General features: G+C 37.4%; 3 protein-coding genes and 1 pseudogene across 4 annotated transcripts; 2 read left to right on the top strand and 2 right to left on the bottom strand.

Annotated features, from left to right (window-relative positions):
- Positions 1-80991: 80991 nt before the first annotated feature.
- Itga4 (integrin subunit alpha 4) lies at positions 80992-153579 on the top strand. The gene is given in 29 exon segments (XM_090342526.1): positions 80992-81037; positions 81040-81208; positions 81533-81654; positions 96251-96357; positions 96458-96587; positions 101341-101408; positions 102810-102939; positions 103864-103949; positions 104831-104893; positions 104984-105121; positions 108350-108461; positions 109733-109827; positions 111492-111582; positions 112181-112226; positions 112626-112780; positions 116060-116214; positions 125324-125473; positions 126931-127007; positions 136321-136471; positions 137620-137715; positions 138371-138450; positions 138868-138954; positions 141267-141357; positions 144781-144888; positions 146096-146221; positions 146874-146993; positions 149845-149943; positions 150301-150420; positions 151129-153579. Coding segments are annotated over 29 exon segments (3117 nt in total). The 3' UTR covers positions 151228-153579.
- A 24-nt stretch (positions 153580-153603) lies between these two features.
- Cerkl (CERK like autophagy regulator) lies at positions 153604-234029 on the bottom strand. Of its 2 annotated transcripts, XM_090342524.1 has the most exons (13): positions 233784-234029; positions 201751-201993; positions 182717-182848; positions 174540-174603; positions 170395-170537; positions 163546-163620; positions 162270-162447; positions 162134-162193; positions 161613-161638; positions 161409-161517; positions 157833-157929; positions 155114-155292; positions 153604-154262 (listed from the first exon to the last, which is right to left on the bottom strand). In XM_090342524.1, exons 1-13 carry the CDS (start codon positions 233995-233997, stop codon positions 154181-154183), a joined length of 1602 nt encoding a protein of 533 aa, XP_090198650.1. In that variant the 5' UTR covers positions 233998-234029; the 3' UTR covers positions 153604-154180. The 2 variants fall into 2 exon arrangements, with proteins under 2 accessions (XP_090198650.1, XP_090198651.1); XM_090342525.1 differs by lacking the exon at positions 162134-162193.
- On the top strand, positions 229178-229676 carry LOC150056112 (ubiquitin-ribosomal protein eS31 fusion protein pseudogene; annotated as a pseudogene).
- Positions 234030-250163: 16134 nt separating the features above from the next.
- On the bottom strand, positions 250164-251463 carry Neurod1 (neuronal differentiation 1). Its single transcript, XM_090342522.1, has one exon. The coding sequence runs from the start codon at positions 251364-251366 to the stop codon at positions 250179-250181; it is 1188 nt and encodes a 395-aa protein (XP_090198648.1). The 5' UTR covers positions 251367-251463; the 3' UTR covers positions 250164-250178.
- Between the last annotated feature and the right edge of the window lie 36895 nt (positions 251464-288358).

The raw sequence follows: 288358 nt of genomic DNA, 5'->3' as shown, positions 1-288358 counted from the left end.
GGAGATAAGTCATGGTCTTTGTTGAATTCTGGCATTGATAATATACACTCCTTCCTTCCTTCCTTCCCTCCTTCCTTCCTTCCTTCCTTCCTTCCTTCCTTCCTTCCCTCCCTCCCTCCCTCCCTCCCTCCCTCCCTCCCTCCCTCCTTCCTTCCTTCCTTCCTTCCTTCCTTCCTTCCTTCCTTCCTGTCTTCCCTCCTTCCTGTCTTCCTCCCTTTCTTCTTCACCTCCCTCTCTTCCTTTTCTTCACTTCACTCTTTCCTTCTTTGGCTCCTCTTTTCTTTCCCTTCTTTCCTTCCTTTACCTTCCTTCCAGATTTGAAGCAAGCAAGTTCCCTTTCAAGCTGCCACAAAAGAAAACAAAGCCTCCTAATTGCTTCTGTCTTTGCAGCACTCTGTCCAGTACTGGAAGTCAGGGGAGACAAGGTTTATTTGCCTAAGTTTGGAACAGGACCTGATGGAATCTAGTGAAAAGAATAAAGAAGGGAAAGCACCACATTTTATTAGGATTGCCTCCAACAGAACAGGCCACAATTAGGAAGTGAATGTTTGCCCAAGAAGAACAGAGGTGGTAAGAAGGAAAATAGAGACATTAAATAAATTAGATGCTTTAGAAAGTTGTTATCTTTATACAATAATAAATAAAACAAAATCCCAAGCAAGAGCTGACCTTGGGTTACTGAAAAGCTGTTGAATCTTAGCATCATGAACATTTTCTTGTATTACTTTCTACCATTCATAATTGTGATTCTGGGAGGGGGGTATTTTGCAAAGTTCTACTGGTATGCTGGGCTATTGTGCTTTATGGCACTATTCATGATTAATATTTATCATCATTTCCAAGTCATGAGGTACAGTTTGGAAGGCTTTAGTGCCAAGTGGCCAAGACTGTATGTGGAAGAACTTTCCAGTAGCAGATCCTGTAAATCATGGTGTATTTTCAAAGAGATCTTTATTTTCAGATGAATATAAGACCAGAGAGGCTAATAGCACAATATGAAGTACAAAGGGATGATGTAATTGAGTCATATGTTATCATAATCATCAGATTCACACAGATTTAGATGGCAAAATCGACGTAACTCACCTAATCTCATCCTACACACAAGAAATATATCACCATTCATCAGGACTCTGCACAATGGATGAACCATATGGAAACTTGCTGTTATTTGATCCTGTCCTAACCATGTATTATACTATAGTGGTCATTTATTTTCTAAAACATCATACTAGTTTTGTAACGTTCCTGGCAGCCTTGTTCCCAAAGCATTGATTCTCCCACCCATATCCCCTGGTTTGTCTCACTATGACTTCTTATCAGCTTATCAGTGATATAAATTTTCATCTTTCACTATTTCATGGCTTTGTAAGTGTGATTTCCTAGTTCCCTACACTCTTTGTCTTCCTGCCTACTGATAAACTTCCATCCTTCAAGGATTCTCATCAAATTTAATTTTAATATAGGATGGTGTACAGAGAGGTTACCGTTACATACATAAGATATTGAGTAGTGAGTCCATTTCCCCCTCTCTTATACTCCAGTTATTCTATACATTTCTGATTGTCTTACAACATTCATTGAATTCTATTCTTTATATGTCTGTGTTACTCATTATATATTATGGTGTAGAAATACTCTTTGTATTACCTTATCTTTCTTTGTATTACCCTAACTTGATCTAATGTCAATGTTTAAGAAATTGAATAAATGAATATTTTGCACTCATCCTCTCATAACCTTGAGAAAGAATGCTTTGAATAAATATATTTTCCTTTATAATAAAGTATTATATTTTAAGACTCACATGCAGTGTGTATGACCTACATTCATTTGAAATATTAAGTGCAAGTTTATAATTATGCTCATTTCATCTCGTTTTAGACTAATTTGTATACTGGTGTTTATAAATGTAAATTAAAGTCTTGTGCTATTTAGGGAAGCTGAGATTAATCCAACCCCTTGTGATCTAAAAAAGAATATCCATATTTATTATTTAAATTACATATATAATTCTGTTTATTTTAACATTTTTTCTGTGCACAGTTTTGAATCTCATTGAGTGCATGTTCATTTTCAACCTCAACTCATCTTGTAGTATTCACAGGAGTGTTTTGTTTAAAAATGCACAAAGGTATCTTATTAAATAATGTCACAAACATGAAGTTCATTATTATGCAAATACCACCCTCAGAACAGATTTGTTAATTGCAATGCATTTGCATAATTAATGAACTCCCAAATGAATTATGCCTTTGCAGATTTGGGCGCATTGTTTTAAAATAAATTATAAAATACATGTCAAAGAAGAGTGCTTTCTGGGTTCCCATAGCATTGTTTGAAAATTAATTACCAAATGCTTGTCAAATTAAAATGAGTTTGTAGTTTTTACAACGTTATTTTAAAATTAATCACAAAATAAAATGTCACTGCATTAAAGTAAACAACTTGTTATTTTCTCTAAAAAGAAACACAGAAACTAGCATTTTAACTTCAATTATGTTGTTTGGTATAGTCATTCTAGTGTTTTATTCATCTCATTTCAACTCTGCAACATAACAAAGTTGATAGTTGTTAGCATGTTAATGTTTTTGGTAAATTGAGTTCTAATTTAATTTTATTGAAGAGCTTATTTTATACTGTTGATGATTAATGCATTGACTATGAACCCAGTATGGGTTTGTTCATGATTTACTGCAGTTTCTTAAAAAAAAAGTCAATAAATTAACTGTTGTATAAATAGTATTTTTAAGGTTAATTTGATCAGAGCTTTGACTGCTGAGAGATAAAATCACTAAAAGCATACAGCTTGGATCTTTCCTGTGTTCTGAAACTTTACCTTAGTAAAATTTCTTTCAGTAGTACGAAAAAGGACTGGGTTTGTCACACACTTGCCTTCATTCTTTGGGAATTGGTTTGCATAGCCGTCCAGTGCCTCCCCAGCTCTGGAGTCTTCATCCATCTGAAATCAACAAGGAAACACCATTATCCCTAATGACATTGTCCCAAATGATTTTGAGAACAAGGGACTTGATAAAGAAAAAAGTTTCAGTAATTAGGGTTTCTCAATGAATACCTTTATAAATCATTAAATAATAAATCTATTTCATAGTACGAGAATACTGAATAACAAATACTCATTCCTTTAGGAAAAATTTTCTGTTGTGGTGGTATTTTTATTTTTGTTGTTGTTGTTGTTTAACAACCATACACACTCTTAATTCATTTTCCCTCATTAGCCTTCAAACCAACCCAACTGTCTGTGTCTGATATTCCATTTAGTCAATCCTTGACCATTGAATGGAAACCTGTGTGAAAAGGCCTTTGTTTATAAGACTAAAACTTTGCAAATTGATACCAACCTAACAATAATTCGTAAGTAAAATGATAGTTCCTTTTCCTTCTTATCCTTCATGTAATTGCCTTTCTCAACCCCCATGAGCCAGCTATTCTGTTGCTCTTTCTCTAACTGTTAAGCATAGCTATTCTTTTTGAAGTGGCAATATTTTTTTCCACTGCCTACCTGGTGTGTGTATCAGAGCCCAAGGGTGTCAGGCAGATGAATGGGTTTGACCCTTGGCCACTTCCTATTTCCATCTGACATAGAAAGGACTCAGATTTAGAAAATATTTTCCATTTAAAATCAAATAAATAGTAGCTAGTATAATTGAAGCTTTCATGCTGCATTGACACATTCTTTTGTTTAAATGTCTTCAAATACCCTGTTATAGCATTCTTTTCTCTTAACTCTACCTCATGAGCTCTCACAAATGTGAAACAATATATAAAATTCTACATGGTCAAACTATCTCACAAGTAAAATGTTTAATGGTATAATGACCACAGACTGAAAGCCTAAGTGAATTTATACAGATATAGAATCTATTATAACTATTAACTACTTCAAGAAGATGCTACTGAAATGAAAGTTCTAAGTCTAAGATTTTAATCTACACTTTATATTCTCATAGGAACTATGTTGTGTAAAAGCTTTTCCTGACTTGATTTGATTACAACGGCACATGAATAAGAATAAGAATGAGTGAAGCCACAAGTGTGTGTGTGTGTGTGTGTGTGTGTGTGTGTGTGTGTGTGTGTGTGTGTGTGTGTGTGTTGTGAGTCATGCAGCTTGAACTCTGGGCAGGCGCACTGTCCTTGAGTTCTTTGACTCAAGGTTACCTCCCTACATCCTATCCCTTCAGCCCGGGCCACTTCCCATTTTTTAGTGGTTAATTGGAGATAAGACTCTCATGTTCTTTAGTGCCCGGGCTGGCTTTGAACCTCGATCCTCAGATCTCAGCCACCTGAATAGCTAGGATTATAGGCATGAGCCACTGCACTCAGCTCAAAGCCATAATTTTTGTTGATTCAATGTAAAGCATTTATGGAACTCTGAAAGAATTCTAATGTTCTCCTGATTCAATTTCAATGATTCCTTTCAATTTAAATGTATTCATTTCTGTATTTTACTAAACAAATTCCAGAAATATAGATAGTGAAGCTATTTCATGCAGTAAATGCAAATTTAAACTTTCTTTATAATGGTTTCTGTTTCCCTCTCTATTTATTTTAAAATGTCAAATAAAAACTCTATATATTCAAGATAGTTTGGCACATATCAATACACATACAGATTGTATGACAACTAACATCAAATTAAAACATCAATCACCACTCACAGTTACAATTTGTGTATGTTTGTGTGTGTGTGTGTGCATGTGTTTGTAGATTTTGGAATACTTAAATATATTTCTTATCAAATTTTGAATAAACAACATAGTATTAATCACCTAGAGACACTACTGGCAAAGAAAATGTATATATGTACATACATATAATGTATATATACATATATATTTATATATAAAAATATTATTTAACAATAAAAGAAATACTGCCATTGGTAACAGAATGATTAAACCCAGATGACATTCTGGTAAGTGAAAAAGTAATAAATACCATATGGTCTCGTTTACAAGTAAAATGTATGAAAGTCAAACTCAGGATAGTAGAGTGCAAGCAAGGCTTCCAAGGGATCATCAATAGAAGGTATGGCACAGGCTAGTCAATGGATATAAACTTCCAGTTATAAAATGGACCTAATCTTCACATGCCTTTTTAATAAGTTCCAATGTCACTTTATACAGATTGTGTTATGTACTAGACTTAGGAAAGTGAGCTTTCCTTAGAGACCCTCTTAGGATCTATAAAATGGATTTTATTGTTTTCTCTAGAGCCTTGTAAGTACCAATTTGCTGTACAGCTAAAGAGTAGAATGGATACAATATAAAACAACCTGTTCTCTTTTTTTATTGTATTCTATTGCAAGGGTGATATATAAGAGCCACAGTTACATCCATCAGGTAGTGTATACATTACTTCTTGAATACTGATATCCCTTCCCAGGTTTTTCTCCCACTTTCTCTCACTACCTGTTTTTATTCAAAGAATTTACCCAAGAGAACTGCTCTTAATGGTATTTTGCAAAACCAAGTTATCCTCGAGTCCAAAATATCTAAAAATCATTCTCCAAATATTATTGTTCTATGTATTTGAAATCTAAACCTTCACTGCCCTTTATCTGACAATATTTGTATTATTGAGTCATGCTACTTCAAAACTGAAAGTTAAATATATGTTTTAGTCTTCATCATAAGAAGGTTTCTGTTTCTTCTAAAACAATACTTAAAATATAATTTCAAAAATACTCTTAGAAACAGTCTATGAACTAACCAATTAAAATTGTATGTTTTCCCCAAGTGAATGTTTCAGTTATATAGATATCTAGAAAGAATACTAGCCATTCAATATCTTTGACAAAAATTTGTTTTACTTATTATTTTTGATTTGTGTGAATATTTCCCCTACTTTCTGAATATTCTTTTGTGACTAAAAGATTCACAGAACTACTGAATATTTTAATTTGAAATGTGTCTTTTCTTGAGTCCAAGTTGGAATATATTGTTAACGTAAGTCCATTATAACATGCTATATCACATTTTCCAAGTTTTTTTTTTTTAAATTTGAAGTAGACATTAATCCATGTAGGCCTCTTTATAGAATATATCTGAAGGAGAAGGGCACTCAAAGAGATATAACACATCAGGATTTCCAGTAATTTATTTTAAAGAGATTGCTCTTTAATTTGAAGGGCAGGAAGATCCGTCATTCACATATGAGCAAGAAGATGAGAATCGCAATTATGACAATATACTAAGAAACTAAAGTCTCTTTCCAGTGTGGCTCTTCACTGAATCATAAATGAATAAAGGTCGTCTTTTCTCCAAGGCCACAAAAAAGGGAGAAACTGAACTTGTGGTATTTCTTTGGGTCCACATTCTGCATTGAATTTCAGTGGTATACATCTGAAGCTCTGGGGTTACTGCCATGTCAGGCAATCTCAGGAATTTTTCTGAAGATAGATCTAATTCTTGGAATTCATAGAGCTTGTCGGGCCTCTTGCTAGGACTGCTATATGACAAGAGAAGTCACTCACTTTTACTTCAAAGGCATTTTAGATATGTGACTAGTCTCATTTTTGAATATTGTTACTATCCTAAACACTGTCAGAATATATGTTCATTGTAATTAATAGAAGGGTTCCATTGTATTCACCAGATAGAAGGTGCATTACTTCACAAACATTGATACCCTTTTTTATGTCTTGGTCCTCGTTTCGCTCCCCCCACCCCACCCTACATCTTGTTTTCCCCCCAATTCAATTTAAATAACCAAATACACATATATACAATATATCAGATGACAAGGTAAAATACTGTAACAATATGAGATAACCAAGAGACAGCAAAAGAGACGAGAGATAACATAGTACATTAAGGACAACAATCACTTGTTATATAGCTTTTGTTTCTATATCCTAGAGGTCCTTTCATTTAGTGTCATACTATATGGCCTTATGTATCTAGGTTTTGCTCTATTGTAAATCTCTGCTAGGAGAGCCCAAGGTTTCTAGTGATCATGACAAATGAGGGAAACCATTGAGCCTGTGTTCCTTGAGTCTGGCTTATCACTTAATAAGATTTTTTCCTTATAAATGGAGTGATGCCATTCTTTCTGACAGCAGCATAGAATTCCATTGTGTATAAATACCGTACCTTGTTCATCCAGTAATCAACTGAAGGGTACCTGGGTTGGTTCCATATTTTTGCTAGGTAAATAGTGCTGCAATGAACATTATTGTGCTAGTGGATTTAGTATGTCCTTGTTTCTGGACGATTGGGTAAATGCCAAGTAGTGGAATTGCTGGGTCATAGGGGAGCTCTATGTTTAGTCTTTTGAGGAACTGCCATACTGCTTTCCATAGTGGTTGAATGAGTTTGTGCTCCCACCAACAGTTAGTAGTGATCCCTCCTGGCCACATCCCCACCAGCATCTGTTGTTATTAGATTTCTTGATCCTGGCCATTCTAACTGGAGTGAGGTGGAATCTTAGAGTTGTTTTGATTTGCATTTCTTTTATGACCAGAGATGTGGAGCATTTCTTCATGTGTCTATAGGCCATTTTTGTTTCTTCTTCAGAGAAGACTCTCTTTAAGTCTTTGGCCCATCTTTTAATGGGATGGTTGTTTCAAACTTTAAAACCCTGGAAAGGGAATTAAAGCAGAACTGAGGAAATGGAAAACCTCCCATGCTCCTGGATTGGAAGAATTAACATCGTGAAAATGGCAATTGAGCCAAGGGCTAAGTACAAATTCAATGCAATACTCATCAATATCCTAATGTCAGTCTTTAAAGAAATAGAAGAGGCAATTCAAAATTTCATATGGAATAATAAAAGACCCTGTATAGCAAAAACAATTCTTAGCAGAAAGAACAGCACAGGAGGAATTTCAATACCAAACTTTAGACTCTATTACAGAGATAAAGTGATCAAAACAGCTTGGTACTGGCACAAGAACAGGCTTGAAGACCAGTGGAATAGAACTGAGGATGCAGATATTAACCCACAGACCTATGGCCACCTAATCTTTGATAAGGGAGCCAAAAAAATAGAATGGAAGAAAGACAGCCTCTTCAACAAGTGGTGCTGGCAGGACTGGTTAAGCACCTGCAGAAAACTAAAGTTGGATCCTTCTTTGTCACCCTGCACTAATATTAACTCCAAAAGGATCAAAGACCTCGAGGTAAAAGTAGACACACTGAAAACTTTACAAGAAGGAATAGGAGATACACTAGGCCTCCTTGGCACAGGTTGAAACTTTCTTACTGAGGAACAAGAAACACAAAAATTCAGAGAAAGTCTGGATAAGTGGGACTGCATTAAACTGCAGAGCTTCTGTAAGGCAAAGGACATAGCTAGCAAATTAACTAGAAAGCCTACAGAATGGGAGAAGATCTTCACTAACCATGCAACGAACAAAGGCCTTATATCTAAACTATATCAACAGCTCCAAAAATTGAATCACTCCAAAACTAATCTCCAAAGAGCATGTATTCTTTTACATATATACACTATCTACTATATGCATACTGTGAGAACCTTGTATCCATGTATTAGGCAGTGATTGTTCATTCATATTTGGTGATTCTTTAAAGTGGTTTGGCTTTAACTTGGTTCCATCAACTAAAACATCAAGAGATTAGAGAAGGTACCAAATCATTTCTGTTTTAAAATCAGTCTATGAACCTCAGGCTTGTAATCATGGTCCTTTAATCACTGTGCTCTGTTGGCTTTATAAAAGGGCCATATTAAGCAGATGAAAACACGACTATGTTGGTATATTGCCAGAAATTCAAAATACTAGAGTGGCATACCTACATATATAAGATACTGGGATCCTTACAACATGACATAAACTATGCCCGTAATATTTGGAACTTCATAAAAAGTGATAAATACTAATTGTCACTCAGTTCTGTTCTCAGTGTGAAACAAAAAACAATGCAAAACAAGATTTGAAGTTCCATATGTGCTCATTTTTTCAGTGAAGGGATATGATCTCTCCAATTGCTTTCTCTGGGAATCCATAACAGCAAATGATCAACTGCTTTCAGATTGCAACCCATCTCTCAGAACTTTGTAAGAACTCTCCTGGTTATTCTATAGGCCATTGGTCTCAACATAGTTTTCTGCTGCAGACCTAGTTAAATTAAAAAATGAGACAGTACTTAGTAATCATGATTTCAAGAACTCTCCAGGCACTTTTGATGATCAATAAAGCTGATGTAGGCAATGAGAAATCCTGACTTGTTTTTCATCAGAAAAATGATATATTTGTGTGCTATTTCCTAAAATTTGACCATTTTTATTTATATACCCAAACCAGGAACCTTGGGCATGGCTAAGTATGATAGTTCATGGTTTAGAACAAATACTCTAGTTTTCTCATTTCTTTTTGGATCCTACCAAGGCCCATAATTGCTCTGCTTTATCTTAAAGAATGAAGTTTAAAGTAAAATGTATAGAAAGCAAGAATAAATTAGTAATGCAACCTTTTGTTAGAGAGTATTATTCTAAATGCAGAGCTGAAAGAGGTAACAGTACTCTGCAATATTAGCATAAGAAAAAAAATACCAATCATCAGAGCTGAGTGGACCAAGATAGGGCAATATACTGGTCACTGCAACTTTTCTTCCCTATTGGATGATATTTTTTCACTAGCATTAGCTACAATATCTGGCATGAATGCATATATGTATGTCTGTTTATGTATTGAGAATATTTATGTATCAGATTAAATTTAAATGTGTTCACTCTTCTAGAAAAGGATGAAATAATAATAGGGAAGGTATCATTCTTTATGAATTCAATATCAACTACAGAAATATTACAATAAATAATAATCTTTTCTTGCAATCATTTTATTCTTTTCAACTAAAATGACATCAGTTTCATTAACTGTAGCTCTGGCTCCTTCCCCTCTGACTTTCTGCATTTTAATATCCTTCAATCTGACTCTCAAAGATTATATTTAGATTACAATAATTTATATAATGACAGTTTTCTAAAATATATGTTTGAAAGTTGATTAAAAATCACCGATATTAAAATGATTGAAAATACATGTTTTGAAAACAGAAGACAATAAATGTGTCACTAACTAACCAGTCAAATGACTAGTTTTCTATTTAGCTTGCCCTTAAAATGGTCATAAAGTATAAGGTATTTTTATATTCTTTATTTATTATTTGACAATGCTAAAAACAAAGGGGCAAGAGTTACACCAGTTACATAAGACATTCTTTTAAATAGAATTTCATCTGAGCCCGTAGTTTGGCCTAGTGGTAGAGTGCTTGCCTAGACCTGGGTTCTATTAATTGGTACTACATACATAGAAAAAGCTGTAAGTAGTGTCTTGGCTCAAGTCGTGGAGTGCTAGCCTCGAGGAAACCAAAGGACAGTGCTCGGGCCTGAGTTCAAGCTTCGGGACTAGAAAAAAAAAAAAAGAACTTCATGTGATATGTACCTTCCTCCTCATCCAAGTGAGAAAAAGAGTTTTTTGATTACCTCCTATGACTAGGATTTAACATGCTGTATTTTTTTTGCCAGTCCTGGGCTTGAGCTCAGGGCCTGAGCACTGTCCTTGGACTTTCTCAAGGCTAGAGCTCTACCACTTGAGCCTCAGCACCACTTCTGGCTTTTTTCTATGTATGTGGGGTACCGAGGAATTGAACCCGGGTCTTCGTGCATGCTAGGCAAGCACTTTAACCACTAGGCCAAACTCCCAGCCCTGCATTTTTATTTGAATTTAATGAAGAACATCCATGTTTTAATAGACAATTTTAATGTTCAGTATACTGGATGGTACTTATTTAATGAGTCAATTATCCATGTAAAACAGCCTACTAATTTGATAGAAATGAGTTACATTCTCCCTAATTGATGTGCATACTAGGAAAAGCTGAAGAGAAATGGCCACTAAGGCCACTTACCACCTTCAACAGAGTCATTTCCCAGTCACTCCATTGAAAGCTGAAGATTCATCACAGTTCATCCCATGTAGAACCACACTTCAGAGGACTGCTTTCTCCTTGGGACTGTGATAATGCCGTTCTCTGGGAGCTTCGGCCCACTGCTCTGTCCATTATCAGGAGAGAGCTCATACGACCTACTGTAACCTATTTCCTCATCACGGTACAGCAAAATAAAATCTCAAAACTGAGACATCATATGTTAAGGATCACCTGTATTTATCACGATTCGTGCTCTTCTGCCTGAAATCTTCCCTTCCCCTTATTTTCTTCCTCTTTCCTTCCTTATTCCTATTACTTCTTCACAACTTAGAATTTTTTTTTGAGACAACAAACCCCCTTTTCCACAAACCAGGATGTATTCTTTTAAGCACCTATCACTCTATCCTTCTTTGTTATACTTCTGGCAATCAGAATTTAACAGTGGAACTCAGAAGTTTTATGTCTAAAACTCACGTAAGGGAGCAATTTTCATTAAAATAGCAGTCCTTCTAACTTCTGCCTCACTATATCTTCAGCAAGTAGTAGTGGGCTTTGAATAGAAGAACTGATAGCAGAAACCAAGCAAGTAGAGGAGACAAGAGGCAGGATCTTGCAAGTGAAACTTCAGTAGCAAAACGAGAAACACAGATCAGTGTGCTATTAACTTTTATGTGACCCAGTCCCAGTGCTCTTGGCTACATGAGCACAAAGCATTCTTGCTTAACCAGTACCTCCATGAGTAAGTCAATTATCATATTTTTATTAATGATAATGAATAGGTTCATAATTATGAGCCTTAATTCAAGGTGACCAAAATATGTTTTAGAAGTTATTACATAAAATTTCTAAAGGAAGGAGAAAATTGTGCAAACTTAATCAAAGCAACCAGAGATAAACAAGTGGCTGTGGGGGAAATGGGCACATCTAGTTTTCATAATTAATGACTGAACATTTCCAATTTGAGGTCATTCTGGTGTTTGTATGAGTAATAGAGAAATTATTCTTCAGATAGAGTGTATTGAGTATGGTAGAGAGTGTGTCTATCAGTTTGCCAGTTCAGCCAATTTGCCAGTTGCTGTGTCAGGAGTACCCTTGTTTTCTACTTTTTTATAGTCAAGAAATTCGTGTGTATAAAGTTTCTGTCAAACGAGTCACTTTTATGGGGAATTATTAGATCATTTGTTCAACTATATTCAACACATATATATATATATTATTAGCTATGTGCCAGAGGATTATGATAACTCAGTAGCAAAATCAATGTGATAAAATGAAAGTTTTCCAGATCTGACAATCATTTTTAAATATTCAATGTCTATCAGCACTGAAATACAGAAAATACAATCTCTGCTTTCAAAGAGATTACAGCCTTTGATAGAGAAGGTTTGGTAGAATGACAACCTACCTTAAAAGATAATATAGGATGTCTGACATAGTGGCTCAATCTTTCCAGATGCTAAATTGAATAGTATATGTCAGAGAAGAGACAACTTTGAACTTGATGGGAAGATTTATGAAACAGTCAAGTCTGGAAGGGTCCTCAGTGTCAAATTTAGAAAAAATAAATAAAGCAAGGAAATTGTGGAGGATTAAGATGAGACTCTGGATAGAAATCTGCTCTTGAAGTTATACACTTTCTACATGTCATTTGCTGGGTACAATAATAATCTCTGAAAAGTTCAAGAAAAATGACACTTTGGTTGATGTAGTAGCAAGAAAGTGAAAAAAATACAATAGTCCTTAAAATACAATATGTAAAGCTAACAGAATACTGATAGCCCTTTATGACCGTGTAGCAGAGGGTGATAATACTGAGCTGTTTATCAGAGAAAGCTGCCTAGAAGAGCTGTCCTTCTACTAGCCTTAAAAGATAAGAATCTGAGCAAAGGAGAAGTTGATCTGAGGGCAGTCAATGAAGAGACTGAGAAACTGGAAAATCTTCTATAGATTGCTGTAGGATGGGAACCTATCTAATGATTGATTGATTGACTTAAAAAAATTACAACTAGCCACCATTTATATTTTTATTATTCTACTATCTCCGATAAGTTATATTTTATAATGTTTGAATCACGAAATCCTAGTACAGTCACAGAATTTTATTATTTCACATTTTACTTGCACCCTAGCAGGGATTTTCTTGCTCTAAGTTTGAATATTTAGATACATTTGGAGCTGCATTCCATCACTGGATTGGATCACTGTCACCTCTAGTGCTGCTGTTGATGATGATGATGAGGAGGAGGAGGAGGAAGAGGAGGAGGAGGAGGAGGAAGAGGAGGATAAGAATTTAATGTGCATCTCCTTAAACAGTTGTTAATGTTCATGTGTCTTAACTTTCATCTGCTGCGTCAAAAGCCATACATTTTGCTGCTTCGCGCCTACCTCAGGATCTCTTAATGTAATCTGTGTTCCCAATGGCTTGTTTTGGTTTTTATTTTGATAGATATAGTATGTGTGGAAAGTGGTCTGCAAGAATAAAATCAGAGTAAAACAACCACAAAGTATAAAAGTCATGTGGAATTGCATTTTCTTTCGTCTCTTGTCTGCTTTGACAGTGGCATTAAAGAGAATTGTGTGAAGTCTCACCTCTCCTGTGGAAGGTCAACTTCAAAAGATAAAGTATGATCTCAAAATAGGATAGTTGTTCAAAAACCTTTTTCTTCAAATGAGTGAGTACATGATATATGAACAATGGTGTGAGGGTAACTTGGCCATGTGTGAAAGCATTGACTATTTTATTTGGCAGTCTCTGAGCAATTCTGTTCCTATCTGCATAACCCCACAGAGGAAGTACATCTGTCACTCAGAGACAAAGGGGATAAGTTTGATTAGAAGCTGAGGGTAAAGGAAAAGAGCCTGCTACTTGCTCCTGTCTGCTATTTCTTTGGGACTCCCTTATCCCCAGTAACCTTGGGAAAGCAAAGGAATGAGAAATGAAGGAATATAGGAAAACCCTAATTACCTTTGTCCATCTATCCATTAATTCATAAACTGCTTGTTGGGACATAATTTGACTTGAGGTTTGTCATGAGCGTTGACCATGTATAGTTTTTACATTACAGGGGGTGGTAAACATGAAATTAAGCACTATTTACCTATTTCTTTTTTATTGTATTTTATTGTCCAGATACTGTATGGAGCGGTTACAGTTACATTTGTCAGGTTGTGGGTACATTATTTTTTGAACCTTGATACCCCTTCTTATGTTTTCATTCCCTTTCCTTACGTCCCTCCACCCTACCCTTTTTCCCCCTATCCTTCCCTTCCCTATTTCAAATAAAACAATTAGTGTGTATATAGTATACCAGTATACAAATTCAGATACAGTAACCTCATGAGATTAACCGTAAGTGGGGAAAAAGAGAGAAAGATATAACTTTACATAGTACATTAAGAACAGCAAACACAAAGATAAACCTCTTGTGTCATTAACCTAGAGTTCATTTTGTTTAGTCTCATCCTGTATTACCTTATATATACAGCTTTTGAGCTATTGTGATCCTTGTTAGGAGAATCCAGAATGAGTACTAATTATTACAAATGAGGGAAACCATTGTGCCTGTGTTATTTTGAGATTGATTTAATTCACTTCATATGATTTTTTCCAAGTCTTTCCATTTCCTTACAAATGGGGCAATGTCATTCTTTCTGATGGCAGCATAGAATTCCATTGTGTATAAGTACCACATCTTCTTGATCCATTCATCTACTGAGGGGCATCTTGGTTGATTCCATATCTTGGCTATGGTAAATATTGTTGCAATGAATATTGTTGTGCTAGTAGCTTTACTATGGCCTTGCTTCTGGGCATTTGGGTGAATGCCAAGGAGTGGGATTGCTGGGTCATAGGGGAGCTCTATTAGTCTTCTGAGGAATCATCATACTGCTTTCCAGTGTGGTTGAATGCATTTACTCTCCCACTATAACAGTATAGTAGCAATCCTTCCTGGCCACATCCCTGCCTGCATCTGTTGTTAATGAATTTCTTGAGTGGAGTTTGTTAAAAAAATTTCTAGGGTGCGGTGGAATCTGAGTTGTTTTGATTTGCATTTCTTGTATGGCCAGAGATGTCCAGTATTTCTTCATGTGTCTGTAAGGCCATTTTTGTTTCTTCCAGAGCAGTCTCTCTAAGTCTTTAGCTCACCTTTTAATGGGATGGTTGTCTCTTTGAGGATATGTTTTTGAAAGATTCAGTTGTTTTAGCTGTTGGAATATTTTAGATATGAGGCCCTTGTCTGTTGTATGGCTTCTCTTATTCTTTGAGTTTTCTATTTAACTTGATAGCAATATGTCCTTTGCCATACAGAAGCTCTGCAGTTTAATGCAGTCCCATTTGTCCAAATGTTCTTTAATTTGTTGTGTTTCTGGACATTTATTAAGGAAGTTACAAAATCCACAAGTAGAAGTGCAGAATGCTTTAATGGAGAATGACTGTGGTACCATATTGTTACAGCATCCTGCTCCCCCCCAAAAAATAATAAAGCCAATGTTGCCTATAGCATAAAAATGACTATCAGAGTCCGGGAGCATGGTCTAGCATGCACCAAGTCCTGGGTTCGATTCCTCGGTACCGCATACATAGAGAAAGCTGTAAATGCTTCTGTGGCTCAAGTGAGAAAGTCCAAGGACAATGCCCAGGCCCTGAATGTAAGCTCCAGGACTGGTTAAAAAAAAATCCCAAAAAGGACTGTCAGAATAACTGGCAACTTTCTGTACTTTGTGATGATCCCAAAAGCTCTGCTCACACATTTCGGGAAAGACTCCAAAGGTTACTAAGCTTTCAAAAGTTTATCCTCAAGCTCAGCTTCCTATGCACACAGAGAGTGAGGGCTGAACTAGGGCTCTGCTTCCTGACTTAGCCATGGAGCTGTTCCCCAGCATGCACATAATGTACTTGGCATAGATTAGGAGACTTACAGATTCAAGTTCTTGAAAGAAATCTCTGTCCTATCATCAACTCAGCAGGATCCTAACTGAGCAGGTATGTTAGTGACCACACATTGAAAAGAATGCAGATTTACAGAACTATAAGAAATGACAATGGAACATAGAAAGGGCAAAGACTTCAAAATTCTCACATTATATGTGTGAAATTTTAATTTTTAATAAAATTATGAGACATTTAAAGAAATGAGAAATTTAATTTATACACATAAAAATATGGATAATGCTCCTTGGAAAGACTTTAAAACAACTATTTTAAATGTTTTCATAAAGATCTAAAATGTTTAACTTGGTTTAAACATTGAGTATTGTAAATATATTACAAAATGTCATATAATATCTGACAAATATGTATGATACTTATGATCAATTAAATTATATTATGGCCAATTACAGTATAGTCAAATTATATTATGGTCAATTAAACTAAATTTTATGTCAATTAAAATAAATTTCAATTCACAAAAATATCTCCAAAGAACAAAAGGAAATCATGTTGAAAGAACTAAAATGCAACATGTGAATGCTGTTTTATCTAGCAGAGTATAGAATTCTTAATTGAATATACATTTCTGTCTATATACTGCTGATTTTTACAGTTTCTGATGAGAATTGGTACCTGGGATGCCTCTACCCTCAGCTTCGGCTATTCATCTTGCAGACATTTCCTTGAATCTCACCTCACTTTTCTTACAAAAAGAACTCCTTTTTGTCTTCAACCTTTAGACGTTAGATTATGATGTGTTGAGATATAGACCTTTTTTAGTTTATCATACCTGGTGTTTCTTGAACTCATTGGTTGGGTACTGCTTTTCATTAGATTTAAGTGAATTTAAACTATATTTTCTTTATATTATTTTCTGTACCTTTCTTTCTTATGGCTAGAATCTCATTAGTATGAGATTCAGTATGTTTGATATTTTTGAAAAGGTCCCTAAGCTAATGTCAAAATGTGTTCATTGTTTTTTTATGTTTTGTCTTTCATGCAGGCTGGATATTCAACTGACCATCCAGTTTCATTGATTCTCTCTTCTGACTATTCAAATCTACTATTCAGTTCTTCTGATGAATTTTTCATCTCAGTTTTACACTTTCAGATCATTACTTGGTTCTTTAAAAGAATAGCTTTCATTTTAGTGTTTTTGTGTGGTTGGATAACAATAGTAGGAGATGTGAATAGACTTATAATAAGCAAGGATATTAAATAATTTTTAAAACCCTCAAAGAAAAACCCAGTACTGGATATCTTTACTGATGAAATGTGCCAAATCATTAAAAAATTAACACCAATCTTTACAAACTCTTCCAAATAATAGGAAAGAAATACAACCCTACACCCCAAAAGACTGTCAAGGCCAGTTTTTACCTGATTTTTAGGCCATACACAGACAACATGAAGAAAACAACTACAAACTAATATTTCTTTTGAATATTAAAATTCCAAAAATACTTTCAAACCACATCCAGAAATGTGGAATATCTATTATAAATCATGATCAAATAGGATTTATTATAGACTATAATCTCTTTAATATCTGAACCTCAACTAGTATATTACATCATATTTATAGACACAGAGAAAACATTAGTCAAAACTCCAACATCCCTCTTGACAAAAACACTTAACATATCATGAAAAGTGAATCTTCATAAGTCACAAAAGCCTATTTATTTTATGAAATCAAATTTATAGTTAGTGGTGAAAAGCTGAAAATCTTTTTATCCTAAAATCAGAACTAAGGTAAGGATATTGATTCTTCCTTCTTCTATTCAACATTTTACTAGAGGTTCATAAACAGAGCAGTCAGGTAAAAATATGAAATAAATGTCATTTAGGTTGGGAAAAGGGACAAAACATCTTTCTTTGATGTTGACATTGTCTTGTACATGTATAAAACCCAAAACACTCCAGTAAAAAAATAAACAACATTCAGGGTAATGAATAATTTCAGAGGCAAGTTTTAATACTATAAGACCAATATTTGATAATCAATTATCACTCTCTACACTAGTAGCAACAATGTTAAAATTCCAATGCTTCGTGATAAATTTAAACATAACAAGCACAAATCATATGCACAAGGAACTGCTTGAACATCATTAAATGAAATTAAAGAAGGCTCTTAAAGAAGATTCCTACATCCATGGATTGAAAACTTACATTGTTAAAATGCTAATACTCCACAAATTGATGTACAGATTTACTCCAAGCCCTGTGTAAGTCCTCTCTGCTTTTTAAATTTTTTTTCAAGAACTTGACAAGCTGATGCTAAGACTTAGATAAAAGTCCAAAGCAACAAGAATAGGCAAAACACTCTTTAAATAGGTTTTACGTGGGGCCGGGAGTTTGGCCTAATGGTAGAGTGCTTGCCTAACATGCATGAAGACTCAGGTTTGATTCCTTGATACCACATACATAGGAAAAAACTAGAAGTGGTGCTGTGGCTCAAGTAGTAGCGCTCTAGCCTTGAGAAAAACCCAAGGACAGTGCTCAGGCCCTGAACTCAAGCCCAGGACTGGTAACATAATAAATAAATAAAAAGATCATACATATCCCAATTTCAAAAATTTATTATATAACAACATTGTTATTACATGGGACTGTTGTATGGTATATAACCATACACATTTCAATAAAATGAAATAGACAATCTAGGAATAAAGTATGCATTGGAGTTCAAAGAAGTGTTCAATAACTTAATTCAAAAGAAAACTTTCACTCTTCTGCGACAGCTGGATAGTTGAATTGAAAGATAAGATGTTGGAATTTTTCCTCATATCCTTAAAAAGCAAACTTAAATCATATACACAAATATAAAATGCTAAATTTGTAAGACTTAGATTCAACGTGTGTACTTTCGTAATCACAGAGTAGCCAAAAATTCCTATATATGACAAGAAACAATAAACAAATTGACACTGGACTATTGTGCTACAAAGGAAATGCTCAGGAAAAAACAAATTTCTTTACAGGAACTTAACTGATAGCTCCCAAAGGCTGGGAGGGTTAAGAAAAAATCTCTAATAAGCATAGACTAATGAAAATATTCTAGATGTATGGATGACATAGTCACAGTCTTTTACACATATGGATAATTAAATGGGATCCTTTAAACTGATGAATTTTAGCACACATGAATTGTATCTTAAATAAGGATTTATGTCTCCAACTCAATTTCTACTCTTATGGTCATAATCAGTTATTAGTAAGGAAAGGTTGGTTACATTTTCAGAGAATGCATGTTTTCATTTCTTGTTCACCCAGATCAAGCTCTTCAGTACTCCATTTACAGGAAGAAAATCCCACCACACCTAGTCACAACCTCATCATCAGCATCAAATGTGGTGCATGCAATAAAACTGAAAATCTTCTAAGTGGTTACTGATGACATTTTTGTTTGTAACCCTCCGTGGACTTCCCCTAACCTCCTGGGAAGAGGCCACATTCTCCAATGAACCATGAGACCTCTGCAATTCCAGGCCAAAGGCTTAAAATCTACACACACTCCATTAGAATAGGATTCCAGTATTGAATATTGCATTTTATTTCTTTATGAGTAGACCAAGATTTTTTTCACAATTCTGAAACTGTACATTTACTTTTACTTCTAACTAGAACAGTATGTCTTCACAAAATTTGCATAAGGGCAGTTTTGTAGGCTTTTATAATACACAAAATCACACACACACATGAATTAATAGTTCATGGATTTCCCTACTTAATAAATGAATTGCCTATTTCCTTTGACAAACATGATCATTATAGGCTCTGCCAGATATACCTCATCTTTCTACACGGTAATTTGGATTAAGAAAAACATTTAGATCTAAAGCAAAAAAGGAATTCATCTCAAGATATTCTAGTTCAGCTTATGGTGTTTGGTAGAATACAGAATTATTCTTAAGCTTATATTTAAGTTTAAATTCTCTGTCATTTATTATCTCGATTTTCAAATTTACATGTTATATCATATTTCTCTAAAACATAATATCCTACCTTAAGTATTTAGATATAAAAGTTTGCTAATTAAAATTTCTTTAAGCATAAAATCTGAATTAAATGAATTGCATTTAAAATGGAAACTTGAAATTCTTTGTGCAGATGCTCCTTTTATAAAAATAAAAATGAGTCAATGAATATTTCAAAGTTATTTTGTCTTACCTTTGATAGCATATTGAGAAACTGATCTTTGCTTTCTTCTTTAATTCACATAAGAAGCAAAGGATTATATCTATGTATATAACATTTTTCAATATGGTTAATTACTGCAGTTGAAGCTTCTTGTGTTCCCCTAATGAATTTTTAGTCTATTGTGGAGAAATGACTCTCTCAAAGGACGACCATTTATTACACCTGAGCCTTCCGGGTCTCAACTGTACCGCATGCTGCTTAATCATTTGCAATGATTTAGGAATGTTGCCACAACCACTCAATTACTTAAAGAAGGGCTCTGGATGTAATCTATATAGCAGAAAGCACATTTTTTTTGCTCACATTTTGAACTATTTTGTTAAGTAAATGAAGTCTAGAAACAACTGTGTTCTGAGCAACTTGTACACAGAAGACTATACAGGAAAACAGAAGAGGTCACCATTTTCCCTTATCCATCAAGCAGTTGTGTCATTTCCCTACATTGGAATGCAGCAATGGAGAGGACACATAACTTAGGAAATCTGATTTTCTTGCGTTTTGGTTTTGTGATCTTTGTATATTACCTGAGTCTTATGTTCTTTCTCCTAATCAAAATTATTGCTGATCATTTTTTATTATTATATTTTATTGTCAGGATAATGTATAGATGGTTGGAATTACCTTCATCAGTTAATGGGTACATTACTTCTTGAACCTTGATACCCCTTTTCATGTTTTTGCCCCCCTTGCTTCCTCCTCCCCCCTCCCAATCATCTTGTTTTCCCTCTTCCTTTCCCTATTTCAAATAAATAAACATACATACAATATACCAGGTAATGAACTACTGCTAATTTCTTAGGCATGCTCCAGTCAGTGACAGATATTTATGCAACCTACAGTAAAGGTAGAAAAAATATTTTGAGAAATGTTGCCAGTGACTTAATTCCATGCAGCTTTCTGAAGCAACCTAATGAAAAATCATCAAATAACCTAAGAGGAAAACTCATTTAAAATTATAATTGGGGCCGGGAGTTTGGCCTAGTGGTAGAGTGCTTGCCTAGCATGCATGAAGACCCGGGTTTGATTCCTCAGTACCACATACATAGAAAAAAAAGCCAGAAGTGGTGCTGAGGCTCAAGTGGTAGAGCTCTAGCCTTGAGAAAGTCCAAGGACAGTGCTCAGGCCCTGAGCTCAAACCCAGGACTGGCAAAAAAAAATTATACTTGTTAAAAACATTTAATTACTTCTGTGCTAGTGATACAGAAGAGGGAGGCATTGTACTTTAACAACACTTATAGCCAAAATCAACCTATCTTCAGAGAAAAGAGCCACGTGGCCCTATTTCTAGGCAATAACATTTGAAGGACACAGGTAATGTGAGCTCTAAAGACAGATTTTACTAAATTTATAATTATAGCTTGGACCAGTCCTATATCACTAAGAAATAGAAAATACTCTTTATGAATAACATTTTAGACTATTGAAAGTAAATAGACTATGTAGAAAAATATAAAATACTTTATATGTATACAAATATATAGCTGACAAATGTGAATAATTAAAACATATAGATTTAAATAAATACAAACTTTTAGATTTTTGCTGCATCTCTTCAGTAATAATCCACCTGTGGAATTGAATGTGTTAAATATTTACCTTCTATTTAATTAGGCAAACACTTATTTACAGAGATTATGAGATCTAGAATGATGTGACTCTATGATCTTTTATTTTTAGTAACTAGTTCAGTACAACAGAAAGCTTCCATGCTCTTTCCCATGTCCAGTGTGAAGTTCACCGATTTTAAAGTTGTCAAGTCTAAATTTGTTCTTGAATTATTTCTGATATGGGAGAAATGCTTCTGAGTTTCTGAGATGACTTCCCCGGTGTGTGAAAGCATGTATAGCAATGTGACCCAGGACCTTTCCAATGTGTCACAAAATCAATCACTCATTTCATTACGGTATCTGTGATAATCCATTCGAATGAATTAGTATTCAATAACATTAGTATTAGTCACTATGCATTTCTCACCAATTGGGAAGTCATTTGTCATTTGACCAGTAATGAGAAAAGGGTATAAAAATACCCCTTAAATAAGACAATGTCATTTAGGGCTATTTCTTCATAACTAGGAAACTAGAAGTCATGGTGCTGGGATCTTTGCACCAGGTCAGAGTTGATTCAGCCCAGGCATCAGAGGCTCCCACCCATAATTCTACTACTTAAGAGGCTGAAAATGGAAGGATTGCAGCGGGAGGCCAAGTCTTGTGCCTGGATGCAGTTGTATGCACCTATCATTCTACATCACTACTATCGGAGGCTGGGATTGAGAAGATGGATCACAGTGCCAGACCAGCCTAGTAAGAAAGCTTCTAGAAACTGCATATCAAAGGACAGGAAAATGGAAGTGTGCACCTCTGATTCTAGGAATGAGAAAGAGGCAGAAGTAAGGCAGATCATGATTGAACCATTCAGTCAGGTAAGAACCAAGACTTTATCCTAAAAATAATAGGTTGTGGACATGGTCTTAGAGATATAAACATAAGTACATAGACATAAAATATATGATGGGATATATGCTCTATAGACATAATATTACATTATATAAATTAATATATGCCTATGACATACACACCCTCAGCTTGATTTTAATTATGTTCCAAAATCTATGTGCCAGTGATTGTATATAGAGAATCCTTTCATGAATATTTGTTTGTTAAACATGACATTTGAAATATGATATAAAAATCAATGTTAATAAAATCTTTAAAAACTAATCAGTGATATATTGTATATATGTTTGATTATTTGAAATAGGATAGAGAAGGGGGGAAACAAGATGAGAGGTGGTGGGGGGGGTAGGGAAATGGGGACCAAGAAATGAGAAAGGGTATCAGTGTTTGTGAAGCAATGCACATATATTTTTCTGGCTTATCCAAATTTTTTTTATTAAATGGTCTTACTTTTAACCTGATTACATTTCAGATTATATCAACTATTAATTCCAATATGTATTTTACTTAATTAGAATTATCTTGAATGACATTAAAGAGATTCCGAGTAATTTTTAGCTTTGTTCCCTCCCTCCCTCCCTCTCTCCTTCCATTCTTTCTCTCCCCCCCCTCTTTCTTTCTTTTCTTTTCTCTTCCATTCCTTGTTCCCTTCTTTTTTACTGTGCTGGTCCTAGGGTTAAACACAGGGCCTGAGAACTCTTCCTGAACTCCAGACAAATGCTCATAGCTTCACTTTTTGGTAGCAAATTGGAGATGAGAGGCTCAGTCTTACCTGGCTTCAATCTGCTATCCTCAGATTTCAGACTCCTGAGTAGATAGAGTAGTTAGGAGCCCCCAGAGCCCAGATCTTCATTAATGTTTGAAATTTATTGCCACAAATATGACTTTTATAATTAGAAATTTTAAATATTTTTCAAATCATACACACACATATATATTTAGAGAGAAGTGAATCATAATGTTTTCAAAAGTACAGCAGTAAGTTCAGTGCTAGTGGTTTATGATTAAAATTAAAAGCCAGCTGGTTAAAAGTATAGAACAAGCATAAATACTATATTCTGAAACTTTAGCATTAGTTTTCTCCACATACTGTCACTTGGGGTTTCATTTTATTGTGTTGCATGTATAATTTTATATGATAAGTGGTGATGTGATTCTTTAGAGTTAAAAATTAAGTATTTATTTGTGGCAAATAAACTATGTACTGAATCACAGAGATTTGTAGTTGTCTTCTGTATTCTAAGTATCCTACCTCTGTCTGCTAGTGACTTTCATTTACACTGATTACATGAACCTTTAAAAATTATTCAATGTTGGACAAGAAACTGACTCATTACCTTACATATATGACTGTAACCCCTCTAGATATCATCCTGACAAGAAAATAAAATTTAATAAAAAAGCGCTCCCCCAAAACTTCTGCTTGCAATGCTTTCCAAGCTAAAAGTTAGTAAAAATAAAATAAAATTAACTTAATATTATACTTGCACTGATACCAGTGCCATAATTAATGACTTGCAACCTCAGTTCACCACACAGCAATAGTTAAAAAATTCATATTGACACATTTCATAAATTTAGTATTTTGAACAATTCTTTAAATACAGAATAACAAAGCATTAACATAATTTTTCAATGAGTCACATGCCAAAATTGTCTTGCTTTCTTAAAAAAGTAAAAATAATTGAGCCTTTATCATTACACTTCTTGGTTTTAAAGCAAATGGAGTATGTTTATTTGAAAGTAAAAAAGAAAGCTTCAAAGGAAAGTAGGAAGACTTTATCTAGAGAGAGGCCCCAAAGAGGAGCCCAATGGAGTCTTTCTGAAAGGCTTCCCAAATATCTCCTTCTTTGGGCTTCGCATTGATTAGCTGATGGTCTGCGCATGCACTACTCACTTTTTTCCTTGGCTGAGTGAACACCAGAGAATTTTGGTAAGAAGCGTATGAGCAGTATTCTGAGTCACTCCGGGAACAAAAACGCCATGAAGGGCACCTCTATGAGTATGTCCACACTTTCTATCCCTACACAACACAGCTCCTTTTCCTTTCCCTCATAGCCCTTTCCCAGATGGAAAGCCTATCTGTCATTAGGTAACGGAGGCAGTGATTGCTCTGGGCTAGTTTCTGCTGAGATTAAGCAGATTCATGATGACAAATCAGGATCCCCCAGGAAAGGGCCTTTTAGGTGAATAGGACATGGTCCATGCACTGTGTCAGTAGAACACAGCACCTCCATGATTTCTATGAATCTCTTTCCTGATGGCCTTCTATAACATGATGGACTCCAATGTAGAAGAAACAAGCAACAAACAAGTTGATAATGCAGGGACCAAATATTAGCAGAATTATTATAGCAGATAGGGATCCCATGATCAATTATTTTAATTTTATAAATTTGTATTCCTTTGCATTAAGGTCTAGAGAGATTTTTCAATTAATATTAATCAACATAGTTTCAAAGTACTACTTGAACACAGAGACCTGTGTTAATGATTAAAACTGAAAAGATTTCAATCTTTTCTTTAAACTAAATTCCAAAGTACAATTACACTTTTATGTATAAATACTTAAATTTTATTTTCATTTGTATTTTATTTGTATTCTGTCTTTCATTTGCTATTTCTTCTGAGAAATAGTCCCTCCTTAAGGAACAAAAATCAAGTGACGCTTGATTTTTGGGTAAAGCGCTAGACTTGAGCAAAAGGAGCTCAGGGACAGCACCTAGGCCCAGAGTTTGAGCCCCAGGATTGATAAAAAAGGAACAAAAATCAGCTTTATATATATAAACCCTGTATTTATGGATAATTAATAACAAGCTCCCACAACCTCGGATGGCAAGGTCATTAAAATAGATTCTCTTTTTTGTTTTACTTGATGTCTGACCATAGAAAGAGATATAAAATTCAATAATAGCCAGAATTCTTCATTACCAATTTACTGGCTAAGTGTGATTTTCCAGCCATACCACGTGCCACACAGCTGTGAACCACTTAGAGGTTTACTAGACACTCTTGGATAGTAAGGTTCTCTTGCTTTCTTTTTGATTTTCTGCCTCATATCACATTAGGAATAATTTAATGTGACTGCATTAGGAATTTTCTGAGACATTGCAATTTCTAAGTAGTTCAGATGTCTTTGAGGCATGCTTCCTTCAAAGTTGTTTTATAGTATAATAGACATTTAAGTAAATGCAAATGATCTGAATTATTATTTTGTCCAACAAAAGCCTAGCTAAAGAAGCCAGTCAGAAGAAATTTAGAGTGAAAAGTGTGGGTAAGAACTGCGTTCACCCAGCGGATGTTCTAAGCTGCCAACACTAGTGGGAAAGGCTTTGGGCACTGAGAATGGGAGGTGACGGGGTCCATTCACTGCAAGCATGTCCTCATAGATAGAGTGACCGGCACTGAGGAGTCAGGAGACGCACCCAAATCATGTGGAGAGTTTTAAGCTGGAACTAAAGGCTTGCTTTCAGCTGGGTTACTTGTAATATAGGCATATCCACGATTCCTGAGCAATTATCAAGTTATTAGCTGATTAGCATTCACTGAATTTACAAGGTTGCAAATTCAATTCCCCAACTCAAATTAGCCGAACCAGTTTCATTTTGTAAAGGACTCCATTCTGTTTGACAGGAAAGGTGTTTAACGTCGTTTTGCATAAACTGTTTCTTCCAAACTCAATCAGAACCTAACCTGTGTTCCTGTATGGACAACATATTGTAGAAAGAGCTATACAAGCTGACAATCAACCTAGCAAAAACACCTGGACCTAACAGCAAGTTATAGGCAAGGTTTTGGAGCAAGACGGAAATTTCTAGAAAGACTGTTCACGGAGCCTCATTTAATGAGGTCGTGGAGAAACACTCACTCGGTTCTTATTTCCCAGGAACTGAAGCAGCCTGAACATTTAAAAAGTAATGAAGTTTCTGCCCAAACTTGAGACAAAGAAAACTTAGAGCTCTGATGATTAGCTCCTTACTTATTTGGAGGCTATTCTAGAGAAGATTAAAAGCTACTGTAGTGTGGTCTGTAGTTAAGTCCTAGGGTATATAATTTCAGAATTCATCTGGGAACAACTAGGGAAGGAATAATTATGGGAATACTGACAGAGCATAGGGCAAATTCTCAAAGTACCTGTGTAAAATCTAATGAGAAACTTCCATTGAAGAAGAAAAGAGCTTGGAAATGAAAATAAAAAGGAGGGTGAGAGCATATAAGTAAATATAGAAAATGAACTGAATCTCTTCTCACCCTTTCATCTTGCTCTCCCCACTAGATCCTTCCTTCCTAACCAAAGTCTGGCAGCAATGAAACCTTCCCAATACAGTCTCTGAGTGAAGTCAAGAAATCATGCCCAAACTTTTGTTGTTGTTGGTGGTGGTGGGGCTTGAATTTAGGGCCTGATTGAAAGTAGAAATAACATGCAATTGTGTAAATCTTCTCCTGGGTCTATACTAAAATAAAGCATCAAGTAGTTATCTGCACTGCACACAGTGACTGACTATTGTACCTCACTCACATGTTAATAATAAAAATGGTGATCTTTTCTAAGTACAGAACCAAACAATGGCTTCCAGAGGCTGAAAAAGATGGAAAAAGAATGATTAATTAAAGAATGTGAAGTTACAGGTATAGAAAAAGGAAAAGTTGTGATGTTATACTAAACAGAAGAATGCTTAAAGATAATTCTAGGGTTTGTACATTTTAGAATAGAAGGAAAAGTTTCAAATATTCTCATCACAGAGACGTGGACACACGAAGTAATGGAGAAACTAACTTGCCTGATTTATTAGCATATATACATATATATGCATATATTAGCATATATGTATATATACACATGGGTTAAAACATCACATTACATCCCATATGTCCAGTTAATAAGTGTCCAAAAAGCTAATAAGATATTTAAGAAGACAAATGTTTACATTGTACTGAGGATGCTAAGAGATGGTAAGCCAGGTGCAGATGGGTCATGCCTGTAATCCTGAATACTAAGGAGGCTGAAATCTGAGGGTACAAGTTCAAAGCCAGCCTATGCAGGATAGTCCATGACACCCTAGCCTCAATTAACCACAAAATATCCAGAAGGCAAGCTTGGGTTCAAGTGGTAGAGCACTAACCTGGGGGAAAATATTAGGGGACAAGACCTAAGCTCTGAGTGCAATCCCTAACACTGTCACAAAGAGAAAGTAAAGAGGTCAGGGAGAGAGAGACAGTAAGAGATAACAGCAGTAATCATCCTAATTATAGACCCCAAAGCAGCTATCAGCTCTCAAACACACCTTTACAATAAACTGTACATAAATGCGCAACTGAGAGATGGTAGCTGCCTTGAGATCCTCGTACAAATTAGAATGAGAGAAATGAAAAATAATTTAACACTTGGAGCTCAAAACTTCACATCACATGTAAGGAGCAACCTTTCCTGAAGTGTAGTAGGTTCCGGTTTCTCTGGGCATCCCTCCCTTCCTTACATGTTGATAGTTTTTTCATGGTCAGAAGGTCTAAGGGATCACAATCACTGCCTGACGGGAGGTTCTGGCTACAGCCTCAGCAAAAAGCATAAGCTAGATTTCCCTTCAGCCCTCTGAGAGGGAAGTTTCAGAAAAAGAGAAGAAAAATGAAAACACATTCTGGGCAAGGGTAAGTAGGACTGTCTATTACTGCTTTTCATTTGTGCTTATGATAATTACTTATAAGGTATTTGTTATTTAAACAAAATTCTTCCAGCAACATTAAGTATCGATAAGCACTTCTGTGGTCAGCCATCTGGGAATGTTTGGCTGAGTGGTCCTGGCTCAGGCTTCCTTATATGGATGAAGTCATCACATCAGCATGTTGATGTGTCTATAGACAGGACAACTCCATTACTTGCTGTCTGTTAATAAGGGGCTCAGCTCCTTGCGTGTAGGCCTTCATAGAAGACCTGCAGAGGGCCCCTAGTGGGTTATGTGATTGAGAACACAACCTCTTCCAGAATCAGGAATTAGTTAGCCCTCCCTCGGAGTGCACCCTTGGTTGTACTATATCATAAGGTTTAGGGTTACATGTCAGCACAAAAGGGACTACATAGAAGCCGGAACAACAGGCTTACTGCATTTCATAATATACACTTAAAAATTCTTTTTTCGTATATTTTATTGTAATTAATAGAAGGATTACATTACCAATTAGAAAGTGCACTGCTTCACAAACATTGATACCCTTTCTCATGTCTTTGTCCCCATTTCCCTCCCCCCACCATGTGCCTCATCTTGTTTTCCCCCCTTCCCCATCCAATTTCAAATAACCAAATAAGCATATATATAATATATCAGATAACAAGGTAAAACACCGTAACAATATGAGATAACCAAGGGGCAGCAAAAGAGATGAGAGATAACATAGTACAGTAAGGAAAACAATCACTCATTGTATGACTTTTGTTTCTATATCCTAGAGGTCCTTTCATTTAGCATCATACTATATGGCCTTATGTATCTAGGTTTTGCTCTATTGTAAATCTCTGCTAGGAGAACCCAAGGTTTCTACTGATTATGACAAATGAGGGAAACCATTGAGCCTGTGTTCCTTGAGTCTGGCTTACTTCACTTAATAGGATCTTTTCTAAGTCTTTCCATTTCCTTACAAATGGGGCAATGTCATTCTTTCTGACAGCAGCATAGAATTCCATTGTGTATAAATACCACATCTTGTTGATCCACTCATCAACTGAGGGGCATCTGCGATGGTTCCATATTTTTGCTATGGTAAATAATGCTGCAATGAATATCGTTATGCTAGTGGATTTAGTATGTCCTTGTTTCTGGACCAATGGGTACATGCCAAGTAGTAGAATTGCTGGTTTATAGGGGAGCTCTATGTTTAGTCTTTTGAGGAACTGCCATACTGCTTTCCATAGTGGTTGAAGGAGTTTGCACTCCCACCAACAGTGTAGTAGTGATCCTTCCAGGCCACATCCCCTCCAGCATCTGTTGTTATTAGATTTCTTGATCATGGCTATTCTAACTGGAGTGAGGTGGAATCTTAGAGTTGTTTTGATTTGCATTTCTTTTATGACCAGAGATGTCGAGCATTTCTTCATGTGTCTATAGGCCATTTTTGTTTCTTCTTCAGAGAAGACTCTAAGTCTTTGGCCCATCTTTTAATGGGATGGTTGTTTCTTTGGAGATTAGTTTTGGATACACTTAAAAATTCTTAAGCAATGCTATCCATGAAATTATATATTTCATGTGATCTTTACATCTCTTACTATATTAATCTCCAAGGAGAAACAGAGCTGCTACTGCAAAACACATGTTAGGTCTACATCACAGCCTAGAGCATCAGCAGTGGTTGGTATGCTGTCCCCAGTAAGGCACCCCTCCTTACAAGCCTGGCTGGTCATGCTTGAAGGAGATCTTTAGCCCAATTTAAGTCAGGAAGCATTTGTTTTATGTGACACTTACAGTCAATTCCCTGGAAGTTGAACGTAATAGTCTAGGGTCAGGGGGGAAACAAAGCCTACAATAAAGCCCATTTGCTGTGGTGGTTGTGTCATTTGCCAGCCTTTTTGGATAATTGCTTCAAACTGAAACAGTTTAAAAAATTGAACCATAAGGGGAACAGCAAATTGTTCTCAGGATATAACACTAAACTCACGTGATTATGTATTGCTACACCGCTGTCCACTTTCATTACCTAAGGCCATAAAGCAACTTTAACCATTTCCTGAAATGTCCCCAGCAAGGATAGCTTTTGCTTTGCCATCCTGGTGAACTGGATGCAATAATTCTGCATTAGAACTTTTGCAACCCGGCCACTCAGGGATGGGTTCTGGTGCCTGAATTCATGCAAACGTTCCACTGGGTAACCCTAGTATTAAGTATGGTTGGGGAATTCATGTTATAATCATTGCATTTTATTAGCAACCAGCCCTTTTCTCTCATAAAGTTCAATGTTCTGTATCCTATTGCCTGTTCTGTCCCATGTAGTGGCTTTATCTCTTCATTGGATGGTATATATATAAGCCCTCATTTTGTGTTCCTGAGGTTGCTGTGTTTACTGCTGTCCTTCATAGCCAAAGGTGACAACAGTGGCTGAGGAGGAGAGTGGCTGGAGAGTAAGAATCTGTCAATCACAGTCTTACCAATTCTCCAGCCTGCAGCAGTTTGCTGGATCAGAAGCTGTGATTTTTACCATAAACCTGTCAAAAACACTATGTCAACTCATTGGAGAAGAGAACTATGTCATTTAATTCTTATTCTAAATTCATATCTGAATTAAATTAGTGTTTCTATCACATAGTTAAATTGATTTGCCTCACTATTATGTATTCAGGATGGTGCATAGAGGAGCCACAGTGCATGCAAAGCACAGGCTGACCACAGTGTTGCCAAAACTTTCCCAGAGCATTTCTGGGTTTCCTTTATTAGGAACTTTAACTCCCAAGGGATAAAACTATAGTTTAACTCTACATATCCAGCTTCTGACACTATCATTGTAATTATGTTGGATTATAACTTAATAATCGTGGATTATTCTGGAGACAAATAACATCTGATTTACTATACTACTGGTAGGTTAGACATATCTGAAGGTTTTTATTCAGATATGGTATTTCTCTACTTTTACAACAAATGTATAAATGTGGAACACTTTCACAAATTAAAAACTCATTAAAGCTAGGTACAGTGGTACACACCAAATTAAAAACTCATTAAAGCTAGGTACAGTGGTACACACCCGTAATACAAACACTTCAGAGGTGGAAACAGGAGGATTTTGAGTTCAAAGCCCATTCTGGGCTCCATAGTGAGAACTTGTCTAAAAACAAATAAACCAGTAACAATATCATCTCATTGAAGATAACTACAATAAAAAGTCACATATTGTGAAAGTCTGTAAAGAACCGCTATACAAGGCTGCATAAAAATTATTAGTTCATGAGGAACTGGAGCTCAATGGTAGTCTAGAAGTCAAGATTACAAGTTCTTTCCATTCCCAACACCATGTGTTTTGTTTTGTTTTTTGTCATCTTTGTTTCTAGCTTTGCCTCTTCAAACAGGACAACTGAGCTGTCATCTCACCAATGTCTCTGTGTTTCCATTCAAATTAAGAAGAAAGATTTAAATGTTATTCAACCTTTGCAATACACGTTCTGAGGAAGAAGATACTAATGATAATTCTTTTAGGTATATAGAAATAGAATGTTTTTAAAAAGAGATTTAAAAATATTCTGGAAAAGAGATGGAAAAATTAGGAGCTGGATCATCTTGATAGCCAGATACTTGATGAGTCACTGGCAAGGACAGGAATGTTTAATGAAGACTTTAGCTTTTACTTTTTCTATTTTTAAAAGTTGTCTTTAAGAGTTTGAAGAAAAGAATAGAAAATAAAAGAGGGGGCATTGTGAGAAAAACTGTCTTTTCTATCAAAGTATGTTGCTTAAAAGTTCTTGCTTTGGTGAGAACTTTTGGGTTGGTTCTTGTTAAGGAAAACAGGAACTTTAGGTTAAGAAAGGATTTTTGAAAATTAAAGTTTTGTCTTAAACTGCTTTCTTCTCAAGGTGGAATTAGAACATTCCCCATGTGGGTATATGTTGAATTCTCTTCTGTATTGCTGATATTACTTCAAAATCACTTTATGTACATATTTTATCACCCCATCCCCTGAACAAGTTAGCCAATCATGAGCAGATTGTGAACTAGAGATCAACCAATCTGAACAGAGGGGAAGGCCCTGCTGCCTTAAGGATAAGTATTAGAGCAGACTGCTTGCTGTGTGTGCTTGCTTGGCAGGCTTTTGGCTGATGGCATTCCATTCGGCACAGAAGTAAATTTCGTCTTGCTGGGGAAAATATTTTTCAGTAGTTGTACAAAAAAGTTTTAATTAAACATCTCAATTTATGAGTACACTGCATCCTGAATAATGTTATCTCTCCCCTCATCCTCCTCACCTCACCTCTCTCAATTCTCAAGTTCCATTCTTACATGTGTCATACATTGAGTATTAGACTGTATTAGGTCATCCTTCCTCTCACCATTTGTTTGCACCCTTCCTCTTGCATCCCGCTTCCCTTTTTTATCCTTTCTTCTATTTCTGCTTGCTGGTACTGATCTTGTTAAACTGTTCAGTTCATGTCCCAAAGGAGTTACATCATTGGAATCCACCCTCTACATATGCCATAATTTAGTCAGCTTGCTCAGTGTACATACTCATATGGCACTGTATGCTTTCATTTATATCTATGTTTTAGATCTAATTTCCACAGAGATTTCATTTAACTTTTGCTTTGCATATAATTCTCTGTCTCCTCATCTAATCCCCTGTAATGTGTCTTTTGGGTAACTTTTGTGAGGTCAAGACTGCCTTCTGGGCTGAGAATGTGACTTAGTGGTAGAGTGTTTGTCTAGTATGCATGAAGCCCTGGGTCTGATTCCTCAGTACCACATAAATAGAAAAGGACAGAAGTGGTGCTGTGGCTCATAGAGTGCTAGCTAGATGAGAACAGGCTGAGAAACCAAGGGGGCTGCCGGAATCACACATTCAGCGGCCCCACCTTTGCTTCCCAGTTGAGTTCTTTCATAATAGAGAACATATCTAATTTTCTACTTTTATTTTCAGTAAGTCCCTTACCAAGTGTCTAGGCAGCATAATCTGTTTTCTCTGTTCCCCTTGCTTTACCATACTTCTGCATCTTCACTTATGTCATTCTGCCTCTTAATCAAAGCTCTTCCCAAACATTCTGAAAGCTACTATAAATAAAGAGCCAACCCAAACACTGCCAAAATTAATCTCCCCTCAACTCCGCATGTGCTTGGTTTGGTATTCAAATAGCTCTCTTACATTGTGCTTTGAACTGAATTTAGAAATGGTATGCCAGTATCACCTACCTGTTAAATGTGATTGGTATGGTATTCCTCTCTCAAGTCTGCAGAGGCTAAACTATGGAAAACACAGCTCATAGATGTTTGTTAAGTTAAGACATTATCAACTCAGTTTTCTACAGAGGTGTGTTCTGTCCAGATATTTCTAGGGAAGTACTATACAATAATGTTCAAATAGATGCATTTAAATAAATGTGGTTTCATGTTTAAAAAATATTTGTGTCTTCTGCAAAACAATGACACAAAGTCTATTCTAAAGAGAAATAGGAGCATGAACATGTGCTGCTTTAGGAACTTGGCTACGTAAGTCAAATTACATGTTTATTGCTATAGCTTCTGTGCAGAATCAATCCCGAGAATGCAGTGTCATTCTGTACTCTGGGGAAATCACGACAGCTTAGATTAATCTGCACCTGCCAAGTCAATGCAACTCAAATTAGGAAGTGTGGGCATTCCAGTCGAGGCTAATCCTAGTCTACAGTGAACTACACAGAAACTCTGGAGACAGGCACTAAGGACTCACATTGTAATTGGCCAGAGTAAGGGAAATGGGGACCAAGACATGAGAAAAGGTATCAATGTATGTGAAGTAATGCACCTTCTACCTGGTGAATACAATGTAACCCTTCTATTAATTACAATAAAAAGTATATGAAAAAATGTACATGTTAAATCTATATCTCTATTCCTTTGACTAATTAATTTCATTTTGCCAATACCACAGGCAAGGTTCTCCTCTCTGTGGCCCCTTACGTAGCTGGAATCACAGACTTGCTTCATCAACACTCAGTTGGTTGACTTCCAGGTTTGTTTTTTTTTCAAAGGAGGACTAGAAAGTTTTTCAAGGCCGGCTGGTGAAGCGCTAATAAAGAAAATCCATTTCCTGCTAATACAATTCCTCCTTGTATTGCATTAATATTCAAATATTTTCAATAATGGATACTTAAAATTATTTTGTGTAAGTGCCTCTGGGAGTAAAAAAAAAGCTTTAATTACACACTCTCTCTCTCTCTCTCTCTCTCTCTCTCTCTCTCTCACACACACACACACACACACACACACACACACACACACATTCCTTTCTTTCAATAAGCGCAGATTTAAATTAAAAATGCACATTCTTTGGGGAGGATGAGATGACTTCTTTACTCTTGCCCCGCCCTTACCTCGCTGTCTTGGTGTGGAGAGGACTGGCTCCTCAAGTTACCTCGCTGTCTTGGTGTGGAGAGGACTGGCTCCTCAAGTAGGACAGCTACCCAGGGTACTGACCTAAGCCTCTTGCAGTAGGCTCACCAGGTTTACTTCACTACAGGTTTTCCTGAAGCTGCTCCAGGTTCTCTTCCCTCAGGCTGCTCCTGAGGACATAGCTTGCCTCCTCCGTCCACTGCCTCATAATTACCCTTTCGTTTTCCTGCCTTCTCCTCAGTGCTAGATCCCTCACTTGTGATCCTGGGATTTTCCTTCCACCTGCTGCTTTAAATGGGATGTTTGGAGGGTCTTGTCTTCCTCCCTGTACTTGTGACTTGATCTCCTGGAACCTACAGTAGTAAGTGCCTTTCACCGTCATTCTTTCCCCCTTCTTTATCGTTGTCCACTCATAAACTCAGTTATGGACCCAAATGCCTAGAGGAAAATCTATAAAGATAGAATCTGATTTCTAGACTATGACGGAGAGCAAGAATTAGATGATTTCAATGGTGGTCAAGCCTTCTCTGACTTCATTCTACAATTCTATCCTTTGTTAAATTGTGATTCCTCCTGTATAGAGGGAAACTGAAAAGAAAATGAATATCTCATAGAAGTAGACAGTAGAACAGTGCTTAGAAAGGCGTGAGAAGAGGAGACAGAAGGGAACAAAGAAAAGATAGCTAATGGGTACAGGAGTACAACTGGATGCAAGAAACAATCTCTTGTGTTTGGTTGTCTAGTATGATAAGTATGGTTAATAATGGTTGATTATATATGTCAGAAAGCGAATGGAGAGGAATTTTAATGTTCTCAGTACAAAGAAAAGGTAAATGTTGGAGAAGATGAGTTATGGAAATCCTGATTGTGACACATTATATATTGAATGTCACTCTGCATCTCATCAATGTGTATATAAATGTATGCATGTTCATATACATTGTTTAAAGTGTTCATGAAATATGTTCACATATAATGTTCAATTTGTCTTAATGCATTTGACGGGTATGGCCTTATCTAGATTATTATAAACTTAATTTCTTAGAACTTAAATTCTCAGTGCTCACCCTCCATGGGAGCGGGAAGACAAAGTAAACGGCGTAAACCATATTGCTTGTGAGGAAGTTCTTCCAAGCAGTCACTGATCACCTATGTTTAGCTACTCCTGTTGCTTTGAAAAGCTTCCATCTCACACACTGAGCCACTGTTTTCCATGGGGCTCCCTGTTGCCTCCCTTCTGGCCCACTGTCTGTGCCCTGCTCTGTGTAAATGCCTCTCGGCTCCTTGGCACTGGGTGTATTTCACGTGGCACTGGCAGCAGATGCTTTCTAAGGAAAAACAGCTGTGAAAGCTGATCAGCCAGGAATTTTTACTTGAATCTATTTAAACCTGAGTGAACAAAGATGTGGCAGACATAACTAGATGTGTTTTCTGGCCGTTTATTTCTCATTTGCTTTCTTCGCCTTCTGCATGGGACAGCATGTCTGGTCTATGGCTTGGGTATTAGGAAGTAACCAGAAACCTCCTGTCTTGACTTAACCCTTCACAATCCAATATAAAATTTTAACAATGTAGTAAATGAGCCTTTGCATTATCTATCTTGGCGGTGGATACCATGACAATATCATCTTTCTGAAGTGGGCAGTCTCTCAGTTTCAACACGTCATTTCTCTTTTCCTCTTATATTTACGCTTGCTACCTACTTACCAGCAATTCTTAAAAGCATGAGAACGTTTCTCCTGTGGTGTTCTCTTTGCTTGTTTATAGCTTTCTACTCTAGTCCTTGCACATCAATCTATTTCTTTGATATAATCACTGCCTTAGTTTCTGGTCCTTCATACTATGAAGGATCTTATGCTCGTTCTCTTCTACTTAACTCACCAATTTCCATTTCTTTCTTACAGTTGCATCTTCCTGGTCTTCTGACTTTCACCAGGCTACCCAAGACTGTCTTACTTTGCTATTCTCTTCGATTTCTGTCCCTTCTAATCTTCTAGGGGAACACAATGCTATTTATTCTTCAGTTTATTGTCACGCTATTACACCTTATTTCTTATTGAGGCCCATATTTGAGAGGCTGCATAGGCCAGATCTTTCCAAATAAAAGGGGGGAACCAGGATTCTCATTCCAGCAGGTGGATTTGGGGAAGCCACTTGAACTACAGGATGGTTCCAGTGGCCTATCATACGTACACATTTAATTCTCAATAAAGGCAAGGAAATTTGGGGGTAATAGTAGCTTCAGACACGGGTAAGAAACGGAAGCAAAGAGGACTGGGGTTATAAAAGGAGCCCGATTATCACGGCAAATCATCAGTGACAAAGCTGGGTTTGGCCTACGACGTTTGGCTTCAGAGCTCATCTTATATGGATCACCATGGTTGTTAATATTGTCTATGTTTACCGCTTTTACTTTCTCTGTTTTTGCCCCGTCTCACAAATTTCTACTATCTTGCTCTTTGTTTGGCCATACTTACAATAAAACAAAGAAGTACATTCTCTCCAGAAATTATGAAATCTTGTAATTTCCTCTTTAGTTACCGTATTTTTCTTCTTTGGGCGTATTGAATTTGATTCCTTTATCTTGATGACTTGCCTCCAGAGCCTTGCCTATCCTATGACTCATTTTGCTAAATATAGACAGGCATTTGTAATTCTCTTACTGGCATTTCCTGTGTCAAGAGGAACCGATTTAGAGAGAATGTGCCCCCCCCTCACTCTCTCTCTGGCTCTCTCTGTGTTTGTATGTGTCTGTGCCATCTTCATGTGAGCCCATGATGCGTAAGATTTTATAAGAAAAGGCTATATTTCTCTATATCACTTGATGACCATGATACACTTTAAGTCATTTTTTTTAGTCTTAGAGAACTAGTTGTAATGCCTTGCATTCCTTTCCAAGGCTATAAACCAAGCATAAAACAAAACTAGTGAACATTTGTATATGGCGGTGACTGAAGGAATACAGAAAATAGCATGACCTTAAGCATCTTGAACAACTGAATATCATGCTCAGTAAAAAGATGACATTTGAATTTGATAATTCAGTACTCAAATTATGTGAAAAATTCAATAAGATGAGTTTGAAAGTATCTTCTTACTCTAGTATAAAGCTTCATGACACCTCCCATTTCTCCTCCTCTCCTAAACACTCTCACACACAAACTAGCATACTTTCTATGTTGATACCTTTCCCAATTTACTTTTCTCTTAGAACCTCTACACTGGTTTGCCTCTTTTCTATTTTTGTTCTTATGATTTGGTGTACATTTGTAACGTAAGAAGAAGAGATCACTAGGACATTTATTTATATGCACAAGTACACTTTGCACCTATTTACTACTTCCAACATATTTTCATTCCTCATTCCCTTCCTCCTCTTGCAAGCATTTGGTGAGTTTTTCCACTTTGTACTGGTGTGCGCGCTCGTGTGTGTGTGTGTGTGTGTGTACGTGTGTGTGGGTGTGTACGTGTGTGTGTGTATGTGTGTGTACGTGTGTGTGTGTACGTGTGTGTGTGTATGTGTGTGTACGTGTGTGTGTGTGTGTGTGTGTGTGTGTGTGTAACAGCCTTGTATCTTCTTTACCCTTCAACTTCCTGTCTTTTTTCTACGCCTGCTGGCCCTTCCCTAGAAGTAGTCTTCTTACATCAGTATTTTAGGCCTGTATTCTTCACATGAGGAAGAACATGCATATTTGGCTTATTGAGCTTTGCTTAGCATGTTTAGCTTTATGATAGCATTTTAGCCACTTTCCTTTTAAAATTTTTTATGGTCAGAGTAATGTATAGAGGGGTTATAGCTACATTTGCCAGGTATTAGGTGCATTACTTCTCACACATTGATACTCCTTCTCATGTTTTTGTCCCCATTTCCCTCCCCCAATCATCATTTCCCCCCAAATCATCTTGTTTCCCCCATTCCCTGTCCTACCCAAATAAACAAATAAATGGATCTACAATATATAAGGTAACAAAGTCAGACACAGTAACAATACGAGATTAACCAAAGGGCAACAGAAGAGAAGAGAAACAACATAGTACATTAAGAAACAATCACACAAGATAAAGCTCTTGTTTCCATATCCTAAGAGATCTTTTCATTTAGTCCCATCCTATATGACCTTAATTTCTTCATTCTTTAAAAGTATCTCATGGTAAATATGAACTGTACTTTCTTTAGTCACCAGTTGTTAGGCAGTACATCTGATTCCATTTCTCTATTATGAACATGGCTGAAATAAGCAATTATTTTCTTGTATATTGGTTTCCTCATCAGATAAATGTCCCATTAATGCTATAATGGAATCAAAGGGAAAATGATTTGGGGGGTTTTGAGGAACTGCCATATTGATTTGTGCAGAGGTTTTACTACTTTACATTCCTGTCTGCAATGTATAAGGGATCTTTCTGCTGTTTCCTTACTAGAACTTGTTTGTTTTTCTTAATGAATGCCATTCTGGCTGGGGAGAGATGGAATCATAGTAGCGTTTCCATTTGCATTTCCTATATGGTTAAAGATGATGAACATGTTCTTATAAATATTAGCCATTTTTCTAAAACCTTCTAATCAACTTATTTATCCACTTATTAATATATAATTTGCTCTTTTGCTATTTAATGTTTTGAATTCATTTCATATTTTAGACAATAATCATTTATCCACTTTATAGCTGTAAAAACTTTCTTCCATTCTGTGGTTTTTTGATAGGCAGAAATTTTTTCATATATTTTTATTATAATTAATAGAAGGGTTACATGATATTTGCCAGATAGAAGGTGCATTAATTCACATACATTGATACCTTTCACATGGCTTGGTCCCCATTTCACCCCCCACTCCTCATCTTGTTTTCCCCCCTTCCCTATCCAATTTCAAATAACCAAATACAAATATATCGATATATCAGGTAACAAAGTGAGATACTGTAACAATATGAGAGATATGCAGAAATTTTTGAATTTGATCAAAAGCCATTCGGCAATTCTTGATCTTATTTTCTAAATAATTGAAATTCTGTCCATACCTTATTACCAATAGGCATAGTTTTCCCTAAGTTTTCATATAGAATTTCCCTGTTTCAGGTTTTACATTAAGATCTTCCATATATTTAGAGTTAATTTTTATGCAAGATAAGAGGAGTTAGAAATCAGGGCTTAGTTTCCATTTTCTACACATAGATGACTAGCTTTCCCAGCATCAGGGTTTAAACACGCTTCTTTTTCTTCATTATATGCCTTTGTCTACTTTGCCAAAGATCAGATGGCTATAGCTGTGCACTGATTTTTAGGCTTTCTATTAGGTTTCATTTGTCTCCATATTTTGTTATTGTTGTCATCATTGTTGTTTTCACTGTTAGCACCATGCTATTTTTTTTTTTTTGCCAGTCCTGGGCTTGAGCTCAGGGCCTGAGCACTGTCCATTGACCTTTTCAAGGCTAGAGCTCTTCCACTTGAGCCTCAGCACTTCTTCTGGCTTTTTTCTATGTACATGGTTCTGAGGAATTGAAGCCAGGTCTCCATGCATACTACACAAGCACACTACCACTAGGCCAAACTCCTGGCCCACCATGCTTTTTTTTTTTTTTAAACTATGGCTGTGTAGCATAATTTGAAGTCCATTGTTGTGTTATTTACAAATGCTGCTCATTTGGAACAAGATTGTTTTGCTTTGGGGGATTTTTATGTTTCCATATAAACATTAGGGTTGATTTTTTTTTGAAAGAATTACACTGGATTTCTGATGGGAATTGTATTGGATCTGTAGTTTGCTTTGGACAATGTCACTTTCAATATATTAATTCTGCCAATCCAGAAACATGAAAGACCATTCTATCCTCTGGTAATTTCTCTTACTTATTTTTTCAAGTCTTTGTAGTTCTCAAGTTTTTCACTTCGTAGGTTAAGTTTAGACCTAGGCGTTTCTCTTTTGAGACTATGGTAAATTAATTTGTTTTCCTCATTTGCTTCCAAGCCTGTTAATTATTGGTATAAATAAAAGTTTACTGGCTGTTACACATTCATTTTACATTCTCCTATGTTGCCAGAAATGTTTATCAGATTTATAGTGGAATTTTTAGAGTACATTAAGTGTAGAATCATGTAACCTGTAAAAGTGATACCATTATTTCTTCTCTTCCTTGGATTAGACCCCTTTTGTTTCTTTCTTCTCCCTTTTTGCTCTGGCTAATGATACCCATATTATTCTGAACAGGGATAGAGAGGGTATGCCCTTACCTTTGTATTATTTGGAGAAAATTACTTGTTGTCATCATTTAGTATGATATTGGTTATAAATATGTCATATATAAGCTTAATCCGTTGAAGTATGTTGCTTTTATTTAGAGTTTTAAAAAGAGATTTTATTATAAATGATGCTGATTTTTCCAGAGTTTTTCTATATCAGTTGAGAGGGTTGCATGAGTTTTTGAACATTCTGTTTATGCTTAATTTAATGTTTAAATTATTATTTAGCTTTATTGTTTGACACCTGTCAAGCCAGTTGTGCATTCCTGCAATGAAACTAACTTGGTCATGATATATAATACTTCCAATGTGTTATTAAATTTTGTTTTCAAATATTTTCTTTTATTTTTGTGCTTATGTTCATTCAAGATATTGGTCCCATTCACTTTTGTTAGTTGTGTTCTTATGTGGCTTAGCAATGAGTCATAAAGCTAGTCTCATAGAATTAATTCAGAGGCATTCTTTCTCCTATTTCATACAAAAGTCTGGTAAGTACTTATGTTTACTTGAGTTAGAACTTAGCAGTGAATCCATCATGCTCTGAGCTTGCCTTTGTTCTGAGACCAATATTTCATCAATACCCTCACTTGTTACAAATCCGTTCAAGTGATTTGCATCTTATGGATTTATTCTTGGTAGATTAAATGAATGTAGAAATATATTTATTATTTCCAGAATAAGGGTATTCAGTGGGTAACACTGCCAATAGTGGGGAGTTCATGCAAAGTCAACCCTCCAATGATCTAGCACTGGATGTAGGGCTTTTAATCATCCAACTTACAAGTATTTGTATACACATGCTAGACTGGCCTTTGTAACAGCACTTAGGACTGAAACCAGTTTGCCCCATTGGCCAGATTTTCATGCACTGCATCATTTCCTGTCAGTACAGTACTTCAGTTGATCTAATGAAATGCATCTCTCTGGTAAGTATTATTTGGTTTGTTTTGATTATTGTGCAGTTTTTAAACCTTAAGTTGGAAATCATTGCCTAAGTTTAAGTTCACACAAGAAGGGAAAATTAATTCTTAAAAAAAAGTGCTGATATGAAAAGAGGTTTATCTTTGTGATTGTTGTTCTTCATGTACTCTGTGAAGTTATTTCTTTTCTTCTCTCTTTTATTTCTCCTTATAGCTTATCTCATGTTGTTACTGGATCTTATTTTGGTATATTGTATAGACGTTTATTTATTTATTTGAAATAGGGAAGGGAAGGGGAAAAGCAAGATGAGTAGGAGGAGGGGAGGGGAGGAAAGTTGGGTGAAAGAAGGATTATCAATATTCAAGAAGCATTGTATACACTACCTGATGAATGTAATTTTAACCCCCTATATATCATCCCAACAGTAAAATACAATAATAATAACTTATGCACACACACACACACACACACACACACACACACACCAGTGCTGCCTCGGCACCAGTAGCTCATGCCTGTAATCCTAGCTACTCAGGAGGCTAAGATGTGATGATCATGGCTCAAAGGAGCCGAGGCACCTGTTGGGGACCGATTGTGGGGTCACTGACCGACTGTGGGGTCACTGACCGTGACTGTGGGGTCACTGACCGACTGTGGGGTCAGTGACCGTGACTGTGGGGTCAATGACAGACTGTGGGGGTCACTGACCGACTGTGGGGTCAGTGACTGTGACTGTGGGGTCAGTGACCATGACTGTGGGGTCAGTGACCTTGGACCCGCACAATTGAGTACACAAGGAAGTAAGCTCTTATCATGATTTTGGGCTGTGTCAATAGCTTCTCATTTACCCTGTTTGGGACTTGATAGCTTCTCATTTAACCTATTTGAGACTTGATACTGTTTGTACGAATGTAGCCCCTGGCAGTTCCCTAGTTTAAAGAAGTGTATTTAAGATCAGAACTTGAAATAAACTGGGCTACAGTCTTAGGCTACAGTCTTAGGCTACAGTCTTAGGCTACAGTCTTAGGCTGTAGTCTTGAGCTCACAGCCTTCTTGGGCTCCTGATTTGGGCTGTAGCCTTCCCGAACCCCATCTGTTTGTCTCTCTTCTATTTTTTCCTAGTCCCTGCCCCCTATTTCAGGAATCCCAATTTTCTGCCGGCTGGCTCCAGCAGGCACCAAAGTCCATAAGACTTATCTCCAATTACCTACCAAGAAACTGGAAGTGGTGCTGTGTCTCAAGTGCTGGAACACTAGCCTTGAGCTGAATTGCTCAGGGACAACCTCCAAGCCCAGAGTTCAAGCCTCATGACCAAAAAAAAAAAAAAAAGTCCAATGCTAGACTTTTAAAAACAATAGACAATTTGGTGCTCCAATTCTTAGTTAACCAGGCGAGGGATTGGAGATTAGAAAATATTTTTCCAGAAGAAACTTCTGGTTTGTGGTTAGCCCCTTCCTCCAGATACACGCACTGGAGAGGAAAAGACATGTGGGGACTGCATCATGATGTTTTCTGACCGCTAGAGCGACTTAAGTCAGACTCTGTGATCTTCACCTAGGTTTTTGAAATTATGGGACACAGACTGCTACCTAAAAATGAATTAAGAAAGGCAGAGCGCTCTGACAAAGGATCAAAAAAAAAATAAGCTGAGTTGAGAATGATTTATACTCTCAAAAATTATTAGAAGAAACCATAGATGACTGTTGCTGGCATCCTTTTATATGTTTTCAACAAGAGCCTTTGGGGGAAGAGATGATCTTAAGGGGAGTTGAGCTTATAGATTCCCAGCAGCTAAAGAAGAAATGGATGTGGTCATCACTCACATCATGAACTCAGGAACAGAATTCATGCTTTTATTTACTGTAGTAGTTACACCCCTGGTTTTAGTTTTTCCTAACTTTATTTCTTTACTTTTATATTAGTATCTTCTATGATTAGAAAATAAGCTTTGATGATATTAAGATTATTCCTGTCTTTTCATGATTGCTTAGATTGGTATTCAGCATATGATTTGTATATTTTAATGAATAATACACATTGATTAGACTGAAATATATGGTGATCCAGAAATTATAAACTTCTTTTCCTTTCCCTAGTTACATGAAACCTATATCCAATACTATGAAAGTGTCCACCTCTCTGACAAAGTCATTAAAGAGTGGAAGGCAGCCAGGCACCAGTGGCTCATGCCTACAATATTAGCTATTCAAACATTGAGATCTGAGAATCACGGTTCAAAACCAGCCTGATCAGGAGAGTCCATGAGAGTCTTATCTCCAATTAACCACCAGAAAACTGGAAGTGGCTCTGTGGTTCAAGGAGCTAGAATGCTAGCCTTGAGCACCAAAGCCCAGGCCCTGTGTTCAAGCTCTATGGCCACCAACAATACTCAAAGAAACAGGCAATATGGTTTTCTCTCATTTGCAATAGCTATAATGTATCTAGGATATTCTTAGGAGAGTATCACAATGGCTCAATAGCTATGTGCATATGACTAAATCAGATGATGCTTATCAAGATGAACTCCAAGAAATGGAAACAAATGAGTTTTCTTAATGTACTATTTGCAGTTATTCCCTTTCTCTTTCTTTGCTTTATTTTCTGATGTCACTATGCTTTTATTTGTGTGTTCTTTGTCTTATATATAATGTTTTGGAAGGGAAGGAGACTCACTAATTCAAAATGATCCTTAGTAGACACCATGTTGAAAATTAACTTGTGTGGAGAGCTGTCTGGAGGGGAAAAAGTGGGAGATAATGAGGGAGGGGATGGTATTATTCAAGAAGAAATATATTCATTACCTGACTTATATAACCTTATATAACTATGATCCCTTTGTATATCTTTTTTTTTTGCCTGTGCTGGGGTTTGAACTCAGAGCCTGGACATGATCCCTGGGCTTCTTTTCTCAAGGCTAGAATTGTACCACAGCATCACATCCTGCTTTTTCTTTTCGTGTGGTACTGAGGAATTGAACACAGAGCTTCCTGCATGCTAGGCAAGCACACTCTACCAATAAGCCACATTCACAGCCTTGTACATCACCTTTACAAAAATCCACTTAGTTTATAGTTTAACAAGTTAACCACTTCTCTACTTTCTCCTGAATTAATTTTAGGACCTTCTCATGGGAGATAATATTCTAAGTCTTGGGATATTCTACTTACCTGTGTGGTGTTGCTACCTGGTGCTGTCCCTGGGCTCTTTTTCTGCTCTAGGCTAACACCCTACCACATAAATCCTATCTCTACTTTGGACATTTTGGTGGTTAGATGGAGACAAGTGTAACAAGGACTTTCTTTACTGGTTTCAAATCTCAGTCCTCAGATCTCAGCCTCTTGAGTAGCTAGGGTTACAAGCACGAGCCTGAGATTCAAGGGATGTTAGTTCAAGGTCAACCAAGACCAAATTCTTGAGATCCATCTCTGCAGTAACCAAGAAAAAGCAAGTATGGTGATTTAGCTCAAGTGGTAGAGTATCAGCTGAGCAAGTAAGCCAAAAAAGTACAAGTTCTTATGTTCAGATCCCAGTACTGTCAAAAATTCCTATTGAAAATATAAACAAATAAATATAAGTAAATAATTTGAATAGACACTTTTTTCTTTTTTTCTTTTTGCCAGTCCTGGGGACCAAACTCAGGACATGAGCACTGTCCTTGGGCTATCCTCAAGGCTTGTGTTTTACCACTTGAGCCACAGCACCACTTCTGGATTTTCTATATATATGGTACCGAGGAATCAAACCTGAGTTTTCATGTTTGCTAGGCAAGGACTCTATCACCAGGCCAAATTCCCAGCTCCTAAGCATTTATTTCAAAGATGACATGCAAGTAAGCACAGGTAAGTGAAAAGATATTCAACATCAATTAATCATCAAAGAAATACAAATGAAAACTAAAATGAGATACCAATGTATGTTTGTTGTGAATTCTCCAATTACAAAAGGTAAATATTGTTAAGGATGTTAAGAAACTATCTTGGTGTATATTCTTAGAAAGTATGTAAAGTGATACAATCACTACAGAAAATACTAGGGAGGTTTCTCAAATTGTAAAGTAGTAGTATAAGACACAGCAACCGATATTTGAACCCGTGTTCCAGATAACTTTACACATAGTAATTAAGATATGAAAATAACATAGATATTTAATATTAAGAGATGAAAATTTAAGAAATATATTTTATATAATGTTATAACATCATACATAATGTACAATCCTACATTATATAGATGACATAATATCATATATACTATATATAATGTTTATGTATTATTTACTACATTTTACTACACTATAAGAGTATTAGAATATTATAACATTACATTAATTACTATATTGCATATCAATGGGCCACTATAGCATATTTATTGCTATTATATATGAATAAATTATGTGTTTTACTACTAGAAAATATGTGAATGGAATCTTATATTTATTACTGTTATTAGTGAGAAAGAGTATGGATTTTTTTTTCTTTTTTTCTATAAATTTTTATTGTAATTAATAGAAGGGTTACATGATATTTGCCAGATAGATGGTGCATAAATTCCCACACATTGATACCCTTTCACATGTCTTGGTCCCCATTTCCCTCCCACCCACCCCCACCCCTCATCTTGTTTTCCCCCGTTCCCTATCCAATTTCAAATAACCAAATACAAATATATACAGATATATAAGGTAACAAAATGAGATACTGTAACAATATGAGATAACTAAGGGACATCAAAAGAGCTGAGAGAGAACATAGTACCTTAACAACAGCAATCATTCATTATATGGCTTATGTTTCTATATCCTAGAGATCCTTTCATTTAGTGTCATACTATATGGTCTTTTGTATCAAGGTTTTGTTCTATTGCAGATCTCTGCTAGGAGAGCCCAAGGTTTCTACTGATTATGACGAATGAGGGAAACCATTGAGCCTAAGTTCCTTTGAGTCTGGCTTACTTCACTTAATAGGATTTTTTCTAAGTCTTTCCATTTCCTTACAAATGGGGCAATATCATTCTTTCTGACAGCAGCATAGAATTCCATTGTGTACAAATACCACATCTTGTTGATCCACTCTTCAACTGAGGGACATCTAGGTTGGTTCCATATCTTTGCTATGGTAAATAGTGCTGCAATGAACATTGTTGTGCTGGTGGATTTAGTATGGTTTTGTTTCTGGATGATTGGGTAAATGCCAAGTAGTGGAATTGCTGTGTCATAGGGGAGCTCTATGTTTAGTCTTTTGAGGAACTGCCATACTGTTTTCCATAGTGGTTGAACGAGTTTACACTTCCACCAACAGTGTAGTAGTGATCCCTCCTGGCCACATCCCCTCCAGCATCTGTTGTTATTAGTTTTCTTGATCCTGGCCATTCTAACTGGAATGAGGTGGAATCTTAGAGTTGTTTTGATTTACATTTCTTCAATGACCAGAGATGTTGAGCAGTTCTTCATGTGTCTATAGGCCATTTTTGTTTCTTCTTCAGAGAAGACTCTCTTTAAGTCTTTGGCCCATCTTTTAATGGGATGGTTGTTACTTTGGAGATTAGTTTTGGAGTGATTCAATTTTTTTTTGTTATTGAATGCAACTTTAATTTATGCGTTTTTTATTTCAGTTTCATTTTACATGTACTTTTTAAATCTTATCTTTAATTGACACAGTGGCATATTTTGCAAGTTTAAAAGTGATGGCTTGTTTCATGTATATATCAAGTTATAATCAAAGCAGAGTAACTGGAGTATGTGTCACTTCAAACATTTATCAGTTATTTAAATGAGAACACTTAAACTCTGCTCCTCTACGCTCTTTTGAAATACACAGTGAATTAATATCAATGCTGGTCTCCCTACTATGCACTAGAACACTTTAAACCGGTGTTGTTTATACAATGTCAAACTTTTCCCCACCTCCTCCCACTACCTTAACCCTACTCCCTAGTAACCTCTAACCTACTCTCTACTTTCATAAAGTTCAACTTAAAAATAAATAAATGATATTTATTTCCTTGAATATTTTGTCCTCCAGGCTCAATTATATTGACTTCACTCACAGGATTCCATTCCTTCGAATGACTTCATTGTATTCCAGCATGTATATGAACCTCGTTATCTTCATCGATTTGTTCTCTGACGAAATCATTATTTTGAAGAGACATTCCCATTTCCAACTTCTGGCACCATAGCAATGAATGCGGACAGCCAAGATATTATGTAATTCTATATAATTCCTAATATAGGATAGAAAAATAAAAATACAAATACAAAGCCACAATCTGCAAATGATCACATGGAAGAAACAAGAAACAACCATATATTTTTTACTATTGTTCTAGTCTGTGATTGAAAATGAATCATGGCAGAATAAACATTTAATAAATACAATGTATTCTTTTCAGAAAATGTTATTTATTTTTATGGAGTGATTCAATTTTTTGAGCTGTTGATATATTTTAGATATGAGGCCTTTGTTTGTTGTTTGGTTGGTGAAGATCTTCTCCCACTTTGTAGGCTTCCTACTTAGTTTACTAGCTATGTCCTTTGCCATACAAAAGCTCTGCAGTTTAATGCAGTCCCACTTATCCAGCCTTTCTCTAATTTGTTGTGTTTCTTGGTCCTTATTAAGAAAGTTTCGACCTGTGCCAAGGAGACCTAGTGTATCTCCTATTCCTTCTTGTAAAGTTTTCAGAGTGTCGGCTTTTACCTCCAGGTCTTTGATCCATTTGGAGTTAATTTTAGTACAGGGTGACAAAGAAGGATCCAACGTTAGTTTTCTGCAGGTGCTTAACCAGGTGCTTAACCAGTTCTGCCAGCACCACTTGTTTTGTTTTGTTGTCATTCGTGGGGCTTGAACTCTGTACCTTGGTGCTGTCCCTGAGCTCCTCAGCTCAAGGCTACCGCCCTACCCCTGGAACTACAGTGGTACTTCCAGTTTTTTAGTGGTTAATTGGAGATAAAAGTCTCACGGGGACTTTAGTGCCTGGACTGGCTTTGAACCACGATCCTTAGATCTCAGCCTCCTACATAGCTAGGATTACAGGCATGAGCCACCAGGTCCGGAAAGTATTAGTTTTAGAAGAAATCAGAAAAATCTTAGCCAGGTGCCTGTTATCCTAGCTACTCAGGAGGTTGAGATCTGAGGGTCTGTTTCAAAACCATCAGGGGAAGAACAGTCCACACAAGACTCTTAGCTCCAGTCAATTACTCAATACAGCCAGAAGTGGAGCTGTAGCTCATATGGTAGAGTGCTAACCTTGAACAAAAAGTGGCTCAAAGACAGTGTCCTTCAGTTTAAGCTACTAGTCTCAGGATGGGCTAAAAAATAAAATCTGTTATGTATAACAACATGGTTGAACGTCAAAATCATTAGACATTATGCCACATAGAAATAGACATGGAAAGAAAAATGGTGTTAGGTGTCTAAAATAGCAAAACTTACAGAAGCAGAGAACAGAATGTTGCTTTCCTAGTAGTGGGAGAACAAGACAAAAGAGGGAGTAGTTTAGTAAACACAGTTTCAATTTTGTAACATGACTAAGTTCTCACAATCAGCTTAACAATACAGTATTTACAGTATTGTGTAGTTAAAATTCTTTTAAAGAAGATTTTATGTGCTCACATTACACACACACACACACACACACACACACACACGCACACTACAAATGCCTGGGGTTTTCTAGAGCTGCTAATTGACAACATTTAGGACAATACTAGAACTCCATATGTTTTGAGCACTCTTTGGGGTTGTCTTTTTAGTGGGCAATTTAGGGAAGCAATTGAAAGAGAACAATGCCATAGACGTGGTCTGGAAAAACATCCTGAGCAGCTGTTGTATGAATTATAGCATGGATGAGTAGAACAGGGGACTGAGGATGCCATGAAGGGGCAACAATATCAGTAAAGATCTTGAGTCCAACATGGAGTAAACAGATATCCAGAGCCAGGAGCAAGCCAGGATGACCTTAGTTTAGATTTAGGCAGAAGTTCAGGAAGCTGGATCCTTGCTAAGGACTTTTAACTCTGCAGACAGCTAGAGTTTTAAGGAAAATAATGATGCTCTGAAAATCGTATAAATAGATTGTGAAATATCACAATGAAATTTGAGATTGTGCTTCATAATTGTCTTGGCAGATTTACTTAACATGAATTTTCTTAGTCTACCTTCCAGATCTTTGGATCTAAGCCTGGAAACCAACACTTCTAGAAAATAATCCAGTGATTCCTTCTAGCTGTGAACTCTCAAATATACAGCCTTGGATTTAAATTTCTGTGAGGACTGGTTCCACTATTTTTAATCACTAAATATACCTTATGACTAGACTTAAAATAGTATAAGATGAAAAATTTAAATCAATAGTATTTAAAATCACTGTGGTTATTTTTATAGCCCAGCAAACATTTTATTTTGTATTTGCATTTGCATAAGAAATAAGATTATTGAAGCTTGATCCAACTTTAAATAGTTCATTTTCCTTAAATAAATGGAATTTTAAGTCATAGCTATACTTTATTTTATTACTATACGTCAAGTATACTCTGGCTCTTCTAATTTTACCTACATATAGTCATTATAGAAAATCTATCATTACAGATTATTGATGAGCATATCATTGTGAATGACTGTAAGAGAAAGAAAATCATCATGTTTATACAGTTTTATTTACTTAAAACCAGATCACTCAATGGCTTCGGTGATCTTTGATACCTGAAGAGAGAAGTATGAATGAAGACAAAAATTCCATATTTGGAATCTCAGCATTTTCTTCCAATTCTCCTCATATTTAGCTAAAGGGCAGAAACATGTAAAGTTTTACACTTATACTGTAATATGGATTAGTGATCATAAATATTCATTTTTGGTTACAATCAAAAGAAACATAATGAAATGAAATGACAATCTGTAAAATGTTAAAAATATACAAATAATCACATGAATATTGAAATATTCTCTGGCTCACAAAAAATCAACAAATAAAAAAGCATTTTTCATGAATCAGAATAATAGATACTCATCTGTATAAACTGTAACTATACATTTTAAAACTTGTAACTTCCTGAAAATAGCATAGATGGATCGATAAAAATATATCCAGCATAGATATTCATCATCTCAGATTAGTTAGAAGCCCAATCCATGCCAGCCAAAATCCAAATCTTATACATTTTATCTTCAGTGATTGACTCATAGTGAACTATTGTTTTCCTTTAAAAAAAAAGTTACCACAGACTAACTGTATGAAATGAGGTTTTGTATTGTGACATTTCCATATAAGCGTATAATATACTTTGATTATATTCACCCTGTCTATTGCTCTTTCTTATTCCCCCATCAATCATTTAAATCCCAAGTTTCATTATATGATTTTTGTGTGTATGTGCTGGTAGTGGGGTTTGAACTCAACACCTGGTATTTGAACTCTGTCTGTTAATGTTTTTGCACAAGGCTGGTACTCTACCATTTAAGCCACAGCTCCATTTCTAGCTTTGAGTAGTTAACGAAGTATAAGGCTCCTAGAATGCCTGGGTTAGCTTTGAACTTACAGGCATGAGCCACAAGCACCAAACCATTATAGACTTTCAATAAATGTATCAAGAAATAACTAAATGGTTGGATCTGATGTACCACACCCATAATTTCAGCTACTCAGGAAAATCCTGAGTTGGAAGGCAGCCTAGGGAAAGTTAGCAGAAGCTTCTATCAAAAATCAAATAAACTGAATGTTTGTTCTGGTTGATTTTTACCATGAAGTAAATGAGATCGGGTATCTCTTCATTCATTTGAATGTATTTGTTACCTTGTTATCAAAGTGCACTGCATCTTTATTTCTCCCTAAAACCTCACTCTCTATTCTGCTATTTCCACCACCCAAGTAACTCACTGCCCACTGTAGAAAAGAAAATTACTTATATTAATATGAACTACCACAATTTTCAATAAATCCTGGGAATGCTACATTCATATACTTTGCATGCATATTAATATCAAGTGTCTGTAAAATTTAATGGTGCAAACAAATATTATTATATGTATAGTGAATTGTTATGTTTGTCACAAGAGAGTTAGAACTTAATGTCCTAGGCCTGGTAGACATTATTGGATTTTGAGTATGTGTTTCAAAGAGATCCTGCTAAGGAGCTAAATATATGTAAGGCCAATAAAAAATAAAGGTTCTTTAAAATTTAGGTCGAAGCTCTTTACACAATCACATATATTCTACTTCCTGTCAAAGCTTATGTGCTTCCAAGGGAATACAGTAATTTGTGCATTTTCTATTTTTCAAGGTATTTTTTATTTTTAGGCCATTCGCATTGTTCTAGTTAAATATTATGAGTGAATGTCAATTTCTAAAGGAGCCATGCAGAGATGGTAGGTGCAATTGTGTTGTAGTCAAAATAAACTCACGGTTAAAGCAAATATTTAACAACTGTCAAATACTCAATTGCACACAGCAAAAACTAATCCTGCAGAACTGGGTAAGTTGAAATTTCAATCCAAACCTCCCTTCTGTGCTTTATAATTAGAAAACCAAATGAGGGACATTTCTGGGCAAGTTGTCTAGTTTAAGAAATCCACCTGTTTTCTATTTTTTGAAAATATATTTCCCCCAGTTCACATGTACAAATGAATAGTTTAGATGTCTTAAGATACTAAGATTGAACTGTAATTAACTGATGAAGGTACTTCTACAATATTCATTCATATTGTACATGAAAATAGCACAATGAAACCAACCAGAACTGTTAAAAAAGAAAAAGTGAAAGGGAATGTGATTAAGAATAAATAATGTAAAAAATGAAAAAGAAATAATGCAGGAGAGATAAATTTGATCAAAAGTATACTGTATGTATATGTAAAGAGCACAATAAAGCTTCTTTGTACAATTAATCTAATAAAACTCTGAAAAGGAATCATCTCACATTTAATTATAACTTCATATTTTCAATATGTCACAATTTGCTAAGCAATAAAGTTATGAGGCATTTATTAAAAGAAATATTTTGAGTAAAGCAATGATCTCAGGGTGTATAGAAGAATCCCCTGGAGAGTGGAAAGCATCTCTGTGGTCTCCCATCAAGCCTTTGGTCTGACCATCCGTTATGTTTTCTTCCTTCAGTCAGCCTTCTCTGTGGCTACATCTTTGGCCTTGCAAATATTCAGCTTTAAGCTGAAATAGCTCTAGCATTCAACTTTCCATCCCACTACATTAGCCTCACCACATCTGTCTTGAGCCTTTTAGGGACATTTACTTAGTTGGGTTTCATCTATCACTGCCTTCTTTTGATGCACACTGCTTGGCACTCTGCCAGACATTTCATGCAAATTTGCAGATTATTGATCACATAAATCCATGGTTTTAAGTTCAACTAGTCTCAGAGTTTTAGAAATCCTGAGGAGTCCCCTACCTAAATTTTTAAAAGCTTTTCTTTCCTTATTAAAACATTAACCCCATCACTGATTCTCACTTTCTTCAGGGGGAGGAATCTCCTCCTCTCTCATCCAGATTGCATTCTGTATTTCTATGAGTAGGGAGCAGGGGCCCTTTGTCTAAGACTAGTTTGTCTCTTTGAGATTTTTTTCTCTTCTTTAAGGACAAAGCAACAATTGCTAGCCTCCTTTAGGACTGTATCCTCTGTTCCTTTCTCTCAACTATTATTGAACAAATAATATAACCATCTAGATTTTTCCAGTAAAAAGGAAATGTACATAAAACATCTGTGGATATTTACTTGTTGATGTTATCCCTCTGCTGTGTACTATAGATAGTCTACTAAAAATTGGTCTACTCACAATTTCCTTGTGCTTTCCAATTTATCAGTGGATATAGCCATCATCAGATTTGTACTATTTGGGGAGCATCTAGATAAAGCTTATATGGTTGCTGGCTCTTTTCTCTCGGTTTTCTGCCATGAGGTGATGAATCTCTTAAGTACCTTGATGTTCTGCTCAAGTACATGGAAGGAAGCCACCTGAGACTGGACCTCTGAAACTGTCAGGCAAAATAAATTTCTCCTCCTTTAAAATATACTAACAAATAAATAAGCAAAAAGAGCAGGATCTAGATACGAAAGACATAGTAAAAAGAGAAGTAAACAAAAGGACTATGATTTTGATCCTCAGTGACTAAAGAAAACAGTCACTTCTCAGAACAAGGAAGTTAGAAAGAGGAATTTATTTGTGAAAGAAATTATAAGTAAAATGAAAGACTACAAAGTAGAAATTTCCCATAAGTGAAATGTTTCCATTAGTTTTCAAGGGAAAAATAACTTTTTATGGCTCTTCAGTCTCCAAACCTATTCTAGTATCAAAAGAATTACCTCCAATATCTGAGCTGTTTTTGTCAGCTGCTGCCTAAGTTCTGATTCCTAGGGGGAATAAAACCTATGGTTAATAATTGGGAGAAGGTAGGAAAAGTATGAACTATTTTATGTGTGTACATTTATCCCCAGTCTGATGAAACCTTTATGCCAACAAGTTTGAGAATCTAGAAGAAATGGATGAATTTCTAGCCAATGTTAACATACCCACACTGAACCAAGAAGACCTAATCCAACTAAACAGGCCTATTTCAAGCTCTGAAATAGAAATGGCAATAAGAGACCTTCCACCTAAGAAAAGCCCAGGGCCAGATGGATTCACAGCTGAATTCTATAAGGTCTTCAAAGCAGAGCTCACACCAATACTCCTCAAGCTCTTCAATGAAATTAAAATGAAGGCAAAGCTGGTTCAACATACGCAAATCAATTAATATAATTCAACACATCAACAGGAGCAAGGACAAAAATCACATGATTGTCTCAATAGATGTAGAAAAGGCATTTGACAAGATCCAACACCCCTTTATGTTAAAAGCTCTGGAGAAACGAGGAATTCATGGAACATTCCTCAATATAATAAAGGCTGTGTATGACAAACCCACAGCTAGTATTATACTTAATGGCAAAAAGCTAAAGCCATTCCCTCTAAAATCAGGAATGAGACAAGGATGCCCACTCTCTCCACTCCTCTTTAACAAAGTATTAGAATTCCTAGCCAAAGCAGTAAGGCAAGAAGCAAGCATAAAGGGGATCCAAGTAGGGAAAGAGGAAGTAAAACTATCCCTCTTTGCAGATGACATGATTCTGTATTTAAAGAATCCTACAGACTCTACTCCCAAGCTCCTTGAGCTGATTCAAAACTTTGGAAGGGTAGCAGGGTATAAAATCAACCCTCAAAAATCAACTGCCTTCCTTTATGCCAACAGTGAGAGGAAGGAGGCAACAATCAGGAAAGCAACTCCTTTTGCAATAGCCTCAAAGAAAATAAAGCACCTAGGAATTATCTTTAAGAATGTTAACTTTTATGGTCTCTTTACAGCTATTCACAGGCTTTGTTTTTAATTGTATTTACTGCCTCTATGTAGGTATACAAAGAGATTTACCACTCAACGAATCAGCTTACGATGCCGTGCATCTTGATTCATGTCACTCCGTTCATCGTTTCCCCATTCCTCACAATGCAATCCCTTCCCTCCATTTTCAGGGTTTCCTGTGGTCTGATGGCATTCTCTCCACCATTTCCACTTGTCCATTTGTCTACTTCTCTTCCCTTCATTCCTCTTGCCTAGGATTTAGGTGACTCATTTTTCTTAGGAATTACACCATTCAACTTCCTCCCTGCAAATATCACATTTTAGTCACTATATTTGTGTACATGTGCATACAGCCCTGTATTTTTTTACTTATATATCTACAAATGAGATCTAACTTTCACATATGAGAAAAATCATGCATCCTTTGCCTTTGTGGGCCAGAATTATTTCCATTAACATCATTGTTTTCCAGGTCCAATTATTTCTTGAATAGCATTCCTTCTAAGACATTTCCTTACATCAAAGGACATAATTAACAAGCTAAAAAGACAGCCTACAGAATAGGAGATGATTTTTGCTGGCTATACATCAGACTGAGGCCTACATCAGAATATACAACAGATGTTGGTGCAGATGTGAGGAAAAGGAACTCTAGTGCATTGTTGATGGGAATGTCAATTTGTTCGAGTATTCTTGAAAACTAAAAATTAAACATACAACTACTACTCTCTGATCCATCAAATGCCATTCTTGGTATTTGAAGGGACTGTCTCTCTTGTGGGTACATTTTCAAGTTCTTCCAACATTCTTCAACACTAGATAGGTCTCCTGGTACTTGTAAACTTTTCCCTCTGGGGACCTGTCATTTGTCTTTCAGCCCCACCATATTGAGCAATTATCTCCAGACATTCTGCCTCCTTAATCCTCCACCAATCTTCTTCAGTAGCACTAAAGATCTTTTTCAGCAACACTCAGAAACACCCTACCAGCTCTCATGTGTCATCCCCAGTCCTCTTCAAGCCATGCAGTTACTTGTAAGAGAATCACTTTTCTCAGATTCATTTCACTTACATATAGCATGAGACTCTCAGGCTTGACCACGCCTCCCATGTTCCAAGATCAGGTGGTACATAGGAAACTCAGGATGCAGCCCCTTCAAACCGATTTGAAGTAATAACAATCCACATTTCAATCCTCTTCTCATCGTAATCACCATCTAATGACTTGTTCCTTCTAGAGAATGTTCCTACAAATGCTTTTTCCTCTCTTGAATTTCTTTATAAGACAAATCCATGCATCTAACAGCAGCAAAAGCCTGTATTTGCATCATTCCAGCTGAAGTTTAGCACCCCATTTTGCAGGAAAGGGGTCCTAGTTACCTGTAGCTTGGGCTCAGCTTCAAGCCAAAGAGCCTTATTAAACAACTTGTCACCACAACATGGAGATTAAAATTAATATTATGTTGGTGGGCTTTCAAACTCATTCAACCACAATGAAAAGCAGTATGGCAGTTCCTCAAGAGACTAAACATAGAGCTCCCCTATGACCCAGCAATTCCACTACTTGGCATTTACCCAACCATCCAGAAACAAAAACATGCTAAATCCACTAGCACAACAATGTTCATTGCAGCACTATTTACCATAGCAAAGATATGGAACCAACCTAGATGTCCCTCAGTTGATGAGTGGATCAACAAGTTGTGGTATTTGTACACAATGGAATTCTATGCTGCTGTCAGAAAGAATGACATCGCCCCATTTGTTAGGAAATGGAAAGACTTAGAAAAGATCATATTAAGTGAAGTAAGCCAGACTCAAAGGAACTTAGGCTCAATGGTTTCCCTCATTTGTCATAATCAGTAGAAACCCTGGGTTCTCCTAGCAGAGATTTACAATAGAGCAAAACCTAGATACATAAGGCCATATAGTATGACACTAAATGAAAGGACCTCTAGGATATAGAAACAAAAGCCATATAATGAGTGATTGTTTTCCTTACTGTACTATGTTATCGCTCATCTCTTTTGCTCTCCCTTAGTTATCTCATATTGTTATAGTATCTTACTTTGTTATCTGATATATTGGATATATTTGTATTTGGTTATTTGAAATTGGATAGGGAAGTGGGGTAAACAAGATGAGGTGTGGAGGTGGGGGGGAAGGGAAATGGGGACCAAGACATGTGAAAGGGTATCAATATATGTGAAATAATGCACCTTCTATCTGGCGAATATAATGTAACCTTTCTATTAATTACAATAAAATATATAAAAAAATTTTAAAAAATAATATTATGTTGTTAGACAAATTGGAATCAGTAATAGCTATAGACAATTAGGGAAGGAAATTGACCAGTGAGATGATAGATAAAAGCAACGGTAAGTGTGTGTGCTCCTCTAAGCAGATCTGTAATTCTTGTTTCCATAGAGACTGTACTTTCAAATCTGTATTGAACTTCAAGGGGGATGGAAACTGCACTCCTATGAAATATTACTGCAGAGCGATGTAGTTGCGTTTCTGGATATTTGTATATATGTTTTCATTTAACAAGCTGAAGAACAAATAAAAATGCTTATTCACACTAAAATAAATATTAAAAGTTCCATCAATTATGCAGATATTGTAAAAACAAAGATTTCACTTTCACTCCTGGTTCCTTTTTTGTGGGTGGGAATGTTTCTTTATACACAAGACAGCCATAATCTAAGAGACTCGAGTTCTTAGAACCCCATTCTTCCTAAACTCAAAACTTCAGAGGAACTCCTTACTCTTTGGGAGGTTTTTGGATTATATAGCAGAGGCACATGCAGAAAACGAATGGTTCCTGAAGGTCTCCTTCGAGGGGCTTGAACTGTGTTTCTCTACACTTGTTGTTGGTGTGCTGTCCCTTATTTTCTAGCCATTTGAGCTTATTTCAAATGAAGGTCTTTTCAGATGTACTCGAGGTAAAACAAGGCCGTGGACATAAAACAGAGATGCCATGTGATGACCAAGGTGAAAGCTGTGAAGGGCACAGCTGCAAGACAAGAAACACCAAATAAGGACAGCTGCTACCAGAAGCAGGGAATACACACAGTCGAATTTTATCCAGAGACAAAAGAGTAGGCTGGTCCTGCTGACACCGTGTGCACAGATTTCTAGCCTCGACTGTGAAGAATACATTTCAGTTGTCTTATGACATCCTATTTGGAGTATTTTGTTAAGGTAGCCTAAGAAGCTTGTACATACAGAAAAAAAATCAGCAACAACTACAGAAACCAGTATGATTAGAAGACTATGTCTGTCTTGTGTACAAAGAATCATTCCCACTCACAAAAAAGGAACCAGGAATGAAAGTGAAATCTTTTTGTTTTTACAATATCTGCATATTTGATGAACATATTTAATATTTATTTTAGTGTGACGGTTTCTTGGACTGGTGATCTTTTCTGGAAGGGTGGCATTTCCAGTTTTGGTGCTGATATGTAGACTAGCAGTTGTCTCAGTTCAAGAATTAAACTGGTGCTTTCAACTTGAGTATCAATCCAAATAAGACTCTGAATTGCTCTTCAGTGGCCATACAAAGACACAACACAACTTCTCCGATTAAAGAGTTGCTCAAAATATTCCTTGCTTACAATATGTTCCTTTGGTATAGGAAAACTTGCTCATCTTGATCAAATCCTGAATCAACCTGAAAATAAGCCAGTGAACTAATTCAGCTTTGAAACTCACTGGACACTGTGTTAGGACTGAGCTACAACATGGAAAAGGAGGCCAGGGGGAAAAATAACTGGGAGAGAATTAGGGAGAGGATGACACTGTCAAAAAGAAGTATACTCAGTATCTGACATGTAACTGCAACCCTTCTGTACATCACTTTACAATAAATTTTTTAAATTTAAAATTGAAGTAAACTGTAACTATTTCAATGCTTTGAAACTAAACTCTGTGCAACCACATTTTACCAGAAAAGTTTGGCAACTCAGCAATTACCATGATATCTGAATATTATACTAACTACAAGAATCCCCAAATTAAATAACACTTTCATATATCAATATTTCCAATCATATCTTCACATTAGATTTTAAATGGGAATTATTTATTTCTGAGTTAATTCACAAATTCAGATGCCAGGACTCTACAGAATAATAGCACTGTTCTTTATTATTATTATTATTATTATTATTATTATTATTATCTATAAGTAGCTATACAAAGGAGTTGCTGTTCAACAAAATCGTTTATAAATAAATATACCAAAGTTTGAGCCCTTTCAACATTCTCACATCCCTCCTCTACTCAGTCCTTCCTTCACTTTTGTTAACTTTGTAGGATATATGTTGGATTCCCAAATACCCCTCTTCTCTTCTTCATGCCTCTGATATTACAATGATGCCACATAAGTGTCTCTTATTGTGTACACTTAAAATGAGTGGCTTTGTGGCATACACACTGTAATTCAATGTAATTACTTAAGAAAAAAAACTCTACTCCCCTTAGAGGAAGATCGTAGAAATGATTGGAGATTTAGCAAATGGTCATTGGTGAGGCTGCCTATGTCACTCTGGCAATGACAGTCCAAGTAAAGAATGCTGTGGTGTATTGCAATTTTATCTTGCCAAAGATGACTGAAGATAAACCAGGATCCTATGGATGAGAGAAATTCCAGAGATAATAAGCCTCCAGGGGATAGAGAAGTTATTTTCCTTCTATCTATCTTGAGCTGGAGATTAATCACCTGAAGACCTATAAAGACATTATCTATACCAGAATTTGTACAGGGGAAGCATCTCTAGGAAGATTGTCTAGTGAGTATCACTGTTGTATTTGATCATCCTTGTTCCACCTTTTTTTGTGCTTTCCCTTACCCTCCCAAATATGAAGAAACTAATAATGATAATAAAATAGAAAGTAATTAGAATATATTTTCTGTCCGTGGTGCAGAAAGTAGCAGTGTGTTTAGCATTTCAAAGCGTACCTTGCCTCAAGATTCACCAATTTTGGGAGTGTGTTGAGTGTCATTAAGCTTCATAGAACTCAAATTTCCTCATTTGTAAAATTGGAGCTAATAATGTGAATAATGCGTTCAGACTACCTTACAAAATTGTGATCAATCTTACATGAGATGGGGTGTGCAAATGTAAAACATTGGAAAAAGAATTGTTTTAAGAGCTAATATCACAATGATATTACTCTGCAGGGTTTAAATCATTTCTGATTTTTAGTAAGGAATATACTGTCCTGAGACACTTTAGAGAGTCAGTACCAGTCTCCTGTGACTGTTCGAGATTAATTCTGCTTCCTCCACCTCTCCTCCCACAGTGTAGGCTGTCTGAGAAGGGAGTATGATTAGACCTTGAAATTAATGATATAACGTTTATGTATTTGAAAGACTTGAATCTGCTTTGACTCTCATCAGTTGGTTTATTTCAAGAGCAGTCTGCTCAGGAATGGTACTATACTCAAAGGAAGAGGGAAAGGAAGGAGAACATGGGAATATTAGCTCTTGAGGAATTTAAAGTTAACTCATACAGTCAGGATAGAGAAGCACTGAGTTTTTTCCTTGTGAAGTTAGGCTCTATTAATAAACTAAAAAGAGGTTACAAAGGTCTTCCCCCAAACAGCAATGCTACTCTCCATGAGAAAGTCAGTGAATTTCTTTTTACAAGTTTCAGGAAATGTTGGTGTATTGGCCAATCTTCACCTTCAAAACACATTCTAAATGCAACCACAGTCTACTGTCTTGTCAAGAGGTGGCTTCAACAGGATGTCTCATCTAGATCCTTGCCCAGGGGCTTCTGATTAAACACTGAAACATTTAAAAACATTAAAAAGCAGCAAACAGAGGGATGAAGGACAAGGCTGAAAGCGGTGACATTGATGAAGATACATTGTATTCATAAACTGCTTTGTTGGGTGGCAATCTTTTGTACAACTACTTAAAAATAATAAAAAGATAGATTAAAAAAAGAACCAGCAGTTGATTGGAAAGTCACAAGAAAGGAAATCAGGGGTTTTGTTCATGGGAGGTAGTAGAGAACTACCAGCTGCAGTTACAGACTTTCCCAGGAACAGAATAACTGCTTTCTCACTGGTCCTTGGTTTAGAAGTGATGTTACCGCTTCTCCACCTCTTTTGGTCTTCTCCTAACTCAGAGCTTTAAATTTCTATTCACCCATTTGCCCTTCTGCGTGTGCCACCCTTTGCCTGACAATGCCTTTACGGATACACTTGGGCCAGTCCTTTGCCTAGAAAATTATGTATCAATTGTGTATCAGATTTTTTTTGATTCCTGATCAGAATATTGTAGACAATATTTTCAAGAAGGAAAATAGGCTTTGTGTCTATTTAGGAGAATTACAAAATTATTTTGCATACCTAAGCTTATTGCTCTTGAATATACCACTGTTTCCATCTTTTAAATGACAAGAAAGAATGAATCCAAAAATAGCATTTCAAATTCAAAGGTAACCTGAAGGAATTGTTTTTCTGATTATTATTTATTTATTTTAGAAAGGGGAAAAAGCCTCAATTTTGAGGTCCCCTCTATACACTAACATATCTTAAAGATCTATCTTGTTTGGGGGCCAATGTACTGAAACTTCTTGCAGCCTTGTAAAGAAAGTTCAGAGCAAGTGCTAAAAGCCACCTGCGATCCAAATTTATTAGGAAAAAAACCTCTAAAACAAGTTTCCAAGAAACCAAGAAGTTGTTGTCTAGAGACTCTACGTTATTAAAAGTGATATGAGGTTACCATTTCACAAGGAAACTGTACTGGCTGGGCAGGCTTTGTGTAACAATTACAGGGTTTGCACAGTTCTCAGCATTTGAAAACATCCTTTTGTGGCACTAAGCCAGACCATCACTCACTTAACAAGCTGCTTTCCTCTCTCCCTCCCTTCACTCTCCACAGGGTAACATGAAAAGTTAAACTACATCCTAGGCCCAATTTGAATAATCACAATACATTTTATATTAGAGAAGCCTGAAATATATACTGTAGTTTTTTTTTCCCCTTTCTATTCTTTGGATATTTTCAATTAGCTTCTCTGCCCATCAATACACAGTATCTAGTATGGTAGCACAAGCAGACATCTAGTGAAGGTATAGTGCATATTTGAAGTCCATAAATTATTTAAACATTATTTTCCAATGATATTACACAGGGAGTAGGTAGTTTCATAAAGCCTTCAAGTCAATAATAACCTCTCAATTCAAGTACTAAGAGCAGTATCTTAGAATACATAAAATTTAAATTTTAAGATCTGAGTTTTGAGATTGTTTTTCCCCTTCTTTTTTAAAGTTGGTACCTTTGAGTACATTCATGTGTCTACACATTGTTTTGAAAGGATTGTTTTCTGAAAATAAGAATATTTTAGAGTTGAAAAGTCAAAGCAATTTTCACAATAGAAATTTTCATCTGCTGCATATTCAAGCAAGTCTCTGTTCACATTCTTGCTACATTGTGGAATTGACAATAATGCAAGATTTTAGTTCAACAACTGAATATAATCATTCACAAGATAAACTATTGTGCCAGAATTTCTCACTAACGCCATCAGTCACAGTGCCTCTGTCCCTTGATTTATGTTTCTTCATGTGTTGGTGAATGTTTTATGCGACTTTATGTGAATCACAATTCAATAAGTGCATCTAGCTACAAATAATTTCATCTGAAATATAAACAATGCTATCAATGTTTTTCTAAAATCTGAATGTAGGATGCAAATTGCTCCATATGTTTGAGTTCTACCAAATAAAATCTCCTTTTCTCATTAAGAATCAAAAATTAGATCCTAACCTCATCTCTATTACCATTATATTTATACATATATGTATGTATAAAATCTATAGCAGAATATGCAAACATATTTGAGCATAAAGCTGAACAAGTCATTGTATTATAGGAAAAAATTCTCCTCTGAAACCATTAAATTTATGTTTTCCTGATAAAGATGTGTAGAGTACTCTGAGAAATAATACCATGGGTTGTCTGAGATTAAGAAAACAAAATTAGAGAGCAGTGATGTTCATAGCCCTGACTCTGAATTTTTTTAAAAAATATGTAGTGTATTACTTCATATCGGCCCAACCTTTTATAGATTAGGGTACAGGACTTGGTGATATGAAGAAGTAGGCAGATTAAATGATTTATTTTTTCAAAAAAGACATGGTTAAAGCATATTTCCAAACTCTAAACAGAAAGATATTTAACATATAACCAAGTACTTATTCTCTTTCTCTCTCATATTCACACACATTTCTATGGAACTGCCACCAAAATTTTATAAAACAATTAATGGAATGATCACAAAAGCACTAGTATACTATTCTAGTTAATCTTTGCTTCATAGGTTCCTCACAGCCCTCTTAATTCCTTTCATAATCAAGTGAAGAGCGGCTTCCGTGATATAAAATCTCTTTAAGTTATGTTATAAAAATGTGGAAAGAGTACATGTCATTTCCTGATTTGGAGATGGAGAAGGCAGAGAGAACATGAGGCTTTTTTGAACAGTCACATCTATAATATCTCACACTTCTATTCTCTCACCTAGACTGACGAAGCTGGAAAACCAAAGGCAGTACTGCCAAAGTTTGAGCTTTTCATTCAAAGAAACCTCTGAAATCTATGCAAGTTACACTGTCAACTTAATTAAACTCACCAACAAAATTAGGCAGTATTTTATATTTAGTTCTTTGTGGCTGTTTAGAAACATACATTAAACCTGCAGAATAACCTCATGCTTTTGGTAACCTAGAGTAATAATGCGAATGAGATTATTTGAAGAAGCCAACCTACCTCTTGATTCCCTTTCTATCTTGAAAAGAGAGGCTGAGCCCTGCTCTAGCTTGAAACTCTAAAAGGAGAAGGCTTATCTCCTTTCCATATGTAAGAAAACACTCAATGTGTAAGATACATTGGAAAGACTTAGAAAAAATCATATTAAGCGAAGTAAGCCAGACTCAAAGAAACATAGGCTCAATGGTTTCCCTCATTTGTCATGATCAGTAGAAACCTTGGGCTCTCCTAGCAGAGATCTGCAATAGAGCAAAACCTTGATACATAAGGCCATACAGTATGACGCTAAATGAAAGGACCTCTAGGATATAAAAGCAAAAGCCATATAATGAGTGATTTTTTTTTTTGCTCAGGGCCTGAGCACTGTCCTTGGACTTTCTCAAGGCTAGAGCTCTACCACTTGAGCCTCAGCACCACTTCTGGCTTTTTTGTATGTATGTGGTACCAAGGGATCGAACCTGGGTCTTCGTGCATGCTAGGCAAGCACTTTAACCACTAGGCCAAACTCCCAGCCCATAATGAGTGATTTTTGTCCTTAATGTACTATGTTATCTCTCATCTCTTTTGCTGTCCCTTGGTTATCTCATATTGTTAGAGTATTTCACCTTGTTATCTGATATATTGGATATATTCATATTTGGTTATTTGAAATTGGATAGGGAGGGGGGAAAACAAGATGAGGGGTGGGGGTGGGGGGAAGGGAAATGGGGACCAAGATATGAGAAAGGGTATCAATGTATGTGAAATAGTGCATCTTCTATCTGGTGAATATAATGCAACCCTTCTATTAATTACACTAAAAATTATATTAAAAAAGATACATTGGGAAGACATTGGCATGATTTATGGCCTTCTGCTGGAAGTTATGTCAATAATATAATGCCTTCTTTTAGATTAAGTCACAATTGATCTAGGAAATAAAGACCGTTAAGAGAAAGAATGATCTGTAAGCACTGAAAAAAAAATACATAGCTACTTAGAGCCTTTTTTTCATAATTTTTTATTGTAATTAATAGAAGGGTTACATTATATTCATCACATAGAAGGTGCATTGCTTCACAAACATTGATACCCTTTCTCATGTCTTGTCATTTCCCTACCTCTACCCCCACCCCTCATCTTCTTTTCCGCCCTTCCCTATCCTATTTCAGATAACCAATCATGCATATATACAATATATCAGATAAGGTGAAATACTGTAACAATATAAGATAACCAAGGGACAGAAAAAGAGATGAAAGATAACATAGTACATTAAGGAAAACAATCACTCATTATATGGCTTTTTTTTTTCTATATCAGGAGGTCCTTTTATTTAGCGTCATACTATATGGCCTTATGTATCTAGGTTTTATTGTATTGTAAATCTCTGCTAGGAGAGACCAAGGTTTTTACTGATTATGACAAATGAGGGAAACCATTGAGTCTATGGTCCTTTGAGTCTGGCTTACTTCACTTAATATGATTTTTTTCTAAGTCTTTCCATTTCCTTACAAATGGGGTGATGTCATTCTTTCTGACAACAGCATAGAATTCCATTGTGTATAAATACCACATCTTTTTGATCCACTCATCAACTGAGGGGCATCTGGGTTGGTTCCACATCTTTACTATGGCAAATAGTGCTGCAATGAACATCGTTGTGCTAGTGGATTTAGTATGTCCTTGTTTATGAATGATTGGGTAAATGTCAAGTAATGGAATTGCTGGGTTATAGGGGAGCTCTATGTTTAGTCTTTTGACCTGTGCCAAGGAGACCTAGTGTATCTCCTCCTGTTCCTTCTTGTAAAGTTTTCAGTGTATCTGCTTTTACCTCGAGGTCTTTCATCCATTTGGAGTTAATCCTCGTGCAGGTGACAAAGAAGGATCCAACTTTAGTTTTCTGCAGGTTCTTAACCAGTTCTGCCAGCACCACTTGTTGAAGAGGCTGTCTTTCTTCCAGTCTATTTTTTTTGCTGCCATCTTCCAACAATCTCCGCTACTTAGAGACTTTTGAAGGATCCAGGTAGCTAGACATTAAACTAACAAAACTCAAGACTTCAGTGAAGAAAAGATTCCCATCTAGAGCTTACACACTCTGGTAGCTTCCAGAGGAGTCTGGTCAATAAGAAGAGAGAAATACCATGGAAAGGAATTTGAATGCCAAAGATGGCTTTACTCTGGTATTAGTACAAAAGACTGAAATGTGATAATACTCTCACCATGAGCTTTAATCATAAAATGATTTAAAAAGAACTATGTTTTCCTCATACATTAATCCTGAACAAAGCAGGTGGACTGCCATGCTGCATGGAGTTATTCAGAGATCCAGATTCTTTCTGTCTTCTTTTCCATTATCAACTAGCATGTTGATATTATCTGCATAGGGAATTATTTGAAAACATTGCCTTTAAGTTGAATCCACTAAAGCATACATGCTCAATGTCTTAAGTCCTAGGACACCAAGCGATATACATGACTTCTGGTCACAATCAGAGAAAGATCTAGAAACAAGAGAAGATAAGAATCTAGAAGAGAAATTTTTATTACAAAGTAAAAGTGAACTCATGGAAGAGGTTCAGGCATTTCCATAGAAAGTTCAACTCCAGAATTTGGGGAAACATTTTTCCTGGGAAAGCTTAAAGGTGGGGAGAATTATTTATGTGTTAAGGTGAGGGAAAGGCTGAGAATTCCCAGAGAAGGCCACTTCTCTTTTCTGTCCTTGTATGATGTTTTACAATTAAGTCCTGGCATCAGATACATAATATGAACAGCCAATTCTATATAACTAATGATATGGATAATCCTTTATAATAATGCAAAGGACGGTTAGTGGTTATATTTGTCAGTTGTTGGTACCAGGTCTCAGTCAATGTTCAAGCAGATATATGACATCCTGCCTATATTGAAGCTCTGCTATATTGTGGATCTTTACCTCTGTAGCTTCCTCTTTCCCTGTTCCATGAAGCCTGCTTCAAAAGGAATAGATTTTATGAATCAAATACTCATCTTCAAAACCATGGTATGTCCGTGATGTGTCACAGCAGGCTGCAAACATCTAAAGGCTAAAATGATAATGACTTCAATAATGAAGTAAGGTTCATTGACATGGAAAAAAAATCTACTAAGGTTGATGTTTGCTGTTAAAATTTGAAGCTTCAAAATTCTTATCCATTACCCAAAATTAGAATATTTTCACAAATCTATTGTGAAGAGAACTATAAATCACTGTCTGGATTGTTAATTAAATTTATGTTAATTTATTGTTAATTAAAGTTATGAACTTTAGTTCTATGGAAGAATCTATCCTGTTCCTCCTCTTTCACTTTCTCCAAAGGAAAAGAAAGATACCCTAAAGAGTAAAAGTTGTCTCCACAAACAGTTCAGTTCTTAGCATTTAAAACACATTTAATTGAATTTAAACATCTCAAATGACATTAAACATTTCATTTCACCAAGACAATATGCAGAGACAAGACTTCTAACAGCCATTCATTGATTCTGATAGTAAAAGAGCATGCCATGAAATTTTATCTAATCATAAGAGTAGGTTGATATGGCTTATAACTAAATGTCAAAAATAGAGTGTTTAATTACATAGTCTAATTGTCATTTCTTATTAACAGCAAGGTACTGGAAGAGAAGAATGAGTTATATTTATACTCCCTGTTCAGTTTTGGAGGGAGAGTAGTGGGTCCCTGGTATTTCTAACAAAAAGCTTTATACTGTACATTAATGATTATGTAGTGAAACTCAACCAATATTATTATCTTAAAACTGTTCAGAGTTGAGCTGGATGAGGTGGCTCATGCCTGTAATCCTAGCTACTCAGGAGATTGAGATCTGAAGATCTCAGTTCAAAGCCAGTCTGGGCAATACAAAGCCGAGAGACTCTTATCTCCAATTAATCACTAAAAATGAGAAGTGGGGATGTGGCTCAAGGGTAGCCTTGAGCTGAAGAGCTCAGGGACAGCACTCAGGCCAGAGTTCAAGCCCTATGACCCCCTCCCCCCAAAAAACTGTTCAGAGTTGCATCTGTAACATCACTGGGAAAATGTAAAATCTCAGGTCCTCATCTTAGATTTACAAAATCAAAATTTAATAAGATATCCAAATAATGACTGCACAGTTCAAATTTGAGAGGCACTTCCATAGCATATATTCTCTAAGTATTTTGTTGTTATTAAGAATTGTTCAGGCAATACTTGAAGGAAATCATCGCAATGTCTTCAGTGCATACTTACTTAGAATTTATTATCTATAACTAAGTGAAAACAACTGTTTAGAGTTTAATACAATGGACATATTTTGCATAGATCATACATACAAATGTTGAATAAGCAATTTGTTTCACAATTTATCTATCTTGTCTCACTTTAAAAGGACACAAGTTTGCATACAATGAGTGGCATCTGTGCATTTCCATCATTGTTACTCCTAACTGATAACAAAGCTGACTGGGTTCTAAATTCACCAACAACCAAAAAGGACAAACAGCAAGTGACCATTGAGTCTCAAAAACTTGATCCTCACATTATTAGAATTATTTGTCCTTCTGAAATCCTTCCAAACTCAATTCAGAACGAAGATTTCTAAAATACCTAAGTACAAGTAACCTGCTCTATTTGCAGTTTATTGTATACATTTTTGCCTTTGTTTTTGGTTTTTTTGTCAAGCATGGTCAAAAATCAGTCAATCAGAAGAAATTTCAAAGGCAATTTTACACATTCATTGTACAGCTTAGTTGAAAGAGAGAAACTCTTGGTCACTTCTAGGTTATTAGCAATTTTGTATAAATCACGGTGATCTGTTGACTATTTTCCTACCCTTAATTTTGCAGGAAAAAAAAATATGATTCCCTAAAAGCAAACAGTGCCCAGAAAATAGAATAAAAGCAAATGTTCTTAATTTAATTGCTAATGCAAAACCTTTAGATATGTTGAAAGACAGCAGAAGTTGGGCGATACGTTGTGGAAAATGAGTCCTGCATTCACAGTACAGTTCTGAAATCTATTCACTTAGAACATTCTCAATTTCTCTTCAGTGGTCTTCTTATGGAAACCATTAACCCACAGTTACCAAGGGTCTACTTAGACCTCATAAATATCATTAGATTACCTGAGCAGTTTGAGCTCAATTAAAATTCTAAGATCATCTGACTGACCTTTCCAATCCTCTTGTCTAAAATGTAAAAATCTCATTCCATGCTGATTATTTAGTGTAGAACCACCACATCCTTGGCTGTCCTCATCTTTTCCTGTGAAACCTAAGATCTAGATTAATATCTAATCCTTCCCTGACTTACAGACCATGCTACTTTCTCATCCTTTCCCATATTCCTTATAGTTATGCTCTCCACTTAGTTCATGGATGATCCATATGTTAAGATTCATATGTTTACTATCTCTAAAGAATCAGCTGCCCCCAAATTCAAAAAATGTAAAGCAGCAGAAACATGGCACAATCACAGTCAATTACCACATAAGGGTGAGGAGAGAAGAAGGAAGAACTGTAGGATTGAAGCTAGCAGAAGGAAGATTTCAAACTTAAGCTTGACATCTGGTAGTAATAAGAGAGGAGATACATGTGATACAAGCTGAACTTTTCTGCTAGCATAAGGAAGTTAAGTAGGGAAATGAGGTAACTAGCTATGTAGAAAAACCAGCCTTTAAGGGGAGGACAGTTCCCTTCCCAGGGTTCCTTTATTCCATATATTTTATTATAATTAATAGAAGGGTTACATTATATTCACCAGATAGAAGGTGCATTACTTCACAAACATTGATACCCTTTCTCATGTCTTGGTCACCATTTCCCCCCTTCCCTATCCTATTTCAAATAACTAAATAAGCATATATACAATATATCAGATAACAAGGTAAAATACTATAACAATATGAGATAACCAAGGGACAGCAAAGAGATGAGAGACAACATAGTACATTAAGGCCAACAATCACTCATTATATGGCTTTTGTTTCTATAACCTGGAGGTCCTTTCATTCAGTGTCATTCTTTATGGCCTTATGTATCAGGTCTTGGTTCTGATATTAAACATGTGATGACTTTATAGGATTCTCACTCAGTCCTCCCTTCTATAGTAAGCAGACAGGGTCAACCTTCTTGGTCCACTTAAAATCTTCAAATCTGGCCCCTGCAAGATCCTATCACAAAATGTCCATTGTGTTGTGTCTTGCCATCCTACTTCACAAGTAGCCCACTTTCTTCACACTATTCAACTTTTGGTTTCCTGAGACTGTTTCCCTGGTACGTTTCCCCCTGGAGATTCTTTCTCTCTAGCTGATCAGAAACTTTAGTGTACTTCAACATACTTTGCAAAGATTTCATCTATTTTCTTTCCATACTCCATCATCCATGTCTGTTAATGATGTTCCAAAAAAATAATATCTTTACCACAGGTGACTCTCCTGAGTTCATTTGCATGTTCTCGGCAAGTTTACCCTCAACACGAAGAACTCTATTCTAATTACCTTCTCCTTGACATCTTTTCCTCTATATTTTAGCATGATGAATGACATTATCCAATCATATAAGATCTTTGAATCCTGGGCTCAACTAATCCCAGTCTTCACCGCTTAGTTCAAAATTTTACCCATTTAATACTCTTTTAACTTACATACGTGGCATCATCTTTCTACTTTATAGTATATAAGTCATTAAACTAGACTATCTGCTTCTCATTTTCATCCCTCTAGTCTACCCATGTAAACTATTCTACTATGTAATGTCAATAAAAATCCATTCATCTTAAAATAGCACACATTCTTTTTATGATCTAAATTCTGCAGCTACTCACATGTCCATTCTGATCTATGTTACATGCATAGCTCCTTAAAAGTATCATGTGATTACATTTTTTTCCTTAGGGCTCTTCAATATTTACCTGGTAAACATCTATTCATACTGAAAGATTCAATTTTAGTTTCTCCCCTGTGTCAAGCGAAGCATTCCCTGGCTCTTATACTTGGTCACTCCACTCTTCGTTCCTTTGTCCCATTTTTTATTTTTTTTTATTTCAATGTATGGAGGGGTTACAGTTATATTCACCAGATAGAAGTTGCATTACTTCTCACACACTGATATCCCTTCTTAGTTTTTGTCCCCATTTCCCTCCCCCCACCCCTCCCCTCATTCCTCCCCTATTTCAAATAAACAAGTAAACATCTATATAATGTACCAGGTAACAAATTGGGATACTGTAACAATATGAGATTAACCAAAGGGCTACACAAGAGAAGAGAGAAAAATGTAATACATAAAGAGTAACAGTCACTCATAATTAAGCTCTTTTTTCCATGTCCTTGGAAGTCCATTAATTTGGCCTCATCCTATAAGGCCTTAAATATAGCATTCATTTGTCTCAATAGCATGTTTATATTCCATATTTTTCTTGAGTATGGGACCCTGTTGGATCCTATTGGGTGGGTTGCACCAAAGATATGACTGGGACAAGGCAAGTACCACTAAGTATTTACTGAAAAAGAATGCTCATATAGTTATGGAATAAATTCAAAAATAAAACGTATCTGCAGTTTACTTGTCAGTGCCCCAAAGCTAAAGGGCAAAGCCAGTCTAGAGAGTTTTCTATATTAGACAGGAAAGTACCCACAGTCAGAGTAAAAGGATAACCTCAGAGTCATTCTTGTTGTAACAGGGAAGCTGAAAGGAGTAAATCAGAGTCCTGAGGATACAATCACTGTCAAGTGGTCTGAGAGGTTAAAAAAAAAAAAAACCAACCAACCAAAAAAAAAAAAAACCAAAGGGTGATTTTATCATTAAAAAATATGTTACAAATACAAAAACAAAACATAAAAGAACAAGGCTTATCTTCTAACAAATGTTTCAGTCTTCAATTTAATTCCCATACAGGAGACTTTTTGATGTTGTTTACAAATCTGACTATCATCTCACTTCAAAAAATATCCTCAGTCTGTATGTGCCTCCTGTCTCTTAACTGAGCTCTTTCTTGCAAAACATAAGGAACTCCTCTCCTTTGGAGTCAAATCCCAATTGGAATTTCTGTCTGTGAAAGATTAAACAATGAGGTTATGAAATCTGGGAGGATTTTTGGTTTTTTTGTTCTTGTTGTTTTATGCTTACAGATAATTCTCTTGGATTAAAAATGGTCTGATGTGATTGCTGCTAGGATTCAGAAAGACAGTTTGTTACTAAGACGGACGGCAGAAGTTTGTGTGCGGCTGTCCGTGTTCAGCGTTGTGGTTTACTTTAGAAGAACAGGATTCAAACTCACAAAAATGCCCATTGCCAATAGCCACCATCAACCCCAGCAGGGATCATGAAGCAAGGATTCATTTCAATCAAACCACTAAAATTTCATTTGATTAAATAGAAGTTCTTTTCAATGGAGTCATGAAAGCAATTTTTATTCATTCCCTGAGCTATTATTAGTTGGAAATCAAATTAACTTTCACAAAGATTTATGGATGTTTCAATCACAAGCAGATGAAAATCATGTAGTAATATTTTTCCATTTGAATAAAAAGCAAAACTTGTAGAAATAATCATTAGAAAATAGAGCTGACATTAAGATTTAGATTTTCCTCACCCAGACCTTGCTTTGTTTACTCTAAGGGGGGTGGCTTTGTGATGAACCATGGCTGATGGCCCTAAATAAACAAACAAACAGACAAATGAAAAACAAAATTAAAAAATTAGTTGATTTTGGTGGCTCATGCTTGTAATCCCAGTTACTGAGGAGGAAGAAATCGGAAGGATTCCAGTTCAAGGCCAGCTTGGGAAAACAATTTATGAACACGCCCCCCCCCCCGCTTGTCTGAGCATTTTTGTGACCTTATTTGAAGAATAACTAAAACAAAAAATAATACAGATATGATTCAAGTAGTAGAGTACCTGCCTACAAGCACAAAGACCTTAGTTGAAACCAAAGTAATACATTAAGTTAAATTAATAAAATTGTTTGATGTTACTGAAACCTTAAAATATACTCCTTATAGTATTAGCTTAGTGACATTCCATTATTTTTAATATAACTTCTCCATAACTATGGCAACAAATTTAGAAAGTATAATTGCATCTTAACTATGAGTAACCTGAAAATCCTTCTAAAGGAAGTGTTGAAATAGATGTATTTTTGTATTTATACCTACATATCAGAAGGTCACATGGCACAGGAGTTATTTATAATAAAAAAATCTGTCATTATTAAAGCTAGAGTAGCTTGGATCTAGAAGGCTATTCTAATTTCATTCCTCAGCTCATTTTCCAATATGCTGCTTTTACTCAGCAAAAAATGATAAGGAAAGCAATTGGCTTCTGAAACTGTCCATGGGAGGAAATGGTGAGGTTTAAATTTCTAAGGCTACTTTGGGTTATAAGAAAAACAAAGAGAAATTCGTCAATATGAAATCAAGAGAGCTGGAAACTAAACCAAATTGATTTTTGTCCTTTCTTTTTTCTTTCTTTCTTTCTTTCTTTCTTTCTTTCTTTCTTTCTTTCTTTCTTTCTTTCTTTTTTTCCTTCTTTCTTTCCTTCTTTCCTTCCTTCCTTTCTTTCTTTTTCTTTCTTTCTCTTTCTTCCTTCCTTTCTTTCTTCCTTCCTTCCTTTCTTTCTTTCTTCCTTCCTTTTTTTCTTTCTTTTTTTCTTTCTTTCCTTCTTTCTTTCCTTCCTTCCTTTCTTTCTTTTTCTTTCTTTCTCTTTCTTTCTTTCCTTCTTTCTTTCTTTCTTTCTTTCTTTCTTTCTTTCTGTCTTTTCTCTCTCTTTCTTCTTTTCTTCCTTTCTTCCTTTCTTTCTTCTTTTCTTTCATTGTCAAGTGTTGTACCTGTTGAGCCACATCACCACTTTTGGCTCTTTTTTTATTTTTATTTTTTGAGTTGTTTATTGGCTCTTTTTTTTTTGAGTTGTTTATTTGGTATTAGAATCTCACAGACTTTTCTGCCAGGGCTGGCTTCAAACTACAAGCCTCAGATCTCAGCTTCCTGACTAGCTAGAATTGCAGGCACAAGCCAAGAGTCCCCAGCTATTCTGTCAATATTAAAGGCAAGACTTCTTGGAAATTTCTATACTTTAAGATGCCAAATTGAGTAAAGGAAAACCACAAATAGTTTTGTTTACAGTAACTATCTACAAATATTCAAGCCTAACTTTTGGTCAATTGCCTCCCACATTTCTAGCATTTTATCTTTCTTTGTTATTTCCCCCAGTCTTGCTTTTGGTTAAGTAGACTGATCTTGATTAATTTAAACTTGAAGATAGTAGTGGAATTTTCTTGTTTTGACCTCATTTCTAAAAAAACCTGAAGCCTGGCATTCTTGATGTTGTTTGAGTCTCTAGATGGGTTGTTCTATTACTGTTGTGAGACACTGAGAGGATGAGGAGTACAGCCACTGGTGTTACCAACTCCATTGTGGAAGGTAAAGAAATATATAATCCTGTTTAACTCAGTATATTATTCTAAGTTTCAGTGAAGTCATTGTATATAAATCTGGATTTTGAATTTATATACACTAGAAATAAGGCTTGATAAATCTGCATTACCTGCTATGTAACCAGTATGAATTCTGAGAGACAAACTATGGACTGTGACTGTCTTGATAGGGTTTTCCTTTGTTGCCAGAATGACAGCTGTAAGCTACTGTGCCTATCCACTGTACTTCCTCCACAGTTTGGGATGCCTTCATACCACTACACCCAGTCATTGGTCAAGTGGAATCTCACAAACATTTATGCCAGAGATAGCTTAGTATTCTGAATCCCTGATCATCATCTCCCAAGTATCATGGCATCCAGTCTTGGGCCATTGAGTCCAGCTCTGTGCAGTCTTGGCCAGCAGAGTGTATAGATGCCTCTTGAATCACAATGATTCTTTTTTAAATACTTTCCTTTTTATATGTGTGGAGCTTGGTGAAATGTTTTCTTTCAGTTCTACTGATTCATGCAATGGAAATTTAATTTTTGTCATTTACAAAAGGGCCACATAGCCACTAGGCAACACTCCCAGCCCTATAATCTTACCTTTCTATTCTGAATTTTAAACTTTTGGAGCCTCTAGTGGGGCTTGAACTTGGAGCCTCGCACTCTTCCTTATCTTTTTTCCACTCAAGATTGCTGCTCTGACACATAAGCTACCCCACCACCTCAGACATTTTGCTGGCTGATTGGAGATTAATATCTCTTCAATTTGTCTGCCCAAACTGGCTGTGAACAGGGATAACCATATCTCAGCCTCCTGAATAGCTGGGATTACAAGTGTGAGCCAACAATACCTGGTTTTTACCTTTGTAAGTAGTGGTATCCACTGAGTCATATGATTTTTACTTCTGTTCATCTGCTTCTTTGTGGTTTCTTGATTCCTAATACAGGCTCTGAAAGAACAAGATTCTCCTGCTACCTATGTGAATTGAAAATGGTAATTTTGAAAATGGATATTATTTTATTGACACTCTAGTTAAATCCCTTAATTTCAGGAATAAGGAAGGTATAAAAATATAAGTTCAGTTTCATTATAAGGAACTTCAGGTTTTCCAAATTCCTGCTTAATCTCTAAACTGGTTATAAGCAGGCCTCGATACTTTTATGTAGGCAGTGGTAAAATCAATGTTTACTAACAATCTATAAGGTCCATTTTAATTACTACTATTATTATTATTTAGATTTAGAATAGCTAACCTTCTGTTCAGTGTTAAAAGAGATATAAAATTTATTGTTCCCACATGTATCTATAATTCTAACAAGTCTCTTTTGGGTATACTTTTAAATTTAGCCTAGTTTTTTCCAGCTTCTATAAACAGAGGAAATTTACTTTCCAAGGTCAATATATGCAAACTATATAACTGCCATAAACAAACACTGATTTTCAGTATACACCAAAAATAGAATACCCAAGATATTTGTTGCTTTTCTACTGCTGACATGAAACTAAACTGATATTATTTTTGTCTTTGTAAAGACAAAGATATAAAAATATAGTTTACTAATCCAAATCCACAAAATACTTCTGCCTCATCCTACATAGCTCAAAGAAATGTGATGGGTTAAATTTCTTTTCTTGTTTCCCAATACTGTCCTGACAAAATAGCATGCTCTCCTTCCACTATTTACATTTGTCTGATTTGCTGATGGTATTTTGGTCTTATCTCTATTTTATCGGGTCTGCAAAGAAAAATATCTATGTTTCTTCAGACTCTTCTGGAGAAAGATAGGCCAACCTGAATTAAAAAAGGAAGAGAGAAAGGACGAACGAACGAATGAACAAAAGAAAGAAAGAAAGGAGAAAGAAAAAGAGAAAAAGAAGGAAAGATTGATTTAGAATTAAACCATATTTATTTCTTGAAAATACCACTATTATATTTTATGATATATTTACAACATACATTCTTAAAAGCTAGTCATTATTTTCTGGTGTCAAAACAAAATGATTGGGAGGGGTGGGAGAAAAACATGAGACGGGGTATCAATGTTCAAAAAGTAATATACCCACTACCTGACAAATGTAACTGTAACCCCTCTATACATCACTCTGACAATAAAATACAATAAAAATTCTTTAGATAGAATGCCAGCTATTCAAGATAAGAAAATACCTTCAATTCTTTTTTTCAAAATTCCTGAGATATATGTAATTATGGTAGTATATTATTTTATCCTCAATAAATCAGCTCCAAATTTTTTGCATCATACCCTTTTGCAGAGTTCCTAGGAACTACATTGATGGGGTCATGTGTACAGGAGGCTTGAGGTAAGACACTGCTACATTGTATGTTTACAAGGATTCTGACCTCTGAAAAGGTCAGACTGATGCTCTAAACTGTGTCCTCTGACTTGGAGAACAGTTGTTGAATCATTCCAAAGTACAAATCCAATCTTCTAGGTCAGATCACTTACAGTGATAAAATGTTGTTACATAATAGCTATGAGCTCCCAGACAAGCCTGGCTTTAAACAGGTCCTTTATACATTGTAACAAGATCAGCAATTGTTTCTGTCATTGAGCTGAAACATGAAGTAGAGATTGGTTTAAGAAGTTATAATTATAATGTATCACTAGTTTTAGGATTTATTTTGAAATGCCAGTAAAAAGTGAAATTTATGGAAATTACTTTTACCACAGAAGAAAACATGCAGAACTAGGCAAAAAAAGCTTCCCATCTGTTGAATTTCTCTTATTTACTATGTTACAGGCATTTGACACTTCTTCTTAAGATAGAAGTCATTTCTTGATCTGTTAATTACCAAACTAAAAGGAACTTTAAGAGAAGCAAAGAGAAAGGCATTATGGTTAGGATGCACAAAGAGTCACTTTGACTGCATTCATGGAGGCATTAAGCCCCAGGCAAGAAACCTAGAGTTGTTTGGGGGAAGAGGCCATTAGGAATCTGAGGAGGGAAACAATAGATGCATAGTAGTGCTGTAGGAAAAATCATCCACTACATATATCAATGCTTAAAAGGGATAGAATTAAAGAAGAGGAAAGATTTACTATTCCTTACTTCGGTATCTTCTTGGAATTCACATGTAAAGAAGAGAAGGATCCCAACTCTATTTACCAGCTAATGCATATCATTTCTCAATAACAGATAACAGGTGTTCAATAAATGTATTACATAAATTAACGAGTGAATACAGGCACTAGGACTGCCAGGATTAAGAAGCTGGAGCCCCTTTTCCTAGAGAACTGTAGTGTTGTGTGTTGGATCTTCTGTTGTCTTAGTTTGAATCTCAAGAACTCATCTTGACACAAGGTTTTGGATTCAGGCAGTCCATGGTGAGAGGAATGCATTTGAAGATTGGATAAGAGAAGGGCAGAAAAAGATTGTAGAGTACTTGCCTAGCATGCATGAAGACCTGGATTTGATTTCTTGGTACTACATACATAGAAAAAAGCTAGAAGTGGTGCTAAGGCTCATATGGTAGAGCTCTAGCCTTGAGAAAGCCCAAGGATAGTGCTCAGGCCCTGAGCTTAAGCCCCGGACTGGAAAAAAAATGAACATTTTTTAAAAGTGCATGTATATATGCATAAATATATGGTTTCTGTAAGGAATAGCTAGGATTCCTAGAAAAACAATATTTTTAAATATTATTTTTGAATCAAATGGTATGTCTCTCATTCTAGAGTACCTGTTACCAACCTGGGGGAGGAGGGCTGAGTTTGTGCCTCAGAACTGCCGAAAATGATTAAAAAATAAATTGAATGGGCAGAAAATCCTCTGTAGGAAGGGATCTTTAAACTGAATTGGAAGAAGGGAAAATAGAATCATGTGTAAAATCTGAGGTTATGTGTCCAGGCAGAGTACAAAATTGGGCAAAGATCATGAGTCTGAGGAAGTTAAAGGGGCAGATATGGCAAAGCAGGAAGACCTAAAATGAAATGCTAGTGGTAAAATCTGAAAATGGTGAGGTCAGTTTGTACTTTGTGTTGTAAGAGCAAAAGGCTGCAATTCCACTACTTGGCATTTACCCAATCGTCCAGAAACAAGGACTTACTAAATCCACTAGCACAACGATATTCATTGCAGCAGTATTTACCATAGCAAAGATATGGAACCAACCCAGATGTCCCTCAGTTGATGAATGGATCAACAAGATGTGGTATTTGTCCACAATGGAATTCTATGCTGCTGTCAGAAAGAATGACATCACCCCATTTGTTAGGAAATGGAAAGACTTAGAAAAAAATCCTAGTAAGTGAAGTAAGCCAGACTCATGGGAACATAGGCTCAATGGTTTCCCTCATTTGTCTTAATCAGTAGAAACCTTGAGCTCTTCTAGCAGGGCTTTACAATAGAACAAAACCTAGATACATAAGGACATATAGAATGACACTAAATGAAAGGACCTCCAGGATATAGAAACAAAAGCCATATAATGAGTGGTGGTTGTCCTTAACATACTATGTTATCTCTCATCTCTTTTGCTGTCCCTTGGTTATCTCATATTGTTACAGTATTTCACCTGGTTATCTGATATATTGAATATATGTGTATTTGGTTATTTGAAATCGGATTGGGAAGGGAGGAAAACAAGATGGGGGGAGGGGAATGAGGACCAAGACATGAGAAAGGGTATCAATGTTTGTGAAGTAATGCACCTTCTATCTGGTGAATGTAATGTAACCCTTCTATTAATCACAATAAAAATATATGAAAAAAAGAAGTAGGGGCTCACTGGCTTTGCCCGTGTGTCAAAAGACTGGGATGACTTTGATATTCCACAAATTCCAAGAATTACTGCAGAGCAACAACAATGTGACCTAAATGGTCACAAATTTGGTCCAATTCTTCCCCTCTTCTCTATCCCTCCCTTCTACCCTCTTTCCCCTGTCTCTCCCCTGCCTTAAATCTATGTTTCCTCTCCCTATTCAGTTTGAACCATCTGTCTCTCTGTCTTCTTATTACACAAGAAACCTCCAAAAGGAAAGTTTCGGTCTTGTTTTCAGATCCTGATCAAGGCAGACTCTTCTTATCAACAGCGGGGTGGAGTTTCAAGTCCCTAAGCTGTCTAGGAGGCTCAAGTTGGGGACGCACTGCCCTCTTCAGCCCATGCCACACCCACCTGCGGTCTCTCTCAGCTCCTTCACCTGGCCCACCCTCATTCCTCCTCTCATGTCGCCGAGCCTGCTCATGACACCATGTACTGTAATGTCATTCTTAAGTGTCCCGAGGGCGCCTGAACTTCATCTACTAGTAAGTTTGTTTAGGTACCATTTGGCTGACTTTTTTTTTCCTGAAGGTTACACCATCCTATCCCATTTAGGTGGTAGGTACCCTGAGGGGCCTGGCAGTGCCTGTCTGGGGAAATGTGCTGAGTGAGATAGCAAGAGCTTTAATTGTGCCTCTTCCATTTTCATTCACAGATGTGCTATTTCAGGTTGGATTTCCTCACCCAGCCACGCCCTGGGATGAAGTCTTTTCTTTTCTTTTCTTTTTTTAAATCATTTCTTTTTTCTTTTTCATTTTTTTTTAAAAACTGGTAACCAAAATTAACAGGGGGAATCTTCCTTCTCTTCCAAATAGCATAAGAACCATGCGGGGCGGCTTCTGGTTGCTCCTAGAAGAGACCCGCTGGACATCTGGGGAGCATGAGGCTGAAACTCACCAGGCAGTTCAAGTGTGCTGCCTTTGTGGGCCTGCTGCCCGTTTTCAGAAGCCCATTGTGCTGTGTGGCAGGTGGGCGTGGGCCCTGGCGATCACGCCTTTGAGTGGAAGTGGGATCCACGTTCCCAAACACGGTAGAGCAACCTTTGGAGTGAGGAAAAGCCACAGGCACCCTTCCCTTGGCTGGGGTCTGCAGTGGGTTCTCCATTGTCTCTTAGCCCCAGGCAGCTGCTTCGCCTGTCCCCGCAGACTGAAGAGGAAGCGTTGAGAGGAAGGAAGTGGCATGAAGGGGTGCAGGCTGTGAGTTTGAGGAGAATAAACACAACGTCTCTGTCACTCAAAATGTTCCCCGTGGGCCAAACTTTCAGAGAGTTCTTTATTATGTTGCGATCATGCTTCGCCCAACCGTAAGCTTTCTCCAGCGATTCCTTACAAAAATCCCCATATACCACTTAACCAGCCAAAGGAGATGCGACAGTGGCGGCTGCGGTCCTCTTCCAGATGTTTAGGGCTGGCCTTCGGGCCACCGACGCTGGAGGCAGCGGCCAGGGCAGACCCCAATGTCGAGCCACGCGTCTGAGCCCCCGTCCACAGTAAACGGGGGAGAAGTCCCGGAGTCACTCCAGATCCCTCCTCTCTAAGCCCCGGGGACCCCCCCCCATCTCCCGCCCTGAGGACTGGCAGACTTGGCCGCCGGGAGTGTCCCACCGAGCCGAGGTCCCCCAGCGCCCCCTGCAGCTGCGCGCTGGGGGAGACGCAGTCAGACCCCGAGCCTCCGCACCACGCCCAGGACCCCACCCAGCTGCGCCCGGGGACCACGGGAGCACCCCCTCCCAGGCCGCAGAAACAGGACGTGGATCCGGAGGGAGTGCGTGCACCCCCTCCCCGCCCCGCCGCCCTCGCTCACCCGCCTGGGTGGACCCGCTTCCCCTCCCCGCCCCCAGCCCTTCCCCCTCCTCTGGTCCCCGCGCCGGACACGCTGAGCTCCAGTTCTTAGAGGCGCGCTTCGCCTTGGCCACACGTCGCACCCCGCGCGTCTCCGGGGACCATGACCGTTTGGTGTTGAATGCTCCCCGCCGAGAGCGCATGGCTACGGAAGCGAGCCGCGGACCCCGCCCGCGAGGGGCCGCCGTCCGGGAAGCGGTGATGCTGTTGCTATGTCTGGGGGTCCCAACGGGGCACCCCTACAACGTGGACACCGAGAGCGCGCTGCGGTTCCAGGGGCCCGCGGACACGCTGTTCGGCTACTCCGTGCTGCTGCACAGCCACGGGGCCAACAGATGGTGAGTGGGGGCTCGCCGCCTGTCGGAGGGCGTAAGAAAGGCGTCTCGGGGTTCCCTTCCCCCCGCAAACCTTCCTCCCCCTGAGGAGGCCGGAGGGGCGCGCGCTGCCGCCGGCTCCCCAGCCATCGCCCCGGAATTAACTTCCCCAGGGTGTCAGCCTGTGGGGTGGATCCTGACGGCGGGGCCTGGCCGCCCGGCGCCCCGGGGCTGGGCGCGTGTGGAGGGAAGCCGGCCCCGCCGCGCGGGCCGCACTCCCCGGGGACCCTCGGTGCCGCCGGCCGGCGCGGCTGGCTTCCGAGCTCACGTGCACGTTTCCCGCTGTAGGCTGGTGGTGGGGGCGCCCACTGCCAACTGGCTGTCCAACGCCTCAGTGGTCAAACCCGGGGCCATCTACAGATGCCGGGTCGGAGCCAATCCAGGCCGGACCTGCGAACAGCTCCAGCTGGGTGAGTTGGGGTTGAATTCCGCTCCCCCTCCCCTCCCGGTGTCCCCAGTGCAATCCGTCCATCAAATCCTGGGAAAAGCTGGGACATTTATGTGTTCTGTCTGTATTATTCCCCCCCCCCCCATTTAAATCGCATGGTTTTCCATTCTAACTCCACACACATCTTCCCTTCTGGATACAACAGTGTCCCCCTCCCCCGCCCCCCTTCAATAACTTCTCTCCCTTTGGCTTGTAACGATAATTGCTTTACTCTAGAAAACGCCATTGGGGAAAGTTTCTTTGGAAACCTTCCCTCCACCCCTCTCCCTTCCTCCATATGTAAAGTACAACTTAAAGTTTCCTAAGAGCATCTTAAAATTTTTGGTTTTCCTTATATGTAAGTAGTTGTACAAAAGAGTTGCCACTTAACAAAGCCGTTCATGAGTACAATTTATCTTTAGCAATGTCCAAGTTTCTGAACGTCTGAAAGACAGGAATTTTCTTTTCCATATTGCTCTATCAATTTTATTGAACAGCAGCTTAAGGAGAAGCTCATGGCACTAACTGTGTTTTATAAACTGTGTTTATTTATTTATTGCTTCTCTCTGTGTGTCTCCATCTCTGTCTGTCTGTCTGTCTGTCTGTCTGTCGTCTGTCTGTCTCCCTTCCTCCCTCCATGCCTTCCTCCCTCCCTCCCTCTTTCCCTTTTCTTTCCCTCGTGCTGTTTCTTTCTTTTCTTCTGAAAATGATATGGGCTTTATGTAGACTGTAAAGAGCAAGGAGAAAAATTGGCATCTCAATGGTTAATGTAGTTCACATGAGACTTTAAACATAGTTGTTCATTTTTCTTTTCCAGAAAGAAATTCCATGTTAAAAGTATCTGTCTTTCTACAGTCATTTCTTAATATTTTTTTCTTAGACTTGGGACAAACTGAAAAAATGTGCACTACTGGGGGAAGGGAGATGCTTCATATTTCAAAGAGAAAAGCAAACTTGCTTCACACAGACACATGTTGGGAGAAAAGGGAACTAATATGAACTGAGTCTTGTCTTGTTCCAAATACTCTTAAGGCACTATTGAATATATTGTCTGTTTCCCTTCAAAACAAACCTAGGTTATAGTGCTTTTCTTTCTATTTTGCATCTGAGAATTCTGACAGAAAAAATAGCCAGTACTTTTACTAACTTTGTTAATAGCAGGTGGGAACTCCAAGCCAAAGTTGGATCTACTTGAATATAAAGTGAAGCCCTTTTCATGCACTCATGCTCACTGCAGATAGAATTAAACTTGTGTCCAGTGTGTTGTGTTTCCAGCTAATCTATCCCTTGTGGATGGTGAGTAGAACATCAAAGCTGGGGTACTTCTATTTATTTTTACTATAAATGTACTTTGGAAGAACAACTACTTCAATTTGAAACTAGCTTCTTTGACTACCTTTTTGTTTTATGGTCATCTGTTTTTTCTTAAACTATGAAGCTCAAATAGGCATGGACAGAATAGAACTTTCACTTCTGACTGTGGAGGTACCAGGAAAGTCCACGGGTTTTTATCAAGTAGAAAAGGACCAGCATCTAATTAGGAATCTTTCATCAAGAAGACAGATGAGGAATGTATGAAGCATTTATACATTTGGGATAGTTTTCCAAAGCATGATGCTATTTCATGAGACAGTTGTGGGATAGAGCATTCAAGAGTGAAGCAGACAATTTTTTTTTATCTTCCTGAGAATCTAGATTCAGTCTAAGGAGGGAACAAACTATTTTCCATTGTCCTGGACACTTTCTGATCCATGACTTTGTAACTACTAGTATTTAGAACCTACTTCCTGTCTATAAAGCACTGAATCTATTTCTGGATGTCTGTGTTTAACTTGAAAGATCATGTAGTAATATTATTTAAAATAATATTGGCTGGCTTTTGAAGGAAAACTTAAATTCACTGGGCATGTAAAATGTAAGAGTTGACTACAGAGGTAACCTCATAGAAATGTGAACATTGTCGATGTGTCAAACACTAAACAAAAGAAAGATTATTGAATCATGAGTAAAAATGAAGAGAAAGTTTGATTGTCACCAAACTGGTTGATGAATAAATAATTGGTTTTTTCTACTTTATAAAATGTGGTTTTTAAAACAGTTATTTAATAGATGAAAGGCAAAAACAAATTCATAAATCCTGGTCAGATGAATATGCCATTAACAGCTGTGCTTACAAGTTAAAAAGGAATTGACTAAAGTTATTTCCCATGAAATGGTGTCATTTCTGTAAGTAAGATACTCTCTGTCATTTAGTAAAGGTGTAAAGTCTATTAACACCTTGTTCATTTTCTATGTAGTCAAAATGTCCATATGACACAACTCTTGTTCTCTGTATAATGTTAGCTCCATGGCTGACATGCAAGTAGACACATTTTCTCAAAAGAGGAGGTTATCAACTCACAGAGCCTATTCTATCTCTGGATAAAGTCACACACCATGTTACATTTACTGTAGCCATAAGCAGACTTAATAATCAAGTGTTCACTCATCTACAGTGCTCAGTGGGAGAGATGTTGATAGTTCCCCCTTGACAATGTGAATGAACTGGGGTGGTTTTCTTCCTGTGTGTTCAGTCTTCTATTTTGCTGCTGCCCCAGGAGTGTCAACAGCACCCAGGCCTTGAGTTCAAGCCCAAGACTGGCACACATACACAAAAATAATCACTAAGTACATGCTAACATTGAGCACTTGAAATGGTCTCAGTGTATGGTACTAAAGGGTATATATTAGATTTCATAGACTTCATAGACCGGAAATTAAGTTTCATGACATGATTTACATGTTGAAATAAATGAACATTGATTGCACAATAAATATTTGGGATTTATTAGGTTGAGTGAGAACATTTATTAAATTTATTTCACTTGGTTTAATTTTACCTTTTAAGGTGACTACTGCACAATTAAAATATCATTAGGCCAGCTATGTAGATTTCCATTGTATATATATATATATATCACAATTTGTATCCATTCATCTGCAGTAGGGCAGCTGGGTTGTTTCCATCGTTTGGCTATTGTGAATAGTGCAGAGATGAAGATGGCTGAGCAGGTGTCCTTATCATATCCTGGGTTCTGATGCTCAGGGTAGATGTCCAGGATCGTAAAACCTATGTGCCTGTCATTGTATATAGAGATTTCCTTCTTGAATACTTTTTTGTTAAACATGACATTTGAAATATGTTGTAAAAATCAATGTTTATAAAACCTTTATAAAATGTCATAGGTCATGGATTTAAATGCATTGTATACATATATAGATATGATACATTGAGTCCCTTTGACAGCTATTTGAAGATAATAGCAGAAAAGAGGAACAAAGGTTTCTGACCTTTCAAAAAAGATTTTAAAAAGTCACTGGCATATAAGCTTGTACTATTCTATCACCCACCAACACTTAATAGTAAAATAGGTAAAATACCTCTGTTTTTCTTACAGGAAAGACCAATGGCCTATCACAAGTGAGATTTCATTATGCTCTGAATTTGGCATTTCAGGCTTCCTGTTCTATATTCCATACCCTGTTTAGAACAGTTAATACACATTGCATAACTAAGCCAAAGATTAGTTAACCCTTTCTTCTGACTGGTTATTAGGAATTATTTGCAGGAGTAAAAGGCAGACATCTCACCCTTGATACATCTCATGTGTTCCTCTTAATGACTTGTTTATATTTGCAGTGTGCTTTAAAATCTTAGCTTACTATGGTCACTCTGTTTGAAAACTCACTCCTGAATGCAGATTATTATGGTAAATAGAAAATTCTGACAGAGCTTCATAAATACAGTTTCAGATTAATTTACAGACTTCCAATTTTCCAAACTTCATTTCCCAAAGGGTGAGATTTCTTTTTAACATGAGACACAAAACTTTCTAAATGAATTTTTGCCATAAGTTTACTGGTTACTAACTCATACTGTAATAAGCAAGTGACTTTCCCATTCTCAACTGTTCTGGGCCCAGTTATTGTAATTCATTGTACATATGGGTTACTTATTCAGTCAGTCATTTACTGAGGGCTTACCCAAGGACCAAAACCTAGACACACAGAAGATAAATAAATTTTGTCCTAAGTGGTTTACAATCTATGTTTGGTGTTTATATTAAAGTGTGGTAAGGAAATCTAGCCAGAAGAATAAAGTACTGCCACTTTGAGCATTTGGAGTCGATTGGTAGAAAGAGTAATGTTCAGGAGTTAGAAAGAGGAAGAGGCTAGAGAAAATTTTATTGGTTAGAGAGAACTCTGTGTGTGTGTGTGTGTGTGTGTGTGTGTATGTGTGTGTGTGTGTGTGTGTGTTGTGTGTGTGTGTGTGTGATCCACAAGATCTTTTAGAGTATGAGACCTTTAACAAATGGAAAGAAAAATATTCAGTTGAATTACAGAATATGAATTGAACAGGAATTTGTAAAAGTAAGCAATAATTCTTTCTGGCACAAGTTTAAGAGTAAAAATTTATTCTTTGAGGTTAAGTTAGACAGTGGTGTAATCAGATTGTGTGGTTGACTGATTCTTCTACTTGTAGTTTACTGGCAGATGCTTTGGAATAAAGGCATCAATACCAAAGGTAGTGAGAGAATTATAGAAAGATTTTATTGCAATTTAGGCTACAGATGGAAGGTACAGAGGCAGTAGGGATGAAGGAAAACAAAGCTTCTGTAGATAGATAAGTCCAAAATTGCTTTATAATTATCGAATGAAAATGATGAAGAGAAGATAGCTTCAAAGTTGTTCTGACTTCGGTTTTAGGTTGGATAATGGTTTGTGAAAAACTGAAGTGTTTCTTTGGCTTGAGGTTCCTATGAAACAGGGAAGTACAGGTGATGAGTTGGGTGTATGGATCTGGGAGCAGTATGGACTGACAACCCAGAAAATGACTGATGAAATCATGATCACAGCCACAATGGTGAACTGGCAAAAGATTCACAATGGTAAATCTTTTCACTTAGGGGAGTAAAGAGATTTGAGGACCAAGGTAGACCTGAGTATTGTTGCAATTTGAAAAGTAGCTGGAATAATTCTGCTTCATTATACCTGCAACTCTTCTGCCAAGCTTTAAAGACTATCATTTCTGGTATTTCTATCTCTTAGCATAGACATAGGGAGCATTTCAGTGGTTTTCAGAGGTCCCTGGATAATTGCAGTATCCATCCAAAGTTGAGAACAACTGGAGAAGAAATGAGGAACCAGAAGAATAATACTGGGGGGTAGCCAAAGAAGCAGTACGAAATCAGATCCCTGTGGTATTATGGAAGTCAGAGGATAATATCTGGGGAAAGAGATGAGCAACGGGAAGCAGTTGCAAGGCTTCCAACTGGATAGGAAGTTGGTTTCATTGTGTTCAAAGAGAAGCAGCTTCTATGTAGCCTTGGTAAGATCAGACTTAAATATTGACACCAGACTACAGAGTTGAGAAGAAACAAGGATAACTGTCTTTATGCTAACTCACTTCTTTAAATAATTCAATATATCTTTTTGGTGGTACTGATGTTATAACTCAGAGTTTGCATTCCCTAAGTTCTACCATCTGAGCCGTCCATGAGTCCTTGAGACATCAGTTTTTGCCTGGGTCTTTTGAGTCTGTGAACTTCTTATTTGTGTTTTGTTTTGTTGCTTAGATGACAGGCATGTAACACAGTACCCAGCGATTGTACTTCTTCCAGAGCTAGTATGATGGTACATGTTACTATATCTAGTTATTGTTTGAAATGGACGTTTGTGAACTTGTATATGAGAACTGGATTAGAAACTCCAGTTCCTATGTCTCTGTCTCCCAAAGAGATAGGGTTGCAGCTTAGAGCAAATACTACCAATTTAATAGATTTTATCTACTACTTACATTATGTACTGGAAACATAAACTTGCACAAGATGTGGCCGAAGGTCTTAAGTCTTTCCCAGTCTAGATGTCAGGAGAGACAAGAAAACAGGTGATAAATGATGAGATAGCACTCTTGTGATGCGCTAGGTAATAAAACAGGAAGAAGAAACTGTTCCAATGATGACACGTGGCTTCCTGAAGGGATGAAACCAGTTCTGATCAGTTTTGATGAGCATGTAGTCAAAAATGCAATAGGTGATATGTATAGATATCTTTTTCCAAGTTGGAAACCTAAAATTTGGTCTCTTTCAGAAGCATTCCAAGAGAAATAGATTAGCCTCAGGTTCCAAGGACTTTCCCAGATGCTGCTAGGAAATCCAAATGCTAGTTCCCACTACTGAGAGATTAGAAATTTAAAATAGCCGTATTTAGAATTAGAAATCTTTTCTTTCTTAATTTAATTTTTATTGTATATTGTTATTTTAGGTAGTTGTACAGAGGAGTTGTCATTTAACAAAGAATTTATGAATGCGATTTAGCCTTATCAATGTCAGCCTTCATAACATTCTCACCTACCCTTTCTTACCCATTCCACCATTCACTATTGATTTTGAAGGATGAATATTGATACTTAATTGCATTTTTTCTCTTCATTTGTCTCCCCCAACCCATCTCTTTCATGTACACACTTCTGGTGTTTTATTTTACTAAAATTTGATGTTACCTTTTTAAGGAATGTGTGTATTTGAGATCTCCCTTGAATATATTTCAGTTAATACTTTCATGCAAACTTGCATACCATCCAACATATTTACTTCTGAGTTTAGAAGCTAATGCTAGCTTCCACCTATGAGGGAAAACATGCAACATTTGTCTCTCTGGGTCTAACTTATTTCACTGACCATAATTTTTTCCGTCTTTTTATTTCTTTACAAATGGTATAATATCATTCTTTCCAATGGATGAGTAAAATTCCATTGTGTATATACCACATTTAATTGTTCTATTTGTTCTGTAAGGGGCATCTGGGTTGATTCCCTGCCTTGGCTAACCTTTAAGAATAGCTATAAAGGTTAAATTAGAACACACAGTAAGCATATTAGTGACAGGCTTGGACTCAGCAATACTCAGTCCTGAGTTTGTTATGGTGTCATCCACAATTCTTTTTTAACCTCCACAAAATTTTTGTTATGAGAAATACTTTTTCAGATAAATTATATGAAATGTAATTCACAATTAATGCATTTAGAAACAGTAAGATTGTGGACTTATTTTAAAATATTTCTGGAGACTCCTATGTGAAGCAAATTTGGTATGTTTTAAAAATTATGCCCTCTGTAGATCTATCTACCTGTCTGTTTATCTGTCTGTCTGTCTGTCTGTCTATCTATTTATCTATCTATCCATCTATCTGCATATCTGCCTTCTTACTTACCTACCTAGTCTATTTGTGAAAGCATTTTAGGTCTGCCTTGTCCCATTGGTAACCTTTGTTTTCTTATAAAAGTTTTCAAGTGGTCCATAAAGAGAGTGGCATTGAAGAGTGAAGGTGGCTCATGTCTATAATCTAAGCTACACAGGAAGCTGAGATAAGAAGATCAAGGTTTGAAGCCACATAGGTCAGGAAAGACTCTTAGCTCAAATTAATCATCAAAAAATCTGGAATGGAGATTTGTTTGAATTGGTGAAGTACCAGGGCTGGGCAAAAATTCTGAGCCATAGCTTCAAGCCCTAAGTTCAAAGCCCAGTACAGGCACACTCACACAAAAAAGAAAACTGTGTCTTCCAAACACTGCCTCTACAATGTCTTAGTCAATGCTTTGAACTTTCTTTAGGCCACTCTATACAAGTAACTTCTCATCTCAGTCTGACTTTTCATTGGTCAGAATAACATAATGGATCATCCTCTGTGTTTTAGTCCTTTCACATTTTTTTCTTTTCTTTTTTTGTGGTAGAGGGGTTTGAACTCAAAGACTCACACTTACTAGACTGGTGCTCTGCCACTTGAGCACTTAACCATACTAAATGTAGAGTTAATAGTAAGCTCATACTGAATTTAGAGCAAAACCTTGATACAAAAGGCCATATAGTGTGACGCTAAATGAAAGGACCTCTAGGATATAGAAACATAAGCCATATAATGAATGATTGTTGTCCTTAATGTACTATGTTATCTCTCATCTCTTTTGCTGTCCCTTGGTTATCTCATATTGTTACAGTATCTCACTTTGTTACCTGATATATCAGATATATTTGTATTTGGTTATTTGAAATTGGATAGGGAAGGGGGGAAAACAAGATGAGGAGTGGGGTGGGGGGGAGGGAAATGGGGACCAAGACATGTGAAAGGGTATCAATGTATGTGAATTAATGCACCTTCTATGTGGCAAATATCATGTAACCCTTCTATTAATTACAATAAAAATATATGAAAAAAATTAAAGTAAATGCCCCTTCAGATTAAATTGCTGGAAGTTGCTATTGAAATTAAACAACACCATAAGCACCCTTTGGTGCTTGAGTCCAAATAAACATTATGTAAGTACCATAGGCAGCAGAAACAATGAATTTATCAAGGACCTAGTAGTCTCTAGGAAATGTGGGCATTGGCTTCTGCAATCTTTGTAAATATGAAGTAGTAATAATTGTCACATATTTGCATTAATGTTTTTACTTAATTTCATATATTTTACTAATATTCAGAATGTGTATAGTTATAGGAATTGCAAAACTGTTTTCAGTCAGTCATTACTTCTTTTAAAAAGCTATCTTAAAGTAGTAACAATCAAGCATAGAATCTAACTACTCGCTCATTTTTCAGGAATACTTTAATGAAATAAATACTTGATTTTTTTCTGAAATGAATAAATGTCTTAGAAGTCATAAGGCCACATGGAGTGTGATCTCAGTTGAGCCTCAGATGGGGAAGTCACAATGACGCAGGCAGAGAAACCAGACATAACAGCATCAAAAAGTCCCAGGCTACCTGACTCACAAAGTACTTTTTACTGCAGCTATCAGCAAGTTATAGAAAGAAGAACCTTGACACTGACATTTCCCTTTTTGTTGTTATTTCTTCTGTGGAAACACCAAAATACCAAAAGGAGGAATGGGCTGGGTTGTGATAGAGACCAGACTTCGTCTCAACTAATAGAAGTTGACCTACAGTCAGTGGACAGATTATTATAGTTCATGTGCTTTCAAAGGACAAAAACGAACAGGAAATGAGAATGAGTTCAGTTAATTCATGCATCTGAAATTTTTGTAGAGCTGTAGTTAATATGTTTTAGAATAGCAAGAAGTAACTTAAAACCAAAGAATTTTTTTATTCCAGTCTTTTGTACCTACCACCTTTATAAATTTGGGCATACTATTTGACTTAAGACTTATTTTTTCCCAGGGTATAAAAAAATTACTAATGTAATCCTCCAGTCCTACTGTAAGAATAAAAATGAGTTAGTGTTTATGATAGAGATTCTAATGGGAATATTCTGTATATATTTTATAGATGAGGATTATGCTGGGACTTATGTGTAGATTAATCATGTGTAGTTTTATTTTCAATTAATAGTGACAGGATATCAACATGAACTAACATTTACATTTTTTTTCTGCCCAATTCTCATCCAAGCCCTCAAAGATAGTTGGTTCTCATGGACCCCCGATGATTCTCAGTCTGAAACCCTCTTTCTTGCAAGTCACATTTCAAACAAAACTTAAGAAAAATACCTTAGAAGTAGGGAAGAATAGACCAAGGTGGAAAAATTCTTCCCTCACTAAATCCATTGAGTTGCTGACTGTCATATGTAAGTCATAATTCTCTGCTGTGGGAATGTGACTTTCAAAAGCTCATTCCCTCTTCATGGAGGTGAGTAACCTACATGATTTATCTGGATTATCTTCCATAGTCCAGAGCATACATTTTAGTAATTGTAGCCATGAAAATAGAAGTAGTGACATAAATAAAAACAAAAAGTTGGAAAGGAATGAAAACTGCATGAGGCTGTCTTCGTACTAGATTTTTAGTTCATTTATCAAAATTGCTATTTCCAATACATACATAGTAATATATACTGGATTTAAATCAGTAGTTTGGAAAAAAATCTGAAGTAATTAGGCATACTTCACTTTTTAAAATGTTATTTCCCAAACATAAAAAGAAGGATGAGCTTAATTTTTGGTAGCGAGATAATTTTAGTGTAACTTTGCTTTCTTAGTGTGTGTATACAAGAACGCATACAACTGCACCAAGAATTAGCCATTCTAGTTGCATGAAAGTGTGAGAAATATCACAGGTTAATTTCTGCTGGCCTCTTTTATGTTAAACCATGTAAGGTATTTTTTCTCAATTATGAGGTTGATTTGATTTATTGAGACTATAGATAAGTAACATATGAGCTGAATTGAAAACCAGATTATAAATCATTGCAGCATGGCATTTGGGTAAATCACAATGATAAACTGAATTTATTTATGGATTTCTGTCAGGGAAATTCACAAGAATTAGCTTTTTCCTGACAGATTTAATTTTCATCATCTCTAACCAAATTAGAAATACTGCCTGAAAATTTGCCTGACATTTGCTATTCCACTTCAATATCAGCTGAAATCTAGGGGAAATAAAAAGATATTGGTATTATCTGCAAAACACTGTAGTAGTTTTCCCACAATACATGGAAAGCATAAGCACCTCTATTGTCGGGCAGTCTCTTCTCAGTCCAACTGGGAGCCACTACAACCACATGGAAGCTTATAAGTGTTTTGTTCTATAGGGGTCTATCAGAGCATTTCACAACCAAGCATACAGAAATGGGACCAAGTGATGGCTTTTGCATGACTCTTCCCTAGGTGATGCTAAGCCAGTCAAGGAAGAATGAATTCGGGAGCATGAAAGATCAAAAAATTCCCAGAGAAAAGACAGAAATGTGGCCCCCACATTAGGACCTAGCATAGCTGTAAGGATTTACAAGTTCTTCTTGGATATGCTAGTCTTGTAACCAGAGTGGAGAATCCCATAGCATTAGAGTTGCTATGAAGGAAAACATAATTGATAAAATCAGAGTTAAGTGAACAGGAGAAGGATATCTAAACTTGAGTTCATAGTTTTAGACCATATATTAAAAACAGATGTTCATGTCTTCTGAAAAATAATTATTTCAGAAAATAATTTTCATTAATTTTGATTGTACTATTCTATCACTTCTTATACTTGCTGTTGTTGTTTTGGTGCTGTTGGATTCGAGCCCTTTATAATAGTAGCCTCCAGTTCTTTGTTTTCCACTCATGGGGCTTGAACTCAGGGCCTGGGCACTATCCTTCAGCTTTCTCAAGGTTAGCACTCTACCTCCCTCCCTCATCCCCCCCCCTCCTTTCTGCAAAGCTCCTTGTTCTTTAAGTGAGGGACTGAACAGGGATGACATGATGATGTCACCTTAAAGAGCTAAAATGACTAAAGAGGCTACTGAGATTAAACACAAAATGGGTTAATTATATTAGGGTACCTCTACCATTAATTTAAGATGAACTATTCAGCTATTGTCATGGATTTGTGGTTCCAAGCCACTGTCTATTTTAACCATCCATGTGACTCTTTCTAGAAGAGTAAATCTGTTTCTAAATGCTAGATATTATCTTAGTGACAGGGCCCATTAAACTACATTTTAACGATGGTCAAATATTATTTGTGACCTCTATCCTATCCTGGCCTTACCTAAGATGGTGAGTTAAAGGAAAATGAACCAAGTGTTGACTCTAATGTTAGAAAGAGTTTAGTTTCTTTCACTGAAGGTATTTCATTGATGGATTTATTGTAATAAGTAAGTATTTCAACCTCAGGTAGTCTGAATCTACTCTTGATTATCTGGCTTTTTTTGTGTATGTCTTACTGATGAATTGAACCCAGGCCTTCATGCATACCAGATAGGCACTCTATCACTAGGCAACACTCCTAGCCTTGAAATACTTTTATTTATTTATTTATTTATTTATTTATTTTTACTCCTAGGCTTTAATTCTGAACTTTGGCACTGTCCCTGAGCTCTTGAGCTCAAGGCTACTGCCTTACCCCTGGCTTGGGTGTTGTGCCTGAGTTCTTCAGTTCAAGACTATCACCCTACCCTTGAGCCACAATGCCACTTGCAGATTTCTAGTGGTAAAGTGGAGATAAGAGTCTCAAGGTCTTTAGTGCCCAGGCTGGCTTTGAGCTGTGATCTTCAGATCTCAGCCTCCTGAGGAGTAGGATTACAGGCATGAGTCACAGTGCCTGGTGAAATTTTTTTTTTGCCAGTCCTGGGCTTGAGCTCAGGGCCTGAGCACTGTCCTTGGACTTTCTCAAGGCTAGAGCTCTACCACTTGAGCCTCAGCACCACTTCCAGCTTTTTTGTATGTATGTGGTACCAAGGAATCGAACCCGGGTCTTCGCGCATGCTAGGCAAGCACTTTAACCACTAGGCCAAACTCCTGGCCCCATGGTGAAAATTTTTTTAAGGAAGAAAATTTGGTAATTTTGGTGAAAGGCAAATTGAACACTGTCACTATGAAATTGGAAATGGAGAGAGTGCTCCGGTAGCCATGGTAATTCTTTATGTTTGCTCTTATCCACTCTGCACATTTGTAACTTTACATCTGCTTCCCTGTCTTGCTATCTCCTTTTTCTCTTACTTTCCTATCTTCATTTTCTCACTGAATTCTTCTGTGTCCCCTGGACCATCACTTGTCAAGGCTTTGGGTACAGTGAGAATCTCAGAGCTGACATTGAAATTGTATGAAAACTTGATAATTGGCGACCTGCATTCCAAGTGGAAGAAATCCAAGTTTATGTCTTTATCTGATCAAATTGATGCTAAAATATTTTCCTGCCCTTAGAATTGAGCACAAATAGAACTGCCAAACTTCAGCGGAAGGTAAAGAAAATGATGCCAGAACAAAGTATCTTTTGATTCTGCTTCTTATTTTATTCTTTTTCTTTTTAAATTTTATTTTATTGTTGGAGTGCTATACAGAGGGGTTAGTTACATTCATCAGGTAGTGGATACATTACTTCTTGAAAATTGTTACCCCTTCCATGTTTTTTTTCCCAGTTTCTCTCCACCTACACCCTCCCACTTTATGTTGCTTTTCTCTTACCTGCCCATTTTCAAATACACAAATAAATATAATATACCAAGTACCAAAGTCAGATACAGTAACAACATGAGATAAATCTTAAGGGGAAAAGAAGAAAAAAGAACTAGCTTCACATAGTACATTAAGAATAACAATCACAAAGATAAACCTCTTGTTTCCACATCCTGGAGTTCATTTCACTTAGCCTCATCACATATGACCATATATACATAGCTTATGAGTTATTATGATCCTCTATTAGGAGAATCCTAAATGTATACTAATTGTTATAAATGAGCAAAAACATGTATCTTATTTTATTGTAAGTTATTGATCTGGAATCACTTAAAAAGGATTCTAGCTATAAAGAATGCATAGTAACAAAGGCAAACAATGAAGATCACTCTTTAACTGTTCAGTTTAGAAGTTCAGGCTATTTATAAGTATTTCATTTCTGTTTGACTCTTTGGCTACTCACTCATTTGCCAAAACATCAGTTGAATTTTTTTTACTACTAAAAAATCTAGTCGTCTGTCTTTATAACAAAAATCACATTCCACTAAATCTAAAATATAAGGTCCTTTGTTTTCAATGATGGCATTATTAGTGTGCTAATTATATGTTCTATTTTCTGCATGTTCAGTTGTTACTTTCCTATAAACTGTATTTTAATTGCTGAGAACATGCAAGAAATGCTTTAAAAAGTCTTCTGGTGATGACACGGCTAGATAAATGATTAAAACAAAAGTGCAAAATCTTTTCCAAGCAAGAGACTGCAGATATATTTGGATAACCAATTTTAATGAGCCTTCCTTCCTTCCTTCCTTCCTTCCTTCCTTCCTTCCTTCCTTCCTTCCTTCCTTCTCTTCTTCCCTCATTCCCTCCTGTCTCCGTCCCTTTCTCTCTTCCTCCCTCTCTTCTTTTCTGAGCCAGTAGAGTCTTAAACTCAAAGCACTCCCACTTGGCTTCCTTGCTCAAAGCTGGTGCTCTTCCACTTGATCCACAGTTTCACTTCTGATTTTTGATAGTTAATTGAAGATAAGAGTACCACAAACTTTCCTGCCTGGATTTGTTTTGGGAAAAAAATCATTAGTCTCAGCTTCATGACTAACTGGGCTCCCAGATATGATCTACTAATGCCAGTTCTGAGACTTTCCTTTCTTATTCATATTGATTAGTTCATTGTAATATTGAGGCTACCGTGTCATGTTCTTTTCATCAACTAGAGGTCATTTCAATGAGATTAATCACCTTATATGAGAGAGAACAATTATAATTGTTCCTCACACAGGGAATATGTTTTCCCCAGTCCTGGACTTGAGCTCAGTGCCTGAGCACTGTCCTTGGACCTTCTCAAGGCTAGAGCTCTACCATTTCAGCCTCAGCACCACTTCCGGCTTTTTTCTATGTATGTCGTGCCAAGGAATTGAACCCGGGTCTTCATGCATGCTTGGCAAGCACTCTACCACCAGGCTAAACTCCTGGCCCCCACAGAGAATATTTCTGTTTATCCCAGATATACAGTGGAGCTAAGTTCATAAAAAGTGGCTGAAGAAAAAATACAATGGGAATAAGAGCCCAGACTTATGTTTTCTACTTTGGTAAAGCAACATTGGCTGGAGGAAAACTAATGATAAATATATTTTCAAATGTTATAGGTAGCCCTCATGGAGAACCTTGTGGAAGAACTTGTTTGGAAGAGAGAGATAATCAATGGTTGGGTGTCACCCTATCTAGACAGCCAGGAGTAAATGGATCAGTTGTGGTAAGAATCAAAACGGATCTATTGATCAATTTTGCAATAAGATATCCTTTGGAGGCAACTCCTCCATCATTTGCTTGTTTTCTTGTGTTACTTTATTCAGACTTGTGGGCATAGATGGAAAAATATATTTTACATAAGGAATGAAAACAAACTGCCCAGTGGTGTTTGCTATGGAATGCCTTCTGACCTGAGAACAGAATTGAGTACAAGAATGACTCCATGTTACCAAGGTGAGCCATGACTTTGATGTTAATGAGACCAAGTGAGTGCCTTTGCATTTTCTTTGCTAACTTTCAGTTTGGAATATTTAGAGAGGAAGAAGGAAACCCTTGAAGTCACTATTTGTTTAACTACTCTAATTGGTCCTTCCCTTTCCTTTATCTAATTGTGAATAACATCAGATTTCATACATGTCCTTTGTGCTTTTGTGTTTTTTTGTTTTTTAATATATTTTTTATTGTAATTAATAAAAGGGTTACATGATATTTGCCAGATAGACGGTGCATTAATTCACATACATTGATACCCTTTCACATGTCTTGGTACCCATTACCCTCCCCCCACCCACCACCCACTCCCCGTATTGGTTTTCCCCCCTTCCCTATCAAGTTTCAGATAACCAAATACAAATAAATTCGTACTATGTTATCCCTCATCTCCTTTGCTGTCCCTTGGGTATCTCATATTGTTACAGTATCTCACTTTGTTATCTGATATATTGAATTTATTTGTATTTGGTTACCTTTGTGCTTTTGAAATTGAAACTGCATTTCCATTTGGACACTATAAAAACTGGTTGGTAATTATTCACTTTTATATTAAATTTATTTTCAATTGAATATGAGAATAGTGTCTAGCCAATGTAAGAAAATTAAAATCTCAAAATTACATTAAAATGTTTGGTTAGGGAAAAAAAAAGACAGGGACTGGGAGTTTGGCCTAGTGGTGGTGTGCTTGCACAAAGCCCTGGGTTCCATTCCTCCGTACCACATAAACAGAAAAAGCCAGAAGTGGTGCTATGGCTCAAGTGATAGAGTACTAGCCTTAAGAAAGCTGAAGGACTGTGCCCAGGCCCAGAGCTCAAGCCCCAGGATTGGCAAAATCAATCAATCAATCAATAAATAAAAATAATAAAAAAAGGTTTCTTCATTTCTTTACCTCTGGCTTTCAGAAGCAAAAAAGATTTCCAAGTAAATATGCAAATAAGTCTTTCTTAGTCATTGTTTTTTTAAAAAAAACATAATTTGCATCTGTTTTTTGGAAAAGAAAGAAATCAGTGCCTTAAGACTAGAAGTCTTGTCTTTGGAATAGTGTGTGTGATACATATACCACATACAATTCATACTACATACAGTGGAAATGAACAGTCACAAGTGAATGTCAGTAGGACATTTACAGTCAAATCTGTAATAAAACCAAAACAATGAACACGTACCTTCTGAAGGCTAAAACATCTATGAACTCCAGATTTGTATTTTTTTAAGACAAAGGTGAACAAGAAACCCCTATCATCCAAGGAAAATCTTGATTATTTGTTAAATTTTCTGTCAAGTACTTGAGGTTAATTATTAACTATGATAATATTGAGATCTTTCTTCTCTAAAATCTGAGTCCATAAAAGCTTATATCAGAAGCTTTCCTTTTTTATCTATAGAAAGAAGACAATATATAAATATTATATTTTCAATTGCAATAAAACTCAGTCTGCTTCATTATCTTATTTTTTCCTAACAGAGTTTTGGCTTGTATTTTTTAAAATGTGTTCACTGTAGGGTCTCAATTTTTTAGCATTTTTTTATTAAAGAATTTATTAATGTTGATTTTTACATCATATTTTAAATGACAAGTTTAACAAACCAGTGTTCAAGGAGGGAATCTCTATTTACAATCACTGGGACTTAGTATTTAGAACTTAATCAAAATTAAGCTAAGGATTTGTATGTCATAGAAACATATTAATTTAAGAAATAAAACATTATGTCCATAGAGTCGTAGGTTTTTATGTCTATATAGTTAATGTTTATATTTCCATTACCATGTCCATAGCTTTGGGTATGCAGTTATTGCGTCCTCGCTCTTGTATTCTTTGGATTTAATAGGTATCCACCAATGGTGTAATTTTATTCTTTTTTAATAACTATGCCAAAAGGAAGAAGTAATCCAGAATGTGATCCAGATCACATTCATAGAGCTTTGTTTATGTCTGTCCTTCAGAAGTAGCAAAACTGTATCCCCTAGGAAGCTCTGAAATAAGCCTGAAATACAGCAGGAAGTCTTTGTAATAAGAGACCCTTCCTTTCCGCGTGGATTTTGACTATTTTCAGCTGGGAAAAAATCTAGGAAAGGATAATCTTTCATAAACTATGCTCCAAAAGTCGTCTATTCATCTGCCAAATAATGAAATAGGGTTCCTGTCTCAAACCATACACAAAGACCAACTCAAAGTGGAATAAAGAATTAAATATATGTTCTGGAGCTATAAAACTCCTCATGTAAAGCATAGGTGGGACCTTGGAGCTCCTGGTATGTAGACACCTACAACAGATATAACTAAACCAAAATAAAGGAGTGGAACCACATCATATTGTAAAGCTTCTGCCCAGCAAAAGAAAAAAAATTCAAGAATGAAGTAGAAAAAATATGTACAGACCATGTGCTCAAAAGAGAATACCAACTTGAGAGCAAAAGGGAAAAAATGAGTAAAAATAGATAAGACAAACCTTGAATAGCTTTCTTTCCAAAGTGACTAGTAAGAATATGAAAGTGTGTTCAATATCACTAATTCTCCGGGAATGAAAATCATTCCACAGTAATAGTCTTTCACATCTTTTAGAATGGCTGTTCATCAGGAAGACCAGAGATAACATGCACAGTGAAGAAATAGAATTTTTGTATACTGTAAATTCAGTCATTACAGAAGACTGTATGAGATCCTCAAAATATTATAATTAGACTATTTGACCTGTTATTCCTCTGTCTTCTGGTGTATACCCAGAAGGGATAAAATGAGTACCACATAAAGATATCTATTCTCCTGTTATGATTGTAACAATATCCACTGTGGTCAAAATGGAGAAGCTACCTAAGTGTCCATCAACAAATGAATCAAGAGGAATCATCAGTCACCTACATACATACGTACATACATACGTACGTACATACATACATACATACATACATACATACATACATACATATACACATGTATATATACAGATAATGAAATATCATTCAATATTTTGAAAGGCAAAACCTGTAATACATGCTATAGATGTCCTGAAAATGATTGTGATAAATGAAATAATCCGTGAATAGAAAGATAAATGACACATCTGGCCACTAATATGAAGCACTAGAAACAAAATAGTTGTCACAGCGGAGAAGTGAGGTCAGAGAGTAGACAATTAAAGCTATGTAGTGGGAATCAGTCTAGAGAAACAATCACAGCACAAGGACTCTCTTTAATATTATTGTGTGTGGTGGAAATTTGACAACTGAGTGAAATTCCATTGTTTGGAACATACAAGAAAAGCCACTATGAGAAGAGTAATGTGTAGAGGTGAGCAGTAATCCCTTAACCATGAGAATGTACTTTAGAATGTCATTCTGCACACTTTAATTATATATAATAAAACAGGATATGAAACTAAAGCCACATACTCTTTTTTACAGACATCAGTAGTTTATTGTTTAGTCCAAACACATTCAAAATGGAAACTCAAAAGAATACTTTCCACCTGAAACAAACTAATTCTACTAGCATATAATGCTTAACACACTATAGCAATAAAGATGATAGTCCATTGTCTTCTATACCTACTAAAGCCAAGATGGTAAAGCCAATTTGGTTGCAATAGTGTTGTAAGGATAGAATATTACCATCAAAACTTAAATAAAATCAGAAATTAACAGTAAATGTTGAATGAATATTTTACTGTTTCATTAAAAAGGGGACAAAATAAAAGTCCACAGTATTGCAGGTGAACAATCACCATGTAAACTTCTCCATACAATATTTTAAATGTTTCATTTGAGGTATTTTAAGACTGAAGCTGAATGGCTCTTTGCTCTAGTTTTTTTTATTACACTTAACATTTGTTATTTCTTTTGGTGCCAAAACAGATTTCATGGGTTACAGGGCAATATCCTGGATTGAAAATGTGTATGAATGTACGTGTGTATGTCCACCAATCCCCCCACATAAATACACACGTGGAGAATACACACACACACACACACACACACACACACACACACACACACACATATATATATATATATAGAGAGAGAGAGAGAGAATCATATTCTGTATCTGTCTGAGATATATTTTTCAGTGTATGCTGCCTACTGTTCCTCAGAAAACAAACTAGTATCTTGAGATAAGATTGTTAAAGATTAAAAAGGAAGGGTTGGGAGTTTGGCCTAGTGGTAGAATGCTTGCCTAGTATGCATGAAGACCCGGGTTCAATTCCTTGGTACCACATACATAGAAAAAAGCCAGAAATGGTGCTGAAGCTCAAGTGGTAGAGCTCTAGCCTTGAGAAAAATCCAAGGACAGTGCTCAGGCCCTGAGCTTAAGCCCAGGACTGGCAAAAAAAAAAAAAAAGATTGAAAAGGAAGAGCTAACTGATCTTAACATTATTATCAATTACTACTGTTTTCAAATGACATGATACAAAATGCAGACTTTTAAGACATACTCTGAAGTATTGCCAAGAAAATGAAGTTATGTCTTTGAATATTTTTTACTCTAAATATTTTTGATGTTTTTATTTTAAAATAGAATCCTGTTTACTGATGAGATTAAGGCAGGGGAATCATGAATTTGAGGACAGTTTGGGATATGTATGTATGTATATATGTATGTACATATGTATCTATAGCTTGGGATTAATACATACATATACATATGTATGCATATACATTCATAAATGTGTATAGAATCCTGATTTGTTTATCTTAACATTGTACATTTCATTTTAGATTATGTAAGAAAATTTGGAGAACACTTTGCATCATGTCAAGCTGGAATATCTAGTTTTTACACAGAGGTAATAATAGTTCAATGTTGAGCATTATTAATGTGTTTATATAGAGAGCTTTAATTCTCCTGAAAGTTTAGAGGCTTTCAAGTAAAAAATCGTATGCTGCCTTGATAATGTCTCTTAACTTTGTATTACAACTGGATTTTGCTACTCAGTATTCCACATATATACATTTGAGGAAATTAATATTGAAATGACCAATACTACCCAAACCAGTGAAAATCTATACTTTCATTAAGATAGTACTTTCACTGAGAATTTAATGGAAGCTTGAAAGAACTTCACTGAGTTATTTTTAATAATCAATTATTGAAAATACTTGCCAAGTAGAATATTTTTTCTGTGTCTCACTTGGGGAGAAAAGTGTCTATGAGTCCACACTCTCTCTGTTATCTGATATATTGTATATATACTTGTTTGGTTATTTGAAAGAGGATAAAGAAGGGGGGGAAACAAGATGGGGGTGGGGGCTGGGGGAGGGAAATGGGGACCAAGACATGAGAAAGAGTATCAATGTTTGTGAAGTAATGCACCTTCTCTCTGGTGAATATAATGTAACCCTTCTATTACTTACAACAAAAAATTTATTGAAAAAATAAATTATGATCATTGGGAGATTTAAGAATTCAATAATATCCTGCTAAATCTGATGTAGTTCTAAACTTTCTTTTATTCTGGTACTCTATGCACTTAAGGAATTCATTTTTTTACTTAATGGAGTATCAAACTTGGGGTGTATCAAACTTGGGGTTAATAATTTATGTAAATATTAATCATTATTTTTAAAGGAGAATCACTGAGGTAATATAAAAACCTGTCAAAATATACTTGTTTGCTGAAACTTTTAATGCTAGCCAGGGCCCTCTTCATTCCAAACTTCCATCTGTTTCCTTCTTCACAATTCCTATTTATGATAAATTATGCCTCAAATATTAGTGGACATTTTTTACAGCCTAAGCTCACACTGTTTTCTAAGCTCACTGAAACTAGTCAGTGGTTTTTGCAAATTGAAATAAATTAAGTCTACTTTTACTCACCGGTAACACATGATTATCTTTATAATGAGTGCTAATAAATTACTCACATATGATTTTCTTTAGCAGAACCCACATTGCCTTTCTCCCAAAAGCTTACTCAAGTGTTTAATTATTCTGTCCTTGGTTTAAAAGCCTACTGATAAATGTGAGAGTTTCAGAATTTCTTGTCTGAGCTGCTCATTTTAGATATCATCCCTTAGCCAGCTTCTCTGGTTTTATTTATATATTTTAAAAATTAATAACATGCATATATTTTAAAAATTCACTGTGAAATTGTGTTTGCTTCACTATTACGTGGGTCTATAAAGAGAGACTGTGAGTGATGAACTTTAACTTTGAAGTAATACTCTATTGTTTTTTTCTCCTCCAGGATTTAATTGTGATGGGAGCTCCAGGATCATCCTACTGGACTGGCTCTCTTTTTGTCTACAATATAACTACAAATAAATTCAAGGCTTTCTTAGACAGACAGAATCAAGTAAAATTTGGAAGTTATTTAGGTACTGTAAAAAGTGATCAAATTATCTGTGCCTTACAGCTACTGAGCAGTTTTATACTTTTAACAGTATTATTTTTTTCTTTTTTTCATATATTTTTATTGTAATTAATAGAAGGGTTACATGATATTTGCCACATCGAAGGTGCATTAGTTCATACGCATTGATACCCTTTCACATGTCTTGGTCCCCATTTCCTCCCCCCACCCCCACCCCTCATCTTGTTTTCCCCCATTCCCTATCCAATTTCAAATAACCAAATACAAATATATCCGATATATCAGATAACAAAGTGAGATACTATAACAATATGAGATAACCAAGGGACAGCAAAAGAGATGAGAGATAACACAGTACATTAAGGACAACAATCACTCATTATATGGCTTTTGTTTCTATATCCTAGAGGTCCTTTGATTTAGCATCATACTGTATGGCCTTATGTATCAAGGTTTTGCTCTATTGCAGATCTCTGCTAGGAGAGTCAAAGGTTTCTACTGATTATGACAAATGAGGGAAACCAGTGAAGAAATGCTCCACAGTATTATTTTAAAGAGTCAATGGACAGTAGTAACTAAGTGGTTTAGGAGCCAGTGCTTTAATAGAGAAATTGGTGGAAATCAGGGAGTCTTTATTGAATGCTTAAAACATTTTATATACTATCAGTTCAGATGTCATTTTAAGAGTTGTTTTCTCCTTCTACACAGTGACTAAGAATTTAAAGATGACATTTCCAAATTCTAGGGACAAACCACATGTGTATCAAAATTGATTAAAGTGTAATAAATGACAATTTTCAGTGCCCCTGTGCTTAGTGACTAGCATGGGGCTCTTGACACCAGTCTCACTTGATTTTCTGAGGAGTGACTGCATACATTGTGCCCATGGTATGCTCTAGTTCTTATTCTTTTCTCCTTTTTCTTGAAGGGTATTCAGTCGGAGCCGGTCATTTCCGGAGTCAGAAGTCTACTGAAGTAGTTGGAGGAGCTCCTCAACATGAACAGATTGGCAAAGTAAGAATTACCTTTACATCTTCAATTTTTACCTCAAAAATTCATACTAATTGCATGAGAGAGTAATAGGAACTGGACATACTCTAAGGAAAGAACTATTAGAAATGATGAGCTGAGTATCACAGTAAGTGAATCTGTGAAAGATCCGTTGGTTTTAGAAGAAATTTAGCAGAAAAGCTTTAGGGATAGTTCCTCAATGAAGCTTCACTGTCCTATAACTATACATTGTTTCTAAATTAAAATTGTATAACAATTTCCAGGGAACACGTTTACTTCTTGACATTTAGTAACAGAAAATCAAGGTAGCTATATGTTTTATGGTAAGTCTAGCAACCAGAAAGTTATTTCTGGTTCTGTGTTTGCAGTAATGTTCTATGAAAATTGTTCACCCAGTTTTTCTGAACCTAACTTTTGAAAAAGCAGGCAAAGGCTACTTTCTATGCTTTCTATATGAGATCAATGGGCCAATTCCTGAATGAGCATTTTATAAGCCAGGTATATTAACTTGAAAGTTAATCTCTAAATCACTTTGTTCAAGTATTTTTACATTTAAGTGTTTCTGTATTTAATATTCTGCTCAATATTTGGTTGAGCAGTTGCATAATATTTGTATTTGGTTATTTGAAATTGAATAGGGAAGAGGGGAAAACAAGATGAGGGGTGGGTGTGGGGGGGAGGGAAATGGGGACCAAGACATAAGAAAGGGTATCAATGTATGTGAATTAATGCACCTTCTATCTGGTGAATATAATGTAACACTTCTATTAATTGCAATAAAAATATATGAAAAATGGACATTTTGATCAATTAGGGTAAGTTGTTATTTTAAAGGGAAAATTGTAGGTGAATGTTAGTTAATTCTTCTGATTCTGTAATTGCAGGCATATATATTCAGCATTGAAGCAAAGGAGCTAAATATCTTATATGAAATGAAAGGTAAAAAGGTAATATGTCTCCACCTTTGAGTAGCTGAGAGTATTTGTGAGTAGCTCCATTTTGTTCTCAATGGCTGGATGTGGTTTGCTTTGGGACAGCTTGGTTCATACTTTGGAGCATCTGTCTGTGCTGTGGACCTCAATGCAGATGGCTTTTCTGACCTCCTCGTGGGAGCACCCATGCAGAGCACGATCCGGGAGGAAGGAAGAGTGTTTGTATACATCAACACTGGCATGGTAAGTCTGATTGCCCATGAACTGGAAGCCATTTGTGAATTCCGATTGAAATTCAAACTGTTGTAGATCCAGAGTTTGAGGCTATAGGGTCTCATGCTTGTTTTATGGATGTTATATTGATGCTCTAGAAATGAAATGGAACATAGTGATAAATGGGCAACTATTTAATTTGGATCTTCCAGAAATAGGAGACAAAGTGTGGCATTTGTCTATTCACTGCTTGTATGTGTTTACTACAGTCCTTCAAGATTCTTTTCACTTTTATCTGATACAAAATGAATTTGAAAGGATACTCCAAAGGGTAGATCTTCAAGTATTTCTACAAGTGAGGATGCTTGTATAATTGAATAAATTACAAAATATTACTGGAAATGGAAGAAAATGTCCATTTCTTGATTAGAAAACAACTACAAATAGGATGCTTTGATAAAATACAATTCATGTTGATGTTATTCTTGGTAACCACTATGAAATAGACATAGTTTAACTATATATACTGTAGGTTAGATGTTGAACAATGGTTTCAGCTTTGAATAATGAGTGATATTTTTAGTAGAATTCGATGCCTTGATGATTCCATTTCAAGAGTTCTATTGGTCTTATCTCACAAGCCTTGCTTCTCGACATTAAATCAAAACACAGTTGATAGGGCCCTCGTGGGATCATCTTGACTGTTTGGTTTCAAAACAAAGAGTGTGCTCATGAGAAAACAGCAGCGTGCATTCAGGATTAAATGAAGTTCAAGAAGATACTCGTAACTTCTTTAGTCAGAGTTTTCAGATCACATTCCTATTATAGTCATCAGACTAAACTGCCTAATTTAAAAGAGAAAAAAAACACTAGTCTTGCAAAACTGGTTAAGTTTCAAAGTCCTGAATTTTGAGAGGGCAAATTATTTGTGCATTGAGGTTTCCATTAACATAAACTTAATAACAAAAGCATGTTGCCTGTTCAATGATCATCGATAATGGTAAATCCCACTTACTTTCTCCCGTAGCATTTCATAGCTCTCTATTTATTAATTGTTTTCAGATACTTACCACAGACGCTGCAAATGTGTCTACTTTTTCTCTTTAGAATTACTTTTTAGAACAGTTTAAACAGCAGCATGTAAATCATAAAGTATACACACTGACACTTTAAACTTCAGGATAGAAAATAAAGGTGCCAGTCCTTGATCAAAGAGCAAAGCCCCATTCATTGAGCTACACTCTTCCCTCTCGTCTCACACTTGCCCAGAGCCCTTTTGTGGGGTTAATTTAGTAATTAACTTTAGCTTTTAAGCCCTTCGGTATAGATTGCTCTTTTTCTTCTTCCCATCTAACATTGTACTCCATTTGATCCATCCATCACTTTAACCTGAAATGGCACTAACCACTAAGTGGCACAACATTTACTTACCTGGTTTGCAGCTGTCTGTTCTACTGTACTGCAGATGCTACATGCAGAGGAATTACCTGTCTTGTTTACTGTTGTTTCCTTGGGACTTGCAACAGGTGCTTCAAAATGACTTTTGCTTGAACTTGAGAAATAATGATACTTGAATTACTGGATTTCACCTAAATCGACTAAAATAGCTCTCAGCTTCCTATCAAAATGCCCTGCTCTCAGAGACTGCAGAATACCCAAGGATGAGTGATCACTTTTTTCTGAAACACTTTCCTAGAAAGGCTTTGTTATAAGTCAAATACCATCTGATGACACTCTTTTCTAGAAAGGCATTGTTATAAATCAAACATCTTCTGACTTCTCTGGAGTCCCTTCCCTCTTTCCCTTTAAACATTTGTTCAGACACCGAACTGTTTTAGTACTCTAACTTGCTGAATTCATCACCAGCTACTAGGGGGCAATGATTATATATATATATATATATATATATATATATATATGATCATACATATAATTGAGTCTTCTATCTTAGTTTATTTAGATAAAAAATGTTGACATTTAGTGACTATTTCAGGGGAAAAAAAGGCTAACAAAGGAACTGAGAGTAATCTTATCCCTGAACCCAAGATCTAAGGCGTGTAGTGTGATGTAATGCTTGAGCATTGCTAGAATGGGAATTTCCCAGTTAGAAAATCAAAGCCGAGGAACACTTCACAAGGAGAATGGCACATGTGTACTTAAGGCTGTTGAATGGATTTGATTTGTTTGAGAAGAAAGACTTCCAACTGGCACACTTTTTCTCACCAGGGACTGACCCAAACAGTTTGTAAAGAGGTCCGCCTGCTGTTATTATAACAGCTCCTTAGTGCAGCAGCATCTTAATAACTCATCTTCCAACTTCTGAGATATCAGTTCCATTGTTGCTAAGATAATTTCAGTCATGTCACTCTTCAACCCTTTGACGCCGTATCTACCTGAAGTGCTGGGCTGTGAGACTGCAATGTGACTTTGTTGTCTTGTTTATTACTTGGGCCGTTCTTTCTAGCTAGTTTTCTTCCTCCCTCCCTCCCTCCCTCCCTCCCTCCCTCCCTCCCTCCCTCCCTCTCTCTCTCTCTCTCTCTCTCTCTCTCTCTCTCTCTCTCTCTCTCTCTCTCTCTCTCTCCTTCCCTCCCTCCTACCTCCCCCCCGTGTGTGTGTGTGTGTGTGTGTGTGTGTGTGTGTGTGTGATTAATCGAAGATACGAGTCTCAAGAACTTCCCTACCTGCTTTGACTTTGAACTAGCATCTACAAATATCAGCCTCCTATGTAGCTAGGATTATAGGCATAGCCATTGATGCCTGGCTCCAAATTTCTTAATAGCTTTCTTTCCTGGCCTCGGTTAGATTTTCCCCTGACTGTTTATTATTTCTGCAAAGCAGTTTGTACTTCATAGCCATTTTCATCCTTGAGCTAAATCTTCATCAGTACTGGATTTCTGGAGGCAAAGACATGTGTTTTCTATCCACATGGATCCTTTCACCTGCCCACTCTAAAGAGTGAGAGCTCAATAAGTATTTGTTAAATTGAATTATCAAAATGATTTACTTGACTTTCAAAACTATAGGGATCATGAGTTTGACAGTTTCATTTGCCCTCTGAGCTCTAATTATACTATTATATGAGTTGACATATTCAATAAGTATTTATTGAAGTGAACTGAAATATGTGTACTAAAGCTTAGCCTGTAGTTTGTCCAACTTGTTTGATGCATTAGAAAAATCCATATCCAATTATAGCAGTAAATCATGTGTGAAGTTGTCGAGTTTTATCATGACACCTTTCTCTTCCTTCCTATCCAGGGAGCAGTAATGAAAGAAATGGACATAGTACTCATCGGAAGTGACAGATATGCTGCAAGATTTGGAGAATCTATAGTTAATCTTGGAGACATTGACAATGATGGCTTTGCAGGTAATTAAGAGTATCCAATTTGTGAATTCACTGTTATACTGGTTCACAAAACAATTTGCAGGAAATGAACTCTACAAGTTCACACTGAAGGAGGGTGGGAGGAGGGAGAGGAAAAGTGGGAGAAAACATGGGAAGGGGTTACAATGATCAAGAAGCAATGTATCTACTACCTGACTAATGTAACTATAACGCCTCTATACATCACTGATATTAAAAAATAAACATTTAAAACCCAAATCTCGCTTAAAGAAAGAGTAATCAATTTGATTTCTACTTTTAAAATTAGTGATGAAAGAGCAAAACAATCAAACATTTTGTGTTGCTTGACTCTCTGTTGAAAATGGAACCAGAATTATTGTGCTATCTAGATTTTTTCTTTTTAGTGTTGTATCTAACCTCTCAACTATTACTAATCTTCACTATTGTTAATAATGGGTGATATTCAAAATGCTTTCTTTTATTGATTCTAAGACACTATGGATTATAAGATGCTTTTTTTTACTCTAGATGTCCTGAAATTATGTTGCCTGTTGAACTGTAACACTCACAAATTTTTAGAAGGATCCTAGTTTCAGAAATGTGCCAGGGAAATGAAATCTTACCTTGACTCCAGTGGACAAGAGTGTGTCTCAGTGCATAAGGCTCTGAGCAACCCTCCCTGGAGCCTGGCTGCAGAGCTGGACCAGCTCTGGAAGGACTCTGTTAGAGGCTCCCTGTACACCTGAGCCCTTGGGAGAATTTGAGGATTCCAGGGAAGAGGAAGCAGTAGTGAGGATCAAATGGAGCCTTGGGGACAATGGCTATTTACCAACTGATTCTGATTCTTATGTCTACGATATTCATAGATTAGAACAATCTATGTGCCAGGAACTGTTCTAATAACTACTCTGTTTAGAAATGGCTATTACCATAATCTCACTCTGTGAATGAGGAAACCAAACAAGAGCTCACATCACCCCAACAATAAAAGAAAAGAAAAGAAAAAGAAAAAACAGCAGTAACAAAAATATGAAAAGAAATGGGTGCACTGTTGCATAGCTGCGATTGCTCTCAGCACCTGACTGGGGAGCCCATTGCCTCCACCTTACAACAGCATTCTGCTTTCTACTGTACACAATCCTGGGCATGAAGATGATATCATTCATTATCTGTCATTTGTCACTGTAAGAGAGATTCCTTAGTGTGTCTTAGGGATTAGGAGTCATAACAGTTTTCAACTTCATTCTTTGTCGAGAATGTTGTCCTTTGCCATTATTTCAATATTCCAATAGATGTTGCCATTGGAGCGCCACAAGAAGAAGACTTGCGAGGTGCAATTTACATTTACAATGGCCGAGAAGATGGGATCTCCTCCACCTTCTCACAGGTAACATTTTATTCTTGGTTCGAGAAGAAGATTTAGTGGTGGAAGTATCCATATCTCCACTAGTTTTGTAGAATTAGTTTTCTTCTTTGTTGTTTCAGATTGTTAACATTTTCAGTATTTTCATACAATGGTAGTCTTATTTTAAAGCACAGTAAATTCTTAAATTATTATTTCATAAATACAAGGTATAGTTAGTTCATTTTCATTTTAGCTTGTTTCTCACCTATTAGAATTTTCTCTGATTTTCATCACATCTATATTCTTGAGGTAATAGCTGTATGGCTCAAAGTATGCTCATTTGGATTTGATTAACTGGCTCACATTGTAAATAAAGCAATATTTTATAAAAATCACACAGTGAGATCAACCATGTATACTATATCATGTTGATCAATGTAGGGGCAGTAAGAAGATTTTAATAGACATTCATGATCAAACTCATTTTTCTGTCTTGAAAACTCAGGACACATCCATGCACAGAAAACAAATCTACATTCTCATGCAGGAAAGAGAACCAATAATGTTTTTATTGAAACATTAGTCAGTACCATTATTTTTGACTATTTTTATTTTCTTTAAGTAGTTACACAAAAGAGTAGCCATTCAACCGATCACTTTATGAATATAATGCCACTTGATCAATGTCACACATTTTAACATTCTCACTCACCCCTTCTACCCTACCTTTTCCCTCACTTTTCTTAATTTTTGGGTTATATATTGATTTTGCCATTTTACAAAGCAGTTTATGTGTGCAATCCATCTTAATCTGTGTCATACCCCCTTTGATCAACCCCTTCTCTTATTTTTGTCAATTCTTTGGTATATACAATGTATTCTTGCCTGCCTTCCAACCCCTTCTCTCAATCATTCTTCTACCTCTTTTCTCTTATTCCCCTCTTGCAAGTAACTGTGTCCTGGGACACGTCTTTGTAAAGAATTATGCTTTTTATGTTCTCCAGAGAGTCTGTTATATTCCAATACAGTTATTTTAGATAAAGCAAAAATGCTGCCAAGAAGTTCTCTGCATTTAATATGAAAGTTATGTACTTAGTAAATGATACTAATTTTCTTTCTATGGGCAACAGCCTGATATTTATGTCAGTATTTGACTGTGAAATTAGATTTATGGAATAGAGGATGGATGGTAAGTTGAGTTTTCCTTGTAAATACTGGTATTAATCTAAACACAGGGGCTTTCATCATAAGTAGGCCCCACTACGTGATTACATGCATCCTGTTTTCCAAATAACTTCTTTATTATTTATGTTGTTCAAGGAAGTAAACACAGAGCCTGTAAAGTGACTTGAGGAGGAAAACTAAGAACTGCTTTTTAGTGGAGAAATTTATATTCTACACAATTTTATCTTAGTTCACAATAAAAATTTTAGTCAGAAAATAGATGCCTATTTCAAACTGAAAAATTTAGTGTCTCTTAGAAATGTCTTATAAACTGCTCCATTATATATGGCAACTCCTTTCTACAATTACTTAAAGATAATTTTTTAAAAAAATTGTTAAGGAAAAGAATTGTCTGACAACAACAAATTCATTTTTTTAGTTAATGTTCTATGGCAGAGAGGGAACACTCACTATTTAATAAAAGCATTGGTTTTCCATTCAGTATCTAAAAACTGCTTCCAACTCCATTGTCCTATTTTTAGAGAATTGAAGGACGTCAAATAAGTGAATCACTAAGGATGTTTGGACAGTCTATATCAGGGCAAATTGATGCTGATAATAATGGATACATAGGTGAGTATAGAATTTTCTATATCTTATAAATTGGAGTAAACCCTGTAGTTTATGGTGCTTTGTTGTGGACACACACACAAACACACACCTTGAATTTAATATTCCCCACCTGTATTTTTAAAGCTTTCTTCCAAGAAGAACTAGATGTAGCCAAACAATTCCTCAGTTTTTTAAATTGTTAGTTACTTAATGATCTATTTCTTTTTCATAAAAAAAGCTTAAAACATCCATGAAAATCAAACATACGATGAAGCAAAGAAAGAAAGAACTTTTTTTTAAAGTTAAAAGAAACTTTGTGGGTGAATGTTTAGATCCTAATAATTGAATTTTATTTTGGTATACATTTCATATCATAGGCTTCTATCACAAAATCTGTTTAAGTTTGATTATAAAGAGATGCATGTTATCGTCATTACATAGATTCAGTCCAATGTGAGATGAATCTTAAGATGCTATTCTGTCTTTTCTACTGAATTTTCTCTAAGTAGAATGTTGGTGTAGACAAAAGGTTATGTGCAGTTAAGTATTTATGGTTGAGAAGTAAATCTCTCTGACTAATGCTGATCATTAATCTGGGTGGTTGTTTTTTATCTTCCAGATGTAGCAGTTGGTGCTTTTCGCTCTGACACGGCTGTTTTGCTAAGGTAAGGTAGATACATTTCACTGCTTAATGATAATAGGACTTAATTGGAAATGATGACAGGCAACTTCTAAAAGCCATACTAGCTTGATGTAGTAGCCTCATAGTAGCCTGACGACATACCTTTCAATGTCCTTCACTGCAATGATTGAACTTAAGGATAATTTCCCCACCTGGCATAATATAAAAACCAACAACTCAGCAGATAAAGCAAATTCTGTAAATGTTTAAATGAAAATTTCTTTTGATCTGTGCCCAGAAATGTAATCAGTGTGTGTGCCCATAAATATTATGAAGGCAGAATAATGGAACTTGTTAGTCAGTGGAAACTGACAAAATAAGGATGATTATCAGAGGAAATATCATTCTGCATTTAATGTTGCAAATTTGTTTTCTTTCTCAGGACAAGACCTGTGGTGATTGTTGAAGCATCTTTAAGCCACCCAGAGTCAGTGAACAGAACAACCTTTGAATGTATTGAAAATGGTCTGCCTGCTGTATGCATGGACTTAACACTCTGTTTCTCCTATAAAGGCAAAGAAGTCCCAGGTTATATAGGTAAGTGTGTCTGACAGAACCACTGCCAGGGCCTGATTTGAGAATGCTGTTCCCGTTTTAATATTGCCGGCATTGTTTGGGGTCTCTTTCTCTTTTCCAATGGAGGTATTCTTAGAACAGAATAGAGTAGCCATTGAATTTCATTTGCCTTATCTCTTGTTGGATTCTTGAGTTGTTCTAATCTAGGAATGGAAACCCGCAGTAATTTAGAGGTTGTGTCAGGAAGTAAGGTAAGAGTATCATTCACTGGATCCTCTGTGGCGAACCAACTGAGCTTCATCTGTGAAATCACTTTAGTCTAAAAGGGTTGTCACTGCGCTTTATCTACCTTGTTGAGTCCTTTATTTTTAAATTTAGTTAACTGTGCAAGAAGTAAAACTTCATGTAGTCATTGTGCTGTTTAACTGAGCCACATTCCCCAGTCCTATTGAGTTTTATAAAACCTAGAGCTGTGTTAAAGGTAGGAAACTTGAAGACAGAAAGTCCCTGTGTTGTTATTATGTCCTATTTCAGTAATTGAAGAAGATAACCCAGAGTCTAGATTTTGTTTCTAATTTACATATATATATATATATACATTGTGTGTGTGTGTGTGTGTGTGTATAATTATATGCTGTCACTAAGAGCACCCGAGCTAGCTTCCTGCCCATTTTTCTAACATGGGCAACTCTTAATTGCCTCTAGGGAGAGAATTGCACAACACTGTGCAATCCCTTCCCATATAGTTTATCGCTATTTTACTAACAAATTAATGCTTCTGGTTGTATTGGATTTAAAGTAGTATTGAAATAGCTACTACTAAAATTGTCCCATAGTAAGAAAAAAGCATGCTTGGGCTCATCAATTGCTTATGAATAATTCCCCAAAGCCCTATGATTGGGCTGGGAGGTTGGCCTACTGGTAGATTGCTTGCCCAGCATGCAGGAAGTCTTGGGTTTGATTCCTTGGTACCACATACATAGAAAAAGCTGCAAGTGATGCTATGGCTCTAGTGATAGAGCACTTGCCTTGAGAAAATAAAAGGTCAGGGACAGTTCCCAAGCCTGGAGCTCAAGCCCTAGGACTGAAAAAAAAAAAACCCAAAACCATGATTCTCTCTCAAGACCTGTGTTGATTGTGCTCCAGACTGCTGTCATCATGCTGTACACCATGGAATCGATGTTGCCATTTCAATTTGCTTGTAATGAGATAGACAGACTGATCTGATCTTGTTGTGTCTGCTATATGAGTCTCACTTTTAGTAGTGCTCTGGAAAAGTCCTGACAGAGAGATTTTGTAACAAAGGGTAGACAATGCCTTCATTTATTTATTGAGTAGAGAACCAGCATTTTGGGAACATGATCCCAGAATGAATTACACATTAGCATAGACAAGATGATGATTATCTTTCCCTCATGTAAAACTAGACCTTCTTGTACTGTCAAATAGTATTCTAGATTTTTAAAATATGATTGGGAACAAACACATAAAATTCATGAATAATCACATTGCTATTATAGAAACATGATTTAAAATTTATGTAAAGTGATTCCTTGGTAAAACAATTCACACAGTAAGTATATCTCATGTAAGAATGTTTTGCCTCTTGCTGGGATTGGTTTTTCTTCATCCTCTTTCCATTTACTGGACTAAACTCAGGGTGATGAATTTGGAGATAGCTGTTTCAACTGCAAATTTTCTTGCCCTCATATTGGAATCTGGTTATTATAATTTTTAAGTCAATTGACTTGGACTTTTTTATATTCTAAATAAAAAGATAGCTGCAAGATTTGTTTGAAATAGGTGAGAGTAATATAGGTTTCATGCTTACATGTCCTTGGAAAAAGTAGATAAAATATTTCCAGACATATCAGTTGCATCTAAAATATGAATGAGCATTCCAGGAATGATTCAGGTGCTTTAAAATATCACTTATGAATTAATTGCTCCTATGTAATGAATGGCAACTTGGCAGACTATCAGACTGAGTTTCCTCTTCAAAGAATCTATTAAGATTCAGGAAATGGGTTCTTATTTTCTTGGTAATATCTGACTTGTTTATTATTTTATTTTTGTATAGGAATATCTTATTTACCAGATGAATATATAATATGAATGATTTGAAATAAATTCTATCAGACCACTAGACTGAAAAAAGAGTGTATGTGTTTGTCCAGAACAAATACATGAGGTTCAAACTACAAGCTAATAGAAACATAAAGGACAAATAATCAAGGAATAGGATTGGAAGACAGTTATGAATAAACTGTTTCTAATAGGGTTTGACTGATAAGCCATGTGTATATATTATAAATGAAAAATTGGTCAAAGGAAGAGAGCAAATCCCTCAAATCAGAAACACACAGAAACTAATGAACTTAAATATATGCAAAATTAGCCATGTAATTTACACAAGATTAGTCCAGTTGACTTAGCACAGAGCTCTGTGCATGCTTACTTAGTTAGATGTTAGGTGAACAGAAAGGACTTCTGATACTGTGGCTTAGAAGCTTCTGGGAGGAGGGTCATGGAGCTTGAACTCTGGGCCTGGGCAGTATCTCTGAGCTCTTCAGCTCAAGGTTACTGCCCTACACATTGAGTCACAGCCCCAATTCCCATTTTTCTAGTAATTAATTGGAGAATTACAGTCTCACATTCTTTAGTTCCTGGGGCTGAACCACGGGTTTGAACCACGATCCTCAGCTCTCAGCCTCCTGAGTAGCTAGGAATTTTTATATTAAGCAAATAACTAAAGGTATTGATAATAATGGAGACTTCACTAGAGGTATTGATAATAGGGGAAACTTAGAGGTATGCATAGGCATCTGTTAAGTTTTGTTTAAGCAGTACTTGGTTGAACTCAGAGCATCAAGCTCTCCAGCCAGACCCTCTAACACTTCACTCACACCTCCACTAGTCTTTCTCAATGGATATATTGGAGGCAAAGTTTTACTTTATGCTCAGGCCAGTCTAGGCTATGAATTTACTGCTTCTGCTTTCCCATCTCTCTGAGAATGGCAGATGTGTGACATAACACACAGCCATTAATTGAGATTTTCTTCCGTACTGTTTTGCCTGTGCTCCTTCAAATCTCAGTTCTCCTGTTTTTATCTCCTAGTTTAATCTCTTAATTTTGAAAAATGTTATTCTGGTTCTTCTTTCATATTTAAGATTAGTTTTTAAGCTATCTAATGTAAAGAACTTAAGGTATATTCAGCATACTCTAGAACTATCCCCAAAAATAATAAATACAAGGGGATAATTATTTGTATTAACTGCAGATCTCGCCATTCTTTGCAGTTTTGTTCTACAACATGAGTTTGGATGTGAACAGAAAGGCAGAATCACCATCAAGGTTTTACTTCTCTACCAACGGCACATCCGATGTGATGAGTGGGACCATTCAAGTATCCAGCAGAAGAGCTACCTGTAGGACACATAAGGCCTTTATGCGGGTAATGTAAACCATCTTTTATACCTGGTATTGTTAACACTTCCTAATCTATAACCTGTTACTCCAGCCAGTCTTAGATAGTCCCAAGTTGGATGATTCACAGGCTGATTTCTGAAGTATACCTGCTTCACTTTTACCACATTTTGAAATTTGCCTTTCTCCTTCCTGTGACTGCTATTTTTCTGGCCCTGTGTATCCACTTGCTAGGAAATGTGCATACTGACTACTGTTGCAGAGATTCAAACCTATTCCATGGCTAGATATTATTTTTTAGTGGGAGATGGCAGTGATTTGTGGGAAGGCGGGAAGTTGATTTGTTTTTCATGGGACTCCAGTGAAGCAAGCTCCAGTATGGCTGCATTTGGATTCTGTCTCTGTCTCTGTGCCAGCATCATCAAGTGTGTCAGTGGGAACTTGCACAGTTGTGACATGGGTGGGGATCATCTGTGGGCCAGGATGACAGTGCTCAGGATGCTTTGGGGCATGTACTGCCAAAGAACAGCCAATTTCATGTGTCTTTTTATTAAAACGCCCAGTCCCAAAATGATCATCATACTCCCCACATTGGTCAACTGTTAGCATATGAAGCAGTGCCAAGCCTTTTTGATGAGGGGACAGATTCTCATCAGAGACTCTATTGTCAGAAGAAAAAGCCAAACTATTCTCAGGATCCCTTTCTGGAATCCCAAATAACAGTCTCAGCTTAGAACTTGATTTTCCCTTAATAACTTATTCCAAGCAAATTCAAAAAAAATCACCAAAACTCCAATATACTGTGTAATACTAAGACCAGCCATTTCTATGCTATTTCCTCATTTCCCCTAATAGTTTTTTTTATTGTTTTACCAGAATACAGCTATTGGAGGGTTCACAGCCAAAATCATTGCTGTTCTGGTTCACTGCCAATATTGATGGCCTGGTAGGGCTGCTAGAGGTTCTTTATTTTTCATCCTTCTTTAGTGTGGATTTCCTCATACAAAGTCAGTTTTAGGGATAACTTACTTAGACTGTTAAAGGCTGACTTTGGATAATTACAAAAAGCACATTGTGTTGAAATTATAAGAATGGCAGCAAATTGAGATGGTTATGTTTGTGTTTTGGGGGCATTGTTCCTGTGGGGAAAAATTATATAAATTATAAGCCTTCTTCAAAATAAGCTCATGGTAGAAATTAGAATGTAGTAAAGGTTTCTATGTTTCTATAAACATATACCTGTAGTGTTGCCATGGTTCTGAAAGCAGTGCAATACAACATTGGTTTTGAGCCATATTGTGAATGTTTATCTGTAGTCCAAAGTGTTAAATGGGGAGTTCAAAAAAGAGGATCATTTCCTTGAATGTCTTCCTTTCCAGTTGGAAGTTATTTTGAGAGTATCTTCCTTTCTATTTGGAAGTTACTTTGCTTTTGAGCTACCATTTACACTCACATATAGGAAGGTGACAGCCCTGTGTGAAAAGCAGCTGCCTAGTTCTGGGTTTGGTCCAGAAGCTCTTCCCTGAATAAAGTCATGACTTGCATTCCCACTTTCACCCAAGGCATTAAGAAACATTAACCCTGATAATATCTACATGTGAAAGCACAGAAGGCAACTCACATTCTTCTACCTTTCTAACAATAGCCAAAAGGAAACTAGAAAGTGTCCATGTTGCCTTGATGGATTGTGTCTGTCAAAAAACATTTCCAGTGTCAGAGGTGTCAATATACATGTGCATTGTATTTCAATATTCTTTACAATGAAATGTCACACTTGTCATTCATATATTTAGTCCTATAATCCCCAACTGTTAGAATACTCCCTAGCTGCTGGTTGGGCCCACTTTACTTGTACAATTGTCCCTGTTGGCCCTGCCAAATAAGTTCAACTTATATCTTTACTCAATTCTCTAGCTATTTAATGAGTAACTACATTGTGTTCGATACTGGTCCAGCAATCTCATTCCTGAGTATTTACCCAAATGATCACAAACAAGGCCATAGCTACCAGAACAGCTATGTTTATTGAAGCATTATTTACCATAGCTAAGATATGCAACCAGCCCAGATGCCATTCAGTAGATGAATGAATCAAGAAAATGTGTTATGTATACACAAAAGAGTTCTATGCTGCCACCAGCAAGAATGACATTGCCTCATTCATAAGGAAATGTATAGACTTGGAAAAAATATTAAGTGAAGTAAGCCAGACCCAGAGAAACATAGCTGTATGGTTTCATTTGTAACAGTTAACATATGTCTAGGATAGTCCTAACAGAGGATCATATTAGCTCAGTAGCTATGTGCATATAACCATATAAAATGATGTCAGTCGAAATGAACTCCAAGGTATGGAAAGAAGATGGTTGTTTTTAATGTACTGTTTAAAGTTCTTTCTTAAGTTTTTTTTTTAACGCCCCCCTTTGGGTTAACCCCTGTAGTTACTGCTTTTTATTCTGGTAACCGGCGTCTTATATACTCATTTATCTGAGTTGGGGAAGGAAAGGGGAATAACAAAATGGTAAAACGAAGGACAAAGGGTGAATCAATGCCACAGCAACAGCGCTGCTCACAAGATGCTAGGCTGGAAATGAACTTTACAACTTGGGAGAAGGGGAATGGAGGGGGAGAGAAAGTGGAAGGAAAGCAGTACCAATGCTGGACCAGAAATATACTCATTACTTTATGTATATAACTAGAATCCTTCTGCACATCACCTTTACAACAAAGGTAAACTAAATTAAAAAATAATAGCAGGGCATAGGCCACATGTAAGAAGGTAAGGCTCAAAGACAAATATCACATCCCTTGTTGTGTGGAATTTAGTTATTATTTGGGAATAAAGAAGAGACCATTAGACAGAGAGGGTGATAGGGGTAGACGTTATTCAAATACATCATATACAAATATTAAAATGTCGTAATGAAGCCCACTGAAGCATTGGATCAATCTAAAGTTAAGAAAGATGTGGATTGGGAAGTGTGGGTGAGAATGTTGAAAGAGATGACATTGATCAAGATGTAATATACTCATAAACTTCTTTGGTGAAAGGCAACTAATTTGTACAACTACTAAAAGATAATAACAGTTTTTAAGGGAAAACTATGGCATACAAAAAGCTTTAAAATATAAAGAAAACACAGTTCTTTCAGATTTCATTCTAAAACCTGAACTATTGCCAGATTCTTCTCTCTTCATTGTATTTTCTAGTTTGGTGTTAGAACTTCTTGGAAAACAGGTTACATTTTTAACAATCTGGTAAGCATTGACATCGTTAGCATTAGAAATTCTACATGTTACTCTTCTGAGAGAATTTAGAGCCACGTGTATTATCTGAAGTTTTCTTAGCATACATGTCATAATTAAAAGAATGCCATATAGAATTATTTTGATAAGAGGGGTCAATTATTTTCCCCCATAAGAAGTAAAGAAAAAAATGTTTTGGCTTTATAAATTTTTTCTCCATTTTATTTCAGTTGATTATAATTACATAAAGCTTCACTTTTTCTCATAAGAATCAGGAAATTTTTGTGTTCTACTAAAGTAGAAACTAGAACTTAAATGCACAACTTTATTAAAGAACAAGAGATTTTAATTTTTGATTTACTGAAATATACAAGTATTTGCACTCATTTTAGATATTAGAATAGCTACGATATATTTCCCTTACTATTAGCTAGATGATATTTATTGGTTGATCTTGATAAAAACCCATATATTGAAAATTCACTGATATTTGAAGAGAAGTATGTTTTACTGAGGTAATAAATGTAGTAATAAAATGTGTCTAATTTTCATTAAAGCTAGAAATACTTGGCATAATTGCTGGCCCTGTGACAACTTTTCCCACAAATATACTGAAACATAGTAAGTTCACTGATGTCAGTATGTTATATTACAATCAATTAACCTCCTTTCCTAGGCAGACACAGAATTATTCTTTTCATTTTTGGTTGGACCACTTTCCATTACAGCAACTAAATACCTGAGAACAATTAAAGTAAAGGAAGAAAAATGTGTTTTGACTCATGTTTTCAAGGGCTTCAGTCCACAGCCAGCTAGCTCCGTTGTTTCTGGGCTAGTGGTGAGGCATAAGGCTTCTCACCTTGTGGAGCTAAGCAGCTGCACAAGTGAGAGGAAAGGACAAGAAAGAAGCCCTCAAAGATCCATTCCCCTGACTGAAATCCCATTTCCTTAATTTCTGTCACCTCCCAAGAGTCCAGCAGATTGAGAAGAGTTCAAGATGCATCACTTTCTAAATGTCAGTACCACTGAACCTTCATTGGAAACCAAGCCATCAGCACACGAAGCTTTAAGGACAGCACAGAGCTAAACCATGACATGGATTGCTTAGCTATCTGAATATTTGGTTTCTGAAACACAGAAAACAAATTATTCTTCTGCGTAATTCGTGTGTGTGTGTGTGTGTTTGTGTGTGTGTGCATGCGTGTGTGTGTGTCACTTTGGTACCATTTAGTCATATCTCCAGCCCTTTTCACACTGTTCAATTTTTAGCAGAATCTCACTTCTCACTTCCTGCCCAGGTACATGCCTGGAGTTCAGTCCGCCTATTTTAGGTTCTCCATCTCTAGGATGGCACATTTATACCACTGTGACTAGCTACCAGTTAAGAAGGGTCTAGTGAACTTTCTGGAAACTTGGGTTGGCCTCAAACTATGATCACCTTGTCCTAGCCAAGATTATAGATGGGAGCCACCAGCATAAAATTATTATTAATGTATTAAATAACTTATAAAACCTATCTTTCCATAATTATTTCAATGAAATGAATATTCATTAGTAAATATTTTATGTGTATTACTTTTGTCCCATTTGGTTATATCATTAACCAACATATGCATATATTGTAGTAACATATCATTTGATTCAAAGCAATTATTTTTTTAACTGTAGAATATTATAAACTGATCTGGGGCTGGAAATTTGGCCTAGTGGTAAGTGTGCTTTGCCTAGCATGCATGAAGATTCGGGTTTGATTCCTGGGTACCATATACATAGAAAAAACCTGAAATGGTGCTGTGGCTCAAGTGGTAGAACTCTAGCCTTGAGAAAAGCCCAAAAGACAGTGCTCAGGCCATGAGATTAAGCCCCAGATCTGTCAAAAAAAATGAACACATTTCTTCTGAAAAATCTAAGTGTGATCAAACTCCTTAACTGTACTAATATTTTATATAGAAGTGGATTATCACAACATATATTAATTCTTTTTTAGATTGTAAGGTTTTGAAAGTAGGATATTATCATTCATGTATTTGTAGTATTATATTTTATTATGCCTAGAACAATTAATTACAGAAGTGTCAGGGGAGGTGAGGTTAAGAGAAGGGGATAGATATAAGAAGACAGGAGGGTGGGAGAATTCATTCCCAATATTCAGTGTTTGAGTGTGTGTGTGGGGGGGAGTGTGAAAATGGAAATAGGGTTGGGTCTGGGAGAAATCTAAAAAGATAATGAAAGGGGGTGACACTGATAAAGATGCATTGTACTTATAAACTGATATATTGAATTGAAACCCCTTTTTTACAACTACTTAAATATAATTTAAAAATACAGAAAGAACACCTTATAAACAGATTCATGAATGCTGTATTTTCAGTACTTTTAAGGAATTCTGTGTGAGGAAATTAGGGTGGATTCTATTAGGAGGGGCATTTTTCTTAGGAAGGATGTCCGTTTACAGGAAGTTGTAGACTCAAATGTTTGATAATTCTCTCCCAGTTGTATGACACTTACTAGATAAATAGGCTATAGTTTTACATGATTGTCCTGGTTCAGTTCCTGCCTATGACTTGGTCTTACCATCAGAATCAGGAAGGTATCTCAAAGCACACACATTATAGGTCTTCCTCAAAACTATTCTCTACTAATTGCCCAGCTATTTAAATAGGGTATGAATTAGATGGCTGTCCTCTTGGTTTATTTGTGTGAGCAATGATTATTGATGATAGGCTGTAATAAGAGTGGTAACTTCCCATTTTGTACCCCGAGACTCTTCACTGTAAACCCCTGATAAATATTTTAAGCTTGACATAATTTTTAATTTGGTAGTATATTCTCTTCCCAATACATTTCAAATATATGTATACAATAGGACAGTAGAAGGCTCAAAATACAGATTTCCATGAAATTCAGGCAAGAAGCAGAATTGGTGTAATTTTAGGCATGTGCTAATTTGCATGCTTGTAGGTGCTTTGCTTTATGTGATTATACATAAACTTAGGGCATGGTACTATTATTTTTAATATAATAGCACATGCTTATCCAAGTGAAAATTTTAAAGCAAATTATTACCTACCCTCTCAAATACTTAATTTGTCACTTTAAGATGTTTTTTGTGTTACAGCATTTGTCTTTAGGTGGAGTTGTTAAAGTTAAGTAAGTGTGAATGTCTGTCAAATACAGTTCTTGCAAGAGTGCACTTTCATTTTATATATTGAGAAAAGAGCATAATTAATAGCTAATTAGGATAATGAAAGTAATATACACCAGATGTAGAGAAGACCTTGTGGAAATTTAGTATGAATTAAATAACATGTGAGTTGGTCAAAGCAAGCTTGTAGAGAAGAATTAAAACAGTGGACATGTGGAAGTACAATCAATGGCTGTCTAGCTCCTGCACCTAGGGAATAATTTAATCAAGTTTGCTATTGTAATGCTCAAGGCTTCAAGCTGTTTCATTTTCACAAGTCAATAGCTTGGGATTTGGCCCTGATTTGTGGCATTCCTATATAATCAAGATTAGATACCAAGAAGTTTACTTATCAACTTATTTAATAAAAGTATCTCTATGTAGAAGGGAAAAGTAATCAGATCTACTGACTCTTTGAACTCACTCTCCAATCAGCCAGATACTGTTTCATTAATAGGTCCCTAATATTTGTTACATCACTCTCTTTCTATTTAATGCTTACAAATTGACAGTAGTCCAATTTTTTATTTCTTCTGAATTTCTCCCTGCATTTATTTTAAGAAATGTATTTATTGTAATCCTTGTTTTCTTCTATACCTATATTTGAGGCATTATATGTAGCCATTATAATAGCCAATAGTTCACATAATTTCTGTCACTTTACCATCCCAACAATGTATCATCATCATCATCATCATAACAAATTATCTCATATGCTGTGCTGCTATTTTCACACAAGGGAACCAAGTTGTAGGTAGGTTACATTAATTGTCTAGGTTACTAATAGGTGATGGTGGACTCCACCAGCACTCCACTTCTACAACACTTGCTCTGACCCCTGGATACTATCACAACGAAGATGTTGTCAGTGAGAAGAAAACATTTTATCCCTTTTTTCTAATTATATAAGGATATCAAATTAAGTACAGCATTCCAATTCTGAAATAACAATCATTAAATAGAACAATGGCAAATTGCCTTATTTCTTAGAATGTCTGCCTATCACAATCACTGGTTTCTTATGAGGAAATCAAGCTATAACACTGGAGTATGGCTTAAGGTACTATGTCTAGCCTAGCATGATTCAATACACTTGAATCTCTTTACTTGTCAAGAAGTTTGTTGAATGTATTCTTTAAGGTAAGAATCTGTAGATTTGAATGGATGAATGAAAAGTAAAGCCAAATTGGACTTTAAGATTAAATTGTTAGTATAAAGATGGTCCTCTCAAGTCCTGAGAGGACCTTCAAGTTTTGTTACACTTAGGATATTTATTCTACAGATTTGTCATGGGACTGTCATATCATATAACATGTCAATTGAACTTTATTACAAATTCTCATGAATTAATTTGTGAGTTACATCTTATAAGCTATGCTCTTGATAAGGAGAGGGTCTCTTTTGTTCAATGCACTTTGGAAATCATATTTCTGTCCAGAAAGAGCTTGGACAAGTGTTTTTGTAAGAAAGATTATATTTTATGTAATTTGCATATAATTGTTTTAGGTGTCAGACACTTTTACTATCTGATGAAGTGCTTTACTTAATTGACTCTTAAATGTTTTCAAGTTATTTCCTGGTTGAATATTTCTGTTTTTGCACACACATATTAAAAATGTCATTTTAGTATTAATTTGGTATATTTTCTTTTAATGGAAATACTAATAGATATTTAATGAAAAGATAGTACAGTCATTTTAAGATTATGACAAACATCTCCTATAAAGACAAAAACTGCCTTTAGAAATAAAGAGTAAACTGTATTAATTGACGAGTTGTAATGAAATTAAGAGTGTGTCTTTAGGGTAGAGGATAATAATTTCTTTAATCTTTTTATTCAAACATGTTTGTTCACCACACATCAATATGAATAGGATTGAGGAATACAAATTACTAATAGATTAAATTTGAAAGTTACATACAGACTAGATTTCAAATAGATTATAGTTCCTGTATATCTGTTAAATATATCTAAGAAAATTTTTGAAGTGTTATAGCACAATAAACGTAAAAACTTCTAATGATAAAAAAATTTAATAAAAACTAAGATATAAACTTTAAAGATATGAAGTGAATAACTTTCCTTTGTACGAGTCATAATTGGTTGCAAAATACAATGGGAAAAGGAACCTAAAAAGAATGTTTTGTGATAGAGATATAGCATCAAATCAGTCCAAATTGAATCTTAAGATAACTGAGAAATATAAGAAAGCGTACTTGATTACGTCGAGTGTAACACCACTTATGTGCCTATTCACTACAGCATAATATAAAATGGGATATAATGTTGAGTAGAATCACTCAAATGATTGACAGCATTTATAAATAAACATTTGGACATTTTTTATAATACCGAGTGACAAAAATGCATTAAGATAGTATGAAAGGGAATGTGTCCAAATGTGATTTTTGAATCTATTATTGAATTGTTTTATTTTATTTGTTGAGTCTAGCATATGAATTATAAAAGCTTCCATCATGCAGTTTTATGAAGCACTATGTGTATGCATACATAGCTGTCCAAATACACTTTTACAAATTAAGATTTGCTTTGATTCTGATTGAAATTGGCCTTATGGAAGATAGAAGTTATATGCATCTATCTATCTATCTATCTATCTATCTATCTATCTATCTATCTATCTATCTATCTATCTTTTTGTGATTATTTTGTGTTATTAAGCCCAATGGCTTTTAATTTCCTTAGAAAGATGTGCGGGACATTCTCACTCCAATTCAGATAGAAGCGGGTTACCATCTTGGGCATCATGTAATTACCAAACGGAATGCAGAGGAATTCCCTCCACTTCAGCCAATTCTACAGCAAAAGAAAGAAAAGGACATAATTAAGAAAACGGTAGGCTCGCTTTTCTCTGTTCAAACATCATGTGATAGGCTAAAGAGTTTTTTTAAAAACGTCCTATAATTCTAAACAAATGAAAAGAAATATGTGGATTCTTCCTAACAATTTTATGGATTTTTAAAAATAATAATAGACCTATGTATATTTTATTTCCATGTTTATTTTTTTCTGTTTCCTGTAGGATATTTTCTCAATCTGCATTGAACTACAACAGTTATTCTTCATTTTATATATATATTAATTTTACATCATTTTCATCTTGCTAGTGAAGAAAAATGCATTGCTAGAGAGAAAACACAATGGAAGGACACTGAACCATGAGTTATTAATTCCATGCCATCATGTGATTCCGTTTACCTTCATCTTTCTCACTTTTGTCCCACTTTCTCTTCAACCTCTCTGTCCTTCTTATGGATCCTTTTTATCTCACTCCAAAATTCCTGCTCATGTTTCTTAATTTATAAACACAAATAATCACATTGAAAAAGAATTTCCTCTCCTCTCCTTCTCTCCCTCTCTCTGTTCCTCTCTCCTCCCTGCTCTCTCCTCTCTCTCCTTCTCCTTCCCCCTCTTCCCCTCTCTCCCCTCTTTCTCTGTCCCCCATACCTCTTTTCCTATCTTCCTCTTTCCCAGATCTGGGACTTGAACTCAGGGCCTAGGCTCTGTTACTGTGCACCTTTTGCTCAAGATTAGCACACTACCATTTGAGTCACAGTCCCACATCTAGCTTTTTCACTGGTCAATTGGCAATAAGTGTCTCAAGGACTTTCTGACTCTAGCTGGTTTCAAACCACAATCCTCAAATCTCAACCTCCTGAGTGCTAGGATTCTAGGCATGAGCCCCTATTGTCTGAATTTCCCTTTCAAAAGTTTCATTACACACTTTTTTAGCCACTTCTCAGGAGCAATTGCACTTAAAACAGAACCTGCATCATAATTAATTGAGCTATGTTCTAAAGTTTATCCTAAAAGGTTTCATGTTCACGAACAATTCATTAGAATTGTTGATTGTCATGTGTTAGAAGTATCTACTACCCATATCATAAAGTTGTCATTAACAAGATATGTTTGGGCATGGTCAGAAGCACACATTTAAACCCTTAGGAAACGAACAAATCATAGTACCACAAAAAGGAAAGAAAGTTTTTGACAGCTAATATTCTCCAAATGAATCTAAAGTACTTCTAACTTTCATCTCATTTTATTTCTTAAGTTGGGCTTTAAAAGTAACTTAGTAGAAGGACCTGGGTTTCTAATTTTTTTTTAATTTCAGCTTTTCAACTATGTTATTTGACTCTTCTAAGTCTCTGAAGTCAGAGAGCAATAATCTGTTATCGATTTGATATATTAATTTCATTTTCCTTCTGTGTCACAGTTTATTTTCTGAAAAAAAAATGTGATATAGCTGTTCAATGTACTAAAATATAAATATTATCCTGTTTTATTTTCAGATCAACTTTGCAAGATTTTGTGCCCATGAAAACTGTTCAGCTGATTTACAGGTGTCTGCAAAGATTGGATTTATGAAGTAAGTGTAATCAAGTGTATTTCCTCAAAATGGCATCATGGGCGCATGTATGTGGTTACTAAGGAAAGATCTGCTAACTCCCTGGGAGTTACCATCATTTAAACGACTGTAGGACAATGCTCTGCTGGGAGAAACTAAATGATCTATATGTCAGTCATGATCCTTGAAGGCTGGTGATTTTCAAAGAAGGAGAACGTGTGAGCACTGATATTTTATGAAGCATGCTTTAACTTAGAAGATATTTCAGGATTTAATTGTGCCTTGGGATATCATTATCATAGTAACAGTTATATTTTAACATTTGGAAGTAGCTAGTAATAGAGCTTGAGTAGCAAATAAGTTTTTGCTACACAATGGCTAGCTTTTTTTATCATTGTAAAAGACATACCATAAAAAGCAATATATAAAACAATGCATAATGACAAATTAGAAAATGAAGAAACTAATTTACTCCTATAATGCATATAAAGGGAAAAGCACAAAGAAAAGTGCTTAGAATATCATCTAACACAGTAAAAGCTAGATAAATATTTGGTGGCTAGTATTATTTTATGATAGAAGATAATTTTAATTTTGTAGTATGTCTAACTCCTCTATGTTCAAATTATTTTATTCATCAGATAACCAGAGAGAAACCATGTTCTACAAGTCAAGGGTCCCTTGTACTAGGAATATGGGAGACGAGAACATGAATGAGAAGTGTTCAGATAGAAAAATGGCAAGACATTTTTAGAATAGATTATTTAAAAAGCCAGTTAAAGGGCTGGGAGTTTGGTCTAATGGTAGAGTGGTTGTCTAGCATGCATGAAGACCTGGTTTGATTCCTTGGTAACACACACACACACACACACACACACACACACACACACACACACACACACAAGCTCAAAGTGGTGAAGTGGTACTGCGGCTTAAGTGATAGAACTCTACCCTTGAGAAAAGCTCAAGGACAGCACTCAGGCCCTAAGTTCAAGCCCCATGACTGGCCAAAAAAAAAAAAAAGCCCGTTTAGGGGGCAGGTAGGTAGTGTGGCCTAGTGGTAGAGTGCTTGCCTAGCATGCACAAACCCCTGGGTTCAATTTCTTGGTACCACATACACAGAAAATGCTAAAAGTAGTGCTATGGCTCAAGTGTGGAGTGCTAGCCTTGAGAAATCTCAGGGACAGTGGCCAGGCCCTATGCTCAAGGCCCAGGACCTTGAAAAAACAAAACAAAACAACAACAAAAAGCCATTCAATTTTGTATGTGTAAGTAACTCTCCATTTCACCATCCATATCAAAGTCATACTTGGAATTTCATCTACACATTAATGACTTGTGAAATTGCCTAAAGAGTGGAAATGTGAATTTTACAGAGGAAAGATCTACAGACCAAATCTTGGAGACTGAGGGGGAGCAAATTTATTTGAAGAGTTTAGAAAGAGAAGAAATTCTTGTAGAGGACAGAAAGAGGAGTTACAAAAAACTACCGAATTCCTGATAAAATAGCCCAGTGGAGAATAGAACGAGGTGGAGTTAAAGAGAATTCAGATGGCAAAATGAAGAACAAAGAGTTGTTGAAGTTGATCCCTAAACTGTGGAACAAAAAAGACTGTACAGGGAAATTTTAAGATAAAATTCCCAGTGCACCAGAAATCAGTGTCAATGTTGATGGTCAAGGAAAGAAGATAATGCTGAGAACAAGTAGAATTTTATGTACTTATAAAATGTTAATTTATTCACAGAGAGACATAGTGTGAGGGATAAAGCGGGAGGTGTATAAGTTAGAGAGATCAAGTTTCAACTAAAACTCCACAGGGCACTTTTAAGTCTGTGCTTGAACTTTCTTCGGGAACACTGGACATTTCTGTACTTTCCCTTCTGAACCTCTTGTCCTTCAATATCTGTAATGATAGTCTATGGTCTGCCTCCCTCTGTTCTACACTATCCTTCTTGACTCTTTGAAGGGTCTTTCACATCTCTACATCGTCTCACTCATGTCTTTCCCTCATTACCAATTTTCTCTGGATTAGCTTGCCTACAAATGTGACCTCATGTAATCTTCCAGCACTGTTAATGCCGGTTAGACATGTCCTGTTGGGTACCACATAATCCTGGGCTGATATCACCATTAGTTAGATACCAAGCCAGAAACTTAGGGATCAATCTTTTTTTTCTCTGTTTTATTTATTGTTGGAATCTAATTGGAGAATCCATTTTATAATCTTCTATTATGTAGCCATTAGTAATTTTTTTAAATGTGGTACTGTCTCTAGCTTCTTACTCCTACATTTCTTATGCTTTGTTGTAAATACAGGTTGGGTTGAAATCTTAGTCACATATTTGATTTTAAGTCTTTGGTTTTTTAAACGATTTCATTTTTATTAGTTATTGTTTATCACTTGTGAAGTCTAATTTACAAATTAAACTCCATAGGTATGTATGAGAAAAACATCACTTATGTAGGGCAGCTCAGACACCCACTGAAATATATACTCTGAGGGACATCAGGGAAAATAGTGCACATTATGGTTGGGACACATATTATCATAAAGGTTTGGGTTTAGCCAAAACCAAAATTAACACTTTCCGAGTACCATCCATCCTTTGTGTGTGGTTTAAGCCCTGGCATTGCTGCCAGCATAACTGAGTGGGTAGTCAGTCCTAGAAAATTAGAAGTAGCACTTGCACCAATCCTGTGTCTGGGGATTTTTTGCATCATTCGGGAAGGTAACAAACTGTTTCTCTTAGGTAAATAATAACTTGTTTTAGGAACCTTCAAATGAGAACTCTTCTAATTAAGTTTTCAGACCCACAGTGAAAGCTTTTGACAGACTGCCTTGCATTCTGACAAATTATCCTCTGTCACAGAAGTATGTCTCTTCCATGTGGGCATTCTGTCTCCCTTCTCAGTAACAGGAGACAATCTGACCCTTTATGGTGCCCACAGTATCCCAGCTATTACTTCACTGCCACTCAGGATATTTATGAGCCCTGGGTGTATGAATCTGTTGTAGGCAAAGATATTTGTCTCTCTGCCTCCTACAAGAGAAACACTGAACAGTGTTCAGATTGACTGTCTAATCCTGCCATGACGTCGAGGCTTCTCCTGCATGTCAATGCTCAGACAATGAAACACATTCATGGATTTCCACTTCTCAGTATATATGGGGAAATATGTCTTTATGAAAATGGCAAATAAAATGACTGGTCTCAGTCATCATACAGGCAACTTAAAAGCAAATCTTCCATTTTTGACATCAATATCATTTTCCTTTTGTTCCTCTCTCTTACTTCTAGGATAAGGGGTGCCTGATTTTCCAGAATGACTGCTTTCCCAAAGTTAAGAGATGCTTTAAACTGTACCTATAGTATTTGACTAATAGTGACTTGTATGACAAAGTAACTGATTTTGATAACAAGCTATCTAGAGACAAAATGGTAGTTGCGAGTTGGTGAGAAGACACCAAAGAGTGAATAGTGATCCTTGTCTTCCCTCTAGTTCTTTTAACATTTTCCTTATGATTACAAAGTGGCTACAGCCAATAGTGAAAAAATACAAAGCTAATGTTTTACTTTGTCTCACAGTCCACTAGCTGCAGGCCATGCCTTGTGAAATGAATACATCCCAAAACTTGGCACAGTGGAGGACACTATCAGTTTATATAATATTTTTGTTCTAGCATCTAACTTACAAACTATAACTCTGAAGCCCCAATTCCTCTTATGAGGCGATTTATTTCACCGAGACTTATGTAACATGTCTTGCAAAATAAACTCTTGTTCACTCAGGAAAGCGTAGAGCCTCATGCAGTAGTACATCCATTTTCAATTTTATCCTTTATTTTATTCATTAAATGATGACTGCATGTAGTCACAAGGCCTTCCTTACTGTGGATCCAAGGCTCCTCTGTAAATTTCAAATCTACATTATGCATGTTTTAATGAAGAATGAGTGACAGATCCCAGGGAAAGCTCTGCTTCACTTTGTCACATGTCCAGATGTGCACCTGGTCCTTTGCTGTATGTCACATCGAACACTGGTGCATCTTTCAGATGCATCTGTGAATGAATCAAGATCCAGTAAAATGTATGTTTCAGATCATGGAATTGAAGCAATAGCAGTGGAGCAAAAGAACTTTAAAAATGGAAGACAAACCAGGAGTCTTGTTCTCTCTAATTTGCTGCTGTCTTGGAACCTGGCTGTTTCTGCAGTGCTTCCTCCTTCTGTTGCTTGACTAAGTGCCAGCTTCTCTCCCAAAGGTGTTCAGTGACTAATGCTTTGGTTACCAGCCAGAATATTTCATACACGTCTACTTCTAGGCAGCTTTTCTACAAGTCTTAATTAAACTTTAATGTCAGGCTGACGCTTATAGTGGGGGCCTCGTTAAGTGTCTTTCATTGTAAAGTGATTACAGTGTGGTTAGGGGTGTGTGAGGGTCAGCTATGGTTTTCACTTCCTTTAACATGGTCACCAAGCAGACATCTCGTGACCTAACCCACTACTATACCACAGCAGACACACACACACACACACACACACACACACACACACACACACACACTCTAATTCCTACACTTAAAGTAACAGCCAGCATTTAAGAATGATTGCTTTGTTAGTTATTACGTGTCATTCCAGCACTGTACAACTTTCCATTTCAGACCCAAGAATCAGAAGCTAGAGATGATATACATAGAACTGTTCCTTATTTCTTTCTCTTTTGCATCTGGAGTGCTTTAGGGGTGTTAAAAAAAAGACTGGAGGAAACCATGTACCAATGGTACCTGTAAAACTAGCTATTCAGGATGCTGAGAACTGAAGATTCCCAGCTTAGGATAGGCCCTGAGACTCTTATTGGCACTTAATTATACAACCCTCCCCCAAAAGCCAGAAGTAGAGCTATGATTCAAGTTGTAGAGCACCAGCCGTGAACAGAAATATCAAGGGGATAGCACTCAGGCCTCGAGTTCAAACCCCAGAATTCACACACACACACACACACCCCAACTAGAGGAAGCCACATGTGGTGACTGTCACTGTAATCCCAGTTATTCAGAAAGTGAAGACTGCAGGGTCGTAGTTTAAGGTCAGATTTGGAACAAAGTGAGATTCTATCTTAACCAACAATACCAGGAGGGTGTGTATGTTGGTATTCCAAGATTCATGGCAGGCAGGAGTTGGTATGAGAATGATCCAGTCTGGCTGGCCCTAGTAAAAAAATATGTAAGAGGCTGCTTAAAGAATAATTAAAACAAAGAGGGGCCAAGAAGATGGCTCAACGGGTAGTGCACCTGCCTATCAAGTATGAGCGCCTAAATTCAAACCTAGTCTTACCAACAACAGTGGAGTGGTAGAACACTTTCTACAATGCTGTGTGACTTCTGAGGAAAATGTTGCTAGCCACTCACATGTAAAGAATTGAGGCTTCTGTTATTCTCAGAAGAAAAAAGAAAGGAACTTAGAATGGTACTGCTCCTGAGGCAGAAGGATCATGAATTTGAGGAAAGCCTTTACCACTAACACATGTGATGGCTGTAGACATGACCTTGATCTTAGGTAAACATGGAAGTTTTGTACCATCACAGGAGAGATAATTATGGGTGTCAAATCATAATTCTGTAGAATTTATGTTGATAATTCCATAAGCTTTTAAGTCAATAACTTCTTCAATAATTTACTGGCTTTTGATATGTCTTGATGATAATCCAGCTTTTTTAATGTTTTAATCAAACACATAGCTATATACACATGTGAGCATGTATGTACTTATGCATACACATATTTTGCACATATGTGGTTAGGCTCTGAGAAAACCATAATAATGTCAATCTGATATCTTTCCTCCAGTTAAACTTCATTTGATATTATGAAAATACTGCATTAGAGAGGCACTAGTGTTGTACCAGTGTTGGGAGAGAGAGGGGTGAGGGAGAGAACACTGGCTTATTGTGGTGGGGAAGAAAGCAGTGCATGGTGCAGGTGGTTAGCAATGAGTACAGGCTGGAAGTACTTTTTTAAGTGTTACTGGCACTGAAGCAAAATGTTCAAGAGCATGCACAAATAAGTCAGGTGCATGAAGAAGAGAAGGTGTTAAAGGTAGAGGGAAAACATAACCTGTTTGTAGGTAAATATGGCTAAAACAAAGCCAGTATAGTAGAGAATGAAGCAAGGAAGGGCTAGCCCTTGAAGGCCTCAGGTAGGTTATTAAAAAGAAAGGACTTTTATCCACAAGGCCCTGGGAGATCAGGCTCAATGTGTGATTTTGGTCTGTTTTGTCGAAGATGAGCCTTTAGAAGTGTGATGATTAGGTTGGAGGAGATAACATATATTTAAAGCAAACAAAGTAAGGGTGTAGTACAGGTTAACTCAGGCTCTGTCAGGAAATTTTCAGACTTAAAAAATGACAAAAAGGATTTCTTTGGTGTAGTTAAGCCAGATAGTCAGAAGAAGAGAAACAAAACAATATGACTTTATAATTCCCAGGCAAAAGTGACTTCCTTTCGCTGGTCTCCCAGAGCTCTTTGTGCATAACTCCTTCTGCGTATCTACAATGTTTGTTTATATTTATATATAATTCTGTCCTTGACCTTCGCTATCAGCAGGAGAAATGCATCTTAGGTATGTTGATGTGAGGGAGTGCATAGCGTCTGTTTTATTGTACAGAAAATTTCAATTACAGTCATTCATTCCCACTTCAAGTAGTGCTTCAAAGCACGTCTTCTGAAACATGTTCTTAAACCATCCATAGATACCTTTGTCTTTGGTCAATTCCAAAGAAATTATTACATGCCTCTTCTGTGTTTAGCTTGGTATTTCATGGGTAGTTCATTGACACCCTTATCTCCTAGACAAATGTGGTTCAATTTAAACAAAGAAACCTTCAGAATGCTGCATGAATTGTTTACCTGTTTTACTGTTAATAACTTTCTTCTTTAAAAATGTTTAACTTATGATCAGAGTGATGTGTAGAAGGGTTACAGTTACATTCATAAGGTAATGAGCACATTCTTTCTTAAACATTGTCACCACTTCCCCTACTTTTCTCCCATTTTCCCTCCTCCCACTCTCTCCCAAGTTGTAGATTTCATTTCTGATATATTGTCTTGTGAATATCGTGGTTACCCTGGTTCATCCTTTGTCCCTGGTCTCATCATCTTGTTTTCCCCTCCTTTCTTTCCCTAATTCAAATAAATAAATGTATACACAATACACCAGGTACCAAAGTCAGATACAGCAACAACAAAGGATAAACCATAAGAAAAGAGAAAAGGAAAGAAAGAGAGAGAGAGAGAGAGAGAGAGAGAGAGAGAGAGAGAGAGAGAGACAGACAGACAGACAGACAGACAGACAGACAGACAGACAGAGACAGAGAGACAGAGGGGGGGGAAATTTTGAGGAGTAAAGAAATAGCTTCGCATAGTACATTAAAACTAACAACCATAAGGATAAATCTCGTGCTTCCTTTTGCTGGAGTTCATTTCACTTGGCCTCTTCCTATATGGCTATACTTTCTTCACGTTACTGCTTACATCCCTTTGGAGTTTGACCTACTCTTACTCATTTTTAAATTAATACATAATAACACCTTACTATGGTTGGAGAACATTTATAAAATCACAGAATTCTATAATTTAACATTTTCCTTAGCACTGAGCTATTCCACTCCTCAGGGTGAAAAGTAATTAAGAAAAGTGAAATTGTTTTGAGGCTTTAAAACAGGGTAGCTGTGGCCTTTGAGCAAGTTCCTTCAACCTTAATGCTCCTCACATTTAAAACAGGGAGGATTCCAGTGAATTTATAATGTTGGTCAAGCGTGAATCTTACCATCTATCTATCTATCTATCTATCTATCTATCTATCTATCTATCTATCTATCTATCTATCTATGAATGATAAAGCTTAGCAATGCTGGCATCCCCCACCCCGAACTGGTCGTAGTTCCAGGATGTAAACTCATAGCTCTGGATTTGGAGCAATCCTTTCTTTGTAGTTCCTCAGTGGAATGCAATTTTGTTTTTATAATTTGGCCCAATTTTGGTAGAGGTGGCAACCTACCTTGTTTCAGAAATTAATTCTAGTCTTATAGATTCTTATGCCTCTTACTAGCTGGTAATAGTATGCCCTATCTTATCCATATTTTCTTCCTATGAAGCAAAACATTTCCTGTTTTCTCATCCACTTTTCTCCAAGTTTCCCACTTTTTAATCATTTGGGTGGGCAGCCCAGTAGTTCAGAGCCTATCTAAAAACTTTGAAGAAAAGGAGAAATTTCTTTGTCTCTACAAAACATTACAGAATAATGACAAGGTTAACATTACAGACTTAAGAGACTGGAATTCCTTAGAAAGGTTAACTCATGCGTGAACAAAATAAACACTAGGAAACTGGTACTTGAAATGGGGTGGAGTTTCATGGGGAGAGGACTAAAGAATAAACAGGGAAAGGGGAAGGAGAATTCAGTCTTAAAATCCAGTACATGACTACAAATTAAAAAGAAAAAAATATTGAGGGAAGGGATGAGGGTGGAAAAGATGGAGGAAAATAATAAAAGGGGGTGATATTGACCAAGATATATTCTTAAACTGCACTGTTGAATGGCCATTCCATTGTAGGCCTACTTGAAGATAATTTTTAACTACTCTTAAGCAGAAAAGTAGTAAAATAGAAAGACTGCTTTATTCAAAATATTTTTTATAATTTTTATTGTGATTAATAGAAGGGATACATTATATTCACCAAATAGAAGGTGTAAAACTTCACAAACATTGATACCCTTTCTCTTGACATGGTCCCCATTCCCCTCCTACCCTCCTCCCACTTATCTTGATTTCCCCCTACCCTATCCAATTTCAAATAACCAATTAAGCACATATAAAATATATCAGATAACAAGGTGAAAAATCGTAACAATATGAGATAACCAAGGGATGGCAAAAGACCCATCTCAAAATATTTTTTAAAACTTTCTTTAGCAATACCTGACTGAATTTATCTGAAATATTGAACTTTTTTTAAAAGAATTTGTTAACGTTGATTTTTACATCATATTTTAAATGACAAGTTTAACATACAAGTGTTCAAGGAGGGAATCTCTATTTACAATCACTGGGACTTAGTATTTAGAACTTAATCACAATTAGGCTAAGCGTTTGTATGTCATAGAAACATATTAATTTATGAAATAAAACATTATGTGAATTTAAACCTATTTCCATGGTGTCATCCCCATGGGTGGTGTTTGTTTAAATGTCTTATGATCGGTATAAATACTATATATGTGGACATGGAATTGTATTTTCTAAATGCAAACTAAATAATATCACTTCATTTCTAGGCCCTATGAAAATAAGACCTACCTTGCTCTCGGAAGCATGAAGACACTGATGCTGAATGTGTCTCTGTTTAACGGCGGAGATGATGCCTATGAGACGAAGCTTCATGTCAACTTACCTGCAGGCCTTTACTTCATTAAGATTTTAGACCTGGTAGGTACTGTATACAATAATATCACGAGCTTCTTAGATTTGTTTACTTTTTAAAAGAACGGTAAATAGGTTAATCCACTTGCCCTAATCCTATGCTGTTTGAGTGTTTACGCAGTCTGGAGTTTAAGTACATATTTAGACTTGTCCTATGGGCCTCCACTTAGTTGGACACATGTATACATGCCCCTGCTCTGTAAAGTGAGTCACTTAGGATACAAGTACAAGGGTATTAATCAGCTTTCTGCTTCTGGGAGCCAGAAGGAGAGGACTGCGTGGGAGCCATCACTTCCTCCCATGCTTGTCTTTGACAGCCATTCTTGGCAGGAGTCCTTACACTGAATGCTATTATCCTCTACTGAAAGCATCTGGAGTCACTGCTCTTCGTTTTCAGCTCTGCTTCTCAGTCTTCTTGCCCTAAAGGTCAGCACACCAGAACTAGCCATGTCCATTACTGCCGAAGTCCTACTCTCAAGTGGTGTTAGTCAAGCTTTGCTTTGTCGTGGGCATTTAAATCCATAAATGAGATATTAGTAAGTTTGAGTTTCAATGCGGAAAGCTTCCATTCATTGCTCCTTTGAGATGTCTCCATCCCTTAGCCATTTACCCACCCTGGATACAGAGGTTACCTTTTTACACCAAGGGCATTTGAGAAAGGCTTTTGACCTCTTACAAATACTTATTAACCGTTTAGCGGAACCATTGGGAGTCTGTTTCCAAAGAATGAGGAGAAACTCCAAGTGGTCAGCCAAAATATATTTAAAGTACACCTATTGTAAATTCATTTGTTTTTATTAAATTCCTTGTGATGACACACTTTCACATATTGGACAGAAAAATAAAATATGGTTCTAACATTCCTTATATCCTAATTTTTCAAGGAATTATCTCTTAGCTTAAGTAAAAAATACACAATGGGAGAGAAAACTATAAGGGATTGTCATGAAGGATTTGCATGAATGTTAGTATATACACGTGCACATATATTTAAATTCTTTTGTATTTCTATAGTCATATTCCTAGACTAACTAGATTGTGGTTTCCTAGGAAAGTAAATGCTTGTAGAATGACTTTCTTTTTAAGAACCCTACACATATGTTACCATTTTTTTCTCTTTCTACTCAAACCAGTTGTCTTATGTTCCCTTGTAGGAAGAAAAACAAATAAACTGTGAAGTAACAGACAACTCTGGAACAGTAAAACTTGACTGTAGCGTTGGCTATATATATATAGATCATCTCTCAAGAGTAAGTATTTAGCATTTAAGATTTTCATAAATGCTAACTTTTCATTCATGGTATCCATTACCTTTATATTGAAAAAAGATGTGCACTTAGGATGTGTAGCTAAATGATACAATGAAAGCAAACCCAACTCACCCTGAAATCTTTGAGCTTTGTGTTTATATTCTTGGCATTGCTCACTGCCTTCAGGGGAAGGGGGTTGTGTTTCTGTTGAGACGGGCAAGTGAATGTGTCAATCAGAATTCTGCTTGTCTGCTCAGCCTTCCTCAACACTCCCCCCACCCCACCCCAGGTGGCCCTGTCTGCCAACCATGTTACCTCTGCTATACAAAAAGGTGTTTTTGGCAAGAGTCCTTAGTCAAGTTGTTAAAGCATCTCTAATTCTGTCCTTCTGGACCTGCCTGTCTTCACATTTCAGAGAAAGCTCTGTCTCTGAATGCTACTTGTGGAAATGCCTGCATGTTAAAGTTGCCACAAACCGCAAAGCTTCCCTATGTCTGACTAACAAGAAAGAAGTAGCTTACACAATGATGATATCCTCAGCTCCATGTTCCATAGTGGGGAGGATGGGGGAACCATAGAGGAAATTAAATACCAGATTACAAAAAAATACATTTTAGATTGTTATTAACATGAATCTTTTGTTTGTGTTCTACAGATGGATATTAGCTTTCTCCTGGATGTAAGCTCCCTCCACATAGCAAAAGACGACCTCAACATCACAGTGCATGCTTCCTGGTACCATTCATTGTGAAATAAAATATAAGGATAATAATATTATTAATAACAGCAATAATGCATTGAAGAAGCACATCTCCGTATTTGGGGAGATTTGAGGGGAGTGGGGGCCATGAAGCTGTGTTTCATTGCTTTTCTATAGAAAAAATGCTTCTTTTATATAATCATTAAAAAGAAACATTAGGCACACATAAAAAACATAAATAATGAGAGTAAATCTCTACCGGCCCTATTCTTTCGAAACTTCTGACAACCACATTTGTCTTTATCACTGCCTTGTAAAGCATTAATCAAACTTCTGTTAGATATACATAGTAGTATCTAGTTCTCTCTAAAGATGGGGTTTTATTGTGAATATGTGTGTGTGTGTATGTGCTCAGAGTATTTCAACAGTCTCTTTTCTATCTGATTCTGTAGTGATAATGAAGAATTGGATGACTTAAAGGATAATTCAATGACTTTAGCAATACCTTTAAAATATGAAGTTATGCTAACTGTTCATGGGTAAGTAGAGGCAAGAGATTCTATAAAGTTTAGAGTTGGTTGCGTTGCTTCTTATATTAATGTAAGATGCATGCTAGTATTTTTTGCCTGTCCTGGGGCTTCAATTCAGGGCGTGGGCACTATCCTTAAACTTTCTCAAGTCTAGCACTCTACCACTTGACCCACAGCACCATTTGCAGCCTTTTCTGTGTATGTGGTACCGAGGAATCAAACCTAGGGCTGGTTGCCTGTTAGGCAAGCACTCTACCACTACGCCATTCTCCTAGCCCCCTAAAATTTAATTTTAACGCCTCCTAGCCATTTCCTCATTGTGTAGTTCCTGGCTTAGCTACCCATTTGGGGTTTTTATTCATGTAGGTCCTGGACCTTGAACTCAAGGCATAAGTGCTGTCCCAAAGCTTTTTTGCTCAAAAATAGCACTCTCCTACTTGAGCCACAGCTCCATTTCTGACCTTTTGTTTTGTTTTGTTTTGGGTAGCTTACTGGAGAGAAGAGTCTCACAGACTTTCTTGTCTGCTCTGGCTTTTTATTTGTGCTTCTTAGATCTCAGTCTCCTAAATTGCTAGGGTTAGAGCTGTGGGCCACCAGTACCTAGCTAGCTGCTCATTATTTTAGTCTACTCTGTAATCATTACTGATACTACATCAGATCCAGGCTCAGCTATTGAGATTTCATACTGAAAGAGCTCCAATAAATAAATTCCTAGAAGGACACAGCCTTCCAGTTGTGCACTGGCAATCCAGAGACACTAGAGTTTCACAACATGAAATCTACATAATTATACCAAGTGATCCAAGCAATAGTAAAGTTCAAAGAAGTATAACACCTGCCAGATTCCCACTCTTCACAACAGTAGGTAGCTATATAAAAAATGGGTTTAGGTATGAACTCAATACAAGTGTCCATATCTGCTCTTGCAACTCTTGAGCCTGTCAAATTCCTCAAGATTTTAGTAGTTATATATGGGAAAGCTGAATGCAGAAAGAATGAAAGGGGATTAAGAAAATCCCCAGTATTCGGGCTATTATGTTTCGAATATATTTTCTCTTTTCCGCCTGATTTTTCTATGATGAGTATCCATTTTTAAATTATCACATCTCGTTATTTGGAGCACAAAATGTATATAACCATATATATAACCATATTTATGTAATATATATATATAATTCCATTCCTATTTATTATGGGTGACTAATTTGTTATTACCTAACATTAGCTATTATAAAATTAACATTACCTAATATAAAACTGCATTCTTCAATTCAATATTCATTGCTGACCACCTATCTGGTCTAAAGTTAAAAAGAATTACAATCTTATTTTCTTTTTTCCCATCATGGGGCTTGAACTCAGGGCTTGGACACAGATTTTTCACTCAAGGCTAGCACTCTACCACTTGAGCCACATCACCGCTTTAAGTTTTCTGGTGGCTAGTTGGGGATCAGTGTCTCAGAGCCTTTCCTGCTCAACTGGCTTTGAACCCAACCCTGAGATCTCAGCCTCCTGAGTAACAAGGATTACAGACATAAGCCACCAGCACCCAGCTATTTTTTTAAAATTATTATACCCATTGGTGCTTGACTTGTTTCTCAGACCTTGGGTCCTTATAAACAGCAAGAACTGAGAATAAAAATAACTCACAAACAGGTTAGTTTGAACTGTAATGTCCTTAGGGGACACCTAACAAGTTTTTCCACAGTTTCCAACTTTAGGTGAGTCAGTTGAGGGCTTAAAGAGAAAGAAATATCAGAGAAGAATGAACTGGCAGATCAAGGAAAGGTTTCAATAAAAGAAGAAAGTATAGGTAAGAAGGGACATTATCACTGAGTGTGGTGGCTCACATTTGTAATCCTAGCTTCTCAGGAGGCTGAGATCTGAGGATCAAGGTTCAAAGCCACCCTGGGGACAAAAGGACCTGAGACTCTTATCTCCAATTAACCTCCAGAAAACAGGAAGTGGGCCTGTGACTCAAGGGTAGGGCATTAGCTATAAAAAAAATGATATAACTGTCTAAAAAGATAGTCAAGATCAGGTGCCTATGGCTTATGCCTGCAAATCCTAGCTATTCAGAAGGCTGGAATATGTAGATCTTAGTTCAAAGCCAGCTGGGGCAGGAAAGTTCATGAGACTGATTTCTAATAAACCACAAAAAGAAAAGAAAAAAAAAAAACTATGGGTCAAGTGGTAGAGCACTTGACTTGAGCACAAAAGCTCAAGGACAGCATCCAAGTCCAGAACTTAAGCTCAAACAAGCAAACAAACAGAAAGGAAAAAAAGAGGAAAACCTAATTAATTGATTTTGTTCCTGTCAGCTTTGTGAATCCAACTTCCTTTGTGTTCGGATCACATGAAGACAATGAGCCAGGAACATGTATGGAAGAGAAAATGAATTTCACTTTCCATGTAAGAAAAGCTGTTTATTTTAATATATATAATAACTGGCAAGTTTATTCTAATGCATTGCTACCATCCCTGCCATATAACTTGGACTCCACAGACCATGATTTATTGTCAGCCGTGATTTATTAGGGGCTGCTGTACTGGGGATCAGGCTAATTCTTCCCCACTTCTTGTTGCTTCTCTTGCTCCTGGTCTACAGAGCAGAGGTAGTATCAGGAACTGGCAGAATTATGGCATGAGCTAAATCTGCAAGTAGGCTAAGGGAAGACTTGACGGAAATCTGAGAAAGTTCTAGTTGGTTCCAGCTCTCTAGTAACCCAAACATTACATGGTAAAGGAAGATTAAACGTTCCTTTTCTCCATTTAGGGTTGACTTATCCAGCCTTTCCAGCTATAGGTGTCTGACTTATGATAACTTTGTTAATCATTGAATCATTTTTTTCATTTATTTTTATTGTAATTAATAAAAGTGTTACATTATATTCGCCAGATAGAAGGTGCACTAATTCACATACATTGATACCCTTTCTCATGTCTTGGTCCCCATTTCCCTCCCCCCAACCCCAGCCCTCATCTTGTTTCCCCCCTTCCCTATCCAATTTCAAATAATCAAATATGCATATATGCAATATATCAGATAACAAAGTGAAATACTGTAACAATATGAGATAACCAAGGGACAGCAAAAGACATGAGAGATAACATAGTACATTAAGGACAAAAATCACTCTTTACATGGCTTTTGTTTCTATATCCTAGAGATCCTTTCATTTAGCGTCATTCTGTATGGCCTTTTGTATCTAGGTTTTGCTCTATTGTAAATCTCTGCTAGGAGAGCCCAAGGTTTCTACTGATTATGACAAATGAGGGAAACCATTGAGCCTATGTTCCTTTGAGTCTGACTTACTTCACTTAATATGATTTTTCTAAGTCTTTCCATTTCCTAACAAATGGGGCGATGTCATTCTTTCTGACAGCAGCATAGAATTCCATTGTGTACAAATACCACAACTTGTTGATCTACTCATCAACTGAGGGACATCTGGGTTGATCCCATATCTTTGCTATGGTAAATAGTGCTGCAATGAACATCATTGTGCTGGTGGTTTAGTATGTCCTTGTTTCTGGACGATTGGGTAAATGCCAAGTAGTGGAATTGTTGGGTCATAGGGGAGCTCTATGTTTAGTCTTTTGAGGCACTGCCATACTGCTTTCCATAGTGGTTGAATGAGTTTGCACTCCCACCAACAGTGTAGTGATTCCTCCTGGCTACATCCCCTCCAGCATCTGTTGTCATTCGTTTTCCTGATCTTGGCCATTCTAGCTGGAGTGAGGTGGAATCTTAGAGTTGTTTTGATTTGCATTTCTTTTATGACCAGAGATGTTGAGCATTTCTTCATGTGTCTATAGGCCATTTTTGTTTCTTCTTCAGAGAAGACTCTCTTTAATTCTTTGGCCCATTTTTTAATGGGATGGTTGTTACTTTGGAGATTAGTTTTGGAGTGATTCAATTTTTTGAGCTGTTGATATATTTTAGATATGAGGCCTTTGTCCTTTGTGTGGTTAGTGATGATCTTCTCCCATTCTCTAGGCTTCCTAATTAATTTACTATTTCCTTTGTCATACAGAAGCTCTGCAGTTTAATGCAGTCCCACTTCTCCAGCCTTTCTCTGATTTGTTGTGTTTCTTGGTCCTTGCTGAGAAAGTTTCAATCTGTGCCATTGAATCATGTTTTTAAAAGTAAAGAACACTATAATGACCTAGGAGTATTAATATACTGAGAAAAGTTTCTTTTAGAAAATTTAGCTAGTAAGGTTAAAATTCTGGTTGTCTTTCAGATGTAAAGAAATAATGTCCATAAAATATTTTTTTAAATCAAAAGCATTGCATGTTCTTAGCGTTGTTTAATGGGCTAGATAGACAGATATGATGTTTTGCAAAACAATGATATTCAATGGTAAATCAGAATCATTATGGTACCTATTGAAAGTTTAAATGCTTGATTCTGTCCTAGATCTGAGAAAAAAATATAATCTTTAAGTCATATTGATTTCATATCCATTAGAGTTTTTGCTAGACTAGTAAGTATGGAATGTTGATAAAATGTAGTTTTCCAATTTGGAAACCCTAAAAGAACTTCTTAGAGAACAGTGGATGTTTTGCTTTAATTAACTAAAATGAAAACCAAGCTGTGGAGATTTAAGAGGCCTATTCATTACTTTATAATTAATAGTCAAGTACGTTCTAATTAATATAAAATGGGGTACTGGAGAAGCTTGCAGTTGCTCTTCTATTTCATAAATATCCTTGGAAGTCTAGAGGTTACTCGGTGGTTGGGGCTGAAGTGTAATCCTAATTTAGATTGCATATTTACTGGTCTCAGGAAGACCCACACATAGAGCTCTGATGGATCCTCTCCTTCCCACTGCTGACATTTCATTACGTAACTGTGCATTACTTCTGCAGCCTACCTGTTACCTCCCATCTAGGGGCACTCTTGCTTTTTTACCTTTGTCATACTCATTTAGGTTTTGTGACAAATATTTTCTCCTAATTCTGCATTAGCTTTATAGCTACAAAACAGCCAATGTTCAGAGGTAATGTTTGTCCTGATTTCTCCTTTTAGAGATCTGTAACTTCACAAACTTATAAACAATAATGAAATAGACTCTTTGGAAATTTTGCAAAATATTATTAAGAACCTGTCACTTTTGCTTGAAGATCCAGTAATATACTCTGTTCCCTTTTCTGAATGCATAAGCCTTGTAATTCAATTGAATTAAATAACAATTCTTCTCTTCCTGCCATTAGTATCCTCTTCATGCAGAGTGATTTTGTGAAAATACCATAGGGCTTAGATGTGGAACACTAAGAATACAGAGGTTGTCGTTCTCAACTTTATCATGTGAATAATATGGACACTTGTTGGTATTTGCTTTATTTGGAAAATGTTGACTGACTTCGTTGGATAGATATGGGAACAAGTGGTTGGGTTGTAAAATGTGCAATATGGGATGTGAGTATATGTTCATGATTTCTCTCTTAAACCTATTTTTACAATAATTCATTGCACACTTTAAATTTGTTATCATTATGAAAGTGATGTAAAAAGGTGTTATAACTATCTAAGTCAGGTAAAGACTACATTTCATTTTGGACAATGTCACCTCTTCCTTCACTCTCTGCCAGTTTTTCTCTCTCACCCCCAATCATACGTTGTACAGTTCTTTTTCACTGCAGATTTTTTAATTGGAAAAATTGAGAAAGGCTAAGGAGAATTACTCTCTTCCTTTGAACTATAGATTCCAATAGCAAATCTCCACCACCATAACTTTTGAATCGTCACTTCAAAGTTTATGAATTTCAATGCTTACATTTGTGAAAAAATAGAATTTTAAATTGTTTTCCTTTTTCTTTTTTTATTAGGTTATGAACACTGGTATTAGCATGGTGCCAAATGTTAGTGTAGAAATAATGATACCAAATGCTTTTGTCCCTCAGACTGATAAGCTGTTCAACATTCTAGATGTGCAGGTAAAATTATGCTCCTTCTAGCTGATTTTCCAATCTTTTATTCCAGGTACTATTGATAGCTAACAGATTTTGCTTACTTGTTTCAGTCACACTCAAAGCTATGGATTTGTTGAGTACACTTTTTTTATTGTAGGGGTAATGTATAGAGGGGTTACAGTTACATTTGTCAGGTAGTGGGTATATTACTTCTTGAACATTGATACCCCTTCTCATGTTTTTGTCCCATTTTGTACATTATTTTAGTCTGTATAATAATGATAAAAATTTTTCATCTGACTTACACAATAATAAAACATCATTACTCATCTTTATTTAGCCATTATTTTAGAATCCATCCTCTTTATGATGTTATTTTGTATCAGAGGACAGATATTCTTTGTGTCATTACTTTAGGATGCATCTTCTTTCCATTATAGTGGAAGTATTTCAGTTGGTAGAATATTCCATAAAGTTGGAAATAGAGCTTTTCATATGGAAAGCAATATTTCAATAATTATTTATAAATCAATTCTCTTATACTTGTCCATCAGAATTCTTTTTTTATTTTTTGCCAGTCCTGGGTTGAGCTCAGGGCCTGAGCATTGTCCTTGGACTTTCTCAAGGCTAGAACTCTACCACTTGAGCCTCAGCACCACTTCTGGCTTTTTTCTATGTATGTGGTACCTAGGAATCGAACCCAGGTCTTTGTGCATGCAAGGCAAGCACTCCACCACTAGGCTAAACTCCCAGCCCCCCAGAATTCTTTTTGCCTCCTAATTTCAAGAAAAAGCAGCCACAAAATAAATTTACCTAAGTTTTTTTATGTGACTTTCTTTAAAGCCTAACTTGAATTTCAGATTTAGATATTGTGTAGAAAACATTTGTGTAGATAATAATTTATCATATTATTTTGCATCTAAAGCCAAAAAATGCTTAATTTCAGGCTAATGTTCATATGTCTTTTTTCTTATTTCTCATTAGCTTGTAAAGTTAAGGCCATCTTATTAATTTATGACCTGTATCTAACTCTCTGAAATTTTACTGGAGTTTTGCTCCTATTTAGTCACAGAGATTCAATCCCTTTCAAATATTTCTATCAACAATGTTTTACAGTTTTTGATACCTGAAAAGTTTTAGGAGAAAATAAGAAAATAGAACTTTTAAAATCATGTTGCTTTTGTTCTTCCATGTGTTGCAAAGTAATGGTTTTGTTGCTCTCTATCTTTAGACAACTACTGGACAATGCCACTTTAACAATTACCAAAGAGAATGTATATCAGAGCCGAAAAGGGGAACAATGGAGACTCTGAGAGACATTTTCAAATTTTTGTCAAAAAGTGATAAGAGGCTATTGGTATGTTTCAATTCTTCAGGTTGTTTTTGCTTTCCAACAGAGAAGTGAAACATTTAAAAACCAATGGGTTTGAGCTGTCAGGTGAGTGGTAATAGAGAAAATAAGATTAGGTAAGGTTCCTGCATGCAAGGGACAAGCATAATTGAATGAGTGGAAAGGCAAAGTTAAATATATATTCTGATTTAATTATCTAATAATTCTAGAATCCTTTCAAGAATCCTTAGGACACCAGGTCATAGGTCACCTAGAAAGCCTTTAGGACATAATATCAATTTAATTCTTTCCATCTTTGTTTATTTATTAAAAATAGGAAGCAATACAGTCAAATTTTCAAATTGTTGTTATGTACAACAAATACCTGTAATTTAGCAAGACTAGGCTTAGCCTCTTGCTTCTCATCCACCCAGAAGGTTAAATTAGTAAGAAAGATGAGAATACATGCCACAAGTTGAATACCATGTCTTTGATTTCATTTATAAAATAATTTTTAATTGGGGATTTATTTTAAACAATGCAGTTTTGAAATGCCACTAAAGAAAAGCAGATATTTAATTCTACATTTGTATTAGTGCCAGATTTTCAGGTGTGTATTTGTTTTTTTAATTTTTGGTGATGAGAAAGTGAAAAAGTGTATTTTTACATACTTTTCCAGTACTGCATGAACACCGATCCGTACTGTTTAAGTTTCCTATGCAATTTGGGGCGAATGGAGAGTGGGAAGGAAGCCAGTGTTCACATTCAGCTGGAAGGCCGGTCCTCCATTTTGGAAATGGTGAGTCCAACGTATAGCTGTAACTTGGTGCTGTGGGTGAGTTCATGTATGGTCTATCAATCCAGTTCTCTTAAACAGTCAATGTAATGAAGACATTCCACAAACCAAAAAGATAAAAATAAATGTTTGGAATATGGTTCAAATTATATTTCTTTATATCATTTTGGCTGAAGACTAAATTATGGAATAATTAAGTGATTTAGTTCAGAAAGTCAAACTGATTATGAACATTAATGAAATCAAAGATGCTGACTAGCTTCACATTTTTAGAACCTTAGAATTCTTTTTGCTTTGTTTTTAAGATTTTTACAATTTTATAGTAGAAGTGATATATAGAGGGATTGTAGTTACATAAGTCAGATAATGAGTACATTTCCTTTGAACAGTGTTATCCCTTTCCTCATTCTTTCCTAGTGTTTCTTCTCCTGACTTCCCTCCCCACGCAACTTACATAGCGCATTTCCAACATCGTGTCTAGTGGGCTTCTCTGCTGAATTGGTTCACCCTTTATCCTTAAGCTTGTTCCACACTGCTTTAGATCCTAGCAGATCTAATCTTTTAAAAAAATATGAAGTAAAACGAAACCTTTCACAAAATTGACCTAAAATATCAAAATTCAACAAAAATAATAAGACCATGATAAAAATGAACTTTGAAAAGTTATACTTTCATTCAGTATAAAATTCAACCACTATGGAAAGCAGTATGGTGATTCCTCAAAAGACTAAACATAGAGCTCCCCTATGACCCAGCAATTCCACTACTTGGCATTTACCCAACCATGCAGAAAGGAGGACATACTAAATCCACTAGCACACAATGTTCATTGAAGCACTATTTACCATAGCGAAAATATGGCAACAGCCCAGATGCCCCTCAGTAGATGAACGGATCCAAAAGACATGGTATTTATACACAATGAAATTCTATGCTGCCATCAGAAAAAATAACATCACCCCATTTGTAAGAAAATGGAAACACTTGGGAAAAAAATCACATTAAGTGAAGTAAGCCAGACCCAAGGGAACATAAGCTCAATGGTTTCCCTCCTTTATAATAATTAGCACACATCTAGGACTCTCTTAGCAGAGGAATACAGTAGCTCAAAACCTAGATGCATAAGGCCATATAAGATGAGACTAAATGAAAGGATCTCTAGGATATGGAAACAAGAGCTTTATCTTGTGTGATTGTTGTTCTTAATGTACTATGTTATTTCTCTTCCCTTTTGTTGCCATTTGGTTAATCTCATATTGTTACTGTATCTGACTTTGTTACCTGATATAATTTATATGTTTACTTGTTTGTTGGAAATAGGAAAGAGAAGGGTGGAAAATGGGGGGGGAAATGGAAACAAAAACATGAGAAGGGGTATCAATGTGTGAGAAGTAATGCACCTTCTATCTGGTGAATATAGCTGTAACCCCTCTATATATTACCCAGACCATAAAACATAAAATTTAAAAAGGAATATGTATTTTTATGAAGAGCACTTTGAGGTGAAGCTAGTTTTTACCAGTTTCCCCATACATTCAGTATGTGTAAGATCTTTATCTCTGTCTCTGTAATGTCCCAAATTAAATGGGAAGAACACTGTTCATACTTAGTTCATGGTATATTGTAAAACAAAAGAAACAAAAGCTGAGAAATCAAGAGAAAGACAGGCCAACAAGGTGGGGGGGGGGGTCAGCTTTGTGAATGTGGGCAAGCTATGGCATCTTTAGACCAGATTACTCCTTTGTGCCACTGGCTACCATATGCATTTTAGATCACACAGTAGCATACTCAGCTACCATACTAGATGCTACAATGCATCTTGATCTGTGTCATTCTTTTCAACATCTTCACCTTTCTTCAATCCACCCCTTCCCTTATTTTTCTAGTTTCTGTGGTATATACAATGAATTCTTCCCTGAGTTCCACCCATTCATTCTCCTACCTGGTTTTTCTTTCCTCCTCATCCCACAAGTACTCATTTCCTGGTACTTACTTTGCAGAATTGTTTTTAACTTGTGAGGATTGTAAAGTGCTCCTCCTCTCCTCTCTCTGTCTGTCTCTTCTCACTTATGACAGTATGGGAATCCTTGGGTTTGAACTCACCCAGTGTACTTTTTCAATGACCTATCCCTTGTGTTATGTCTCCAGCCCTGCTTTTTTGGTGGTTATTTTGTAGAGGATATCTTGCAGACTTTTCTGCCTGGCTGGATTCAAAACACAGTCTTTTGGAGCTTAGCTTCGTAAGTAGCTAGAGTTCCAGGCATGAAACACCAGTGCCTGATCAGAGATCTCTAAGAGAGCCTAAGTATGGAATATATTCAGAGCCTCCTAATAAATGCACTTGTGGAAATGTCTCTGAAACATTACTTGAACCTATGAAGCTCATTTACAGACCCCACACTTCATGAGTTCTGAGTTCTAAACTCTTCACTTTAGATAGTAAATCTCTGACCTCTTTCACAGACCTTACATTAGAATTTGATTACAAATTATTAAGTAAACAAAAAGAAGCTTGAAGAAGATGGGTGTGAATGATCAAGTCTTATTTGAGAATAAAAATTTAATATCCCTGAAAAAACATTGCATTAGTAATGTGGTGGTCTGACAAATAGCCTTTAAATCAAGTTATGCACAACACAGCAATGATTAATAAAAGAATTTCAGTGTAATGACAACATAAAGGTGACCTTGCAGCCTAGGAAACTTTGTAAAATGGACAAATGCAAATGAAATCTATTAAGGAAACATCTGGATAGTAGATAAAGGTGATGATAAATTATTTCTATTTACCTGTCTTCATGAAATAAAAAGGTATGACTTGGGCTACAGTGATGTTTCTCTTTTTGAAAAACAGGATGATACTTCAGCACTCAAATTTGAAATAAGAGCAACAGCTTTTCCTGAGCCACATCCAAAAGTCATTGAACTAAACAAGGAAGAGAACACTGCATATGTAAGAGATTCTTTAAGTGACACATGGGAAACATCATGACTGTGTATAATTACTTCCTTGTGTGTGCCAGAGTTAAAAAGGTCACTTAACCCTTCCCTGGGTCATGGCAGTTTTAACGGGTAGGAGGGAAAACCATCTAGATTTTTAAGGATGTGAATCTGGTAGTGATGAGTGTAGTGGGTTGGATAAAGAGCCATAGTTATAGCTTATCACAGCTCACTTTGTTTGCTAAATGATTTCCAACATTTCCTATAAACTGGTAATAAGTGGAGTTACCATTATTATAGGGGCCGGGGTTCAAAGAAAACAGAATCAAACTACTAAATGTCATGTCCTTATTTCGCTTCATCCAAACAGGTACTGCTGGAAGGACTGCATCATCAGAGGCCAAAGCGTCATTTCACTATTGTAGTCATTACAAGTAGTTTGATACTTGGACTCCTGGTGCTTTTATTGATTTCATGTGTTATGTGGAAGGTAAGCCTTTTATGTTTACCAGCATTAAGCTATTAAACATGCCATTGGTTAAGAATTTCAATATTTTAATATGAACTGTATGTGTATGTGTGCGTTCCAGGACTGGAACTTGAATTCAGAGCTTTATGTCCGGCTTTTCTGCTCAAAGCTAGTGCTCTATCACTTGAGCCGCACTTCTGCTTTTAACTTTTTGTTTATTAAAAGGATATGAGATTCTCTTGGACTTTTTTTTTCTTAGTCTGGCATTGAATCAGGATCCTCAAATCTCAGATCCCTACATAGCTAGGGAGTAGCTAGCAGCACCCAGCTCAACTTTTAAATTTCAAAGTGAATATTTTCTCTAAATTGGTACCAAAGCTTGTCTAGAAAAATAAGTTATTTTGAACAAATACTTAAACGATAACACTAGCTTTGAAGGCCATCATTTTTTAAAGAACAAAAACATTGGGAAAACTTCACTCATTATATTGAATGCTAATTCAGTAGTGGGAGAATATATGTGGATTATAGCAGGACCTGCATTAACAACAGAACTGCCTCTTTAGCCCAGCATGTTGTAAACTAACTTTTGCTGCTTGTATCTCAACAGGCTGAATAATTCACGTTACATGGGACTTTGAGAAGTTTTCATGTTAACTGCTTTGATATTTGGTGTGACCATTGTGTGTTCATAGCTGTACACCAGTTTTATATCATTTTATTTTTCAGGCTGGCTTCTTTAAAAGACAATACAAATCTATCTTACAAGAAGAACACAGGAGAGACAGCTGGAGTTATGTCAACAGTAAAAACAACGAGGATGATTAAAGACTTCTTTTAAATTGAGAGCACTGAAAATAGACTCAGGTTAGACCCAAAAAAAGCTGTTTACAGAAAAGATGGATTTTGTCTTAGATTTTTTCCATGTACTTCTATTAATGGCCTTGTGACATTATGTTTTCACATGAGGAAAATCTAAGCAATAATTATACTTTGAAAGAAAATAAATGCACAAAGGTAATTCTTAACATATCCAAAAATGGCTTTCAACTGTTGGATGAGTTGATAAACACTAATGCCAGTGATTTAGGGGAAAACAAAATCTTAAAGATCTCTTGGAAGACCTTTTATTTCAAGAAGCAATATTTATATGTGTATTCATCTTGGCAATGTAAATCCCCCTGAATGGATATACACTGTTCTTAATTAAGACTCTGTGTGTGTGTGTGTGTGTGTGTGTGTGTGTGTGTGTGTGTGTGTGTGGTGTGTGTGTGTGTGTGTGTGTGTGTATCTATTCTGGGATTTGGAACTCGGAGCCTGGACACTGTTCTTGAGCTTTTTTTGCTCAAAGCTAGCATTCTACCATTTGAACCACAGCTTTTCACAGCTTCTTCTTCTGGCTTTTTGTGGTTAACTGCAATTAAAAGTGTCAGGAACTTTCCTGCCTAGGCTAGTGTCAAACCCCAAACCTCAGATCTCAGCCTCCTTAGTAGCTAGGATTACAGGTGTGAGCCAATGGAGCCAAGCTTCTAAGACATTTTTATTAAAGGGAGGTTGCTTTACATTTCTAATGAGTAAAACGGGCCTTTTGTCGATTTAAATTATATTTTATTTTTAAAAATCTTTAGCACATTGCTGATGGACTTTAAACTAGTTGCAGACTATGAATATTATAGGCCTGATGAACAGATTTTCATGTTGAATTTCATACACTGGTTTGAGATTACTGAGATAGTAGCTGAATAAATAGATACTAATTTTTTATGTACATATATATATATGCTACATTTTAAATGCAGGCCTTAGCATAGGTATGAATCCACATTTCCTATAACATACATTTATCCAAAAAAAACCCAAGAATAAGTTTTTTTCAAAATTATATTCAATTTTATTGTTTAGAAAACCAATCCTTAAACACCAAGCTGTAGATGTTGCACTTTTCCTGATATACACTTATGCATGTAAAAATATGAAAACTGTACCTCACTAGTGATTGTAAAGCAATGCATATAAAGATTGAAAGACCAATATCTCTTAAATATTGGTTCTCCATAAAATATTCACTGTCCAAATTAAGCAAACAGATATTTGCTTAGATATTATTCTTTTTGGTTACATTTGAAATATAAGCATTCAATGTAATTTTGTGAGGTATACATGAAAATCTGTTCTCCATAAAAATAGAAAAATCAAATTCACACTTTATTGGAAAAATATAGATTTAGATTGCATACAGTGAATATCAGTGTATATTCAGTGACATGATTTTCATGGGATATGTTTAAGTGAAATAAAAACTTTCTGAAAAGTTTACTGGTAATTAAATAAGCTTCTGTTTAAAATGAATAGTTCCTTGCTGAATTCTAAATAACTTATCTTTTAAATTTGCAATCACAATCATTTTTAATATTTATTTTATTCATGTATTCTAGATGTTGGTAATTGTAGACTATAATTTCATCTGGACCTATCTTTATTTGTGTATAGACTCCTAATTTTAAACATGCAATGTTGGAAGTGCTCAAGATAAATAAGAGGGCAACTTTATTGTCATGGAAATGATTGCTTTCCATAAAAATCTGTTGCCAGCAACCCCCTATCTCAGATTTCCTGGAAATTTTCTATCTCAGTTCATGGAAGTTACTTGTTCAAGCCTGTGTTTATGACTGGTATCTGGAGAAGGGACTGAGATTTCATGGCATTTCAGTCATGAAACTTGAAACAATGCCTCGACTCAAAATATACAAGTGAAAATAAATTTGTTAAATGTATATATTTTTCAACATTCTTTGTAAAAAAGATATATTTTAGTGCTTTCTCATCATAAAAATGTTAGGTTCATTTTTGAAAAATCAAGTACAATTTAGGATTCTTTTCAAGGGTGAACTTAATGTAAATTTGATTCTTCACACTGAGAACCAACTGCTATCATAGTGACACATGTCTTCCAGGATCAAGAGCAACATGGCTATGCTTTGAATGATAGTTTGCACATTTCTAACTAGTTTTGTTATAGATTTTGATAAATTAGAACAATTCAAATTTATAATTTTCTTTGTGCGAGTCCTGGCCTTTAACTCAGGGCCTGAGCACTGTCCTTGTGCTTTCTCAAGGCTAGAGCTCTACCATTTGATCCACAGCACCACTTCTGGCTTTTTTCTATGTGTATGGTACCGAGAAATTACACCTGGGTCTTTGTGCATGCTAGGCAAGCACTCTACCACTAGGCCAAACTCCTAGCTCCTTTATAATTTTTTTTCAAGGAGTCGTTCCTTTTTCTCATGAATCATTTAGAAATGGAGAGATTTTGAAAAAAACAAAAAGCTCTTTCAGATAATATGAGATTAACTAGTTTGTGTGATATTTAAATTTAACCCCTACAAGTTAGTTGTGTCATTAATAAAAAACTAGGGCAGTCTCTGTGTTCTGTTTGTAACTTGGCTAGAGGAAATTGAACATCAGATGTGGTAGAGTCAAATCTTGAAAATCAAAAGAAATCAAGCAATGTCACTTTGGGATTAATTTGGTTAAACTTCTATATATCATGTGGATGCCTAAGTATATGAAACATTTCTTTTTAATCCCAATAAACAACTTCTATAACCAGAATTTGAATTGATTTTGATGAAGTTAAATTCCCATCTTGTTTTTCAAAGCTGTTGTACTACATTTTAGCAGCATCAAAAATAGTGATTTCTTTTAAAAATACATTTTCTATTTGGACATGTCTTTAAAGCGTAACCAAATTCCTTTATATTAAAATTCTACTTAGCATTTTTTATAAACAATTACATGTTACACTGGAATCATGCATGTCTTCTAGGCTTCCTCCATAAAGACTGATAAGCCCTGGGTGTAATCTGTAAAGAATAATAAGAATAATTTTCTTCATCAATATATCAGTGTTATTTTTCACACACACACACACACACACACACACACACATACACACACACACACACACCCTGAACATATTACATTGTACCATATAGAGATTGTTATTAGACATTCAAGGCCTAGCAGCAGTCTAGCAAAGTGGGGAGACTGGAAAATCGGCACTAGTTGATGGCCTTCTGGATCCTCTTCCTGGACCCATGAGTGCTGTCCACTGGTACAGACCCATCGTTCTTACAAAAAATGGGAAGTTCCAATGAGTAGTCCTTCCAAGCACTTCTTTCCAATGTCAAAATGATTAGCAAGAATGTGTTTGCTTGTTCCTAAATCTGTTAATGCCCTTTGCACTCATTGCTTAATTAAATAACCTGTAAAATTGTTCTTATGTAAAGCATGTTGAATATTTTGTAAGGATCTGATGAAAAGCAAGCTTCCAAAAACAAAGTGTTGTCATAGTTGAGCCTGAGCACAGTGAGAAGGATCTAAGACTGCGATTGTCTCCCTCTCACAGTGGCGGAGGAGTTTGGCCTATTTCTTAAAAGCCAAAATGAAACTGTAGACACACTTGTATAGTTTGCGCAAAACAATAATTTAGAACGCCAATGTAGAAAACCATAACCAAAGAGAATGCCTTTGTCCTACATGTAAGTTGGTGAATAAATTAAATGCTGTACTTCTTTTTTACTTACTGAGAGTTATCCGTGTGTTTTTCTGTTTTCCTTGATTAACTTTGAGCTGACCCAGTTAGAAGAGGAATTCCAGTACATCATCATTGATAACATCTTTAGACAATAAAGAGTGGTGGACTAAGGCTCACCTCACATGAACTTCTGATGCCACTTCCATTAAATCACCATCTACATTCCAAGGGAAACTAGTTTCTGAAGCAAGTTCATGAAGCCCAGCGTCTTCCAGTGCATTGTATCCACTGGCACTAGACCTTGGACAAACCTTTACTTCTTCAACAGTATATGTCTCCACAAATGGAAAACTGAACTAAATAAAACAAATTCAAATAGTCACAATGCTTGCTTTATCTGAAACTGTTCATTAAAATCAAGGTCCACGGTCCACTTTACAAATTGAAGAATCACTGAGCATTCCTGTGTTACACTTAGCCACACTTATTCACTAACTAGAGTACAATTGGAATTTCCAATCCCAGATCCAAACTTCAGAAGTTTCACATGTCAGATAGGACCTGTATGTGCCAAATAAAAAAAGTATGACAAAGGACATAGAAAGATTTGTTATCTGGAAGTTACAGGATTACAGCAGGTTAGTACATCTTCAGCCATCTTCTGGAATGTAGAAATTTGCTTTAAACTTTATAGATTAAAACCAGAAGGTAACGCATGAAAAAATATGCCTAAATATAACAGTCTCTAGTCACAAGTGTGCTCAGAAGTGGTCAGAGTTGGCTAGAGGTGGCATCAAAGGGAGTCTGAGAGTCCATTGTTTCAGAATTGTTCAGGTGGGTCTTTGTTATATATGAGTTATTGATACCTGGCAAGTGGCCCAGCCATTCTTGAATTCCAACATGGCAGCAGAGACTTCAGGAGAGCCTGGTTCAGGTTCAAGGGCAGCTGCTGGAGTGCCTAATTTTTTTTTTATCGTGCTACCTATTTATTCCTGGGTCCAAATAAGGAATCCTTGAACTTCAGCCAGAAAGAACTTTTAAGTATCTCTTACAGGAGTATGCCACCTCTGGGGTTGACACTGTGTTTCTCGGAATTGGAGATGTGTGTCTAAATGCTTTGTGGAGTTATACATTTGTGCCTTTGTGATGGACAGGTTTCTTATATAACCTAGTAAACCCCAACTCTAAATGAAAAACAACCATGTCATGTACTAAGAACCTTGCATATTGTATATACGTTCATTTGAAATAGGGAAGAGAAAGGGGAAAACAATATGATTGGGAGGGGTGAGGGTATGGAGAGGGGAACAAAGACATGAAAAGTAATGTACCCATTATCTGACAAATGTAACTGTAACCTCTCTATACATTATCATAACAATAAAATACAATAGAAAACAAATTGAAGCATCACCATATGTGCTGAAAAGGAAATTTTAAGAGCTTTGAAACATCATGATCAGAGATACTAAGTTTTTCTCCCTATTTTTGTTATTTGAAAATGAATTCTTTTCCTGAAGTTGTCCTGGCTCAATTAGATCTGCTGTATAATTGTTAACCTGATCCTATGACTGTATCTATGAAAACCTACTAAAAATTAGAACAATCTATAAAGTCAGACTTGGTGGTTCATGCCTATAGTCCTAGATACATAGGAGGCTTAGATCAGAACGTAGCTGTTCAAGACAGCCCTGGAGAAAAGGCCATGAAATTCTTTAATAAATCACCAAAAAAGCTGGAAGTAGGGCTACGGCTGAAGCAGTAGGGTGTTAGCCTTGTGCAGACCAGTACACACACACACACACACACACACACACACACACACACACAATTCTGTAATACTGGTCTACTGATAATGAAGATTTCCATAATCCATTATTTCATTAATAATTTGTCAGCTTGATGCCATTAGCTGATATGATTTACTCTCCATGTTAGTTTCTCATTCAGAATTGGAATGTTGAAGAATCTAGGCCTGAATTTATGAAGTTGGAATGGGAAATGTATCTTCTTTATAAGGAGAGCAAAAGAAATAGGATTTTCACAAGTGTTTATCTGCTTCCTCCCCACTTTAGAGAAAGGATTATAAATTGCAAGATAATTATGTTTCTTACTGATCCTCTCTAGGATGTTTCAAAGGTAACATTGAACTTGCAGATTTTCATGTTACCTGTCTAAGGTAATTATAAAAAAAAGTAACCGAAATAATCAAGGAAATATTGCCCCAATAACTTCCATGGAAACGTACAATGGCAACTCAGGCAATGTCATAGAATTTTCCCCAGATAAATATGTTTTCTACCTTATGTTCCCCTCTTTTCCACATATAAATGTAATAGCATTTAAAAGTTGATGGAAAACTGATATTTGTAACTTCCTTATTTTACACTTGTAAAAAAAAAAGGCTCCAGGTTATTTCACAGCTTAAATTGTAAAATAATCTAACTTACAGTAATCACTACTGCTTTACTTTAAAGCTAGTAACTTCAGGGAAAATATGTATTTCTATATAATATAGTTTTGAATAATCCCTATTAAAAGGGAATCCTTTAAAATAGATGTTGGCAATTCTATTGAACATAAATGAACTTACACAGATCTACAAATAAATGTCAGAAAATTCTAAAGTTTTACATTAAAAAGCAGGAGGTCTAAACTCTCAAATTCTTGCCACTTTTCATTTCAGGAACACATACATATGTGCAAGGAAAAAGTGCAAGAAAACAAATCTATGCAATTGTGCGTGCTTTTCATAATTTGTGTGAAACTGACTTATTTTTTAAAAGGATTAACATATTCATAAGAATAGCAAGCTTGCCTGACCATGTCAACTTTTGAATTATTTTTATCCCCATGATTAATAACTTTCCAAATAAATAAACATAATTTACTATACCTGATTTTTCATGCTGGCATATCGTTTCAGATGTTTTATAAATTCTGGTCGAGTAGTGTTCCGTGCAATTATAAGAGCCATGCTTCCATTATTTAATCTGAAATTTAATATTTTTTTACTTTACATTAAGAAGACTAAGACTATGACGACATGGGCTACTCAGGAGGGTGAGATTTAGAGGATCTAAGTTCAAAGCCAGCCTGGCAGAAACGTTCTTGAGGATCCATCTCCAAAGTAACCTGTGAAAAATAAAACTGGAGACATGGCTGAAATAAATGTGAGAGCACTAGCTGACCAATGGAAGTAGCCCTAAGCCCTTGAACTGAAGCCTTGTTTCAGAAGTTTCTGAAGAGATTGCATCAGAAATCACTACAGAGTGTTCCTTATAAAAACTACATTGCTTAACTAATAATGGAAAAAGACAGATAAATCCCTGGCATATTAAATGTACCTAAATTTCTTAAAATTTCTAAAATTCTTAATTCATACCTTTTTGGGATATAATTTAAATGATGCATATTTTCAAAGTACTTTTATCTTCCTTTCCAACAAGCTACCCTTATTCACTACACCACATAAAGACATAATTTTAAACCCACTTTCATTGTTCAACAATTCAAAATGTGAAACTACATTTTTAGATATATTAAAATGCTATAAAACAATTTATCATGTTGTGAAATTAAAACTGTGACTGAAATATTTATTCATGGGCAGAAGTTCTAAGTTACATAGGAAAGGAAACAAATCAGAGTTCCCTGGGTGGACGAACAACTCAGCCAAACATGTTCAGTGAGATGCCTGAAATTTTAATGTCTGTCACGTAACATATTCCATAAGATGTACGAGACTGGAGATTGCAGAGATGTGATTTAATGTCAAAGAAGCCACTCACAATGCAGGGCTTTAGAAGGCCTTTTGTAGAAATAAATGCTAATGGCTTCAGGCTTGATTTCAAGACAAACATGAAATTATCCCAAGAAAAGAAGAGCTCTTGAAATCTTTTTGGAGAATCCTGTTGGAACTGCAAGGGACCTTGGAGATCATTTTGTCTACTCATTTTATATAGAAGACCTGTCTAAGTGTAAGCATGTAAGGTACACAGAGAAAATCAGAACAATCACCAGTTCTAGAATTCTTAATTGCAAGGATCCAAAATTCATTCTACCATCCTGTCACCTCTTCTATACTGAAAACAAACAGCATCGAAATGTCCGATCAGTGGTTATGCTGTATCATTTTTCTTAATTGTATAATTGCATAAACATGAACTATATAACTTAAATTATTTTTCAATATTTATCAGTAATTAATTATAAGCACTCTATGGCCTGGCACTGTTCTAAATTTTGTGCATATAACATGCATTTGAGCTTGGGTTACTATGAATATAAGAACATTACTGGGCACCAGTGGCTCATGCCTGAAATGCTAGCTACTCAGGAGGCTGAGATCTGAGGATCACAGTTCAAAGCCTGCCCAGGGATAAAAGTGCCCATGAGACGTTTATCTCCAGCAAACCATTCGAAAACCAAAAGTGGCATTGTGGCTGAAATGATAGAGCACTAGCTCTAAGCACAGAGGCTTAAGGACAGAATCCAGGCCCTGAATTCAATTTCCACAACCAACCAAGACATGTGAAAGGGTATCAATGTACGTGAATTAATGAACCTTCTATCTGGCAAATATCATGTAACCCTTTTACTAATTACAATAAAAAATGCAAAAAAATAGGAAGGAAAGAAAGGAAAAAAGGAATATTAAATGGAGTTCTTGTTGCACTGTCCTAACATCTTTTTTTTTTTTTTTTACCAGTCCTGGGCTTGAGCCCAGGGCCTGAGCACTGTCCTTGGACTTTCTCAAGGCTAGAGCTCTACCACTTGAGCCTCAGCACCACTTCCAGCTTTTTTTTCTATGTATGTGGTACCAAGGAATCGAACCCAGGTCTTCATGCATGCTAAACAAGCACTTTAACCACTAGGCCAAACCCCCGGCCCCATGTCCCTTACATCTTGCACTCAAGACATACTCTCCACTTGAGCTATATCTCCATTTCTGACTTAGTGACTAATTGGAGATGAGTCTAACAAACTTTTCTGTGTCAGATGGCTTTGAACCGCAACCCTTAGATCTTAGCTGAGAATATAGACACTGATGTCCAGCTACCACCTCTTTTTTTGCACTGAAGTTATTTTGAAGTAAGTTGAACTTTATTATGGAAAAAAATTGAAAATATAATCCCTTGTTTAGTTGTCTTGCATCATCTAGAAACATATTTCTGATAATCTCTGGCAAAACTGAATTCCAAGCTAAAGGCTTAGAACATTTTCTTTGTACAGAAAATGGTGGTTTTATAAAATCTCTAATCATCCTCCTCTGAAAAAGTCATCAGTACTGATTCAACCTAGACAGAAGTGGAATCCAACTAACTGCAGTGCTTTGAAGAAGTTCATTTTTGCTCCCTCCAAAGATGAACTTCCTCTGGAAATGGTACTAGAGAAAGAAATATTAGGAAAACCATGACTGAATTCCTGCAGAAAGCAGACTCTTAGCAGCCAGCTTTTATAGTTTAGTGAAGGAAACTGCCTAGAATTACTGAAGATGTAGAATGGAAATAACTAGGCTTAATTTCAGAATCACAAAAGCTTCAAAATGCATCCTCCAATCAGATATAATTGTGAAAAACATGCCATCATCTTATCACAAGAATTTGTTTCCCATTTTTCTAAAATTTTTGATATTTCCCTGTTTAAAACCTTCACATCCATTGCTAAAGCAGGTATTGAACAGTAATTCTTATTTCTAGCTGTTAAATCATTATGGTTAAATATTTTTACAGGGAAAATGAAACTGATCATTAAAAATGTTATATCTTGTCCAGTGTCTAAAGCATCCTGTCATCTAACTTCCTAGAAAAATATGCAATTGATTCAAATTTACATCATTTATGATTGTTTCTTCTGTGCTCTATATGACTAAGTTAAGGAAATAATTGGTTTTAGACCAATAAGTAAAAAGCTGTTTAAAAGAATGTGCAAGAAAAGGAAGGTCTAAAACCTTGTGCATGAGATACAGAAAATACTGCCATTTATTTAATTGAAAATGTGGGCAGAGGATCCCTCTGTGCCACAGCACATATTAAAGGGGACCAAAACATTTTCTTTAACAAAACTTTCAAACATACATCCTTATATATGATCCTTTTCACATTAGGGATATTTATGTTTCTAAAATTGTGATGCAGATACATTTACAAGAACTGTCAGAATTTAATAATGTTGTCAACACCTAGCAAATAAACACAAATATAGCAGGCAAAAGAGGCATGACAATATTATTTCAATAAGAACCCCAGAATATTATTCTGCCTCAATAATATTAGATAATCATTGATTATTTGACAGGTTTTATAGTCCCACAGTTTTCTTAATCCATCATGGTGAAAATTTCTTCAAAAATATCTAAGATTATAGAAAGACTCTTGGCAAGAGTCTAGCTAACTGAGTTAGTTATCACAAAAGTGAACACTGAGTTTATGTAAAGAGGATCAGAGACTCAATAAACATGTCTACTCACCTAGTGTTAGGTGCCAAACCTCTAGGTGCCACGGAACACAAGCAAGGGATGGCCATGATGCTGACATTCAAGAACTGACCTTGGAGCGTCCTCCAGGGGTCACTGCAGCCTAGACGTAATGGGAGTCATTAGTGACTTTCTTTCAGCAGAACAAAATCCTAGTAGAGCTTGCCCCAGATCTCAAGGGGATACAATTAGACTCACCAGACTTGGGAGAACCTTGTACCCTTCTAAAAAACAAAAGAAAGATACAAAAGCATGACACGTGATTCCAAATATGAGAAAAGTTGAGACCCTATTAAATATTTTCTCCATAACATTCCATGTATAATGTTGTTACTGCCAGCCTTATAATGTGTCAATTAATTTAAAAGGATAAAAAAGAGAGAGAACAACAACGATTTTCAGTTTTCCTGATGACTAGAATCATTTTTTGTATGGTTTAATGTTTCTATTTCACTGTGAAAATTCTCATATTGGGCAAAATTGTTTGCTTGTTTTCTCATCCATAGTCATAGCTGAAGTGCCTGGTTTAGAGTATACATTCAAGCAATTGTTGGGTGAATAAATGACTGGATGAAGGGGAAATTACTAGGTCAAAAGACAGAATGACATGACTACATCCTGTAGGAGTCAATTGTTCTGTACCCTTCATTAGTGTATAATAACCAAAGATTATAAATCTGATGCACTGTTTGTACTATGTTTTAATGACAGATAAGTACCTCTGGAGCACATCTGGAGAGTTGTGAAGTGGTAAAAATGAGATTGTACAATCCTCTGGCCTAAAATATAATGGAAGTCTTATTAATAGCCATTGACCATGGGATACAGAATCTTTCATTTAATAAAAACACCTACTTAAGTTGTGCCAGTGCCTTAATCACTGCAAAATCTCTCCTTTGGTTAGGAGACATCCATCGATATTTTTCTGCTAGAGCCAAAGTTCTTCCACCAAAGCCAAACATGGCTGAGAAGCCAAAGCGAAGAAGTTTGCCAGAAGTGCTAAAGGTGCAGACATCAACTGGCTGCAAGTGTCCTGAACAAATCAGAGTGAGATCAGTCAGTCAATGAGAACTATCAGGCTTCTTTTCAAAACAACAAATATGGCTCATATCGTTACTCTGTTTGACTTTGTTCCTGGTATCTTGTATGTTCGTTTATTTGAAATAGGAAAGGGAAGGGGGAAACAAGATGATTGGGAGGGGTGAAGGAGGGATATGGCACAAAAAACATGAGAGGGGGTATCAATGTGTGAGAAGTAATGCACCTACTACCTGGTGAATGTAACTGTAACCCCTATACATTATCCCCACAATAAAAAAATGAAAAACAACAAACATGGGAGACCCTATCTTGTAGAAGAATATTTCAAAGTACTGTGAACCCTGATGGATATCTTTTATTTACCTTATCTCTCTTAACCTAGATCTATTGCAAATATTCTTTATAACTTTCTCAGGAACTAAGTGAAAGAACCCAAAGAAGTAGATTTTCAACTTATTACTGTATCATGTAAAAGGTGATTAAGGACATGAAGCTGTTGGACAAAGTATAAACAAAACAGTATTTTTCACTGCATGTATCCTAAATGTTGTGAATTGGGATTCAATTTGATCTGCAAATACATATCATATAAATCATTTTCTGTTTCCATTTTCTTCTTTTAATAGCAGAATGCTAGTCCTAAAGTCATGGTACAACAATTTTATAGATTACATACACAGATAGTATGTTTGGAGTTTGGGGTCTGGTTATAAAATTATGAGTTTTGAACACCACTACAATATTTTTCCATCTACATTATAGCAAGACTTTGTTTATGGCTCTTTACAAAGCATCTATTTTGAAAAGAGAGATGATCAAAACAGTGGAAATCTTGCCTAATTAATCATGTGGTTATAGTCAAATGTTTCTCCGCTTTTGAGGCAAAGAACTTGCTATACATAAGACGAAATCACAGAGGTTTTTTTTCTGTGTAAGTGAGAGAAAAATAAGGGGTGGTATAATAATGTTTGACAAGAAATGTGCTCACTACTTAATGTATGTAACTGTAATTCTTCTGCACATCAACTTAACAATATAACTAAATTAAAAATATTTTTCACTATATGAACTTATTTGGAAGAATTCTTACCCAAGATAATGTGCAAAGTTGCTGTTATCACGTGTGGGATCCCATAAAGAGAATGTGCCAGAACATTAGTCGATCCTGTCAAAGCAAAGTGAAAACATATACTATCAATATAGCATATGTTCTAAACAACATTTGCTCTTACATTACCCTTCACAATAATCCAGGCCAAAGCAGATAGTCAAGAGAAAGAAACTTAAAAAGTAGAAGGAAAAAAGTTATCATTACTGCAAATAACATGACACCATGTATAGAAAACACTAAAGACTATACCAAAAGAATTGTTAAAAGTAAAACCTTCAGTAAGATTGCAAGAAGAAAACCAACATACAAAGGCCAGTAACATTTCTATAGACTTACAACAAACTATCTGAAAATAGTTTTCAATCCCATTTACAATGGCTACAAAAGCAAAATAATTACACATAAATTTAAACACAGAGGAAAAATATAGAAGCACTGGAAACTATCAGATATTGATGAAAGAAACTGAATATAATACAAATGAATGAGAAAGCATTTCATGCTAACTAATTTGGAAAATATTACTAAGTCCCAAACCGATTCCTATTAAATGATTTGATGCAATCCCAAATTTCTTACTAAAAATATATCCACAAAAGATCTCAAGTAGCTAAAGCCATCTTGAGGAAAAAGAGATATCATACTGATTTTAAAATATGCTGCAAGGTTACAGTAATTTTGAAAAGCACAGTACTTAGATGAAAAACAGACATATAGGCCTACAGAACAGAATATAATATAACCTCAACTGATTTTAAATGAATATGTCAAGATAACATAATAGGAAAAGGAAAACTGGATGGAAGTTCCTCAATAGCCTGAAAACAGAGCTACAATATGACCCAGCATTTAGAGGGTTTCCTTTTACAAAGAAAGTGGAATCAGTGTGACAAAAGCACCACCATGTTCATTGTCCGATTTTTCTTAAGAGACAAGACATTGAATTAACCTAAGTTTTCATCCGTGGATGAATGGATAAAGAAAATGTGGTATCTATTCACTATAGAATACTGTTCAAATTTATTTAAATAGGAAATCCTGGCTGGTGGCCAGGCTCACCTCTGTTATCCTAGCTAATTGTGAGGCTGAGAATGAGGGATTAATGGTTGAAGCCAGAGAAGACAGAGAAAAAAAAAACATACCTGGGCACAGTGGTGCATGTACTTGCTATCCCAAACTATGTGAGAGGCTGAGATTGGGAGAATCATGGAAATCCAGGCTGGACCAGATTGAGACCAAGCTGGTCTCAATCTCTGAGGGAAGCTGGGTACCAAATCACGCACCTGTAATCCCAAAAGTAATTTGAATCCTACATGATCCATGATCTATGACCATGGTTCTGGCCCACTAACAATATCCTGTGCAAAATAGGGCTAGAGGTATGACTGTCAGCTGGAGCTCAAACCTAAGGAAATCTAGTCATTTAAGATTATGTGGATAAAACTGGAGAGTATTATGCCTTGTCAAACAGGCAGGTACAGACGCATGAATTCTGCGTAATCTCATTTTAGTGGAATATTTTTTTTAATTAGCTGACCATGGTGGATCATGTTTATCATTCCAACTACTTGGGAGACTGAGATCAATGGAAGGATTGCCATTTTAGGCCAGCCCCGGGCACAAAAAGTTCACAAGACTCCATCTCAACCAATGACTGGGTTCAGTAATATATATCTGTGTTTCACAGATATGGAAGAATGACAAGGGCTAGATGAAGTGGCATCCACCCGTCATCCCAGTGAAAATGAGACGGATTTTAATAGGAGGATTGCAGTCCAAGCTGGCTCAGGCATTAAGCAAGACCCCATCTTAACATAGCCAAACAAAATGGTGCTGGAAGGGTGGCTCAAGAGGGAAAACACCTTGTAGGACACGTGACGTCCTGAATTCAAATTTCAAAAGCAGAGAACAGGTACTTGCACAGGACTATGGGATGAAGAAGGGCAAGTTTGAGAGAGGTTTGCCTCTAATATTGAAAATTTTGAGCTATGGGAGCCGAGAGTGTTGTCTGGTGGTAGAGTGTTTGCCTAACAAGCACAAAGCTCCGAGTTCAATTCCTCAGTACCACATACACAGAAAAAGCAGCTCCAGTGCGAGAGCACTAGCCTTGAGAAATCTCCAGGACAGTGCCAAGGCCCCGAGTTACAGTCCCAGGACTGGCAAAAAAAAAAAAATTTCATTTGAGCTATGAAGAATCATTTCAAGAGAGCTGTTATGCTACATGATGACTATAATTAATGTGTGACATACTTGAAAATTGCTGAGAGTAGATTTTAAGTGTTCTCACACACACACACATACAAAAATAAGTATGTGAGCAATACATGGTAATTAGCATCATTAGCTCAATTTAGACTTTTCACGATGGATACATATTTCAAAACATCGTGTTACATGTGTTAAATATATATAGGTTTTATGCCACTTTCAAAGTAGATGAGAAAAGAGTTAACTCAGCAATTGATAGACTATAAAAACTTTTAAAATGTTGACTTTCAGAGCTCATGCAAGACATATTGAACCAAGTCTGTGCTTTGTATACAGTGAATGAATTGTATGCCCATGCCTCGGTGTATACATCAGCAGGATCTACATTACTCAGAAACACGTCAAAAATGCGGAGTTTTTGTTTCATCTGCCACTCACCTAATCAGAGTATGTGTGTTCTCTGAGTGTGCACCCTTGTAGAAGGCACCCAGTTGTCTGTGTTCTTAGCAAGACCTCCAGGGGATTCCTTCACACTCTACTGTTTGAAAAGAAGTCACTTTCAAACCTGAGACTCTCTGAATATTAATAAGGGCTTTTCCAATACACCTTTGGCTTTCTACACTTTGCCCTTTGGCTGCTAAATTGTTCCTTTTTGTGGATTAAAACAGAGAAAGAAAAGGGGAAACAAATCAATCCATTCTTCTTAGATTTAAGGTAAAGGTTTTGGAGGAGGCTACATAATTAGGGTGTGATATTTAGGATTATCGATGGATTACGTGACTTCCATTACCATGGTTAATTAGGAGAGGACCATAAAACATAGTCATCTAGAAAGGCTATTAAAAAGCATAATGTATTGCCATGTGCGCCAGAGAATGACACATGTCATGACTCAAGGAAATGGACTGTTTACTCCCTGTGAGTTGGAATGAATATACTCACTCTGGCTAGTGTGTTAGTGATAGATGTTAGGTCTGCCCTCTCTGAGGCATTGCAACTGTCCCTGATTTTATAAAATTTACCAGTGGTCATCAGCATAACCAGAACCAGAATACTATTTTAGTCATTTTTCTCCTCACTAAGGTAGCTTAATTTCTTTTTTTTTTTTGCCAGTCCTGGGCTTGAGCTCAGGGCTTGAGCACTGTCCTTGGACTTTCTCAAGGCTAGAGCTCTACCACTTGAGCCTCAGTACCATTTCGGGCTTTTTTCTATGTATGTATGTGGTACCAAGGAATCGAACCCAGGTCTTCGTGCATGCTAGGCAAGCACTTTAACCACTAGGCCAAACTCCCGGCCCCGGTAGCTTAATTTCTGAACATAGATTTTTATACTCTGAAGAAAATAGAAACTCATGAGAAAGTTCATAGTAATTGTCAAATTATAGGTAGTCCTATATGCTTGTCTGGCTAATCTGAAAATGAATCACATTTTGTTTCAATTAATTGCACTCTATTTGACATGACATCCCATGCCAAAAAAAAATGTTGCTCATATAACTAACAGTATAATTTTAATGATCCTCCAAAAGCTTCTTCTACCTCAAGGTAAACATTTTAATTAGCCCCCAAATTTTACTGTGTTTCTTCACACTACTAGAATCTTTGCCCACCACCTCCTCCACAGCCCTGCTAACATGTGCCAAATACAAAGGCTAAGGACAAAAGTAGCAATTAAGAGAAAATGTGAACGATGATATAACAGACAGAATAACACAGAGAGACAGAAAGAGACAGACAGAGACAGATACATAGAGAGAAAGAAATAGAGGAAAAAGAAAAGTCCTTGGAAGTGCAAGCACTTCTGCAGAACAATTAACTTAATTAACCAGACACTATGAATATTCATAAGGCTGTTAATGTCTCCCACATCCAAACAGATAAATGTGATGTAATGACTTCCTAGTCAAGCATATCTAAAATTCTCATGAAAATGGCACCTACACTTTGATTCTTTGCCTGAAATATCATAGAAATTAAGAGTCCCTTGGTAATATTTTTATTCTCCTTAAATTAATTGGAAAGCATGAATTTATTTATGCAAACTCTATAGAAATAGATGGTTCGCAGCCATCAGGATGTGGATGGAGTCTTGTTTTACACAACTGGATTGCCTTTTTATTTTTATGTTCTCTTAGGGTTTTTCTTCCTCCCTCCCCAGTTTTAATAGGAATCTCTCTGTGTAGCTCCTTAGCACCAGTTCCCATAGCAACAAGCATCATTTCTAATGACCAGCAGTTCAAACACAGACTTCTCCACATCTGATCCATTTGAGTCTGATCATAATTCAGTGGCTTAGTCTGTTGGCTCAGTGGAGTCATTTACTAAACAGTCTCCCTCTGGGTGCCTCTCTCTAGGAAGCAAATGGCTTCAAAGACAGACTGTCTCCTCATGTCGGCTTGGACACTTCCTGCCTAGCTCTCGCTCTCTCTCATTCCTCATCAAGAGCTCTGACTAGGCATAGTTTTCTCAAATTAAATAGAGCCCACACATGATTTTCTTCTCCTCTTTTTAGATAGAATTAGTAAGCTCAATCTTTCATCCTACAACCAGAATTGTGGCAATGTAGGATGTCTTCTACACACACAAAAAATCACAATCACAATGGCATTTCAACAAATGCCCAGAGAATATATAGGATAGTCTCTGAATCTGAAATATTATTTTTAAATGATAAATTCAATGTCATTTCTTTATAAAAATCAGTTATATAATAAAAACATAAGTGCAAATGCTACTTTTTGTTGTAGTTTAATCACCAACTACCCATCCCCTGCTATGTCACACACACTATCTTGGAAACCCTCCTCTTTGCTTTTGAGGCAGGGAAGTTAATGTTCAACCTCAGGAATCCAAATGCTAATGAAAAGAACCCAGGAGCTCAGGATGTATATTCTCAGGAAGGGACATAGTGGAAAAGTCCCCTTAAATGCACTCAGAACTGTTGACACAAAAAAGTTGAAAGATGAAAATTATAAACCAGTGGCCTCAATCACATTTTTTCTCTTTTCCCTTTGAAGAGGGTTACCTTATTATTTTATTTTAAGAAACAATTATAAATTGAATGTAACTATATTTTAATATAATTATATAATAAATATAATTATAATGACATATCTTAGCAGCTCTAAGTAATTGCTTTTATGAATGACTTTATGAATGCAATGGGTATGTAAGTTTATCTGATTTGGGGAAGGGAATTAGAAGCACAGAAATGGTGGAAAAGTGCTGAATTAATTCAGTATTGAAAGGTGGAAATGAACTATACAACTTTGGGGGTAGGCGGACTGGGAGAGGAAAATGAAGAAAATGAGGGAGGAGGTACCATGGTTCAAAAGGAAATGCACTCAATACCTGCCTTATGTAACTGCAACTGATCTGTGCATCACCTCTACAATAAAAATTATAAACAAAAATATAAATAAGACCATTTAAATTTTAAAAATCGATTGCACTGGAAGTCTTATTATTTTTCGGTTTAATAGCAGTATCATATACAGTGATATCCACGCAAAAAAAACATTAGCAACTTATTGTTTAACTTTCAATCTTATGTATATCTTATTTCCTTAATAAAAATTGTTTTCATTTTATTTCAGTGGCAATGGATATATTTTTTAATTTAAAAAATCCATTTCCTCCGCTGTTGTCTGATTAAATAAGAATTTGGGATTCGAGTTGCTATATAACACATGAATCTGTAAAAGGTGGTCTGCTTTCTGAGCGTCTTGCTCGAACTTCTGTTGTGCCTTCCTGTCATCATTCTACATCTTGCAGCAAAACAATGATTTCTAAGACAAAATACAAACACCTCATAGTTCCCTGTTGCTTCTCAAATACAATTCAGACAGACATGCTCACAGACTCAGCACACGCGGGGGCTGACTCATTTTTACACCAAGAGCTTCCGCCCTGGTTTTTTATTTTCTTTTCCCCTCAGTCACTCCTGGGGTTGTCATCATTTTTATTTTTATAGCTAAGACAATCAGTTACAGTCATCTTTTCAGAATTCTACCCATCTTAAGGCCAAATTCAACACATGTTGTTTTAATAAATATTACAATAGTACTAAAGAACTGTACAATATCTGGGTTATATTCTCTTCCAGCTTCTGGGTACATAGCCAGGCCTTGAAGGAACTCACCCTCCAGGACCCAGGTCCTCTGCAGAAGCAGAAGGAATTATATGAAGTTCTTGAACTTAGTTATGACATAAGTACTTTAATTATGTGAGCTCCGTATTTTATTTCCTTTGGAATTATAATTCTATAGCTTGGTTGGAGTGGCTGTTTCAAAACTTCTTCTCTGGTTAATATGTGACCAGTAGAGTATAATTTATGGAATAAAAAGACTTAGATCTATTGATGGTTTATGCATTCACCCTCCAGAAAACACTAGCTAATCTAGCAATCACCTTGTAATGAAGTGAATATTATGGATTAATTAAATAACTGAATTTCAATACAAGTCTGGCTTGTTTCAAATCTCATACTTGCTAATGGAAATACCAAGAGGCAAGGGTAGCTCTTTCAGCCTCCTATACATTTAGCTGCTGTGGGTAAGGAGGTGAGAAGAGGAATTGATGGAGAAGTGTCTGTTTAAGGAGTTCATGGCCACGCAGTTACCCGCTGGTATCAGGCCGAGCGGCAGCTGTGCTCTGACAGGATGTAGGACTTGATCAGCCTCTACTCCAGCACTCTCCTGGGCTCTGAGAAGTAGAGCATGGGCCACTTCACTGGCAGACCCATCACCCCCGACACAGACGACACTAGAAGAAAAGGAAGGAAGCAGCATATTAGAGCCATCACTCATTATTATTTACTATTAACTTCGTCTAGGTGCATGACTATTTGGTGATCATGGCTAATATGATTTAAAGCACTGCATAGCTAAAGTTTACTTCAGAAATGCAACATCCAATAATCGCCCTGAGGCGAAAATTTTAAGTGAATTGAGAAGCATTAAAACATTTGACTCTATTAATTCACATTTAACTTGCAGTTACTTGTTAATATCCCAGAGCATATCATTCTCATTTTGCCTGTTAATGATACTGTCATTTGGAATTCATTTAACACCAACCAAAGTCATAAAATTCTGCTAGGTTTTCAATAAAGCTGTGAAAAGAGGAATAGCAATGAACAGCACTTAAAATAAGACGCTTTCTTTTAAAGAAACTGTCAACTACAATTAGCGCATCAAGGCAGTTATTGAAAACGTGACCTGACTTTCACTTCCTTGCAATTTGCGGCTATGGGGTACTTCTAAATTTAGTGTGATAACCTCTGGTATTGTTTTGTTTTGTTTTTTGTTGGCTGTGTGGTTTGAACTCAGGACCTGGGCACTGTCACTAAGCCTCTTTGTGCTCAAGGTTAGCGTTCTACCACTTAGATCTACAGTGCTACTTTCAGTTTTTGAGTCATTAATTGAATATAAGAGTTTCATGGAGACTTTTCTGCCCAGTCTGCCTCCAAACTGTGATCCTCAGACCTCAGCCTCCTGAGTAGCTAGGGTTACAGGCATGAGCCACTGGTTTCTGGATAGTGTAGCTACATTTTAGTGGAGATGGCATTGCTAATATATGTTTTAGGATTGCATAGTAAGTAGACTCTGAGTACAAGGACCCACAACCTAGTATATTGATGTTAGTCACTTATACATAAAGATTACAAATAATTTACCCAAAAGGAGGGAATGATTTTGTGTTATTGAATGTAGGGGCCAATAAGAATATGTTCTAAGTGTCTGTTTGTAGCTCTTAGCTACAGTCCATTCACAATATTTGGGAAGTAGAGCACAACAGAGCTTCTGGAGAAACCAGAGACTTTATGGTGAGCCTTCTAATTTATATACACTACAAGCTAACATTCATTGCCTTTACACATACTATATTCCCACCAAGAAAATGCTAGGGGCTAGAATCAACAAAGGTTACTTAAATTAGGAAGCTGCAAGGCTAGAGAGCATAGACTAAAGCACAGTTCTCATCTGTTTTCCCAGCATCCTCTCAGCCTCTGCTCCCTGTGGTTAGCACTAGAGCTCAGCATAACCTAGAAACTAAGGCCCACTGTGTTGAAAAGCCAGCTCTGCTGAGGTTAGAGTCATTATCATGTTTACTATTACTATTATTACTACTGCTATTACTGTTGTTGATTCTAGACTGATATCAGAGTTTCACAACGTGGCTCAGGAGGTAGAGTGCTAGCCTTGAGAAAACCCAAGAATAGTGCTCAGACCCTGCACTCCCCAAAGAAAAAAAAACATTTTATTTTGAAAGGCAATAAGACCAGAAAGAGACTGAGTGAGTTAGGTAGGAATACATTTATTTATGTCAACAATTACTAGATCAGTAAGGTCATGTCTAAGCATAGCTATGGAACCTAAGGAAAGTCTTCAAAATGAAAACATCCTAGGAGATTGGGCTAAAAGAGGGGAAAATAAATCAACATTTTATAGGAGCTAATTTAACCACACTTAAGAGTTACTCCACCCCTGTCCTTTTAGCCCCCACCTGGCCGGTATCCATTTCCTGCAACTCATTTTGTTGGGCTTTGAGTTAGTCTTTCTAAAGAATTATACTCCACCAGCTCCCGCAACCCTCTTCCGTCTCCTTTTCTATATGTCAAACCAATTTTGGGTTGAGTGAATTTAACAAGAACAAAACAAAAGGCTCATAACAAACATTTCAGTTAAAAAAAATTTAAATTGTTGGGTCAAAAAAGACAGACTATAAGGAAATTAAGATTTTTTTGGAAAAAAGAATTATACTATTTGTGTTCTACATATATTCTATTATATTTCAGTTAATTCATTTATAACTGCTTGTGTGCAAGAGTACAGGGGTAAGAAGAATGAAGGAGTAGTAGAATGCAAATGGGGGAGAAGTGAAGATGTTAAAGGGAGGACAGATCAAGATGCATTGTATACATAAATTGCTTTGTTAAATGGCAAAAGATTCAATACAGAACCTAAAATTAAGAAGGTGAGGGAAGAGGTGAGGTGAGAGAGAATGATACACGGTGACATTAACAGAGAGACATTGAATTCATAAACTTCGCTGCTGAATGGCAACTCCTTCATACAACTACCTAAAAGAAAATTAAAACTACAAAAATTTAAAAAAAGAAGAATTACTCTAAGCTAGATGTTGCTGACTCACTCAGTCCTAGCTACTCAGGAGTCTGAAATCTGAGGATCGAGATTTGATGCCAGTCTAGCCATAAAAGTCCTTGTGCAAGTTTGTGTGGAAGACAGAAGCCTTTTACTTTGGTAATATAGACACATTCTTTTCAACAAGTTTCTTATCTCCCACCCTGTGATATATGACAAAAATAACTCACACACTTACTACCTTTTTAAAGCTCTCACCCATCCATTGCCAAAAAAAGTTATCTTCCTAAGTGGAATATGTTTTACACTTAGACACCAATGCAGGACATTAGCAAATCATTTCACATACCTTTTTAATGGCTATGAAATACATGTCACTTGCTTTGTTTTTAAGATTTGCATGCCAGTGAGCAACCTGCATTTCCAACAATGTATCACAACGAACAGTTTCCAGTGTCTACTGTAAACACTTGAAAATCACTAAATTAAGAAACTGTTAGAATTAGACTCTAATTGCCTGTAATCCTAGCTACTCAGAAGGCCAAAGTCTGAGGACTGTGATTCAAAGTCCGTCCATACAAGAAAGCCCGAGAGACTCCAATTAACCACCCTAAAAGAAAGAAGTGGAGCTGAGGCTGAAGTCATAGCCTTGAGCAAAACAGCTCAAAGACAATGCCCAAACCTTGAGTTCAAGTGCCAAACTGGCACAAAATTTTGTTGTATTTTATTCCTTCCAAAGCAAAGATAGTTACTGGATGGTTTTAGGGCTACCAGTTAATTTGCAGGAGATAAATACAGCATACCACACAATCATTATAGTATGTCCTATTAATGCTCTTGATACACGGTAAAGACAAACATTCCAAATTATAAAAGCAAATGTATCCACATTACATATAAGGCAATCTATAGTAGTTCTCATACTTTACCCTTTAGATATCTCTTTTTTTTTTGCCAGTCCTGGGCTTGAGCTCAGGGCCTGAGCACTTTCTTGGACTTTCTCAAGGCTAGAGCTCTACCACTTGAGCCTCAGCACCACTTCTGGCTTTTTTTCTATGTATGTAGTACTGAGGAATTGAACCCAGGTCTTCGTGTATGCTAGGCAAGCACTCTACTACTAGGCCAAACTCCCAATCCTAGATATCTTTTTTCCCCTTCTTTTCTTTTTTTAAACTTGAAAACATATTTATTTCTTGAAATGATCACAAAGTATCCCAGTGAATATTTTCCATAGAAATTTAGCCTTCTAGATTAATGTCTAGGTCTCATCAGAGATAATGTGGGGAGAGGGAGGACGGTTGAGCATCCTGTGGAAACCCTATTTTGCCAGGATCAAATTGAAAATGAGCCAAGGAGATCGAGAGTACTTTCTAACAACAAAATCATGCTGTTATAGAAACTATCAGACATAGCTCCATTCTGACTCCTGTTGCTTTTAGAGTTCACAGGCCGTAATGCTATGCTGTAGAGATCTAAAACACCTCAGTAGATCTTTTCATTGATGAAAGCTGATACTGTAGGATTTTTCCTCATGGGTCATCCACAGCTTAAGCTTTGGAATGTGGGACTTAAAAATCATAGTTTCCAAACATGTCATTAAAATCTAACAAAAGCGTTTAATGGCATAAGCTATAAGACACAGATTAATAATATAACCTACCCATCAAATCCCTGGAGTTCACATTCCTTCAGCAGGGACACAGCATGCCCTTCATATTCTGTGACTATCAAAACACAGACAAAAGTGAAATTTTTAAATAATGATCAATACCTTGTAGCTTGATTTGGCAAGATAATATGATTACCATAGGGTCATGTCATGAGACACTGTTTATTCCTGAATATATTTTAATCACAGCAAAGAGGATTAGGCCTTCAATTTTATAGTTTTATGTAGAAGAGCAGTGTATATTTGTTCCAACTCCATAAGTCATCTGGGGGTATCCAATACATTCTCACAAGAGAATTTATCTTGGTTCTTATCTGTGTTGTGTTGTCTAAATATGTTGTGTTTTAAATCAGAAGCATAGGAGCAGGAATATTTTGAAAATACAGCATATTAGCTGGCATTGAACAATCAATGTTAAATAATTTGGGCAACCTGATATGAATAAATTAGTGGAAAGATTAGTGCAAGATTTACATACCAGAAGAATGTGTATCTGGAACTGCTAGACTCAAAAAGGAAGCATTGGGTGTGAAAAGACAAAGTAAAGCCAACACTAATGAGAAGAGATCGAAACCCATAGGGAGGGTAAACTACCAGCCCACCAGAACCTGGATCCTCCAAGGAAATGAATCTGTCACACCATATCACTGGCTCCACAGTCACTGATGCCTGATGCAGTGCTGAAAACGCCAGTGAAGACAGGCTAAACATGCACACTGCAGATGGCAACAACCATCACAAGCACATTTACTATTTTCTGGGGCAGCGCTGCCAGAAGAGACAGCCCAGCTGTATCCACCCATCAAGGAGTTCTGCTGACGGACACTGCAGATGGATTTTTTGTGTAAGAATGTGCATCATTATATGCAAGATTACATTAATCTTTCATGCTTGTCTGTGCCTGGTGCCAGCACGGTCTGAGTTTTTCCTACCACCTTTCCAGATTGTGTTAAAAGTATTAGTCTTGGTGTCTCATAGAATCATGCTGCTCTCACAGTATTACTTCGTAATTCTCCTACAGGTTATTCAAAATGTTGCTGGCTTTCACATGAAGCCAGCACTTCCATTTAAAATTCTAATCAGAAAGGTGTAATGCAATTAAATATAAATGCTAATAGTAATAAAGTTAAAAGGATAAGTTCTCATAAAAGAGAATTGTACTAATCATTCATTTATAGCCATAAGCAAGTGCAACCTTAAAATGAAAAACAAAAGTCTTACACATACATATAGATATATATACATATATGTAATTAGGTATATGCATAGAAATATGTTGAGAATTAGTGAATAAAGCCATTATATATATATATTAAAGTTTACTGTGAAGCTCTTTAAATGCAATATACTATGACCTTTATATTATTGCCACTGATATTTTTCCTTATGTAAAATTAAGAATTTAATTTTTCTTTGGTCTTGAAGTGATATTTGACTATATATTAATGCAACCCACCCCAAAACTGCAGTTATAATGGATACTATGCATGTTGGATAAAATTTACTGGTTTGGAACAAAAGAAATAGAAGGGATTAGCCAAAAGGTCACACAAACTTAGACTTTCCAGTTCACTACAGAGTCATGGTGACAAAACAGCTTGGTACTGGCACAAAACAGAGCTAAATAACAATGAAACAAATTGGAAGGCCAAATAAGAAATAAACCCATATACCTACATACATATGGTAGTTTTAACAAAGTAGATAAAAATAAATGTTTTAAAAGAAAGACAACTTCTTCAACAAATGAGGAAAAAGTGGACATCTGTATGCAGAAGGCTGAAACCAATCCCTGTTTGTCACATTGTATCGGTACCAATGGAAGATGGAACAAGGACCTCAATGTAAGATTAGAAAACTTGAAATCATTATAGGAAGAAGTAGGAGAAACATTACAAAGTGTTGGCATTGGCAGGAAATTCCTGAGTGTAATAATAGGGCCTCAGTAAATAGGAAAGATGGGACAATACCAAACCAAAAAACTTCTGTACAGCTGGGAGCCAGTAGCTCCTGTTTGCAAGTCCTAGCTACTCAGGAAGCTAAGATCTGAGGGTCACAGTTCAAAGCCAACCTGGGCAGAAAAGTCCCTATGAGACTCATCTCCAATTAACCACTCAAAACCCAGAAGTGGTGCTGTAGCTCAAGAGGTAGGGTGGACAGCTAGCCTTGAACACAAAATGGCTCAGGGACAAAGCCCACAACTGAAAAAAAAAGGAAAAGGAAAATATAAATATAGCCTATAGAAAACCTATAGAATAAAAAATGATCCTTCAATTCCTGTTCCATTGCAGTCAGAATGACTTTTTTCAACTTTTAAAAAAAATTGTCAGAGTAATGTATAGAGGGGTTAAATTTACTTCTTGATTTACACATTACTTCTTGAACACTGATATCCCTTCTCATGTTTTTATCCCCCTTTCCTTCCTCTACCCCTTCTCAATCATCTTGTTTTCCCCCCTTCCCTTCCCTATTTCAAATAAACATATATATAGTATACCAGGTGACAAAGTCAGATACATTAACCACATGAGATCAACCATAAGGGAAAAAAAAGAGAAAAGAAATAACTTGCACATAGTACATTGAGAACAACAATCACAAAGATAAGTCTCTTGTTTCCTCTTTTTACAAACAGATTGAATTGCATTAATCACAAAATTTCCATGCATAAAATACACTGCTAACTCTACTTGTCTCCAGTGATGTTTCTACCTCTCTAAATCATGTGTGAATGTTGAAAACAGATTGGTCATAGATAAATAGATACTTACAGTTACAGGATAATGAAAACAACCCATCACTCAGAAAATATCTCCCTCCCCCCCTTTCTCCATTACCATTAAGATCTTAATTAAAATGTTGCAAAATGGAAGCTGGGAGTTGGGCTTGATGGTAGAGTGTTTGCCTAACACGAAGAATTGGGTTCGATTCATTGGTACTACATGCACAGAAAAACCCAGAATTGGTGCTCCGGTTCCAGTGGAAGAGTGCTAGCCGTGAGAAAGTCCAAGTACGGTGCTCAGGCCCTGAGTTCAAGCCACAAGACTGGCAAATAAAATGTTGTAAAATATTGGTGAAAATGAAGAGTGATGTCTGTCTACAGGCATCTTTGTGACCGATCCTTTTTCTTTCCTTTTAGCTTATGATTCAGTTTTACCAGATTGCCTAGATTTCTGCTTGGCAAGATCAGGAATCACAAATGATGTGTCCAAGAAATGGAAAGGAAAAACTTGAACTAGAACGATCAGAAGCCAACACACACACACACACACACACACACACACACACACACACACACACGATTTGGTAAAGAGACAAAATGAGAAGCATGATCCTAAAAGAAAGAAAAATGACTCAAATTCTCTTACTTTCTGACAATTGTGCCCTGCTCCTACACACCAGGTAAAAGTGTCTGGTCATTAGGAATTCCCACAGCTTTTTACTGACAGTGTTAATGGGGTTGATCCCTTGCTAATGCAGAGTGCAAGTGCCTGTTATGAACAGGAGAGATTAAGAACAGAGAGGATATCAGTCTTCAGATAATTTTAAAACTCTTCTACAATAATACTAAGTATGTACCTCTAGTACAATGTACATGTAGTACATCTATACTACAATAGATACCAGGTATTTTGTGCCTCTGTGAAGATAACACTAACTAGCAATCGCAAGGAGATCCATATCAGCTCTCAGGACTTCTGCTTGTGCATTTTATTCATAGCACAATGGTGCCAGGCCAGGCAGATTTGCAATTCAGCTAAGGCTCCTGATCTACCAGCTAGGTGACCCTGGACTGACTCAGCCTAAAAGCAAGGACACTTTGATGTCAGTATACATGACAAAAATTTTCGTAATATGTACAAATGTAAACTAAAGCTGATTTCAAGAACATTAAAGGAAATTGTCCTGCTGCTTCCAATGTACAATGCAAAGCCAAGGAGAAGTTGTCACCCACAGGGAGTGACAAGCACCTGTACTCCATGAACATATACCTGGATATGCACACATACACACACTGATAGTTCATGTAAGCGCACACACCTCCAAATACACTGCACTCTACATATGCCTGCACGCTATAATCCAAATACACCTGCACACTCTGTGTACACGCATATGCTCACCGGCACACCTGCTTTCCTCCACACATCCCTGCACTCCATACATTCTGCAGTCTGGGCATTTCATACACACCCACATATCTCTGCGATTACCCGTACTCCTCCATGCACATCTGCACTACATGAACACCTGCACTCCACTAGAGGAGGAAGACCAACTACAGGGCCTCTGATAAATTCCTGGTAGCCTTGACTTCTCCATCCATTGTGCTAGGAATTATTTGGTAAATCTCAGAATACCCATTACATCTGAAATGGAGTACAGTTTTCAAAATCTGCTTTATTGGGGCACAAGAGAAATAAACTATATTACATGTCCTCATGGGCTTCTCATCCATCCTTCATTGATCCTTGTACCAAGGGGTTACTAGAAAAAAACAACTCATTTTCTTTCAAATTTTTCCCCAGAAGATTTTCTGATACTAGTATTGGGCAAAATGCTACATTGGTGATGTCAGAGGGGCTGCAATAAAATGTCAGCTCAAATATTTCAAGAGAAAATGATCTATATTCAGAGAGAATCAGTACAAGCCAAAATGAAAGAGATAAAGTTTTTATTAATGTAATGAGATTTGTTTCCAAAAGAAATATATGAGTCATTCTTGGGGGCTTATGCCTGTAATCCCAGCTACTCAAGTAGCAGCAAGCAGGCGGATTATGATCCGAGGCGAGCCCTGGCAAAAATGTAAGCACAGCCACATTTCAGCAAAAGCAAAGCACACACACCACTAAATATCTGCAGTCTCAGCTACTTGCATGTCATAGGAGAGCTGTAGTCCAAGGCAAAAACACAGAAAAAAAATCACCAAAAGCAAAACAGATTGGGAATGTTACTCATCTGTCATATATGTATACATATATCTGCATAAGTATGTATGACATTATATATTATATTATATAAAATGCTAATCATATTTCCCAGCCAATTCAAGGTCCAAATTTCAAGCCCTAGTGCAGTAACATCAGAAACAACACAAAGGCAATAGGAAGGATTACTTGGTAATACACACATCCAGGTGTAATTTTTCAGCTCTGTTTTGTATTTATGCAGAACAAGCTTCTAAGGAATTAGTTATCATGCAATATAGATGCATATGAAACATATCTTTTGTATGGTCCTCTATATATTTCTTTGAAATGAAATGGAAATTGAATTTTTATGATTACACAATCTCAAAAAAAAATGAAACCCACAAACTTATGGCTACATTTTTGAAACTTTCTGACACACAAAGTAATGTCACAAAACATCATGGTAAGGTGAGCAGGAAGACTAAAATTTCTCCAGAATTCACAGGTTTATTTCATCTCTGGTATAAAACAGGGATTATTTAACATAAATATTTAGTCAGTAAACATGGTAAGATCATCTTATAAGCAATGAGATGTAATTTTATCACTTTGCCTGTAGGAGGAGTGTTAGGCAGCTAATAATTAGCAATTCTACCAATACAAAAGTAAGTTTTGTAGTTTTGCAATATCCTATGTTTTATGTTAAACAAAAACTTTATTTTTATGTTTGAATACAATATGAAAGTCATAGTTACAAATCTAGAAATCGCTCAGGCTGATAATACATACTTTGCTCTCCCATGTAATTGTTGCGTGGAGCAAAGCAACTTCCTGTCATCTTTCTTTTCTGTGACTTGGCTTGAGCCTCCTGTACTAGTCTCCTTTCTTCCCATTTCTCTCTCTTCCTTTTCAATCTTAATTCTATTGGTGGAGTCACCTTTGCTAAATCAGATTGCAATGATTTTATTAAACTAAAAATAAAAAACTATCCACAAACAGTGGATATCTACAAACAGTGGATCTAGTGCTGAATTGTAGCATTAAGATTCACCCTGAATTTCCACTCAGGCTTCCTATGGGATATATTTGGAAGACTCTTCCTAGAAGGCACTTTTCCCACTTGCTACCTCACAGAATCCAGAGTGAATTCAAGCATCTTCAGTCTTCAGAAGGGCATTACACTCAGTTCCCTGAAAGATCTGGATTGCCAAAGGAATGATTGCTTCATGCTGAGTACGAGTGCTATAAACACTGGCAGAGTCAAATAACTTCCATGTCTTATTTATGCCTCTTTTGGATTGAAACACATTTAATCTTCAATCTATCTGTATGTCTGTCTCTCACACACACACGCACATGCATATACACACATCACACGCATGCACGCACACATACACACACACACACACACACACACACACACACACACACACACACCTCTAGTAAAGAACAAAAACAGGGATCCATTCACTGACATATTTTTCAAGGATGGGAAGACCAGATTTAAGACAAAGTCAAATTGGGAAGGAAAGCAAGTTTTGAATACACTTCCATGTGTATTCATTCATGTGAATACATTTATATATATGTGCCTGCTACCTTGCCTTTCCTGTGTCACTTCTCTACTTCTCTTCTATCCTAAAAACTCTCCAGTTCACATAATTTTTCCCCGTCAAAATTAATGCTACCCTGAGACACTATAATTACGTATACCACAATTTTATTATTTACTATTTGAATACTAATAACCTAGCAGTTACCCAATACATTGCTCACTTTGCATTTGACATTGTTTAACCCAGAGCAAGCAATCATTCATCAAGAGACTGTGTCTTTGTTCCTGGTTTTTGCTCTATTGCCCAGCCTGGCCTCAAACTATTTTGCACAAAGGATCCTCTTGTTTCAGCCTTCAGAATAGGGAAGACTATAGATATGTACCCCATGTCTGGCTCCAATGAGACACTGTTGAACTGAATGATATATTGTGATATAAACTGTTCTATGGTGTTCATATATGAACAAAATGAATGATGAATGTGTAAATAAATTCACTCAATATTTAGTTATCACATTCCAGTATGGACTTCAACTCTTGCCACCAGCCATATGATTTCTCCTTCCTTTATGAATCACATCTAAGCAAGACAAAAGTCAAAAACACAAATGGAGGCTTTTCCCCACAGCCATATTACAATCAGAAACTGCTCTCATGCTCTCTCTATACATTGCAGGCTGATCTCAAACTCTCCACCTTCCTTCCTCATTTTCCCAAATGTGAAGATTGCCAACACGCACCATGCTCTTGACTTTTCATGGTAGTTTTTCTTTAACCTCTCTTGTAGCAGGTATCTTTTGAGGTGGCTGCCTGTCTCACAAAGCTTCCCTTTGTTAGGAACTGCCTTTTATTCCCCAACCTTTAAGGACTGTTCTGCAATGACTTTATTTACATTTCCAGACTCATCTCTGCAAATTTCAGTGGAGCCAATTCGGGTCATTCAAATCCTACCAGAGGCTTAGAAGTGGATCCAGGAAATTCCAGCTGTACTTTAAACGTGTCTCCTGAATAACCCTGTTATACAACAATAGACTTCAATAATTAAGAGCAAAATAGAAATAAACTTAATATCAACTTTTTCCGTCAGTCTCCAAAGTTCAGAAAAATACATTTCAAGTTAAATAGGAATCTAGTCACCAAATGTATAAGCCTAAAAAGATAAATGCTAAACTTATATCTACTAATTTAACATCAGCACATTTCTATTTTCCTTAGCACGAACTTAGTCAGCAGTTAAATGCTTAGCTTTGACCTAACCAGCAGGGGTCAGAGTCAGAACGAAAAAGGACTTGAAGAAGGATTCTGTGGAAAAACATTAACTGGGGGCGGGGGTGGGGGGGGAGTGACGGGGAAGGGGTGTAATCAACTGTAGTACCTATAACAGAAATGTGTAAAAAGTCACACTTTCCTGAAGACATCCAACAGTGCAGTGTCATTTAACGTCATACCTGCTAATTGTTAATGTCTAGAAAATAACTTAAAGAGAAAACATTGATATTTTAATAAAAAGAGAACAATAACAGAAGGCAAAATAAATTGTAATGCTTGAGCTGGCTGTGGTAGATAGGTTAAGAAGCCACAGAGAAAACTTTTAGTTATTGCATGTAGTTTGGCCAGTTGGAAGCAAGTATAAATTCTGGTGACCTTACTTCCTTTCAAACATTTTTCCAATAGTAACTTCTCTACTGAAGCTAACTTACTGGTTACATCCGTGCTTACTCCTGCTAGCTTCAGCAGAGGTTCAACCTTCTCATAATAGATGTGGAGAGCTTCTTTTTTGTGGCTCTGGGGGTTAAGGAGGATTTTCAGTGACTTAGGTCTGTTTGAAAAACCTAAGAAGAAAATAAGAAACATTAGAATGTTTTGTTAAACTTGTCATTTTTTTCCACCTTAAAATGACACAGGAATCCAGCACAAAGCCATACACATATGTAAGTCCTATTTGCTATTTCTATTCAAAATTCATACAAGTGTCTAAAGGATTATATTGTTTTACCCAAGAAATAGATTTGTTCATCCTGAGAAAAAATCATAAGTTATGAACTTTTTAAAAGAACAATAATAAAGCATTTCCTTCAGAAAGAAAGGTATACACAAAGTGACTTCATAATCATCAGGGCACACTTACACGTATCGACTAACTCACAGATGATCTATCAAATGTTACTTTCGCCTGTGTTCCTGGAGAAAAGTGATGAGCTGTAACAAATAGAAAGGCACATGGCTTCTCTAGAGATACAAATGCCCATTACTGGAACTGGGTCCTACACTGACCCCGGGGCTCCAATGGCTTGACCTGCTGCTGTTCCCAGAACAGCACCAGCCAGCCGGATGGGTCTCTGCCAGCACCCAGAGCCGTACATGCTAGTACTAAAAAGAGGGCTTAGGTCAGAGTTCAAGCCAGAAAAAGGGGCCAAGGGGAGAAAGAACCCTTCTCTAGGGACCTGGGAAAGCAATGCCTCTCTGCAGGGAGCCAATGGCAGCCTTGCCTCCCAGTTGGGGCTGAGATCTGATACTACAATTTTCTGGGCTTGCAGAATGCTTATCACTGAGAACGCAGTTGGAGCAGGTGCAAAACAAATTTTCTGTTGTTTGGAGGGGCCAGTGCCAAAAGAAAGCTGACAACCGTTTCTTTTATGGTAAGCTGCTCCCAGAAGACCGCATTTCAGGGTTACAAAAAGCAGTTATTAACATCTGTTCTTAATAAAAACCGTTGTGAAAGATAAATGAGGTGTCCATTACCCCAAAGTCAGTATTTTCTGTCTCAAATAGAGACAATCTTACATTTCTCATTATATTGGATGCAATAAATGTCTTTCATTGTGTTTCATTTTGTTCCAGTATTGAGGCTTGAACTCAGGGCCTGGGTGCTGTCCCTTAGCTTTTTCACCAATGACTTGTCTTCTCCCTCTTGAGCCACAGCTCCACTTCTGGCTTTTCGCTGATGAAGTGAACTTCCGTCCTCAGAGCTGAGTCTCCTGAATAGCTGAGATGCCAGGAGCATGGGCTGCTGATGGCATGCAATAAGCATCTTTTAATAGCACATATTGTTTGGAATTCAGGGGGAGCCGGGGATGAGGAATACATAGAGCCACTATGAACATGCACATGCCTAGGAACTGTCTCTACTGTAATAAGTCTGCATTAGTTTTCCAGTCACCCAGTGTAAAACTTCAACCCATGCCCAGTGCCTCCTCCTTTCAGTTGTTATAGTTATGTGAGCATCTGGATTCACAGGATGGCATCTGCTTGCCTCCCGGCCTTCCATCTTTCTGCTGTTATCCTCTGGTTCTAGGGTCAAAGCACTGGTGTCCTGGCTGTCCTCCCTTGGGTCTCTTGTTCCAGCTCCACAGCTCCCAACAGAGCTTCGCTTTTCTAAAGCTGCTAGAGCTGACTGCTGCTGCAGAGCCAGCCAAAGTCCTCAGACTCACTCAGAGCCCTCATTCTCCCCATCTCAACCCATCTTCTCTCCTCTACCACAAGAATGTTCAAGACACACTAAGCATTCCTGCTGAGTCCCATAAGAAGGGTCCCACTGTTAAGGTGTGGCTCATGGTTTCAGGAAGGAGGATGCAGCTACAACACAAGCAGCAGCCACCACAAACTTGTTAGCAGAGAGGCATGAAATGCAATGGCAAACATGAGAGGAAAGTGGCTAGTTCTTTCTAATCAGGGGTCTGGAAAATGCCCTTAGAAGGAGGGAACATTTGAGGGAAGCTTCTGACCTGTGCTGTTTTCACCTCCCAGAGTTCCTCCCTTCCTTACACTTCATTCTTCAGGTTGATGCTACTGCCTAGACTTTCCATTCCTGACACCATGCAAAAGCACAAGCAAAAGCATCAAACTCCAATTGTACAGAGGGTGTTCACATTCCACTTCAACTCCCTGTGTGTCTAAACACTGCACTATGGCCTCTTTTACTCACATGGTTTTCTCTTCCCATTACACGCATCCCCTTTTTGTGAAAAATTCTATTTTTCCCCCTCATAGCACATCCTTTCAGGAGGCCTTTGTAAGTAACTTGTTTTCCCCCTCTCTTCTCTGTGCCTGGTTCCCTCCATGTACTTCTGTTACTTATTCCTTATTGACTTCTACACATCACTCTAACGGAGATTTAATATCTTAAGACTTCCATTGCCAACCCTGAGGTGATGCAGTGACATGATGACAGAAGCATATTGCACAATATATAGTGCACTGTAAATGGTTTACTACATATAGTATATCAAATATATACTTCACTAAATCAAGGTCTTCGAAATACCCAACTCCATAGATAGTATTGACGCTAAAGAAAGAAAAAAACTGAAAATTTCTTAGAATTACGACTAATCAATATACAAGTCATGATAGAGTAAGAAAAAATTTTATTTTCAATGATTAGAACATCAACTGACATGGGCAGTCAGCAAGTGGTAGATGACAAAACCTCCCAGTGACAATTTGGGGGCAAATATTTACATTTGTCCCTTCATGTAAGTCATGATTCACTTTAGAGGACATAAAATGGGTGACAACTAAATCCAATGTGTGATTCTGGATCAATTATCTTTGTAGGTAATTGACCTTGAACTCAGGGCCTAGGCCTTGTCTCCGAGCTTATTTTGCTCAGGTTTAGCACTCTACCACTCTAAGCCACAGCACCACTTCTGTTTTGTGTGTATGTGGTTAATTAGAGGTAAGAGTCTCATGGACTTTTCCTGTGTGGGCTGGCTTCAAACTGCAATCCTCAGATCTTAGCCTCCTGAGTAGCTAGGATTACAGGCGTGAGCCCCCTGGGCCCAGCAGGATCACATTTTTAAGAAAAATGCTCTAAGAGATTATACTGCTGTCCTATAATCAAGAAAGACTAAGTGGTAAACCTTGGGATTATTCTTTTCAGATACATCGAGAACAAGAGTATAATTTAGACAGGACTGAAACTCTTGTCCCAAATCACTTTTTTTTGTTCTTGTCATTACTTTAAGTGTTTTACTATCTTTTCTCTCTAAGATTTTGGCTTGCATTTAATTGCATCCACATCTTTCTATATTCATACTAAACCTAAATCATCCATTCCATCTGATGAAATATCGATATTGTTTACTTTATCTGGTGTTTCTGTCAGATTGCCCTCTTTCTACCTCTAGGAGAAGCTGTCCCAGTAAAGGTTGCATTATTTTAAAGAAAGAAAGAAAAAAGAAAACTAATAAACTGCTTTCATTTTATTTCTCCTTCCTTATGTTCCTTGGTTTATTCATGCCCGATTTATACCAGGTACAGTCCAAGAAAGGGGTGCCATCTGTAAGCAAGAACAGCCTGAAAAGACAGAAACAAGTAGAAGAACTTAGAGTATGTTGAATATAGGTTAATTTTAAAGACAAAATTTAAATTCCCAGGGGTTTGGGATGTAGCTTATTGGTAGAGTGCTTGCCTAGCATGTATGAAGCCCTGGGTTTGATTCTTCAGTACCACATAAACAGAAAAAGGCAGAAGTGACACCGTGGCTCAAGTGGTAGAGTCCCCAGGCTCTTAGTTCAAACACCAAGACTGGCAAAATAAAATATTCCAATAGAGGAAAGGGAAGAAAGGCAAAAATGACTTCCGTTCAGGGGTCACCCAGATCCTTGAGCTATTTCCAAGAACTTTGCCTGCTGTTGTGGAGGAGGAAAAGCATGGTGAATTTTGTACAATGCAACCATGCAACCTTGGGTGTGAAAAGGCTCACTTGTGTGAAAGTAGACGCAGGGGACCAAGGGATGATAGATCTATGACATTGAGAGTGGGAAATGATGTTGCACTTTTAAGAAAAATTCACCTCTAGATAAATTTCAAAACCGGTGCCGACCAGATTTTTCAATGCCTTCGTTACATGCTGTTTGAAAGAAATATTTAGTGATGTCAAATCTTGGTTGGATAAGGCAAAACGAGGACATAAGTGAACTAAAAATGAGGGATAAATTGATAAACCCAATAAGTTGCAGCCACGATGGGGTTGAAGGATTTAAGGAGGGAGAAGACTAGTGAGGCTCAGAAGACCAAAGGCAGCTGGGAAGGCTTGATGTTTATTTATAGTAAGAAGACTCCACAAAGTGGAATATTCATCAGAATCCACTTCCACAAATACGTGGGTGTGGGTTTACTAGTCTAAGGTGGGTCTGTCTGAAACAGGTTCAGGAAATGTTGAGGATGTTTGTGTGGGGCCTATTTGTAAAGTTATAGTGCAGTAGTTATGTGGATGCAGTGGATCCATGAAGGCAAGGAAACCAAATACTGAGGAAACACACAAACATTTGAAGTCATAACAAGAACAGAGTTAGAGTGACATGAGACAGGAGTTTGGATCTTCAAGTGGTAAAATGAATCACATAGTCAACATACAACCCTATATCGTGCTAACTAGAGATGTCTGATGGATTGGAAGATTTTTAAAGAACAAAAGAGAGAACGGTGCAATGGAAGGCACACTTCAAAACACCCTCAGCATCTATCTCCAGGGCAGGTGGTAGGAATGCTGGACAGGAAAAAAAAAAGAATGTCTCCACTAAAGAGGACTATAGGAGGCGCTATAGGATCTCAGGAGAACGAGGTGTCTCTCAAGCAAGAACGCAGGAGGTGGTGGGGGAGTAGCTGAAAATGCTTTGCTAATGGTGGCCCATCATTCCAGATGATAGAACAAAAAAAGGTGACAAGAGTTAAGAGAGAATGGTGTCAAGTCAGAGCATAGTCAGCACGCTAGCAAGCAGGATTGTTTGTAGTATTTGTGCTTGGAGAATAGAGCTGTGGGAATAGTATCTTGTCCAGGCACACAAATCTGTAAGAATAATATCAAAGCTGGGTCCGGAGGTATGGTGCCCAGATCTCAAAGGTCTTCAGAAGCCTGTCTTCTCTCAGCCATCTGGGCTATGTCTGGATCTGAAATCATATCTGTATGAGACTCTGTACCAACTGACCTCAGAGGAAACACTCCATTTTTGAGAAACATGCCAATTTTTATATAGGTGTGTGTGTGTATGGTTCAGAATTTAAAAATCTTCTTAACCCAGGAATATTCTGTATGTATACCTACATGTATCTGTCTGTGTCTCTTCACATAAGAATATCCATCCCTATGTTATTCTATATCCTACCTTCCCTTTCACCATACCTGATACTTGATTTCATGTCACTATTGGCATACTATCTTTCTCTAGTTCACAAGATATGAACTAACCTCTTTTAATTTAATGAGACCACCCTCTGGGAGGTGAAGAGTTAGATTGTGTCCAATCCGCTATCACTGTTTGCTGCCATGGATGTTGTCAATTTGATGAAGAGTAGACAACTGCACACATTTATTTGGCTCAAAAATATGGCTCAAAGAGAATGCACTCTTAGTTTTACTAGTCTTTCGGAGAGGTAAAAACCTGAAGATATTCAAGAGCTACTTCTATTTTTCCTTGAACTGTTACTTTTTATTTGTTCTTTTTCCCTTGTATATTCTTTGTCATATTATTTTATAGAGGTGTGTTAGGCCATGAGAAAATTAACTTTTTTATATGAGTGGTCTTGGTTTCTCTTTTCTTTCCTTTTTACTTGTATTAAGTATTAAACTCAGGGACCTGTGGTTGTTAAGCTGGCACTCTACTATCTAAGCAACATTTTTAGTTCATTGTCTGTGTGTGTGTGTGTGTGTGAGAGAGAGAGAGAGAGAGAGAGAGAGAGAGAGAGAGAGAGAGAGAGAGAGAGAGAGAGAGAGAGAGAGAGGCAGGCAGACAGAGACAGAGACAGAGACAGAGAGAGCGATGATCTTGGAATTTGAACTCAGTGCTTCTTTGCTCAAGGTTTGTACTCTACCACTTGCACCCCAGCTCCACTACGGCCCTTCAGTAGATAAACATCTAATAGACTTTCCTACCTCGGCTGGTTTTCAACCTTGATCCTCTGAGAGATCTCAGCCTCCTGAGTAGCTGGGATTACAGACATGAGCCACCGACAATCTGGTTCCTGTCCCTATTGCATCGGCTGTTTGCAAGGTAGATTTTCGCTTTATGCCTAGGCTACCTTGGACGTTGGTCTGCTTCCTATGCTGTTGAGAATGACACATGTTCACCACCTCGCTGAGCCATTGGGCTGCCCCTGTTCTGGGGATAACAGGCTCATACCACTGGTTTTGATGGAGTCTTGAAAATTTTTATGCCAGGACTCTGAGAAGTGGTATGCTGGTCTCTGCCTCCCCTCTTACTAGGATTACAGGCTTGAGTCACTATGCCTGGCTCAATTTATTATGTTCTTAAAACCTCTCTAAAATTTATTTCTCTTTGTATTGCTATCAATGTCTTTTCCCCTGACTCATCTCCTAACTGGATCATATCAAAACTATTGATTTCTACTACTAAGCCTTCCTTTGACTCTCACATTTTCAGTCATAGATCTTCACTTTATTTTCTTGGATGCTCCAGGTTAACAATGATTTTATCTGCAACAGTGATCATTTTACAGTCCTTTTTCCAACTGGTACGTAAATCTATTTTCTTCTAGTCTACTTTTGTTAGTTGGTCCCACTAGAAGAATGTGACTACCAGTGCTGACAAAGGATACTTCTGTGAGTTCTAGAATTTGACAAAAAATACTTTGAATTAGATATAGATTTTCACATTGGCAATGCACTCACTTATTCTTATTTTTCCCCCCTCAGTCCTAGGGCTTAAACTCACGCCTGGGCACTGTTCCTGAGCTTAGCACTGTGTTACTTAACTAGACCTCCACTTCTGGCTTTTTGCTGGTTAATTGAAGATAGAGTCTCACAATTTTCTTGCCCATGCTGGCTTCAAACCATGATCTTCGTATCTCGGCCTCCTGAGTAACTAGGCTTCCAGGCCGGAGTCACTATTACTGGCTCATATCCATATATTCTTATCTCATTAAGAATCACTTATTGGAACTCATAGCTAAGATGATCTGTTGTTCTCTCTTTGTTGACTTGCATTATCAGATACTGTTGTCAGTTCCACACAGGAAATGAAGTTGCTTGCATCTTCAAAAAGCAATTCATGGAATCTGAGGGCTTCCCACCACTCTTCTGCTGCCCTTGCTGATATATGATCATTTCCTGCACTATTAAAGCATCTATATGTTATCTCCTACTCCAGGCCCACTATCCACTCACCTTGCCTACTCTGTGCTTAGCAGCAAAATCTCTTCTAGAGTATGAAGGCAGATTAGGTCATTATTCTATTTCAAACCTCCAAATGGCTCTTTTTTCTTAGCATAATCATAAAACACATACATAGCTGGAAGGACTATTAGCAATCTACACTCAGCCACCTCTGCAACCTCTGTGACCTTCTCTGCCCAAAGCTGACTCCTCTTCTCACATGAACTTCTTTCTCATATCCTATGTACTTTCTGTTTCTTCCTCTGCATGGGACATGTTCCTAAGATATTCATACAACCTCCTTCTGCCATTACTTCCCTCTTCTCAAACTTCACAAGCCATGAAGCCTGCCCTGAATGACCACTTTGTCCAAAGGAATAAATAGAATTATCTTATTGCCTGTGGGCTATATTATTATGCTCTTGTGTAACACTATAGATACATGGTATTAAATTTTTTTGTGGTTTTTGTGGAGGAGGGGCGCTGCCAGTGCTGGAATTTGAACTCAGGTCCTGGGCACGGTCCCTAGGCTTTCCTTAAGGCTAGTATTCTACCACTTGAACTACAGCACCACTCCCAGCTTTTTCTGTGTATATAGTACCAAGGAATCAAACCCAGGGCTTTGTGTATGCTAGGCAAGCACTCTACTTCTAGGCCATATTCCTGGCCCTAGTGAATGTTTTTGATTCCTTCCCTACCATTAATAAAAAAGCTTGTTGATCCAGGTTTGTATCCAGTATACAATAACGATGCATAGTAAATGCACTCTATCACTAGGTCAAATTCCCAGCAATGATAATATTCTCTATTTTATATATGCTTATTTGTTTTTTTGAAATCAGATAGGGAAGCGGGGAAAACAAGATGAGGGGTGGGGATTGGGGAAGAGAAATGGGGACTAAGACATGAGAAAGGGTATCAATGTTTGTGAAGCATGCACCTTCTATCTGGTGAATATAATGTAACCCTTCTATTAATTACAATAAAAATATATGAAAAAAATTCTAGGAAAAATAATTACAAAATTACAGTCTCCATTGCATTCAAGAAACCAAAAATTGAACATTGACAAACAGTGCCTGTAATCCTACCTACTTATGAGGCTGAGATCTGAGGATCAAGGTTCAAAGCCAGCACAAGCACAAAGGACCTGAGACTCTTATCTCCAATTAACCTCTAGAAAACAGGAAGTGGGGCTTGGCTCAAGGGTAGGGTGGTAGCCTTGAGCTGAAGAGTTCAGGGTCAGCGCTCAGGCCAAGTTCAAACCCCAGAACCACCCCCCCCCCCACACACACACACAAACACACACACACAAAAATAAACAAAATAATCTAGTATTATAAAGCATTTATAGTAATTAACTTTAAGCCAAATACAAAGTATTCTTTGAGACATATGTCTAAATTCTTTGGTAGAAACACAGCATAGAAAAGCAGAAAGTTTTGAATTACTTCTAAGTCATACTTCCTTTAAATAAACGTAATCTAAAATCTATCTTGTGCTTAGTTTCTAAATCTGCAAACTTAAAGCAAGAAAATCATATGTAACTCAGAAGATCTTTTCTAAATTATATATAAAACAGTACTAAAATAAATTATGACAGTTTTTACTCAGGCCCAAATGCATTCACCTTCCAGACACAAATAGTCAGATAACCAACCTTTGTCTGAAGGACACTGCTTTGCTTGAGAGAAGCAACCTCAGTTTTCTTATCCGGTCTCCAGTGATGAATGTCATCCTTCAGGGCCATCCAACACACACAGAGGAAGGCAAAGGCAAAGAGCAAGTGGCTAAAGGGATGGCACCATAATGACAAAAAGCTAAGACAAAATTGGTCCTGTGGAAGTGACAGATGACTTGTAAACCTATCTTTAATGAAAAACAAAAGCAATACAATGGTTTCTTTTAAAATAAAAATCATTTGGGGCCGGGAGTCTGGCCTAGTGGTAGAGTGCTTGCCTAGCATGCACGAAGACCCAGGTTCGATTCCTCGGCAACCCCATACATAGAATAAAAAAAGCTGGAAGTGGTGCTGTGGCTCAAGGGTAGAGCACTAGCCTTGAGAAAAGTCCAAGGACAGTGCTCAGGCCCTGAGTTCAAGCCCCACAATTGGCAAAAAAAAAATCATTTAAAAGCTAAAAAATAGGCTAGGAAGGTTGATAGAAAGAGAGAGTTCTTAAAGAAAATGAACCTAAGAAAATGAATTATGCCAGCTATCGGTGGCTACTCCTAGCTCCTCAGGAGGCTGAGATCTGAGGATATCAATTCAAAGCCATTCGAGGCAGAAATGTCTGTGAGGCTTTTACCTCCACTTAACTATTAAAGAGCCAGTGATTGAGCTGTGACTCATGTGGCATAGTGTCATCCTTGAGGATAAAGGTCAAATGAGAACATTGGGCCCTGAGTTCATGCCCTGATACTGGCACAAAAAGAAAAAGAGTGAGAGAGAGAGTGACAGACACACAGACAAACAGAGACAGGGATAGGGACAAAAACAGATATCCAGAGCCAGAGCAAGAAAATGAATTAGTCACAAGATAAATAACAAAGGGATATTTTATGAGAAAACACAGACATGCCTTCTTGACTAAACAAAAACCAGCTCAGGCAATCCAGAAATACGACACACTAGAAAGATTTAAATAAAACCACTAGTCATGAAGAACTATGAAAACCATCTCAGAATGGGAAAAGCCAGGGATCAAATGGTCATGCACTTGCCCTCGCTTGCCACATTCAGTTATGATTTTACATTGTTTAGTGTTAAAAAAAAGCTGGTAGAAAAGAAATATTTTGAAGTAAAGATGATTTCTTTTTTATATAACTTTACCATAGAATAAACATCCCCCATATAGAGAGAATGCAAGATTTAAATAATAGTGGGATTGGCCATTAATATGCAAGTGGCTCAACTGTCAGTCCTAGGGTAACTTCTCAATTCTTACTTGGTGGTAGAGAGTTTTTCAGCAAGCCAGTGTGTAAAAAAAACCCTGCCACATAAAGCAGAATGGCCAACTGTTCCTCTGTGAGTAACAAATGTGCTAATAGGTACTAGTTTAAACTTGATCCATCAGTGAGTCAATGAACCATGAAGGGTGGGGGTTAATCGGGGTATTCTCCAAACAAAGGCTCCCAGAGCAACAGGGCCCGCCCACACTCACATCTGTGCCCTTCTAAGTGCAGAGACTGGTGGATGTTACCCACTCCTAAGAGGACCTACAATCTTGCCATAATCCCTCTAGATTCACAAAAATCCCACATATAACAGCAACCAATGTGTTACCAAGATAAAATCCAAATCCCTGAAATAAACACCAGTTATTTAAACCTCATCCTTTAATAGACCTCATTGTTCTCAGATTGTACTAATATCAGACTAACCTGTTAATGTATAACTACCATGGCTAAAAATAAATAAATAAATAAATAAATAAAGCCTTACACAAGGAAGAGCCCACAGCTCTCCAGCAAAGCCTTGAGTTGGCAATGTTCTACCTCAAGGGAACTCAAATGCCTCCATTTCCCTTTCCTGATAAGAAAAGCTTATGGAAACTTATCTTGGATACTAATAAGAAAAATCGTCTTAACATCATGGTGAAGGCAGACCCTGTGACTTCTAAATTTAGATGCAATTTGCTGACATAAACAACTCTGGATTTCTAGTAGTTGAATCTGACTCAATAGCAATTAGTAGAAAAGATCACCTGATAGGAAATATTCACTCCAATACCTTTTTTAAGGATAACAAAGGAACAGAGACATGAGAACACCCAAGGTGGCCAGAGAGAAAACAAAATCAAAGTTAAATCATTCATTCAATTAATTATTTTTAACCTTCCCTAACCTGACATAATGTGTGTTTGCATGTTTCAGAAGTTGCTCTAGAGCAGAGCTGCTCATCACTCATCCCAATTAAAAATATGGCTAAAAAACAATATGTCACTGATTTCAAGAAGTATTATCTTTTCTCTTGTTTTTGTCTTACTTAGGAGCAGTTAAAATAATTACACCATTACACTTAAAATACAAATCACCACAAAAATCCGATTTGTCATCCATCCCAATTTTGGATATTGTAAAACAAATTAAACAATAAATTTCATGAACGTGTGTGTGTGTGTGTGTGTGTGTGTGTGTGTGAGAGAGAGAGAGAGAGAGAGAGAGAGAGAGAGAGAGACAGAGAGACAGAGAGAGAGAGAGAGAGAGACAGAGAGAGAGACAGAGAGAGAGAGAGAGAGAGAGAGAGAGAGAGAGAGAGAGAGAGAGAGAGAGAGAGAGAGAGAGAGAGAGGGAGGGAGGAAGGGAGGAAGAGAGGGAGAGAGAGAGATTGATTTTGGCTCACGGGTAGCTCCCTACTGTTTGAGCTGTAGCTTCGGTTTCAGCATTTTGGTAGTGAATTGGTTTCACAGGCTTTTGGTCTAATCTGGTTTTGAACTAATATCCTTAGATCTTAGTCTTCTATATAGCTACAGTTGTAAGTATGAGCCACCAGTGACTGGTGTCATGAATGTATTTTTTAATTTAGTGAATTTAAAGAATTTCTACATGAGTAAAATTTTGAAACAAAGTGAAATGAGTAATTTTTTAGGATGACATAACCTATGCATGCTAAACAAGAGTTTAAAAAGCTCAGTTTTCATAAACCAAATATCAGTAGCTTTTAAAATCTATTCTCTGTGAAAGTATGGGCCAAAAGGGATTTGCAGGAAATAATGGCAAACCTAGAAACCAGATAGCCCAGTGCTGGGTCAGGAATCTCAGACATATTAGAAGGAACTTCCAGACCCTATGAAGGAAGCAATTGGAAGGCTAAACACTGGACAAGACAGAGAATGCACCCCAGACAAAACTCAACACCCCATCCAAGAGAAGCATTGCCCAAGACAAGAAATTCAAGCTATAGAAAAGGTAGCTGGAATCACAGTCTGAGGTCAGTCCTGGGGAAAAGTTTGGGGTCCTCTCTGAAAAGTAACTAAGGCAAAAAAGGCCAGGAACTTGAATGAAAAGTAGAATACCTATCATAGAAGCAGAAGGCCATGATTCTGAACCCCAGAACTGAAAGTGGGAGAAAAAAGTATTAGAGAATTTAATGAGACAAATAGTTGTGGTCTAGAATCAGAGAGGTTTGTGACAAATTATTCCACACCAGCAGCTGCTCAATTTTAGATTAAGATTAAACTAGTTTAAGTCTTTGGGTAGCTTTTTAAATTTCACTTTTCTTGTCTGTAAGCTAGAGATGATGATTAAAATAATTCAGTTTCATTATTTGATGTCACGCATTACTTCAGCTCCTCAAATCTCACAAACTCATAAAATAAGTTATTTGTTCCCATTTTGATATGAGAATGTATTTGTAGTTCCTGATGCTATTATGAGGATTTAATGAGATAATTCATAAATGCTGCTTACAAAAATATCTGGGATATAGTAAACGCTTAGTAAATGTAAGCCATTATCATTAGGATTTTAGTTCTTAAAATAATGGCTCCTCTAATATTTGGTAAATGAAGAAATGTTGACTAATTTACTTAACAGCTTGAAAACTCAGTTTAACATTTTACTGGAAACATTTAGAGACAATGTATTTAGCACTTTGAAATATAATCACATGACAGAATCTGACAAAGCTGACAAATCATTTCTACGAAGAAGTTTACTTTCATAAAAAATAAGTTCAGGGAGCAGGAATTTGGCTTAGTGTTTGTCTTTTATGCACGAAGACCCACATTTGATTCTTTGGTACCACATACCTAGAAAAAGCTGGAAGTGGTACTGTTGCTCAAGTGGTAGAACTCTAGTCTCGAGAAAGCTCAAAGGACAGTGCTCAGGCCCTGAGTTCAAGGGCCTGGACTGGCAGAATAATGAAGAAGAAGAAGAAGAAGAAGAAGAAGAAGAAGAAGAAGAAGAAGAAGAAGAAGAAGAAGAAGAAGAAGAAGAAGAAGAAGAAGAAGAAGAAGAAACCACTATGGAAAGCAGTATGGCAGTTCCTCAAAAGACTAAACATAGAGCTCCCCTATAAACCAGCAATTCCACTACTTGGCATTTACCCAACCATCCAGAAACAAGGGCATACTAAATCCACTAGCACAATGTTCATTGCAGCACTATTTACCATAGCAAAGATATGGAACCAACCCAGATGTCCCTCAGTTGATGAGTGGATCAACAAGTTGTGGTATTTGTACACAATGGAATTCTATGCTGCTGTCAGAAAGAATGACATCGCCCCATTTGTTAGGAAATGGAAAGACTTAGAAAAAATCATATTAAGTGAAGTAAGCCAGACTCAAAGGAACATAGGCTCAATTGTTTCCCTCATTTGTCATAATCAGTAGAAACCTTGGGCTCTACTAGCAGAGATGTGCAATAGAGCAAAATCTTGATACATAAGGCCAGATAGTATGAAGCTAATTGAAAGGACCTCCAGGATATCGAAACAAAAGCCATATAACGAATGATTGCTGTCCTTAATGTACTATGTTGTCTCTCATCTCCTTAGTATCTCACTTTGTTATCTGATATATTGAATTTATTTGTATTTGGTTATTTGAAATTTGATAGGGAAGGGGGGAAACCAAGACAGGTGGGGGGTGTGGGGGGGAGGGAAATGGGTACCAAGACATGTGAAAGGGTATCAATGTACGTGAATTAATGCACCTTGTATCTGGCAAATATCATGTAACCCTTTTACTAATTATAATTAAAAAATGCAAAAGAAGAAGAAGAAGAAGAAGAAGAAGAAGAAGAAGAAGAAGAAGAAGAAGAAGAAGAAGAGGAGGAGGAGGAGGAGGAGGAGGAGGAGCAAAGAATTTCCTCTTAACAAAAAATTTTGAAAGTGATATACTTGAGAATAAATATAGTCCTTAATCTATTCTTAAAATAGTCTGTCAATGATAAAAGAATATGGCTTTTTCACATATCATTTGTTATTACATAATTATAATTGATTACCAAAAAAATCCTTGTTAAAACAAAAATGCTACAAATTTGACAAATCCCCCTGGGAAGACTGCCATCCTTCCCAAGTAGAATAATTTGTAAAGAATTAGTTTTGGCTCATCATTCCTGAAAAAGAAGGGGAAGGCTGTGAGTATTGGCTGATGGTGGTAGAAACGCAAAAGGAAGCCTTAGTTGTACTCTCTCATCTTCTACTCTGCCCTGAGAATCAGGCACCTGGGATGCATGGATAAGAAGAAATGTTAACCTTAAGTAATTCAGGAATGGGTACTGTGAAACCCTTAGGAACATATAAAGTAATAAGACTTTTTCTGAAATCTTTGGAGCTAGGTGCCAGTGGCTTGTACCTATAATCCTAGCTACTTAGGAAGCAGAGGTCAGGACATAGGCCTGGCGGAATGTTCCAGCTGCACAGAGAGAGAGAGAGGAGGAGGACTGAGATCCAGGCACATCCTCAAAAACAATTCAAGACCTTATTTGAAAAATAATGAACTTAAAGGGGATTGGGTCATGGACAAAATTTCAAACCCTAGTACTGAAGGAAAACATTATCTTTGGCAAATGTAGCATGCAGGTTATTAAATCAAACTGTATTGGCTCAAGTCTTCAATATGGTTCCTGACCCTGGCAACATATTATATCCATCAGGCAGCCTCTTGTGGGAAACCCATTCCTGGCCTGCTCTGATCTATTTAATGAGACTTCTCCATCCTCCGCCCAGAACACCAGATCTAAGAAAGATGAACCTGTTTATGTGCATACTGGTCCTAATGCTTGATCTCCAGGCCTAGGCACCGTCCCAGTGCCTTTTCTGTCCAGGGCTAGTGAGCTACCACCTGGCCACAGCTCCACTTCCATCTTTCTCAGTGCTTAATTAGAGATGAGAGTCTTATGGGCTTTCTGCCCAGACTGGCTTTGAACCATAATCCTCAAATCTCAGCCTCCTGAGCAACTACATTTCAGATGTGAGGTACCAGCACCAGGATAGAAGGATATTTTTTTAAATGAAAGGTACACAAACATATGTCATAACAAAATGCCATATTTTTATACTATCCCATTTTTTATGCTTTCCATTTCTCTTTATGTTTGATCCTGTTCGATGTAGCTATTTGCCACTCACTGTTCTCTTCTGTGAAGTTCATGTGGGATTCAATATTTTCTATGTCTAAGAACACTCTTAATAAATTTTTCACAATGTAAATTGTTAGAAAAGAAATGGTTCAAAATGCCAAATTACCATTTCTCTGCCTTTTTCTACTAAATGTTATTATACTTATAAAGCCTATAGTTACCTGCTATGCTGTCAGCTTAAAATTTCAAGCATTTGAGAGTTGTTGCCTTCTTCTTTGACAATTTGTTATTTTTTTGTAAATTTCATCATATCTTCTTCATAGTTACGGTGCACAGCATAAAATATAAGCTTCATATATAAACCATGTTAAAATTATGATTATTTTAGTTACATCAAAAGACCAAAAAATCAAGGCATGACTACCTTCATGTTTTCATATTTGAAGGAAAGAAAAGTGTGGTGGTGGGAGGAGTAGAAAATATAACCCTACTTGTTGGAGAAAGACAAAATTTAAAATAAGTCAATGCAACACATTTGGTTTCACCAGAAGTCCAGTTAAAAGTGAATTCATTGTACTTATTTAACTGTGAGTTGAGCTGTATATTTTTTGTGATATAAACATCTATATATCCATCATCCATCTGCCCTCTGCATCAAATTTAAATTAGCCACAAATACTAATTCTTTAGGTGGAAATATTAAGGGCAGTGGTAACAAATGACAGCTCTCATGTGCTGCAGCTCTATGGGAGAATAGCAGTGGTGCATATAATAATGTCCTAAATTGAAAGACAGCATAACCTCGGAAGACTAGAAAAAGAAGGGAACACCTCTCAGCACAAAGAGCCTGGCTTTCTCCATTCAAAGAATGGCATTTCATCCAACTGAATTTGTCACTTAGATGTTAAGCACTTTAAGGAATATATGGATTAATTGAGCATGAGAATGAAAAAAGCATTAAGGAAACTTAAAGAGGAAGTGTCAGAGACCTTTGAAGCCTGGGCCATTCACTTGTACACAGTGGAGATGATCCAGCACTTTTTGAGGGGTGTGTTGATAAGAAAGCACTTTCCATGCCTACTAGGGTGCAGACCTGTGGTCATCACTTGCACAATCTGCTTATTCCTTCATTTTCATTTTCCTCTATTTTGGTCACTGCCATTGGTTGATTTGGAAAGTGAACCTATACTTGCATTTTGTGTGTGCACCAGTCCTGAGGCTGGAACTCAGGGTTCATTTATTTCTTAAGATTGTGACACTTGAGCCATAGCTCTACTTTTGGCTCTGTGCTGGTTAAGAATGTTGGAGAGTCATAGATGTGTTTTCCATGCTGATTCGATTCTAATTGCAATCCTCAATTCTCAGCTTCCTGAGTAACTATGACTACTGCGTAAGCCATTGGCACCTAGCAATATATTTGATTTTTAATAAGCAAAGTCACTTTACGCAAGCCAGGAGCTGATGGCTCACACCTGTAATCCTAGCTACTCAGGAGGTTAAGATCTTGGAATTGCAGTTCAAAGTCAGCAAGGCTATGAGACTCATCTACATTTGTTCACTTAAAATCTAGAAGTAGAGCTGCAACTGAAAATGGTGGAAAGCTATACTGGAGCAACAAAGGAGCAGTGTCCTGGTTCAAGCGCTATGGTTGAGAAAAATACATGCATACTTACATAAATATATACATACATACTCTACTCCAGAACTAACCTGGAGAATGTGACCCTGTAAATTTAACTGTCTCCCACTATTAACTAAACAAAAGCAACAAAAGTGGCATTCCAAGAGACTCACAATCTAAAAGATAGGTAATTTATTTATCACCATAATTTCTCTATATTTCAAACCAACATATCACTTATTAGACTGAATATTTGGACAATAACTTGAGAGGGTTTTGTTCTATTTTGGTTTTGACAAGTCCCTCCACTCTAATAACATTGCTTTTACTGAATTGAGCTTGGTTGTAAAGTCCTCTGCTTATTGTTCTTTGTTTCATGGGTGAGACGTATATACTAAAGACATTGTATAAGCCAGCTCTTCATAAGCCCCCTGAGAGATTTTCTCAGACTTTCAATGCAAGGAAAACTTTGACTCTCCCAAAGAAATGACACAGTTTTAGTTTATGGATCATGCAAGTCTTAGGAATACCTAGTTTGATTTGATTGAAAATACTAATTTTCATTTACTCCTTCATCTCTTTCAATATAAAATACAATAGAATACTCACTAATAAAGTGAAATGTTTTTGGTTAATGACATATGTTTCCTCTGTTTGCAGAGATAAACCAAATGGTGGCCTCTGTGAGTTTCTTCGTTGTCAAAAGAATCAAATCTCTTTAAAGATTTTAAAGAGGCTAACAAGGAAATGTGATACTATTTAGTAATGGAGTTTCCAAGGACTAATGAAATGACTTCAATTTATTACTGGTAGATATAAGCTAAGCAGCTGCCTGCCATTGTCTAGTGTGTATCCTCCTGATTTTCATGATCAACAGGGCCCAGGACGGGAAGTATCTGACAATACTGTAGACCCATTCTTTGGCATATATTTTTGTCCAGAGTTACCCAATACCAAATTATACCATAAACTACCCAGCTGCCTCTAACATAGTCAGTCTGACAAAAAGAATGAAATGGGCTACAAAGAAAACCAAATCTTAAGTTGCAAACCTATGGGAGGGAGGAGGAATCAGATGTATAATCTGAAATGTTAGATTATATTCTAACTATTTTGCTTTTAGAAAGCCAAATTGCAAAAAAAAAAAGAAAGCCAAATTGCATTGTATCTATTACTTTATTTAACATAAAATAATAATAGAATATCATTAGAAATTTATACTGAGTTAATAAAGTGATATGACTTAATTAACATAGTCCTACATATTTACCGTCATAAAAAATCTACCCCAGTGAACAACTCTCTCGTTTGACATAGTATAGGATCTGTTCCTTTACCAATTATTATCTATGAAATACCTTATTTTCAAATATCCAGTGTATATATGAACTGGATATGTATGTTTAGATGCAAGGAAAATAAGCTCTGTAAACTGAAATTATAAATGAGATAAATGAATATTTCTAAAAAATCTCACAGGAAAATAAGTTATTTTAAGACTCTGTTATATCAGATTCTCAATGCTTCTTTGTAAATGTGGTCATTCAAAGGCTAATTACTAATTCATTCTATGAGATTTTCATACTCTCATGTCAAAGTCAAAAAGACAATATATGAAACCTGTAGATAAATGTCTTTTTGGAATATTTATTCAAGAGTCTCTAACGGAGTAATAGTACACCAAATTTAATAGCAAATTAATAGGATTATATATCTTGACCAAAGGGGTTTTGCTCCCAGAATGCAAGGATGGTTCACCATGTGAAAGTCAATCAGTGTAACCAGAGATTAAGGAGGAAATATGATCATTTCAAACGATGGAGGAAAAGAACCTGACAATTGCAATGTTCTCTTCTGATCACAAGGCTCAACAAACTATAAGTAAGGAGGTGCCTTACACAGTCAAATGTTGTTCATACTCATGAATATGACATGCTTACGTTACAAATTCTGTGAGTAGTACTTACCGGCCAGAATGCTTTCCAACTGTCTAAACCAGATATCACAGTGGTCTTCACTTAAATTGATAAGATCAAGAGTAGAATCCTTCAATTTATTTTGCTCCTTTTTCAAGCAGATGAAAAGTGTGATACCTAATAAAGTACCATTTCCCTGCTGCTTAACAAAACAGCGCCGTTTCAGTTTTACCGAGAATATGTCCTTCAGTTCAATTAACTCTTCTTTGCACTTCAAATCACACTTGGAGTCACCTGAAAAGGAAATTAGATTTCCCAATCAAAATCTTTGTCCATATTTTAAATAAATGGATAATAGACAAAATGCTTTTACATTTGTAACTGTATGGCTTGTATTTACATCAGTCCATACAGGATATGAGAAGGGAAAATAAAGAACAAATTAGGTCTACTTTCCCAAAAATGATGGAAAAAATTAGTTCCTTCCCATGTAAGGTCCGGAATATTCAAATTCAGAATACTCAATTTTTGAAGAATTCCATCCATACAAAGCACTATTTTAGTAATAATAAATCAGTACCATGCAAGGAGCTTCTAATACTAGCAAAATGAAGTGATTCCACTGACAGAAGTAAGTTTAGGATAGAGTGGTGAACTCAACAGTAATGAAAAAGAAATGAACAGGTAAAGCTCCAGTGAACAAGCATATATGCAGAACAAGACATTGATTTCTCTTGGTAAGAAACAGTATGCACTGCCACTTGAAAAACAATCCCTCTTAATATATAGAAATGAAAAAAAAAACGTGGCATAGAATTTGGAATTTTAGCAGTAATCTTTAACCATAGGTGAAAAATAATTTCAACTATCATTCAAAATAGAAGTATTTTCTCCTTAAAAATCAAAGGAGCTCACACACTTTTGTTTCTGCTTAATGGGGAATTATGAGTCAGTTCTTCCTTCTTCCTTGATGCAACTACAACAGCACAAAGACACATGAAGCAGTAATACCCGAGAGAGAGAGAGAGAGAGAGAGAGAGAGAGAGAGAGAGAGAGAGAGAGAGAGAGAGACAGAGAGAGAGACAGAGAGACAGAGAGAGAGAGACAGAGACAGACAGAGAGAGAGACAGAGAGAGAGACACAGAGAGAGAGAGAGAGAGAGAGAGAGAGAGAGAGAGAGAGAGAGAGAGAGAGAGAGAGTGTGCGTGCATTCCTCAACACTGTAACCTGAACTCAGGACCTTCTGTGTGGTATTTTAACTCAAAGCTGATGTTCTACCACATACATCACATCTCCTGGATTTTTGCTACTTAATTGGAAATGAGAGGCTCTTGAATTTGTCGGTCCTTGCTAACTTAAAAATAAGGCTCTTAGATCTCAGCCTGCTGAGTGACATGAGACACAATACCTGGCTCTGATATATCTTTTGAAAAGAAAGAAAACACTATTCTCAGTTTAGAAGTTGACATCACCATAAGTTAGAAAAGCTCTAAATCAAAACAACATGGCAAATATGAAGAGACGAAGATACTTCACATACAAGTCACCTAATAACCAATATGTCCTAAAGATCCATAGCCTACAAAGACCAAATGAATAGAAATATTTAAAACATAACATCTATTTAATCAAGAGCACAAATACTTTCATGGAAAAGTACATAAAAGACCCAAGCTGGCAGATCACAAAAGAAGAAATGCAAATTGACCAATGAGCATATGAAAAAGTTCAACCTAATTAGTAATCAAAGAAATGCAAATTGAAACAACAAGATACCACTGCTTGCCTTTTAGGTTGGCAAGAGATCAAAAATAAGGCTCAGTGATGGTAGAGCTCCAGGGAAGCACCCCCTCGCTGGTGGGCACACAGAAATGGTAGCCACTGGAAGACAAGTGGGGATGAGTATCAAAAGGCTTCAAATGTTAATTGCAGTGATACTTCGGATAGCAATAATATTTGAAGCAACACTAGTATTTTCAGTGGGAAATGCTGAATAAACCAGAGGGCTCCTCTATATCTCTTTGGTGAACAAGAGTGTGAGCTATTCTGCTCTGGAAATAAACTCATGCTAAGAAGAATGGGTATTAAGTGCAATAACTCCATGTTGAAAAGATATTGGGGAATTTGATCCCACTTTTATTAAAAGAAGATTAAAAAGAGAAAAGTATACAAAAGCCTTAAGACACTCACCTATTAAAAGGGAGAGTTGACTAAAGGGCATGAGATTAAGTTTTTCTCACAAGCCTCCATAACTTTCTCTTCTAATAATCAAATAATCAGAACTACAGAATTATTTTTAATGTTGAAAAGATAAAATGAATGTTTTTCATCCAAAAATTAACATTAGAAATCTACCACAAGAAAATAAATATTACATGTACAATTCAGCCCCAAACAAAGCTTACCCAAGCTTGGTGTGTGTGTGTGTGTGTGTGTGTGTGTGTGTGTGTGTGTGTGTGTGTGTGTGTGTGTGTGTTAGTTCTTGGGGCTTGAATTCATATCCTGGGTGCTGGCCCTGAACTTTTTTGCTCAAGGCTAGAGCTCTACCACTTGGGTCACAGCTCCATTTCCCACTTTTTTTTGATGGTTTATTGGGTGTAAGAATCTCAAGGACTCTCCTGCCCGGGCTGGCTTTGAATTATCATCCTCAAATCTCAACCTCCTGAGTAGTAGAATCACAAGAATGCACCACAGGCTCCCAGCTTAGCCAAGCATTATTTGGGTGAAATTTAGAAATAATCTAAACATCAAAATGTGATGAATAATAAATACATGTAAGTGTTCATATAAAGAAATGCACATATACACTGGGACATGATAAATTATATAAGGACTCTGAGGCCAAAGGAAGATAGGCCTAAGTGTGGTGGACAAAGGCTCAGTAGCTTTGTGCATCTGACCAGGTAGAGTGACTCCAGGAAAAGGAAACAAGAGATATTTTGTAGTTAGCATTGCTTTTTTTTGTTTCCTTTTCCCTCTGTTTGTTTGTTAGTTTGATTATGTTACGAGGAGGATGGGAAGGCACGTAAAAGGTAGAATAAGGGTGAACAAATGTAGTCATAGAGTTCACTGGACTCCACATGGGACATGAACTGTGGGTGGAGAAAAGACGGGAAAACTGGGAGAGAGAAATGAGAGGGAGACATGATTCAAATAGAATTGTACTCATTACTAAAGTCATGTAACTGTAACACATCTCTATATCAACTCTACAGTAACAATAAAAAATTTAAAAATGTGAGTTCCATAAAATACGTTTATTTCTGTGGTGTCATGTTAGCACAATTACAACATAGAACCGAATAGAAAAGTGTCTCGAGGAGAACAATGCAATTTCATTAGAGGGTTGTATGAGTTTATTGAATAAATACTGTCAGTGTAATAAATTTCATATGTATATAAATATTCATGAGAGCACTTGGGAAGATAAAAAGATTATGAGTAACTTTTCACATATGAATTTCTAATTTTTCTACAATGAATGTATTTGTGATTAACTGATATTAGTCACCATGGAATGGTTTCTGATCATTCTACTTTCTTGAATTTACAAATTTCATTCCTTAAATATTTCATGAACATATTTTACATGCCAGACACTGCCCTAATCATTGACTCCTTCCAATAATCCCATGGAGTAAATAGATTTCCCTATAATGGAAGAAAGTGATGATGTCCACAGCCATATCTGTGGTAGGGGAAATTGCAAGGTCTAAATTCAAGACCTCAAGCTGATGTCTATCACAATGTCTCCACAGGCTTGAGCTCGTGACAATTGGGCTGCCGCTTCAAGGAAACACATTTGCCAGCCCTCTCATCAGTTATTGCTGTTGTTATTTATTGAAACTGAAGTTGAAACTGCATAGATTTCTAACTTAAAGTATCTGTTGTCTCTTCTATAATTCCATACACCATGCCTTAATAAATCCCTCATGATCACTCTTGGATAGGCACTTTTTTTTACCTTTCTAAGACTCTGAATAAAGTATTCATTCCTAAAATATTTTGTCTACTTCATTCTATTTTAGGGCTTTTTGAGGTACCTATATTGTCCTACAAATCTGTAACTAGAACCTGGAGAGTGTAGTTACATGATAGAGCTTGCCTAGCACATGCGAAGCCCTGAGTTAGAAACTCAGAATCACACACACACACACACACACACACACACACACACACACACACACACACACACACACAAATGCTGCTTGGGTGTATGAACAAGAGTAAGAAAAGATACTATCCATATTACTCTCAGGCTGAAAACTAGGAAGTAGCTATTTAAAAGATACAGAATTGATTATTGTTCTGCATTGAGCACCCTCTACCCACTTGTACTTTTCCCCCAAAATAGCTTTTCATTACGTCTCTCTGAGCAGTGGACCAGCTGGCTCTCCTTGGCACAGCAGCAGACACCATCTTCCACACATCAAGGAGGGTTAAAAGCAGAGGTTCTCTGGTTTCTTAATGGAAAGCCCTCAGGCTTACCACAGGAAAGGTCAAAGGTTCTGAGATCATCTGATGGGATGAGCTAGAAACCTAATGCCCTTCTTTCTCCATAACCCCAAATCCAAAACATTCGTTGGCCCCTCAGAACAGACAAACACTAGGACAAACAACAACCACAAAACAACAGCCACAAAAACAGGAAAACCCTATGCCGTGGCGCCTGGCTTGGAGATTACTTGTCTACACCTCTTATGAGATGACTTGGAGTATGTAATTTTCCAAATGAATCAGAAAAACAGTGCTTTTTATCAAGGCTGAAAACGCTTTTAAGTATTACAACTCTTTTCCAACTCCCCCCCACACACACACCGCCTTCAGGAGAGCCTCTCTGAGTCCCAAATCAGCCAACTCTTGCAGATGATGCTTTCTGCCACAAGATAAACAAATGCTCTCACAATTAGCCACAAAATCTGCACTTCTGTGAACAATCTAATACACACGCACATATCCCATCACCACCAGCAGCAGCAGCAATGTACTTACTTCAAGGCATTCACTTTTAACTTCACACTAAGACAAACCTCTTTTTGTAAAAGAAATTGGAGAAAGATTTATTCATAAATCCATCTTTGATATGAGCATGTTAAGATACGGAAAGCATCTGTAGATAATTTCCTGCAGGTTACTGACGTTAAATCCCTACAAATGGCATACAACTTTGCTTACTGGCATGTAACTTCTTATTTGAAATCTCTCAGTTCCTTATGTCCTACTGGTGATACTAGCTGGTACAGACCATTAACTGTCCTCTCACATTACTTGCAAAGATACTGGGGCCATCTGTTCTTGCAGGGGATTTACGTACACATCTATTGGATATCAGGCTATTTTTTTAAATTCGGCACCCACTTCCTATTGTTGTAATGTCTTGAGGGAGAAAAGTCAATTTAATTACAGGGAATAAAAATAACCTGTCCTGGCAGGTTCCCCTGTCACCATGAGAGCAAAGTAGGACCCGCTTAAAGTAGGTTGCAGTGGCTAATAAGGAGAGCAAAACCAAGAACACTTAAGAATATTTAGCAAAGGTTTAACCAAAATAGAACAGTGAATGGCACTTTTAAAAATATTACTGTAAGCCTAAGGCTTGTCTAAATCAATCTTGGCACATCTGTCTGATGTAGACCGTAAACAGGATTAGAGCTGGGTTTATCTGCTTGGTGCTAATTGTGCTCACAGTTTCTGCACATGTCCACCTCATAAAATACTGCCTGCAAAACAGTCCTGAATGATAGACCTTCCCACAACAGAGTGTGCGTGCACACACACACACACACACACACACACACACACACACACGCGGTATATTAGATGGTGAAACAATGTGATGTCTAATAATTTTTGGCTCTTCAGAATTACTTATCTAATCCCCTAATTAAAAATACAAAATTCTGTTTGAATACACCACATACTGAGATAAATCTTTGAAGCAAGGGACCAATAAATTTGAATACACTTTAATTGTAAGAAGAAAACACAATTTAATTGTTAATAATCAGGTTAAAGTATGATTTAAACAAATGGGACTGCTTCTATAGTTGGGGGAAAACACACCACAATGTATTACTGTCCTCAAGGTCTATGATATAACACTTGTTAGCAGGAAAGTGTAGTTCTTAAATATATACACTTATCAAGAAAGACATTGTGAAAATAGTACTTCTACCCAGTATAGAAATTAGACACAAAATTCCCATGTTATTATTCTCAGGGAAACTATCGTTATTTTTTTTAATTTACATATTTTGCATTGGTTTGGGTTTTGAAATACAAATAATAAAAATGTTAATTCTTTTACTCAGACCAATATTTAGTACTTACTATGTAAAAATATTAAAATTTTAAATTAGATAATATGTTAATCATAAATAGATGTAAAATTAACATTTTTAAAAGATACTATAGGAAAGCATTTTAAGATGTCTGACTTTCAATCATAATCTTTCTCTTAAAGCTATAATTTATTTGTGTTTTATGTATCTTGGGTCATTCTGAAAAATTAACTGTTTTCCTCAATGTCTCCTAGTAGCAAAAGATATATAGATACCTAGAACACTATGTACTGAAGAGAAATATTCAGCAGTAATTGGAAACTTAAAACATTTTAATGCTTAGTATAAACCACTGTTCTTAGTGTGTGGTTACGACAGAGATAGGAGGTCACTGCAATTTCCGTAATGCTATGGGATTTGCCAGTTGTCCACCATATTGACATTTGTACTCATGAAGAAAAAGGAAAAGTCATGTTGTATAAATAAAGACATTTGCTATAAATTTTATCACCAGGCACTGCATTCTCCACGTCCCCAAGCTTTTGTATTTAACTCTCCTGGATAAACAAGTAATACAAGTACTTTTCAAAAACTCTGTCATTCTATAAATTTGTTTTTTACTAGTTGGTAGTGGCATGGCAGATACAAAATAAGTGTTTCTGCAATAAATGGTAAAGCTCTTGCACAATATGAGATGCAGACAACCTGCATGTTTTTCATGAAACACCTTTACCTTTATTTTTAAAATACCAATGAGATAGATTATTGTATTCTAATATGAATTTTTGTCAGGCTTTCTCTGGAATAATGAGCAAAATAAGCCAGTCAAAGAAACCTGGGGATGCAGATCAGATCTGTGACAGAGCAGTTATCTAGTTAGCATGTGCAAAAGGGAAGGAAAGAGGGAAGGAAGGAAGGAATGAAGGAAGGAAGGAAGAAAGGAAGGGAGGGAGGGAGGGAGGGAGGGAGGATGGAATAAGAATAGAAAGAGGGAGAAGGAGGAGAGAGGGAAGCAAAAATGATGGCTACCAGTGATAAATTACACTATTTCAAAAAGTCAGAATTATGTAAAACGTGTACATGTCACAATGAGTTTCTCAATCTTAAAAGAATTTTTTTGATGGGACTATCTTCCCTTGAAAATACTGCAAATAGAATGTGTCACTATTCTGAAACTCTGTATAATTCAGTGAAATTTTCCAGATGGCCAATATTGGATGTTATAAAAATCATGCATGAGAAAAATATCCTTTTACAGTGAGTGAATAATAAACTTTCAGATGGACTCTAAAATTATGTTTGAAATGTTTTTAACTTTCGCATTATAACTAATTAGTACTGGGTATGTTTTGCTATAGTACCAAAGCAGACTACCAACCATTATGGGAAAACACTGTTTTTTAACCCTTTGGGTTTTGTTTGTTTTGTTTTGTTTTTTTGGCCAGGCCTGTGGCTTGAATTCAGGGCCTGGCTACTGTCCCTGAGCTTCTTTTGCTTAAGGCTAGCACTCTACATTATTAAAGTTCACTTCCTTCTCAAACTGTACTCTGTATGAAACTGATTTGGTCTTATGTATTTCAACCAAAGTAAAGCATTCACAGCAGACCAAAGGCAGAAGCCATCAGAGAAGTCAGCTGACATCCCTAAGCCAGACATTAGAGATTTATACAAATACAAAATAGTGAAGAGTGGAACTGCTTCTTTATTGTTTTAGAAAGAAGTTATATTAAATAAAATATCATTTATATTAGCATACAGTTAATTTATTGATATTTCTTTATTGGCTTTATTTTTTCCACACTATATATCTAACAGGGGACTTTGAATGTGCTAGGCAAGCTTTCCATCACAGATCTACATTCTCAGCCCCTTAATTAATATTTTAGAGGTATTTAATTTCCAGCATAAATAAAACTTCTTGATGGTATCCAAGTATTTTTTATTGCTACTTAATGAGTTAAAGGTATCTTAAGACCAAAATGAGAGTACCTGGTACATTTCTTAATACTGTTAAGAAAATACAACCCAGGGTTGTGAGCCTGGCCTAGTGGTAAAGTGCTTGCCTATCATACAGGAAGTCCTGGGTTCACATCCTTGGTACCACATGAACAGAAAAAGTAGGAAGCGGTTCTGTGGTTCAAGGAAAGTCCAAGGACAGTGTCCAGGCCCTGAGTTCAAGCCCCAGTACAGGAAAAAAATAAAAGAATTAAACTTAAAACTGGCATTATGGAAGAGGCTCCTATTAGATCTGAAATGAAATAAGAGAACAATTCACAATGCTAATGTTGTAAGGCATGCCTGTAACCTCCAATGAGATACAGTTCAATGCAGTATGTTTAGTGCCCTTCAGATAGGGCACTCAAGTGCCACTTCTGACTTCGCTTTCTACCGCTGTGTATCTATTTGTTTTATTTCACATGTCCACATCCCTCACTGTACTTAAAAAAATCATTCATGGGAGAGAGAGAGGGCTTTGACAAGTGCAGCAACAGAAAATACGACCTTAATGGATTTACTCATAAAAATGCAGTCATTTCTTTCGCATCATCGGACATATGTGTATGAGTACATCACTACTATTCATGTATGTTCATGTATGTTCACATGGGGTTCATAAAGTGCAAAAGTAACTCGTCATGAGCCTCAGCCATCGGATCCTTGGCCTTCCTGCTCTAGTTCTCAGCCACTGACCTTAACAATACCTCCCTCATTATCTTCAGCTCTAATCTCTGTATCCCAGCACCTAGCTCAATGTTTCAAACCCAGGCTGGTCATGCAATAAATGTTTGATAGCAAATATAGTCAGTAACAATCAGATGCTATCTTAATTATACCATATGAATTTCCACCTCTAGACCTTTGCTCCTTCATTTCCTGGCAAATTGAAGGCCTTCTTGTCTCCAGTCTTTTCAAACATTAACCAACTTTCCAAGCACATGAAGGCATTCTTCCAGGAAACATCCTTTTTTTCTGAGTGCCTCTGAATCCTACAGTTCAGTTCCACACAATTGACTTACCAGAGGGAGAGGGCATACAAGTTTTTGAAAGATATATGTGTGTGTGTGTGTGTGTGTGTGTGTGTGTGTGTGTGTGTGTATAATATGTGTATATGTGTATTACATACCATATCATCTAAGGCTATAAACTTATTCGTTAAGCATTAATGGTTTAATATTGTGATTGTAGGGAGAGGTTTGAGAATGAATGACACTGTAGTAGCTTCTTCACTTCAGCATTTTCAACACTTAAAATGTTAATGTTATTGTAAATGAACCTCTATGGGCAGCTGCCTATATGAAAACAATATAAAATATTTTAATCTTAATTTTTTGTCTAAGCAAGTGCTCGAGCTATATCACTAACCATTTTGTTTGCATTTTATTGTTTAGATAGTTTTCTTGCTAACTTCCAAGGCTAGATTTGAACTCTCAATCGATCTGAGTAAATAGGATTATGGATGTGAACCACTATACTTGGTTGAGTTTCTAACTTGTTATGTCCTAGAACTTACTGGACTATGATACAGGCCATAATTATAGCTTCTGTTGTTAGATCTAAGTACAAAGTCTTACTATGGATGTCCATCTTAATATAAGCCTTTTCATCTCCCAATCAACACAACTCACTCTTCTGTCTGTAGAAGTCCTCAGGGAAGCTTGGATTGCTATTACCTCTGCCATGGCTGTCAACCTATGCAGTGATACACAAGCTACTCACAGCAGTCATAGTGAGGGTATTACATTGTCAGTCCCAGAGATTATGCTCGAAATAGCAGAAAAGGTATTAGAGCATTCTGTTCACTTCTGCCCTTCAAACTCTCATTCATCCAAAAACAAGAAGTTTATCTGAATAACTGTTCAAAGTCCAGGGAAATGGAATTTGATGGAGACAAATCTATGTTAATGGAAGGCACAGAACTATAGGTAGAAAAATTAAAGCAGCAGAAAATTTCACTTGAGAACTACTGGCTCCCAACAGCAAAAAGTTCTTCCAAGGATCTGAACTAGCGAGAGATAGAAGGATAACTCTTGTCCATACAAAGAAACACTAGGAAAGATGCACCTGAGCAGCCTCCAGTACCTGACCTGGAGAGCCTACCTTCTGCCAGGGGCAGAACAAGGTTTCAGGTCAGGAAGTCAGGAAAATAAGATGAAGAAATGCCAGCAAGTGTCAAAAAGTCACCTTTATATGTAATTCAAGTTGTTCTAAACAACAATTATAAACATTAGTTTATTCATTTGATAAGTATTTTCAGGCTTAGGCTTATTGAAGAAAAAGGCAAAGTAATAAGCTATTTTAATACTGCTTGTCAGGTTTATTTTAAATATTCAACATAATGTTTATGACAAAGTTCATGTTTATTTTAATATGCTAGGAACATAGGTTATAGGAAGGAGCTTTTTTTTCTATCATTTGAAGTATATAATTGATGAGTATGTCCCAGGTTTTTTTTACTTGTTTCTGGAATTGAAAAAGAATGTTAAGTCAATACAATAAAAATCACTGAGTAAACCAATGACTCAAGCCTGTAATCCTAGCTACTCAGGAGGTTGAGATACAAAGATCATAATTTGAAGCTAACCGGCTGAGAAAGTCTGTGAGATTCTTATCTTCAATTTGCACAAAAAAAATCAGAAATGGAGCTGTAGCTTATGTGTTAAAGTACAAGCACTGAGAGGGGAAAAAAAAAACCTCAATGACGGTGGTCAGGCCCTGAGTTCAAGCATCAGGACCAGCACCAAAAAATTAATTAATTAGTTAATTAATTAAATCACAAAACACTAATCAAGAAGAGCCAAAAAGAACTTATCTATAAAATATCATCAAGTTTTCCAACTCTCAAAATTATTTAAATTATTGTCAGCTGCACTCAGGCAGAATGGAAGGGTAAAAAGTTGTGTTTTGGGCTGGGAGTTTGGCCTAGTGGTGAGTGCTCGCCTAGCATGCACGAAGGCCCGAGTTCAATTTTTCGGTACCACATATATAGAAAAAAGACAGAAGAGGGGCTGAGACTCAAGTGGTAGAGCTCTAGCCTTGAGAAAGTCCAAGGACAGTGCTCAGGCCCTAGCTCAAGCCCGGGACTGGTATATATAAAAACAGTTGTGTTTCAACAAAGTAAAAATTTATGTCTTAGTAAAATTTTATCCAGTTCTAGTCATAAAAAATGCGTTACTTTACCTACATATTTGCAGTCAAACACAGTTTTAAAAAGAATTTTGGAGCAGAAATGAGAGGAAGTCAATTATTTTTCCTGAAAACATTTTAAATTCATTCCAACTCTGGTATTAAAATCAGTTCAATGTTTTCATTTTGGCATTCTACATACATGGCATTTATACATGTGTGTTCCCAGTTAAAGCATGGTCCCGATTAAAGCATGGTTTTTAAGTGTTCTCTTTTCATCATCTTTCAGCATAATTTCTACCACATTATGATAAGAGACCAAAATTCAGTAAGAATGGAGAAAATCTTAATATGAAAATTCCAGACACAATGTAAATGTTCTAGTTTAATACGTAGCGTGTAAATCAACATAAAGTACTTTATGAGATTACAGCAAGCCATTTCCCCCTCTGGGCTGTAATACTTCTGTCAGGTTCTTTTTTAGAAAGATAAATTTGATATCAATACGATGTGACACAACTGCATCAAACCTTAATTTCACTCACAGTAAGAAGTCACAGGATTAAATAACACGGTGCAGTCTTTTAGAAAAGTTTATTGCTTCCAGATGGATTCAAGTTTCCTTTCAGCCCTGATTACATCTAACATGCACAGGGTGCCAGCATTATAAAGGACAGAGTCAAAAATACCATTTGTATAACCGGGGTGGGAGGGACAAGAGGGTGATCTTTGGTTTTAAATACGGCTTATGAATCAAGTCTTGACTATTTTTAAGGAATTATAATAAACATTGGATAAAAAAGCAACACTGTATGATAAATATGGTGAACAATGTCTGTTCCACAAAAACACACAAATCTACAGTAAATGGATATAAAATGACTCCTGTTCAGGCTGCACACTCTGAGCCCCCATATGGGGCTGTGCCATGTGTCACACTGCATGGGGTGTGCTACCAAGATGCCCACCTGTGCCAGTGTGCCCAAAGAGCCTCCGTTTCACCATCAAATACCAGCCCAGTGGCTTATATTAAAAAAAACACTAACAACTTAAGGGCACATTTGCTAACCTTAAAGCAAATAACCACTCTCATTTAAAACATGGTTGCATTTGTCAGTGCCGTAATAAATACAATATGGTTATTACAAAACACAAAACAGTAAACCTTTCCTTATAATGTAAATTAAAAAGTAAAATTGTATCTGCTGTACCTAATCTGTGGGAATTTTTTTTGAAGAAATGTGATTGAAGGATTTCAGTCAGTAGACAGGGACCAACTTTTAGAATACAATAAAACTATGCATCTAGCTCTATTTTTCTCATTCTCTTAAGATTTTAAAAGTGCTTTTCTTAAAAAATTATACAAATGAGAAAGCAGACTGGATACAAATGGTAAGTAATTTATTATGTACCCTTAAAACAGATTAGCAATTTAAATATAACTGTGGGTCAGGACAGCAAAGATGAGAAGAATCAATTTTTGGAAGTACAGAAGATCGTTCTTGTTGGAGAATCTTTTAAGAGAATGGTTGTAAACTGAGTGTGTGGCTCAAATCTGTAATCCTAGCTCCTTGGGAGGCAGAGATCAGGGGGTCACTGTTCTGGGCCAGTCTCAACAAAAAAGTTACTGAGATTCTATACGAGCCAGTGGCTACATTAGGTAGCCTATGCCTGTTACTCAGCTATTAAAAAAAAAAAGCACCCTTTCTGGGTGCAGCAGTGCAAACTTATCATCCCCAGTAACCCAGGAAAACACAAGTAGAGGATCAAAGTCCAGGTTTACCAGGGCATAAAGAGAAACTACCTCAAAAATAGTCCATGGGTTCAGTCTAGGAGTTTGGACTAATGGTAGAGTGCTTGCCTAGCATGCACAAAGCTCTGGGTTTTATTACTGGGTACCACATACATAGAAAAAGGCAGAAATGGTGTTGTGGCTCAAGTAGTAGAGCTTTAGCCTTGAGAAAGCCCAAGGACAGTGTTCAGACTCTCAGTTCAAGCCCCAGGACTAGCAAAAAGGAAGGAAGGAAGGAAGGAAGGAAGGAAGGAAGGAAGGGAGGGAGGGAGGGAGGGAGGGAGGGAGGGAGGGAGGGAGGGAGGGAGGGAGGGAAGGGTGCATAGGAAAAGGGGTTCAATTGTGGCTCTAGTGGTAGAGTGCTTGTCTAGCAGTTGCTTTGAATTCAGTCCCCCTGTTCAAAGACAGAGAGGCACAGTAGTGGGATTGTGGGTAGAAGGGGGAAAGGAGGGTTCTAATCTAACTCATACGCATGTCTACTTTTCTTCTGTACATTCTCAACCAAAAGAAGACACATATAATTATGGCACTTTATTAACTGTCTTTAGGGAGAAACAAGTTCCTTAAAGTAAGGAACATAAATGAATATTAAAATATCAGGTTAGAGCTGGGAGTTTGGCCTAATGGTAGAGTGCTTGCCTAGCATGCACAAAGACCCGGGTTCGATTCCTTGGTTCCACATACTTAGAAAAAGCCAGAAGTAGTGCTGAGGCTCAAGTGGTAGAGTTCTAACCTTGAGAAAAATCCAAGGACAGTGCTCAGGCCCTGAGCTTAAGCCCACGACTGGTGAAAAAAAAAATCAGGTTATGTGATACTTAGAATGCATAGAAGCGTTTTTAAAAGTTTAATAATTTTTAGTTAGTAGTTTGAATTGTGGTGATATCCTTGATTAACCTGTTTGAAAAATGCTTGAAAATCTACAAGGCAATTGGAAAAGGATTAAATTACAATACAGTGGGACTTAAAATTACATGTCAAATCAATAACAGATCAATGAAGCGGATTCAAACTGGTTAGGCTATCAGGCTCTAAAACAGATAATGGATGAGTCATGTACAGACACATTAAGTATTTCTGCTAATCTTAATACTAATAAATGTTTAGTTAACTGCCCTTCATCAAATACATCACATTGTTTCCAGCAGTGGTTAGCTAATCTTAAGCAGGCCATATTATCTTCAAATATAGCACATACTTGTATAACAATGATTTCAGCTTTTATTTCTTCTCTTAGTAATTTCTAATTGAGAACTTTTCAATCCAAATTTGCCTTTCAGATAGAGACCATCCCTCCCTACTCAGCAAATAATCACTGATAAAAGATGACAGGAGAAATAAAATAACAAATCATATGAGTAGGGCTCTAGAATCATAATTGAAAAACCAGCAAAACTCTGAAGACATTACATTCTGTTCTTAAATTATAAAATCCCACCCTAACTCCATTCTGCAGCAAAACTGGAACTTTACCAATAATGTGAATTTTGCCTTTATTAGTCCCACTTAGCAATATTTCATTCACAAATACGATGTGGTACTACCACACAATTGTGTTATGTAGTGAATCATTATATGCCCTTTGCTAGTCCTAAACTGGTTACAAGGGTTTCTTTGGGAAACAGAAAACTTAAAGGTTTGAGGACAGAAGTATGCTTGTAGAGTTCATAAAACAGAAAGGTTGACTGGTGTTTCTGAGAAAGGTAAAAGGGATAAGATACAAAAATGGAAGAATTAGAAGCGAGTATATTTAGAATTATGCTAGAAAGAATCTCAAATAGTAAGGACTTGGAATACTTTGTTGAATAAACAGAAGAAGAATGTGAACTGAAGTACAATTTATAAACCTCAGCTAGTCGTTATATGGGAATAAACCATATGGGAGGCATAATTAGAGATAGATAGTAATTAAGACAGTGAATATCCAGGTGAGAAATGATGTTAATGGGCTGGGAGTGTGGTCTAGTGGTAGCGTTGTTGCCTAGCATGAAGGAAGCCCTGGGTTCAATTTCTCCTTACCACATACAGAAAAAAAAGCCAGAAATAGTGCTGCTAAGAATCTGAAACTAGGTAATGGCCTAGCTGCATAATCACCATCAACCGCACTGATCTTTTAAGTTAGGAAGATAGGAAGTGCTATTGTTTCAAAATGTTCTCACAGTATAAATCATGTCTCAACATGAAATTTTTTATTTATGTCCCATATCTTTTGAGAGGGAAATAATGTAAACAAATTATGTTGAGATGAATTTGATGGTAAATGTAAAAATGGATCAGACCACTGAGAAACTCAATTATTTAAACTTCAGATTCCAAAAAAATCATCACACTAAATTTCTAAATGTATTTTTGATAAGGGCATTTGCAATTTTATAACTATTATGTAATAAATGGTTTACAAGATGGCTCTCCAGTGGGATGGCCAGATAATTTTCCCATACCATAGACGTAAATAGTAGCTCAATATGATTTAGCAGGAAAGAAAAATCTCTAGCTTGGCTTTGGGGGCTCACTCTTCTAATCCTAGTAGTCAGGAGGCTGGAATCTGAGAGTCACAATTTGAAGCCAGACTGAGGAAAGTCAGACTAAGAGACTCTTATCTCCAATTAACCACCAGAACACTGGAAATACAACTCCGGCCCAGAGTGGTAGATTGCTAGCCTTGAGCACAAAACCTCAGGGACAGCATCAAGGCCCTGAGTTCAAGCCAATACCTCCTCCCAGCCCCTAAGATGATACTTTAAGACACTACAGAAGCCATGGAACAGGCAATGGTACCTACAAACCTATGATTACAGTGTCTACATGTCTACAGTGGCCACATAGGAGCTTACAGACTGATTGTTTTGTTTAAAATACCCTACATTAAGTGGGCATCATTAAGAAATGAAAGAAGCCAGGTGCCAGTGGCTCATGCCTCTAATCCCAGCTAACCAAAAGAGACTGAGAATTGAGAATGGAGAATGGAGAATGGAGAATTGAGGATCTGAATCCAGCCCAGCCAGGAAACTCTGTGAGTCTTATCTCCTTTAACTACCAAGAAGGCCAGAAGTACAGCTGTGACTCAAACAGTAGAGCACTGTCCTTGAGAGAAAATAAAAGGAAGAGAGAAAAAGGGAAAGTAAAAAGAAAAAGAAAAACTCAGGGACGGCACCCAGACCCTGACTTCAAACGCCAGGACCAACACAAAATAAACAAATGTTAAAAGTAAAAATTAATGAAGGCAGGGCCAGGAGTTTGGCCTAGTGGTAGAGTGCTTGCCTAGCATGCACAAAGATCTGGGTTCGATTCCTTGGTACCACATACATAGAAAAAAAAAAAGCTGGAAGTGGTGCTGAGGCTCAAGTGGTAGAGCTCTAGCCTTGAGAAAAATCCAAGAACAGTGCTCAGGCCCTGAGCTTAAGCCCAGGATTGGCCAAAAAAAAAAATTAATGAAGGCAGTAATTTACAGAGGATGTGCTTCAAAATCTCAGGACCATGTAGAAATCCTAAAATCTCTTCCAAAGGACTTGTTGAAAGCACTTTCAAACATAAAATTAAAGAGATTAGGCTAAATTCTATGCTGCCATCAGAAAAAAATAACATCGCCCCATTTGTAAGGAAATAGAAAGACTTGGAAAAATCATATTAAGTGAAATAGTCCAGACCCAAAGAAACATAGGCTCAATGGTTTCCCTCATTTGTAATAATTAGTACACATCCTGGACTCTTCTACCAGAGAATTACATTAGCTCAAAACCTAGGTATGTACATGAGGTCATATAGGATGAGACTAAATGAAAGGATCTCTAGGATATGGAAACAAGAGCTTTATCTTGAGTGATTGTTGTTCTTAATGTACTATGTTATTTCTCTTCTCTTTTGTCGCCCTTCAGTTAATCTCATATTGTTACTGTGTCTGACTTTGTCTGGTATATTATATACACATTTATTTGTTTATTTGAAATAGGAAAGAGAAGGTGGGAACAAGATGATTGGGGGGGGAGGGAAATGGAAACAAAAACATGAGAAAGGGAATCACTGTGTGAGAAGTAATGCACCTACTACCTGATGAATGTAACTGTAACCCCTCTCTATATGCATTACCCTGACAATAGAAAATAAAAATTTTTAAAAAGAGATAAAAACAAGATGAGGGGTGGGGATGGGGGGGAGGGAAATGGGGACCAAGACATGTGAAAGGGTATCAATGTATGTGAATTAATGCACCATCTATCTGGCAAATATCATGTAACCCTTCTATTAATTACAATAAAAATATATGAAAAAATAAATAAATAAAATAAAAATTGATAAAAAAAGAGAGAGAATTAAGCTAAAATTCACTTGTTTAGTGTATTTTAGAATTGTATTGTTTTTCCAATACATTCATATGTCTACTATCTATGTACAATTATTGTAACATAGCCCAAGTAATTACTGCTGAGTTCAGCAAGTTAATGCCCTATGTTTGCTAAATTTTTGTTTTTCCAAGAACTAGTCTCACTCTATAAAGATGTGTTTCCAGGATACATATAATTATGGTAGGTATCACAGCTGTTGCTTTGTATTTTCAGAGCCTTAGAAAACTAAGATAAGGACATGGTTCTGTGTCAACCATAGGAAGAATGGCTGAATTTAGAAAAGGCTCAAATCCTAAGAAGACTTTTCAAAAACAAGTGTTTGAATGCTGAAGACAATTCTACTTCCAAACCTAACACATTTACTCTCATCCTTATCCAATCACGATTTTACAACGTCAGGACTCCATAATTCTGAAAATTGCATTGCTTTGGATTTCATATAAGATTCGTAGAGATTTTCTATTTTAGTGATCTTTTGGCATCAGATCACCTAACAATCAGGAAAAATCACTTATTATCAAAAACAGCAGCAAATATAGGTGGCCTCTTTTCATATTTCTCCCTTTGAAAGCACAATGGATTTAGATAACAGATACCAGGGTACGATTGTAAATGTAGGTCAGTATTCTCATTGCCCTAAAACGTGAGCTGCTCAGACTGGAATGAATCTGAGTATTATCCACCTCTGTCACTTCTCTATGTGGCCTTTTAAGGTTGCTACTAACAACCCTGGCCTGTAGCACTCAGCACTTCTAACATGCCACCTGATTATTTACTGGCAGATTTACCAGTAAGATAAGGAAATAATTGAAATATATGTTAGTACCAAAACATAAAGTAAGTAATTAGTAGTGAGGAAATCAGAATAATCTGTGGCCAAATGTCAGTAATCATGGACAAAAACTCACAGTAATTAAAAAATAACGCTAATTACCTAATGTTAAAATTTTCATTATGAGAAATAACAACAAAATATACACCCGTATAAACATAGCAAGTAGTATCGGGTGAAAGCTGATAAATAAATCTTTCATATTTTGAATATATCACACTTTCTGTGGCATTCAGTATAGTCTACTCACTGTGAAAATTGGTTACTGATATTCCTCCAGTCCATAGTAAAAGATTGGTGCTTATGCAGCATTTTGATTGATTAGAATAGCAATTTCCACCAAGAGTTAGAGCTAAGGAAGCCCTACTCAAACCAGAGAGACACGATAGCTTCCAACTCATTTTTCACTGTCCTAATAACTTCTGTTATTTCATATATGTATAAGGCAAATAACTATACATTAACCATGGTATTTAAATGAAGGCAAAATAATCTCTTCTCTCTATTAGCTAGAATCTGTAGGGGTACAAAACTTATTGTCAGGGTTGGGAAAAATTTTAAAGGACTGTTGTACTATTTCCACCTGTCAAGATTGGATTATATCCACTAATAATCATATGTTAAAGCTGTAATTCCAGAGTGACTATCTGTGGGGCTAGAGCCTTGAAGGTATGACTAATGTTAAATGATGTCTTATGGGTGGGAGCCTAATCAATCTAACAGAACTTGTGTCACCAAGATAATTCGATCTCTCTTTGAGCCTCTGTGTAGATACGGAGCAAAGACCGTGGAAGACACAGCAAGAAGTCAGTCACCTTAAGTCAAAAAGAGAAGCCTCACCAGAAACCAACCTGAAGTGGGATGCTGGTGGCTCACCTCTGTCATCCAGACTGCTCGGGAAGCTGATATCTGAGGACAGTAGTTTGAAATCAGATGAGACAGAAAAGTCCATAAAACTCTTATCCTTAATTAACCTCAAAAAGCTGAAGTGGAAGTGGAACTGTGGTTCAGGTGGTCAGAGCACTGTCCAAAACCCAAAGGAGAATGTAAGGTCCTCAGTTAAAGCTGCAACACTGGCGTGAAGGTGGGGATGGGGGCTGGAGAGGTAGAAGGAGAAAGGGACGAAGATGGAAGGAAGGAAGGAAGGAAGGAAGGAAGGAGGGAGGGAAGAAAGGAAGGAAGGAAGGAAGGAAGGAAGGAAGGAAGGAAGGAAGGAAGGAAGGAAAGAGAAGAGAGAGAAAAGGAAAAGGGAAGGGAAGGAAAGCAGGAAGAAAGAAAGGAAGGAAGAGAGGAGAAACTAGTCTCCCTGATAACACCTTGATTTCCGACACACTGAGGTGTGGGAAAAGTAAATAAATTCCAGTTCCTTAAGCAGTTAAGGCTGTCATGTCCTGTTACAAAAAGTTAAGAGCACCATCCTTCCTGAATTGGTCCTCAAGATTTCTTCTTCACTATTCCTAAGCTGTCTTTACTGTTTCTTGCCTATCATAAACGAGGGAGCACATGGTAAAGAGAACCCTGTTGTTTCCCTTTTCACCTCCTTATTCTAACATTTCCAAATCTGTACACTAAAGGACATTAATGCTAAAAAAAAGGGGGGGTGGGAAACCTTCAAACAAATGGTTTGTTTATGTTAATTGTAACATTAGAGTTATATTATTAGGCCATGAATTTATTCTGAGTAGCAGTCCTACAAGATAGCAATTCACAGATAAAGGTAATTGATAACCTTGTACTATTTGTAAGTATCATTTCAGTTATGTCCCACATTGCTTCCCAGAAAAGACAAGTTTAAAATCTTGATATCTTTGTCCCAGATTCACACTGGTTTACAAAAAGTCTTATCCTGAACCTAAAACCAGTGTCCTTTTGAGAGTCTAAATTCAAAAACACCTAACGTGAAAAGTCACCAGTCAAGAATTAGTTTTAGACCAAACTGATTTTAAAAGGCATGTCAAATTAACTAGCCACCTGGGCCTTCTGGCACATTCCATCCCCCACGCTTCCCTGAAAGTTCAGATTCTAATGTGGAGGAAGATTTCCTCCAGGGAAGTATGCCTTCCAGGTTTCAGACCTACCTGGATGGGCTCGTACTGATATAAGAGATCTATAAAAGGGATCACACATTGTATCTCATACACTAAAAACACAGAGATTAACACATCTCTCATGCAGAGATGGCACAGGCATCTGTGGACCCTAGACAGTAAGAAAAATGCCATCAGCATAAAAGGGGGACTATAGAAGAGTGAGGGACCAATAGGAAAGAGGAAGTCAATAGTATTGAAGTTTATATGCACGTATGAAAACAACAGCTTATTAAAAGTTACTTTAAAAAAAGACACACAGAAGTAAGAAAGAGTAAGGGATGAATCTGAATAAAGTACAATATATGTAGGAATGGACATATCATAATAACATCTGTGCAATTGATATATGCTAATTTGTTTCATAACAGGACACTGCAAAATGGAAAGAAAAAGAGAGGGGCTGAAATTTCTTCTACAAATATCACCTAAAAGTATCATTAAGGAACATCTCTATTTTACTCTTGCTTAAATCTTTTATTCATAATAATTTTCAAATTAAATCATCTCCAGACATTAAAATGTCATTTCAATGCCAGGTGTGGTGGCTCATGCCCATAATCCTAGTTACTCAGTAGGCTGAGATCTAAGGATGAAGGTTCAAAGCCAGCCCTGGCACAAAAGGACCTGACACTTTTATCTCCAATTAACCTCTAGAAAATGGGAAGTGGGGGGCCAGGAGTTTGGCCTAGTGGTAGAGTGCTTGCCTAGCTTGCACAAAGACCCGGGTTCAATTCCTCGGTACCACATACATAGAAAAAAAAAAAGCTGGAATTGGTGCTGAGGCTCAAGTGGCAGAGCTCTAGCCTTCAGAAAGTCCAAGGACAGGGTTCATGCCCTGAGCTCAAGCTCAGGATTAGCAAAAAAGAAAGAAAAAAAGAAAATGGGAAGTGGGGCTTGCTCAAGGTAAGGGCTCAGGAACAGCACCCAGGCTTAGTTCAAGCCCATGACCCACAAATAATAATAATAATAATAAATAGTAATAATAATAATAAAGCCATTTCAAGAAAGCATGAATCTAAAACAAGATATAAAAAGCACAAAATTTTTAAATTTAAGGAAAGAATTTAATAAAATTATGTGAACAATGACTCTCATAGTTTCAATAATTTGTTTATTAAAAAATAAGTAAAGTAACATTTGAAAAGTGTTTTAACAGCTATTATTCTTAACCAATCTTTATATCTTTGCCTTCCCCAAATCTAACATAAATTCTAATCTCATTTTACTCCATTATCATTATCCATAAACTTTGAGAAGCATTATTAAAATTCAGTGGTTAAGAGAATTTTTTAATTTGGAAATATTTATTATCCCAAGTCACTAATAGATGTATTCTCATATATGAGGATCAGAGAAACAAAAGAAAGAAATCCAATTATTTAAAACAGTAATCCCTTAACACTGGGATTTTGTTTTAATTATAAAGAGTGTGTCTTATTGAAAGCAAAACAAAACCTTGTCCTTTAAGGGAGAAAGCCAATGTTTCTCTAATGCACACACACACACACACACACACACACACACACACAATTTCCTAAAGAATGCTTACACAAATTAATTTTGCTTTTCTTCAATTTCCCATGATATAATTGACTTTTTAAAAAGAGCATCAAGTAAACAATTATGAGCCCACCTGTTCAGGGAACCAGACAAGGCAACATGCAAAATGCATGGAAATGTATTTCCTTCTCTCCCCCACCCAACACACACACACCAACCGCAGAAAGAAAATTTACTGTGCTAAAAACTATGAAAAAGTAGTAAGCATCATGTGAGAATACTAAATAATTTCTCACATTTCAAATAAAACTCCAGATATACTCTATACCCCAAGATCTGCCCCGTCCTGTGCAAGCCCCTTTATCGTTCTATCCTCAAGAGCTTTGGTCTAGGGAGGGGAGATGGAAGGACGAAACAGAGCCACGGGCCACCATGAGAGCTATGACCAAATAAATGGTCTGATCTCCAGGAGACCAAGAAAGTCATTAGGGATTTCCCTTATTTAGTCCTACTCAGGTTTTACAGCGAGGGACACAAAACCACAATTTAGGGAAATTGCATTCCCTTTAGACATCCCACCAAGCCCATTTAAATGGTTGAGTGTTGGGCCCAGAAGGCTGGAGTAAATACTTCTTTCTCAAGGGACACAGTGGCCCCCTGGCTCTCCTATTTCGGGCCTAAATAAAAAAGCAGGCTGGGGACTCAGCAGAGCCTCATTTGGGTTTTATCATCAAAACTAACACATCCCTGGTAAGACTGTTTTAGAAGAGAAGGCACACAGATATCACAGCGTCCAAAGCTGGGCCACAAGAGGCAAGGCACCTAAGGTAACTGGCACAGAGCACAGTTCAGTTTCAGCCAAATGGTGACAAGGAAGGGGACAGAAGGTTGTTTTAATGACATAAGTCACCCATGGGACAGAAGGGAACTGAGAGCAGCAGGGCTACTGAATGAGCACAGATATGTAAATGATGACAGGCTTGCAGACAGGAAAGCCAGTGGCTGGGGCTGAAGAGGTGAGTCAAAATAAAAGCCTGTTATTCTAGTTATCTTAGCATGGGAATACATTGACAGTAAGAACTATGCCTTTCATGTGCATATGCTTTAATAAATTTAGGTTTGGTATTGTGTGTGTGTTGATTACACAAAATGTAATTGTTAATATCTTCCTATAAAGTAAAAAGGAAAGAATTTATTCATTTTCCACTGAAAGACATGGGAAAAATCAACTATTCAAAGAGCCTTTATTTGAGTGATATTTTAGGTTTATTTTATAAAAGTATAAACAAGAGGTCATATAACTTGCTCCATTGAAGAAAAAAGTAAAAAACACAAAACAAAAAGCAAGGAAATATTGGATGATTTTAAATCCTTGGTTGTTACTGGTTGGTATAATCTCAGTTAAGATCTTGTTAAATAAAGTGAAGGCTGGAGTACCAATAGCCAGGCAATCAATGTCTTCTTGAGTCCACATAATTCTCTAGCTTTTCTCCAGAAAGATCTCTCAGCTTTATAGAAACTGCACTTCTACTTTCTTTGCTTGACCTTACACAACATTGAGACCAAGCAGGATATGCACTGATTAATGACACAATACTACTTCACACAGTCATCAATGAGCTCAAAGAAAAATTTCAGGTCTAACAGAAAACTAAAAATGTTATGTCTTAAAAGATCCATTAAAGGGATAACTTCATACTTTGATGTATTAGCCAAACACATATGAACAGAGATTTTTTTTAAACATCAGGCATAATCTGTTTCTCTTTGAATTACACTATAAAACTACTGATTTATTATGCCTTATTTATATCAAAAGAAAACAAAGGCAGAAAAGGAACCTAATCAATTGAAGTATTGTAAATGCATATTTTATGAATCACTGACAAGTCAAAAATCTTAAGAAGAAATAGTAGATACCACCACAACCATAGCAGATGTTTCTTAGGGTCATTTGTACAAAAAACATAAGCATATGTTAAAGAAATCTGACACTATCATAGAATCAGCTGGAGTCTAAAATAATAGCAGCTCCTTATGGCAATATGGTAATATCCCTATCAAATGTACAACACATTATATTGCAACAATGTGTGCAGACAAAAGAGCATCCCTAGCATCATAATGACCAGCACTTTCTCTAGGATGAATAAACAAAATAAGGAAGTTATATTCAGGGCATAATATTTTTAGTAGTAACTTGAACCTGAGAGATGGTGTGAATTTTCAGAGAAGATTTTCCATTTAACTCTTCTCATTGGGATGACACAAAAGCAGAGCATTAATCAAATAGGGATACTGAAGGTTTTATAATAATCCACTGCATTTTCCCAGTCTCCTTAACACGAATGGTGATGAGAGCTGTTATTCTCAAAGCTAATGATAATTCCTCGTTTCTTTAGAATGGGAGCAAAACTCTTTGACTTCCACTTTAATGACTTCAGTGTGGTGTCCTTGTCTTCTACTTAAGCAATAAGAAACTATCAATCCATTTTTATGTAAAAAAGCATATAACCTTGTAAGTGTATTATCACTTTTAATGTCAGAAAGCTGAAATATTCCATTATATTCCTTGGGAGCTGGTTACATCACCCCGTAGTGGGAAATGTACATAATAGATGCTAATTAATTGGTATTGACTGAAATCCTCTAAAAAAATCTAATTCAAAGGCATACCATACCTTTTCATTTAAGTGGTATACAGTGCATACCGTTTTCTGTGTAGAAGAACTGAGTGCAAGATGAGTGCACTTGTTACCTGAGACATTCAAGAAAACTTCAGGACCATAAAGTTCACTTTGAAATATTACTTTGCTTCCAAGATTTCTCAATAATAGAGTGAGTTTGTTCATACTGTAAAAACATTCCAATCCCCTTGAAAATTTTAAGATTTATCATTACTACAGAAGCTGTTTTCTTCCAGAAAGGAGGAATTCAGGACGTGAAAAATGATTTTGAAAGAAAAGTTTGTGCATTGTTGGAAAATGTTAGGAAAACTATGTTTAGGTGAGATACATAAGTGGTACTGAGTACATTTCAGCAAGATTCTAGCTATAGTAAGTGTTAATCTGTACAATGAAAGCCTAACAAAACATATACTGTCATACTTCTATATTTTCTGTCATATAGGAAAATCATTAGGTGCTGGTGACTCATGCCTGCAATCCTACCTACTCAGAAGGCTGAGATCAGAGGATCACAGTTCAAAGCCAGCCCAGGCAAAAAAAAGTCTGTGAGACTCTTATCTCAAATGAACCACCAAAAAGCCAAACATGATGCTGTGACTCAAATGGTAGAGCACTTACCTTTAGCAAAAAAAAAAAAAAAAAAAAAAGCTTAAGGTCAATGCCTGGGTCCTGAGTCCAAGCCCCAGAACCAGTACAAAAGAGAAATAAAATAAGAAAATGAATACATACCAACAGATTGATCTTAAATGTCTTATTCTTCCTATATACATAGACACTAAAATATGCTTTGAACTATGTGCTTGAAATATTCACTAAACTTAAAAACTTAACTCAGACTAAATATTTGCATAAAACCAAAAATATGGAAATTTTAAGAAGTGAACGAAGAATGTTTTCAATGCTTAAAGTGCAACAAAAAAGCTGGGTAGTCAAAGCTCATTCCTATAATCCTAGTTATTCAGAAGGCCGAGATCTGAAGATCACAATTTGAAGCCAGCCAGGACAGAAAAGTTCTTGAGATTGTTGCCCCCAATTGACCACCAAAACTCTGGTAGTGCATGGATAGCTCAAGTGGTATATGACCAGCCTTAAGTGGAAAAGCTGAGTGAAAGCCATAAATTGAAATTCAACTACCAGCGCCAAGATAATAATAACAAGAACAACAATAACAATAACAATGATATTACTATAAAAGGATAGTTAATTTCTACATATAAATACTGACATATTTACAGATTTCTTGACTATTTATAAAGTATGTCCATATATTATAACTTTGTTTACCAGCATTGTAGTAAATAATATTTTTCCTAAAATAGAAGAGTATAATACAATGGTTTTTTTTCAGTAACTTCTATTCTAATAAGGAATAAGATACAGCTACAGAAAGCCAGAGGCTCAGATAAAAATGCAGCATACAGCCTTTTCAGAGCAATTCCTCCAGTTTATGCATTTTGGCAGGCAGTTTTCCTGGGTTGGATGTGTTAATCATTGGCATACTGATGCTGAGGCTTTGCTGGAATAAATTTCAAATGAGATGCCTCCTTTTGCTTTGAGAGTCAATTTTAGCCATATCCCTCCCCTGTCCATTGACCACAATGGAAAACCTGGGCCTTGTCATTACTTTTTTTCCCTATTTCTCAGGCCAACTTCCTCCACTGAGGTTTGTGATGACAGGCCTTCCCCTACTTTCAACTGCACAGTCTTCTGCTCCTAGTCTTCTGGCACATGGGCTGTCACATAGGCTCTTCACTGTGAACTATGTCCATCTATTTTGTCACCAGAATTATCCTACACCCCAAACTCACCAAATGAAACAACCTTAGCAACTGTGAACCACCTGTTTGCAACCCTGTTATTCAACACTAAAGTTGGGTCAGCTTCCTACCCTCCTCAACATCTCCTTTCAACCAGTCACTGTATGATGACTGTTCCTTCCATGGAATAATTGCTTTTCTTCCACGGTCATTTACATGGTAGTTAATCCCTCATTCCTCATAAACTAGACTATACTGTCATTTTCCTGCCATATGTTTTCCATTAGATTATGAATACTTCGAGGTAGACTGGCATCAATACATAATATCCTAAATGTTACCAGGTTGAAGCTGTAAGCACAAATGATTTAATAACATAAAAATTATACTGAGATGTCATTTCTAATCTATCAGATTGTTTTTTAAAATTATTTTTATTATCTTTAAGTATTTTGTAGAAAGTGATTACAATTCAACATGTCAGCTTATCATCAGTACAATGAATCAAACTGGTTTTTGTAAAAGTTTTATCATATACTCTTTTGAAGATACATTTCAAAATCAAATGCTTTCACGTAATTATGTAGAAAGGCATAATGGTTTTGGACAAATTAGGTAAACGCTGAGCAAAATTAGATAGGTACCTTTCGCTCAGTGGTTCCTTTTCAAGAGTGTATCTCAAAAGCACACTAGAGAAAAAAATTTTAAGGGCTGCATAAAAATGTTCATTACACCAATATTTGCAAGAGCAAAAATGATAAGCTGGGTGCTGGTAGTTGTAAATATAAATGAGGACTCATCCTTAGGCATCTCTCTGGATGGACAGATGAAGGATGATAGAGAAGGATGGAGATTTTCTGTATTTTCATCACTTTCTTTTACTTTCAAATGAATTCTGTTTTTCTCCCCCACTTACCTCATCCCCCACAAAAAAAAGGAGAAAGGAAGAGGGTAAAAAGGAATATAAACAAAAGTTTTACTCCCAAGAACACAGCTTGTTTAGACTTGACTTTGGAAGTATATACCTATTTTACAAAAGTTAAGAAACAGTGCTTAAAATGTCAAACCAGAGCTTTCTGATCCGCCATCAGCGGTGGGACCACCGCCAGGATGCAGATTTTTGTCAAAACCCTTACGGGAAAGACCATCACACTCGAGGTTGAACCCTCGGATACTACAGAAAATGTAAGGGCCAAGATCCAGGGTAAGGAAGGAATTCCTCCTGATCAGCAGAGACTGATCTTTGCTGGTAAGCGCTGGAAGATGGGCGCACCTTATGTGATTACAACATTCACATGGAGTCCACTCTTCATTTAGTGTTGAGACTTCCGGGTGCTGCTAAGAAAAGGAAGAAGTCTTACACCACTCCCAAGAAGAACAAACAGAAGAGAAAGAAGGTTAAACTGGCTGTCCTGAAATACTAGAAGGTGGATGAAAACGGCAAGATTAGTGGTCTTCGTCGAGAGTGCCCTTCGGATGAATGTGGTGCTGGAGTTTTTATGGCTGGCCACTTTGACAGACATTATTGTGGCAAGTGTTGTCTAACTTACTGTTTCAACAAGCCACAAGACAAGTAACTCTGTATGAATTAATAAAAAAAATTTAAAACCAGAAATGAAACAAGTACACATGACAAGTTGGGATGTAATTTCACATAGAAGTAGGTTCAGTAGGTTCACATATGGGGCCTGGAGTCTAGCCTAGTGGTAGAGTGCCTGCCTAGCATGCATAAAGCCCTACGTTCAATTCCTTGGTACCACATACAAAGAAAAAAACAGAAGTGTTGCTGTGACTCAAGTGGTAGAGTGCCTAGGCCCTGAGTTCAAGCCCCAGAACTGGGGTGGTGGAGTTAAAAAAAAGGAAGGAAAAGAAAAGAACCACATAGGACTACATCTCCTCAGCAGTTTATAGCCTATGCATACACACACACACCCACACACACGCGCACACACACACACACACACACACACACACACGAGACAAATAACTCACAGAATTAAAGTGTTTTCAGTAACTACATTATTGGTAGAACATCAGTGCTATTATTCTATTTTGTATATGTGTATGTTTATAAATCAGACAAAGCAAATAAGTAATAAGATTATACTTAGGAATCAGAACTTTAATGATAAGGAAAGGAACGGTTACAAAAATGCATTAACCCTAAATTTGAAATCAAAGAATCAACATAATCATATGATGTAGTTTCTTTCTAAAACAAATACAACTACATCTAAAAGAGACTAACCTACCCTAGCTCTGTTGTCTAGAAACCCTTAGAACAAGGGTCATACAGGGGAAATTAAGCAATGAGCATAGAAGAGACTAGTCTTGAGCACAAAAACTCTGGAACAGTGCCAAGGTTTTGAATTCAAGCCCCATGCCCAGCACTGATAATCATTATCATAATATATATATATGTGTATGTATTGGCCAGTCCTGGGTTTGAGCGCAGGGCCTGAGCACTGTCCTTTGACTTTCTCAAGGCTAAAGCTCTACCACTTGAGCCTCAACACCACTTCTGGCTTTTTTCTATGTATGTGGTACCTAGCAATTGAACCTGGGTCTTTGTGCATGCTAGGCAAGCACTCTACTACTAGGCCAAACTCCTGGCCCCAAAGCAATATATTCTGATAGGCCTCACTTTCCCCACCAGTACTAGTACATGGACTCAGGGTCTTACACTTATTAGGTAAGTGCTCTACCACTTGAGCCATACTGTCAACCATTTTGCTTTTAGAATTTTATTTTTTTAGTTAAGATTTTGCATGTTTGCCTGGCTGGCCTAAGACCATAATCCTCCTATCTACATATCTGGAGTAACATATTTGCTGAGATGGAACCTTACCTATTTATTTTGGTCAGAGCTGGCCCTGAACTGTGATCCCCCTAATTTCTATCTCCAGAGAACCTGAAATAACTGGTGTAATCCACTACAACTTAACTACACAAAATATTTTTCAAAGTCTGAGTAAAAAAAATCTTGTCTTGGAAGTGTTGCTGTGGCTTAAGTGATAGATCACTAGCCTTGAACGAAGAGCTCAAGGATAGCAGACAGACAGACAGGCAGGCAGGCAGGCAGACATAGATATCAGGAAGGATTGAAATGAAGGCCTCACAAATGCTGGGCAAGTGTATCTGTGTAACACACACACACACACACCTCCCAGCTTAGAAACATTCTCACCTCTCCACATGTTAGACTTCATTGTTCAATGCAGTTGCTACTCAGTCCATGTATCTATTAGATTTAAATTAAATGGTATTTGAAATAGAGTTGTGGAGTCACACTAGCCAAATTTCTGGTATCCAGTGACTTTAGGTAGCTGTTGACAGCTGGAAAGGGCACTTCAATACAATGAGCCACACCCTCTGCATCACAGAATGTGTATGTGTATCAACCCACATTTGCTTATTTGAGGACCAATTCTCCTTAATAGCAAATTAAAAAGTCTTGGAGAACATTTCTTTGATAGATTAACAGAACTGTGAAACATTTAAAATTCTTACAAGCAGATTGTACATGCAGTTAGTACGTTAGCCTGAGTCTTCCTGGTCATCTTTCTACAAATTCCTCAAAAGTTCATAGCTTTGGAACATACTGAGATCTTTTTTTCTTCTTTTTCTTTTGTTTCTTGTTATTTGTTGTATTGCTTTGTTTTTTAAAGTGGAGTGCCTCTCCATAATGTGAAAATGGAAGAATCAAAGTAAATGTCTTACTGAGTAATTAGTCCTTCAATAACTCACATGAGTAATAGGTCATTTGGGGGGTTAACCCGGCTTTCTGACCACAGGGTCTGCTGACAGATGTCTGGGTTCGGATATACACAACAGAACACGGGGTATCTGTTTCACATGCATCTGTTCCCAAACAGCTTAGGCAGATTAATGCTTAGCATATATCCTGCTTGGCTAAATTCTACATAATCACCAACGCTCATTGTTTTAAAATTGAGTGGTATTTATTTTCTTGCTTTCACATTTTTCTATTTCATCTTTATCACTGTTAAGCTTCTGGGAAGCAAACATGTTCGTATAAACTGAAAGTTCAAGAAAATAATTTTGATGCTCTTATAAGAAACATTTCAGGACTCTATTCTGAAGCTCAGGTTTCTTAGATTTTCCAACCATTACTCTAACTGAGCTGAAGTGAGAACTGTAATGGAAATAATTTTTTTTAAAGAGAAGAAAAGTAACATGACATGTAATATAAGATTTGAAGGATATAGAAAAATAGTTGTAAGCAATCACTAAGATCTGAGATCTTCCTTTTGTTCTAAAAATGTTTCAGACATACTGTCCTAACACTGACCGAACACATTATGAAAATCTGGGCCAAGAAATTTTGAAGAGATTACTTGAAAGCAAAACAGAATGAAGGTAAGATGAGAAAAAGAATGAAAAAGCTGCTCACAACTAGCCTTGACTAAACTCTCTTCTTCAGACATATGGTTGCCTGCCTTCCAGAAGCAATATCTGTAAAGAAGCAATTGCCAGTCCCTCAGACTCATTAGGGCTGAAAAGTTTCTGCTGTAAAATACAATACACACCCCAGACGGTTGACCCCATTGATCATTCAAAGCTTACTCAGATTTCTCTAAGTGGATAAAATGCTCAGTGTTTTTCCTTAAAAGGCAGCTTCACCTGTGATTAGAGCTGGTAGCATTGAAAAGATAGGCCACCAATCCTTCATGTTGCAGGTGAATCAACAGTAACAGTAACTTCTACTTGCCCAAGTCAGTGATGCACCTTGCTTTTTGCAGAGACAAGATCCTGGGCCTGGGCCCGTCTGACATGCAGACAGAAGCAGTTACATCAACTGTGGGAAGAAGGCCATTGAAATCATAGCAATGCATTTTCATACCTAAAGAGGCTGTCCTGTAAGAAATTATTGCAAGGCACCCACTTATGGCTTCTGCATGTAAACCTAGTTATCCAAGAGGCTGAGGTCTGAGGACCAAGCTTCCAGCCAACTGCAGCAGGAAAGTCTGTGAGACTCTCACTCCAGTGAACTAGCAAACGCTGGGAAGGGAAGCCGTGGCTCAAGTGTCAGTGTCATCCTTGAGTGGAGAAGCTAAGAGACAGCGCTCAAGCCCTGAGTTCGAGTTCCAGGGCTGGGGTGTGTGTGGGGAGAAACCAAGGATGACCAAAGCACTAGGCGCTAGCAAAGCAAGAGCTGGACTTAGCCTTCTTCATAAAGTCGAACCCCCTCCGGAGCCCCTTCCCGCCTCTGCTTCTGTCGTCACCTCCCCTGACTCTTGTTTTCCTTGGAGGATGCCAGCAGAAGGGAGTGTGACACGGGTGGGGACAGGCACAGAGGCAGGAAGCCAGTGGGAGGCGGCTGGTAGCAGGAAGACCCTGGTCGGGTGGGGGGTGAGAGCGGGTTTTGCAGCTGGGCATGAGGTGGTGGCTGGGGGGGGAAGCGTTCTCGAGCAGGGCAGAGCTGAACCCCCCCCCCCTCCCCAGGGGAGCGGAGAGGCGCGGAGCCGGGCGCCGGGGCGGGGCTACCGAGTGAAGGGGGGGGCCGGGGGGCGCGAAGGCACGGGAGGGGCCCCCCGGGGGGCGCGAAGGCACGGGAGGGGCCCCCCGGGGGGCGCGAAGGCACGGGAGGGGCCCCCGGGGGGCGCGAAGGCACGGGAGGGGCCCCCCGGGGGGCGCGAAGGCACGAGAGGGCCCCCTCTCACCTGCGGGGCGCTCGGGCAGGATGGGGCACCACCTCAGGGCGCGATCGCTCAGCACCACGTCGCAGCTGCCCCTTCCGATCTCGAAGATGCCCCGGAGCAGAATCCGCTCGGCCCGGGGCGGCACGGAGGGCGGGGAAGCCGCCTCCAGGGGCGCCCCTTCCTCCCCGCCGCCCCCTAGGGCGCCCACTCGGCCCCGGCCTCTCCCGCGGGGCATGGCGAGCCTGGGCGGGGGAGCCCACCCCGAGATCTAGGAGGCCCCGGCGGGAGGCCGCTGCTGCCGCGCTCAGGCCGCGAGGCGTCGGACGCTGCCGGGCAACCGCGCGTCCCGCGGAGGCCAGGAAGGAAGGCGGGGCGGCCCGGCGGGATCCCGGAGGGCCCGGCCGGAGTGAGGGGGGCCCCGCGCCCGGCCCTGACGGCTGGGGGGGGGCTGCCCACCCACCACAAAAGGCTGATGGCCTGGAGCGGGGAAAAGTGCTTTCCGTGGGTCACTCCCCACTGTGCGACGGGACTGAGCTCACCGCGCACCGCGTCCCGTAAGCCTGCGCCCCTCCCAGCTCCCACCCGCCGCGGCGGCTCGGCACAGCGCGCATTTTCTGTTGTGGTTGAACAGGACAGGAATTACTACATTTGGAAGAGAACAAAATCGTAGTTGTATGGGTGTAGAGAGGGGTGTGTCCGCTCCCTGTCTGTGGGGCTCCCCTGGAGAGCTGTTGCAGGCTGGGGAGACCCCATCTTCTGACAGTGGGAGCGCGCGCGCGCGCGCGCGCACACACACACACACACCCCTCCTCAAGTGTCTGGTGTGCATACACACATTTGCATCTGATAAAGTCCTAAGGCAACACGCTCCCTTGATCTAAGATACTAAGGTCCTGATTTCTCCAAGCTACCACCTTCTTAGCCTTCACCTGGATCTGGCTCTCCAGCCAAGCGATTGCCAGGAACAGTTGGTCCAGGTAGGTCTGAAAACAAGTTCTAAGAGAGAGCAGAGCCTTGGGCCATTCACTCCCTCTCCAGGGAACTTGGGTTCCTGACATTAGCTGACTTCGGGCTGGAGTTCTCAACCTTGGCTCAATGCAAGTTACCCTAGGAGTTGTTTGTTAGTTTTTAAATCCAGTTGATCAAGCTAGAGTCAAAAACAAGTTGGAATCTCTAGGAGTGGGCTCCAGATTTTAAGATTTTTTTTTTTTTTTTTTTTTTTACATTACTCAAGGAGATTCCAGGATTTAACAAAAGCCGAGAAGCATTTCTGTAGGTAGCAGCACCGGGAGTGATCATTTGTGACTGGGAGGCAGGCAGGGAGAAATTGAGTTCTTGTGGCATTCACATGTACAGACCTGTAACAAATGACCCCCCTGGCTATAAGGGATATAAGCCAACTTTAAAGGAAAATGAAGAAGTAGTTAGGAAGTAATACAGGAGGCTTTTTATCAAGTCCTAGTCCTATGGAGAAGTCAGGTGTTTAGAAAGAAATTAAAATCATGCCATTATGAATGTGGGCCTGGTGCACTAATAGCTAAACAATTCCCTTAGACAGGCAGCCTCTTTTCAATCATCCTCGTGATTTCACTGCAAAGTCAAGCAGAAGTAACTGCAGAGGAGCTGCTCCAAGCTCTTTGCTCAAACTTCATAGGCCTCGCCAAATCCCCTTTGCACATAAAGCTCCAGTGTGCCAGATAAGCTAGGGCTCTTACTGCCCAGTCCTCTAAAAACAAATTCCCAGGCATCCACAGTAAGCAATGAAGAGCTTCCATTTGATCTGATTTTGCAGCGAGCTGTTTCTTGGTGCAGAAGTGCAGCTGGTGTTAAACCCAGGCAGGCTTCAGGTTCTTGGCTCAGCACTCATTGGTAGGAAGGGATGGTGTGCCCTTCAGAGGATGAATTGCATTGTGGAGTCAATGTCTTGTACTCACAGCTGTCCGTTCACTGGACTGGAGCTCACTGGCATTTTGAAAGCTCAGAAGAGCCACGACAAATAGACCAAGGCAATGGCTAGTTCTTAGAACCTTTGCAAAAAGGCATGTTGCCATTACTTATTTAAATCTGGCCAGGAACTCACAACCTTGGTCCTGATTTTCTTTGAAGATGAAAGAAATAGAAGCTGTGTTCCACTCATTCCCTAGGACAGACCCTCTTCTTCTCAAGTTCTTAAAACAATTATCTTGAAGTACTTGTACAAAAGAGTTTCAACTCAACATGTCTGGGTATGAGTACCATGCACCCTGACAAATGCTCTTCCAGAGCTCTAAAAATTATTGTGCTGCAAACCTATATTTTCAGGATTTCTTCACACACACATACATGTTACTCAGTTCCAAGTTTTATATATTATCCAGAGCTCCACAGAGAATGCCACAAGCCTCAGGCTCCTGAGTTTCAGATATGACGTCCATCTACTCGTCACTTCTACTTGACTGTCCAATAAACATCTAGACCTATCTACAACCAAACTCATGATTTTCCTCAAAAACATATTCCTCACGGGGCCAGGAGTTTGGCCTAGTGGTTGAGTGCTTGCTGGCATGCACGGGACCTGGGTTCGATTCCTCAGTGCCACATATACATAGAAAAAAGCCAGAAATGGTGCTGAGGCTCGAGTGGTAAAGCTTTAGCCGTGAGAAAAAGAACCCAATGACAGTGCTCAGGCCCTGAGTCCAAGCCCAGGACTGGCAACCCCCTCCCAAAAAAAACCCCAAAATATTCATCACAGATCTATCAAATCAACAAATGATGTCGTCAAAATCTGATATCATCCTTGTCTTCCTTTTTTATATTTCATATCCATCCCAATAATAATTTCTGTTCATTCCTCCTATATAAACTATTCCTCCAAAGTCTGTTCTTATCCTCATTTTGCCCCTACACCTCTCTGGTGGATATATCTCCAATCTGGGCTTTTCTCTTACCTTGCACTCTCATGAAACACTTCCAGCATAGAGTCTATTTTCCACCTAGGAGCTACCTTACTCTTTGAAAAGTCACAAGCAAGGACCATAGCCTGATTGTAATCTTTTAGTGACTTACCATCACTCTTAGAATATAACCAAAATGCTTAGCAAGGCTACAAGGCAAGGTTCTCTATAACCTAGTCCCTGAATATAGCTCCAAGATAACTATGAACACTTTCTTCTTGGTCACCCCAATCTTGGTTGTGCTCATAGTTATTGTGCATGACCCCTTCTCATGGCATTAGGCCTTGCTGTTTCCTCTGACTAGAATCCCTTTTCCCTACCTTGTCACCAATACTGAATCAGATAACTCATCCCTTTGCTTACTTTTCTTGAAGGTAATTTCCTCAAGAAACCATTCTTGAACATCCTTCATAAACCTCTACCCTGTAATCCTGTGATTAGTTTCCCATTGCTGTTAAAATCAGTTATGGTAGATTTAGTGACATAAAAATAAAACATGGGCTGGGAGTTTGGCCTAGTGGTAGAGTGCTTGCCTAGCATGTACGAAGACCCAGGTTCAATTCCTTGGTACCTACATAGAAAAAAGCTGGAAGTGGTGCTGAGGCTCAGGTGGTAGAGCTCTAGCCTTGAGAAAGCTCAAGAACAATGCTCAGGCTCTGAGCTCAAGCCCAGGACTGGCAAATAAAATAAAATAAAATAAAACATCCCTGCAGATTAAAAACAAAAAATCCCAGCTGGGCACAGGCCTGTAATGGAGGCTGAGATCTGAGGATCAAAGTTCAAAGCCAGCTCAGGCACAAAAGGACTTCAGACTTATCTCCAATTAACCTCTGGAAAATGGGAAGTGGGGCTGTGGCTCCAGGGGTAAGGTGGTAGTTAAGTGGTCAGCAAACCTGCATTCCTACTAGGAGATTGCCTGTATTTCTTAAATACAGAAGAGGCACTCCTGCCCCCTACTTTCACCTTGAAAGCCAACAATAAACATCTTCACTCCTCTGTTTGTATCTTCTCTTTCTCCAACAGTGTCCTATCTCCCTTTTTCTTGTAAGAAAATCTGCAATGACATTGGGCCTACCTAGATAATCCTTAACTTAATTGCATTTGTGAAGTCCCTATTGCTACATGAAATAACGTATTGACATGTCTGTGATAGGTCATAATGACATTTAAGTGACTGTTCATCTCTACTAGATCCTGCTTTGTTTTTCTTTATAGAAATAATTACCTGTTATATATATTTAATTTTATGCGTTTACTTCTTTGCTTTTTTATCTAGCATCTTCACTGATTGAGTTAATATACTTAGTAGTAGAAGTAGAATATGTGAACTACCAACCAAATTTTAAGTAGTATATATAGAGGCAAGGTTTTTGGAAATAATTTCTGTTAGAAAAGAGAAATTCCATGTTTGTAACATAGACCCTAGTATGTAGTAAGTGCTCAGTAAATATTCAAACAAATGAAGGAATTTTAGCAAATATCTGAACAAATGAAGTCAAGTTACCACAAATGTTCCCCTTACTTCCTGAAGATGTCTACTCCCAAAGGTAATTTACATGGGTGCCAATCATAATCTCCGATGACCCAGTCCTGAACCCATAATAACTGAAATCCATAAAGATTAAAATGCTTAAAAAACAATTATCAAAAATTAAAACTTGAATAATAAAATTCTGAAATGCAAAAATCTTCAAAATGGTAATTGCCTTGGGAAACAAAGCTACAAATAAGCTTCAAATGACAAATTTGGAGAAAATAAACTGGTCATGTATTATATCAATGACAAAAACTTTAGTTTTAATCTTCCAACTCATAAATTTCCAGCGACTTTTAGTGAATAGAGTCTTATTGCCTGAAGCAACTTGTGAAGTTACTGACTGGTTCAAAATTAATGTGCACAGCAGGATACAAAGATGATTATGCAATACCTTATTTGAAAAGTGTTCCAAGCAGAGTAAACAGCAATAAAATAACAGCATCCTTCAATGAGAATGGAATTGGCTTAATTGAAGAGCGTTAAAAAAAAGCTCATGTTTATGCTGTACTATTGTATTTTGGGAATATATAACTTGTTTTATCTTTACAAGGCCTCACAGGTAATAAATTTGCCTTGAGTACCAGAGTAGACTTTGAACTTTAAATTTTGAGAAATGATGGAACTCTTGAGACGCTGAGGGATTCTTGGAGATACTTGAAGTATCATTTGCGTTAGGAGATGCGCATGCCAAGTGCCAGTGGCTTACACCTGTAATCCTTAGTGACTCAGGATGCTGATGTCTGAGGATTGTGGTTCAGAGCACCAAAGTCAGTGAGACTCTTATCTCCAATTAACCACCAGAAAATCAGAAGTGGTGGAGCACTAGCCTTGAGCTGAAGAGCTCAGGGACAGAGCCCAGGCCCAGAGTTCAAATCCCATGACTGACAAAAAGCAAGCAAGCAAGCAAGAAAAAGAAAGAGACAGAGACAGAGAGAGAGAGACAGAGAGAGAGAGAGAGAGAGAGAGAGAGAGAGAGAGAGAGAGAGAGAGAAAAAAGAAAGAAAGAAAGAAAGAAAGAAAGAAAGAAAGAAAGAAAGAAAGAAAAAAGAAAGAAAGACATGGACATGAGCCTTTGGGAATCAAGAGAGGAATGTTAGTGATGTAGATCTGAAATATCCCCCAAGGGCCATAGGAAGAAGCCTTGTTGTGAACGAATGGCATTATTGGGAGACGATGGAAGCTTTAGGAGGTGGGCCTGTTTGGAAGAAACAAGTCACTAAAGACATGGCTCAGAATAGTGAATCTTCTTATCTTGTTACCTAGGCTCTTCTCCCTCTCTACTTCCTGCCCACCACTTATGCCACCAGTTTCCACCCGCATGATACCCTATCTTATCTCAGTCCTAAACAACAGAGACATCCACCTACAGACTAACATTTGAAACCACAAGCACAAATAATTGTTTCTTTTTTCAAATTATTTATCCCAGCTATTTTTTTCACCATGATGAAAAGCTGATTAACAGAGCTGGTAATCGCGAACATCCAGTTTTATGGCTGAAGTCTTTTGAAATACTATTTAAAAAAAAATATGTAAGTCTTTTGGTAAATATAATGAAAATTCACTAAAATCTCAAGAGATCTTATCATTCCCTACGTAAATGACTGTAATGTAGATTACATTACAATGCAGGTAACAAAAAGGAAAGATGAGGAATTTTCTCTCTTTTTAGATACATGTATATTTATTCACAGTCAATATTGTAATAACAATTTTCTGCAGTCAAATTTGCAATGAATGCATTATAAAAACAAACCAAAACTCTCTAAACATGTTTACAACATATATAGCTATAGTACTGGAAGGGATGGGATAGGCAGCAGAACAAATTGTAAAAAAGAAATTGACAGTGAAATACTAGATGAAAAAATATTTTTTTTCTTTTTTGCCAGTCCTGGAACTTGAACTCAGGACCTGAGCACTGTCCTTCTGTGAATGTGGTACCAAGGAATCGAACCTGGGTTTCTGTGCATGCTAGGCAAGCACTCTACCACTAGGCTATGCTCCTGGCAAGAAAAAAATCTTTTAAGCAGTCAAAAAGTCTTTTAAGCAGGGAAAAACGAAAATTCAATATATGGAAGAGTGCATTCTGTGGTGGATAATAGGCAGTTGCACAGAAGGGTTTCAGAAGCGGTGGAATCAGTCTATAATTCACTGCATTTTGAAGCTTTGTATCACAAGTGTTAGTGGCTTTTATTCTTTTAGAAACTGATTCTTTTGAGAGAATATATACACACATTCATTTCCTGTGACTCAACATAGACCAGTGTCAGCACAGACACCAAGCAGAAGTGGCATGACTTTTTACAGTACTTGGGTTGACTTCATGTCACTTTCTCATGTCTTTCCCTTTTGGTCAATCAAAAGTTGACACCTGGGGCCAGGAGTCTGGCCTAGTGGTAGAGCGCTTGCCTAGCATGCACGAAGACCTGGGTTTAATTCCTCAGTACCATATACATAGAAAAAAGCCGGAAATGGTGCTGAGGCTCAAGTGGTAGAGCTCTACCCTTGAGAAAGTCCAAGGACAGTGCTCAGGCACTGAGCTCAAGCCCACGACTGGCAAAAAAAAAAAAGTTGACACCTGCTGCTTGAGTGGCTAAGAACAGGAGGATTACAGTTCAAGGCCAGACTGGATAGAAAAGTTTATGAAATGCATTCTTAATACACAGCTGGGTTCCATGGAACCTGCCTGACATTCCAAGCTATGTGGAAGGCTGAGATTGGGAGAATACTCTATGGCCACAGGAGGAAAACTGGATTCTGTGCATAATCCTGTGATCCCACCCACGATGAGAAGCTTAAAAGTTAGTAAACAACTGTTTGAGTGCAAACCTGAATGGGAAGCTAGATTCTATCCTAAAATTAACCAAGTGAAAAACATGGCTGTATTTGCTGCTTCATGACATGATACCAATCTGACAAGCACGTAGTCCTAAATGAAAACCCCAGTATCACAAAAAAAGAAAAGAAAGTTCCCTCCTGCTCACTGATGTGCTCTTCTTCATACTTAGCATTATGTAAAAGTGGCAGCCAATTTATTTGCTTATCTCTTATCATATTGATACTTTAATCATAGTAGTGACTCAGCTTGCTTATGTCTGACTCTATCTCTTGTCCATCAAACAATCTTTTTAATAAAACAGTGCTGTGTAATGGGATTAATGTGTTTTGAATACATTAATATTTAAAATTGAAGTCATACACTAATTTCTCATACTGTGGCTTATGCATAAGAATAAGAAGCCTTTTGTGTATTTTGTCTTTTCTAATGCGCTTTGGATGAGGTCATTTGGGGTCATGTCCACCTCTCAGTTATTTCTGGTACTCAGTGGGCACATTGTCAAAGTGTCAAGGGGGCTTCTTCCTTCTCATGCTGAGTGGACATTTTGTCAAAATGCTCCTGCTATTCTGGATCCTGCTGCCTAAAAGGTAGAGGACCATATGTCCCTGCAACAATTACAGAAAAAAATAGAACAAATCCTAGAATCCCACCAAGTCAGAATAGAAATTTTTGGTGTATGCCAGTTTTCTTTGTACTCCGATTCAGATTTTATTCAAAATGAATTGCTCAGCTATGTTCTAGAACACATCTCACCCAATGTGATCTCCAGCCTCTCAATGGGCAGTAAGAAGAAACAACAGGGGGAAAAGGGAAGCCTTCTCTTTCCTGTCCCTCAAGTGTTTTAGTGTCCCTGACTTTTAGCTACATTTTCATATTCATCAACTTGAAGTAAAATTTGAAATGTTTCCACCAAATAAGTAGCTTACAGCGTTTCACAGCAACTGCTGTCAAGGCTGCATTGCAGAATCTTAAATTAGGTGTAACTAGACACACAAACGAAACAGGCAGTTGAAATCAGAAACCTACGCTTGATTTCTACACTAGAGGTATATTTAGTGTCTGTTACAGTTGTGAAGAAAGACATTATTCAGAAGAGACAGCTCTTTCTCACTGTTGAAAATAACTTGATGCTCACAGGCTTCTCAGCCAGAGGCACAGAGAGTTTGTACAGAGAGTTTGTTTCCCCCTTATTTTATTATCTGAACCCATTTAAGTGTCTATTTCAACATTTTCTAAAACTGCCAGTGGATTTGAGGTAAGACTTTATTTTTCACATGAAAAATGTTATTGCTCTAGTGGTTCAATGTCAACATTCCTGAGTTAGTATATCCGATACGATGCCAATAAAAATACTGTGTCCTGGTGCCTCATGTCTATAATTTTAGCTGCGTAGGAGGAAGAAGTAATAGTGTTTCAATCCAAGGCTAATTCTGGCAAAAATGCAAGATGAGAGCACTTCTTAAGTGGTAGAGTGCCTGCCTAGAAAGCATAACCCTGACTTCAAGGGCTTTACAATTTGCTACTTTACTATCTCCACATGCCAAAGGACTCTCCTGTTGACTCCTGAATATGGCTGTGGCATTTTAGTCATAAAATCCTCTCTACAAAAATGGACAAGAAAGATTGGAGGATTGGCTCAGACAATAATTGACTATCATATACAGAGTATGAGTTTTACTCTTGGGTTGGGGGGAACGAATGCCCAAGAAAAAGAATGGAAAAGAAAAAGAAAAATCTTCTCTCTTTCCTGCAGTTGGTTTTTGAGCATTTCTCTTGGGCATTTCTCAAGAAATGCTTTTCAAATTCGGAAGAATATGTGTTTCAAAATCTAGTCCAGCAGGGCCGAAAGTTTGGCCTAGTGGTAGAATGCTTGCCTAGCATGCACAAAGACCTGGGTTCAATTCCTTGGTACTACATACATAGAAAAAAGCCAGAAATGGTGCTGAGGCTCAAGTGATAGAGCTCTAGCCTTGAGAAAGTCCAAGGACAGTGCTCAGGCCCTGAGCTCAAGTCCAGGAGTGGCAAAAATAATCTAGTCCAGCAGACTTGTTTTCATGTCCTATTGATAGAACTGGTCACTATGTCTGCACTCTAGTATTACCTGACAAGGTTTGGGAAGGTGACTGCCAGGAAGTCTTCTCTTTCTTCTTAGAAGGAAGTATGGCTGAAGAAAGTATGTGCAAAGCCCTGGGTTTGATTCCTTGGCACCACATACTCAGAAAAAGCCAGAAGTGTTCTTTCAAGTGGAAGAGCATTATCCTTAAGCAAAAGTGCTCAAGTACAGTGCCTAGGCTGCCCTGAAACTGGCAAAAAAATGTTCCAAGAAAGTAGAGGTTATATGCCTCTTTATGCTTAAACCTGGATCCTGCCAAGATCGTGTTATCGGTCAGTGCAAGTCAGAAAGGAAATGAGAATGAAAGCCTACCATTTGGCAGGAGGTGTAGCAACCACATTACAGAGGGAAATGTACATGAAAGGGGGAGGCAGAAGGAATTATTGACAGATGTCTTTGTAGAAGGTTTCAGTCATCAGTGGCTAACATATCTCTCACATATGCAAAAAAAACGCATCCTCTTTCAATATTCTCTAAGTCTCAACCAACTGTGGTACTAAAATACAGTGATCTTAGTGTGGCACTTTGGATGTGCCCTCTTAACCTATTGAATGAAAATACAAGTTATCTTCCATGCCTAGACTGTAAACAATGAGAGATAGAGATAAAATATCCAGGTTAATGTTGCCACAAGGAGAGAGAGAACGGGTGGGGGGTGGGGAGAGAGAGAGAATGGAAAGCACATCACAGTAACTGGCCCATGACAGCTCTGAAATTCAAGAAGGCATACTATATAAAAGCTATCGCACAAATCTCTTCAAGATTTCCTTTGTCTATCTTGAGTCCAGGTTAGTTTACTCTACACATTCCTAAAAGTCTAAGAAGCACATTTGTCTAGCTATATCTTCTATACATATCTTTGATTGGGACTTGACCTGAGGACATGTTTAGCTAGAAGCACTCTAATTTTAGTATTTGTTTTAAAGGCATATATTATTTTTAGAATATTTTTCCAGCAGGAATTTATCCTGGTTTGGCATGCTTTCACTTTAATTTTCTTAATTGTATCTGGAAAAGTATGATTCCCAATAAGTCATATTCTTTGGTTCTGGACAGTGGTGACTTTTTAGGGAGACAAATGGTAGGGGGAGGGATGAAATTAAACACAGTAGAGCAAAATGCTTCTATTCCCTGGCAATCTATATTTCTTTTTTTTTGCCAGTCCTGGGCTTGAGCTCAGGGCCTGAGCACTGTCCTTGGGATTTCTCAAGGCTAGAACTCTACCACTTGAGCCATAGCATCATTTCTTTCTCTATGTATGTGGTACCAAGGAACTGAACCTGGGTCTTCATGCATGTTAGGCATAGTACTCTACTACTAGGCCAAACTCCCTGCCCCCTGGCAATATATTTTATGGAAGTTAAATATACTAGCAGTTAATAAGGTGAATTATCCCTTCTTAGAAGTTTTAATAGGTTTAACAGTTTGGAGATAAGGAAACATTAAAATAATCACTATCTAAAAATCTCTTAATATCCTAAAATATACCACAAACCCTCCACAAATTTTACTATATTAACTAAGAACGTTTTAATGAAGAAATATAAAATAAGTATCACCACTGAGATTGTTATAATCTATATGCACTTGTTACCATTGTTGTTTTCTTGTTGCATATTATGTCATTGGCTAGGATAAATATGATTTAGTTGTCTGTTAATAATAACTGATGTTCTCCTCATCATCTCTTTTCTTGGATGTGGGTATTTATTAACTGTGTACTCAAAGTCTGCCACATATTATAACTTTATAACTCCCTGCTATGAGAAGATACACATTTTGGTTTATAGTGACAACAGTTGTAAGATATTAACAGTTCTCTTAAGCAATAGAAAACCCCTTCACTGAAAACAGTGTAACTCTGACACCAAGAAAGAAATAGTATTCATGTGCCAAGTTTATACATTGAGTGTTTTGAAGCAGACCTTTCAATGTTCTCATATAGTCCCAAATATAGAACAAGAACAAGTGCTGACAGGCTACCTCTTCCAGTTTTCTGGTGGTTCATTGGAGATAAGTCTCACAGACTTTGGTGCCTGAGCTGCCTTTGAACCATGATCCTCAGATCTCAGCCTTCTGAGTAGCTAGGATTCCAGGCGTGAGCCACCAGTGCCTGGCACAGGCATTCTTCATTTAATGATACCCCATGTTCCTGGATGACAAACACACAGTACTGACCTTGTGTGTGAAGCCATCTTTCTGACGAACTGAGCAACCAGACATGCAAGTCTAAAGCAAGGTTAGCTTTTAATGTTGTGAACAGTAAAGCAAATTGCCAAGTTGAGTCATATAAACTAGACTGTACTTTTCTTCATCACTCAAGGACATTTCATAGTCAGATCCATCTCTCTGGATTGCTCTGAACTTGGAGACCTATAGAAATGGTGTTATCACTATTATTTTTATCTCTAAATTATTTGTATGAAATATCTAGAGGGCCAACACCACATTTAATGCATCTGGAGATTTAGTCTAGCATTAACATAGTCTTACCATGTGCTGTTTAAGGCATCTTAAAATTAGCAGTGTAACCACAAGTCCCCAGAGGCAGTGCTCTTATCCTTGCCACTAGTTTGGCTACACAGTTAATTCCATCAGAGCCATGGAACCAAATGTTAGTGTATATGAAGAAAATCCATGAGTCAATTGCCAATCCAAAATTCTTCCTGACATAGGGAAGGCAGACAATCTCAACTTCTGAGTGCATACAGTGCAGGTTTCTAGTTGAATGGATCTTGACAATAGTGTCCTCTAAAACATAATGTCTGGCTAGGAGCCAATGATTATGCCACCATACAAATCAAAGAGCATCTGACGCCAGAATGCCTCTTTGCCATGATAACAACGAGAGTTCTCAGTCCTGGTGTTTCACAAGATGTTCCATTGGCTCTTTTATTTATTTATTTCATCAGACTCTGGAATTAAATATTTTATTTAGATGGTTTTCAGGAAATGTGGCACTGGGTAGAAGGAAAAGGGAAAAAAAGGAGATTTTAGTATAATTTAAGAACAGCTCTGCTATTTTTATATTTTCTATGAAGATAAAATATCTATGTTTTGAGACCTGGTTTTATTAATTAGTAGATGTTTTCCACTTTAAATTTCTTGTATAATTATAATGCTAAGACAGCTTGGTTCAAACTGTTAGCTAATGAGCCATATATCACTTTAGTAATTGCTAGCTTCTATCAGAAAATTCATTAGTTTTGTAGGAATATATACCAACTTTCAAACATTACAAGCAGGAATTATTAAAGAGAAATAAATTTTAACAATGAAAATTTATTTCAAATGTTATTTTAACATAATTTATTATAATCTTTAAAGTACATGATATTCTGAAGGCATTATAATCCTCCATTTAAATTTGCATTTATTTATCTTTTTAAGTATTGAAAGTGTATAGAACATGCTGCATAATTGGGATTGAATATGCAAATGAAATCTGTTATAACAGCATTCCTATTCAATGGGAACTATATACCAGTTAAAATTTCACTTCCAACTATGAAACTATCTGTTGACTTTTAAAAACAGCTCCCAGAAGTAATTCTTCAGAAGAATCTTACATTAAATAAGCAGAACCAAGTATCCTATATGATAGAAATAGACATTGCTCAAGATACACAAAACCCAAATATTATAACAAAACATTAAATTTTTTCACAATAAATCCAAAGTTACATCCTAGTTTTGGTTTCATACTCTGTGGAACATTTTCCTGTTAGCTAGATAAAAGCACTAGCCAGTTGTAAAAACTGAGGAACAATTTCTAAAAGAAAGGAAGATCATTTGATCATTTCTTGTGATTTGAAAATGCCTTCCAAGTATTCATTAAACATTTAAGTGAGTAAATTTGTAGAATATGTTTCTGACATTGGCACTGGTTCTGTGGCATTTCTCTGATCAGATGGAAGGGCTCTGTGTTATGCAGAGTGCATGCAGTTCATTCATGCATAAACAATATCATTTTCATAAATTAAAACCTCCCCTGCAGAAGGAACATCTGTGCCTGTCTTTGAATAAAAGATGGTGGCATGTGAGTTACTCCCTGACTGACTGAAAGAATCCCTACGCTTTAGAATAAAATTGTAGAGCAAAATGAAACAAAATATCCAAACCTAACTTCACTGTTCATTTCTGTCTTTCCCCAAAAAACCACAAAAAGTCCATGCTTTCAATTTTTCTTCTTGCTGTTTTAAAAGCTGGGATTCTTGAGATATCATTTATTCCTTATTTCGTCTGCTCACTATATCAACAGTTTTTATTTTGCATGAAGTCATCTAATTTTAATTACAGGGGAAACTGAGCAGCTTAATAAATCAGATCAGAGCTGAATGTCCACTTCCTGGTCCCCTATTCTGGAACGCTGGCAGTGTTAAAATATCAGTATCATGCCTCTTATATCAGAACAGTGAGAACAATAACAGAAGCAACAGCTTGATTCTAAAATATCAACTCTGATTCATTTGGAAGAAGATTGCTGCATTTTGGGGTAAAGTTGAGACTAATGTAAATGTATTTTGCCATATGATGAAGACTGATGGAAAACATGTTAAAATGATATAGTTTAAATTGAACTCAAACATTTTTTAACATTGAAATATTCCTTACTGCTACTGTCACAGCTTGATGCAACCTCATTGGCAACGTTATTAGTGTGGCTAATTGTTCCTGTCCATTAGATTACTCACATTTTTCTGGAGCAGCTTGCTAAATGAGGTCAGCTTTCTGGAACCCTTAAATCACCAATGAGAAAAAGATTAAAGAACATGCTTGAGAAGGGAGGTAGCTATCCAATGTGGCACCCGAATCAGAGGAGGAACAATGGAGTTACTAATGACAGTAATCAGAGCCTCACAGTAGAGCCAGGGTACAAATGCCAAAATGTTATTCCCTAGGAATCAAGACTCCCAGTCATTCACAGGAAGGGAAATGACAAACTTCTTTGAGTGGACTTAGCATTAAACTAATTTTTTCAACTCCTTCCCTGCTCCCTGAGTTGTTTCAAACAAAAGGAGAATTGGAAACAACTATACTTCCTTAAAACATTGCATAAATACTATTGATAAATACAAATAATTCCTTTACATTTTTCCTGGAAAAAATATTAAAGTCATCCCAAGATATTTATAGAACAACTTGAAAATGCTACTTTTGGAATCTTTCAGTTAAGTCATTTCCCCCTGGTATTTTCTAAAGGTGTGTAAAGTTCACTTTGGAAACAGAGGTGTTTTGGAAGAGAGGCCTGTTCAAGCTCAGGAAAATGTACAGGTAATGGAAATGAACAGCAACATTTTTATATGTTCAAAACATGTTGATAATCCAAACTGGCATGCTTGTTTATGTCTTGCTTGTTAATGATAAACTAATTCTACCTTGTCAAAATAAAATGGAAGAAAACCTTTAATGTAATCATCCAAAAATAGTGTAAATAAAAAACAAAGAAAACTAAGATGAAGTCATATAAAACCCCAAAATGCATTTGTTGTACTTATTCTGAAGCCCATACTTCACTAATTAAACATTAGTTAGTTCTTTTATCTAGAAAGAATTAGTGTAAAGAAAGGAATTATGCAAAATATGCCAAAGTAAATTTGTTACTTTATTCTAGGAATACTATCCTGTACATTTTAACCTCGTTAATAAAGCAGCTACTTCCCTGAAGAATAAACATGGCCTTTAAAAACCACTTGAGGAAGGAATAAACAATTGCTATGATTTTCAAAACTATTTTATTGCAACTGGATGAGTGTTTTCTAAATTGTGTATTACACCATAATATACAGGATTACAAACAAGATTACAGTAAAGAATCAATTCCAGTGGTACCAGCATCACATCTCAAACAGCACATATTCTGGACTGCATTTTTACATGCAAGAGCTACTGTTCTAATTATGAATTAAATGGTTTGCATTTTATATAAGCTACTGCACTAATTGACTACAATAGGTATAAATCCCAACATTAACAACCTGAAAAGATTTAGGCTCAGATTTATTACATGTCTATATGACAAACCACCATTTGTGTGACTATATATAAAGTCATGCATTTATATATTCTGGAAACATCAATTGCTTCTGATGCATGGTAAAATCATGGGATGCAAAGGAGTAAAACACTAAAAGAAACAGTGCAAATTGTATGTGATAGTCAAGCAGCTTTTGATTTAAAGAAGTATATGTGGCATTCACTTATAATATGGTATATACAGCTTGTGCAAGGAATGAATTGAATTGATATGTGTCGATAAGGAATGCAACTTTTTTCCATCCTCTTGACCTTATGAATCTGGTTTATATTTTCAGGCGAGGGAAAGACTTTAAAGTGAAATGAATTGCTCAAATTGTGCAATTACTTTTGTTTTTTACAATTAGAGAAGAAAGAAGTGCTAAGGCAACGCAATAACTTTCTAAGCACTTTTCTGCTGGTTTAAATTAGTTAAATTATTTTGTATAAATTAGATATAATTCTACTTTTCTGATATGTATAAAAATTGATGAAGCTGCATGGTTTTAAAATAGGAAATCCACATTATAAAAAGTCATTAAAAATTCTGTACAAAATCACAACAAAATAATTCAGCATGGGAAAGATAACAAGTAGTAAAATGCTGGTTGAAAAATATATATTTATATATATTTTAATTGGCCCGTGACTAGTTTAAAAATTGCATAGATCCTAATTATTGCTTGAGATTTTTGTTATCCCGATCAGATAATGAATATGATCTGAATAGAGCCACACCAAATTCGTGGTGCGCTTTTTTTATTAAACTTTACTGTATTCTTTTTTTTTTTTCTAAAATAGAAGAGCTATAGAAAATAATACATAAGGTGAACAGGAACCTCGATCCCCTGTTTCTCCCCAAAGGCAGTAGCGACAATAAATACATATATCACTTGAAGCTTCGCAGCAGGTAGTGGGAAAGGGCTGCCTTCTGTAAACACGAGGGCACTGTGCTCACAGTGACGCTGACGCGCTTCTAGTCGTGGAACAGGGCGTTGAGCGGGGCACTCATGACTCGCTCATGGTGTGCATGGCTATCGAAAGACAGAATGCTGTCTATGGGGACCTCACAGCGAGGGGCAGCCGCGCCGGAGAAGATGGAGCCGTGGCTCGGGCCCCCTGCCAGCGTCGCTGCGGGATAGTGCATGGTAAAGGCATAATTCTTTTCGAAGTCGGCGGGCGGTTCGTGTTTGAAAGAGAAGTTGCCGTTGATGCTGAGCGGGGGGCTGAGGGGTCCGTCGAAGGAAGGGCTGGTGCAGTCAGTCAGGGGGCTTTCGAAGAAGGGTTCCAGCGAGGCGCTGTAGGCGTGCGGCGGCGGCTTCACGTGGAAGACGTGGGAGCTGTCCATGGTACCGTAGGGCGGGCTGGGCAGCCCTGGAGACTGATAGGAGTAGGCGTGCACGGGGAAGGGAGCGCTGGCCGTGGGCAGGTGCGAGGGCACGTCTTGGTTCTGCTCGGGCAGAAAAGTCCGAGGGTTGAGCTGCAGGCAGCCCGCCACCAGGTTCGTGGTGGGCTGAGACAGGCCCTTGCAGAGCGTCTGCACGAAGGAGACCAGGTCGGGGCTCTTTCCCGAGCGCAGGATCTCCGACAGAGCCCAGATGTAGTTCTTGGCCAAGCGCAGCGTCTCGATTTTAGACAGCTTCTGCGTCTTGGAGTAACAGGGCACCACCTTGCGCAGGTTGTCCAGGGCCGCGTTCAGCCCGTGCATGCGGTTCCGCTCTCGGGCATTGGCCTTCATGCGCCTCAGTTTAAAACGCTCCAGACGAGCCTTGGTCATCTTCTTCTTCTTGGGGCCTCTCCTCTTGGGTTTCTGATCCTCCTCCTCCTCCTCCTCTTCCTCCTCCTCCTCCAGGTCCTCGTCTTCCTCGTCCTCTTCCCCTCCGTTCCTTAGGGAGTCCTCCTCGGCATGCATGGCTTCCAGCTCATCCTCCTTCTTGTCGGCTTCGTGCTCCTCGTCCTGAGAACTCAGACACTCATCTGTCCAGCTTGGAGGACCTTGGGGCTCAGGCTCACCCATCAGCCCGCTCTCGCTGTACGACTTAGTCATATTTCCGTTTCCTACATTCAACAGGGAGAGAGCCAAGCAGAAAAGAGGGAAAGCACTATATTCAAAAGCTAGAGAAGCCGTCCCATACCGGTCCCGAATCCCGTGAAGTGCATGCATTGAAAAACGGCTGTCTCTGCGGAAAAGTTAAACGTCGTGTTTTCTGCACGACCAGGGCCTCCCTGGTACAGACGCTAGGGTCGACGAGTCTGGGGCTGGCAGTGGCTATGCATGGGTGTGTGTGTGTGTGTGTGTGTGTGTGTGTGTGTGTGTGTGTGTGTGTGTGTGCGCGCATGTGTGTGTGAGTAGCACTTTCTCAAATGTGCTTGTTTCCAGGAGCTTTCCCCTCAGGAGAACGTGTGGACATAAATGTGCATTCCACCGACTTCATGTATAGAGCTGCCTGTGTACAAAGTAACTCAATTCCACACACACAGAAATGATGACTTTGAAAACTGCGCGTCCTAGTTCCATCTCTATCCCAGCTTTTGGATACTTAGCGGTTTAAGTTGGAGAGCCTTTACGTAATTTAGTAACACTGGCAGTGATTTGTAAGAGGATTAGGTGAGGAAAGAGATTGAAGAGCAAATGCACAGAGGGAGAAAGTACTTTCTATCAAATGATTTCCCCCTCCACGAACCATTTGGCAACAACAGTGGGCAAAAGTCTTCGCCCCCCCCCACGCCTTTCTTTTCTCTCTTCTCATCCCTCAGCCTCCACTAAATTTCCACCTTGTACAAAAGCTCTGGCTCCGAGGCGAGAACTGGGGCGCGGCGCAGGGCGCGCTCCACGCGCCGGGGATCAGGTGCGGCTGGCTAGTCTCTAATAAACAGCCCATTGAAAGGGACGAGCGCTCTTTATTGGGGCTTTTCAAAGTTCGCCTCAAACCTCCCTTTAAAAGATTGAGTAATTATAGTGGTCAGTGATTGGCAATGGCGAAGTTGCCTCTTCTAATCAAGAATATAAAAAGCCGTTCGTAAAATAACTGAATCTCTGGCTCCCGTCGTGGCCGCTGGGGACTTGGCAGCCTCTGAAGGGGTAACAGGTAGCAGTACCGGGCTACTAACCGCTGTCTTTGCTCTCGTCCCCCCACCCCGCGTTCAGCTAGACTGCCTCCCAAACAGGCTGGGTTTCCAGGTTGTGTGAACTCAGGAGGCCCACGTCGTTCTCATTCACCGAAGACATGGACTGAGGGTCTCATCGTGCATTAACTATACTTACATTTTAAAAGACACACGCGCACACACACACACACGCGCGCGCACACACACGCACACACACACACGCACACACAACGTTTTGGCACAGTTACTTCGACCATCCTGCCACACTGAAGTAGTGAGAAAGTGAAGAGGTCCTTTGCTTTCAGGACGTTAACCACAAGCAAACGATCACTGGTTTCTGTTGTTTGTTTGGTTGGTTTTCTTTTTTAACCCCCAAAGTTCCTATACTTTTAAAGAAACAAAATTTAATTAGAAAGCCTGCCGGAGACACTTGAGTGCCCGGATCCCTTCTGCCTGACTGTTGGAGAACAATCACGAGGAGCGTCACCGCTCTCCACACAACACCGAAGGTGCGCACGCAGACTGTCGGTACAGCAGAGCCTCGGTGTATTGTGTTTATTCTGAGCAAAAGCAAAAGGAGAAAGGACGGTAGTTACCTGTCGCTGGACGATCCCGAGCAGTGGTGGTCTCATAACCCCGGGGCCTCCAGATGCCTGCCTTCTCGGGTCCGGGAGGCGCGGGCGCTCAGGTTATATAGCCGAGTCCGCGGTGCGGGGCGCGGGCGGGGCGGCCACCGAGCTGCCCGCCGCTCTCCGCGCCCACCCCGCGCGCACGCGTCCCGGCGCCGCGCCGCCCGCCTCCGCCCCGCCTCCCCCTCGGCCCGCTGTCCTCCCGCCCTCCCCGATAGCCGCTCCCCCGGCCCCCTCCCCACCACCCCTACCCCGCCCCGGCACCCACCCCTTCTCCTTCCTCCCCGGCCTGCGCCATATGGTATTCCCGGTCCAGCCAAGAGCCGGGAACCACGTGACCCGCCTATTTGTATGCCGCCGAGCGCTCCGTTCCGGCCCCTTTGTGGCCAGAAGAAAGTGGCCCATCTGTCGCCAGTTAGAGACTCTGCGGACCTGTTTTTACCCGCAGGAGAGATTAACCCTTTCTGATGGCAGAAGGGAGAGGGCACGCAGAAGGGAGGGACTCGGGGGGGGGGGGGGAAGCGGGACAGCTAAAGGTCCGCTTTAGAGCGAGGAATCTGCGTTCTGCGGGGGGTGGGGGGCTGGAGGTGGGGAGGCGGGGAGGGCGGAGGTAGAAGTGAAAGACCCCAGGTCGGGAAACTGAGGCTGCAGTGTAGTCTTTGCCTTGGCAGTGGTCTCGAGTGCAGAGTGTGATTCTGCTCTCCTCTATTAAGAGGCTTCTGTCCTTAGCGGAGGGCTTGCTCTCGGGGCTAAAAGACTTGATGATTTCTAATCTCTATACATCCCTTAAAAAAGGGCTCCAGTTTTGAGATAGTTCTCTGGTCTCCTAAACTAGATGACTCTCTTCCAGGCTCCCCAGTACAGAACTTTTGTAGCTACTACTCTACCAGAACCATGCCTGAGACCTTGTTTTATGCTCTCAAAGGCTCACCTATTACTCTCTCTGTAGACTTTACATGGTCCACACCTCTAGCCCTAAGACTTGTCTCCAAAGCTGCTTCATGCTGGAAAGTCCTTGCTCTAGAGGCCTTCGGTCTATTCAGATACACCCAGCCGTTTCAAGGAAAATTCTGGTTCCTGGACTAACTCCCCCACCTCCATCAACCTTGGCTTTCCAGCCCAGACTTCTAACCTTGGTGGTGGACCCTAGATCACAGAGGACCTACAGGCTTGGTTCCCCAATCTTGCCTCTCTGAGTTGTGAAAGGTCTATTTCCACAGGCACAATTGTTTTTGGAGTGATCCTTTTTGGGGGCCTCCAAGTCTCTGAATTGAAGCAACCTCCACCTTTTGGGTAAAGCACGTATCATTGAGCTTCCTAATTCAGAAATCGTCATATTTATTTCTAGAGATTCTTATTTGCTTTTTCCCCAACAAGGCATATTCCAGAAAGATACTTTTTTCCGAGAGAGAGAGAGAGAGAGAGAGAGAGAGAGAGAGAGAGAGAGAGAGAATGCTGAGTTGAGTTAGTTGTCCTCTTCGCTGTCCACTTTATCCCTCAGCTTCTCTTCTATTTTTCTTACCCCTACACTCCCAAAGTTTAAGCTTTCTCAATTAACGTAGCCTGCTTGAATTGCTTGTTTAAAGGCAATTGCCCTAAATCTCCCTAGAGTTTGCAAACAGTGCCAGGGTTGAGCGGCTGGCGTGGAGGTACATCTGGGAGTAGGTAAGGGTGGTGGAAGGGGGTTCTAATGAGATCTGAAGCGCCTGGAGTGCAGTCCCCCAGGTCCAGGACAAACGCGAAAGGAAAATAAAAGCACCGTGAGATCCGCTCCCTGGGGAGAAGCATGGAGTGCGAATCCTTGAAGTTTGGTGCAGAACTGAGTGGAGTTCTTGCTTCTCGGTGGTCTATCCGCTGACAAAGAACCCAGAGGAGGAAAGCAGAATTCACCAAGGAGCAGGCTCTTAGGATTTATTCCAGTACTGTCTGACCAGTGCTGAGTTTAAACTCTTGAGATGTGAGAGTACAGGGGAAGGCCTGGAGACACCTGAAACAGGGCCCAAAGAAGTGATGCCATGTTTCCTGTAGCTGTCCCTGTGGGGACAGTAACTGCTATCCTGGCTCTCAGTTTCCCCATTTTGAGGGCGGAGAAGGTCAGGTCCCTCAGGTACTCCCGTGGATCAGGGATTTGTACAAAGGAAAAGCCATGCCTGGACGCTGCAGAGACCTGTCTGAGGTTTGGTCTCCCAGAGAAGATTCCCGAGTTTCCAGGTACTCAAGCTCGGACTAGGACCTGCCGGGCTCAGACAAGGCAGACCCGCGCCTCGGCCCTGAGCAAGGGCCCGCGGAGACTTCGCTTTGGCTGGTTTTGTTTTGTTCTGTTTTTCCCTTTTGTGTTTAGGAAGGATTTAAAAAACGTGGGAGAAAACATAGAGCTGGAAACTTGGAACTTGGGGAGAACCTAGCTGAACCCCGTTGCGGGGCTCTGCGCTAAAGAGCCGTCCTCGGCACCCCCGCCCCCACCCCGCTCCGCCTGCTTTTCTTCTCTTTGGACTTTGGACGGTTGCACACTCCCTCTCCTCCCCCGCTCCCCAAGGCTCAACTTCTCCCCCTCTCCCCCTCCCAGCTGCCCGTTAGCGGCACTCCCCTAACGCCGGGTCCCCACTGGGCGCCGTAGGCTGCCGAGCGGCACGCGAACCGCACGCGCAGGCAACAAAAGCCGCTTTCATGACTCACTGCCCTCGAGCAATGCCCTAAATCTGCCGCCCCCAGGGGTCCCCGCTCCGAGCTAGCGCGGGGCGCCGGGCGGCGTCCCCGGCCGTTACAGCGGCAGCCGGGGCGCTTGTTGGACGCAGGAGGGCGGGTATGGACACCGGGGGCGCGTGGCCTGGGGTGGGCAGTGGGGAGCATGGCCCGGGAGGAAGAGGGGCGAATGGCTGGGACGTGGGAGGTGGAGTGGGGGGTGGGAAGCGTGTGGCTGGCGGGTAGGGATCGGGGAAGGAGTGCTTGCTTTGCCAGAGCTAAGATAAAGAATGGGGACCCGGCCGGCGTCCCAGGAGGTGACCTGTTTCTCCGAGTAACAGATGCTTGCTCTTGCGAATGAAGGTCTGCAGTCGGTGAAAGGACCTAATATGTCCAGGGCGTCCCCTGATCTCGGGCAGTGCGCGCGTCGGCGCCGGGCCACGCTGGAATAGGGGTGCACTGGCCTGGGCGCGATCGGAAGGCAGAAGGCGCAACGTGCCGGGGCCTGAGGCTCCTTAGTAGGGAGCCCAAGGAAGACCCTGAAGGTTGGAACTGGACCTCCCGCACCGCGGGCGCGGGCTTTGCGCCGGTCCTCCAGGGAGGCCCAGGACCTTCGGGTCCCGCACAGAAGCTGGAGCTGCCTTGGCTCGACAGGCGACAGGGGAGAGCCAGGAGCAAGAGAGACGCTATTAAAATGCCTCGCTATCGCCCCGAGCGCAAAACCCGTCCTCTCCAAATCTCCTGGGCTTGCGGCATAATCTTAATTAAGATAATTGATTCATATTGCACCTGCGAGAACGAAAAAAAATTGATTCCAACCCCCCAACTCCACAAATTGCTTAGAGCTATTGGATGAAGCAAGACGCGGCTGTGGCTGTGATTTGGGGAGTGATTTAGTGCCCAGCCTCCAAAGCTAGCCAGCCTGGGCTCTTTTATTTATTATTTACGCCTCTGGGTTCCTCTGGGACCTCAGTGTTGGGGCCCTTTTCGCGCCCAGAGGCCTGGAAGAGGCTGCTGAGCTCCCTCTTTCAGAATCGAGGGGGTTTCCTCAAGCTACTCCTCACGCAGAACTAACAACATAAAAATAAACGCAGAAGGAGTCTTTTGGCAGAACCAGGCACAATTGTCCAAGGCCTCCTCTGTTAGAAAGAGTGTGTCTGCACCTGTGTATCGGTGGAGAGTTGTAAGTGAGTGTTCCAGTCTGTGAATGCAACATTGTAGGCAGGATTATGTGTGAACGTGGGTAATCGCGTGCGTATGAACATATGTGGCAGTGTATGCAAACACTTGAGTGTATGCCTGTGTGCGTCCATGACTGTGCATGTAGGTTGTGGTAGAGTGCATGAGTCTGTTTCAAGGGCTGCTTTGATAAACAGAGGGTATGCATAGGTTTATTGGGAAGTAAAAGGTGCGACCCACAAATATTGGTGTTTGCCAGCATTGGCCAGAGCAAAATTAAATTCCAAGAGAAACAGAAATGAATAAAATAAAACCAAGCAAACAAAAGTCCTCAGTAGCTGAACCTAGTTTTGACCATGGAGAGTTGAGGTGCATCAACTCTCTGGCATCCCTTAACAATGGCTGCCACTAAGGGTTGGGAGAAGAGGCTTGAAAAATTTTCTAAAAGCTAAGAAAAGTGTGGTCCAATCGCCATGAGACTTTCCAGCCACAGTTTGTAGAAGAAATGGCTTTCTGAAGTATCAGCACCCTGGACAATTCCCATTTCCTTGATCCTGAAATTTGTCCTGTTAAGATCTAGGTAAAATTCTCCTTGAGCAGCCTTTGCCTTATTCTTGTGGTCTTTCCCTTACTAATTTGAATCACCATGCTTGTACAGCTAGTCAGAGATTCCTATAAGACTGCTTCTAAGTATCCCCTTTTTCAGAATAAGTCCCATAATTTGAACTGATGAGTCTGAAAGACAGAAATTAGAAATTAAATAATTTTAAGAAGGTAGTTAAATTATTCTAACGTTTTCACTTTTATGACAATGAAAACATTTGCTTGTTAGAGATAATGACACATCTCTAAAAATTGCTTTGATTTTGCATTCATGAGTTTCACATTTTGGGTTTTTTTCTTTGCTTGGTCATGGGACTTGGACTCTGGACCTAGGCACCATCCCTGAGCTCTTCAGCTCAAGGCTACCATTCTACCCCTTGAGCCACAGCAGTACTTCTGGTTTTCTAGTGGTTTTGAACCTTGATCCTTAGATCTCAGCCTCCTGAGTAGTTAGAATTACATGAGCCACCATGCCCAGCAAGTTATATATTTTACTAAGAATATAAATACTTCTTAATACCATCAGCCCACCAACTCTCCAGCTATCTTATACTGTAAATAATTTCTATTAAATTAATGGGGGAAATATAGCTACATAAGCTAATTGGCATCATTTTCTCAAGCTTGGTGAGCCATACAATTATCTAAGCCATACCAGAGTTAAGTATCACATACACATAATTTATCCAGAATATAATGGAAAAGGACTAATGAAGGCATTACTCTGAGAAGAGCAAACTCATTCAACAATGTATTTCAGAAATGTATATCATAAAGCTCAGGCACATACCCAATTACTGATGTGCTTTTCAAAATGTCATTATTAGTAGGAAACAAATAGTATTTTTCATTAAAGAATTTACCCATATAGTCTCAACCTCTTTAAATAAAGTGCTTTATTTTCTTTCTATAAAATGCATTTCCACCTAAATTAAATATTGATAATTTGACCTTTTGTGTTCTTACTTAATCAAAGTGGGAAAATTCCAAATGTAGATCTCAGAGTTGAGCCCTGGTTAGTCTTTCCACTTGAGTAGGCACTGAGATTAAAGGAGTTGAACTTCCTCTTTCTCTGCTCTCTCCTTGCACTAATTGCTTATGCAAAAATGCAGATTTGTATTAATTAGTAACTCCACTGATTAGTTCTGTGGTATTTTCACATAATAAATCATGCTGCTGACATGAATTTTGGCACATCCCCCAGTGGTGGCTCAGGCTGCAATACAGATTTCATATTAAAATAAAATCTCTGACTAAATCTACCTTTCGGAAGCAGGTACCATGAGCAGCCACCTGCTGGGAGCACCTGCCATGGGAAATTATTTTTACTCAGTGACAAGCCACACTGGGGCCCAAACAGAACAATCTGATTATGAGGTGAGGTTCTGCCAATAAACAAACAAATACATAACTGAACCCACACACAAATGTGCCTCTGCTTTAGTCATTTTCTAATGTTATGGCACAGCATCTATTGGTAAGGGAAGTATATGTTTGAAACAGCTTTTCCGGTTGTTATTGATAGATATCGTTCCCTATTTTCTTTCTGTAGGGTTTTGCCCCTTTGAGAAATGGATTGATATTTGGAGTCTCACAATTCGCAATCTTTGGTGTATCCTCCCTTCAAACACACAAGATAGTTCTGAATAAAAGCAGGAGTATTAGGAGAAGAAATATAAAGGCCAAAAGCCATCTCACAGGGAATTGGCCATACTAGCCATCACTGCATAGGGCAAGAAGCTGTGAGGGCTGGCACCCACAGTTGCCTGATGAGAGGGAAATTACCCTTTCCAGGAACAACTATTAGGAGATTCTCCATGCCTCCTTCCTTTCCCTTGAAAGCTGCTTAATTTGATGAGGCAGATTACAACTAATGTTGTCAAGATTATGAATTAGGCCCACTTGTCTTCTGTACCTTCTCATACCTTTACATGTCCCTCTTTTCTTGACATATTAACCATTTTTTCTAAGGCCTCTCCATGCTCTTAGCACCTTTGGGTTTTTCCTACCCCCTGATTATCTCTACCTAACATTGCAAGAACAGCTCCTTACTTCTATGCATTTTAAAAAGCAGGAAGGATGACATTTAATCTAATATCCCTATTAAAAGAGCTTGTGGAGTCACAGAACACAGAGGAAAAAGGATACACATGTAATATCAATATTTCTACCTTAACAAAGGCTAAGGGAGATAAAGTTAGATGGAGGCAGAGACAAAACTCTCCATTGCAGGCTTCCACTCTGTCTACCTTTCAGATCTGTAAGCAGGTCAGTATGTGTGGTGAGGACGTGGTCCCTCTATGAGGTGTGCTCTCCAGACATCATTTATTGTGCCTTGCAGATAGTTTGATGGTCACAGGGGAAACTCATGCATTTTGTGTCTTTTTATTTGCTTCACAGGTGGAGACCTTAAATGAACAATTTAAATTACCTAAAGTTGAGAGAGGAGCCAATAATTTAAATAAATCAAGTATGCTTTTATTCTCTCTTTTATATTCCTACTTCAGTCTCATTTTTGGAAAAAGTTGATGAGATTTGAGATGAAAGAATATCCTGGAGTTTTAGGTTTGTTCACAGATCTAGAGCTTGGGCCCAGCCCAGTCTGACTCAAGGTGCTTCAGTTAGAGGTTTCCTTTTCCTTTTCCTTCCCCTCTGCCCCTCCTTCTCATCTTCCTCTTTCTCCTTCTTATTTTCAGAATCTTTTCTCTGTTCCCTCTTTCAGAAACTGCTGCTTCCCTAAGTAATAAGTACATTCTAGAAATCTGTACTGAATACTACTTTGTGTTAGCCTTTGTGTTGCTAGGTAGTAGGGTTGTACAGAATTAGAAAATAGACTTCTCCCTCCTGATGCTTTCTATCTAGTAAGGAAGAGCTAATGTGATGGATTACTTACACAAATGACTATATAATCACCCAATTTGATGTAAACATGGGGAAGAAGTGAACTCATCAATTCATAAAAGCAGAGAACCATGGAGCTGGATTTCACTGGTGCGGGAGGGCTTCCCAGGAAGCAGAGCTTTAACTAAAGTAGAAGTGTGTTGTCCAAGGGTAGACACTGCATAGGATGGGGGTGGGGCATATCCTATAGCCAATTAGAAAGTTATACATAAAGACTCTAAAGGCAGAGGGGGCCTGGGGGTTTAAATACCTGAATTACATCATTTGTAGTACTGGGGTTTGTAATGGTAAGAAGGGGGAAAGACAAAACTAAGACAAAGCCCAGAGCTTGCTTCCTAATAAAGAGCTCTGAGTTGCTGAGCAGAGAGTATGGCTAAGACTTGAGAAATATTTATGGTTTCAGAAAAGTGTTTTTAACTACAGTGTAGAAAACTGACTGTAATCCTTGTGTGGGAAGTTCCATCAGCTTTTCTTACAGGAGGTAATGACACTTGGACTTGACTTAGCTGACTGGAGAGGAAATGGAGTTAAGAACATAGTGGAGGCATATTGAAAAGGATGGCCCTGAAACCATTGCTTACTTTTGAACATATTCCACACATAGTACTTAGCAGATGACTGTTTTCTTGAGTGAATGTTATTGGTTTCCTCAGAGAGTATATACCAAGTCAATACCATCTTAGTTGTAACATAACTATTCTGCAAAGGAGAACAGTTGCACACATTAGCTTAGGTGTTCTTAGGTAACAGCTGCATTAATTCTCATTTGATAGTTGAAGAAGAATAGAGTTTATGACAGTTAATTAACATGCTCCAAACTACTTACTGCCTAAGTGAGTATTCAAGTCAAACTGGGCTAAACTCCATGACCTGTGCTGTTTATAAAGGAACAGATCTAAGCAAGATTTTTTTATAAATTGCATTTTTTCAATTATATATTGTTTCTAAATTTGAATGCTTCTAGTCGATCTTAAGATAACATGCAAATAAAACATCAACGGATGAGCCACTCTGGAGATTAAAATGGGGAAATGCTTGCCAATAACATTTGCCCAGGTGTTGTAGTGAATTAATTTAATTGATGAGAATTGATCAGGTTGTGGGATAGAATGGAAAAAAACTCAGTCTATATCACAGGGTTAACTTTTTCCATTAAAAAGTTTATTATTGAAGGTTCAACTGAAATTTGTTCTTGAGGAGTTTAAATCATTTGTCCCCGATCATAACTGGGTGAAAGTAAATAATCCTTAATTAGCCTGTCTTCCCTTTATGTTTTTCAATACAGAATAGAAGTTTTTGTTTTCTTTAAGAAAAATAAATCTTATTAATTACCACCTACCACTTGTTCTGGGTATAATTCTCATTGTTTACTCAGAAGGTTCATTAAAATGTATATTAGGAAATGACCTACATCACATGAAATGGAAGTACCAAATACTCTGGATGTGATATGGAAAAAACAATGCAAAATTTCAAGCAGAAAAGGTCAGAGAGATTTTCTTATATGATCCCACACAATAGGTTTTCACTGGCCCCTTGTGTCTAGAAAATGTACTCTGAGAGCAACAGCAACTTAAAAAATAATCTCTCCAGAATTGGGAGAAAGGTATGCAATGGTACTCTCAAGTCATTATACTAACGTGTTTCTGGGGTGACAGATGAATGGACTTCAGAGGCAAGATGGAATTCTAACCATAGCAGGCAGCAGGAACGGACTGATGATTAGAAACCTTTAAGGGAGAAAAACTGTATATGACATCTCTGAAATTAAAATAGATTGAATAATATTATTCATACATGAATAATAAAGCCTAATGGAACTATTCCACAAATCACCATGATGTCATGAAGCCTTCTCACCCTATTCCCAAACTTGAGTATGTCCCTAAAAGCCAATATGGGAGGAATATGGGGGAGGCTAGATAACACAGAAAGGCTTTGTGATATAATCACAAATAGATCCCATAATTATTTTTCCCAGTCCATCCATTTTGTAGGGTAACTATTGCAGTGGAAAAAGAATATGCCCCTCAGATCTTTGGGGGTATATTAGCTTGAGTATAGACTAATGTCCATGTAATGTATATGGGGGGCATATGAAAGTTAGGAGATGACTGGATTATGGCATCAAGTTTTCCACGTAAAGCGCCTATAAATCCATCTAGCAATTGCTTCCACATTTCTTGTATACAGTGATGATTGAATGTACATGTTTGCTCCTGACTTCACAGATGGAGGTTATAAGGGCCAAATCTTGAGCTTTCTGGAGGAAATATAGAATCAGAGAGATATTAGATGATATGGAGCAGCTATTAGTAGTTGCCCAATAGTTCTATCCCCCATTTTCTACATTATACATAGGAAAATAGACATGTGCAAAAAGAGACCCCATTTTCCTGCCATTTGCATTTATAGACAGCAGTGTGACTAAGTTTTAGCCAATGGATTTTTATTCTTTTTGCAATCTTATCAATAAAATGGCTTGGTAGGTCTCCCCATCCTCTCTGTTTTCTTCTTTGTGCTGGTTGAAATGCAGGCCAAGGCATCACTGTAGAAACGGTGTGGCAACAAAACAGAAGGAATTTGGTTAATGGAAGTGCTGCTATCTAAACATTTAGGCTATGTTTACTTATCAGGGCTCCTGTTCAAGTGAGAAATAGGTTTTCATCTTGTATTAGTCTGTTATCATTTTGAATCTCTCTTCAGTAGCTGAATCTTTATGCTACAGGGATGGATGAAAATTCTTTGTCACAGCTCACTAAAAACTAGGCACCCCTTTCCTTGCCTGTGCAGATGAGAGATGAAAAATGTCAGAGCACACCTAGAAATACAATCAACTGGTCATTTTAAATGTAAGAGCTAAGGAGACATGGTTCAAGTGTTATAACCATCCGCCTCAGACAAAGAAAGAAGAAGGTGGTAAGTGAAAGCCAGAGGTTCCAAGAGGTCTTGAATGAAGTGGCAGGACAAAACAAAGAAACAGAAGAAGCAGGTGCTAGTCTACACCGTCTTTTTTGACTGAATCGCCACAATCATGACATATGGTAGTTATTGTTCTGACAATGTTTTTAATAAGTAAACAGTGGACCAAAGCAGCTTGCTTTGAAGCATTCTAGTTCACCTATGCCAACTAGTTCACCTATGCCAACTTTTCTACTTTTTGAAATAATTTAATCTCGAAACATTAGCCAATGCATCAGTCCACAGAACATGTTTGACCACTGCATTCATGGATTTACATTGGTAGGTTTGGAAGGTAAGAAATAGCATAAACTAACTGCATCACAAAGGTCCATGACCATCTAGGGGTGGGGAGTATCTTCTAAGGAAATGTAATGTGTTGGCACCTAAGTGAAGAACTCAGGTTATGAAATATGATCTATCTATCTATCTATCTATCTATCTATCTATCTCAGAATAAGAAGCAATTTGCCTCATTTGACATTTCCTGTGACTAGGATTATGATGTCTAACACCAATGCCAAAATTATTGAAAAGCAAGGAAAAAACAGTCATTGATGCTTATTAACATGAATCTGCTTTAAAAACTTAGATGATTGACTAGGAATGTGCAAGAACTATTTATTAATAATCTGAATACATTCTATACAGTGTGGAATAAGGAATCCACTGTTGCTGTAGTAAGTAGAAAACTGCAACAATTGTTGAATAAAAAAATGTAAGACTCAGGGGAAAGAATAGTGCTTCATAGAGTGAGAAAGTACAAAAATGAAAGAAGAGAAAGTATTCATACATAAGATTAAAAAAGAAATGAAAGAAATTTCATAAATTGATAGTGGGAGTATAAAATGGTGCAGCTATCAATGTTTTCCCTCATTTGTCATAATCAGTGGAAACCTTGGTCTCTCCTAGCAGAGATTTACAACAGAACAAAACCTAGATACATAAGGCCATATGGAATGACACTAAATGAAAGGACCTCTAGGATATAGAAACGAAAGCTATATAATGAGTGATTGTTGTCCTTAATGTACTATGTTATCTCTCATCTCTTTTGCTGTCCCTTGGTTATCTCATATTGTTACAGTATTTCACCTGGTTATCTGATATATTTATATATGCATATTTTGTTATTTGAAGTCAGATAGGGAAGGGAGGAAAACAAGATGAGGGACAGGGGTGGGGGGAGGGAAATGGGGACCAAGACATGAGAAAGGGTTTTTGTTTATGAAGTAATGCACCTTCTATCTGATGAATATAATGTAACCCTTTTATTAATTACAATAAAATATATGAAAAATTATGCAGCTATTATGAAAAGCCTAGCAGTTTCTCAGAAGTTGAAGTTAACATATAACCCTGAAATTCTGCTTCTTGGTAGGTCTCTAAGAAAATTAAAGTGCATATTTTCACAATATCACTTGTCCCTCACTTTCAGATTTTCCCCTCCTTATCCTCCCCCTGACAAGTTATATAGTTCATTTTCAACATAATGCAGTAAACTTTCATTGCTGTGACAAAATAGCTGAGATAAACAACTTAATGGAGGAGTCATTTATTCTGATTCCAGTTTTTAGGTGTTTAAGTCTGAAGTAAGGCAGACACATCAGAACAAAAGGGCATGACCACCAAACCGCTCACCTCAGGGAGCCAGGACTCTGAGAAACAGAGGAGGAGTTCTGGAACACAGCAGGCATCTATTACCTCCAAGTAGACTCTACTCTTCCTGGCTACTACCTCATGATATTGTCACTAAATTAGGAGTCCAAGCCAGGCACAGTGACTTACACCCAGCTGTGACTGGAGGGGTCATGGTTGGGCACCGCAAACAGAAAGTTTACAAGACTCTATCTCAGCCAATAGAATCTGGGCACGGTGGGCCCCCTTCACTGTCATTCCATCCTTGATGGAAGTATAGATAGGAAGATCATGCTTTAGGCAGGCCTGAACAGCAACAAAAAAATCAAGATGTCCTTTGAAAAAATAGCAAAAGCAAAACACGCTTGAGTTATGGCTCACGTGGCAGTTTCACTCCTGTACCACCCCAAAAAACACCGTAACCCTATCAGTGTGTAATTCATTGATAAAGTGTGAAACTTCACCGTCCAGTTACTGTGACCATCAGCTTTCACTATATGAACACTGCGGAAGGAATTTCATGTTAATCTTTAATTGGTAAATCAAGTTTACCATCTTCCCCACATTGAGGTTCAGTGATGTTAAATGTATTCATATGGTTGTGCTACCATCAACCCAACTCTTTTTATCTGGCAAAACCCAAATGATGTGTCTGCTCATTTGCAACTTCCCATTCCTCCTGTTGTGTATGGAGAGAGTGGTAGAGCAGAGTTGAGATGGGGGAGAAGATGAACAGAGGTAAAAGTAGCTTCGTCTTTGTCACTGCCATGTTTAAGACAGTGATAAACAAGGCTAGATTTTCCAAACACGAAAGGTCATTCCGAATAAAGTTGGAAAAGAGATTGAAGGGAAATAATCATGCAGCAGAGAGTCTGTTGCAATAGTTGTGGTAGCAGTTACCTCTAAAGCGAAGAGACACACAGCAGACCTATGGAATGGCTAAAGGTCCCCACTTCATGTTTGGTTAGTAGGAGGAGTTCAGATGGGTGCAGCTCCTATAAATTATCCAATCAATAAATATTGTCATTCTGTTTTCCTCCCACAGAAACACTACCATTTTGAAAGGCCAACTAAACCATCGTGAGTCACTGGATCTTAATTGTGATAGCTCCTTATTTCTTAGCCTCTTTTGTTTCATGGGAACACCATGTCTGTTCCAACAAATGAACTGCAGAGAGGGCCCTACTGGGAGGTACTTTTGGGGGGAAAACTATAGTCCCTTTTAAAAGAGACTCACCTGGCTGCAGCTGCTTCCCTCTATGCCAGCTTTCCTCGAATGTGAAATTCAGTTCTCTCTCAATGCCACTGGGGAATATCTCCGGAGAAAGTGGACCTCACATTCTTAGGATATTGAACCAACCTCCTAGTCTTTCACATTGAATCTCCTTTCTGTGTGACAAAAAGTAAGTAATGTCATGTAAGCTATTATGAGTTTGGTTTTCTACCGTTTATAACTAAACACAGGCTCATCCCATGTTGAGCTCAATGAAAACAGTCAAGGAGTCTCTCTGGTTTCTAAATCAAGTAACTGGATAAAAGCTACAAGTACATAATGCGAAGTTGAAAAGTAATTTGTTTAGCTAAAGAATGATTGTGTCACATTTCATGGGCATGGATATATACAGATGACAATAAGATTATTGAATCAATGTATATGTTCAAAACGTTATCTAGAAATCTGGCCCAGAGACACAGATTTGGGGATTAAATGCACACTAGTGCAAATCAGACTGAATGACTTATTGCACATAAGACCACACCTTTCAAGTACAAATATGACCATGTAATTTCCAGAGTCACCTTAAGATATGTAGAGCTTGTAAACTGATTGCCTAGCTTGAGTATAGCATCATCTGAAGTCATGGAATAAAGAAAGGAATCTAGTTTCAGCACCTTGGCTCAGTTTCCCTAAATAAGAGTATAAAAATTCAAATAGTTCCTTGAGAATTTGTCCTAGAAAACATGGGCATAAGGTAGAGAGATGATAGCAGAAAATAAAGGAAGTTAATAGAGGATATGTTGCTAGGCAATTGCTTGTACTGCAGGTAACTGGAGTTTAATACAGCTGGGGAACATAATGAGCCATTATAGAACACGTACATTTCAGCAACTATTCATAAATGCGTAAGAGCTGGGGTGTGTGTACACCAAGTTCTGTAAGTCAGTGTTGAAGACTGCCTCTGTGCGCATGAGCAAAGCAGACCTTGCAATGAGAAGGAGTAATATAATGCCCAAGTAGTTGTGAGTTATACATCAGCCGCCTCTGAGGGAGTGAATCAGCAGGGCCAGGAAGGGGATGGGTTGATTATCAGAGCACCCAGAAAAGAGTAAAAAGAATCAAGTGAGAGAGGAGACAGAGCATGAGGGAATTTCCTGAACTAATATACACGATGTTTGCAATGCTTTGAACATTCTAACATAATGGGCTTGTTAAAAGTGTCAGCCTGCTCTCAACAGAAGGAAGAGTACTATAGAACTGTAACATCAGTGGCACCTCCTGCTTTTAGGAGTAGCTCTGAATTCTAAGTAGACTACAAATGTATTTCTCACCTCTTAAAAAACAATAGTCCTTGAGAGAGAATGAAAAGAAGCAACAAAAATACTATCCAGTGCTAAAAGATTGTGTTCCTTCTATTTCAGTGGAAGGAAGATTTTCAGTGAAAATTTCCTTGAGACTGTGGAGGGCGAAATGGAAGTATTCATATATTTGTGACAATTTGTCAATGGGTGACTTATGTTCAATACCTATTTAACATGGCATTCCCTTGCCCAAAAATGCTGTTAAATTCTCTGAAAGGCTTCTGCAATGTAATGTGAATTATAGGAAGTGAAAGAGTGCTATACCTACAATCAAAGGCGGAAACACATTGTAGACATTCTAATTTTCATTGTATGAATAAAATTTACTTTTGAAAATCAGCTATCCTGCACAGTCACATTTATTTATTTATTTAAAGTTCTGCCATGTAGGAATCCAACAGAGGATTATGGTAATAGATGACTGATACATCCTAATGATTTAGAATACATCAGATTCCAATGACCTAGCATCTGCTATTTTATCTATCTCAAGGGTGAAGCTTGTCTACTGAGGATTTCTGTGAATGAAAATGACCCTAACTGTGACAGAAAATTGAAAGTGGTCCAAGTCAAGATGCCTCCTTCAAGAGAGAGAGCATTCATTCTGTTAGATCTGAGTGTAAGGCACAAAGAACTTTACTTGGCTCTTCTGAGTCACTGCACATATTTCTCGTGTAGCTCATTTGCTGTGAGGATGATTGAAATACAGTTGTTAGATTGTCATGTTGATGGGCTGCTCTCCCATACACATGTGCACCTGGTGCACGTAGAACAATAAAACTTTCCAAATGGAAAACTCATTGGCCGAGTGGCTTAAGTGGTAGAGTGCCTTCCTAGTAAGTATGAGGCCCTGAGTCCAAACCACAGTACTGGGGGAAGAAAGAAGACCAGGAAAGTCTCCGTCCTTATAATACAAATCTTTCATGCTGAGCACATACACATTTTTTTTAAGAACGAATACAAAAATTCTTAGCGCATTCTCTCTGAATAACTTTTCCCAAGTGGTGATGTGAAAATAGCAAAATCACGTACAAGTTAAGTCACTGTGATAAACAGATTTTAGGAAGTGGAGAGGTGGTGAGTCAAGTAAACACATTAGAATATGCATTGTTTTCCAGCAGAAATTGTCTTAGCTGAAAACACAAATAAGCTGTACCTACCACAAACTTTTCAGTTTCTAGCTTACAACAAAAGAACCACTAGAACAATAAAACAAATGTGTATTTGAAACTATTAGACAAGGGATGCTAGCATTAGACTGACTCAGGGAAGCGAAAGCACATTCCTCACTCTGCTCACCCTGTGCTGTTTCCTCCTGAGGTGTCCTCAAGGACGAATTCGTTTTGAAAATCTTGAGCACGAAGCCTATCAGTCTTCATCCCTTGTCCACATAATGGCGACATCTCTTCTTCTTCTAAAGGCTCCTTCACTCAATTCTTTATCAGTTCTTTTGGCGAAAGTTACATCTTTACTTTCCTGTTTAAGTAATATTAATGAGTGGAAGAAAAAGGACTAAAATAAGACTTTATACGTCACTCAAAACATTCTTTGATAAAGATGCATTGTGCTCATTAACTGATTTGTTGAATTGAAAACTATGCAACTTATAATTTTTTTATTTCTTTTTTATTATTGGGGTGATGTATAGAGGAATTACTGTTACATTCATCAGGTAGTGGGTACATTTGTTCTTGAACATTGATATCCCTTCCCGTGTTTTTCACCCACTTTCCCTCCTCCCGCCCCTCCCAATCATCTTCTTTTTCCCCTTCCCTTTCCAATCTCAAATAATCAAATAAACATATATACAATATACCAGGTACTAAAGTCAGATACAGTAACTTTATAAACCATAATGGAGAGAAAAGAAAAACTTCACATAGCACCTTAAGAAAAACAATCACAAAGATTAAACCTCTTGTTTCTCTATTCTGGAGTTCATTTTGGAGAGAGAAAGTGAAAATACCTGTCTAAGATGATGAACCTCCATAGCTCGTGCAACTTTTTAAAGGCTAATAAAAATATAAAAAGGATATCAAGAGTGTAAAATAAAATAGAATACAAATCCTCCCCTACAATTCTTTGCTAGTAGTATTTTGTTTAAGAGGATAAAGGAGAAAAATGGGGACTCATCTGTTTTTCTTACTGAAACCAGACACAAACCTTATTTCAGGACCTTTCTTAACTTAGATCCCATCAGAGTTCATCTAACTCTCCTCTTCTATAATCTATGTGAATGCATTAATATATTTCTGTGCCATATCTCCAGGTAGTAGGAGATTTTGTTTTTGTTTTTGTTTTTGTTTTTGCCAGTCATGGGCCTTGAACTCTGAGCCTAAGCACTGTCCTTGGACTTTCTCAAGGCTAGAGCTTTGCCACATGAGCCACAGCACCACTTCTGGCTTTTTCTATGTATGTGGTACATACATAAATTGTGTTTTAATCAGGGACTTCCAGAAATAAAACATGCTATGAAAGGCGTCATTTAATGGGTGGGAATCTTGAGAAACATAACATACCACAGAAAGCTGCGTTTGAGAAGGCAGGTCTTTCAGAAACATTTGTAGATTTCATCCCAGATTTGCACCAGTGTTGTAAAACAGTTTCCTAAGGCATATGTTCCAAGATGTGAGCTCTTGTCATTGTTCTATAGGAGAATGAGTGTGCTGGATCAAACAAGTTTGGGGAGTAGTTTGTACCATCTCATTTCTTTGGATGGCCCTAATGACAGCATAGAAATTTAAAAATATTATAGTGACCACCTGTTGAAGATTTTAACTGAATTCCAATAGAAGTGGCTTAAGTATTTCTCTTTGTAGTTTTTACTATGGAATTAAAAAGAAGAAGGGGTCCCAATTCAAGGGAGAGACTTTTCTGAAGTGAGATTAAATCAATTCTCCCTTCTTGTCAAGATTTACCACTTCATAGCAGTCATTGTGTCTTTAAACTAGGACTAGGACACCTACACCCAGGCAAAGTATGGGGAAATCACTTTTAAGACCAAATAGGAATGCCCATAGATTTCCCAGTGAATCAGCCACAATTCTAGCTTTATGTACTATTTTTCTACTTCACTAGAATCTTCACTAGTCTTTGAAACAACACTTATTTTCCAGAAGGTTTGTCTCATGTTAGCTAGTCCACATCTTTCTCCAAATACGAAGAATTGTCAAAACTACAAGTTCTTGCTAGTCAATCAGTTCCTATCTCATCTTATAATTCTTTCTACACAGTAGTCTGTGATGTGAAGATTGCAGTTCAAAGCCAGTCCAGGCAGGAATGTCTGTGAGACTCAGTCTTATCTCCAAATAACTACTCCCCCTGCCCACATTGCACCTTTCCCCCCCCCAAAAAAAACAGAAGCCAAGCTGTGGCTCAAGGAGTAAAGGGCCAACACTGAAAGAATAAGCTTAGAAATAGCACCTAGACTGAATTCAAGTCCCAGTACCCACGTACACACACATGCATGCGCGCACACGCATGTGAGCAAACACGCACACACACATCAACCAACCAAACAAAAGCCCAACTTCTCTAGCCATTCAGAAATCAGTCTTTTGAAATGGAGGAGAAAACTACATCACTTTATATAATTTTGGTAATTTCAGTCACTCTTTGACCCTCGTTTCCATTTTTTTCTCCTGAACTTTTACCTTTATGCCTTGATGTCTCCCAACTAAGAGGAATGTTTCTAGCAGTCATTCTTTCTGTTCCCACATCTGTTTTACCATCTATACATTTCTACAATTCTGAATGTTTTCTTAATACATAATTTATTTTACTTTTTCTTAAACTTCTCTCTAGATATATCCTACAAATGACTACTGTACCCTTATTTCTTTTCTCAAAGTTTTGTCTTGACTATTTCTAGCCTAACGAAAACCCATTTTCTCTCCCATGTTAAAAGCCTCTAACAGCTGCCTCAGTTGTCCCTGTCTTCATTGTATCCACATGACCTCCTCCTTGGCTGAAGTCATGTTATTTATTTATCAATTGATTAATTAATTAATTAATTAATTTAGTGTGGGTCATGGGGCTTGAACTCAGCCTGGGCACTGTCCCTGAGCTCTTCACCTTAAGGCTACCACTCTACCCTTGAGCCAAGCCCCACTTCCTGTTTTCTAGAGGTTAACTGGAGAATAGAGTCTCAGGTTCTTTTGTGCCCGGGCTGGCTTTGAACCTTGATCCTCAGATCTCAGCCTCCTGAGTAGCTAGGATTACAGGGGTGAGCCACTGTGGCCTGGCAGAAGTCATGTTATTTTGTAATGATGAAGCAGCATTACCTGACTGTAAGTTTTGTGTTTATTTTCTCAGCCAGAAAATTGATTTTTCCTCTTTTAATTTCACTTTACTTAACTAAGGTATTTGTCTTCTATTGATGTAAGGGTTTTGAATGTTTTTACCATACAGAAATGATAAATGTGTGAGGAGCTAAAAGTTGCTTTGTCTGATTTGAATATTCCACCATATATCCACGTGTCATAGCATTCGGTGGTGCCCATTAATTTGGACAATTTTTCTGTTTTTAGGTATTCTGTAGAAGAATAATTTAAAAAATGCAACAATGTTTTCTCCTGTTTTGGATTATAAATGATCATTCTTCTTTTTCCTCTGTAACATATTTTACATTTTTATATAAAAATGTGCTTAAGTAAATTCAGTATTCCCTTGAAATGAAGGGCGCTGTGCATCTGCTTGCTCGTCCCCTAATCTTGAACATGGAAGTTGAATCAAACAACCATGATTCATTTTGCATGAATCAGGCTTATATACCGAGAGCCTGAATTTTGTCTTGCTCTGGAGCTGTTGGTCACTGAAAACTATTGTAACTACTAAAAATATCTACGTATCCATTTTGCTGTCATTTAATCTGATTCCTTTTTTGCCATTTTCTTGTTGTGAAGTCAGGCTCTGTCTAATGACACAGCTAGTATGGCTTTTTATATCCCATTTGTACCCAAATGATCAAGTTTGTTGTATAGCCAGGCAGTTACACTTGCTGCAAAATAAAAGATAACCCAGCAAACTGAGGGAGCCAAGAGTAGTTTCTCGGAGTGGTCATCAGAGTATTAAAAAACAAAAACAAAAAACAAGATTGTTCACTCTGGACTGACATAAAATGTTCTCTTCATTTTCAGCCTTGAGCTGAAGAGTTCAAGGACAATGCCCCCCCCACACACAAATAGTAAATGCTAGCAGGTAAACTTAAAGAGCCTCAGAAAAATTCTTTTGTATTTTCAGAGGAAGTTTTATTTCTAGTTCTGATTTTTCCAGCCCCTCCTCAAGTAGACTAGAAAATTAATCAGGAAGAATAAGGACTTTCCATGAGACTAATAATTCTTGCCGCTTATAAGTCAGAATTATTTTGTACCCTCAAATATGAAATATCTTAATCTATGAATTTAGAGTGAGACTAGAGTGAACAATTCCACTCAACCACTTTGTGTGATTTCCCTGTTTACTGGAATCCAGCAACAAACCAGAGGCACAAATATCTGCCTTCATGGAGCTTGAGTTCCAGTTGAGGGGAACCCAACATGAAACCATGACAGAATATTACATAATCATGAGAGGTAAGGATATAAAAGGGAGAAAGAATGCGAGGGAGATAGAAAGGCTGGACAAGCAGAGAAGACACCATTGAGAATGTGGTATTTGTATGAAAGTCAGAAAGCTCTTCAGAAAACAGGGGAGGTTAACAAATGCAGAGCTGGTGATTGGATTATGTCTGGCAAGTTAAGAGAACAGTAAAGAGGACAAGCTAAAGGAAACTAGCTAGAAGAACAGGCCAGGAGGCTGGGAGTGAAGAAATGATGAAGTTATACAGAGATAAACTTAGGCTAAGATGGGGCAGGCAGATGGCATAACATCTTATGCGTCATTATAAGAATGCTGTAGGAGAATGTTTACCCAGCTTTTAGAGTTTATAAAAGAGTAGGGGAGGAAATAAACAAGAAGCCAAACCTTTTGCTTTTGTTTTTAAATTTCACCTTATTGTTGTTTTGGAGGTGATACACCTTTCACAAACATCAGGTAAGAAGTCCTTTTCCTTTCAGACAATGCCATCTCTTCCCTCATTCTCGTGCATTCGCTCCCTCCCATCTCTATCCATGAGTCGTATGGATACTTCATCAGTGTCCAGAGTACTCCACTGCTGTACTTTTTCACCTTTCCCATGGATTCTGCGTCCTCCCCAATTCCCACAGATGTGCATGTGAATCCGACAGAGAAAAACACTGTTAGAAAAAAGTCCTTTGTTTCCATGTTTTTGGAGTTCGTTGCAAGATGATCTATTATTTTTATATGCACATGAAGAGGCGCTTGGGTATTTCACCTTTGTGGTTCTCTCCGAAGACTGTCCTTTCGATCTCACAGTATGTGAGTCAGTCTTAATGGGATAGGTATCACAATCTGGAAATTACTGGAACGCTACAGAATGTAAAAGGGGGCAGACTTTGACTCTGGAGGGTTCTTCTTACATGAAGAGATAATGTTTGCACTAACACTGCTGGGAGGAGGATGGCTTGGGGAGACAGGGATGTTTTACTGGGCAAGTGGGAGCTGCTGGGGCACAGCAACAAGAAAGAATCCATGGCCCTGTTGTGAATGCGTTAGGAATTCAAAAGAAACCTCATAGTTAAGGTAGAAAACACCTGTGTGTGTGTCGGGGGTGGGGGGTGGGGTTGGTGGGCTTGTTACTGAACAAGTTGGAGAACGGATGGGCAGCTACAGCCTGAGAAAGTATTGTAGAGTGTGGAGTTTACCTGAAAGCCCTGGGAACCCACTGAAGATTATAAACACGGGAGCTGAAGGTCAGGTTTATATTTTCGAAACAAAACGCTGGATAAAGGCTGGAGAGCAGATGGAGAGAAGCCAGCTGTGATTAAAGAGAGCCATCAACACAGTCCTGCATTGGGGCAGGGAACAGGTGTGTGCAAATTAGGATTTCCTTGGTAACAGTAGGAATGGAGAGATTTGGACATACCTGAGCCACGTAGGGGTCAACATTGATAAAATTGTGTCATCCATTAAATGAGAGGTTCCTGCTGGTAAAACTTAAAATAAGAGAAAGATTACAGATGTGATTCAAGTTTCAGGCTCAGGGAACTTGATGGATGACGGTTCCATGTATGACAAATAGGAACCAAGTAACAAGGTCAGAGGTGGCTTATGGCTTCCAGAACATTCCATTGATTTAACTCAAAATAACTGTATTTTCCCCCTATAGTTCCTTCTCCTAACTGAAAATTTAGAGATGGTATACCCAAATAATTCCTTTTACACCTCATTACAAGAATATCATTTTGATGTAGCATTCACCATAGATCTTTTTGCCAGGCTTGGCTTACCAAGAAGTCTTGAGGCAGGTTGTGACATACTTAATCACGTGGCGCCATCTTGAGGACAGTTGGTTAAAAGCTCATAAATTGAAATTCAAGCTCTCTACCCAGTGAGCCTGACTCCATCTTGTTTGGTAATTAAGAAGCTGAAACCACTGTTTCTGCCACCTCCAATCGTGGACACGGTTTCCTTTGTCTTCAGAACTGTGATTTCATCAAAAGATCAGAGAAAGGTGGTGGCAGATATTCTTTCCACACGCTTTGAGTATGAAAGTGTCTGTGAGCTCAACAGTGAGTTTTGCTGTGGAAAAACAAAACAAAAACAAACTAGAAAAGCATAACAAAGCAGGAAGTACTCATACTTTTCCCTCAGATTTTCTGACTTAGTGCCCAGCACCTCTTGAGTTTATTCAGTCTCACATGTAAGATGCATGCTCTCCACTGGCTGTTTCAATTAAATTCTATTTAAGATGCTTGAGAAAGGCATGCCTACAAAAGCAATTGGTCAGATTCTGGTCTGAGAAATATAGTCTCATAGATTTACACAATGAACGAATACAAATAAGAAATCATTATTGTAGGTAGAGCTAGCCCATAAAGAGGAGCGAATCAAAGAGCTCACTAAATGATGTGCATGTTAAAAGTCCTCTCAGCCTTTGATGATTCGATTTGAATGAGCCCCATCCCTTTCTTTGTGTAGTTTGTGAGCCTATGGAGACCGGTGCAGATAAGTGTTTATTACACTGTATCTGCTACCTGCGTGGTTAAGGATGCAGTGTTTCACCTACATTTCACATTCAGCTCAGCTTCATAAATCATCAAGAAGTAAACAGCTTGGCTTTTCCCTGGATGTCAATGTTTTCTATCATTCTACAACATCCTCCTTTTAAAGGGGCTTTCTTCCTAGACTTCTCTCAGAAACGACTGCCAGTAGCTGAGGAATGTTAAATCCCAGAGTTTCTTTTAATTCCGGAGCAGCTAAAACATTTGTCAGAATTCCATTTCTGGAAAATTGGTAACCCACAGCTCCTCGTTCAGTAACAAGGTGAATTTCCTGGGTCTGGGGAAGGCGGGAACATGGGAAATGTGTAGCCAATCATAGTGTCTAATAGGAGTAGGTATATGGTTATAACTGGCGTAAGGTTTCACAGACTGTCTCAATCCTCCTCACAGATACAATTATTGAGCGTCAAAGGGATAACATGTGGAAAAGACACTGGTGACTCTAATACTCACTCGTGTGCCAGATAAAGAAAATTAAGACACAATCCTTGCTCCCAAGGAATTTACAATCTAATGATTGTATATATATGTTAGTTTTCTTTACCGTTATAAAATTCTTCCCTTTCTAATTCTCTTCTAAAGCAGAACATAAGATGAGAATTCCCTGCCTGGGGTTTGATTGGGAATATAAATAGATATACAGGAGGTTTAGATTAGTGACATAGAGAAAGCAAGATTACCAAGGTAAAGTGTAGTATTAAACCATTAGACCATTCTGGAAGATACTATAAAATGCCCAGTTCATAGGTTTTCCAATTGAGGGAGTGGAATTTTTTCCCTGTGTGCTAATTCTTGTCACTTTGGCCTGCTGTGTGTCAGGCAGAGCATCTCTCTTCAGTCACCTTCTGAAAGAGGTATGAGTCAAAGGAATGGTGACACTGTCAGTTGGAAAATGGCTGAGGCACAGAATAGTGAGGAGAGCTGAGGATCTGGGTAGGTCCTAGCAAGTCTATAGTGGGGAGTCCAAGATACTGGGGTAGCGCGCCTCTCTCTCTCTCTCTCTCTCTCTCTCTCTCTCTCTCTCTCTCTCTCTCTCTCTCTCTCTCTCTCTCACACACACACACACACACACACACACACACACACACACTCCAAGGCAAAAATCAAAGAGTAGTAGTACCTTTTCACACTTCTCCTGTAAGGGGAGACAAGGATAAATGGAATTGACACAGGGATCATTGTGCTTTTTCAGGAGTTTGGCAGAGCTATTTAGCTCAACAAGATTATTACTTCACTGTTGAACTATCTGTGATGATGGAAACACTCTTCAGTCCCAAACTATCCAATCCAATAGCCCAAGTTACATGCGCATATGACTGAGAGTTGCATTTTGACTTCCATTGCATTTCAATTCAAATAATTACATGTGGCTAGAGGCGATTATACTTGACAATGCCACACTATTTAAAGTTATGCTTTATTATTCATAAGAAGTTATCTTAATAACTTTATTAAGGAATAACTAGTAACTCCTGAGATGTGGGGATAAATGTAAAATCACACTGGTATTTATTATACAAACTTTACTCATCAAATTTCAGAAATTTGGCATAATTGTGCAATAACTGTACAATCTCAACAGCACTATTTCATATCAATAACTCTAAACACATCACTTTGGTGTGGCTATTGTAGATAGAGGAACAGGCATTTGATAGCTTTTTCCTTATCATTTTTTTTCTTTAAGCTCTCACAAAGTATACTTATTTTTATTCAGATATCTATAAATGCTGACTCATAAGTAACATAACATACTTCATAACTACAAAACACATTCTCTCTTGAAAGTTGTCTAAATTATAATTACTTGAGAGTTTATAATAATTGTTTTTGCACATAATTAACTGTTTTCTGAATGCCATAATTGCCATGCTCTGTTCCTGTGGTAGATTCCTCTGTGATATTCAGCTCATTTGTGAACATTGATATTATGAAGGTATACTGGTTCATGGAGAGATTTCCCTGGCATAGGAATGCATCCCACTGCTATGTGACAGCCAGGGAATACAAAGTGCATGAGCACACCGCTGGATATCCCAGGCTGTGCACTGAGTCTGTTTATCCAGCCCCTTCTTGGCTCCCTCAGGCAACATAATGTCTCCTGGGTTCTCATTCATCCATTGGCCCCTGTGTCCATAACTCAGCAGCTCCAAGACCATCTTTATATCTCTATGACAAACTAGTCTTCGGGTTTTGTGGTTATTGCTGTTGTTGTTTGCAAGCTCCTATTTAGAGAGGAATAAAGATTTCTTAGCTATGCTGATAATTTTGTGAGAAATTGTTTCAGAGCACTAGTTATTAGATTTTGTATGTTTTGAGTGGAGAATATACATTTGAAGTATTTGGCTCTTGTTTTCCTTGCCCCCCTCCTCCTGCCCTCTCACTGAAGCTCTTTTTAAATTAAGAATGATTTGGACTTCCTTAGAGCGTACAGGCTATCTTTCAAAAAGGAAAACAAGATTGTGTACACAAGTAATTCAGCATCATATTTGCCACATTATGTTGACCAAAGAATTCATGAGGCAAATCCAGAAAAAGATTATGGAGGAGACTCCATTTCTTGGTAGAAGGAGTAGCAGAAAAAGCAACCTAGTACTCTCTTAACAGCACTCATGGGATTTTAAATTCTTCACTTGAAAATCTGGCAAATTTTCTTTCCAGACGAACTGTGACAACAAATTACATTCTTTATGAGTTCTCTGTTTTTATGTTCCCTTCAATGTGAGCTAAAATATGGAAACTTTCTTTAAGGATGAGTATGAAAAATAAGGACTATTGGTATATCTGAAACGTTAGGCAAACAATTCAATATTATATAACAACTTAGTAATCTCAATGTAAACATTATACTATACTAAGATTTATTACCATTTAATGGGCTATGTCATAAGAAATCAAATTGGGGGCTGAGAGTTTGGACTAGTGGCAGAGTATTTGCCTAGCATGCACAAAGATCCAGGTTTGATTCCTTGGTACCACATACATAAAGATGGAAGTGGCATTGTGACTCAAGTGGTAGAGCACTAGTTTTGAGAAAAACCCAAGGACAGTGCCAAGGCTCTGAGTTAAAAAAATTGAGAATATCAAGAAATCAATTTGCCTTGGTATCTACATTCAAATTTATCTTGGCTCTTATGTTTTTGAAATGTAAATAGCTGTTGCTATCATCATAGGCCCGATAATCTTGACTAGCCAGTGTACATGAACCCACAATTGTAAACTACTTTTTAAAAATGGTAGAAAAGTGCACATGTGTGTGCACATATACAACACACACACCAATAAACAAAATGGGAAATTAAAAAGAATACTATTGTAGAAGCATAAAAAAATCTAAAGAAAACAGCAGTTGGGTGATCTTATCAGTGAAACAATGATGGTTTCTCCACAGACTTGTTAGCTTTGCCTTCTTGTATTTCTTTGAATCAGTTATCCAGAGCCATGCATGGTTTTCTGTACTTTAAGTGACAACTCTTTCTTTGCCAAGATCCCTGTAAGGAGATGACAAAAATGTATTAGGATTAGATCCAAAAACAAAGGCCTACGCATATTGCTGGGAAGATAAAGATTATTCATTTGGGAAATTTATATTCCTTTATTACCCGAGAAAAGATGGTGTAGTAATTGACAAGTGGTTCTTGACAGATGTTGACATGGGAAAAACATGTAATTGAGCCCCTTGAAATTTTTGGGAAGGATGATTATTATGCCTATCTCATAACCTCAAGGGCATAATCAAATATCCCTCACCCCAAGTGCCAAACTGACATACAGGAAGTTGCTCTTGGACTATACCATCATCTGGCTTAGGAATAAAATTCTCTCACCACTCGTAAAGGGCATATCTAATAGACACTACTGGCTGTGGAGTTTCTTTGATGTCTGTGTTGGTAACCTGTCTTCTAAGAGATTGATTATAATGAAAGAATTCACCCAAACTTTCCCTTTTGAGCTTGTATCTGAGCATGTAATATAAAATTAAGCAGTTTATTGTTTTGCTCCAATATGGTAGCTATACTTTATTTGATAAAATAACAGAATGAGAGAAATATTAATCAGCATGCCATTAAAACCCAATTATTAGAGAAAGAATTAGATTTAGAAAGGAAACACTTTCTCCATATTTGCAAAACACATCAAAGAAAAATTGAAAGAGTGTTAGTCCTGCAGATGTTCTAAATACCCAGATGTTATGGAGAGACGATACTTGGCAACCAATGAAATTGTCTTTAGTCATCCCATCTGTTTCAATCTAGATTCATTTTGTAGAAAATTGAATAAAGGAAAATTAGTTACATTTTAGTTTTAAAAAGTGAAAGTCAAGCAAAATAGAGTAATACTATTTTTACCTTTCTACTCAGTGTGAATGCAAAAGTAAATCAAGAATCCCTGCAGTCTTAATGAAAGACAAACTGTTCATGATAAATAAAATGCCACAGTGTTTTGATTTTATTATGCCCTGTTTTTTTCTCATTATGTATTACTCCAATGATTTACTTGTATAGCTAAGCAAAATCTCAGACTGGTTTAGATATGTTTTGGAACAATCAAGTCCCAAATCTCTTTTACACATGGAATATGGCCCCAAGTCTACATTAAAGTAATAACCTTTACTTATAGCATACTGGATCCCTCTCCCTCCATTACTCCCTCCCTCCCTCCCTTCCTTCTTCCTTCTCTTTCTTTTATCTTTTGTTCCTCCCCTTTTTTCCTCCCCCTTTCTTCCTTTCTTTCCTCCTCTTCCCTCCCTTTTCTCCCCACCTCTCCTTCCCTTCCCCTTTCCCCTTCTTTCCCTTCCCTCTTCTCTCCTCCCTCCCCTCTCCTCCTTCTCTCTATCTGTTCCTTCCCTCCCCTTCCCTTTCCCCTCCTCTTCCCTTCTTTCTCCTTCCTTCCTTCCTTCCTTTCTTCCTTCCTTCCTTCCTTCCTTCCTTCCTTCCTTCCTTCCTTCCTTCCTTCCTTCCTTCCTTCTTTCCTTCCTTTCATTTTTGTACTGGTTCTGGAACTAGAACTTAAGTCCTCACACTCTCACTTAGTTTTTTTTGTTCAAGGCTAGAACTTTGAACCATACCTTTTGGGCTCTTTTGCTGTTTGCTTGAAGACAAGAATGTCTCAGATTTTTCTGTCTGGTTTCTTACATCAATATACAGATAGCAGCCTCCTCAGTGGCTGGAATTTTATATGAATGGACATCTGGCAGAACATTGGCTTTCTTACAACCAAAAGGGAAAGTGCAATGGAATACCACTGAATAGCTCTGAAAAAACTTCTGTTCATAAATGACTGAACAAAACATGTCCTGTAGCCAAATCTAATGTCTTTGTATAGAAAATATAGTCCTGTTAGTGAGAAAAGACCTAGGAGAAAAGGGAAGCAAATATTTTTTACCACAGTATAACTTACAATAACTACTTTCGGCCTACACTGCGAGTTTAATTGTCCAGATTACTGGTTTAGATACATCAGAATAACCGGTCATTTATGATATTTTAGAGGGAAATTTTAAAAATAAGAGAAAACATTAATTCAGATACAGAAAACAAGAGAATATGGAAGCAGTTTTGGATGTTTCTCAGTGTGTAGTACTGTGCTGATAACTATACATAGCACGAGAGTAAAATCAGGCTCAGAGCAAAGAACAAAAAATTGAGAACACAGATCTCTATCCTGTAAAATTGGTAACAGAGTTTGTGAAGGAATATCTTCAGGCTGTTTATAGAGAGGAGAAAAGTAGTAAGTCATGATAAGTAATATACCTGCTTACAAGGTATACCTGGTATCTAATGTTTTCAACAACCACCCATGGGAGATAATCATCATTTTCATTTAGTGTTGAGGGCTCTGAGCCTTGGGTTAAATGGTTAGGCACAGTTTCCAGGGTAAGTGTCAAAACTGGGATTGGAGTAGTCTGCTGTAGTTCTAAAGACTGTGTGCTTTGAATGCTGAAAAGGACGGGCAAGGAAAAGCATGTGGTGTGCTTCAGGAAAGCTCCAGCTGGAAAGACAGACTGGATAAACATAACCTAGGCAGGATCAATCTCATGCTCACAACTAGTGAACTTCATGCTTCTCTTAACTTTGACCTCTGCCAGGTTAAAAGTACTGATCTTCACAGAGGAAGCCCTCTTGCTTAGGAGGCAAAAATAAAGAAGTAAAAAGAGTCTTGTTGAATTATTTTCTTGGACTACTACCAAGGAAGGCACTCTGACTTCTTATGTTCATGGACCAGCAAGGCAAGAAACAAACAAACAAACAAATAAACATTCCAGCATCATAATGTACCTTGACCAACAAGATGAAGCTGGGACTGCTTTCATTTGTATTTTTTTAAATATATTTTTATTGTAATTAATAAAAGGGTTACATGATATTTGCCAGATACTGCTTTTATACAATAGGATCAAGGACTATGTGTATGGAACACAATTACTTGGACACCTCCTGATGCTTCTTTTTCCACCATGATTCACAAACATGGTCAGCAACCTGGCGTAAGAACTGTATGATTGCCAGGAGTCTAAATGTATTAGGATTAAAGATTTAATGAACATTGCCGGGCAAGACACATAGGTATGCTAAGGATATGGTAGGTGGGAATGAGGGGAATTTAGAAACAATGAATTCCTCCCACCATGCCCCACTTTACAAAGATGCATTATGTCTCATGAGTATACTCCAACTTCATGCCTATCATGCAAACTATTCCAGAAGCCAAGATTTAGAGGATTATCCTTCAAAGATAGCTTGGCAAAAACATTTAGTGAGACTCTATATCAACTAAAAAAATGCCAGGTGCCAGTGGAATGCACCGGATGTTGTGGTAAACTTCCCCAATATGGGAAGGTTAAGTAAGAAAATTGACAAGGGCAAAAAGTGAGATCCTACCTGAAAAAAAATAACAAAACGGGATGGAGTATTTCAAACTTCAAGTACCACCAATAAATAAGTAAACAGATGGCTACTAGTAGATATCTACTAGTTAGATATCTACCTAGATAGATAGATAGATACAAGATAGATAGATAGATAGATAGATAGATAGATAGATAGATAGATAGATACTCATACTGCCCATTTCAACTGGCCCTCCCATACCAAAAAATGGCATATTTTAGTCCTAAACTATGTAATTCCCTCACTCAAGGGACTGTCTGTGCCATAATCCCTAATTATAACAAACCTTGATAAGCCTTTTCAAAATGGATGGCTTCTGCTATAGCACATAATTTATTATTTTTGTTCTTCTCTCTTTTTCTCTAGTTGCTGATACTTGGCAAAACTAGAATTATAAATTTGAATCAGTAAGCAGGAAAAATAGCTATCCTAGTAGTAGTATTTAGTAATGTCTATTATTTATATTCACATTTTCATTTATTCTAAAATTTTAAAAACCAATATTCTAGCTTTATACTTGTATTCACAGTATCCTTCTCATTGTTGTTTTTCTATTGGATTTCTATCCAGAAAACTAGTCTACATTAACAAAGAGAATTCATTATCATGCTTTTTATTATCCAAGCAATCATAATTGGGTTATCAATAATTTTCATGACACAGAAAAGTGAAGTTAGAGATGTTGAAGAATAACAATACAGTCACCACTGTATCCGCGAAAAATGGTTTTATGCATGAGTGATTAGAGTTCTTCTAGGTTGTCCCAAAGTAGAAAACAGAAAGAAAAATTAGAGTGTCATTTTTTACTTAATACGAATAGTTTATGACAAAGCCACACGAAGTACAAAAGCTACAATAAAGGTAGTGAGTTTTTAATAGAGACTTAAACACTGGAATATTTAGTAAGATGTTACTTATCAGTCTTAGGGATGTCTTAGGGAAATTCACAGACTAGGTAGGCAGGGGATACTGCCTCCAAAACCATCTTAAGAAAGCAGTATAGCAAGGTAGGAACAGCCTAGCTTTAAACTAGAGCTGAATAGCCAGGACAGCTCATGCCTCTTTAACAATACCTGTTTTCCAACATTTTATGAAGATCTAATATAATGAAAAAGTATGTCTAACAGAATGTCTAGCATGCAGCTGAGGTTAATGAAATTTCTTACTATATTATGATTTAATATAGTAAAACCTTATGAAGCCACCAACATTTGAATTTTACAAACTATAAAATGTCTATTTCATGTGATACAACCAAATATTAATAAAGTATACTTTAGTACTAATTCTTAAAATAGCAGACATTCTAGGATTCTAATTTAAGACCTTGTATTTATAAAGCTATTCTTTTCTAAGGATTCCTTATTGTTTTCACCAAAAAAATAACATAATCATATAAAGGAGAGATTTTTTGTCTTTGGTTATATGCAATTCTGGATGGTTAGGTTAACTTCTGATCTCTGATCTATGCCTTACGTATGAATTGTTGGATTTGATGAGGGGAGGGAACAAATTGAAAAGTATAAGAGGGTAGAGACATGTAAATTTAGTCACCTGAAGCAGGTGACATTTTCTGCATGTTTTGCTTCACTGATTATTTTTGTTATTGTTGAGATTGTTATAGAGGAGAAAAGAACCAGGAATCTGAATTGCTCCATGTGTCAAACATGAACATTATTTTCTGCTTTTCAGAAACAAGAGTAAATACCTTCCATTCCTCAGGCATGTGCTCTGAAAAGTAAGGCAGATTACCCAGGAGGAATTAGATAATCATGTTAATTGAGGCTGTTCCTGTCAACCTAACGCTAGAAGCAGCTGGAAATAGAGTGTATCACAAAAATTTCTGTTTTGTCTTAGTTCTGGCAAGTGTTGAAACTTCAGTAGTTGTATTCTACTGTAAGCCAAAATTGCAATTTTCCCTTATGAGTACTTTTAGCTACTAGTGGGGCCATGTGGGTCCAGGTAAGATATGCATGTGTGTGTGTGTGTGTGTGTGTGTGTGTGTGTGTGTGTGTGTGTGTGTGTGTGTGTATTTGAAGGCATTTATTTCCTAGCATAAGTAAATGTTGGGTACTTTAATTATAACTTATCAAGTAGGGCTGTCTATTTACTTGTCTGTGGATGAAATTTTCAAAATTATAATCGTAAGAAAACTGGGAGTATCAACTGTACTTAAAAGAAATAACAATAATTTACTTATGTATGAGGATTACAGTGTGCGTAATGAGTTATACTAAATAATGTTGCAGTATGTCAATTGAATATATCAGTTACATGGTTATTCTAGAGCCTGTGTTTCTAACTACTCATATTAAATCAAACAAAACAAAATAATCTTACCATTGCTACATTTTGAAAACACAGAAAGACATATGTAGTCTAAAAATACCTTTACCAGCAAAAGTGCTCAATCCTGAGTAATCACTTCAGATTTAAACTATACATATATTACTATAACAGAGATATAATTTTTATTGAAATTATTTGTTTATATCTGGCATGACATAACAAAAGTGGGTTTATTTCCATTTGACAAACACAAGCACAGAACTGAAAACTAGACACTGCTTTTGCATGGGCAAAGCTGAGCAGGTTAAGCCTGAAATGTTTAGTCAGTTTCTTAAAATTTCCCCTTTGATCAATGTGGAGATTACTTTGAACTCGATGAGTCAATATCTAGGTCATTGCCAAGACTGAAGAGATTTAAGTGAGTGGGGGGTGGTGATGGGGAATACCAGAAATCCAAAATAAACTTCAGCCAGTTGTCAGTCTAAGAAATGGCAGATGGTTAAAGTCACAGGTCACATAATTAACCAGAATAGCCAAGGTCCAAACCACAAGGCTGAAGTTATAGGAATGACACAACATGCCTCCAATTCCAAGCAAGGAATGGAAGCCAAGCAAAGGTACGCTGTCACAGTACCCACTGAAACAACAGGGCAACAATACAAGAAGGTTCTTAAGGTTGAAGAAGGGGATTCGTGGCTGGACCTCTCCAGCGTGATTGGACTAGGTATAAGCGTGAGCTGACTGAGAGCTTCACCTGCCCTGCCCAATGACAAGATGCTGGTCTCCAAGGGACAGCACAGTGGAATGTGAGGGTGCAACGGCAGTGGAAAGCAGATAGACCAAACTAATGCATCTCAGCTCGGAGACATTTGCTGCCTGTTTACCTTATTTCTAGATGGGGTGGGGGAAGAGAACTAAGAATTTTAATTACAGTACATGGCAAATGTCGACATACATCTCTTTTATTTATTTTTTTAAAAATCAGAATGTAAACTATATTTTAATATATTGCAAAAGAGAGGTAAATTGACAAGAAATTGACATGAAATATGGCATACATCTCTTTTAAAGTAGCATCTTTTATTATTTTCAGTTGATGTCAGTAAAATTGAAATACAGTTCTCACTTCAGGAAAAGTAAGGGAATTGGGCTTGTTTGGATACTTGATTCAAACCAAGGGGAGAAAAGAAAGTGAAAGGGGGAAGCGATTTAGTTGAGTAGTTTATAATATTGAAATGCTTCCAGAATCTCTTTCTGCATTACATTGTGAACACATTTGCTTTTCTTTGCCTTCCTTCCCTCTTGACTTTTCACCTCCTCAGTCTTTAGTAAATATGAGCGAGAGATGGAGGGGGATTTTTATAGCATTCTCATTACACAATTCTAAGCTTCAGTCTGTGGCTATCCATGTTACCAACAAGCAGAACTTCAAACATTTCCCGCTAGTAATGATTTTTTTGGCAGGATGCTTTTTATTTTTCTGATGTTACCCTCATTTTCCTCTCCCTAACTAACTGCCATGGGTATCTCTTGGTATATGGGAAAACGGTACCAACCCCTCCCTTGGTCTGTCTTCTATTTTTAGACCTGATTTGTCAGTCTTATATAGGCAGATGGTTTAAATTTAGCTCCTCTGACGTTTCTCCCATTAGTCATCCACACACGTCATTCCCTTAGTCATTATTGTTGGTTGGTTTTAGATTTCATGATGCTTGGCCTTAAGAATGAAAACATTTCCAGGGACAACTTGTAAGGGTGGGGTCAGTTAGTTACTGTGGTATATAGAGACTGAAATGCTTCAGTGTATACCTTGGAAATTAGTTTTCACCAGTTTTCAATTTGAATCCTCTTTAGTCTTACTTGATTAGTTTTCATTTTGTTCTCTCGATGAAACCATGTCATGTTATAGAAAATTTTCTAAGACATAGTGTCCCCAGAATTTAGTGCTATGCCAATATGCATTTGGAAGTCAAGATGTATTTGATAAATAAGTGAAGAAACAAATGGCTTGGAAATTATTTTCTGAATGTATGAGGTGTTTATATTTTACTTCATAGCTGAAAGAAAGTTGGATTATTGAAGTACAAACATCCTCTATAACATTTATATGTATATTTTCACACATACAGCTTGTAGAACTATTACTCTGAATTGATTCTCTCTATAAGATTTCTGGTCTGGGAAATGAACTTGAAAAAATATCTAGTATTATTCTGACATGTTTCAGATTTTAAATCTGACACAGAATTTTTAAAAATCTGATTGTAGGGGATAATTATTTCCAAGTCTGATACTATAATTTCTCTTTTGTTCATATTTAATACCTTGGGTTTGAGGAGCCATTATATTATTTAGGAGAGCCAAGACATCCATACTGGTGATACATAATTTTTTACTTACATTCAGAAATATAATTAATATGTTAGCCATTTTTTTTCCATCTGTGGTTCAAATTCTACCATTTGCAAGTTCTCTGAAAAGCCATTGTTGATTTGTGAGTTTTCTTCACATGAAAACTATAATTCTAAAGAGTATATATTGACCTTTTAAGTTTTGAGAGTAATTATGCATCAATATCTAGCATCTTTCATTCCCACATAGCTATTTTATCCTTTGGGTGTTTGTGGTTTGGATTACACCACTTGGTGGTGCTATAGTCAATAGCTTGTTTTCCTTATCTCACCACTGTCTTCTGAAACTGCTGTTTTAAAATTGTGGTTATGTTATATCTATGCATCTCTTTCAAAGGTGCTGAAGGTGAAATTATTTGGTGCTCTTGACTTCTTGATTAATTCTAAGCATAAGGAGTATTGCTAGTAATGATCACTACCCCAATGCCTTGAGACGTGCTCATTTACCAACATTAGCCAAGTGGTTAAAATCCATCATGAGGTTAATCTGAAAAGATTCAGTTACTTCACAGTTAATGGCTAATGGTATTAGCCTCATTTTTGTGCAGCCAAAACCTATCGTTATATGGTTTTATACTTTGACTTCTTGATAGAAATTCGCTTTTGTTGACACAGACCCATACTATGCCTCTTGTTGACCAAGTGGGTGACATTTCCTATATTTATACCAAATTGGACCATATGGTACACAGCATGCAGACAGTTGTCACATACTTTATGGCCCTGCTATTCGATAATTTATTATTTTATAAAACAAGTAACCTTAACAGTTGCTAAGAGGAATTATCATGGTCAATCAAATCTGAAGGGAAAAGAAAACATTTTCATCTTATAACTCATTTTTAAAATCAAAACTAGATATACTATTTATAATGATTAGGTACTTTCTTTGATAATTTTTCAATAGTTTTTTTAATAATACCTTTACAAATTCCAGGTCTTCAAGGTAGCCACAAATTCTCCAAAGCATATTCTCTGAACTCACCAAAGAAATAAAAAGAAATCAGTTATAATTTTCTTGCACAAAGAACTCATCTCTTGCTAAACTTTACTCCACCCCTTACTATTTCCTTTGATGAGTCATGAGAACCTGTTGATCTCAAAAGATTCCCTGCAGATATCCTACAGGGGTATCTTACTTCCAAATCTCCCTAAGAAAATT

This window comes from Megascapheus bottae, chromosome 12 (genome assembly GCF_031878675.1).
Source record: "Megascapheus bottae isolate mThoBot1 chromosome 12, mThoBot2.hap1, whole genome shotgun sequence".
Lineage (NCBI taxonomy): Eukaryota > Metazoa > Chordata > Mammalia > Rodentia > Geomyidae > Megascapheus > Megascapheus bottae.
This window is presented reverse-complemented; position numbering and strand designations above follow the sequence as displayed.

What these genes read in the sequence shown, in the direction of transcription:
- Cerkl (XM_090342524.1), bottom strand. Translation starts at nt 233,997, where the DNA reads ATGCCCCGCGGGAGAGGCCGGGGCCGAGTGGGCGCCCTAGGGGGCGGC. An exon ending in GCTCGGCCTGATACCAGCGG is followed by an intron (nt 163,621 to 170,394) that starts GTAACTGCGTGG and finishes TTGCTTTGACAG; the next exon opens with GATCGACTAATGTTCTGGCA. An exon ending in AAGGCACTGGCACAACTTAA is followed by an intron (nt 162,194 to 162,269) that starts GTAGGTGTTTTT and finishes ATTATATTTTAG; the next exon opens with GCCAGAGGATTGTACAATCT.
- Neurod1 (XM_090342522.1), bottom strand. Translation starts at nt 251,366, where the DNA reads ATGCATGCACTTCACGGGATTCGGGACCGGTATGGGACGGCTTCTCTA.